General features: G+C 42.5%; 4 protein-coding genes, 4 long non-coding RNA genes, 1 other non-coding gene and 1 pseudogene across 32 annotated transcripts; 5 read left to right on the forward strand and 5 right to left on the reverse strand.

Moving 5' to 3' along the window:
* Positions 1-27092: 27092 nt before the first annotated feature.
* On the forward strand, positions 27093-28474 carry TBCC (tubulin folding cofactor C). Its single transcript, XM_005552977.4, has one exon. The coding sequence runs from the start codon at positions 27120-27122 to the stop codon at positions 28158-28160; it is 1041 nt and encodes a 346-aa protein (XP_005553034.3). The 5' UTR covers positions 27093-27119; the 3' UTR covers positions 28161-28474.
* Positions 28475-28725: 251 nt separating this feature from the next.
* LOC141410108 (uncharacterized) lies at positions 28726-29721 on the forward strand. Its single transcript, XR_012433802.1, has 2 exons — positions 28726-28863; positions 29623-29721. It is a non-coding gene; the product is annotated as an uncharacterized lncRNA (long non-coding RNA).
* Positions 29722-38930: 9209 nt separating this feature from the next.
* Positions 38931-41785, reverse strand: LOC123572936 (uncharacterized). Its single transcript, XR_006697551.3, has 2 exons — positions 41702-41785; positions 38931-39735 (listed from the first exon to the last, which is right to left on the reverse strand). It is a non-coding gene; the product is annotated as an uncharacterized lncRNA (long non-coding RNA).
* LOC102133936 (ADP/ATP translocase 2-like) lies at positions 40718-41982 on the forward strand (annotated as a pseudogene).
* A 7059-nt stretch (positions 41983-49041) lies between these two features.
* Positions 49042-50417, reverse strand: LOC102138620 (V-type proton ATPase 16 kDa proteolipid subunit c-like). The gene has a single exon (XM_015449400.4). The coding sequence runs from the start codon at positions 49973-49975 to the stop codon at positions 49517-49519; it is 459 nt and encodes a 152-aa protein (XP_015304886.3). The 5' UTR covers positions 49976-50417; the 3' UTR covers positions 49042-49516.
* Positions 50418-54576: 4159 nt separating this feature from the next.
* PRPH2 (peripherin 2) lies at positions 54577-77739 on the forward strand. The gene is made up of 3 exons (XM_005552982.5): positions 54577-55421; positions 72763-73009; positions 75794-77739. Exons 1-3 carry the CDS (start codon positions 54841-54843, stop codon positions 76004-76006), a joined length of 1041 nt encoding a protein of 346 aa, XP_005553039.1. The 5' UTR covers positions 54577-54840; the 3' UTR covers positions 76007-77739.
* On the forward strand, positions 60136-60726 carry LOC135970628 (uncharacterized). Its single transcript, XR_010586417.2, has 2 exons — positions 60136-60260; positions 60564-60726. It is a non-coding gene; the product is annotated as an uncharacterized lncRNA (long non-coding RNA).
* Positions 77740-80749: 3010 nt separating the features above from the next.
* Positions 80750-210912, reverse strand: UBR2 (ubiquitin protein ligase E3 component n-recognin 2). Of its 24 annotated transcripts, none has more exons than XM_045390901.3 (47): positions 210510-210912; positions 201077-201336; positions 182613-182691; positions 180501-180614; positions 170761-170891; positions 168648-168786; positions 167594-167656; positions 161669-161789; positions 158770-158877; positions 157853-157941; positions 156435-156533; positions 142018-142181; positions 141829-141928; positions 138872-139000; positions 137197-137380; positions 133837-133898; positions 132429-132539; positions 131640-131705; positions 129817-129939; positions 129617-129680; positions 128571-128695; positions 125806-125858; positions 123536-123638; positions 121493-121541; positions 120921-121075; positions 117835-117937; positions 115426-115535; positions 115236-115316; positions 114734-114912; positions 113433-113632; positions 111001-111094; positions 109881-110042; positions 107769-107869; positions 107036-107114; positions 102796-102944; positions 102322-102377; positions 99007-99103; positions 98696-98763; positions 96714-96849; positions 96033-96123; positions 94187-94317; positions 93025-93133; positions 89395-89451; positions 87925-88002; positions 85860-86030; positions 84574-84675; positions 80750-83214 (listed from the first exon to the last, which is right to left on the reverse strand). In XM_045390901.3, exons 1-47 carry the CDS (start codon positions 210585-210587, stop codon positions 83073-83075), a joined length of 5265 nt encoding a protein of 1754 aa, XP_045246836.1. In that variant the 5' UTR covers positions 210588-210912; the 3' UTR covers positions 80750-83072. The 24 variants fall into 24 exon arrangements, 18 of the variants coding, with proteins under 18 accessions (XP_045246836.1, XP_005553040.2, XP_073894146.1 ...); XM_005552983.4 differs by having other exon boundaries at positions 107769-107872; XM_074038045.1 differs by lacking the exon at positions 156435-156533 and adding an exon at positions 156604-156702.
* LOC123573129 (U6 spliceosomal RNA) lies at positions 109031-109137 on the reverse strand. Its single transcript, XR_006697878.1, has one exon. It is a non-coding gene; the product is annotated as a U6 spliceosomal RNA (small nuclear RNA).
* A 230-nt stretch (positions 210913-211142) lies between the features above and the next one.
* LOC141410109 (uncharacterized) lies at positions 211143-228079 on the reverse strand. The gene is made up of 2 exons (XR_012433805.1): positions 227228-228079; positions 211143-211811 (listed from the first exon to the last, which is right to left on the reverse strand). It is a non-coding gene; the product is annotated as an uncharacterized lncRNA (long non-coding RNA).
* Positions 228080-243793: the final 15714 nt, after the last annotated feature.

The raw sequence follows: 243793 nt of genomic DNA on the forward strand, positions 1-243793 counted from the left end.
TACAATAATAAAATAATAATACAAAAATTAGCCAGGCGTGGTGGCACACGCCTGTAATCCCAGCTACTCAGGAGGCTGAGGCGTGAGAATCACTTGAACCCGGGAGGCGAAGGTTGCAGTGAGCCAAGATCACACTTCTGCACTCCAGCCTGGGTGGATGTCAGAGCAATACCCTGTCTTAAAAAACAAAACAAAACAAAAAACTAAGAGAGGGAAGAACAGGAGATACTTTAAAGCTGGGTTTTAAAGGATGAGTAAGAGTTCTCCAAATCACATGGGAAAAGGCAGAAGAGAGCTCCTTGTAGAGGAACCTAAGAGAGTATATGTGGCGAAGTCCTTAAATATAAATGAGGGAGATGGGCAGATGATGAGGGGCTTTGCAGATCATGGAAGGAGTGTGGATGATCCATAGGCTGCTGCTTTCCACACTGTAGGTCACAATGCAGTAGGCTGTGCAATTCATGAGACTGTGACCGGCTTTTATAAAAAATGAAACAGCCTAGATCAGAAGATACCAGAATACATACAAGCAGTAAGGGTGTAAACTTGGGAAATCTGTTTCAGTTATAAATGTGTCTGTGTATGTATGCACTGGTTTGTAATATAAGTGTATTTCTTACTGTGGTGATCTTTAAATTTTTGAACAAAAAAAATTCTAGACAAAGAGGACACAATAAGAGAATGCTATGAAGAGATTTGAATTCCATGAGGATAAATGTGGTAGCAGTATGGAAGGTCGGTGGGCAGAGGTGAGGGCTCCGAGCACACATGGTATTGTGTTTGTGTGAGGCTTCTCCAGCCCAGACAGTGAGCTTGATGCTCTAGGGCAGGGACTTGGTGTCATGTAGCTCCCAGTCCCAGCACGTGGCACACAGTAGGCACTAAAGAAATGTTTCTTGACCAGATATGGTAACTAACTTCCAAGATGGCCTCCAGCAAGCCTCACCTCCTGATATTCTCACCCTGGTGCATCCTCCCTCCCACTGTGTACCAGGGTTGGTCTGGGTGACCAATAGGGCAGAAGCTTCCCATCCTGGGTGCTCTCTGGATCACTCACTGTGGGAGAAGCTAGCTGCCATGTCATGAGGACACTCAGACAGCCTATGGAGAGACCCACGTGGTGAGGAACTGAGGTCTCCAGCCAACAGCTAATAGCTTAGGCATCCTGCTGACCGCCAGACAGCCTCACCGGTAAGCTTGGAAACATCATCCCCAGCCTACCCTTCCCAGGACTGTAGGCCCAGGGGCCAGCTTCACTATAAACTCATGAGAGACCCTGAGACAAAAACACTCAACTAAGCTATTCTTGCATTCCTGACCCACAGAACTGTGATGTAATAAATGCTTGCTGTTTTAAGCTGCTACATTTTAGGGTGTCTTGTTATATAGCAATAGACAACCAATACACTGGGTTAACATGAAGTCTAGAAACATTTAAAATATATTAGAGTTACCCATTCTTTACTACCATTTTGCTTTTTCTCAAAGCATCTGTCACATCACATCTTTAGCTTGCTTAGAGAAAGACATCTGAGGCCGGGCGCGGTGGCTCAAGCCTGTAATCCCAGCACTTTGGGAGGCCAAGGCGGGCGGATCACAAGGTCAGGAGATCGAGACCACAGTGAAACCCCGTCTCTACTAAAAATACAAAAAATTAGCCGGGCGCGGTGGCGGGCGCCTGTAGTCCCAGCTACTCAGGAGGCTGAGGCAGGAGAATGGCGGGAACCCGGGAGGCGGAGCTTGCAGTGAGCCGAGATCGCGCCACTGCACTCCAGCCTGGGCAACAGCGTGAGACTCCGTCTCAAAAAAAAAAAAAAAGAGAAAGACATGTGACCCAACCTGGACCATTGGGATCCTCTCTTCTGGGTATTAGCACTTGGGACACAGAGACTGGGTCAGCTGTGAGGAGCAGACTACAAGGCTAGAAAGCCTAGGGGGCGAGGCCAGCATTTTGGGGAAGTGGTAATGGGGCCCATGTAGGTGCATGGACTCAGAAGGACCAGTGATTGGGGTAGAGGGGAAGAAAGCAGATTCTTACTGGGCATGGAGGGGAGAAAGGAGGAGAAAGTGCCTGATGATATCTGAGCCCCTGAGGCCTGGCTGGCTTTCTAGCTTTGGAGTTGGACTATTTCCTTTCCTTACAATTCATTCCTCAGTCTACCTGCTCATCTGAGCAAGCTCACTTTCTTGCAAACCAAAGATCCTGGAATATGCTGGCCAGCTTCTGTCCAGTGCTGGCCAGAGGAGCAGCTCCTCCTCTTGTGGCAGGCCAAGTGTCTCTCCAGAGAGAACAACAACCCACCAGAGACTAAGCTTTAGTATTACTGCTATGTAAAAACTGCTATCGATGGGGTAAAAGGTCCTCTCAGACCATCCAACTCCTTTTGTCTTAACTTCACTTTCAGCCAGTAATCTTTTGATTATTAATGGACTTCACTTTTAAAAGTAGTGTTCCGGCCAGCTGACCTAATCATTCCAGTGGTTGGTAAGTTCATGCCCATTATAAATTCACAGATTGGCTTTCGAGGACGAATCATTCTTGAGTAACCTCCATTTCATTTCCACTGCTCTCAGTCAAGCCCTGTCATTTATCCAATGAACCATTACAATAGCCTCCCAAAGGCACTTCCCCTATTCCAATCCATTCTCTTCACCTTCTTCTAAAACACAAATCTGATGCCTTACTCCCTGCTCTAAACCATCTGACAGGTCCCCAAGCACCCTCAGAATGACTGGCATCTCCAGTCCCATCTTCCACCACGCCTCCTCCATGCTGCTCCAGACCACTATCCACTGTTGCCATGTGGCGTTACTCCCAAGTTTCTCAATTGGTGTCCACCCAGCCCTGCCTGTATTCTTCCTGTTGCCTGGTGTTCCTTTCCCATGGACACCTCCCCTGCCTTCCCACTTTTCCTACCCTCGTCTTTCCTCCTTGATAACACATAGTATGGTCAGCTTGACTAATAATTACTTGTCCTCATGTCTGTCCTTGGATTGCAAGCCTCAAGGAGATGAGGACTACACTTTTTTCATTTTTATACTTCCCCTCACCCCAGGGCCAACTACAGTAGCTTGCATCAATATGTTAAGCTAACATTTCTTGAATCTTTTTTTTTTTTTTTTTTTGAGACAGAGTCTCGCTTAGTCGCCCAGGCTGGAGTGCAGTGGCGCGATCTCGGCTCACTGCAAGCTCCGCCTCCCGGGTTCACGCCATTCTCCTGCCTCAGCCTCCCGAGTAGCTGGGACTACAGGCGCCCGCCGCCTCACCCGGCTAATTTTTTGCATTTTTTTTTTAGTAGAGACGGGGTTTCACAGTGTTAGCCAGGATGGTCTCGATCTCCTGACCTTGTGATCCGCCCGCCTCGGCCTCCCAAAGTGCTGGGATTACAGGCGTGAGCCACCGCGCCCGGCCCATTTCTTGAATCTTTACCGTATCAAGCCACCTGGCTGGTGTTGCAGGTAGCAGATACTCAACAAACACCCACTGATTTGATTAAAGTCAGTCAGGGTGGCATGGACAAGTGTTTCCTGGACCTACTGATGTTCAGATGAGATGCCCCTCTGCAAAACACATCTGTTTGCAGAGCTGAGAGAGCAGAGTTAGACTCATGGTGGCATCCATGGTGAGGTGATAAATGAATCTCAGCCTAACCTTTTACAAAAAAAACTTTTACATGAGGCATAATTTCTCATTTAAAATTACATGACATTAATTAATAATTAAATGACATAAATAGAAAACGAAAACAAAAAGTATTGGGGCTGGGCGTGGTGGCTCACGCCTGTAATCCCAGCACTTTGGGAGGCCGAGGCGGGTGGATCACAAGGTCAGGAGATCGAGACCATCCTGGCTAACACTGTGAAACCCCGTCTCTACTAAAAATGCAAAAAAATTAGCCGGGCGAGGCGGCGGGCGCCTGTAGTCCCAGCTACTCGGGAGGCTGAGGCAGGAGAATGGCGTGAACCCGGGAGGTGGAGCTTGCAGTGAGCCGAGATCGCGCCACTGCACTCCAGCCTGGGCCACTAAGCGAGACTCTGTCTCAAAAAAAAAAAAAAGTATTGGAATTAATAAGCAAACAGACAAATCCACATACATACAATATAGTTTTTCCTCTTTTTAAACAATTAATTAAATAGACATTCCTGTCTCCTCTTTTATTTCCCTTTCTTTCTTTGAGACCGAGTCTTAACTCTGTTGCCAAGGCTAGAGTGCAGTGGCATAATCTTGGCTCACTACAACCTCTGCCTCCCAGGTTCAATCAATTCTTCTGTTTCAGACTCTCGAGTAGCTCGGATTACTGGTGCTCACCATCACACCCAGCTAATTTTTGTATTTTTAGTAGAGATGGGGTTTCACCATGTTGGCCAGGCTGATCTCGAACTGCTAACCTCAAGTAATCCACCTGCCTCAGCCTCCCAAAGTGCTGAGATTACAGGCGTTACCCGCCGTGCCAGGCCTCTTTCTCTGTCTTTCTACAATTCCAATTATGACTCACAAGCACATCACAGGATGCTACGTTTAGGTGAACAAATATTAGAGATTGGCATGGGAGTGGATTCCCCAGTTAGCCAGTTTGCATGTTTCACAGCTAAGGCATGTGGGTCAATCCGCAGGTGACTTTATTGTAGTTCTTTCAAAAGAGTCAGCATGTACGTATGAAGGTAGAAGCAGAATCTGATCCTGATTTGCCCACTGACGATCCTTGTCCTGCCTCCAAGTCTTCATCTTTCTCTCTTACCCCAAAGATTTGTGGAAAATCCCCAGCTCTGGGCAAACTTGAGACCGATGACACAATCCTAAAGAGCTTGACTACTCAGATAATTTCAGAGAACTTTACAAAGTCACTCCTAAAGCAATTGATGAAAAAGTACTGGAAGGCTGGGCATGGTGGCTCACATCTGTATTCCCAGCACTTTGGGAAGCCGAGGTGGGTGGATAGCTTGAGCCCAGAAGTTCAAGACCAGCCTGGGTGAAATCCTGTCTCTACCAGAAATACAAAAATTAGCCAGTCTCATAACTTGGTCTCAAAAGAAATAAATAGAAAACAAAAACAAAAAGCACTGGAATTAGTAAGCAAACAAACAAATCCCCACACATATAATATAGTTTCTTCTTTTTTTAAACAAACGATTTCTACACACTAAGTTTCTATCTTCCACAGGCTATATAATAAATCATTATATATTGCCTCAAATCAATGCTCACATCTACAGGTTCTTTAAAAAGGCAGCAAAGAATATTGCCTTGATCTCTGACAGCCTGTATAGCTACCAACAAGAGAGCACCAGGAATCGCCCACTTGTATGATACAGGAAGTCCTGTAGTGGCTCTGGCTTTCTGGGGAAATCACACCTTTATCAAGAGCCTATCTTCTTTGGCTTATGTTTGCATCACACGTTTCACTCAAGCTTCACCTTTCACTTCATCATCATTCTTCAGATGAAAAGAGTTAGGCCGGGCGCGGTGGCTCACGCCTGTAATCCCAGCACTTTGGGAGGCCGAGACGGGCGGATAACAAGGTCAGGAGATCGAGACCATCCTGGCTAACACGGTGAAACCCCGTCTCTACTAAAAGTACAAAAAACTAGCCGGGCGAGGTGGCGGGCGCCTGTAGTCCCAGCTACTCGGGAGGCTGAGGCAGGAGAAGGGCGCAAACCCAGGAGGCGGAGCTTGTAGCGAGCCGAGTTCGCGCCACTGCACTCCAGCCTGGGTGACAGAGCAAAAGACTCCGTCTCAAAAAAAAAAAAAAAAAAAAAAAAAAGAAAAGAGTTTTTATTACCTGAAGGGAATTACGCTGTGAAGACAAAGAACAGAAAAAAATAGCATGCCATGTTTAAACGCAGACATGGAGCAGGGGGCGTGGCTTGCTCACTAGCTCAGTGACTGTCTCCCTCCCTACAAGCCTCCTAGGATGTACTTGAATTTGTGCCTCATCATATTTCAAATTACTACATGTCATGGACCACTGGGATCTCTCCCAGAGAGAACTCGCAATTGTCAGAACTACAAATCCCTTGTAACATAGCCCTGTTACACATTCACATTCCTAAATGTTTCCTGCCTTTGTTCCCTCCTCCAAATCCGCATCTTTCACTGTTTAGCAATAATAATGCAACTTTGTAATAATTACTTTGTAAAAGCAAACTTTCATTATTATTACCAACTACAGAAGGGAAAAGTCTCCGCAGCACAAATAGGTGCTTACTTGACAAGACATTTTACAGGAGTTGGCTCAGCATGCATAGTTCCTTATTGCTACGGCGCTGTAATGACACAAAGACAGCTCTTTTTCCAATTCAGCAAACACTTTTGAGCCCCATAAAGTGCAAGGCATCATTTATTCACAAAACTGTTTTTCTAACCTTTTTAAAACACAACCTAGGCCAGGCACGGTGGCTCACGCCTGTAATCCCAGCACTTTGGGAGGCCATGGCAGGCAGATCACGAGGTCAGGAGATCAAGGCCATCCTGGCTAACACAGTAAAATCCCATCTCTACTAAAAATACAAAAAATTAGCCGGGCGTGGTGGCACACTCCTGTAGTCCCAGCTACTCGGGAGGCTGAGGCAGAAGAATGGTGTGAACCTAGGAGGTGGAGCTTGCAGTGAGCTGAGATCGCACCACTGCATTCCAGCCTGGGTGACAGAGCGAGACTCCATCTCAAAAAAAAAAAAAAAAAAACTATAAAAAGAAATACATCCTATCTCTCAAGTCATGTGTGTGTATATATAGAATATATTTACATAATATAAATCTATATATGCAACACAAAACTTTTTTTTTTTTTTTAAAGACAGAGTCTCACTCTGTTGCCCAGGTGCGATCATGGCTCACTGCAGCCTCGACTTCCCAGGCTCAGGTGATCCTCCAACCTCAGCCTCTGGAATAGCTGGGACTACAGGTATGTGCCACCACACCTGGCTAATTTTTTTTATTTTTGTGGAGACGAGGTTATGCCATGTTGCTTAGGCTGGTCTTGAACTCCTAGGCTCAAACAATCCTCCCACCCACCTCCGCCTCCTAAAGTGCTAGGATTACAAGTGTGGGTCACTGTACCTGGCAGACTTTTTTATTTTTATTTTTTTTTCAAAGTTCATCCACGTTGTAGCATATATCAGAACTTCATTCCTTTTTTTTTTTTTTTTTTTTTTTTTTTTTTTTTGAGACGGAGTCTCGCTCTGTCGCCCAGGCTGGAGTGCAGTGGCGCAATCTCGGCTCACTGCAAGCTCCGCCTCCCGGGTTCACGCCATTCTCCTGCCTCAGCCTCCCGAGTAGCTGGGACTACAGGCGCCCGCCCCTGCGCCCGGCTAATTTTTTCTATTTTTAGTAGAGACGGGGTTTCACCATGGTCTCGATCTCCTGACCTTGTGATCCGCCCACCTCGGCCTCCCAAAGTGCTGGGATTACAGGCGTGAGCCATCGCGCCCGGCCTTTTTTTTTTTTTGAGACAAAGTCTTGCTCTGTTGCCCAAGCTGGAGTGCAGTGGCGCAATCTTGGCTCACTGCAACCTCTGCCTCCCTGTTTCAAGTGATTCTCCTGCCTCAATCTCCCGAGTAGCTGGGATTACAGGCACCTGCCACCACACCTGGCTAATTTTTGTATTTTTAGTAGAGATGGGGTTTTCACCATGTTGGCCAGGCTGGTCTTGAACTCCTGACCTCAGGTGATCTGCCTGCCTCAGCCTCCCAAAGTGCTGGGATTACAGGTGTGAGCCACTGCCCAGCCTTGGCAGACATTTAATATGCTATTTTCTTTTGTCTTTTTTTTTCCAAATGCACTAAATAGATTTCATGATCTCACTGGCTTGTACCTGCATTTTGTAAACACTTGTTTTTCTGTTTTTTTGTTTTTGTTTTTGTTTTTTGAGACAGTCTCACTCTGTTGCTCAGCCTGGAGTGCAGTGGTGTGATCTTGGCTCATTGCAACCTCCACCTCCTGGGTTTGAGTGATTCTCTTGCCTTAGCCTCCCAAGTACCTGGGATTACAGGCATGTGCCACCATACCCAGCTAATTTTTGTATTTTTAGTAGAGATGCGGTTTCACCGTATCAGTCAGGCTGGTCTGGAACTCCTGACCTCAAGTGATCCGCTTGCCTTAGCCTCCCAAAGTGCTGGGATTACAGGTGTGAACCACCACACCCAGCTGAAAACACTGGTTTGTAGTATTTCAAAGAAAAGCGGCACATTGTAGCAAACAATAAAATCCTACCTAAAGAAGATAACCTTAAAAATTCTAGGCAGGGCCGGGCGCGGTGGCTCAAGCCTGTAATCCCAGCACTTTGGGAGGCCGAGACGGGCGGATCACGAGGTCAGGAGATCGAGACCATCCTGGCTAACCCGGTGAAACCCCGTCTCTACTAAAAAATACAAAAAAACTAGCCGGGCGAGGTGGCGGGCGCCTGTAGTCCCAGCTACTTGGGAGGCTGAGGCAGGAGAATGGCGTAAACCCGGGAGGCGGAGCTTGCAGTGAGCTGAGATCCGGCCACTGCACTCCAGCCTGGGCGACAGAGCGAGACTCCGTCTCAAAAAAAAAAAAAAAATTCTAGGCAGAAGAATACTTTTTTGCTTCTTATTTAACTTTCTTTTTTTTTTTTTTTTTTTTTTGAGACGGAGTCTCGCTCTGCCGCCCAGGCTGGAGTGCAGTGGCCGGATCTCAGCTCACTGCAAGCTCCGCCTCCCGGGTTTACGCCATTCTCCTGCCTCAGCCTCCCAAGTAGCTGGGACTACAGGCGCCCGCCACCTCGCCCGGCTAGTTTTTTTGTATTTTTTAGTAGAGACGGGGTTTCACCGGGTTAGCCAGGATGGTCTCGATCTCCTGACCTCGTGATCCGCCCGTCTCGGCCTCCCAAAGTGCTGGGATTACAGGCTTGAGCCACCGTGCCCGGCCGCTTCTTATTTAACTTTCAACTGCCAGGACATTTTAAAAGTATTTGAACTCAATGAATGAGCATTTATATAAAAACTTTTAAACTATCTCAAAATCTTTATCCTTTATCCTGAAGAAGAACCTGAGACAGAAAAACTAATCCTCTTCCCAATCTGTATTAAAGACTTACATCTGTGTCTTTTAAGAAATCTTAAACCTGTTCTTGCTTCAAATGATTACCCTCCTGGTAAGATTACCATGAAGATTAAATGAGATAATATAAGTGAAGTACCTCGTGGTTCCTGCTATGATTCAGGTTATTGGATTATCTTTTCTTGAAAATGCTTGATCTGTTTGACCTTTGGGATCATTCACCCAGAGAATCCATTCTACTGGGCAATAAAGGGCAGAGGCTCCCTCGAGGAGTTTAACTAGCTCTATCAATAAGAATAAGTATCATTACAATCTAAGGTTCTAGAGTGCCGGGCTATTTTATTTATTCATTCAATAGATTTTTTTTTTTTTTTTTTTTTTTTTTTTTTTGAGACAGAGTCTCACTCAGTTACCCAAGCTGGAGTGCAGGGGGTATGATCACGGCTCATAGCAGCCTCGACCTCCCAGGCTCAAGCAATCCTCTGCCTCAGCCACCTGGGTAGCTGGGACTACAAGCGTGCACCACCACACCCAGCTTAAGTTATTTTACTGTTAGTAGAGATGAGGTATCATTGTTGCCCAGGCTGGTCTTGAACTCCTAGGCTCAAGGAATCCTCCCGTCTTGGCCTCCCAAAGTGCTGGGATCATAGGTGTGTCTACCACGCCCATCTAGATAATTATTGAGTGCCTCACATGCCATGCATGATGCCATAAACTGCGATTATGGGGTGTAAAAAATGGGAGACACAACCACATCCCTCCAGGAACTTACAGTTAAATACTTAGCCTTTGTGAAGACACCTCATATGCCACTAATATTACATAACACACAAGTGTTTTACATGCCCTTATCTGTAAAGTGAGATAAGATTAGATTAGTGGTTCCCAAAACTGAAGATTTCACAGATAGCGAAGCTTTCATAAAAGAAATACTTTTAAAAAAAGTTTTTAAAACTCATTCAAAAATTACAATGTATCTTTATCTTTTCCTTTCATTGCAAGCCAGTTAAATTTTGACCTGGCATTAAAGACCCTCAGGGTTTGCCCAGCTCTGTCTTTCTAGGATTCTTTGGGGCTGTTTTTTTTTGTTTTGTTTTTCTTCCCAGCATTATTTACATGTAAATTCTGCCCAACTATTCCTCAGCATTGCAGAAAGGCCAGAGACCCATTCATAAGGGAATCAATAAAGGGCCCCTTTCCAAGAAAGTCATAGAGTACAAAGCAAATTTGGCTCCACCACTGACCTTGAGGACTGAGAACTGCAAAAGAACAAAAGTATAAAAGGTTGTGGTGACCGCAAGGCAGAAGGACCTGGCATTTTTGAGGAGCTACTGTAGGCATGGCCCAATACTTGGTACTTTTTCATACCGTAAGCACTTTATTTAACACTACAATAATCCTGAAATAAGTATGTATTTCTTTCTTCTTTTCTTTTCTTTTTTTTTTTTTTTGAGACAAGGTCACCCAGGATGGAGTGCAGTGGTGCCATCATGACTCGCTGAAGCCTCAACCTCCTGGGCTCAAGTAATCCATCTTAGCCTCCTGTGTAGCTAGGACTACAGGTCTGTGCCACCATGTCTCACTATTTGTTTGGTATTTTTTTATAGAGATGACAGGGTCTCACCATGTTGTCCAGGCTGGTCTTGAACTCTTGGGCTCAAGTGATCCCCCTGCCTCAGCCTCCCAAAGTTCTGGGACTACAAGTATGAGCCACTGTACCCAGCCAAGAAGTAAATATTTCTTTCTTTTTAAAAATTATATCATGCAACAGATGAAAGAAGTATGTATTTCTTTATCTGCACTTTGTAGTTGAAAGAAACTAAGCTCAGAGAGGTTAAATATCATGTCCAATGTCACACAGCTAGTATTGCACAACTAATTAGAATTTATTTATTTATTTATTGCACTCCAGCTCTGTTGCCTAGGCTGGAGTGCAGTGGTACGACCTCAGCTCACTGCAACCTCCGCCTCCCAAGTTCAAGTGATCCTCTCGCCTCCAACTCCCAAGTAGCTGGGCTTACAGGTGCGTGCCACCACGCCCAGATAATTTTTCTATTTTTAGTAGAGATGGGGTTTCACCATGTTGGCCAGGCTGGTCTCGAATCCCTGGCCTCAGGTGATCCGCCAGCCTCAGCCTCCCAAAGTACTGGGATTACAGGCCTGAGCCACCGCGCCCTATCAACTAATCAGAATTTAAACTCAGATCTGTTCACTTATTAGCACCACTGCATCTCACTGATAAGAAAAGACATGAGAGAACAGGTGCAGAAAAGTTTTAAGAGATTTAAGTGCCTTTTTTAAAAATTTGAGACAGAGTCTCGCTCTATCACCCAGGCTGAAATGCAGTGGCATGATCTCTGCTCACTGCAACCTCCACCTCCCAGGTTCAAGCAATTCTCGTGCCTCAGCCTTCCAAGTAGCTGGGATTACAGGCACCGGCCACCACACCCAGCTAATTTTTGTACTTTTGGTAGAGATTGGGTTTCACTATGTTGGCCAGGCTGGTCTCCAACTCCTGGCGTCAAGTGATCCACCTGCCTCTACCTCCCAAATCGCTGTGATTACAGATGGGAGCCCCGAGCCTGGTCTTACGTACCTTTTGACAAGAAAGTAATTTAAAATTAGTCAGACACAGTGGCTCATGCCTGTAATCCCAGCTTTTCGGGAGGCTGAGATGAGCAGGTCGCTTAAGCCCAGGAATTCGAGACCAGCCTGGGCAACATAGCAAGACCTTTGCCTCTAATAATAATAATAATAATAATAATGTTGAAACCACATTCAAAAGTCAATTTATATAGCTGACAATATATTACTCTATCTTTTTTTCTGAGATGGAGTCTGCTCTGTTGTCCAGGCTGGAGTGCAGTGGCGCTATCTCGGCTCACTGCAAGCTCTGCCTCCCGGGTTCACACCATTCTCCTGCCTCAGCCTCCTGAGTAGCTGGGACAACAGGTGCCTGCCACCACGTCCGGCTAATTTTTTCTATTTTTGGTAGAGACGGGGTTTCACCATGTTAGCCAGGATGGTCTCGATCTCCTGACCTCGTGATCCACCCGCCTCGGCCTCCCAAAGTGCTGGGATTACAGGCGTGAGCCACTGCACCCGGCCATTATTTTATCTTAGAGTCAACAGCTAAGGCACCTACCTCTTTAGGACTCTTTCCTGATCAGCTCAGCAAATATCCCCTGCCCCTGGACTCTTTCTGTCTCTTACCCTAGAAATGAGAACAGGTCCCCTGACCCACTTTTTTTTTTTTTTAAGTAGAGATGGGGTTTCGCCATGTTGGTCAGGCTGGTCTAGAACTCCTGACCTCAGGTGATCTGCCCACCTCGGCCTCCCAATTTTTTTTTTTTTTTTTTGAGATGGAGTTTTGCTCTTGTTGCCCAGGCTGGAGTGCAAATAGCGCAATCTCAGCTAACTGCAAACTCCACCTCCCAGGTTCAAGTGATTCTCCGGCCTCAGCCTCCCAAGTAGCTGGGATTACAGGCATGTACCACCACGCCCGGCTAATTTTGTATTTTATTTTATTTTATTTTTGAGATGGAGTCTCACTCTGTCAGCAGGCTGGAGTGCAGTGGCACAATCTCAGCTCACTGTAACTTCTACTTCCTGGGTTCAAGCGATTCTCCTCCCTCAGCCTCCTGGGTAGCTGGGACTATAGGCGTGTACCACCACGCCCAGCTAATTTTTGTATTTTTCGTAGAGACAGGGTTTCACCATGTTGGCCAGAATGGTCTTGATCTCCTGATGTCATGATCCGCCCACCTCGGCCTCCCAAACTGCTGGGATTACAGGCTTGAGCTACCGTGCCTAGCCTTGATTTTGTATTTTTAGGCTGGTCTCGAACTCCCAACCTCAGATGATCCACCCACCTCGGCCTCCCATGCTGGGATTACAGGCATGAGCCACTGTGCCCAGCCCCCCGACCCACTTCTAATCACAGTCCTAGGAGAAGGTTGAGCTCTTCATCCATAAATCATCTATTTTTTTTTTTTTTTTTTTCAGGACAGAGTTTCATTCCTGTTGTCCAGGCTGGAGTGTAATGGCACAATCTCGGCTCACCACAACCTCTGCCCCCTGGGTTCAAGCGATTCTCTTGCCTCAGCCTCCTGAGTAGCTGGGATTACAGGTGTGCAGCATCATGCCTGGCTAATTTTTGCATTTTTAGTACAGACAGGGTTTCACCATGTTAGCCAGGTTGGTCTCTAACTCCTGACCTCAGGTGATCCACCCGCCCCGGCCTCCCAAAGTGCTGGGATTACAGGGGTGAGCCACCACACCTGGCCATAAATCATCTCTTTAACAAGCACTTACTGTGTCCCTCCTGTGTCCCACGTGCTGTGTGAGGGACATGCATGGAATAAAACATCCCTGCTTGGAGAAGCTCAAGCTGCAGAAGATACACCTGTAAACAGATACTGACTTCACACACTGATAGTCATCTAACCAGAATCAACAGAGGGCAAAACCTAGATAGGTTTCTCAGAAGAGGAGGAATTTATAAAACAGATCTTGTAGGAGGCAAGTGCCTTGTTATGCAGAGAAGATGAGGCATAGGATCACAGAGGAACCAGGGAGCAAGCAGCATGTGTAAAGGGACCTACCAGCCCTCTCCAAACCTTCTTCTCCAGGTTCACTCTGTCAGGCACCAAGATCACCACAGACCCAGCTCCACAAACTGGAACCTTCTACAACTCTTGCTTCCAGTTAATCACTGGAGTCTGTCTAGTCTCCTTCCAAATCTCTCAGACACTCCCCCTTCTTTCCTCTATCCTTACTCCCATCACCGCAGCCCAATGCCATTTCTCTCTGGCTCCTGCAACGGCCTCCAAACTAACATCTGTTTATTTTTGTTCCATGTAAATCCACTTCACACAGAGCATCCAGACTGATCCTTTGTTAAAGGGGAAGAAAAGGAAAAACAATGTGATGCTCTCATCATCCTGCTTAAGCCCTTTGGCAGCTCCAGTGCCTTCAAGATTAAGCTGAAACTTCCTAACAGGATTTACAAAGCCCTTGGTGGGCTGGCCCCTGCTCACCTCTCTAACCTCATCTCTGATCTCCACTTCCAGCTTTGATGTGCTTCAGTTCCTGACACAGTGGCTTATAACCCTGGTTGCCCATAAGAACCACCCGGGGAGCTTTAAGAAATACTGATACCGGCCGGGCATGGTCAAGCCAGTAATCCCAGCACTTTGGGAGGCCGAGACGGCGGATCATGAGCTCAGGAGATCGAGACCATCCTGGCTAACACGGTGAAACCCCATCTCTACTAAAAATACAAAAAAATAAGCCGGGCGAGGTGGCGGGCGCCTGTAGTCCCAGCTGCTCAGGAGGCTGAGGCAGGAGAATTGCGCGAACCCGGGAGGCGGAGCTTGCAGTGAGTGGAGATCTGGCCACTGCACTCCAGCCTGGGCGACAGAGCGAGACTCCGTCTCAAAAAAAAAAAAAACAAAAACAAGAAATACTGATACCAAGGCCCCACTCCGAGAGATTCAGATTTACTCAAAGGGCATTAGGATGCTGTAAAGCCTCCATGAGATACCAATTTGCAGCCAGGGTTGAGAACATTACTTTAGCCTGACATGTCTCTGTCTCATGTCCAGGTTTGTTGCACATGACCTGTCTGTTCCTAGAAGCACTGGAGCTCTCCTAGTTTCTGGGCCATAAAGGCAGAGACTTTTTGGTCTCTCTTGTTCACTGCTGTAGTCCCAACACCTAGAAAAGTGCCTAGAACATAGCGAGTACTCCATAAATATCTGCAGAAAGAAAGAATGAACACGTGATTCTGCTTTCACCCTTCACCTGGATAGACGCCACTCAATTCTTTTTTTTTTTGGACCGCACTCAGTCATGAGGACCCAGCTTAGATTTCCCAAAAGATACTCCTGATTCTCCTTGTCTGAGATAGGTTACTCTGCATAATTTTAGCACTCAAGATTTCCATTCTAGTGTAAATCACACCACATTGTAATTATCTGTATCTCTTAGCTTCTGAGGTCTGAGGGAGTCCCGTCTGTGTGTTCACCAATATACCTGCACCATCTGGCAAAGTGCCTTAAAAAGTGCAGCACAAATACATGGAAGTGAACAGACACGGTGTGCTGGGTGACAGCCGACCTTGGTGTGGCTGGAGTAGGGCGCTGGTGGGACATGAGGCTGGTGAGGTACACCATGGACCAGATGGAAGAGGCCCAGCATTCACACTAAGGAGTCTGAACAGTATGAGACAATAGAGAGCCAGCAGAGGTTTTAAGTGATGCAATCGGCTTGCATTTTAGGGCAATAACTGGCTGCCGTATAGAGAACTGGAGAATTCAGGGAAGCCCAAGGGTAACAAGACCAGATGGGAAACTATAACAACAGCCCCGGGAGGAGAAGATGAGAAAGGAGTCAAACCTGAAGAGAGGGAGCCAGACCAGAGAGACAGAGATCAGAGAGCATTAACAGTATTTGTCAACTGGGTAGACCAGTGAGAGAGGAGGTGGTGCTGTGGTTGACTCTGATCCCCCATTTGGAAGACTATGGATGTGGTGTCATGAGCATGATCAGATGCGGTCTCATGATTACACAGGCAGTGTCAGAAGCTTGAACTCAGGAGCCAGACTGCCTCCATTCAAATCTTAGCTCTAGTTGCTTCTTGGCCTTTTGGCTAAGATCAAGTACAAATCTTAGCTCTACAACTTAGCTAGCTCTCAGGCCTGGAGAAGTCGGCCTCACTTCAGGTCTTCATCTGTTAAATGAGAATAATAATAGTATCTACATCACAGGGATGTTGTGAAGATTCAATGAGGTAGCACGTAAATAGCCATTTCCTGGCATATAGCAAATGGCACATAAGAGTTAACAGGCTGGGCGCGGTGGCTCATGCCTGTAATCCCAGCACTTTGGGAGGCTGAGGCGGGCAGATCACTTGAGGCCAGGAGTTCGAGACCTGTCTGGTCAACATGGCAAAACCCCATCTCCACTAAAAATACAAAACTTAGCCGGGCATGGTGGCCAGAACCTGTAATCCCAGCACTTTGGGAGGCCGAGGCGGGTGGATCACAAGGTCAGGAGATAGAGACCATCCTGGCTAACAGTGAAAACCCATCTCTACTAAAAATACAAAAAAAATTAGCCGGGCATTGTGGCGGGCGCCTATAGTCCCAGCTACTCAGGAGGCTGAGGCAGGAGAATGGGGTGAACCCGGGAGGTGGAGTTTGCAGTGAGCCGAGATCGTGCCACTGCACTCCAGCCTGGGTGACAGTGAGACTCCATCTGAAAAAAAAGAGTTAAAAAAACTATATAGAGCATGGTAGATTCTCTGCACAAAGATGGCTGCCAACAGTTCTTTCTATCCCTCTAAGTGACTCTTGCTCGATCCATTAAAAAGAACAGTCCGTTTTTCCTTCCCTTGAATCTGGGCTGGCTTTGTGATATACTCTGACTATATGAATGCAATGTAAGTGTCACTGTACCAATTCCAGCCAAAGCCATAGGAGGCCTGGTGGCAACTGTTTTTGCCCCCTTGGAAACCACCCACTGTGAAAAGAAGCTTGAGGCCGGGCACGGTGGCTCACGCCTGTAATCCCATCACTTTGGGAGGCCAAGGCGAGTGGATCACAAGGTCAGGAGATTGAGACCATCCTGGCTAACACGGTGAAATCCCGTCCCTACTAAAAATACAAAAAATTAACTGGGAATGGTGGTGGGCACCTGTAGTCCCAGCTACTCGGGAGACGGAGGCAGAAGAATGGCGTGAACCCGGGAGGCGGAGCTTGCAGTGAGCCGAGATCACGCCACTGCACTCCAGCCTGGGTGACAGAGCGAGACTCCGTCTCAAAAAAAACCCAAAAAAACAAAAAACTAAATAACAAGAGCTCAAAGAGAGAGGGAGAGAGGGAGAGAGTGGGAGGGAGGGGGAGAGAGAAAGAGTCCGCCGAGAGCGCAAGCACATGCACATGGGGAGAAAAAGCCAGGTGCCCCAGCCCACAACCAGCACCAAGGCCCCCAATGTGTGAGTGAAGCCATTTTGGAGGCTCCAGTCCCAGCTGAACCCACAGAATTGTGAGAAATTATTGCTGTGTTAAGCCAGTAAGCAGTTAAGTTTTGGGGTGATTTGTTACCCAACAATTGGTAAATGAGACTTAATGTATAGAAAAAAAAAGATCACTGGGGCAGTAAGAACTTCATTTTGGGCCATCCTAAACATGAGGTGTTTGGGATAGTGGACAGTTACATGGAAACATCTAGAAAGCAGTTGGAAGATCAGGTCTGGGCCCAAGAGAGAGGCAGAGGGAGAAGCTGGGGATTTGAGAGTCAATCAGCACATGAACAGGACTTGGCACCCTGGGAGAAGGTAAGCTTGCCAAAGGAGGTGAGAGGAACAAGAAAAGAAATAGAATTCTGGCCTCATTTACATTTAAGGGATGGACAGAGAGAAGTTTATCAGGAATGAAGAAAGAACCAGGGAGATAAACTCCTGCTGTGAGAAGAAGGGGTAATCAAATACTTAGGGCTACAAAGAGCAATGCATTTGAAAATTAGGAAGCAATGGGAATAGGGCAATTTCCGTTTCAAATACAATGGCGGGGCAGAAGTGGCTAAGGAGGGAATGAGATTGAGAAACTGGACACAGCAAATGTAGACTATTGTTTTAAAAGTCTATTGTTAGGGGAAGAAAGTTAGAGCATCACTTGGGTGGATGATAAGACAAAAGGTAAATTGTTTTAAGTTGAGGAAACTTGCTTGCTGAGAGGAGATGCCAAAGAAGAGAGAGATTAAAAATCTTGAAGAAAGAGGTGACTGGGCCGGGTGCGGTGTCTCAGGCTTGTAATCCTAACACTTTGGGAGGCCGAGACGGGTGGATTGCCTGAGCTCAGGAGTTTGAGATCAGCCTGGGCAACACAGTGAAACCCCATCTCTACTAAAATACAAAAAAAAAAAAATTAGCCAAGTGTCGCGGCGTGCGCCTGTAATCCCAGCTACTTGGGAGGCTGAGGCAGGAGAATCGCTTGAACCCAGGAGGCAGAGGTTGCAGTGAGCTGAGATCGCGCCATTGCACTCCAGCCTAGGTGACAGAGCAAGACTCCATCTCAAAAAAAAAAAAAAAAAAAGGAAGAAGTGAGTGGTGGCTCAAGGTCCCAGGCAATGGAAGGGAGAGGGCAGAGAACCCTGGTGGGAGCTTTCCCCTGAGTGAGAAGGAGAGAGACAAAGAGGTGTGTCTTCACAGATAAGTTAAAAGTGAGAGGGGAGGGCATGTGGAGGTACTATCTGGCCACCTCTTTTCTGTGAAGAGTACGTAAGGTCATCTGCTGACAGGCAGTGAGGGTCTTGGGGAGAATGGTGTTCATTCCTGAAGAGTTTTATAGGAAATGCATGAGGGGCTGCAGGAGTCAAGACCAGACGCTTCAGAGACACCACCTTCCAGGGATACCCCACCTGCTGAGGAGGCTCTTCACATCAGCTTTTCTCCTCTGACCTGCCCCAAATCCCACTGTCTTCTCTCGAGCTTGTCTCCTGCTCACATTGCCCCACCTGGGAAGCTCTCATTCATTCCCAACTTCATTCTCCAAGTATTTGCTCAACATCCACACCATACCCAGCCCCATTTCTCTGGGCAACATACTCTCCCTCTTCCCCCAGGGCTCTCAAACTTTCTGCACACTTTTCAGACCCCCTACCTCCACCCTTTTCTCCTCATACTCAGCATGAGACCTCACTGTCTGAGAACGCAGAAACCATCAGAGTCATCTACCAACTACCACACATTTTCCTGCAGCTGTACTCCCCTTTTCCCTTTCTATAAAGAAATGCTGTTGCGGCATTTTAAAATTGCAGTTTAACTTAGGGAGGTCTTGCTCAGCTGTGGTTTTGCTTTTGTTTAGAGACAGGGCCTCGTTCTGTTGCCCAGGCTGAAGTGCAGTGGCATGATCATGGCTCACTGCAGCCTCAACTCCTGGGCTCAAGTGAGTTTCTTACCTCAGCCTCCTGAGTACCTGCAACTATAGGTGCATGCCACCATGCCCAGACAATTTTTTAAAACATTTTCTGGCCGGGTGCGGTGGCTCAAGCCTGTAATCCCAGCACTTTGGGAGGCCGAGACGGGCGGATCACGAGGTCAGGAGATCGAGACCATCCTGGCTAACACGGTGAAACCCCGTCTCTACTAAAAAAATACAAAACACTAGCCAGGCGAGGTGGCGGGCGCCTGTAGTCCGAGCTACTCAGGAGGCTGAGGCAGGAGAATGGCGTAAACCCGGGAGGCGGAGCTTGCAGTGAGCTGAGATCCAGCCACTGCACTCCAGCCTGGGTGACAGAGCGAGACTCCGTCTAAAAAAAACAAAAAAAAAAAAACCCAAAAAAACCATTTTCTGTAGAGACAGGGTCTCACTATGTGCCCAGGCTGGTCTCAAACTCTTAGCCTCAAGCAATGCTCCTGCCCCACCCTTCCAAAGTGCTGGGATTATAGGCATGAGATGCCATGCCCAGCCTTGATCAGCACATTTTAAATGCAATAAATAGAATAGAAAATAGGGTCCACTGCACATAGTAAGAGTATTTATTGTTTCTTAAAACGTCTGTTTCAATTTTGACACATCTGTTACTAAGAGTTGATGTCAAAAAGTTTGTGTATGGCCGGGCGCGGTGGCTCATGCCTGTAATCCCAGCATTTTGGGAGGCCGAGACGGGTGGATCACAAGGTCAGGAGGCCCAGACTATCCTGGCTAACACGGTGAAACCCCATCTCTATTAAAAATAAAAAAAAAATTAGCCAGGCGTGGTGGCGGGCACCTGTAGTCCCAGTTACTCAGGAGGCTAAGGCAGGAGAATGGCGTGAACTCGGGAGGCAGAGATTGCAGTGAGCCCAGATTGTGCCACTGCACTCCAGCCTGGGTGACAGAGCAAGACTCTGTCTCAAAAAAAAAAAAAAAAAAAAAAAAACCCAAAAAATTCAAGCAGGGCCAGGTGTAGTGGCTCATGCCTGTCATCCCAGCACTTTGGGAAGCTGAGGCGGGCAGATCACCTAAGGTCAGGAGTTCAAGACCAGCCTGGCCAACATGGTGAAACTCCATCTCTACTAAAAATACAAAAATTAGCTGGGTGTGGTGGCGCACACCTGTAATCCCAGCTACTCAGGAGGCTGAGGAAGGAGCATCACTTGAACCCGGGAGGCAGGGGTTGCACTGAGCCAAGGTCACGGCACTGCACTCCAACCTTGGTGACAGAGTGAGACCCCGTCTCAAAAAAACCAAAAAAGTTCAAACAACAGTGCAAGAGAGAGGGTGTCCCTCCTCCTATCTATAGCTACTCCATGAATCTGTGTTTTAGATGCCATTTCCTCTAGCTTTTTCAGGATCCCTATGTGCTTTATGTCTTCTCTCTTGTTAATTCCTACTCATGCTTTCCTGGTCAGTTTAACCCCCTCCGAAGCTTTCCATGACCATCCCAACAAGGCCAACCCCCACAACTAGTGGGCTCCTTGTACCTCTTTCTTTTATAGCAACGACTGGCCAAGTGTAGTAGCTCATGCCTGTAATCCCAGCACTTTGGGAGGCTAAAGCAGGAGGATCCCTTGAAGCTAAGAGTTCAAGACCAGACTGGGCAACACAGCAAGACCCTGTCTCTACAAAAAAATTTAAAAATTAGGCCAGGCATGGTGGCTCATGCCTGTAATCCCAGTACCTTGGGAGGCTGAGGTGGGTGGATCCCCTGAGGTCAGGAGTTGGAGACCAGCCTGGCCAACATGGTGAAACCAGTCTCTACTAAAAATATAAAAAGTTAGCCAGGCATGGTAGCAAGCGCCTGTAGTCCCAGCTACTCGGGAGGCTGAGGTAGGAGAATCGCTTGAACTTGGGAGGCGGGGTTGTGGTGAGCCAAGATCCTGCCACTGCACTCCAACCTGGGCAACAAGGGCAAAACTCCGTCTCAAAAAAAAAAAAAAAAAAAAGGCCGGGCGCGGTGGCTCAAGCCTGTAATCCCAGCACTTTGGGAGGCCGAGGCGGGCGGATCACAAGGTCAGGAGATCGAGACCACAGTGAAACCCCGTCTCTACTAAAAATACAAAAAATTAGCCGGGCGCGGTGGCGGGCGCCTGTAGTCCCAGCTACTCAGGAGGCTGAGGCAGGAGAATGGCGGGAACCCGGGAGGCGGAGCTTGCAGTGAGCCGAGATCGCGCCACTGCACTCCAGCCTGGGCAACAGCATGAGACTCCGTCTCAAAAAAAAAAAAAAAAAAAAAAAAAAAAAAAAAAAAGAAAAGAAAAGAAAGAAAGAAAAGAAAAAAAAAAAGGGTCCTTTTATTTGCCTGGGTGTGGCTGGCATCTTCCACCAAAGCAGGGTCTCTGATAAACTCCAGAGAACACCAAAGGGCCTATTCCTTTATTGTTTAACCATACCTAAAGACTGTTTTACTTTGCTTAAATGCTTTCACTACTTACTTCTTGAGGCACATAACTACATTCATGAGATTCCCTTTGTAACATTAAAAGATCAAATAAATACAACAGACATTTAAAATTTCACAAATACTGTACAGGGATGCAACCAGCAAAATCCAGACTGTGGGAAACTCTACTGAACAAATGACCAAGCTGCTTCAACAAAACAATTTAGAGAAAAAGGAACCCACACAGTGAAAGTGATTTAAGGCTCTCTACCCAGGACACGGGTCCTCCCATGCCTGAGGCTAATGCTGCCAGGACCTTAGGGTGTGTTGGGGATGGGGGACTTGGCTGACCATGTCTTTCAAATAAAGCTGTCTAACTCAGAAAAAAAGTGATTTAAGGGACACAATAACTAAATGCAGTGTATGGAACTTGTTTGGATCCTTATTCAAACAAAATAACTTTAAAAAAAAGGAAATTGGGCCCATTGCAGTGGCTCAAGCCTGTAATCCCAGCACTCTGGGAGGCCGAGACTGGCAGATCACGAGGTCAGGAGCTTGAGACCATCCTGGCTAACATGGTGAAACCCTGTCTCTACTAAAAAAAAAAAAAAAAAAAAAAAAAAATACAAAAAACTAGCCAGGCGAGGTGGCGGGCGCCTGTAGTCCCAGCTACTCGGAGGCTGAGGCAGGAGAATGGCATGAACCTGGGAGGCAGAGCTTGCAGTGAGCTGAGATCCGGCCACTGCACTCCAGCCTGGGCGACCGAGCGAGACTCCATCTCAAAAAAAAAAAAAAGGAAATTGGGCAAGGGGAGGGAGAGCATTAGGACAAATACCTAAGGCATATGGGGCTTAAAACCTAGATGACAGCAAACCACCATGGCACATGTATACCTATGTAACAAACCTGCACATTCTGCACATGTATCCCAGAACTTAATTAAAAAAAAAAAAAAAAAAAGAGGCCAGGCGCGGTGGCTCACGCCTGTAATCCCAGCACTTTGGGAGGCCGATGCGGGTGGACCAAAAGGTCAGGAGTTCAAGACCAGCCTGGCCAACATGGTGAAACCCCAGCTGTACTAAAAATACAAAAAATTAGCCAGGCATGGTGGCAGGCACCTTAATCCCAGCTACTCGGGAGACTGAGGCACGAGAATCGCTTGAACCCAGGAGGCGGAGGTTGCAGTAAGCTGAGATCACGCCATTGCACTCCAGCCTGGGTAACAGAGCAAGACTTTGTCTTGAGAAGGAAAAAAAAAAAAGTAAATTATGGGATAATCAGAGAGATGTGAATATAGACTGGCAATCTGATATTAAGAAAATATTTTCTATGCTTTTTTGGAGTGTGGTAATGGCAATGTGGCTGTCTTAAAAGGGAAGTGGCCAGGCGTCGAGGCTCACCCCTGTAGTCCCAGCACTTCTAGGGACCAAGGTGGGCAGATCACTTGAGCCCAGGAGTTCAAGAGCAGCCTGGGCAACACGGCAAAACCCTGTCTTTACAAAAAAAATACAAAAATTAGCTGGGAGTGGTGGTGCACACCTGTAGTCCCGGCTACTCAGGAGGCTAAGGTGGGAGGATCACTTCAGCCTGGGAGGTCAAGACTACAGTGAGCCATAATTGCACCACTGCACTTCGGCCCAGGTGACAAAGTGAGACCCTGTTTCAATTTAAAAAATAAGAAAAGGGCCTAGGCACGGTGGCTCACGCCTGTAATCCCAGCACCTTGGAAGGCAGAGGCGGGCAGATCATGAGGTCAGGAGTTTGAGACCAGCCTGGCCAACATAGTGAAACCCCATCTCTACTAAAAGTATTAAAAAAAAAAAATTAGCCAGGCGTGGTGGTGGCTGCCTGAGGCGGGAGAATTGCTTGAACCTGGGAGGCAGAGGTTGCAGTGAGCTGAGATTGTGCCACTGCACTCTGGCCTGGGCGACAGAGCAAGACTCTGTCTCAAAAAAAAAAAAAAAAAAAGGGAACTCCCAATCTTTTAAAGGTATATAGTGAAATATTTATAGACAATAAAATATGAAATAATATAATATCTGGGATCTGCCAAAAAATAATCAGGGTGAGAGGTGGGGAAGTGACTAGGGTTTTACAGGAAACAAGATTGTCAGTTGGTAACTGTTTTTTAAAAAGTTATTATTTTTATTGATATATAATAATTGTACATATTTATGAGGTACATGTGATATTTTGATACATGCATACAATATGTAATGGTCAAATTAGAATAATTGGGATATCTATTACTTCAAACATTTATCACTTCTTTGTGTTGGGAACATTTCAAATTCTTTCTTCTAACTATTTTAAAATATACATCATTGTTAACTCAAATTAGGCTACTGTGCTATCTGACACGAGAACTTATTCCCTCTATCTAACTTGTACCTTTGTGCCCTTTAACCAATCTCACTTCATCTCCCGCCACTTCCCAGCCTCTGGTAACTATCATTCTACACTCCATCTCCATATGATCAACTTTTTCAGTTCCCATATACAAGTGAGAACATGTGATATTTTTCTTTCTGTTCCTGGCTTATTTACTTAACATCAGTTGGCAGTTGTTGAAGCTGGGTGATAGGTATATGGGTCCTTGGAACACTCTTCTAATACTCTCTCCATGTTATGTATGTTGGAAATTTTCAAAAAATTAAAGGGGGGATCTAAATCTAACAAATAGAACCATAAAGTATCTAAATTGTTGTTAAATAAACAGTAAAGTCCATAACACGTTAGAATTCTTTCATTTTTCAAGATGTCTACAAGAGAGTAGTACCTTGATTCACAAGCCCTTTGAGATATCATTGAAAGTAGGATGCAGAACTCAGAGCTGCTTGCCTTTTGCTACATTTCCCCTGTAATGCATTCCCCACTCTCCTTCCATCAAAACAGGCACTTACCTCTGACAAGCTGGGATCTATTTCAAAGATGCATGCTGAATCCACTGCCCTCAAATGGCAGAGAGAGGATGCAAATACAGCCAGGCAATACCAGCCATTTCGCAGCCTTCCTACTGTGTTTGAGCTTAGAAACAGTTTTATCTCCATTTCTTGACCACATGCCACACAGCCTGCAGCTGTGCAGGGGGCTGTAAAGAACTGTCAAGCCAGTGCTTCACAATGACCATATCACCTACTGACCCCTTTCCACTCCTCCTCACATCAGTCTTTGAAACTGCCCCTAACACACTGGGTCAACTGGGTGACCTGTCAAGCTCTGTTGTTAACTGTTTCCTTTTCTTAAAAGTTCGAACTAACCAACTTCAAGTATTTAGACACTTCCCAAGTCTACTGGATTGTAGCAAAACCTGTCCATTTGGTGGACAGAAATGAAGTTCTTGAAAGGGTTTAATAACATTCAATTCCACTTGGGATACAGCCAACACTTACAACACCCATAGATTCACTGTGCCTAATACAGAAATGTTATCTCACTCCAGCTGCAACCTCCAAGTCCAATAAACCTTCTTTAGCTACAAACGTTCTTAATTTGAGTGAGACAGGTTCAACCTGAAAAACTTAAAAGGTCAGATTGTTTTTTTCTAGAAAAATAAATCTTCTCTAAATCTTCTTTGCTTGAGTCAACATTTCATAAAATAAAGCAGCTATTGCAATTCTCCAGGACTTGGACAAGACAACTAGCTATATTTCATCCACCAGCTTTCAGACCCACAGTTTTATGAAATAAACCTGCTTTTCTGAAGAAAAAAAAAAAAAAAAAAAAAAAAAAAAAGAAGGCCAGGCACAATGGCTCACGCCTGTAATCCCAGCACTATGGGAGGCCGAGGCGGGCGCATCACCTGAGGTCGGGAGTTCGAGACCAGCCTGATCAACATGGAGAAACCCCGTCTCTACTAAAAATACAAAGCTAGCCGGGCCCGGTGGCGCATGCCTGTAATCCCAGCTACTCAGGAGGCTGAGGCAGTAGAATCGCTTGAACCCGGGAAGCGGATTGCGGTGAGCCGAGATCGCACCACTGCACTCCAGCCTCGGCAACAAGAGCATAACTCCGTCTCAAAAAAAAAAAAAAAAGAAAAAACAGAAGCCTCACCTAGTCTGCCCGTAAAACAAGACTAGTGAAAACGATGACTACGCACAAGGGTAAGCACCATTGTGTTTCGACACCCCCTTTTCCATCGGATGCACGCAGGCACGCGGACACACAAACCCTGCCCCCGCGCCCCGCCTGCGCGCGGAATCTGCCACACGGTATGAACTGTGCTTTCAGCGGAGAAATACTCTGCTCGGCCAAGAAATTTATGTGTGTTTTGTTTTAAGTGGGAAGGAAAGGAAGAGAGTGGGGCGTGAAAATGGGAGATGTTTTAATTCAGATTTAATTCAAAGGCTCTCGTTTCCTCCCATCTTTTTCTGCATCAAAATGCAGGTAGATCGGTGAAATTTCAAGTTTCTTGGGCCGTTAAATACCCCAATTTAAACGATGAAGGCTGGGAACTGGGGATATAAGGAGGAAACCCAGGGTTGGAAAGGCAGGCAGGGTTAAGGAGGTCCGGGAGCTCCGCAGGGCTGAGGAAACCTGCGAGGCTGCCGCGCCCGGGCAGCGGCTGCGTCTCGGGTTCTTGCCCTGCCCGCTGCCTCGGGTTTTTGCCAGTGACTGCGCCGTCTTGGCTGCCCACCCACACCTCGGGTTGGTCCCGACTTTAGGCTAGGCCATTCACTTCCGGTGACAAATCCCTCCCACCACCCCTAGAAATAATGTACCGCTTCGCCCACCGCTTTCCTAAGACCGACCGCCCCAGACAGCCACAGAGCCCGGGGCTAGGGTCTCACCCCAGCGCGGCCGGCGACGCCCAGCTGCGGAGGGAGTGGCCGGGACGGAGCTCGGGGAGGGCAGGGAAGAAAGAAGGGGGTGTGGATCTCACCTTCCCCCGCCCCCACCCCTTCGACTGCAGCAATTGGCCAAAAAAATAGTAATCCTTTTTAGACTCCCCCAGGGCCCCTCGAACCCAGTTGCAGTGAGGAACTCAGTCTCTCCCATCGCAGTGCCCCTCGCCTTCTCTCGCCCCTGTAACTGCCTCCGGGGGTTCAGGAGCCCCCAGGCCGCGCCGAACTGCAGTGGATGGGGGGAGGGGGGCGAGAAGGATGAGGGCTACGGGGCGGCAGAAATAGGTTGGGGGAAGGGGTGGTGGAAGGGAAAAGAAAAAACCGGAGGCATGCAAGCGGCTCCCTAGCCAGCTGTTCCAGCTGCTGCTTCCTCCGGCGCGGGCCGGGCGGTGCAATATTCCCCCCCCTCCATCTTTCTCACCACTACCTGTCCCCCCAACCCATCACACGCACTCATCCCTCCCATCCACACCCCTAGTAGCGGATCTCCGGCCTGTAAGGGGGTAGTAGGGAGGAGCTGGGGGGAGGGGGAGGCCTGCGAGTTTCTAACCTTGTTCTTATAAACAAACCCACATGTGCAGCTGCCGCTGCTGCAACTCACCCCACAATCCCGGATATAAGTCCTGCCCCTTTAAGAGGAAAAAAAGATTCCCCCGCCTGCCTCCCACCCCACCCATCCACAAGAACCTTTGTCTTCCCACCCCCATAGTCAGTAGGCCCCGCCCCGTCTCTCCACCCCCTCCGACGCAGAAGAACCAATAGGCGAAGAAAATAAGGCCGGGGGTCTGACATCATCGTGTTAGGCCAATCACCGGAGGCGTTGGTGGGAGGCCTCACAGAGACCACACCCGGAGGAAGGAAGACGAGAGAGGAAGCTTGAAGTCAACATGGAGTCAGTCAGTTGCTCTGCTGCTGCTGTCAGGACTGGGGACATGGAGTCCCAGCGGGACCTGAGCCTGGTGCCTGAGCGGCTTCAGAGACGCGAACAAGAGCGGCAGCTGGAAGTGGAAAGGCGGAAACAAAAGCGGCAGAACCAGGAGGCAGAGAAAGAGAACAGCCACTTTTTCGCCGCCACCTTTGCTCGGGAGCGAGCGGCCGTGGAAGAGCTTCTGGAGCGCGCGGAGTCGGTCGAGGGGCTGGAGGAGGCAGCCTCTCGGCTCCAGGGGCTACAGAAACTTCTCAACGACTCGGTTTTTTTCCTAGCCGCTTACGACCTGCGGCAGGGACAACAGGCGCTGGCGCGGCTGCAGGCGGCCCTGGACGAGCGGCGCCGGGAGCTGCAGCCCAAGAAGCGTTTCGCTTTCAAGACCCGGAGAAAGGATGCTGCTTCGTCTACCAAAGTAGACGCGGCTCCTGGCATCCCCCCGGCAGTTGAAAGCTTACGGGACTCCCCGCTGCCCAAGAAGGCGGAAGGAGACCTCGGCTCCAGCTGGGTGTGCGGCTTCTCCAACCTGGAGTCCCAAGTCTTGGAGAAGAGAGCCAGCGAGTTGCACCAGCGCGACGTCCTTTTGACCGAACTGAGCAACTGCACAGTCAAACTGTATGGAAATCCCAACACCCTGCGGCTAACCAGAACCCACAACTGCAAGCTGCTTTGCGGTCCGGTGTCCACCTCTGTTTTCCTGGAGGACTGCAGTGACTGCGTGCTGGCAGTGGCCTGCCAACAGCTCCGCATACACAGTACGAAAGACACTCGCATCTTTCTGCAGGTGACCAGCAGGGCCATCGTGGAGGACTGCGGTGGGATCCAGTTCGCCCCTTACACCTGGAGCTACCCGGAGATCGACAAGGACTTCGAGAGCTCTGGTTTAGATAGGAGCAAAAATAACTGGAACGATGTTGACGATTTTAACTGGTTGGCCCGGGATATGGCCTCCCCAAACTGGAGTATTCTTCCTGAAGAGGAGCGAAATATCCAGTGGGACTAAGCAGTTGTCACTCTGTTCTTCACTCCTACCAAATACTTTCCACGTTGGACTTTCCCCCTTATTGGGTCTCGAAGTTTACTTATTGTCACACTGTGTATGTTTTCAGCATTTTAAGGCTTGAGATTGTAATGGGCTCCTACTTGTGATTTCCATTAAATTCGTAACAGGCGTGAGCCACCATGCCAAGGCTTTATTTATTTATTTTTATCACAACAGTTGAGGCAATAAGGGGGAAGGAGGGTGATTATGTTGCTTTGTAATGGTTTGTGATATTTGAAACATCGCGGTGCATAATAAAGTAGGTCTTCGATGAATACATGGGTTTGTTTTGTGTGTGTGTGTGTGTGTGTGTGTGTTTTTAGAGATGGGCTCTCCTTATGTTGTCCAGGCTGGTCTCGAACTCCTGACCTCAAGCGATTCTGCTGCTTCGGCCTCCCAAAGCACTCGGATTATAGACGGGAACCAACAGTGCCCAGGTATAAATACATGTTTAATAAATTCCAGGGCTGAGCCCAGGGACTCACCCCTGCAATCCCAGCACTTTAGGAGGCTGAGGTGGGTGGATCATTTGAGGTCAAGAGTTGGAGACCAGGTGCCAGGTGAAACCCCATCTCTACTAAAAACACAAAAATTAGCTGGGCTTGATAGTTCACACCTGTAGTCCCAGCTACTCAGGATAATTGCTTGAACCTGGGAGGCAGAGGTTGCAGTGAGCCAAGATCACGCCACTGCACTCCAGCCTGGGTGACAGAGCCAGATTCTGTCTCAAAACAACAACAAAATAGGTAATTCCTTTGTCCCTAGCCATTCAGTTCCTTTGGAGAGTCATCACTCTTTTTTTTTTTTGAGACGAAGTTTCACTCTTGTTGCCTAGGCTGGAGTGCAATGGCGTGATCTCAGCTCACTGCAACCTCAGCCTCCCTGGTTCAAGTGATTCTCCTGCCTCAACCTCCCGAGTAGCTGGGACTACAGGTGCACGCCATCACCCCCAGCTAATTTGTGTGTTTTTTGTAGAGAGGGCTTTGCCATGTTGCCCAGGCTGGTCTCAAACTCCTGAGCTCAAGCAATCTGTCCCCCTTGGTCTTCCAAGTGCTGGGTGGCGGTGCGTGTTTGTAATCCCAGCTACTCGGGATGCTGAGGCATGAGAATTCTTTGAACTTGGCAAGAGGAGGTAGCAGTGAGCCATTATTGTGCCACTGCATTTCCAGAGCAAGACCCTGTATCAAAAAAAAAAAAGGAGGTGGTGTCAGGCGTGGTGGCTCATTCCTGTAATCCCAGCACTTTGGGAGGCCGAGGCAGGCAGCTCACCTGAGGTCAGGAGTTCGAGACCAGCCTGGCCAACAGGGGGAAACCTCGTCACTACTAAAAATACAAAAATTAGCTGGGCATGGTGGCACATGCTTGTAATCTCAGCTACTGGGGAGACTGAGGCAGGAGAATCTCTTGAGCCTGGGAGGCAGAGGTTACAAGGTTACAGTGTGCTGAGATCGTGCCACTGCACTTCAGCCTGGGCGACAAGAGCAAAACTCCATCTCAGAAAAAAAAAAAAAAAAAAAAGAAATTTTTGGGTCTTTGCCAGTTTGATGGTTAAAAAATGTTACTTTCCTCTACTAGTAATGGTAATCATCTCCTAACTCATCTCCACATCTCTAATTGCTAAACTATTCTGCATACAGCTACTAAATTAGTTTTCTTAAAGTATGTCGCTCCTGATCTAAAACCTTCTGAGATTCTTATTATCTGATAGGCTTCCTGGCCTGGAAGACAAGCCCCTCCACCATCTGTTTCAGCCTACTGTTCTTACATGATGTTTTACTGTTTCATCACACACACTTCATGCACCAGCTAGTCTGAACTAATAATACCCATTAATCAAACACACTGTATCAATCAGGGCTCTGGCAGGAAACAGATGGTATGCTCAAAATGGATACTTTGAGAAGAGCTTAATACAGGAGCTATTTATAAAGCTGTGGGCAGAGTATAGGAAAAGCAATTAGAGATGGTACACTATCTGTTACCATCCTTAAGGCTGAAGAAACAAAAATGTTACCAGAATGCAGAGAGAGAGTTACCCAGCTACCCAACAGGAGTTTCAGTCCTCAGTGGAGGGATTCTGCCAATCCGTGGTGACCTGGCAGGGAGAGAGCCATGGGAATTAAACAATGTCATTCTCTTTTACTGGTGCCTCCCATTGGAGCCCATCTGGAAATTTCAGGGCAAAGAAATCTGCTGCTGCAGTCCATATGAGTCAGCTCCCAGGATGTAGAAGAGGGTGGAGAAAAATGAAGAATAGATCTGGAGGAGGAAATAGAAGATACTAAGTGCAGGCCAGCTCTGTGGCTGACGCCTGTAATCCCAGCACTTCGGGATGGCCTTGGGATTTGCATTGGGAGGCCAAGGCGGGTGGATCACCTGAAGTCAGGAGTTCGAGACCAGCCTGGCCAATTTGGTGAAATCCTATTTCTACTAAAAATACAAAAATTAGCTGGGCATGGTGTCAGGCGCCTGTAATCCCAGCTACGTGGGAGGCTGAGGCAAGAGAATTGCTTGAATGCGGGAGGCAGAGGGTGTAGAGAGTCGAGATCGTACCACTGTACTCCAGCATGAGTGCCAGAGCAAAACTCCATCTCAAAAAAAAAAAATTTCAGTGCAAATAGTTTTTGCCATATTTCCTGGCCTTTTCTCAAGCAGTGCCCACACAGATTGGGTCCGCATGCACTTGCCAAAATTTCATACGAGACAAATGTCACTTCCTCTGAGAATCTGTGATTTTCCTTAGTCTCTTTGAAAATGAGGCATGGGCCAGGCTTGGTAGTTCATGCCTGTAATCTCAGCATTTTGGGAGGCCTTGGTGGGAAGATCACTTGAGCCTGGGAGTTCAAGACCAGCCTGGGTTCAAGATAGAGCAAGACTCTGTCTGTACAAAAAATACAAAAATTAGCTAGGCATGGTGGCACATGCCTGTGGTCCCAGCTACTCAGGAGGCTGAGGCAAGATGATTGCTTGAACCTAGAGGTCAAGGCTACAGTGAACTGTGATTGTGCCACTGCACTCCACCTTGGGCGACAGAGTGAGAACTTGTCTCAAAAAAAAATGAGGAGTCTGGGTGCGGTGGCTCACGCCTGTAATCTCAACACTTTGGGAGGCTAGGGTGGGCAGATCACTTGAGGTCAGGAGTTCGAGACCAGCCTGGCCAACATGGTGAAACCCAGTCTCTAAAAATAGAAAAATTAGCTGGGTGTGGTGGTGTGCACCTGTTATCCCAGCTACTCGGGAGGCTGAGGCCCGAGAATCACTTGAACCCAAGAGGCAGAGAATGCAGTAAGCCTAGATTGCGCCACTGCACTCTAGCCTAAGTGACAAAGCAAGATTCTATCTCAAAAAAAAAAAAAAAAAAAAAAGAAAAAGTTTAAAGAGAGACCAAGGAACAACCACTATGGGGACCAGGGGAAACGTCTGGCCAATCGAAAAGTACTAAAGACTTACATAAAAGTTAGGTGTAATATTTGAGGAGGGGAAATGAAGGAGGGGGGAATAACCGCCTTTTCCCTGGCTTTGGTTATTGAAATTCTCCGGGGAGGGCCATTCACGCACATCTCATCAGATATGGTAATTTCCAAGAAAGATGATTAGAAAGTTGGATGACTCAACGTCCTTGAGCAGAGGAATGCTTATGGACATTAACAAGAACATTCCATAGAAGTTGCAGTTTAATAAACCTTGGCAAATCCAGCTCATGCACAAATTTCCCCCAAGGAGCATTGACAGTTTAGCTTTTTTGTTGTTGTTGCTTATTACGACAGGGTCTCACTCTGTTGTCTAGGCTGCAGTGCAGTGGTGCAATCATGGCTCACTGCAGCCTTAACCTCCCAGGCTCAAGTAATTATCCTACCTTACCCTCCTGAGTAGCCACCACACTCGGCTAGTTTTTTTACTTTTTTTTGGAGAGTTGGGGTGTCACCATGTTGCCTAGGCTGGTCTTGAACTCTTAGGCTCAAGGATCCTCCCACCTTGGCCTCCCAAAGTGTTGAGGTTACAAGTAAGAATAAGCCAATTTTACTTTTTGACTGGGTACATGTTTAGTTTATGTTTGTTATTTATTTGTATTTTATTTTATTTTAATTTCTCTCTCTTTTTTTTTTTTTTTTTTTTTTGAGACGGAGTCTCTCTCTGTTGCCCAGGCTGGAGAGCGGTGGCGTGATCTTGGCTCACTGCAACCTCCCCCTCCTGGTTTCAAGCAATTCTCCTGCCTCAGCCTCTGGAGTAATGGGATTACAGGTGCGTGCTACCATGCCCAGCTAATTTTTATTTATTTATTTATTTATTTATTTAGAGACAGAGTCTCACTCTGTCACCCAGACTGGAGTGCAGTGGTGCGATCTTGGCTCACTGCAAGCTCCGCCTCCCGGCTTCATGCCATTCTCCTGCCTCAGCCTCCTGAGTAGCTGGGAGGGACTACAGGCACCCGCCAACACACCCGGCTAATTTTTTCTATTTTTAGTAGAGACAGGGTTTCACTGTGTTAGCCAGGATGGTCTTGATCTCCTGACTTCGTGATCTGCCCACCTTGGCCTCCCAAAGTGCGGGGATTACAGGCATAAGCCACCGTGCCCAGCCCACGCCCAGATACCTTTTGTATTTTCAGTAGAGACGGGGTTTCACCATTTTGTCCAGGCTGATCTCCAACTCCTGACCTCAGGTGATCCACCTACCTCTGCCTCCCAAAGTGCTGGGATTACAGGCATAAGCCACCATGCCTGGCTGATTTTAGTTTCTCTTAATCTTCAATTTTGGTATGGTTATGGCATGAAGTGTGTTTCCTGACATGGAAACCCAGACTATAACATTGCATCTCTGGAAACTATGGGCTAGACTTGACTTGGGTTCAACTGTGACTGATGTTAAAGAACCAACTGACTTCTTCAGTCCAGTAACAGCTGTAAGACTGGGATATTGGGGCCAGGCGTGGTGGCTCATGCCTGTAATCTCAGCACTTTGGGAGGCTGAGGTGGGAGGATCAACTGAGGTAAAGAGTTCGAGACCAGCCTGGCCAACATGGTGAAACCCAGTCTCTACTAAACATAGAAAAATTAGCTGGGTGTGGTGCATGCCTGTAATCCTGGCTACTCAGGAGGCTGTGGCAGCAGAATCATGTGAACATGGGAGGCAGATGTTGTAGTGAGCTGAGATCGCGCCACTGCACTCCAGCATGGGTGACAGAGCAAGACTCTGTCTCAAGGGAAAAAAAAAAGACAAAAAAAGACTAGGATACGTCCCCAGGGGCCTTAATAAAAAGTACTGGATGGGCAGTAGCTCACCCCTGTAATGCCAGCACTTTGGGAGACTGAGGTAGGAGGATCACTTGAGCCCAGGAGTTAGAGACCAGCCTGGGCAACATGAGACCCTGTCTCCAACACAAAATTTAAAAATTAGCCAGGCATGGTGGCGCATATCTGTGGTCCCAGCTACTCAGGGGGCTGAAGTAGGAGGATTTTTTTTTTTTTTTTTTTTTTTGAGGCGGAGTCTTACTCTGTCGCCCAGGCTGGAGTGCAGTGGCCGGATCTCAGCTCACTGCAGGCTCTGCCTCTCGGGTTTACACCATTCTCCTGCCTCAGCCTCCCGAGTAGCTGGGACTACAGGCGCCCGCCACCTTGTCCAGATAGTTTTTTGTGTATATATATATATATATATATATATTTTTTTTTTTTTTTTTTTTTTTTTGAGACAGAGTTTCACTCTTATTACCCAGGCTGGGGTGCAATGGCACCATCTCAGCTCACTGCAACCTCCGCCTCCCGGGTTCAAGCGATTCTCCTGCCTCAGCCTCCCAAGTATCTGGGATTACAGGCATGTGCCATCACCCCCAGCTAATTTTGTATAGATGGGGTTTCACTATGTTGGTCAGGCTGGTCTCAAACTCCTGACATCAGGTGGTCTACCCACCTCGGCCTCCCAAAGTGCTGGGATTACAGGCGTGAGCCACTGCACCCAGCCTCTAACTAATTTTTTGTATCCATTAACCATCCCCACTTGCCCCAGCCCCCAGCCCCCACTACCCTTCCCAGCCTATGGTAACCATCCTTCTACTGTCTATTTCCATGGGTTCAACTGTTTTAATTTTTAACTCCCACAAATAAATGAGAACATTTGAAGTTTGTCTTTCTGTGCCTGGCTTATTTCACTTAACATAAAGACCTCCAGTTCCATCCATTTGTTGCAAATGACAGGATCCTGTTCTTTTTATGGCTGAATAGTAAGTACTCCATTGTGTATATGTACCACATTTTCTTTATCCATTCATCTGTCAATGGACATTTATGTTGCTTCCAAATTCTGGCTATTTGGAACAGTGCTGCAACAAACATGAAAGTGCAGATATCTCTTTGATGTACTGATTTCCTTTCTTTTGGGTCTATACCTAGGAGTGGGATTGCTGGATCATATGGTAGTTCTAGTTTTAGTGTTTTGAGGAACCTCCTAACTGTTCTCCATAGTGGTTGTACTAATTTACATTCCCACCAACAGTGTACGAGGGTTCCCTTTTCTCCGCATCCTCACCAGCATTTGCTATTGCCAGTCTTTTGGATAAAAGCCATTTTGACTGGGTGAAGATGATATCTCATTGTAGTTTTGATTTGCCTTTCTGTGATGATCAGTGATGTTAAGCACCTTTTCATATGCTGTTTGCAATTTGTATGTCTTCTTTTGAGAAATGTCTATTTAGACTTTTTGCCCATTTGAAAACTAGATTATTATATTTTTTCCTATAGAGTTATTTGAGTTCCTTATATATTTTGGTTATTAATCCCTTGTCAGGCCGGGTGCGGTGGCTCACGCCTGTAATCCCAGCACTTTGGGAGGCCGAGGCGGGCGGATCACGAGGTCAGGAGATCGAGACCACGGTGAAACCCCGTCTCTACTAAAAATACAAAAAATTAGCTGGGCGCGGTTGTGGGTGCCTGTAGTCCCAGCTACTCGGGAGGCTGAGGCAGGAGAATGGCGTGAACCCGGGAGGCGGAGCTTGCAGTGAGCCGAGATCGCGCCACTGCACTCCAGCCTGGGCTGGGCGACAGAGCAAGACTCCGTCTCAAAAAAAAAAAAAAAAAAAAAAAAAAAAAAATTAATCCCTTGTCAGATGGGTAGTTTGCAAATATTTTCTCCCATTCTGTGGGTTGTCACTTCACTTTGTTGTTTTCTTTACTGTGCAGAAGTTCGTTAACTTGACATGATCCCATTTGTCCTTTTTATTTTTTAATTTTTATTTTGTTTTTTGGAGACAGAGTCTTGCTCTTTTGCCCAGGCTGGAGTGCAATGGTGGTATCTTGGCTCACTGCAGCCTCTGCCTCTTGGGCTCAAGTGATTCTTGTGCCTCAGCCTCCTGAGTAGCTGGGACTGAAGGCATGTGCCACCATGCCTGGCTAATTTTTTTTTTTTTTTGAGACAGAGTCTCACTTGGTGGTCCAGGCTGGAGTGCAGTGGTGCAATCTTGGCTCTCCGCAACCTCCACCTCCCTGGTTCAAGTGATTCTCCTGCCTCGGCCTCCCGAGTAGCTGGGATTACAGGCACTCACCACAGCGCCCGACCAATTTTTGTATTTTTAGTAGAGACAGGGTTTTGCCATGTTGGCCAGGCTGGTCTTGAACTCCTGACGTCAGCCGATTGGCTTGCCTCGGCCTCCCAAAGTGCTGGGATTACAGGCATGAGCGACTGCACCCAGTTACCATTTGTTCATTTTTGTTGTGGTTGCCTGTGCTTGTGGGGTTGCCTGTGCTCAAGATATCTTTGCTGAAGTGAGAGGATTGCTTGAGCCTAGGAGTTGAAGGCTGCAGTGAGCCCTGATCACGTCACTGCACTCCAGCTTGGGCAACAGAGTGAGACCCTGTCCTAAAAAATAGATAAATGAAAATGAAAATAAATTTTTATAAAGTGCTGCTTTTGTGATTTCTCGATCAGAAAGTTTCTTCTAATAGCACTTTTTTTTTTTTTTTTTAGATAGGATCTTGCTCTGTTGCCTAGGCCTGTGTGCAGTGGCAGGATCAGGGCTCACTGCAGCCTCAACTTCCCAGGCTCAAGTTATCCTCCCACCTCAGCCTCTGGAGTAGCTGGGACTACAGGTGTGAGCCACCTCACCCGGCTAAGTTTTCGTATTTTTTCTTGTAACAGGGTTTTGCCACTTTTCCCAGGTTGGTATAAAACTCCTGGGCTCAAGGGATCCGCCCACCTTGGCCTCCCAAAGTGTTGGGATTACAGGCGTGAGCCACTGCGCCGGCCGCACTTTCTATGTTTTAAGGAATAGTAGTGTAACAGAGGGTGCTGCTTGACCATCCACATGGCTTGAACTTTCCGCTGTGCCCAGCACCATAGTATTAAGTGTCTGACAGTTGTGATTCCTCTTGTGGAAAGCCTTGCTGCTGTCCTTTTGTAATAGGCCAGGATAGCTGGGGACTTATCCTGGGAACAGCTCTCAGATGAATGACTCTCCAGTGTTAGTGAATAAATAGCTCAGCTCCCTCACCCGAGACAGGATAATTCTGAGATGTGTTTCCCCCCAGGGCTTTCCTTCTCCACGGTGGAAGCTGGTGTAATAGCACAGTCTTGTGGGCTGCCTTTCCTTCCTGTACCGCTTTGCCACCTCTCCATGGGTGTTATCTGAATCTCTCCAATTAACTACTTTTTTTTTTTTTTTTTTTGAGACGGAGTCTCGCTCTGTTGCCCAGGCTGGAGTGCAGTGGCACGATCTCTGCTCACTGCAAGCTCTGCCTCCCGGGTTCACGCCATTCTCCTGCCTCAGCCTCCCGAGTAGCTGGGACTACAGACGTCTGCCACCACGCCCGGCTAATTTTTTGTATTTTCAGTAGTGACGGGGTTTCACCATGTTAGCCAGGATGGTCTCCATCTCCTGACCTCATGATCCGCCTGCCTCGGCTCCCCAAAGTGCTGGGATTACAGGTGTGAACCACCGTGCCCGGCCAATGAACTACTTTTACTCCCAGTTTAGGGTAGCGTTTTTAGTGTTTCTCGACCTTTTTTTTTTTTTTTTTTTTTTTGAGACGGAGTCTCGCTCTGTCGCCCAGGCTGGAGTGCAGTGGCCGGATCTCGGCTCACTGCAAGCTCCATCTCCCGGGTTCACGCCATTCTCCTGCCTCAGCCTCCCGTGTAGCTGGGACTACAGGCGCCTGCCACCTCGCCCGGCTAGTTTTTTGTATTTTTTAGTAGAGACGGGGTTTCACCGTGTTAGCCAGGATGGTCTTGCTCCTGACCTCGTGATCCGCCCATCTCGGCCTCCCAAAGTGCTGGGATTACAGGCTTGAGCCACCGCGCCCGGCCTTTTTTTTTTTTTTTTTTCCTTCATTATCAGCCCCATAAAGACCCTTTTTAGATATTTATTTATTTATTTATTTATTTATTTATTTATTTATTTATTTTTGAGACAGGGTCTCACTCTGTCACTCAGGCCGGAGTTCAGTGGCGTGATCACGGCTCACTGCAATCTCTGCTTCCCAGGTTCAAGGGATCTTCCTACCTCAGCCTCCCAAGTAGCTGGGACTACAGGCATGTGCTACCATATCCCCAGCTAAATTTTTTTGTATTTTTGATAGAGATGGAATTTCACCATATTGTCCAGGCTGGTCTTGAACTCCTGTCCTGAAGTGATCCCCCCGCTCTGGCCTCCCAAAGTGCTGGGATTACAGGTATGAGTCATGGTTCTTGGCCAGATCTTTTTGTTTTGAAAAGATAGGGGCCACACAGATTTCACATTGGGACTTCTTTTTCCTAGTTATGCCCCTGGGGAGAGGAATAGGAAATGAAGAAAGTTATGGAACATTGAAAGTAGATGGTAGCAGAGGCTCGGCATGGTGGCTCATGCCTGTAATCCCAGCACTTTGGGAGGCTGAGGTGGGCGATCATCTGAGGTCAGGAGTTTGAGACCAGCCTGGCCAACACAGTAAAACCCCATCTCTACTAAAAATACAAAAAATTAGTCAGGCATCGTGTGCACACCTGTAGTCCCAGATACTAGAGAGGTTGAGGCACAAGAATTGCTTGCACCTGGGAGGCAGAGGCTGCGGTGAGCCAAGATTGTATTACTTTACTCCAGCCTAGGCAACAGAGTGAGACTCTGTCTCAAAAAATAAAAATAAAATAAATAAAGGAGATAAGGGCCAGGCGTGGTGGCTCATGCCTGTAATTCCAGCACTTTGGGAGGCCGAGGTGGGTGGATCACCTGAGGTTAGGAGTTTGAGACCAGCCTGACCAACATGGAGAAACCCCGTCTCTACTAAAAGTACAAAAATTAGCCAGGTGCGGTGGCAGGTGCCTGTAGTCTGTGAGTCCCAGTTACTTGCGAGGCTGAAGCAGGAGAATCACTTGAACCTGGGAGGCAGAGGTTGCAGTGAGCCAAGATCACACTACTACACTCTAGCCTGGGTGACAAGAGCAAAACTCTGTCTCAAAAAAAAAAAAAAAAAAAAAAAAGAAGTTGACAGTAAAGAGTACTGGATTCCTTAAACAGCTATCTCACTGAAAACAACTGTGAATGCTAGATAAAATATATCAAAATACTTGTAAAAAGACATCATGGAGCTGCAAAGAGAGTAAAGAATATGTGGATGTGGGCAGAGAATTACCCAAGTGCCAAGGCAAGAGACTGAAGGCACAAACTGTTTCAGTATAATAAAAAAAAAATAGTTAAAATAAAAATAGTCATAAGACAAGTTAGACATAGAGAATGATCATGGACATTATCAATCATTAGTATAAACATTATTAATCATTAGCTTTTAATATTACTCTTTGTCGTATTACTAATATAACCAAAAAATAACCGGCGGGTATAGGGTCAGGTGCTGAAGGGACATTGTAAGAAGTAACCAAGAAGGCAAAAGGTGAGTCCTCTGTTAGGCCCACATAAGGTCCGCTTGAGGGCTCCTTGGTCAAGCGGTAACGCCAGTGCCTGGGAAGGCACCCTTTACTTAGCAGACCGTGAAAGGGAGTCTCCCTTTCCTTGGAGGAGTCAGGGAACACTCTGCTCCACCAGCTTCTTGTGGGAGGCTGGATATTATCCAGGCTTGCCCACAGTCATCCAGAGGCTTAAACCCCTCCCCGTGATGCTGTGCTTCAGTGGTCATGCTGCTTGTCCACTTTCATGTTCCTCCCGTACTCCTGGTTCCTCTTTAAAGTTCTTCAAAGATAGCGGTAGAAAAAATAGTGAAAGTCTTAAAGTCTTTGATCTTTCTGATAAGTGCCTAGAAGAAAACACTGATGTATGCTGCCTTCCCCCTCTGCTTCAGCAACCTATAAGGGAAGGGCCCCCAGTCCTATAATCACGTGACTTACTTGACCTCAATCACTTGGACGACTCACCCTCCTTAACCTGCCCCCTTGTCTTGTATACAATAAATAACAGCGCACCCAGTCATTCGAGGCCGCTACTGGTCTCCACGTCTTGGTGGTAGTGGTCCCCCGGGCCCAGCTGTTTTCTCTTCATCTCTTTGTCTTGTGTCTTTATTTCTTACAATCTGTCGTCTCCGCACACAGAGAAAACACCCGCTAAGCCCCATAGGGCTGGATCCTACATGTGGAGATCAAAAAAAAATTTTTTTTTTTTTTTGAGACGGAGTCTCACTCTGTTACCCAGGCTGGAGTGTAGTGGCATGATCTCAGCTCACTGCAACCTCTACCTCCCGGGTTCAAGCGATTCTCCTGTCTCAGCCTCTGGAGTAACTGGGACTACAGGCATGCGCCATCACGCTTGGCTAATTTTGTATTTTTAGTAGGCACAGGGTTTCACCATGTTGGTCAGGCTGGTCTCAAACTCCTGACCTCAGGTGATCCACTTGCCTCGACCCCCCCAAGTGCTGGGATTACAGGCGTGAGCCACCACACCTGGTGGAGATCATAATTAATCCAGAGATGTGAGCTAATTCTTTTTTTTTTTTTTTTTTTTTGAGGCAGAGTTTTGCTCTTGTTGCCTAGGCTAGAGTGCAGTGGCGTGATCTTGGTTCTCTGCAACCTCTGCCTCCCAGGTTCAAGTGATTCTCCTGCCTCAGCCTCCCGAATAGCTGGGATTACAGGCATGCGCCACTGGGCCCGACTAATTTTGTATTTTTAGTAGAGATGGGGTTTCTCCATGTTAGTCAGCCTGGTCTCGAACTCCTGACCTCAGGTGATCCACCCGCCTCAGCCTCCTACAGTGCCCATCTTCAGTGTAAGAGTATGCTGTGGTCTGAATGTCTGTGCTCCTTGCTGTGATGTTATGATATTTGTTGGTTTTCATCCACGTTCCTGGGTCATAATTCCCACAGCCCTTGTTCTGGTGTTTCGTTATAATGTTGGGTGTGTTGGGCCTCAGGGGCAAGTCTCTGACCTTCTCCTGCCCACCATCCACTCGAATGTTTCCCCACCTCTCTGACTGCGGGTCCTAAGACCTTCCCAAGAGAGGATCCTGCCCTGTACTGGGGGGAAGGAATACTGTTGTCATGAAGCTTCCAGAAAAACCCCAAAAAGGCCCAGCAGCCCTGGAGTCAAAGCTGGTTCCTGGCCCAGTCCCTTCCTGAAGCAGCCTGCCTCCCCTTTCCTTTCAACATGACAGATGCTGCTGTGTCCTTCGCCAAGGACTTCCTGGCGGGTGGAGTGGCCCCACCCATCTCCAAGACAGCGGTAGCGCCCATCGAGCAGGTCAAGCTGCTGCTGCAGGTGCAGCATGCCAGCAAGCAGATCACTGCAGATAAGCAATACAGGGGCATTATAGACTGCGTGATCCGTATTCCCAAGGAGCAGGGAGTCCTATCCTTCTGGCATGGTAACCTGTCCAATGTCATCAGATACTTCCCCACCCAGGTTTTCAATTTCACCTTGAAAGATAAATACAAGCAGATCTTCCTGAGTGGTGTGGACAAGAGGACCCAGTTATGGGGCTACTTTGCAGGGAATCTGGCATCAGGTGGTGCTGCTGGGGCCACATCCTTGTGTTTTGTGTACCCTCTTAATTTTGCCCGTACCCGTCTAGCAGCCGATGTGGTTTAGTAAAGCTGGAGCTGAGGCCGAGCAGTGACTCACACCTGTAATCCCAGCACTTTGAGAGGCTGAGGTGGGCGGATCACCTGAAGTCAGGAGTTTGAGACCAGCCTGGCCAACATGGAGAAACCCCATCTCTACCAAAAATACAAAATTAGCCGGGAGTGGTGATGCATGCCTGTAATCCCAGCTACTCAGGAGGCTGAAGCAAGAGAATCGCTTGAACCTGGGAGGTGGAGGTTACAGTGAGCTGAGATCGCACCACTGCATTCCAGCCTGGGCAACAGAGCAAGACTGTCTCCCGGAAAAAAAAAAAAAAAAAAAAAAAAAAAAAAAGCTGGAACTGAAAGGGAATCTGAAGTCTCGGTGACTGCCTGGTTAAGTTCTACAAATCTGATGGGATTAAGGGCCTTTACCAAGGCTTTAACGTGTCTGTGCAGGGGATTATCATCTACCGAGCTGCCTACTTCGGTATCTATGACACTGCAAAGGGAATATTTCCAGATCCCAAGAACACTCACATTGTCGTCAGCTGGATGATCGCACAGACTGTCACTGCCATTGCTGGGTTGACTTTCTATCCATTTGACGCCGTTCGCTGCCGCGTGATGATGCATCACGGCGCAAAGGAACTGACGTCATGTATACAGGCACGCTTGACTGCTGGAGGAAGATTGTTCGTGATGAAGGAGGCAAAGCATTTTTCAAGGGTGTATGGTCTAATGCTCTCAGAGGCATGGGTGGTGCTTTTGTGCTTGTCTTGTATGATGAAATCAAGAAGAATACATAAATTATTTCCTAGGATTTTTCCCCCTGTGAACAGGCATGTTGTGTTATATAACTTATGTTGGGCATTCTTGACAGACTCCTGGCTGCCAATTTATCAGTGGCAACTGTTTACTGGTTGAAAATGGGAAGAAATAATATTCATCTGACCAGTTTTCTCTCTCTCTTTTTTTTTTTTTTTGAGACAGAGTCTCATTCTGTCACCCAGGCTAGAGTACAGTGGCATAATCACGGCTCACTGCAACCTCTGCCTTCCAGGTTCAAGCGATTCTCCTGCCTCAGCCTTCTGAGTAGCTGGGATTACAGGCGCACGCCACCATACCTGGCTAATTTTTGTATTTTTAGTAGAGACAGGGTTTCACAATGTTGATCAGGCTGGTCTCGAACTCCTGACCTCGTGATCTGCCCACCTTGGCCTCCCAAAGTGCTGGGATTACAGGCATGAGCCACTGCGCCTGGCTTCAGTTTTCTCTTAAAGCCATTTCCATGATGATGATGATGGGACTCAATTATATTTTTTATTTCAGTCACTCTTGATGAATAACAAATTTGGAGAAACAAAAATGTCTTAAAAAAAAACACAAAAGCCTGGGTGCAGTGGCTCACGCCTGTAATCCCAGCACTTTGGGAGGCCGAGGTGGGCGGATCACGAGGTCAGGAGATCGAGACCATCCTGGCTAACATGGTGAAACCCCATCTTTACTAAAAATACAAAAAATTAGCGGGGCGAGGTGGCAGGCACCTGTAGTCCCAGCTACTCGGGAGGCTGAGGCAGGAGAATGGTGTGAACCTGGGGGGCGGAGCCTGCAGTAAGCCGAGATCGCGCCACTGCACTCCAGCCCGGGTGACAGAGCGAGACTCCATCTCAAAAAACAAACAAACCAAAAAACAAAACCAAAAATAAAAACAACAACAACAAAAAAACCCCACAAAAAACAGAAAACCCAAAAAGACAGGGTTCAGTGAGCTTCAGGGTAGCTGAACACGTGGAGGTTTCTGGAAAGTACCTCACCCAGGGAGCGCCTGGAAGCTCCACACCCCTTCTCCCATGCCTTTTTATATGTACCTTTTTATTGTGCCTTTTTATATGTACCCTTTGCAATAGCCTTTTATTTTTTTATTCATTTTTTTATGGGGGCGGAGGGGACAGGGTCTTGCTCCGTCACCCAGGCTGGAGTGCAATGGTGTAATCTCAGCTCAGTGTAACCTCTGTCTCCTGAGTTCAAGTGATTCTCCTGCCTCAGACTCCAGAGTAGCTGGGATTACAGGCACCCACCACTATGACCAGCTTTTCTTTTTCTTTTTTTTTGAGTTGGACTCTTGCTCTGTCACCCAGGCTGAAGTGCAGTGGCATGATCTCGGCTCACTGCAACCTCTGCGTCCCAGCTTCAAGGTATTCTCCTGCCTCAGCCTCCCGCGTAGCTGGGATTACAGGCATGCACCACCATGCCCAGCTAATTTTGTATTTTTAGTAGAGACAGAGTTTCTCTATGTTGGTCAGGCTGGTCTCGAATTCTCGACCTCAGGTGATCTGCCCGGTTCAGCCTCCCAAAGTGCTGGGATTACAGGCGTGAGCCACTGTGCCTGACTTAATTTTTTTATTTTTAATAGAGATGGGGTTTTGCCATGTTGGCCAGGCTGGTCTCAAACTCCTGACCTCAAGAGATCCGCGTCCCTCAGCCTCCCAAAGGGCTGGGATTACAGGTGTGAGCCACTGCGCCCAGATTTCTTCTGTGTTATTTTTTAATTTTTTTAAATAGAGAAGAGGTCTTAGGCCGGGCGCGGTGGCTCACGCCTGTAATCCCAGCACTTTGGGAGGCTGAGGCAGGCGGATCACAAGGTTAGGAGATTGAGACCATCCTGGCTAACACGGTGAAACCCCATCTCTACTAAAAAAACAAAAAATTAGCCAGGCATGGTGGCAGGCCCCTGTAGTCCCAGCTACTCAGGAGGCTGAGGCAGGAGAATGGCATGAACCCGGGAGGCGGAGCTTGCAGTAAGCCGAGATCGCACCACTGCACTCTAGCCTGGGTGACAGAGCGAGACTCCATCTCAAAAAAAAAACCCAAAAACTGTAATTCTCAATCGATGGTGATTTTACCCTGCTGGTGATATTTAGCAACGTCTGGGGACATTTTTGGTCGTCACAATTAGGGAATGGTGGTGGATACTACTGACAAGTAGTGACTAGAATGCACCAGACAGCCTCACATAGCAAAGAATTTTGTGGCCCAAATGAAGAGCCAGTTTATATACAGAGACATGATTATCAGACTGACAGCTGACTTTTTTCTTTCTTTCTTTATTGTTATTATTTTCTTTTATTTTTTGAGATGGATTTTTGCTCTTATTGCCCAGGCAACAAGAGGTTGCAGGTTGCTCACTGCAACCTCTGCCTCCCAGGTTCAAGCCATTCTCCTGCCTCAACCTCCCGAGAAGCTGGCATTACAGATGTGTACCACCATGCCAGCTAAGTTTTGTATTTTTAGTAGAGACAGGGTTTTACCATGTTGGCCAGGCTGGTCTTACACTCCTGACCTCAGGTGATCCACCTCCCTGGGCCTCCCAATGTGCTGGGATTACAGATGTGAGCCACTGCGTACTACCTGACTTCTTAATGATGACAATGAGAACTGGAAAACAATGGAATAGTGGTCTCAGCTAGGTGTGGTGGCTCACACTGTAATCCCAGCACCTTGGGAGGCTGAGGTGTTGGAGCACTTGAGGTCAGGAGTTCAAGACTAGCCTGGACAACACTGTGAAACCCTGTCTCTACTAAAAACACAAAAATTAGCTGAGTATGGTGGCATGCACCTGTAATACCAGCTACTCGGGAGGCTGAGGCAGGAGAATTGCTTGAGCCTGAAAGGCAGAGGTTGTAGTGAGCCTAGATTTCTTTCATTTTTTTTTTTTTTGAGACGGAGTCTCACTCTGTCGCCCAGGCTGGAGTGCAGCAGCATGATCTCGGCTCACTACAACCTCTGCCTCCCAGGTTCAAGTGATTCTCCTGCCTCAGCCTCCCGAGTAGCTGGGATTACAGGTGCCTGCCACCATGCCCAGCTGCCCAGCTAACTTTTGCGTGTTTTTTTTTTCGAGACGGAGCCTTGCTCTGTTGCCCAGGCTGGAGTGCAGTGGTGCAGTCTCGGCTCACTGCAAGCTCTGCCTCCCGGGTTCATGCCATTCTCCTGCCTCAGCCTCTGGAGTAGCTGGGACTACAGGCACCTGCCACCATGCCTGGCTAATTTTTTGTATTTTCAGTAGAGACGGGGTTTCACCGTGTTAGCCAGGATGGTCTTGATCTCTTGATCTTGTGATCCGCCCGCCTCGGGCTCCCAAAGTGCTGGGATTACAGGCGTGAGCCACCACGCCTGGCCAACTTTTGTATTTTAATAGAGACGGGGTTTCACTACTTTGGCCAGGTTGGTCTCGAACTTTTGACCTCCTGATCCACCTGCCTCGGCCTCCCAAAGTGCTGGGATTACAGGTGTGAGCCACCGCGCCTGGCCCATAAAACCGTAACAGTTTTTACACTAATACTGAAAACATTCTAAAGGACAAACTTCAGAAAAAGGGAAAATAACCCTCGGGAAGGAGACACACAGGAAAAAATAGTGAGCAGGGACATTGATAAACATGTAGCACGTTTAAACAAATGTTGACTTATAAAAAAAAATGACATTTATGGTTTGGCACGGAGGCTCACACCTAGAATCTGAGCACATTTGTGAGGTCGAGGCCAGCAGATCACCTGAGGCCAGGAGTTCAAGACCAGCCTAGCCAACATGGGAAAACCCAGCCTCTACTAAAAATATAAAAATTAGCCAGCGTGGTGGTCCATGACTGTAATTCCAGCTACTTGGGAGGCTGAGGCAGGAGAATTGCTTGAATTCTGGAGGTGGAGGTTGCAGTGAGCCAAGATCATGCCACTGCACTGTAGCCTGGGTAACAGAGTGAGACTGTCTCCAAAAAAAAAAAAAAAAAGAAACATTCAAACAACACAGTGACACATTTTAAAAAGAGCACTGGCCTTGGGCAATGGCTCATGCCTGTAATCCCAGTGCTTTGGGAGGCCGAAGCAGGCGGATAACCTGAGGTCAGGAGTTTGAGACCAGCCTGGCCAAGATAGTGAAACCCCATCTCCAATAAAAATACAAAAATTAGCTGGGCACCATGGCAGGCGCCTGTAATCCCAGCTACTCAGAAGGCTGGGCAGATAATCGCTTGAACCTGGGTGGCAGAGGTTGTAGTGAGCCGAGCATGCCACTGCACTGTAGCCTGGGTGACAGGGTGAGACTATCTCCAAAAAAAAAAAAAAAAAAAAGAGCTTTGCACCCAATTGGTATATGAGACACACTTTTTTTCCCAAACACTTGTGGAATATTGACCACAGGACAATTAGCCACAAACTAGGTCACAGAGCAAGTCTCAGATTTTTTTTTTTCTAGGTTTGGTATTGTACATGTTATGTTCTCTCACTACAGTGCAACTTTTTTATATTTATATTTTTTATTTCTTTATTTTTATTTTGTTTTTATAGAAACAGGGTCTCACTGTGTTGCTCAGGCTGGTCTCAAACTCCTTAGGGTTATACCCTAGAGAAAATTCTGCACAACGGCAGATATCCACAAATGTGGTGGTGGTGGTTGTTGTTGTTGTTTTGAGACGGGGTCTCACTCTGTCATTCAGGCTTGAGTGCAGTGGCTCAATCACTGCTCACAGCAGCCTCAATCTCCCAGGCTCAAGTGATCCTCATACCTCAGTCATGAGTAGCCGGGACCGCAGGTGCATACCACCACGCACAGCTAATTTTTGTATTTTTTGTACAGACATGGTTTCACTATGTTGCCCAGGCTGGTCTTCAACTCCTGGGCTCAAATGATCCTGCCTTGGCCTCCCAAATTGCTACGATTACAGTTGTGAGCCACTGTGTCCAGCCAGAAATGTTGAACGAGCTCTATGCTTTAAAGTAAAACTCTAGAAATCACCTATGTATCTCCTGGCAGAAGAATGTATACTATGTGGTATGTTCTATATATGACAATGAACTATAGCTACATGCAACATGTGTGTCTCTTAAAACATGTTGACTGAAAATAGAGCAGATCCCTGAAGACCATCTACACAGTATCATACAATTGTTGTAAATCTCAAAAACATCAAAAATTTGTTTGTAGGGAAGCACTTAATGATTTTTATGTGAAAAAGAAAAAGCTGGCTGGGTGCAGCGGCTCATGCCTGTAATCCCAACACTTTGGGAGGCTGAGGCGGGCAGGTCATCTGATGTCAGGTGTTCAAGACCAGCCTGGCCAACATGGTGAAACCCTGTCTCTGCTAAAAAATTAGCTGGGCATGGTGGCGGACACCTGTAGTCCCAGCTACTCGGGAGGTTGAGGCAGGAGAATCGCTTGAACCTGGGAGGTGGAGGTTGTGGTGAGCCAAGATTGCACCATTGCACTCCTGCCTGGGCAACAAGAGCCAAACTCTGTCTCAAAAAAAAAAAAAAAAAAAAAAAAGAAAAGAAAAGAAAGAAAACGAAAAAGCTAAGGTGTTCAGATTAATGGTGACCTCTTGAGTGGGAGGGAGAGTGCATTAGTTAGCTGTGGCTGCTATGACAGAATACCATAGACTGAGCAGCTTGAGCACCAGGCATTTATTTTCTCACAGTTCTGGAGGCTGAAGTCCAAGAGGAAGGTGCCAGCAGGGTTGGTTTCTGTCAAGGCCTCTCTCCCTGGCTTGCAGATGGGTCTTCTCATGGTGTCCTCACATGGCCTTTCCTCAGTACTGGCTTGGGGAAAGCTCTGGTCTCTTTCTTTCCTTTTATTTTTATTTTGAGACAGGGTCTCGCTCTGTCACTGAGGCTGGAGTGCAGTGGCAAAGTCTCAGCTAACTGCAACCTCCACCTCCTAGGCTCAAGCGATCCTTCCACCTCAGCTTCCCAAGTACAGGCATTTGCCACCATGCCTGTTTAATTTTTGTACTTTTTGTAGAGATGGGGTTTTGCCATGTTGCCCAGGATGGTCTCAAATGTCTGACCTCAAGTGATCTCCCTGATCTTGGCCTCCCAAAGTGCTGGGATTACAGGCGTAAGTCACTGCACGTGGCCCCTTTTCTCTCTTTTTTTTCTTTTCTTTTCTTTCTCTTTCTCTTTCCTTCCTTCCTCCCTCCCTCCCTCCCTCCACTCCTTCCTTCCTTCCTTCTCTTTCTTTCTTCCTCCCTCCCTTCCGTCATCCCCGCTGCTGCTGCCGCCGCCTCCTCCTCCTCCTCCTCCTCCTCCTTCTTCTTCTTCTTCCTCTTCTCTCTCTTTCTTTTTTTGTTTTGAGACAGAGTCTTGCTCTGTTACCCCAGGCTGGAGTGCAGTGGCACGATTTTGGCTCATTGCAACCTCCACCTCCCGGGTTCAAGTGATTCTCCTGTCTCAGCCTCCTCAGTAGCTGGGACTACGGGCGTGAGCCACCATGCCTGGCTAATTTTTTTGTATTTTTAGTAGAGACAGGGTTTCACCATATTGGCCAGGATGGTCTTGAACTCCCGACCTCAAGTGATCTGCCCGCCTCTGCCTCCCAAGGTGCTGGAATTACAGGTGTGAGTCATCATGCCCAGCCTCTCTTTCTTTCTCCCCTCCCTCCCTCCCTCCCTCCCTCCCTCCCTCCCTCCCTTCCTTCCTTCCTTCCTTCCTTCCTTCCTTCCTTCCTTCCTTCCTTCCTTCCTTCCTTCCTTCCTTCCTTCTTTCCTTCCTTCCTTCCCCTCTCTCTTTCTTTCCAGGTTGGGGTGCAGTGGCCAGATCAGGGCTCACTGCAACCTCCACCTCCCGGATTCAAGCAATTCTTGTGCTTCAGCCTCCCGAGTAGCTGGAGTAGCCTGCTACCACACAGGCTAAGTTTTGTAATTTTTGTAGAGACGAGGTTTCACCATGTTGGCCAGGCTGGTCTCAAACTCCTGACCTCATGCGATCTGCCCACCTCAGCCTCCCAAAGTGCTGGGATTACAGGAGTGCCGGGCCACCATGCCTGGCCAAGAAAAACGGTATAATGTCGTTATTATAACAGCATTAATGGTTATTTCTCCCCGCCCCCCGCCCCAAATTCGAGAACTTTATTGGACAGAGCTGTGCGCAGGGCCAAGGGCCTGGCAGCCAGGGTGGCTCCATCCTGGAAGTCTCAGCAACAGGAACCCACAAGGCCACACTCTAGCTAAGGTTATAGATAGCTGGGAGACCAGAGCCTCTCCGCAGACGCGGGAACAGGCCAGATCTTCATAAACAGATATCCAGTAAAGAGAAATGACAACTCTAAGTCACCTGCATACACAGAGCACTCTAGCGGGTGGGGCGCTGGGGGCCTGGAGGGGCGATGAGTGGGCCCAGATGTCCACGGCACGGGGCGGGCGGGGGCAAGGCCGGGGCAACAGACAACGGGCACTAGGACACTGCGAATGTACAAGATCAACTACTGGGGGCCGCGGCCCTGTGCGCGTGCGGCAGGCTCTTCGTTTTGGAATGAGGAGGGGTGGTCTTTACATCTTATTCTGTGGCTGGTGGGCTCGGAGAGGGGCTACTCTGTGGAGTGGATGAGGGCAACGATGAGACCATAGAGGCCGAGTACCTCGGCGAAGATGAGGGTCAGGATCATGCCCATGAATAATCGGGGCTGCTGGGCCGTGGCTCGTACACCGGCGTTCCGCACAATACCGACGGCAAAGCCGGCTGCCAGGCCGCTCGGGCCCACCCTCAGGCCGGCGCTTAGCTGGAGGGAGCTCCTGTGGAGGCTGATGTCGTCATTCAGGGAGCTGGCGATGAGGACTGCCACCACCAGGCCATAGATGGCAATGATGCCAGCCATGACCACTGGGACGATGGACTTCATGATCAGCTCCGGCCGCATGGCCGCGATGCCGGCGCGGCTCTTGACCGTGCCATAGGCAGCGCGCGGGGCGCTGCAGACCATGGCGGCCGAGGCGCCCATGACGGCGAAAAACGAAGCATACTCAGGGCGGTTATTGGACTCAGACATTGTCTGCGGGTGGGGAGGGGGCGAGCTCTGCGGACCGAGGCGGAGGCGGGGGCTAGGACTGGCCGGGCGCTAAGGCTAGCACGCGGGCGGCGGCGAAGGCGATCAGCATTAATGGTACTTCTAAAGAAGAAAAGTGAACCATCCTTAATTCCGCTAATCTCTTCTATTATCTCTATAATAGATGTCTCGCATCTAGACTCATATCCGTTGGTCCGGAAGCAGGAAGGAGCCCTCCCTTCTCTGACAGATAAATTACTGCTTCCTTTGCAGTCCACTTTTCTCTGCTTGTTCGTCGCCATAGCTTGCCTTGATTCGTACTTGAAAGGTTTGGCCAGGGACATTTCTGATGTGTCTGTTCTTTTTCTGTTACTTTTCTGGGTAATTTAACATGCTGGGGATGCGAGCACGTTAAATTTCCATCCATTGAAACCATTCTATTTCTGGCCACCAGGGGGCATCCACAGACTTGCTATTGGGCTCAGCGCCGCCCTCGTATTTACAACCTCAAGGTCATTTCAGGAGAAAGAGGTGCCTGACTAATCGGGTTATCCTTGTAGAGCTATTTTAAAATTTTGTTTCTGGTTTCTACATTAAATCTTTCTTTCTCTTCTTCCCTCTGATTTTCTCTTGTCTGCACGTGTGCTTCTAAGAGGCTGGCTATGATAGCAGTCACAGTCATCTACATCCTATTTACTGCAGGACAATCGTCTTCCGAATTTTTTTTTCCGTAGAAGGTATTAGTCCTGTGGTTGTCTGAACACCCCCTTTTGGAAAAAGCAAAACAAAACGAAACAACTTCAAATATGGCAGCAATTCTTTTCAATGTCCTTGATGATAAAGAGTTGAAATCCTTTGATAATCCAAAGCTATTAGAAGCCAACATTGGCTGTTAGAAGAGTGATCACTTTGGGTAATATTGTTTTTGACCCAAAATGCTGTGTGACAATAGTATAACAAGAATGTTTCCCCATATGGCTCAGGACCTGGCTTTGGAAGTCACTCCCAATTGGAGTCCAGACTTGGGCTGAGCAATGGAACAAGTGCTTTGTTTTCCAAGGTGACTGTTGGATGGGAAAACTCACGTCTCATTGCTTAGTTCTCACAGCTCCTCTGCCTGTGGAGAATACTCCTCTGATTTACATAGTGATTTGGAGACTTTGAAGAGGAGTGTGTGGGTGGTGAGTCTGGTGTAGGGGAATCAGTGCACATAAGGGAAGAAAAGAGATTCTGGATTAGAGATTTGACCCACTTGCCACCAAGAGCTCATAGGCCTCATATTCTAATCATGAAACCCTTTTTGGTATTAGGTGGACAGGAATTTGATGACAAGATTGGTTTGTTCTCTCTCTTTTTTTTTTTTTTTGAGATGGAGTCTTGCTCTGTCACCCAGGCTGGAGTACAGTGGTGTGATCTCAGCTCACTGCAACCTCTGCCTCCTGGGTTCAAGCAGCTCTCATGCCTCAGCCAGCCTCTGGGAGTATAGTTGGGATTACAGGTGCCTGCCACCGTGCCCAGCTATTTTTTTTTTTTTTTTTGTATTTTTAGTAGAAATGGGGTTTTACCATGTTGGCCAGGCTTGTCTTGAACTCCTGACCTCAAGTGGTCCACTTGCCTTGGCCTCTCAAAGTGCTGGGATTACAGGCATGAGCCACTGCACGTGGCCTTGGTTTGTTCTTAAAAGCCCTTATACTTATGCACAGGCTGTTCTGAGAAGTGAGATTATTGGGTCTTTGGGAATTTTAATGCATTTTAAATTTTAGGGTGGGTGAGGTGGCTCACACCTGTAATCCCAGCAGTTTGGGAGGTTGAGGCAGAAGGATTGCTTGAACCCAGGAGTTTGAGATCAACCTGGGCAACACAGCAAGACTCCATCTCTAAATTTTTTTTTTTTAAATTATAATAGGTATAGCTAACTTGCCCTTCCAAAGGGCTGTGAAACTTTACACTCTAAAGAAAACAAACAACATTATTAAAAAGTGAGCATGCTGGGCATTGTGGCAGGTACCTGTAATCCCAGCTACTCAGGAGGCTGAGGTGGGAGGATTGCTTGAGTATAGTAGTTTGAGACCAGCCTAGACAACATAGATAGACCCTGACTCAAAAAAAATAGAAGCAGGCAAAAGTGCTGAATAGACATTTCACCAAAGAAGATAGGTAGATGGTAAATAAGCACATGACACATGGCAAGATCAATGTCATTAGGGAACTGCAAATTCAAACAAGATACGGTGACACAACTATTACAGTGGCTAAAATCCAAAACACTGGCAATATCAAATACTGGCAAGGACATGGAGTAAAAATTGCTGGTAGGAATGCAAAATTGTACAGCCACTTTGCAAGACTGTTTGGCAGTTTCTTACAAAGTTAAACATAGTCTTACTATATAATCTAGCCATTGTGCTCCTAGATATTTACCCAGATGAGTGGAAAACTTTTCACCAAAAACCTGCACATGGATGTTTATAGCAGTTTTATTCATAATTGTCAAAAATTGGAAGCAACCAGGATATTATTTGATAGGTGAATGGATAAACTGTGGTACATCCATGTGATGAAACATTATTCAGTGATAAGAAGAAATGAGCTATTAAGCCATGAAAAGATACAGAGAATCATTAATCACATATATTGCTAAGGGAAATAAGTCAGTCTGAAAAGGCTACATATTGTATGATTCCAACTGTATGATATTCTAGATAAGGCAAAACTATGGAAACAGTGGTCGCCCAGGCTGAGGAGTGAGGGAAGGAGGAATGAATAGGTGGAACACAGCAGGTTATTAGAGCAGTGAAACTATTCTGTATGATACAGTAATGATGAATATATGACATTATGCATTTGGCAAAAGTGATAAAATTATATGCACAAAGACTGAACCTTAATGTAAACTATAGACTTCAGTTAATAATAGTGCATCAATATTGGTTCATTAATTGTAACAAATGTACCACATTAATGCAAGATATTAATTATAGGAGAAACTGGTTGGGGAGATGGGGAGTAATGGGAACTCCCTGTATTTTCTGTTCAATTGTTTTTGTAAACCTAAAACTACTCTAAAAAATAGTCCATTAATTAATAATAATAATAAATTTATGGATTCACCAAGAGTGTACATTTCTACTTCCACTCTCTGTGTTGATGTATGGTGACAGAATTTTGACATATGTTCAATTTGATGGATCAAGTTTGGTCTTTTTTTTTTGAGACGTCATTTCACTCTTGTCACCCATGCTGGAGTGCAATGGTACAATCTTGGCTCACTGCAACCTCCCTTCCCAGGTTCAAGTGATTCTCCTCCCTCAGCCTCACAAGTAACTGGGATTACCGATGCCTATCACCATGCCCAGCCATTTTTTGTATTTTTAGTAGAGACGGGGTTTCACCATGTTGGCCAGGCTGGTCTTGAACCCCTGACCTCAAGTGATCTACTCACCTTGGCCTCCCAAACTGCTGGGATTACAGGTGTGAGCCATCGTGCCCGGCCAATTTTGGTCTTTTACTATTGTTTGGATTTGCGTTTTTCTGCTTATTACTCAAGTTGAGATCTTTTCCAGATTATTGGACTTTTCAAGTTTCCTTATGAATTGTCTCTTCCTGGGTTTTGCCTATTTTTCCAGTTGATTGTTGATCTTTTGATTGTGAATTTTTGTTTATTGTGAATTTGTGGGACTTAAAACATTTTTGCATATTAATTCTTTTTTTTTAGACAGAGTCTCACTGTAGCCCAGGCTGGAGCACAATGGGGTGATGTCAGTTCACTGCAACCTGCACCTCCTGGGTTCAAGCGGTCCACCTGCCTTGGCCTCCCAAAGTACTGGGATTACAGGCATGAGCCACCATGCCTGGCCATTATATATTACTTTTTAATTTTACAAGTTGCAAATGTTTTCTCACAATCTGTCACTTTCTTTCTTTCCTTCCTTCTTCTCTTTCTTTTCTTTTCTTTTTTTTTTTTTAATTTGAGACAGGGCCTAACTCTGTCACCCAGGCTGGAGTGCAGTGGCATGATCACGGCTCACTACAGCCTTGACCTCCCCAGGCTCAGGTGATCTTGCCACCTCAGCCTCCAGAGTAGCCGGGAGAACTACAGGTGCGTGCCATCATGCCCAACTAATTTTTTTTTTTTTTTTTTTTTTTTTGTGGAGACAGGGTCTTCCTATGTAGCCCAGGCTGGTCTTGAACTCCTGGGCTCAAGCAATCCACCCAACTTGGCCTCCCAAAGTGCTGGGATTATAGGTGTGAGCCACTGTGCTTGGCCCTGTCATTTCTTTTTTCAAAGAGGATAACAATTTATTTGACCTACAGAAAGTTTTAAATGTTGAAGGAGATTGGCCTGGAAATGTGCTTTTGGGGAGCAACATGGTCTGAGCCAGACCTCCAGATACAGCCCATTCTTTTGGCCATTCTTGCCCTTTGCTCCTGATTCTCCAAGCTGTACCCAGAGCTCTCTGGTCCAGCATGTACCTGGAGGCTGCTTTTGACCATGTTTTGAGAGTGGCATGGCTTTATCTAATGGGATGAACCTGGCTAAAGAGATTAGCAAAACGTCTTGTGGATCCCACTTTTAATCTGCAGCATTCAGGCTGCCCCTTCTTGGCTGGGAAGGGCACTGAAGAAACAACGCCCAGGACCAGGACTAGCCCCTGCTCAAGCTGAGATTCTGAGACCCCTGCCACCACTACTGCATTTGCAGGGATCCCAGGCTAGGAGCGCTCGACATGGGCAGCCCCCAGGGCAGCTCCCTACAGCTTGGGCCATCTGCACTTTTCCCAAGGCCCTAAGTCATCCGCCTCTGGGCTCGTTAAGGTTCGGGGTGGGAGCTGTGCCGCGGGAAGCAACCCGGACTACACTCTGCAAGCATGGCGCTACTGAAAGTCAAGTTTGACCAGAAGAAGCGGGTCAAGTTGGCCCAAGGGCTCTGGCTCATGAACTGGTTCTCTGTGTTGGCTGGTATCATCATCTTCAGCCTAGGACTGTTCCTGAAGATTGAACTCCGAAAGAGGAGCGACGTGATGAATAATTCCGAGAGCCATTTTGTGCCCAACTCATTGATAGGGATGGGGGTGCTATCCTGTGTCTTCAACTCTCTGGCTGGGAAGATCTGCTACGATGCCCTGGACCCGGCCAAGTACGCCAGATGGAAGCCCTGGCTGAAGCCATACCTGGCTATCTGTGTCCTCTTCAACATCGTCCTCTTCCTCGTGGCTCTCTGCTGCTTTCTGCTGCGGGGCTCGCTGGAGAACACCCTGGGCCAAGGGCTCAAGAACGGTATGAAGTACTACCGGGACACAGACACCCCTGGCAGGTGTTTCATGAAGAAGACCATCGACATGCTGCAGATCGAGTTCAAATGCTGCGGCAACAACGGTTTTCGGGACTGGTTTGAGATTCAGTGGATCAGCAATCGCTACCTGGACTTTTCCTCCAAAGAAGTCAAAGAGTGAGTGGCTTCCAGTCCTGGGGTCAGAGCTATTAATATATCGGGGACACTGAGGCTCAGGCCTCTGACCAGTCCCTCTCCCCACACCCAGTGCCTTTTCCTCTCCATTGGGTGCACACCTTATTGCTGCGTATGTGAGGGTGTATCAGGTTGAACCATATGAAACTGCTAATATTCTACCTCTTTGACCCATAAAAAAATGGCAACTTCATATGGTTCAACCTAATGTTGGCTAAGGTGGGAAGAAGGTGTCAATTTATATAAGCTGTTTGGATAGGAGCTCCTTGGGAGGAAGAGCCAGGCAGGAATGTGTGTCCGCTTTATACAGAGGGATGGAGGTCATTCATCGATCACAAATACTGAGGTGCTATTTGGCTGTTTGTCTCATTCATTCAAAGTAGCTGGATTCAATCCCAGAAGTTCAAATTTCCTATTTAGGGCCGGGCACGGTGGCTCACACCTGTAATCCCAGCACTTTGGGAGGCTGAGATGGGCTGATCATGAGGTCAGGAGATTGAGACCATCCTGGCTAACACGGTGAAACCCTGTCTCTACTAAAAATACAAAAAAATTAGCTGTGCGTGGTGGCGGGCGCCTATAGTCCCAGCTACTCAGGAGGCTGAGGCAGGAGAATGGTGTGAACCCGGGAGGCGGAGCTTGCAGTGAGCCGAGATCGTGCCACTGCACTCCAGCCTGGGTGACAGAGCGAGAACCTGTTTCAAATAAATAAATAAATAAAAATAATTTAAAAAAGTAAAACAATTTCCTACTTAGTTCCCTTGTTTTCCAACCTTTCAACCCTGAGCATCCATTCCCAAGACGTTTGTCTGGATATGTTGGAAAGAGCAAGGGAAGGGAAAGTCACGAGATCTAGGCTGAAGTTTTGACTCTGTTGTTCAAGGTCTTGTGACCTTGGGCAGGTCACTAGTCACTCTGCGCTGTGGTTTGCCTATCTTTTAAATGAAGGCACTGGAATAGAATAGGTAATTTTGGAAGTCACCTCCTAGCCCTGGCTGGCACCTGGCATGCAGCAGGTACTCATCAAATGCCTGCTGGTGTTTACTTAGTAGGTCATGATAGTGCAACGTGATAAAACATTTCTAAAGTATTATTGGCATATGTAAAAGTAAAATGCTGCGATGGGCTGTGGGAGGTGCTGGTGAAAGAGGGACTCTCAACTTCTGTGTCGGAGGGAACAGCCTGTGTGCTGGCTCCAGTGGGCTGCTCTTCTCAACACGCCCACCAACCTGGTGCTTGAGTGACTTTTCAGGGAAAGGGCAGCCTGCCTTGAGGCAGCTGCTCTCACTCACCTCTTCTTTCTGTCCGACTCGACCCTACCTGGCTGAGGTTAGGGGTTCAGTTATTCCTAGGGGTGGTTTTTTTTTCTTCTGAGTAAGGCTGGTAAGTCCAAAGGGAACTTGAACTCAGGGCATTGGTACCAGCAGCAGGACATGTCTGAAGCCCAAAACAACATGAATGACGCCCAAATGGCTAGCTTAGCTGCCCTGCAGATGGAAGGGACGTCACAGTGAAGGTCACTTCTCGGGATTTTATTTTCTTGTGGATGGAGATTACTGCTGCAAATCCCCAGTCAGGAGAGGATTGTAAAGGGCTGTGCCCTTCCCAGGTGACAGGTCTGCAGGGGCAGCACAAGATGCCACGATTTATATAAATCTCCCGAGGAGAGTGTGAAGCCAGGGGCACAAGCAGAATTCCTGGGGAGTGGGAGAGGCCGGTGGTAGAACCAGCCTCTGTGAGCAGATGAGAAGGGGCTTTTCATCTTTTCCTCCATCATTTCCCTTGATTGTCTCCTGCATAGAGTCAGTTCTTGGATAGATGTATTCAAATCTCTCGGTAACTCCAAGTCCCCTTTTGTATCAGAGTGAAGGAATGATCTAGGTCACTCCACTCTCAATGGTCAATGGATTCAAAAATTTCAGGCAAATATTTAGCTGAATCAAAACTCCTTCAATGTCCCATACTAACTTGTTGGTGGGAAATTTTCCAAACTCTATTGACTTGGGAAAAATTCTTCTATTACACGCACAAAAAATGCAGCAGTAATATTAAGAGAAACCAAAATAGGAAAACAAATTCAAGCTAGCTTCTCACCCATAACTTGATTAATGCCTTTAATTTTTCTACATTTCAGTCTAGTATTGTTCACATTTACATAGTCATACAGTGTAATCATAGTATAAAGACAATTTAAGGCCGGGTGTGGTAGCTCACGCCTGTAATCCCAGCACTTTGGGAGGCGGAGGCAGGCGGATCACCTGAGGTCGGGAGTTCGAGACCAGCCTGACCAACATGGAGAAACCCCGTCTCTATTAAAAATACAAAATTAGCCAGGCATAGTGGCTCATGCCTGTAATCCCAGCTACTCAGGAGGCTGAGGCGGGAGAATTGCTTGAACCCAGGAGGCGAAGGTTGCGATGAGCTGAGATCTCGCCATTGTACTCTAGCCTGGGCAACAAGAGGGAAACTCCGTCTCAAAAACAAAACAAAACAAACAAACAAACAAACAAAAAACCACACACACACACAATTTAGTGTTCCATTTTGTAATCTGATAGTGTAACATTTGCATAATGTCCAAAATGATCATGTTTAATGGTTGCATAAGAAGTCCACTGAAGCCAGGTGCAGTGACTCACACCTGTAATCCCAACACTTTAGGAGGCCGAGGTGGGTAGATCACGAGGTCAGGAGTTCGAGACCAGCCTAACTAACATAGTGAAAACCCATCTCTACTAAAAATACAGAAAATTAGCTGGGCGAGGTGGCATATACCTGTAATCTCAGCTACTCAGGAGGCTGAGGCAGGAGAATCACTTGAATCAGGGAGGTGGAGGTTTCAGTGAGCCGAGATCACGCAACTGCACTCCAGCCCGAGAGACAGTGTGAGACTCAGTCTCAAAGAAGAAGAAGAAGAAGAAGAAGAAAAAAAGAAGTCCACTGAATGAATGTACATGCTTAGGCAGGCATTCAAATTTTTATTTACCTCTATTATAAGTAACACTGGAATGGGCATCTTTGAGCCTTTTACTTCTCTCTGTCTCTGTCTTTTATTTCCCTTAGGCTAAATTTCCAGGAAAAAATGGACGTTTGGCTTTAACTTTCCACAAAGTTGGTCTTAAGACACAATTAGGGCTGGGATCAGTGGCTCATGTCTGTAATCCCAGCTCTTTGGGAGGCCAAGGTGGGAGGATCACTTGAGCTCAGGAGTTCGAGACCAGCCTGGGCAATATGATGAAATCTTGACTCTAAAAAAACAAAACAAAACAAAACAAAAACATAAAAAAATTAGCCAGGAGTGGTGGCTTGCACCTGTGGTCCTAGCTACTCAGGAGGCTGAGGCAGGAGGCTCATTTGAGCCCAGGAGGCAGAGGTTGTAGTGAGCTGAGATCATGCCACTGCACTTCAGCCTAGGTGACAGAGTAAGACCCTATCTCAGAAAATAAAATAAAATAAAATAAAATAACTGAATAAATAAAGAATTAGCATACAGGTTTCTTAGAACTGAAATGCTGCCGGGCGCGGTGGCTCACGCTTGTAATCCCAGCACTTTGGGAGGCCGAGACGGGCGGATCACGAGGTCAGGAGATCGAGACCATCCTGGCTAACACGGTGAAACCCCGTCTCTACTAAAAAATACAAAAAACTAGCCGGGCAAGGTGGCGGGCGCCTATAGTCCCAGCTACTCGGGAGGCTGAGGCAGGAGAATGGCGTGAACCCGGGAGGCGGAGCTTGCAGTGAGCTGAGATCCGGCCACCGCACTCCAGCCTGGGTGACAGAGCGAGACTCCGTCTCAAAAAAAAAAAAAAAGAACTGAAATGCTTTTCTCCTTTTCAAAACCTCCGGTGACCTCATACCTCAGTGGGCTGCCTGTTCTTCCAAGGGTATAGCCTGATAGGGCCACCTTTGCCGAGAGAGGATCACATTATCATTTCCCACAGACTTTTCTTTTTATTTAATTAATTAATTAATAGTTATTTTGAGGCAGGGTCTCACTCTATTGCCCAGGCTGGAGTGCAGTGGCACAATCTTGGCTCACTGCAACTATCACCTCCTGAGTTCAAGCTATTCTCGTGCCTCAGCTTTCCAAGCAGCTGAGATTATAGGTGTGTGTGGCACCACACTGGGCTAATTTTTTTTTTTTTTTTTTTTTGAGACAGGGTCTCACTTTTTTGAGATGGTCTCACTATCCAGGCTCACTACAACTCCCACTTCTCAGGCTTAGGTGATTCTCCCATCTCAGTCTCCCAAGTACCTGGGACTACAGGTGCGAGCCACCACATCTAGCTAATTTTCTGTATTTTCAGTAGAGACAGGGTTTCGCTATGTTGCCCCCAGGTTGGTCTTGAACTCCTGAGCTCAGATCATCCACCTGCCTCGACCTCCCAAAGTGCTGGGATTACAGGCATGAGTTACCTTGTCCAGCCTCCAGCTAATTTTTCTATTTTTAGTAGAGATGGGGTTTCATCACGTTGGCCAAGCTGGTCTTAAACCTCTGGGCTCAAGTGATGCTCCTGCCTCAGCCTCCCAAAGTGCTGGGATTCCAAACATGAGCCACCGCACCCAGTCCCACAGACTTTCACATGAATCATCACTGAACAAGGCCCACAAGGGAAGTGAGGCTCCTGGGGTTATGTTCAGAAAGCTGCTCAGAGCTGGGTTTGCCTGAGGGGCAGTGCCTGAGAGCACAGCTCTTATCTAAAGTTGGTAGAAGGAATGAAAGAAGGACTGAATGAGAGACTGTGGAATGGCACCTACTCCCACCTCCAAGGAAAACTAAAACATTTTTCTGTTCACGTTTTCACGGCTTCATTTTGGAAGGTTTAGTAAGTTTTTTTTTTTTTTTTTTTGAGACGGAGTCTCGCTGTGTCTCCCAGGCTGGAGTGCAGTGGCGTGATCTCGGCTCACTGCAAGCTCCGCCTCCCGGGTTCACGCCATTCTCCCGCCTCAGCCTCCCAAGTAGCTGAGACTACAGGCGCCCGCCACCTCGCCCGGCTAGTTTTTTGTATTTTTAGTAGAGACGGGGTTTCACCATGTTAGCCAGGATAGTCTCGATCTCCTGACCTCGTGATCCACCTGCCTCGGCCTCCCAAAGTGCTGGGATTACAGGCTTGAGCCACCGAGGTTTAGTAAGTTTACATGACAAAGCTAGCTCTCCAAAACCCATCCATGAAAAATGTAAGTTACATATATATATATTTTTGAGATCACAAGCACTGAGAAACGGTAAGCATTTACCTTCTGGATTATCTCGGCACACCCCCGGGGCTGGGATTCTGATGGCAAAGACGTGAGGCCGGCAAAAGGGCAGGGAGAGGGAGGTTATCATCCAACAAGATCCTTCTCTTTTTTTATTTGTTGCCCAGGCTGGAGTGCAATGGTGCGATCTCAGCTCACTGCATCCTTGCCTCCCTGGTTCAATTGATTCTCCTGTCTCAGCCTCCCAAGTAGCTGGGATTACATGTGCCCGCCACCAGGTCCAGCTAATTTTTTTTGTATTTTTAGTAGAGACTGGGTTTCACCATGTTGGCCAGGCTGGTCTCGACCTCCTAACCTCAAGTGATACACCCTCTTTGGCCTCCCAAAGTGCTGGGATTACAGGCGTGAGCCACTGCTCCTGGCCACCAAGATCTTTTTAAAAGAAATTTCTGGCCAGGTGCAGGCTCATGCTTGTAATCCTAGCACTTTGGGAGGCTGAGACAGGAGCATCCCTTGAGGCCAGGAGTACAAGACCAGCCTGGGCAACATAATAAGACTTCACTTCTACAAAAAACAAACAAAAAAAGGCCTGGTGAGGTGGTTCGCGCTTGTAATCCTAGCACTTTGGGAGGCCGAGGCGGGTGGATCACTTGAGGTCAGAAGTTTGAGAACAGCCTGACCAACTTGGTGAAACTCTGTCTCTACTAAAAATACAAAATTAGCCGGGTGCGGTGGCTCACGCCTGTAATCCCAGCACTTTGGAAGGCTGAGGCGGGTGGATCATGAGCAGGAGATCAAGACCATCCTGGCTAACAAGGTGAAACCCCGTCTGTACTAAAAATGCAAAAAAAATTAGCCGGACGTGGTGGCGGGCCCCTGTAGTCCCAGCTACTCGGGAGGCTGAGGCAGGAGAATGGCATGAACCCAGGAGGCGGAGTTTGCTGTGAGCCGAGATCGCACCACAGCACTCCAGCCTGGGCAGAGCAAGAATCCGTCTCAAAAAAAAAAAAAGAAAAAAAAAAAAGAAAAAATTAACCAGGTTCAGTGGCACATGCCTGTAATCCCAGCTACTTGGGAGGCGGAGGCAGAATTGCTTGAATCTGGGAGGCGGAGACTGCAGTGAGCTGAGATGGTGCCATTCTACTCCAGCCTGGGCAACAAGGGCGAAACTCCATCTCAAAAAAAGAAAAAACACCAACCAAACAAAAACAAACAAAACAAAACAAAAAAGAGCTAGGGCACAGTGGCATGCACCTGTGGTCCCTGCTACTTGGAAGGCCGAGGTGGGAGAATCACTTGAGCCTGGGAGTTCGAGGTTGCAGTGAGCCAAGATTGCGCCACTGCACTCCAGCCTGGGTGACAGAGTGAGACCCTGCCTTAAGAAAAAGAAAAAAAATTATTTTCTTAAAAAAAAAAAATAGAGATGAGGTCTCACTCTGTTGCTCAGGCTGGTCTTGAACTCTTGGTTTCAAGCAAGCATCCCACCTCAGCCTCCAGAGTACCTGGGATTATAGGCACCCACCACCATGCCAGGCAGAATTCTCCTTTTTTTTGTTTCTCCTCTCCCCATCAAATTTGGATGAGCCAACAAAGAGTTTGGGGTGAGCCTCTTTCTCCTGCTTGACCTGAGGACTGTGGGGAAGCAATCCCAGGAGAAGTGAGCTGGTCTGAGCACGGATAGCCTGGAGAAAATGCACAGGGATCCTCCGCTGACACAGACGGGGCATGGGCCGTGTGTGGTGCCACGATTTCCAGGCATTTCTGCAGGCTCTGTCCCTGGAATAACTTTCCATTCTGTGCAGTGGGCACTTCACTAGACTGGGCTAGAGAAAGTTGAGGTCTTCACCTTCTGGCATCTTCAGTCCAGCTCCTGAGAGGAGGAGCTGGGTGCCTGCATTCTGGCCTCCCCCGTTGTGCCCCACCTTGGGGCCCCCAGGAACCTGAGGATAGAGTGCATAGCCTCAGTAAGCATGGAGGGGTGGGCAGGTTTGGGAGATTTCTCAGAGGAATCTTTAAGATCCAGGCTGGCTCCTGAAGGTTCCTGATCTAATGAATAAGATCAGGTAGAAACAATTCCATATTTTTATGGGAATTTACAAGAGTTTTGTTTGTTTGTTTGTTTTGTTTTTTGAAATGGAGTCTCACTCTATCACCCAGGCTGTGGTGCAGTGGCACGATCTCAGCTTGCTGCAACCTCCGCCTCCTGGGTTCAAGAGATTGTCCTGCCTCAGCCTCCTGAGTAGCTGGGATTACAGGCACATGCCACCACACCTGGCTAATTTTTGTATTTTTAGTAGAGACAAGGTTTCACCATGTTGGTCAGGCTGGTCTGGAACTCCTGACCTCAAGTGATCCGCCTGCCTCAGTCTCCCAAATTGCTGGAATTACAGGTGTGAGCCACGGCACCTGGCCTTACAAGAGTTTTGGCTGCTCTGTCTCAGGGGAGTAGCCCAGTGACTGCACCCCATCCCCAGCCTGCCTATGACCATGTTGCCAAGTCATTTGGGAGAGAGAAAAGACCCAAATTTATCCTGCACAAAACCCTTCCTGGGAAGTTTTTGTCTTAATTTTTTTAGTTTTTGTTTGTTTGTTTGTTTGTTTGTTTGAGACAATCTTGCCCTGTTGCTCAGGCTGGAGTGCAGTGGCACCGTCTTGGCTCACTGCAACCTCTGCCTCCCGGGTACAACCGATTTACCTGCCTCAACCTCCTGAGTAACTGGGATTACAGACGTGTGCTACCACGCCCGGTTAATTTTTGTATTTTTAGTAGAGACAGGGGTTTCACCATGTTGCCCAGGCTGGTCTTGAACTCCTGACCTCAAGTGATCTACCCGCCTCAGCCTCCCAAAGTGCTGGGATTACAGGAGTGAGACACTGTGCCCAGCTGGTATTATTATCTCCATTTTACATATGAGAAATCTGAGGCCCAGGAGGTTAAGGGACGTGCCTAAGATCACACAATAGGAAGTGGGGGAGGCAAAAAACAAAACAAAACAAAACAAAACAAAAACCAGTTTCGGCCACTTGTGGTGGCTCACACCTGTAATCCCAGCACTTTGGGAGGCTGAGGCGGATGGATCACTTGAGCCCAGGAGTTCGAGACCAGCCTGGGCAACGTGGTCAAACCCCATCCCTACAAAAAATACAAAAATTAATTAGGTGTGGTGGTGTGTGCCTATAGTCTCAGCTACTCGGGAGGCTGAGGTGGGAGGATCACCTGAGCCGAAGCAATTGAGGCTGCAGTGAGCTGTGATTGCACCACTGTACTCCTGCCTGGGCAACAGAGTGAGACCCTGTCTCAAACAAAAAGAAAAAACAGCTTTATTGAGATATAATTCACATACCAAACAATGTACCCATTAAAAGTATGCAATTCAATGGTTTTTAGTATATTCACAGAGTTGGACAACCAACATTACAATCAATTTTAGAACATTTTCATCACTTCTAAGGGAAACCTTGCATTGTTTAGCTTTACTCCCTAGCCTCCCCTCCCCCTAGCCCTAAGTAACCACTCGTTTACTTTCTATATCTATAGATTTCCCTGTTCTGGACATTTCATATGAATGAGTCATATAACATTTGTCCTTTTGTGTCTGCCTTCTTTCACTTAGCATAGTGTTTTCAAAGTTCATCCACGTTGTAGCATATATCAGAACTTCATTCCTTTTTATGGTGAAATAATATTCCATTATACAGCGTGCCAGATTTTAATTCTGCTCCTTTCACCCTACTCTGCTGTTTCCCAGTGATGTTAAAGTACCTCTTGTATACCTTCGGCATTAAATGAATGTTTGTTCACTGAGTGACAGAAGCCTCAAATTATCCAGGCTGCTTGGGGTAGGGGAAGTCTTGCTTTTCTCCCTCTTCTCCCTGTCTTTCTTTTTATTTTATTTTATTTTATTTTTATTTTTATTTTTTATTGAGATGGAGTCTTGCTCAGTCACCCAGGCTGGAGTGCAATGCGCGATCTCGGCTCACTGAAACCTTCGCCTCCCGGGTTCAAGTGCTTCTCCTGCCTCAGCCTCCCGAGTACCTGGGATTACAGGCACCCACCATCATGCCCAGCTAATTTTTGTAATTTTGTAGAGATGGGATTTCTTCACGTTGGCCAGGCTGGTCTCAAACTCCTGACCTCAGGTGATCTGCCTGCCTCGGCCTCCCAGAGCGCTGAGATTACAGGTGTGAGCCACCGCTCCCAGCCTTTCCCTGTCTTTTTGCTCTCCATTTCCTCTCCCAGAAGGACAGGGAAAGGAGTGGACAGAGATGATGCAGGGTTGGAAAACATGAATGGATTAGGTTCGGATTCCAGTGCTTCTGTGCCAACATCTTAAATAATCACGAGGTGGCCCCACAGAAACTAGGAACACCATCCTGGGCTCTGCAGGGCCTGTGGTAAATGGGGTTGTCACTGGGCTTCAACCTCCCACATCTCATCTCGCTCCCCTGGCCTGGTGGTCCTGGGTGGGCCAGGAAGAGGGGGACACACTTTCTGCTACACTTGGAGGAGGCTCTCAGAGGGAGGAGCCAAATCCAGAAATGCTATCTCCCTCATTGACTCTCTCTTTTCAGAGCAAGGTGTCAGTGAAAGAGATGTATAGTTCTCTCTCTCTCTCTTTTTTTTTTTTTTTTTTTTTTTTTTGAGATGGACTTTCACTCTATTGTCCAGGCTGGAGTGCAGTGGCACCATGTCGGCTCACTGCAACCTCTGTCTCCTGGGTTCAAGCAATTCTCCTGCCTTAGCCTCCCGAGTAGCTGAAATTACAGGCGCCCAGCACCACACCTGTCTAATTTTTATATTTTTAGTAAAGACAGGGTTTCACCATGTTGGCCAGGCTGGTCTCGAACTCCCGACCTCAGGTGATCCACCCGCCTTGGCCTCCCAAAGTGCTGGGATTACAGGTGTGAGCCACCGTGCCAGGCCTGTAGTTCTCAACTGATGCTCTTTTATCTTGTTTTATTGCATTTTCAACTTCTATTATAGAAAAAAACTCAAGCTTTTACAAAATTAAAGAGTTCAGTATAATTAATTCCCATGTAGCCATCACCTAGCCAGGTGTGGTGGCAACACACCTGTAACTCCAGCTACTTGGAAGCTGAGGTGGGAGGATCACTTGAGCCCAAGGTCTCTTAGAAAAAGGGAAAAACAGATTGGGCGCATTGGCTCATGCCTGTAATCCCAGCACTTTGGGAGGCCGAGGCGGGCAGATCATGAGCTCAGGAGATTGAGACCATCCTGGCTAACACGGTGAAACCCTGTCTCTACTAAAAATACAAAAAAAATTAGCTGGGCGTGGTGGCGGGCACCTGTCGTCCCAGCTACTTGGGAGGCTGAGGCAGGAGAATGGCGTGAACCCGGGAGGTGGAGCTTGCAGTGAGCCGAGATCGTGCCACTGTACTCCAGCCTGGGCGACACAGCAAGACTCCATCTCAAACAAACAAACAAACAACAAAAACAAAAAAAACCCCAAAAAACAAAAGGGAAAAACAGACTTGGCACAGTGGCTCACGCCTGTAATCCCAGCACTTTGTGAGGCTGATGGGGGTGGATCACCTGAGGTCAGGAGTTCAAGACCAGCCAGGCCAACATGGTGAAACCCTGTCTCTACTAAAAATACAAAAAAAAAAAAAAATTAGCTGGGCATGGGCGTCGTGGCGAGTGCCTGTAATCCCAGCTACTTCGGAGGCTGAGGCAGAAGAATCACTTGAACCTGGGAGGCAGAGGTTGCAGTGAGCCGAGATTGCACCATTGCACTCCAGCCTGGGCAACAACAGAGAAATTCTGTCTCAAACAAAAACAAAAACTAAAAACCCAAAGACAAGAAGCCATCACCTAGGAACAAATATCAACATTTTGCCTGTTTCATATATACTACCCTCCCCCAAACACGTTCTCCCCTTCTGAATATCCTAAAGCAAATCCTGGACATACTTTCCTTTTACCTATAAATACTTTAATAGGCATCTCCAACAGACAAAGAGGCTTTATTTGTTTTTTGCCCTTTTGTTTCTGCTGAACATAAGCACAAGACCAGTCACAGTCAACAGAATTAATGGCAATATCAACCAATACCCAGTCTATGTTCAGTTTTCCCTGATAGTCTCGGAATGCTTTTTACAGTTGGTCAATTTAGGATCCAAACCAAGTTTATGCTTTGCATTTGGTTGTTTGGTTTCCCGTCTGTTTTACTAAGAAACTGGCCCCTTTTTCATGCCATGTATGTAAGAGAAACTGGGATTCTCCTGCAGAATCCCCCATAGTTTGGAAATGGGCAATTGCAGTCAAGTGGTGTTGTTTAACTTGTTCTTCTGTTCCCTGTATTTCCTCATAAACCAGTAGTCTGGGTCTAGGTGTGGTTGGATCAGGCTCAGCTGTGGCAAGAACATTTCCTACATTGCCGCTCTGTGCATCTTACCGGAGCACATGAGGAAGAACATGAGGTCTTCAGTCAGTTTACAACACTTCTTTTAAAGGTCGCAGGATGAGCAGAGCTGTAGTATCTTGGGGTGAGAGGTAGAGCATGAGGGAGCTCAGACATTTTGGAACCAGGGACTACCAGCCAGGAAGGCCTAGCCAGGGGTCCCCAGTCTGAGGGAGAAACTGGCACCAAGCTTTCGCTGTTCACCATTCTTCCCAGGGAACCCACAGACTACATACAGGTACCTGCTTGCTCTTCTTAAACAATTCGTAGACATCTCAGGAAGAAGAATAGAACCTGGCTAGATGGGGTGTCTCCCCTCTCAGACGGGAACTCTTTGAAGGCAGAGCTGTGTTTCCCCTTCAAATTGGGGCTTCCTGAGGGCTGGGCTGTGTCTCCCCTCAGACCAGGGCTCCCTGAGGATGGGACTGTGTCTCCCTCAGACCAGGGCTCCCTGAGGATGGGGCTGTGTCTCCCCTCAGACTGGGGCTCCCTGAGGATGGGGCTGTGTCTCCCTCAGACTGGGGGTGCTCCCTGAGGATGGGGCTGTGTCTCCCCTCAGACTGGGGGTGCTCCCTGAGGATGGGGCTGTGTCTCCTCTCAGACCGGGGCTCCCTGGGGATGGGGCTGCGTTTCCCTCAAACTGGGGTTCCCTGAAGACAGGGCTGTGTCTCCCCTCAAACTGGGGCTCCCTGAGGACGGGGCTGCATTTCCCCCTCAGACAGGGGCTCCTTGAGGATGGGGTTGCGTCTCCCCTCAGACTGGGGCTCCCTGAGGACGGAGCTGTGTCTTCCTCAGACTGGGGCTCCCTGAGGACGGGGCTGTGTCTCCCACAGACTGGGGGTCTCTGAAGACAGGACTGTGTCTCCCACAGACTGGGGCTGTCTGAGGACGGGGCTGTGTCTTCTCCTCATGGCACCCCTCACTGTCTGTACTACCTTACGCCCAGTGACTTACTGTCTTAGTTCACTGGGAGCTGCTGTAACAGAATACTTGAGTCTGGAAAGCTGATAAAAAGCGAGATTTATTTCTTACTGTTCTGGAGACTGGGAAGTCCAAGGTGGTGGGGCCGCATCTGCTGAGGGGCCTGAATTCATCCTTTTCTCAGGAACCCACTCCTGTGATAATGGCATTAATCTGCTCATGAGGACAGAGCCCTCGTAATCCAATCACCTCTCAAAGGTCCCATCTCTCGCCACTGTCATGCTGGGCCTCACGTTTCCAACACAGGAACTTTGGGGGACACATTCAAACCACAGCACTACCCAAAAAAGCCATCTTCAAAGCATACTAAACACATAGTGTGTACCCAATGCTCTACGCATGTGGTCCCATTTAATGTCCACCATCCCGTCAAGTGTTTAAAATCTCATTTCTTAGATGAGAAAACTCAGTCTCAGAGAGATTAGGCCAGTTCTCAAGGTCTCACAGGTGTCCCTCAGCCAGCGTCCTGCTTGGGGTGACCCCCTGTCAGGTATACCCCTGCCCATTGCCCTATGACTGGCCTTACTGATTTGATTCACTTACTAAATTATGTTGGTTTTTCCAGAAAAACTCAGACATGATCATTTTCCCAGGCTCTATGTGCCTTACTTATGGGACAGTGGCCTAGAACATAGGCCTTATTTTATTCAAGACCCTTTCAAACCCTAGTGACTCCTCCCCTACTGCAGAGTGAAATTCATAGCCTGGGAAACACGCTGTGATATAAATAGCCGGCTCACCACTAAGGCGCTCTCCTCTGCCTGGCTTTGTCTTAAGAGGGTGAGAGGAGCCTTAATCTGTGGTTGGAATGAGGGCAAGCACTGAGTAAACAAGACGATGTTTGGAGTGGGGGAGGGATAGCTCCGGAAGTGAGAGACCCCAAGGGTTCCCAGGCTGGTGACCCAGGCAAGTCCCAGCGTTCACCAAGCTCGGCCTTTTCCCCCAGGCTGACCCGTGTTGCCCCTGGGAAGTTCCCAGTGTGAGGGAGACGCAGCCCTGTCTTCAGGAAGCCCCAGTCTGAGGGGACATGCAGCCCTATCTTCAGGGGTCCCCAGTCTGAAGGGAGACACAGCCCGTCCTCAGGGAGCCCTCAGGGGAGCCGGAGGCCCAAGCCAACGGCCTTTCCCACACTGCTCCAGCTTGTCTTCCCACCCCTGCCCCAATTCCGTCACCCACAGCCCGGTGCCCCCCAGCGAGGGGCTGCAGAGGGACAGCTGAGCAAGACACAGTTTCTGCCTTCCCCACGCACGTGGCTGGAGTGGGGCTTTGAGCGGTGGGCAGGCAGTGCCAGCCGGCAGGTGCTCCGTGTTGGGACCACTACGGAGGGTACCCCACACGATCCTGCCCTCAAGGAGCCGACAGCTTCTTCACCACAGCTGGTAGAACCTGCACTGCCAACTCCCCAGTGAGGGCTCTCCCGTGATATGATATCGCGTGGCGGGCTCTGTTCTTACAACCTGATGTCAGCTCCCAGGTACTCAGAGCACGGCCCCTGGCGGCTCTTGCTTGGCCAGCTGCCCGGTGAGGTGGTTTTGCTCACAGCGCATGGCTACTATGTATTAATACCAGCACTCTTCAAGCACTCTTACATGTATCACTTCATGCAATCCTCGCGTCAACTTTGTTTTAAATATAAGGAAGTAGAGGCAGGGAGAGGTTAAGGAACTTGTCCAGAGGGATGGAGCTGGCATGTGGGCAAGCCAGGAGTAAACCCAGGCTGTCCTGCTCTTATCACCAACCTGTGCTGTCCATGCCACCCAGGGCCATCTGGTCTCTGGGCAGTGTGTTCTGCCCATGAAGTAGAGGGCAGGGATTACAGGGCGCGTGGAAACATGTTTACCATGACCCAGGCCACCTCATGCAGCCCTCCTAGAAAGTCTTAATCATAATAGACGGAAATCAACACGCTTCATGGAAATGGAACGCCTGTGGTCCTTGAGCACACCAAAAGATGCTCAGCTTCACTCGTAATGAGAAAAATGGAAATGAAAACAACCCCGAGATACTGTTTTCTAAAGATCAGGTTGGCAAAGATCAAAAGTCTGATCTGTGTGGATGCGGCTGTGGAGGACGGGTTCTCCTAAGCTTGGCTGGTTGGGTTTGTGAACCGCCCCCTCCCCGCTCAGCCCCCCCGCAGGACAGACCAGTGGAGAAATATGGCAGGTATCTGGCAAGATCACCCTTTGATGCCAGGATCCATCTTCCAGGAATTTACCTGCTCCGTATAGTCACAATATGCAAAATGACTGATTTCCATGTTTGTATTAATGAGAGACTGGGAAAACTGAAACTTCCATCAGTATGGAACTGGCTAGGACCCATGTGCCATCCACACAATGGGAATACCATGCAGCTCTTAAAAAAAAAGAAAAAAAAATCCAAGACACTCTACTGACAGATATGAAAATATCTCAGCTGGGCGTGGTGGCTCACACCTGTAATCCCAGCACTTTGGGAGGCTGAGGCAGGCGGATCACTTGAGGTCAGGAGTTCCAGATCAGCCTGGCCAACATGACAAAACCCCGTCTCTACTGAAAATACAAAAGTTAGCTGGGTGTGGTGGTGCACCACTGCACTCCAGCCTGGGTGACAGAGTGAGACTTCATCTCCCACCCCTGCCAAAAAAAAAAAAAAAAAAGATCTCCAAGATATTGCTAAGGGAAAAACGAAAGGTTCAAGACAGTATGTATATAATGTTCTCATTTGCAGTAATAAAAAGAGAACAGGAAAAATGAAAACATGTTTGCTTGTCCATGCATGAAGCCTCTCTCTGGTGGAGCTGGCCACAGCGGTCAGGACCTGGAGGCTGAGAAATGAGGAGTGGGAGGAATTTTGTATTAAAGAAATTTTATTTAGAAGCGAAACATGGACATCTTTTAAGAGATTCGTGACCATTTCAATGAACATTGTTTAAAATAATCTCTATTGGAAACAATTATGCTCTCTATTATGTTCTAAAAGTCTATTATGTAACACATTGTTCACCTGCAACTTTTTTTTCTTTTCTTTTCTTTTTTTTTTTTTTTTGAGACAGAGTCTCACTCTATCGCCCAGGCTGGACTACAGTGGTGTGATCTTGGCTCACTGCAACCTCTGCATCTCGGGCTCAAGTGATTCTCGTGCCTCAGCCTCCCGAGTAGCTGGGACTACAGGCATGCACCAAAACGCCTGGCAAATTTTTTTGTATTTTTATTAATTGTAGAAATGAGGTTTCACCATGTTGCCCAGGCTGGTCTCGAACTCCTGACCTCGGGTCATCTAATCACCTGGGCCTCCCAAAGTGCTGAGATTATAGGTGTGAGCTACTGCACCTGGCCTACGCGCAACTTTTTGTTTTCTTTTTTTTTTTCTTTTTTGAGACGGGGTCTCACTCTGTCGCCCCAGCTGGAGTGCAGTGGTGCGATCTTGGCTCACTGCAACCTCTGCCTCCCGGGTTCAAGTGATTCTCCTGCCTCAGCCTCCTGAGTAGCTGGGACTACAGGCGCGTGCCACCACGCCCAACTAATTTTTGTATTTTTAGTAGAGACGGGGTTTCACCATATTGACCAGGATGGTCTCGATCTCTTGACCGAGAGACAGTCTCGGTCTCTTGATCTTGATCTCTTGGTCTCGTGATCTGCCCACCTCCGCCTCCCAAAGTGCTGGGATTACAGGCGTGAGCCACCACGCCTGCCCACAACTTTTTATTTAGATGACAAGCACACAGTCAAGTGCACAAATCTTTTTTTTTTTTTAAGAGACAGTCTTGTTCTGTTGCCCAGGCTGAGTGCAGTGCAGTGGTGTGATCATAGCTCACTGCTGCCTTGAACTCCTGGGCTCCAGCGATCCTCCTGCCTTGGCCTCACAAAGTGCTGGGATTACAGACTTAAGCCACCATGCCCAGCCAAATGCACGAATCCCAAGTGTGCAGCTCAATGAGTTTTGACACATGAAACACCTGGGTAATCACACCCAGGTCAGGTAGAACATACCTAGCCTGTCTGAGGGGAAGGGGAGACTTTTCACTGTAAAGATCCCTTTTGAATTCTGAACCTGTGTGAATGTATAGTAAGCTCTAAATAAATATACAAAAAAATTTAGAAGTGCAGAAGATATGCTGGGAGCCCCGCCCATCAGCCTGGAGAACCTGCTTGCAGTTGTGTCCCTTAGGTGAGTCAGGAGCTCCCCCCTGACTGGGGGTGGAGTCCTCTGAGGGCAAGAACTGTGCCTGCCTCGGGTCTCCATCCCCTGCCTTTGCACAGGCCCTAGGCCTGAGCAGGCCTTCTGGAAACACCTGGCTGGAAAGGGCCTTGGCCACCAGTGACCTGTAAGGGGGAGATGAGGTTGGTGAGGGAGCTGGGGCGTCACCAGTGGCAGCCAGATGCTTGTCCATCAACAGCTCCTGTCCTGCTGCTCCTCCTCCCCTCCAGGCATGGCCCCAAGAAAGGGCCTGGCAGCACAGAGTGGTTGGGTGAATTTCTGTATTCCCTATTGACTTGAGTCTTGGATTACCATCTGCCTCAACCCTCTAGACCATAAGGTCGAGGAAGGCAGGGGCATTTATTCATTGCTTTGTCTTCAGTGCCTAGAACAGTGGCTGGCATGTAGCAGGTGCACAGCAAATATATACCAAGCGTGTGAGTGAATGACTATTCCAAGCTTCCAGAGGCAGGGGATGGGAGGAAGTGGCCCCTGGTGAGAAGCCCAGGAAGCCCATCTCCAGTTGTCTCTTTCCCTTCCAGTCGAATCAAGAGCAACGTGGATGGGCGGTACCTGGTAGATGGCGTCCCCTTCAGCTGCTGCAATCCTAGCTCGCCACGGCCCTGCATCCAGTATCAGATCACCAACAACTCAGCACACTACAGTTACGACCACCAGACGGAGGAGCTCAACCTGTGGGTGCGTGGCTGCAGGGCTGCCCTGCTCAGCTACTACAGCAGCCTCATGAACTCCATGGGGGTCGTCACACTCCTCATTTGGCTCTTCGAGGTAGGCCCTGGGCCAGCTGGGGGTGGGGGTAGGGAGAGCCTCTGGCCCCTTCCGGTCTAATGGGGGCGGAGCCAGGCCTGGAGAGAGCATGCCTCCCTCCTTGGAAACAGCCTTCAGTGAGGCTGTGAGTCAGATCAGCCTGGGCTTGAACCCCACCCAGTGCCTCCACCTTTTGTATTTATTTATTCATTTATTTAGTTTTTGGTTTATTTCCCACCACTTAAATTTTTTTTTTTTTTTTTTTTTTTTTTTTTTGAGACTGAGTCTCTCTCTGTTGCCCAGGCTGGAGTGCAGTGGCATGATCTTGGCTCACTGCAACCTCCCCCTCTTGGGATCAAGTGATTCTCCTGCCTCAGCCTCCCCATAGCTGGGACTAAAGGCATGTGCCACCATGCCCGGCTAATTTTTTGTATTTTTAGTAGAGACGGGGTTTCACCGTGTTAACCAGGATAGTCTCGATCTCCTGACCTCATGATCCTCCCGCCTTGGCCTCCCAAAGTGTTGGGATTACAGGCGTTAGCACCGCACACAACTGACACATTTTTTTTTTTAATTTAAGGTGAGATTTATAAAAGGTAAACAATTTGGTGTCATCTAGTTGATTTACAATGTTGTGCAACCACCTCTACCTAGTTCCAAAAGATTTCCATCAGCCCCCAAGAAAATCTCACACTCATGAAGCAGTCACCACCTCCCAACCTGCCCCCAACCCCTGACAACTATTCTCTGGATTTATGTATTTTGGACATTTCATATAAATATACCCATATTACGTTTGGCTTCTTTTAGTTAGCATGCTTTGGAGGTTCATCCTGTGTCCCCACTTTTTGGTACTGAGGTCTTAGTCATTTAACCTCTCTGTTATATGGGGTGACAGCACTTAGCTTTGGGGACTATTGGGAGGCAACATGAACAGCATATGCAGGTGTTCAGGAAATGGGTACTGTTTGGATTTGGGCTTCTTGAGACGCTGGCCCCCATTTACCTGTTAGTCTAATAATGTGTGGGTTCATCTTATCCGCAACGCTCAGTTCCTCTGTAAACTATAGGGCTTGCAATGTAAGCAAATCCTCAGTGAGTGTGCTGAATTTACTCCTTGGTTAAAGAGATATTCATTTTTAATTTTTATTATTTTAAATTGTTTATTTATTTTTTTTAGAGACAAGAAGAAAAATTCACTGTGTCGCCCAGGCTGGAGTGCAGGGGCATGATCGTAGCTCACTGCAGCCTCAAACTCCTGGGCTCAGGGCTCTTCCCACCTCAGCCTTCTGAGTAGCTGGGACTATAGGCACACGCAGAGTAGCTGCAAGCGGGTGCCCTGAGTCACACTCCATAGAGTCTTTTGTAGAAATTGGGTCTTGCTCTGTTGCCCAGGCTGCTCTCTAACTCCTGGTTTCAAGCAATCCTCCTGCCTTGGTCCCCTAAAGTGCTGGGATTACAGGTGGGTGCCACTGCACCTGGCTGAGAGATCTTTCTTTCGAGACAAAGTCTTGCTTTGTCGCCCAGGCTGGAGTGCACTGGCATGATGTCAGCTCACTGCAAGCTCCACCTCGTTCAAGTGATTCTCCTGTCTCAGCCTCCCAAGTAGCTGTGATTACAGGCGTGCACCACCATGCCCAGCCAGTTTTTGTATTTTTAGTAGAGATGGGGTTTTGCCATGTTGGCCAAGCTGGTCTTGAACTCCTGACCTCAAGTAATCCACCAGCCTTGGCCTCAGCCTCCCAAAGTGGTGGGATTACAGGCGTGAGCCACCATGTGCGGTCAGAGATATTTCTTAAACATGTACCTGTATGCCAGGCACTGCTCTAGGAGTTGAATGAGAGACTGTTAGTAAATGAGGTGGCACGGTGACTCAGGGTACGTGCTTTTAGCTACCTTGAGAGCAGAAAATCCAAACTTCAAAATCCCAATGTACAAAGCCAGGAACATTTGGTGAGGAAGCTTTTTCCATTGAGGAGATTCCCAAAGATTCCTTTAAATGAGTCACCTTGCCTGTGCACCTAATGCCAGCTGGCAACATGGGGTAACCACCTATCTACAACAGTAACAACAAAAAAAAAAAAATACAAAAATTAGCCAGGTATGGTAGCAGGCCCCTGTAATCTCAGCTATTCAAGAGGCCGAGGCACGAGAATTCCTTGAACACGGGAGACAGAGTTTGCAATGAGCTGAGACCATGCCACTGCACTCCAGCCTGGGTGACAGGGCGAGACTCGTCTCAAAAAAAAAAAAAAAAAAAAAAGTACCACACAGCAGATGCAGAAAAGAGGTGACCTCTTAATTCCACCCAAAGAAGTTACTGAACCACACAATATGTGCCAAGCGACAGAGTGTAGAGGGGCACCGAGGTGAAGGAACCCAGGATTAATGCACCTGGGATGGGGGCGACCCGAGGGGGCGGGGAGGGAGGATGAGCTGCAGGGGAGCTCACCAAGGGCTGAAGATGAATTAACAGATGAACATGGAGTGGAACAAGGTTCTAGGCAGAGCATAGCAGATGGTAAAGACCTAGAGAGGAGAGAGTATGGGGCATGGGCGAACCCAAAGCAGCCCAGGGTGGCTGGAAAGGGAGGAAGAGAGGGGTCTGAGATGAGGCTGGAGGAATCAGGTGTGTTGAGCACTGAGGGCAGGGCAGCGTGGGGCAGGCTGTCACCAATCCACATTCCACAGTGCTCAGGTTAAGTCCTCTCTGGGACCCTCATTTTGAGGCTCCTGTGGTTTCCGAATGATCCAGCTCCCAGTGATTCTCCCAGATTGTCTCTAAATCTCTTCTCCCGCCATCAGGTGACCATTACAATTGGGTTGCGCTATCTGCAGACGTCACTGGACCGTGTGTCCAACCCCGAGGAACCTGAGAGCGAGAGCGAGGGCTGGCTGCTGGAGAAGAGCGTGCCAGAGACCTGGAAGGCCTTTCTGGAGAGCGTGAAGAAGCTGGGCAAGGGCAACCAGGTGGAAGCCGAGGGCGCAGACGCAGGCCAGGCCCCAGAGGCTGGCTGAGGGCCCTGGGGCCCCTCCCTTCCCGAACACTGAGAAATAGTGGACTCAAGAAACGCGGATCTCCCCCTCGTCCAACTCTGAAAGTCTGAATCTCGCAAGGAGGGCACCATCTCACAGAGACTCTCCCTGATGGTGGAATTTAAGTTTAGGGTCCCTAAAAGCATTTGACACACAGTTGTTGAATGACTGACCCAAAATGTGAATGAGTGAGCTCCCTTCAGGCCCGCTGCCCTAGGATATGCCCTCCTGGTGACTCAGGGGCTCTCTCAGATGGCTATTTAGTCCTACCCTACAGTCACTGGCCGTATCCAAGGGCTGCTCCCCTTTTAGAATTTACCTCTTATGAGCTCCATGTTGCTTCACTCTATATCCAAAGTGTCACTTGGTGCATAAGTACAGAAGTCTGAAAAATGGCCATGTTGTCTTTTTTTTTTTTTTTTCAATGCCAAGATTGACAGGTTGGCCATTTGCTTAATGCCAGAAGTTGGGGGAAAGTTACACTTTTCTAAGAATAATGGACTCTTAAGGCATTGAGGGCTCTAAACAGGATTCTTTAATCATGACGCAAGAGAATTTCAAGGCAGGAGATTATTTCCCCTACCAAAAACACAGTGAAAGGCCTGCTTTTGTGTCCCATTCACATGCCCTCGGTCACTGAGTCTGGAGTGAACCATGGGTTGAGGAAGTCAGGCTGCTGGCGTGTCCCAGCACCACATCACCCCTAGGGTGCCGGGTGATCTCGTGTGGCTCATCTGTGGAAGCACTGGGGTGGGCTGCTGCCCTGCTGTGGAAGAGGAGCAACAATCAGACATGAGTCCACCCTTTGGAGACCAGGCCTCAGTTCTTGGTGGGCCCAGGGATACCCACACAGGTGGCCATCACAGCCCTATGGACAACACTAATTGTCCACAGCAAAGGGCAAGGAATTCTCTGGGAGCTTCTTCTGTTTCTTCCCTCCCAGATACCCATCTTGAAAAACACTATTTCTGGAATGCTTCTGCATCTAAGGAGATTCTTTGAGATAGCCCATCTTCCTGAGCTAGCAAATACATGAGTTTTCACTTTCTTTAGGAAAGAGAAGCTTTCAGGGGAAGGAATGATTTTGCTGACTTCCCAGACCCTGGTGACCAGACCAAGGCGGGGCCCAGCATAATTCCGCCAGTTGGATGAATATTCAAGAGAGCTCATTCCTACCTGGCTGGAGACCACAGCCAGAAGGCAAAAACCAGAAAGGGAACAGTAGATAATTTACCTCTGCTTCTGACCGATGGTGTTTGGGAACAGGTTACTTGGGACTGAGTTTGGGTTCTTTGCTGTCCTAAGAACTTCAGTGTAGAGAAAATAAGACTTCTGGTGCTGCCTGGGGTATGTTCTGGGCTTAATTCCCCCAAGCAGACCAGATCCAGGATGTCTGGACACTCTGTCAGACGTTGGTCCCAAGTTTAATTAGATTTCTGAGTCTCATTGAGGCCAAGGAATGATCCCTACTGAAAAAATGCTGAGCCAGACATCTTTGGCAAAGGTCCCTGAGCTCTCGCCGTCTCTCAAGAGTGCTGAGAACCATGGTGAAAATGCTGCTCTAGGCCCACAAGTGTAACTATGCTGTTAACAGCTGTCAACAGATATTAAAATTCATACTGTATGAAAATCACTTTTGTTAAATGACTAAGCCCATTCAACATGTATCGCAGAATCCCCTACTACAGCTAGTATTTGCCAAAAAGGAAAAGAAACCCACCCTAAAAGGAAGCATTGGTAACAATCATTGTTAGAAACATGGCCTGTGTATCACATCACTCCATCTGGCCATCTCTTACCTGTAACAACAGCGACTATTATAGCAGTGACTATTATTATATCCAAATAATCTCAGCATTTGCTAGAGTTTGAACCAGAGCTGAATACATGGAATTTTAATGTAGTAATTTAGGCAAAACTCCAAGCCATTTTTTCTTCTCCTCTGGCCAAAACATTATTTCCTCAAACAGGGAAATATCCCTACGGGGCCAGGTTTATAGGGGCAAATGTGAACAACCTGAGCATCTGAAGGTTGTTGAGAGGCCCAAGAGTGCATTGACCCTACAATATATCTCATTCATTGGTTCGGAGCAGGCTTAGAGTTAACTGCATTTTAACAGGTCTTCTCAGGTAGCCGGTAGTTGCTAGAGAAACCTGGACCATCCCTTTTGGTCACCTACCAGTGCCCAGGAAGTCTCTACTATCAGGTTTTTGCTTGTGTGTAACTTCAGTCTTTCGTTGGGCTGGTGTAAATCCTGTTCTCCTGAGGGACCCAGGCAGCTTTTTTTTTTTTTTTTCCTTCCAAATATGGAGTTTTGCTCTTGTTGCCCAGGCTGGACTGCAATGGCATGATCTCAGCTCACTGCAACCTCTGCCTCCTGGGTTCAAGTGATTCTCCTGCCTCAGCCTTCCTACTAGCTGGGATTACAGCATTGGCCACCACACCCCGCTAATTTTTATATTTTTAGTAGAGATGGGGTTTCGCCATGTTGTCCAGGCTGGTCTCGAACTCCTGTCCTTAGGTGATCTGCCTGCCTTGGCCTCCCAAAGTGCTGGGATTACAGGAGTGAGCCACTGCACCTGGCCCAGCCAGCTTTTAAAGTTCTGCCAGCATAGCCCTGGGACAGGGGTGAGGGGTAAAGACAGAGCCTTAGGACTTTCATTTTTAAAATGCTCACTCCATAGTGAAGAAACAGGTGATGACTATCCTGAATATTTGGGAAGCTGTGTCCTGGAATTTTTGGCCTCAGTTCCAGAACCCACAACTTCTTTACAACATGCTTCAAGCCCAGGACTGAGCTGCCAGTAAATAAACCCCTAGTAACCTTAATATGGGTTAATAAGATTAGGTGCCCGCTCTGCACGCTCCCCTGCCCCTCCTCGTTCGGGCACCTGTTATGCTAAGCCAGCATGTTTGCAGCTTAGCCAGGGGCAATCGTGGACCAAGAAAGGGCTTTTCATCCACTACTGGCTAAAAAGATGGCTCTCAATGACAGCGCAGGCAGGCAGGCAGCAGCACTGTGTTAGGAAGAGAAAAGTGTCTGTCGAATACTATGAAAGTCCAGGGAAGAGAGAGGTGCCTTCCCAGGTCACAATGGATAGATTGGCTGGAAGGGGAAAAACATGTCAGACCTTAACTCCTGACAGCATTTTATCCTGTCCATCACAGAGGAGTGTAAACAGCAAAGTTAGAGATTAGAGAATGCTGAGCTCTCAGGATGGCGTCAAGAGGAGGATTAAGATGTAAGTGACAACTTCTAGCTATTTACCTGAGGGAAGTGAAAATTCAGGTTTGTACAAAAACCTATCCATGAATGTTTGCAGCAATCACCAAAACAATCATCCAAACTCACCCAAATGCCCTTCATCTGGCAACTGCCCAGAAGTCTACAACGGAATGCTACTCAGCAATCCAAAGGAACAACAGGGAGGACCCAGATGCATTCTTCTTTAGTGAGAAGCCAGACTCAAAATGCTACATACGATACAATTCCATTTATATAACATTCAGGAAGAGGCAAAACAAAGGGAGAGAAAAGCACTGGTAGCTGGAAGCCAGGATGAGGCAAGAAGCTGACTACAAAGGGGACTTTTGGGGATGACAGAATTGTTCTATTTCTTGATTGTGGTTGTTAAACTGTATGCATTTGTTAAAATGTATAAAACTGTACACTAAAAAGTTAATCTGTTTGTAAAATATACCTCAATAAATGTGACTTAAAAAACAAGAGCAGGAACAGGCCAGACACAGTGGTTCACACCTATAATCCTAGCATTTTGGGAGGCTGAGGCTTGAGAATCATTTGAACCCAAGAGTTCAAGACCAGCCTGGGCAACACAGCGTGACCATATCTACAAAACAAAAAACAAACAAACAAAAAAAACAAAAACAAAAAGCAAAAAACAAACAAAAAACACAGAAATTAGCCAGGCGTGGTGGCATGTGCCTATAGTACCAGCTACTGGGGAGGCTGAGGTGGGAGGATTGCTCAAGCCCAGAAGGTTGAGGCTGCAATGAACCAAGGCTGTGCCACTGCACTCCAGCCTGGGGGCCAGAGCAAGACCCTGTCTCTCAAAAAAAAACCAAACCAAACCACCACCACCAAAACCAAGAGTAGGAAGAGAGGGAGGAACGAGTCAGAAGGGGCTTCATGAGTTCCTGGAACTAAAGACAAAGAGTAGTGAAGGCAGTAGGCTGGGAGCAGCGTTAATGACCAGGAGGCAGGGCGAGTGCAATGGAAACCTTGCTGTTTTAGTTGGATGCTCTCAAGAGGATTTCAAAAAAACAGAATTCTCATGGACAATGACTCCCCTAGGAAGACAGTGTAGCTGCCTTCCTATCTCTCTCTCAAAAGCAGGAAGTGGGGAGTATGTAAGGACAAGGACCTTGAGATCACCAGGTGAGGATGAACAGAAGTTTAAACCCAGACACAGGTCTTGGAGTGCCCTGTTTCCCAGTGATTTGAGTTCCGAAATGGTCCAGAAAGGTCACACGCTGTCATGGCTAATGAATATGAAATTAATCAGCTGAAATGATGATCACACTTTATCTGGGAAGGTCAAGATAGTTTGGCTAATGGCCATAATTGACACTAATAATATAAGCTTCTTAAATTTAAAGCTAATACAGATATCCCACTATATTTGTAGCAAGGTGACACGGGGCACACTGCTGTGGCAGGTAAGTGTGTAAAACGAAACAGAAAGATATATGCTAACGAAAAGTAATGCCAACACCTAAAGCATTTATTTGGATATCTTTAAACTTTTTACATATGATACATTCCAAATTTTACAAGTTGTCCACAGATATTAAAGTTATAGCCAATTTATTAAACAGATATGATTTTCCCTGATACGGAAAGCATGTTATATAAACATTTCTACAATAAACATAAAACATGCAGAACAAATCATAAAACTAACATGATTTGTAAGGTAGGAAAGACAACTACCTCAACACCAGAAAATAAAAAGGTGTGTATGTTGCAATTTCATGTAAAGTCATCTTCTCCCAGGCTCAGTGATATTCTCAGAGAATGGAATCCAGAGACACCCTTTGCTATCTCCAGGCTCCTAGGAAGTCGGGCCGGAAAGCTGAGTATTGTTTTGATTTGGTGAAAATGTTTATAATTCGCTTGTAGAGAGAGAAACCTGGTCTTATTATTTTAAATTTTAGCTTGGTGAACATATGAAAAAAAGCCAAAAGAAGCTTACCTTAAAAGCTAAAGAAACTGGATGTGACAGAGGCCAAAATAAACATGAATTATGCCACCTTTAGCCCAACCAACCAGATCTTATGAAGGCCAGAAAAAGGGGGAGAGAGCTGGATTCAAATGTGAATTTTCTTCCTGTTGGTTCTCCTCTCAGCTGGGTGAGTCAGTCCCAAGCAAGAATGGTGACGGGTCATCCTCCTCTCAAGAGGGGGCGGTTCTTTCACACACTACCTTGGAGAGGAATGTGGCTTCTATATCCTCACTTATTTTAGCCTCAGGTCCGGATTTCTGACCTCCTTCCTGCTATATTGTGGAACAGTGCTTAGTTGACTGGTAGCTGAGTGGAACAAAACTTGTAATCCAAAGAAAACTGATTGAAAGGGTCACTTGCATTGGTTAAAAAAATCCAAGAGCCTCTTATTATTCACTTGTTCCTTAGCCCCACCTTAGACAGGCTCAGAATTTATTCCTCTACTAAGTCTTCAGTCACTCTCTGCATGTATTCAAGCTCTCAGCAATCATACATCAAACAATAGTAGTTGTGTGGTACATCATAATTATAAGCCATTTTGTAAGTGGCTCTTGTTCTAGGAAGGCACCTCAGTAAGAACAATCTTCAAAAAGAATAAAAAGCCTGGGTGCCAGACCATCCCAGGAATGCACTAAGTGAGCCAGCAAGGAAGCAGCAGCTTGTCTGTTCCAGGAAATGCTGGCTGGGTGGGAGTGGGTTCTCACCTTCTTTAGCGTTTGACTTTAGATGATATACTCTGCCAATTTAGCCTTAGAAATAACAAGAGAATATTACTGTCTGAAACATTAGGATATTCTAAAAGAATACAGATAAGAAAATTAGAATACTCTTTTAGAATACCTACTATTTTAAACTTAAGCTTGGTGAACATCTGAAAAAAAGCCAAAAGAAGCTTACCTTAAAAGCTAAAGAAACTGGATGTGACAGAGGCCAAAATAAACATCAATTATGTCAGCCACAGCCCAAACAACCAGATCTTATGAATGAAGGCTTCTCATCTGGATATTAGGATATTCTCAAAGAATATCCTAAATTTTTAATCCATACTCTTTTAGAATATCCTAATTTTTCTTCCTAATTCTAAAAGAATATCCTAATTTTTAAGATCACCCTAAGTTTTTGGAAAGCCCTTTAAGTGAGTTTTCTCAAAGCCAAAAGTCTTGCCATAAAAAAAAAGAAAAAAAAAAAAAAACCCTCCAACAGCCCTGAAAAACCAGCCAGCACACTAGCAAGCCACCTTCTCCCCACGGGCTTCTTCCGCATGCGTGTCCCCCAGCTCTCTCCTAGTCAACGGAGAGAAGGGAACACTGCCTTCACAATCAACCACTCTGCTCCTAGGAGTAGGTCCTGTCAGCGGAGGGGACACCAACCCAGTCCCAGTGTTGGGCCACTCAGTGAAACCAGGAAGTATGACCCAACAGACCACAGAGACTTTGTTTCCTGTCTCCGTTGAATCAGCTTCAGACCCACAGTTCACTATCATCAATAACGTGAAATATCACATAATGGCTGGGACTATGCAGTCAGACCCCCACAAAGGGGCTGGGATCCAATCTAGGAAAAGAAGCTCCTTGCTCGATCTTAAAACCCAAGACGTTATATTTGAGGGGCACAGCAAACAGTGCAAGAAAATCTGCTGATGGAAGATGATTTTCATCAGTCCTCAGAACCAGAAACTATAAAACTGGGAAGGAAAGTTTAAATAAAGAATTTATTTCCAAATTCAGCAGAACTTCTTTCTTTCTTAAAAAGCCAACTGGGCTAAAAAAATCCAAGTTTCTGTTTTTTGGTGGTGCAATAATTATAAATGTTGCCAGTCAATGCCAACCAGTGTCTGATTGGCTTCCTGTGCATGTCCAATTTCCTCTGTGACACTGTGTTGGTGCCAGAGCTTCTGAATCTTCTTGAATCGCTCTTTGCATAAATGTAAAGGATTTCCCCGTCTAGAAAGAGAAGACACATGTCACTCAGAATGTGTTCTGTTTATTCCATTATAACCCAACCCTTCCTGACTTAGGCTAGGTTACAAGTTATTGGTTTTAGACTCCCTGCAACATTTCTGTGTGGCAGCTGACTGTGGCTATTAACAAAAATACTAGCTCTGTTTGCCAAGAGCAGGTAAAAGGGAATAAATGCTGAAAGAGGAGGGAAAGATACACAAACCACACTTACTCAGAATGAGGTGAGGGAATAGAGGTTGCGGGGGATCAGGAGGGTCTGGGTTGAGAGGCTAAAACTACCAATTCATTGTCCATTTTGTTGGTAACACGTAAAAAGGAAAGGGGGCAGAGGAGAGGGTGAAAGAATTATACGAGTAAAAATGTTCCTCATAGATTTTACTAAGAGCGCGAAGATAAGAAAAGAAAAGAAAAGAGAAAAGAAAAGAAACGTTCCCCAGATGCAATCTTTCAGCCACACTCTCAGTGAAGCAATCAACTGAGAGTAACTTCCAGGTCCAATTTAAACACAAGTGCAAGCTTTGGTGGGTTCCTGCCTGGGACCAGTGCCCTGAGCCAGGTACCTCTGCTCCTGTTTCTGAGCACAGCCATCCTCTCACTCACTAACCAGACTCTCCTCCTCTAACAGCCCATGCTGAGAACAGTAGGGGACACCATCACTGGGTGGCACATGGGCAGAGCCTTGCAGTCCAGCGCCTGGGGCAGCTCATCTACTTACCTTGCTTGGGTTTCTAGGCCTTCAACATCTGCTACTCAAGGCTGGACAGGCATATCTATGGAGGTTAAAACTTCTATCTCCTTTAGACAAAAGAGATGGTCTAAAAGAAGTTCTTTAGTAGTGCTTGGGGGAAGGGAATTGTTAGCTTACAATACACTAAAGCTACCAGAGTAGAAGTAACTTAGCCTCAAATATTGTTATGTTGTTCTATGTTTTAAATCTTTGTCCCCAAGATTTTAGTATAATAAGCACATTTGTTAGCAATTAAGATTTTCTCAAACACTAGGCCTCCTCTATACAAGGCCACACAAGTCAGAGTGGGCCATCCCTGGAGTGCTCTGAGCTGGGATGCCATATGGCAGTTCAAACAGTTCTTTGGAGTGATAAATGGAATAAAGCTGTACTCTGTCCTATTCTCTTCCCTTACCTATCCTGATGTTCCTCATGGCATTCTGAAGGCTGGGAAAAGACCACCACACCAGGCTGCCAGGGCACCCTTGCTGGAAGACTCCACTGATAACACAGCCACCTCTTCCAGAACCACCTCAGCCCTCCACCCTCAGGACGTCAACACATCCTGAAGGGTGCTGCGGGCCCTGAGTCAGCTGACTAGGATGGGTTCTTACCTGAGTCCCTGGTCAGTCTCCCCATAGTCATCAAGGTAAGGAGGAGAATAAAAACAGCCTTTGGTTTTCCCGGCTAAAAATAGCACCTGACATTCCCGTACTCTGTAGAGAGATCATCCAAACGTTATACATTTATACATTAGTAACCAACGTTTGTATTCAGTTCCAAATAGAATGAAGTCTTACAGTACTGCTATTTAAACCACTATTATGAGGAAGTTATCCATTAAAAAATGTGCACAAACTAGGAAATAGGTTGAATCGAGACAAATTTGTGGCCCCTGATTCCTTTGAGAGATTTGCATTTTTCTGGCATTAACAGTTCAGTGCAATTAAACATATTTATTGAGGACCCAATATGTATACGAAATTGTCAAGGTCCTGGGGGGATGACTAAGCTGCGGATACAACCTAAGCTCCAGAGGAGCCCACACTCATGTCACACCTCTGCTTCAAACCCTGGAATGGCTTCCACCTCGCCCAGAGATGTCACCAGCACACAGCAGGCCCTGGATTCTCTCACCTGTGCACAGCACTCCAGTGACACGAGCCTCCTTGCCTTGAGCAGGCAGGCATATTTCTACCCCAGGAACTGTGCAGAATGTTCTGAGTAGAATGTTCTCCCGCTTCTTTAGGGCTTTACTCAGAAGTCATGTTCTTAGGAAGCCTTCCCTGATCTACTAAAATTAAATCTCAAATTTAGCTCCACAGCTGCCATTTCATATTCCCCTCCCTGCTTTATTTTTTCTCCTTAGCATGTGTCACTATCTAAATTCTTGTCAGTCTTGCTTGTCCTCTCTCTCATTAGAAAACGAGCTCCATCCATGAGGGCAGAGATCTTTGCACTGCGGACTATTGCATTCTCAATGCCTAGTACATAGTAGTCACTAATCACAAGCTGGCATGTAGAGTTGTGATAATATGTACGAATGGAGGTAAAATCCAAAAGCCATGAGGACATGAGGACACAACAGAAAGTAATTCTGACTGGATTTGTACACAAAATCAGAGGTTTCATGTTAGCGGGAGACGTGAAGAAAGTAGTACAGAACTGTCGCCTATGGTTGGGGGAAGAGGAGTGGGAATGGTGACAATAAAAGAACCAACACAGAGTTGGCACGGGCCAAATGTGAGATGTGAGGAGACGAGGAGCTCCATGTTTCTGGAATGAATCAAACACAGAACAGTGCTCTCAAAATTCCTGGCAATGCAATAGCTTCCTGTGACACCCTAACAGTCAGATACTGAGGCAGATCCAAAGCCAAAAAGCCCCTGCAGGTCCTTACCTCAGGAAGATGCCCACTCCAGAGCCACAGGAGTAGGTGTGAGCTGTGCAGGCTCCTACATCCTCCCCTTCCAGCTCAGTCTGGCAGCAGTAACTCTGGGAGCACAGCAGAGATCCACACACAAGGCACAGAGTTGGGGCTCTGCTCTTATCACCACCTGATTTGGGGCACCTCCAAGGGATAAAAAACCCACAAGTCATTGATCTAAAGAGTGGCTAAAAAGCTAGTGAAGAAAACACCAGCCCAGAAAAGAATTCTGCAATATCAAGTAAAGCCAAAGCAGCGTATATCCTACAGTCTATGCAAATTTATTCCTAGAATCAGGAATAGGAAACACCTTGCACATATATACAGAGACCATGTACTGGAAACACTCAAAAGAATCAATAACTGGAGAAAAAAATAAATAAAATCATCAATAGAAGAAAAAGATAAATGGTGCCACTGCCATATAATAAAATACTGTAGAGCAGTGAAAAATCAATAAAGTTATACATGTCAATGCAGATAAATCTTAGAAACAGTGCTGAATGAATGCAAAATCAGCTGGGTGCAGTGGCTCACGCCTGTAACCCCAGCACTTTGGGAGGCAAAGGTGGGTGGATCAACTGAGGTCACGAGTTTGAGACCAGCCTGACCAAGATGGTGAAACTCCGTCTCTACTAAAAATACAAAAATTAGCCAGGCATGGTGGCGCGCACCTGTAGTCCTAACTACTTGGGAGGCTGAGACAGGAGAATCACTTGAACCTGGGAGGTGAAGGTTACTGTGAGCCAAGATCACACCACTGTACTCCAGCCTGGGCAACAGAGTGACACTCTGTCTCAAAAAAAAAAAAAGAGTAAAAAATAAAAACATGCAAAATAACAATATATGCTGTTTAGGAACATAAACCTATTATGGTTAATGTATAGGAATAGAATGCTTAATATTCCATTTAGAATAGTAGGTATCTTCAGAGGGAGGAGGAAGAGGCAACAGAGAAGAGACAGCTGGGGAGCTTCAACTGTCTAGGTAATGTTTAAGCTCTTACATTATTATATTCTTCTTTTTGAGACAAGGTCTCGCTGTCACCCAGGCTAGAGTGCAGTGGCACGATCATGACTAACCGCAGCCTCCAACTCCTGGGCTCAAGTGATACTCCCACCTCAGCCTCCCCTATTATTCTTTATGCTGCTTGTATGTTAAATATTTGATACTATATTAAAAATTACTGCTGGGCATAGTGGCTCACGCCTGTAATTCCAGCACTTTGGGAGGCCGAGGTGATACTAAAAATACAAAAAAAATTAGCTGGGCCTTGTGGAACGTGCCTGTAATCCCAGTTACTCAGGAGGCTGAGGTACGAGAATCACTAGAATCTGGGAGGCGGAGGTTGCAGTGAGCCAAGGTGGCACCACTGCACTCCATCCTGGGTGACAGAGCGAGGCTTGGTCTCAAAAAAAAAAAAAAAAAAAAAAAAAAAAATTACTAAGGGCTGTTATTACTTTAGGTGCAATTATTAAACATTCATGAATCGAACTTGCTCCTCCTACTCCCATTCCATGTCTTATTCTGAAACACAGTGAAATGATGCTTTTATAAGTTACGTAGTATAGAGTACTACAGATGTTATTCTTTTTTTTGAGACAGAGTTTTGCTTTTGTCACCCAGGCTGGAGTGCAATTGCTCGATCTTGGCTCACTACAACCTCCGCCTCCCGGGTTCAAGTGATTCTCCCGCCTCAGCCTCCCGAGTAGCTGCGATTACAGGTGCCTGCCACCACGCCCAGATAATTCTGTATTTTTAGTAGAGACAGGGTTTCACCAAGTTGGCCAGGCTGGATCTTCTGACCTCAGGTGATCCACCCACCTCGGCCTCCCAAAGTGCTCAGATTACAGGTGTGAGCCACTGAGCCTGGTCAAGTTTCTTCTTTTTTCCCTTTTTTCTCTCCCTCCTCTCATAAAGTACTAAAATATGATTTCTCTACCCAAACAAAACAAAGAACAACAACAAAATCCTTCAAATTCTTTGTAGAGAGGTGTTTCCAGTGGCAGGGATGTTCAATGCTAACAGCAAAACTTACGAGAAATTGGATGCTTGATTAATGAGGCTGCTGTAATCCTCTGGAAGGTTTATTAATTTGTTAGATTCTCTTGGATATCTGGAAAAAAAGGGAAAAATTAAAAAAAAGCTCCATTAATTTAGGTCATATTATACTACGAGGCACTTCCATGTGCACATACCTGCCTAGCCCGGGTAACACGGTGTGGCCTTTCACTACTTTACCTATTGCCAAGACAAGAAATGGAGTTAAACGGAAGGGGGGATTATTTTAGACAGTAGTTCTTAATCGTATCAAAATCACTTGGGGGAATTTTGAGGCGATAGACATGCTAGGGCTTTAACTTTAGAGAAATTAGATTCAGTAGGTAGTGGCCTGAGTATTTTTTCAAGTTCCCAAGGTTATTCTGATGTATACTTCTGGTTGAGGATTACTGTTCCATTTATTAAGAGTTTTCTGACATCAGGGTGCAATCACATGAAATTGGATATTCAACCATTTTTGACTTATAAACGGACATTTCATGTGGTCCAACCTAATAAAATTGGAGTGTTATTTCCGGATGTGTAAAAGCAAACAAACAGGACAGATAATCTCTAGTCTTCTGACTTTTATGGACAGTGTATTTACCAGAACTAAGAGATATAGGTTGAGTATCCCTTATCTGAGATGCTTGGGACCAGAAGTGCTTTGGGTTTTGAATTTCTTTAGAGTTTGGAATATTTGTATTACTTCTGTTTGGATTCTGTAGTAAAGCATGCTCTACCAGATCATAACAAATGCATCTCAACTGTTAATCCAAGTTGACTATCTCTAATGTTAAAACCTGAAATCTGAAATGCTCCGTAATTTGAAACTTTGTGAGTGCCAACATGATGCTTAAAAGGAATGCTCATAGGGACATTCCAAAGTTCAGATTTCTGGATTAGAGATGTGCAACCTGTACAATAACAGTTGAGACACATCTTGTTAGGATCTGGTAGAGCACACTTTACTACAGAATCAGAATAGAATTAATGTAAAAAGAAATGAAGGAAAAATAATGATAAGAAATGACTGGCCATGATTTGACTGATAGTTATTGAAGGTGAATGACAAGTATGTGGAGCCTCATTATTTTGCTCTTCACACTTCTGAAGAGTTTTCCCATAATGAAATACAGAAAAAAATAGAGCTAAGAAAAACCTAGGAGATGTGTTATATTTTTTAAAGCAAATATATATATATAATATACATAACTTTGTTATTTGCTAAAATATAATAACTTTGTTATTTGCTTTCTCTGCCAAGAATGTAGTATATTTATGTTCATAATTCTGACTTTGATAGACTCTTCTCATTAGATTAAGAAGAAAATATGAAGGCAACATATCTCAACCTTTTGGAACCACTGAAGGCGTGAGAAGTCAGTTTCTGAAGGAATACAGCACTTATATCCTGATTCCACCCTTTCTCCCACCCCAATCAAGTTTTTGAGGATCTTTAACTTACCTTATAGCATCTCTTTCACCTTCTAGATATCTTTTAACTTCACTGTTATGGCACCAACTTTAATATAAACAGAGGGGGAAAAACCACAAAACACGTTTACTTTTAAAGGGTTAAAACCAGAATTTTTTCCCCTCCATAGCCAATAAGAGGAAAATAATATTTTTGACCTAACATACTTACTTCATCAAAAGAAATCTGAAGAAATACTATTTTGCCTATAACTTTTAAAATCAGGAAAATATTCTCTAAAAGCAAGAATGCTTAAATATATTAAGATTTGTGGCTATAAACATCATTATCTTACTAATTTGGATACTCTAGAAAAACTAGTCTATATTAATCTATATTAATGCCAAGCTAACATTATCTAGAGCTAGAACACTCATATTAAAAATAAAACTTTTTTTTTTTTGCCAGGCGCGGTGGCTCACATCTGTAATCCTACCACTTTGGGAGGCCGAGATGGGCGGATCACGAGGTCAGGATATCGAGACCATCCTGGCTAACACAGTGAAACCCCGTCTCTACTAAAAATACAAAAAATTAGCCGGGTGTGGTGGCGGGCGCCTGTAGTCCCAGCTACTCGGGCGCCTGTAGTCCCAGCTACTCGGAAGGCTGAGGCAGGAGAATGGCGTGAACCTGGGAGGCGGAGCTTGCAGTGAGCCGAGATTGCACCACTGCACTCCAGCCTGGGCAACAGAACGAGACTCCGTCTCAAAAAAATAAAAAAATAAATAAAAAAAAAAAACAAAAATAAAAAAAACTTTTTTTGGCCAGGTGCTCATGCCTGTAATCCCTGCACTTTGGGAGGCTGAGGCGGGAAGAGTACTTGAGCCCAGGAGTTCGAGACCAGCCTAGGCAATATGGCAAAAGCCCTTCTCTACTAAAAATACAAAAATTAGCTGGGTGTGGTGGCACGTGCCTATAGTCCCAGCTACTTGGGAAGCTGAGGCGGGAGGATTGCTTGAGCCCAGGAGGATAAGCTGTGACTGTGCCAGTGCACTCAAGCCTGGATGACAGAGTGAAACTTTTTTTTTTTTTTTGAGATGGAGTCTCGCTCTGTCACCCAGGCTGGAGTACAGTGGCCGGATCTCAGCTCACTGCAAGCTCCGCCTCCCGGGTTTACGCCATTCTCCTGCCTCAGCTTCCCAAGTAGCTGGGACTACAGGGGCCCGCCACCTCGCCTGGCTAGTTTTTTGTATTTTTCAGTAGAGACGGGGTTTCACCGTGTTAGCCAGGATGGTCTTGATCTCCTGACCTCGTGATCCGCCCGTCTCGGCCTCCCAAAGTGCTGGGATTACAGGCTTGAGCCACCGCACCCAGCCGACAGAGTGAAACTTTAAAAAATAAAATTGTTTTTTCTTTTTCAATGTGGTAAAATATATACAACATAAAAATGACCACGTTAACCACTTCAAAGTCTAATGTTCTGTAGCATTAAGTACATTCATATTGTTGTGCAACCAGCACCACCATCCATCTCCAGAACGTTTTCATCTTTCCCAACTGAAACTCTGTAATCATTAAATGCAAAATTCCTTCTCCCAGCCCCTGGCAACCACCATTCTACTTTCTGTTTCTATGAATTTGACTACTCTAGGTACCTCAGTGAAGTGGAATCATACAGTATTTATCCTTTTGTAACTGGCTTATTTCACTTAGCACACGTCCTCAAGGTTCATCCATGTTGTAGCATGTGTGAGAATTTCCTTTACTTTTCTTTATGAGACACAGTCTTGCTCTGTCGCTCAGGCTGGAGTGCAGTGGCGTAATCTTAGTCTCACTGGAACCTGCACCTCCCAGGTTCCAGGGATTCTCCTGCCTCAGCCTCCCGAGTAGCTGGGACTATGGGTGTGCGCCACCACACCTGGCCTACTTTTAAGACTGAATAATAGTCCAGTGTGTGTGTGCGCACACATTTTGTGCATCCATTCACCTGCTGGACTTCTGGGTTGCTTCCATCTTTTGGCTATCGTGAATAACGCTGCTATAAATGTGGGTGTATAATATTGATCTGAGTTCCTGCTTTCCGTTATTTTGTAATCTGTACCTAGAAGTGGAATTGCCGGATCACAAGGTAACTTTATGTTTATCTTTTTGAGGAACTGTCATGCTGTTTTCTGTAGTGGCGCTAGCATTTTCTATATCCCATGCACGAGGATACCAGTATACCAGTTTTTCCACATCCTTGTAAACATTTGTAATTTTCTTCTTTTAAAAAAAATAATGGCCTACCTAATGGGTGTGAAGTGGTATCTTAGTGTGATTTCCCCAGTGACTACTGATGTTGAGCATCTTTTCTTTTGCTTTTTTGGTTATTTGTCTTCTTTGGAGAAACGCCTATTCAAGTCCTTTGCCTATTTTTAAATTGGGTTTTGTTGTTGTTAAGTTGTAGGAATTCTGGATATATATAGTCTGGAATTTTTCTTTTGATACAGGGTCTTGATGTGTCATCCAGGCTGTAGTGCAGTGGCATGCAGCTCACTGCAGCCTCGACCTCCAGGGCTCAAATGATCCTCCCCCTTCAGCCTCCTGATAGGTGCATGTCACCATGCCTGATTGATTTTTAAATTTTTTGTAGAGATGGGGTTTTGCCATGTTCCCCAGGCTGGTCTTGAACTCCTGGGCTCAAGTGATCCTCCCACTTCTGCCTCCCAAAGTGCTGGGATTACACGGGTGAGCCACTGTGCCTGGCCTATTCTGGATGTTAATCCCTCATCAGATATGTGGTTTGCAAATATTTTCCCCCATTTTGTGGACAGAACAGCAATGTATTTAATTCAGTTACTAACTTGACATGATTGTCAAGCCAATTTCTCTAGACTTCACTTTTCTCAAATATAAAGTTCAGAGTATTGGACTAGATAGCCTTAAGAGTTCTTTTGGCTTTAAAAATCTATGAAAAGCTGAGTGTGATGGCATGTGCCTGTAGTCCCAGCTACTCAGGAGGCTGCGGTGGGAGGAATGTCTCAGCCCAGGAGTTCAAGAGCAGTCTGGAAAAAATGGCAAAACCCCATCTCTTAAAAACAAACACAAAAACAAAAAAACCTATGGAAGAGAGTCCTTAACAAGTAAGTTCATGTAAGGAAATCAACATTTCTACCACTATTCCCCTTCCATGCAAATTTGTTTATGCTATTCACTAGCTTGGCAAAAAGTTGACCGAAAAGCCAGATCCTTACCTAAAAGGCCTACTCATAGGCCAGGTGCGGTGGCTCACACCTGTAATCCCAGCATTTTGCAAGGCTGAGGTGGGTGAATCATTTGAGGTCAGGAGTTCGAGACTAGCCTGACTAGCACGGTGGTCAAAAAAACTAGCCGGGCGTGGTGGTGTATGCCTGTAATTCCAGCTACTTGGGAGGCTGAGGCAGGAGAATTCCCCTGAACCTGGGGAGTGGAGGTTGCAGTGAGCCAAGATCACGCCACTGCACTCCAGCCTGGGCGAAAAAGCAAGACTCTGTCTCAAATTTAAAAAAAAAAAAAAAAAAAAAAAGGCCTACTCATTAGTTTGAATTATTTGTGTTGAATTCTACCAGGGTCATTATTTAAGAATTTTGCTATATATGTGATACCTAAAGTTTGGTTCCATAGAACTATTTAATACAACGAAGAAAAATATATAATCATTACCTTTCAATCAGTGAATTCATTATCTCACTATTTTCTTGAAAAAGGCAAATGAGGTTGTTTGGTAGGGAAAGATAGTTACATAAATGTTCAAAATGGCTTGTTCCAGGAACTGCAAACGAAGAACAAGAAAAGAGTGCATATAACAACTAAGGGCATATTCCGCATGAGAGTTAAGCAATAGCAGGGCTTAAAAAAAGGATGAAAGAGTTCCAATTTGCCAGGTATGTAACTTGTAGGAAGTTAACAGAATGGCACGTGGAAGGAATCCATGGAAAATGACGCAATGCATTGAGAGCAGTCAGGCGACTCCTACATCAAACTGGTCCCAATGTCCTGGTGTCTCAGCTTTATCATTTGCAAAATGGTGTGCCTGCACAATCTACTGCACAGGGTTATTGTGAACATTAAATGATAAAAATAATGTATGGGTGCTCTGGAAATGGATCAACCAATACAGAAATACAAGCTGGTTTTACCATGAGACATGGATTTAAATACCAACTCTATCATCACTGCAAATAATCTGGAAGATTAAATTCTTTTATATGGTTCCTAAACAACTAGCTGAATGGAAAAATGCCAGTTGACAACTTTCAGAGAGTAGCACTGCATGCAGGTATTCTATGGCCAGTGCCAGGCACTGTGATGATACACAGATACAGTCAAGTCCACCTTCATACTACTTTTATGGAATGAATCAAAACAGAACATGGAAAACAACTATGAAAGAGCAAATGAATTCCCACATTAAAATCAGATTTATGTGCAATTATGGGTATTCTAAATTTTAACGCCATGCATGTTTCAAGTTAAAAAGTCACATGAAATTGTCAGTTTTCACCTTTTCAAATCTGAGGAACCTTGTTTATAAATAATACATAACTGAACATTTTAACATCTGAAAGCAAAACTACGATCTTTACGGGAGAAGTGCTTTGCAGGTGTAAAAACATTTACATAGGAGTTTAACAGTCACTGAGATCCAAATAAATGGAGACATATGCATAAACATACATGTTATGCTATAAATGTGTACATCACCATAGTCAATTAGCTATGCTTTGAACTTTTAGTCAATTTTCATTTTTGCAAGTGATCTTTATATGTGCCGGAGTAAAGGATTACAAACTCTCCCTACGTTTTGAAAGAAAGTGTAAATTACCTTGAATGTCGGGTGGGGAAGGAACTCCATTTAAGTAATGAAAAAATAAAGCAGAACACTTCAGGAAAGGCGTGACTCCAGCTCTGACGCTCCTCCACAGATGCCAGCCGGATGGCATTTCTTTCAAGGCACTAAAAAAGAAAAAAAAGATGATTGGGAAATCTACTAAGAAAAAGTCACTGTACTTATAGCACAGTGTGAAAACAAACTTGACTGTCATTTGGAACTGATGGCATGTATGCTTAAAAGGAGTGAGTTAACAGGCAAGTGGGTGTGTGTTATTATAGGACGCTAGGTGTAAGTGGTGACATAGTCTCCAATGCTGTTATTAAAATTTATAAAAATAATATAGTGACATAAAGAGAAAATGTGGAAAATGAAAAGTCCAGGCTGGACTCAAACTATTGGGCTCCAGCAATCCTCCCACCTCAGCCTCCCGAGCAGCTGGGACTACAGGCACATGCCACTGCACCCAGCTCCTAGGAGTCATATTTTAAATAGATTTATAATATTTTGGAACACATCCACCACTATATCCAACTATTCCCCCTGCAAACACTTAGATTGCTTTCAATTCTTTGCTAATGTAAATAATATCACATATACATCTTTTTCTTTTTGAGACAGGGTCTCACTCTGTTGTCCAGTCTGGAGTGCAGTGGTGTGATAGTTCACTGCAGCCTTCACCTCCCCGGCTGATATGACTACTTCAACCTCCTGAGAAGATGGGACCACAGGCACATGCCACCATGCCTGGCTAATTTTTGTACTTTTTTGGTAGAGACAGGGTTTTACCATGTTGGCCAGGCTGGTCTCGAACGCCTGGGTTCAAGTAATCTGCCAGCCTCATTCTCCCAAAGTGCTGGGGTTACACGGGTGAGCCACCGTGCCTGACTGGAGTTTCCATCTTTATATGCCTGTATGTTTTTTTCTGTATGTTGAATTATTTTGTTAATGTAGGTTCTCAGAAATGGGATAATTTATTCAAAAGCAGACATTTTTATAGGTTCTTGACTTTACAGATTCTTGACATATATACTGTTGAAGGCTAAGCAAACTACTGAATTGCTGTTTGTAGCAAATCATGACTCTTAACCATACATGAAATTCTAATAATTTCATTTTATTCCTGCCACTACTGAATATTACCTTAAAAATAAATTATGCCGGCCGGGCGCGGTGGCTCAAGCCTGTAATCCCAGCACTTTGGGAGGCCGAGACGGGTGGATCACGAAGTCAGGAGATCGAGACCATCCTGGCTAACACGGTGAAACCCCGTCTCTACTAAGAAATACAAAAAATTAGCCAGGCGAGGTGGCAGGCGCCTGTAGTCCCAGCTACTCGGGAGGCTGAGGCCGGAGAATGGCGTGAACCCAGGAGGCGGAGCTTGCAGTGAGCTGAGATCCGGCCACTGCACTCCAGCCTGGGCTACAGAGCGAGACTCCGTCTCACAAAAAAAAAAAAAAAAAAAAAAAAAAATTATGCCAATTTAACTTGCAGTTTTAAATTCCCATTCTGAATGAGACAACATAAGTTTTAGAATATCAACTTTCCAAAGTACATTTGATCTGTCCTCTAGCCTGTGCCAGATCCTCTGAGCAAATGAAGGGTTCCACAGCCAAATAAATGTGGGAAGCTCTTCATATTATCACCTTTCTGCCAGATTTCCAATTATGTTAGTATATGAATAGCTCAGAAAAGCCCTGCAGATCACTCCACATCTTCTTTTAAAAACATGTCAACAGACAACAATTTCCCCTAATTAACAAACGAATTCCTTTCTCATGCTATCATCATCTAGCAATATTTAGGGAAATGCGTTATCATGCAGAGATAACTAGCTCACCTTCCCGTATACTGGTGAAGTGTTTTATACAAAGCAAGAACTGCTGATTCTTCTTCACAAGTGGGATTTTCTTGATCCATGCCATTCTCTTCTGAAAGATAAGGAAATACTAGTACTCTGTATTTTTCAATTAAGTGTTACCAAAAGGACTGAAGACATTAAACATGCAAATATATTCATAAACTCACATATAACATGAAATATTCTTAGAAAACATGCAAAATTTTAATCCCTCAAGTGGGAGCACAGTATTGATCTCCATCAAACCAAACAGCCAGCTGGCACGTTTTAAGTAACATCAAATAAATATAGTCTTAAAAGTGTATGAAAAACAAGAATTTTGAATGCAAAACATAATTTAATGATGAATTCATGTGGGCAGTAGCAAACATGTAAGTTAAAACAAAATTGGCATTCTAAAACATAAGATTCTAAAAGATTTAATTACTATCCTACACAAATATTACTCAATGTATGAAATTAAAACTAGAAAGATTCATATTACTAGGAAATTTAAAGAGAAAGAAATGTTTCAAAACTTTTCATATGAGGATACACAGAAAAAAATAGCCTAATTCAGGTATTATTCTCATCCAAATACCTTTTCCTCTAATGCTTTTTTTTTAAACTCAGAAAACTCAAGTATTTCCTTCAAGAAGCTGACAAAAAGGCAAGAGTTACCTGTACATGAGGTAAGTAAGATCTGTATGATGTGTGCCATAGTAACCAGATGGAAAATGTGAAGGTCTCCAGTGCCAAGGCTGATCCCTGAAAAATCCTGACACTGCAACGCAGGGAACGCAAGCACCAAGCCCACCTAGGCACCAAACACAGGACATCAGACAGATCGCCTTTCCTTTCACAGCTAAGCACATTTCCATCTTCTTACTTTTACTTTTATTTTGATTTATTATTATTATTATTTTTTGAGACAGAGTCTCACTCTGTTGCCCAGACTGGAGTGCAGTGGCGCAACCTTGGTTCACTGCAATTTCCACCTCCTGGGTTCAAGCGATTCTCCTGCCTCAATCTCCTCAGTAGCTGGGATTACAGGTGTGCAACATCATGCCTGACTTTTTGTATTTTTAGTAGAGACGAGGTTTTGCCACGTTGGCCAGGCTGGTCTCAAACTCCTGACCTCAGGTGATCTGCCTGCCTAGGCCTCCCGAAGTGCTGGGACTACAGGCGTGAGCCACCGCACCCGGTCACATTTCCATTTTCTTACTGTGATCCCTCCTGAGTTCAGCTCCTCCCTTTAAGAAATCTTTGTTCCTAAAGAAAGGGTATGCATGTTAGAAAATCCAATACGACTGGCTACATGAAATGCCGTAAGAGTTACAGGACTCGATGGGCACTATGATTTCATTAATCCAGTGGGTCTCCTATACATAGCTTATTGTTAACAAAAACAATATCTGAACTCTTTCCAGGGAGTAGGCAGTTGAAAAAATATGGGTTTTGGATCCATAAATATCTAGATATGAATCCTACCTCCTCCTCTTATGAGCTTTTTTAAACAAATTAACATCTCTGATCAGGCCTCAGTTTCCCTATTGGTAAACTAGAGACAGTATGTTACATGTACGTGGTAGAGATGTGTGAATGTATGTAAATGCTGGCAAGTACACAAATGCTAGCTCTGTCGGCCTACTGCTGTCTGCATGGCATTCTAAGTGGTGGTGGTTTTAGTTGCAGCAATGAGAACAGTAATAGCCAGAATTTATTAGGAATATATTGCTCTAAGTGCTTTACATGGATTGAGTTCTGACACAGTCATATAAAGTAGGTACTAATCAACTTAAAGGTGCAGAATCTGAGGTCTAGAGAATAAGGGGACAGCACTTGGGGCTGCTGGATGTGGTAGTACACTCTGTATCCTGTGCAAGGGAACCTAGTTGAGGTAGGGCTGAAATTTGACTAACCACTATTTGGATAGCTGTGTGTCTTAGCACCAGGATGTACCAGCTCAGAGGACATACCTTTCCCTGAATTATAAGGGGCTCTCTGCTGCTAAGTAGTGTGACCACACTGCCAGAATTTTGAAAATGTACAAAAGCACCGTATCGGCCAGCAGCAGTGCTTCTGTTGCTGGTTTTTTTTTTGATGGGGTCTTGCTCTGTCATCCAGGATAGAGTGCAGTGGTGCAATCTTGGCTCACTGCAATGTCCACCTCCTGGGTTCAAGTGATTCTCCTGTCTCACCCTCCTGAGTAGCTGGGATTACAGGCGTGTGACACCGTGCCCAGCTAATTTTTTGTACTTTCTGTAGAGATAGGATTTCACCATGTCGGCAAGGTTGCTCTCAAACTCCTGACCTCAAGTGATCTGGGGTGAGCCTTGCAAAGTGCTGGGATTACAGGCATGAGCCACCACCACCTGACCAGTTGCTGGTGTTTTTATCTCTTTACAGATTAAAAGCACAGAGAGGTTAAAATACTGACCTCAGCCACAAAGCAAAATAAGAGTCAGAGGATGTCTCGACAACAAGGTCAAGTCTCTCAACTAGGTTCCTAAATATTTTCTTTTTGAGGTTTGTCATAAAAGAATTATACTCAGAAAGGGTAAGGAAATCATATAACTCCTTCCTGTCTGCCACTACACTGCTCACCAAACAAGGTAAAGTTACATAGTATGACATAGAAGTCCAAACTACAAAATACCCACCAATAAATGAAACATGTCAATATCTAATATGCATGGAAGTTCTTCATGGCTGTCATTAGGCACCAATGCTAGAGATTTAAAGAAAAATACATTAGGATATTTCATATGCCAAAATATGTTAAAATGTTTATAATCTGCTTTAAATTTATCTTCTTGTGAGATACATGAGAATTTATAAGCTACAGCTTATATATAAGACAACCAGTACTACTAAATATTTAATTCATTATTGAAAGAAGCTGTACCATTAAAAACAAAATTTCAGAGGATGAGAAATTACCATAACATGTTATAAATGTATTAATACTCACATGCAAAAAGTTTACAAAAATGTCCTTGCACCACTGAAAGTGATGCCACTGTCCAGTGTGCTGCGGCAAATCTCGTCAATGACCTAAGACAGTCATCCTAAAATAAAGAAACCAGTACAATTAACCAAAAAACCAACAGGCAAAGCAGTTATCTTTCAGGAATGCTAGTTCAGAGCACAGCTGGATGCACAATGAAACTGCTCTAGATGGTATGGAACTAAATCTACGACATCTCCATGACATGCCTCTAACACAGGATAAATGGAGTAGGAAATGTCTAAGTGTAATGCTGAATAAACGAAATCTATCCCTTTGCCACCATGTTGCTGGTTTTCTCTGGAAAAGAAAAGAATATAGAATATATGCATCAGACCGAAAGCAAGGGACACTCCCAAGATGCGGATGCAGGCCGGGAGCAGTGGCTCACGCCTGTAATCCCAACACTTTGGGAGGCCGAGATGGGCAGATCACCTGAGGTCAGGAGTTCGAGACCAGCCTGTCCAACATGGAGAAACCCTGTCTCTACTAAAAATAAATTAGTCAGGCATGGTGGCGGGCGCCTGTAGTCTCAGTTATTCAAGAGGTTGAGGTAGGAGAATCGCTTGAACCCTGGAGGGAGAGGTTGCAGTGAGCTGAGATCACACCACTGCACTCCAGCCTGGAAAACAGAGCAAGATTCCATCTCAAAAAACAAATAAACAAGCCAAGATGCGGATGCAGTATTTCTATGTTTATTCTAGAGAGATACTCTAAAACATGTATTTCTTATGTTTATCCTAAAGAGATACTCTAAAATGTGGATACTCTTTCTTAAAACGTAGAGTACCCTAAAGAGATACTCCAAATATTGGGGAAACTGTCCAAGAAGATGGTGGCACAAATGAGGGTGCCCGCAGCTATTAGAAACTGTTATGAGGACTAAATAAGCAGTAATAAGAAAACTCTTGATTTAAAGAATACCACAGCAACAAAGCTACATATGAGTACCAATTGAAATCAAGAATAAACATGCTAATGAAAAAAGATGGAATGTGATAAGTAGATGACTTTATTCTTCCTGCTTGTTTTTTCATTTTCCAAATTTTCTGTAATGTTTGGTTCAATAAATATTGAGGTCCTACTATATACATTAGGTCCTGGTTCTGAAGATCTTCAAATAAAACCCATTCTCCCTCTCCTGCTCTCAAAGAGCTTAAAGCCCTGGGGGTAGGAAAGGAAGAAAGTCGGGAAGGAGACAGGCATCACAGTTGAGAGATCTCTAACTCACAGTACAGGGCTCAGAGGGCTTTCTAAAGGAAGGGAAAGCTTGAACAGCATCTGAAAGAGTAGCAGTCTGCTTAGGGTACTCTAGGCAGAGGAAATGGAATGTGCAAAGGCATGGGGACTAGCACTGAGGAACTGGCAGTGATTCTACAAATCTGGACCACAGGGCTGGGAACTGGCAGGAGGTGATAATGGAGAAACAGGTTAAGTTTGTAAATGTATGAAGAATATGATCAGGATTGCTTTTGAGGAGCCCCTCTGATAATGTATTAGAGAAGGGTGAGATTCGGGGTAAAAACTGCTACAATAATCTAGGCAAGAAATGATGTGGGGCTGAACCAAACAAGTAGCAGAAGGCATGGTGAGAATTTGTCAGACTCTGCTGGCCAAGCGAATGGGAATGCCCAGGCTAAATAATGTATCTAGGCCAGGAACAGTGGGTCATGCCTGTAATCCCAGCATTTTGGGAGGCTGAGATGGGCAGATCACCTGAGATCAGGAGTTTGAGACCAGCCTGGCCAACATGGTAAAACTCCATCTCTACTAAAAATACAAAAATTAGCTGGGCGTGGTGGCGTGCACCTGTAATCCCAGCTACTCGGGAGGCTGAGACAGGAGAGTTGTTTGAACCTAGGAGGCAGAGGTTGCAGTGAGCCACGATCATGCCATTGCACTCCAGTCTGAGTGACAGGGCAAGACTCCATATCAAAAAAAACAAAAACAAAACCAAAAACAAAACACTTCAATTTTCTGGTTTCTCCTGGATGAATAGTGGTGAAATTAACTAAAAGAGGGACTATAGGAAGAAAAATTAATTTGGATTGTTGAATTTTAGATACCTGTAGGAGATCCAGGTGAAAAAATAAAGCAGGCAGAGAAAACCTAGGCCTAAGATAAAGATCTGGGTTGGAGATACACAGGTGGGGATCATTTGGATATAACTGAAATCAGAGGCATAGATGGGGCTGATCAGGGAAGAGTATTAGATGGCAGAACTCTGGAGGTTTAAAAATGACAACTGCAGGATGGAGGAGGGAGAGGAGGCTGAGAGGCAACAGCCACAGATGTAGAAAGAAAGCCAGGAGTTTCACAGAAATTAAGAGAAAAAATGAGTTTCAGAACGAAGAAGGAATGGAGAGAAATAAAAAGTTTCAGAACGAGCAATTAAGTAGAGGTTTCAAAGAAAAGGGCTAAAAAATGCCCACACAAAATGATAATTAGGAGATCATTTGGTGAACTTGGAAAAAGATATTTCATGGAAGTGATAAAGTGTTAGAAGTGGAGCCCAATTGCAGGAGTTGAAATATGAATGGTTAGCAAGAAAGTGGAGCTAGAATATACATTCTTCTTCTTCTTTTTTTTTTTTAAGATAGGATCTTGCTCTGTTGCATAGGCTAGAGTACAGGGGCACGATCATGGCTCACTGCAGCCTCGACCTCCCCAGCTCCAGCGATCTTCCCAACTCAGCCTCCTAAGTAGTTGGGACCACATGAACATGCTACGCCACTACTCCTCGCCAATTTTAAAATTTGTGTAGAGATCAGGTCTCACTATATTGCCCAGGCTGCAATATTCTTTTTTTTTGAGATGGAGCTTCACTTTTATTGCCCAGGCTGGAATGCAATGGCGCAATCTCAGCTCACTGCAACCGCCGCCTCCCAGGTTCAAGCGATTCTCCTGCCTCAGTCTCCTGAGTAGCTGGGACTACAGGCATGCACCACCACACCTGGCTAATTTTGTATTTTTAGAAGAGACGAGGTTTCTCCATGTTGGTCAGGCTGGTCTCAAACTCCCGACCTCAGGTGATCCTCCCACCTTGGCCTCCCAAAGTGCTGAGATTACAGGCACGAGCCACCGCACCTGGCCTCCTGAAGTTTATTTAAAAGATTAAACCACAACCGTTACTTCTTTAATATCCTTACAGAAAGTGGGTTTTTACTACGAAAGAAGTGAATGTAGTAAGTAACTACTGCAGATCCGTAAGATTAAAAGAAGCAGAACCACCTAATTTCCATGCCCCCCTTTTATGAACTGAATAAACTGAGAACTTACCAGTCTGCAAGGTAAAGGACCAAACAATGGTTTATCTTCATCACTCAAAATTCTTTCTACAGATTAAAGATGGTTAAAATGGTAAATGTTATGTTATGAATATTTTAATACAATTTTTTAAAAAAGGTTAAAAAACCCCCAATTCTACAGAAAGTACAATATTGTCAAGTTTCAGAATCTTCAAAGTCATTTCACAAAAATTACATTTGGTTACAAAGTAAAAATGAACAGCACATTCCTTCAACTGACAAGAAGCTATAATCACCACCAAGAGTTCTCTTGTTGCTGTGGTTAATTTATGAACTATCAATCTAGTATTTTGTCAGTACACTACATTTCTTGCTTCTAAGTCTTTTTATTATTTCTTCACGTTGTTACCCACTTTAAACATTTCATTTAAAAAACAAGATTCTACACCTAATTCATATCAACAAATGCTTGTGATGTACAGAGAAACAGCCGTCAGTCCCTCACCTATGCTTTGGATGGTGTATGCACAGCTACCCCAACACATTATGGGAACACGAGGATCCTCTTCATTGGGATGAACCTTTAGTCCCACCTTGTAGGTAGCAGTTCCAAATGTCGTTAGCATTTCTTTTATGCTCTCGGAATAAGGGTTCCTGAAGTAAACATGTATAAAATTAGCTCAGAGTCATATACCAAGAAATGTCATAGAAAATGTGCACATATCAAATGGTTCAGTTTCTTAACAGCTCTTTGCTACATTGAAATTGAACCACTTCACATATATCCAGAGATAATTGTATGCAAAGTGATCAGAGATAATGCAAACTGCCCCTGCTCAAGAGGAGTTACTCTTTGATTTAGCAGGGGTGAGGCACAGGGCTGAAAACAGGGTGCTGGGCAAAAGCCTACATACTACACAGTGAGATCCTTGACCCTGTTTCCCATCCTGAGAACAGCAGCAATGTATACCCACTGCCACAGAGATTAGTTTTTCCAGTGAACAATCCTCAGGGGAAAGTTGTTTTTACACACTGATATTTGGGGGTCACCAAGTAAAAGACTGGAGGTGTCCTGATCACCTAACTGTGAGGCTTACAAGTCAGCAAGCTCCACCTGTCCACCAGGTATCCTTATGCTTAGTTATCCAAGGACTAATAAACATTTAAGGAAAGCATCAAAGAGAGAAACCAAAACAAAGAAGCAGAGAAACAGAACTCAGGGAAAACAGAGACAACATCGAAAGCAAAAAACTTTTAAGAAAATTAGGGTATCAGTTCAATAGTGAGCTAACAGATCTACCTCAAAGAACAAAATCCAAATTATTTAAGAAATGACATAAAAAATTCTCAGAAATGAAGGACATGAATGTTCAGATTCAATAGGTTTATTGAATGCCTAGCAAAATGAATAAAAAGAGTCATATACCAAGAAATATCATAAAAAATTTCAGAACACTGAAGAGATAAAGAGAATATCTTACAGTTTTCAGAAGTAACAGAGTTACAAGCCCGGGTGTGGTGGCTCACGCATGCCTAGCATTTCGGGAGGCCAAAATGGGTGAATCACTTGAGGTCAGGAGTTTGAGACCAGCCTGGCCAACATGGTGAAACCCTGTCTTTACTAAAAATACAAAAAATGAGTGGGGCATGGTGGCACGTGCCTGTAGTCCCAGCTACTTGGGAGGCTGAGGCACGAGAATCCCTTGAACCTGGGTGGCAGAGGTTGCAGTGAGCTGAGATTGTGCCACTGCACTCCATCCTGGGTGACAAGAACGATACTCTGTCTCAAAAAAGAAAAAAAAAAAAAGAAGTAATAGAGTTATAAAGGAACCAGGCTTGGTGGCTCACACCTGTAATCCCAACTACTCAGGAGGCTGAGGTGGAAGGATCACCTGAGCCCAGGAGTTCAAGGCCAACCTGGACAACATAGAACTCGTCTCTAAAAAAGTTAAAAAAAAAAAAAAAAGTGGCTGGGTGCAGTGGCTGACACCTGTAATTGCAGCACTTTGGGAGGCTGAGGGTGGCGGATCATCTGAGGTCAGGAGTTTGAGACCAGTCTGGCCAGCATGGTGTGAAACCCCGTTTCTACTAAAAATACAAAAATTAGGCAGGTGGCCAGGTGCGGTGGCTCACTCCTGTAATCGCAGCACTTTGGGAGGCTGAGGTGGGCGGATCACGAGGTCAGCAGATCGAGACCACCCTGGCTAACATGGTGAAACCCTGTCTCCACTAAAAATACAAAAAATTAGCCAGGCGTGGCGGTGGGTGCCTGTAGTCCCAGCTACTACGGAGGCTGAGGCAGGAGAATGGTGTGAACCCAGGAGGCGGAGGTTGCAGTGAGCTGAGATCACGCCACTGCACTCTAACCAGGGCGACAGAGTAAGACTCTGTCTCAAAAAAAAAAAAAAAAAAAAAAATTAGCCAGGTGTGGCGGCTCACGTCTGTAATCCCAGCTACTCGGGAGGCTGAGACAGGAGACTCGCTTGAACCCAGAATACAGAGGTTACAGTGAACTGAGATTGTGCCACTGCACTCCAGCCTGGGTGACAGAGTGAGAAACTGTCTCAAAAAAAACAAAAACGAAAACAAAAGTTTACAAAGGAACAGGAATTAGAATGGGATTAATTTCTCAATGCATATAGAATTTAGTAAAATAATGCCTTCAAAATCTAGATGAAAAGTTACTTCTAACCTAGAATTCTATACCCAAACTATCAATTGAGCATATGAATAAAATAAACATTTTCAAACATGAAAATATACCATCCAGGTATCCTTTCTTAGGAATCTGCAAAAAGAGCAAGTACTTAAGAAAGAGGAAGATACGCAATCCAGAAAATAAGAGGAGCAGGACCCAAGAGAAGTGACAGCTGTGCCCCCTCCCGCCTGCAGGAGAACAGAGGCTGTGTGGGGGAAGGAGGACCCAGCAACAGAAGACCATCTGACAGATCTGAGCACTTAGAATTAAGTTTTTAGGAGGCTGGGTGTGGTGGCTCACGCCTGTAATCCCAGCACTTCCGGAGGCCGAGGCAGGTGGATCACCTGAGGTCAGTTAGACCTGACCTGGGCAACATGGAGAAACTCCATCTCTACTAAAAATACAAAAATCAGTCTGGCGTGGTAGCTCATGCCTGTAATCCCAGCTACTTGGGAGGTTGAGGCAGGACAATTGTTTGAACCCAGGAGGGGAGGCTGCAGGGAGCTGAGATCATGCCACTGCGCTCCAGCCTGGGTGACAGAGTGAGACTCTGTCTCAAAAAAAAAAAAAAAAAAAGAAAGAAAAAAAGAAAAGTTGTTAGACATTGGACAGATCTACTGCACCATTCAGGAAAAAAAAAAGAAAAAAGAAAAAAAGAAATACATACATAGAAAACAAATACATGAAAAAGACAAGGTAATTATTAACTATAAGACAAAACTGTACGAGAAAGGAAATATAATTCTAATATGCAACTTGTATCAGCAGAAACACAGTTATTATAATGTAAAAACTGACAACTAGATTTAACCAAAAATTGTGGAATAATTTACTAGTCAACAGTGAAGATACTGTCTAATTAGAAATATGGAAGTAAATACTAGAAGTGACAAATAAAATGACAGGACTGGTGGAGTGTGGCAGACAGAAGATTGAAGTTTTTTTCTTCCTTTTTCTTTTTTTTTGAGATGGAGTCTCAGTCTGTCACCCAGGCTGGAGTGCAGTGGCGCAATCTCGGCTCATTGCAACCTCTGACTCCCAAGTTCAAGCGACTCTCCTGCCTCAGCCTCCCAAGTAGCTGGGATTACAAGCGTGTACCACCACGCCTGGCTAATTTTTGTATTTTTAGTAGAGACAGGGTTTCACCATGTTGGCTAGACTGGTCTTGAATTCCTGACCTCAAGTGATCTGCCCGCCTTGGCCTCCCAAAGTGCTGGGATTATAGGTGTGATGTTTTTTCTATTCAAGTCTTCTAGGTCTGTATTTATTGAGTTACTTGGTACGTGCCAGGCATAGCTTTCAGGTAGCTCTATGTACATTATGTCACTTTATCCTAATAAGAACTATGAATTATCCTCACTTAACAGATGAGGGAACTGAGGTACAGCGAGGTCAAGCAATTTGCTCAAAGTTGCACAGCTAAAAAGTGGTGGTGCTGGGAACTGAATCAACCAGTCTAGCTCCAGAATCTATGCTATACCTTGTAACTAACTGGCTATGGGGTAAAGTAGGGTGGAAAATATTCTGGTTTTAATCGTGGGTTGCCAAAAGCTTGGTTAGGTCATTCATAGAAATTCTGAAGTCAGACAGAAGTGCGGGATCCTTCGGGGAAGCTTAGCAGTTTGTGTTTAGAATTACTGATTAGATGTCGTCAAGGAGAGCCAGGTAAAGAAAGGGGTATGGAGGGGGTCAGCAATGCTGACTAGGAGAGGGTGGTGACAATTAACCACGCCACATCATTCTTAGATTTTTTTAATGTACTGCAATAAATACAATCATGTAATGCTTAAAAGTTTTTTTGTTGTTTTGAGACAGGGTCTCACTCTGTCACCCAGACTGGAGTGCAGTGGCACAATGAAGGCTCACTGCAGCCTCTACCTCCTGGGCTCACACCTCCTGCCTCAGCCTCTGCTTAAACTTTAGAACTAAAGATCAGTATCCTATAACATTTTGCTCCCTTGCTTGCCAAATCATATTCCTCCTAACTGCTGATTTAATCATCATTTCAAATGGGTCAAATTTTAAAGGAGTAAAATAATATACTCACTTAGGATGAAAATCAGGCCTGAACCCTTCAGGGAGCTGTAACTCATCCATATTTTCTGAATTCTTTGTAGACCCATTATCTATGGAAACAGGCATTTTATACCATTATTCAATACATGACAATATTCCTAAAAGTATAGCCATATAGGTCAAAGAAATTAAAAACAACAGGAAAAAAATTCCCTAATAAAAACTGGCATAACAACCATATGAAGCATGAAAACACTATTGCTCTAGTTGACCAAGGCCCTTTCTTATCTATGCTTTTCCTTACAGTACAGCCACTAAAATGAAAACAAGAGTAGCTATTCTGTTTCTATGAAAACCAATGATATAAATTCTGTTCATACTACGTTCCCACAAGGTCATAAGTGCAGTACATGGTCTATGAAACTTGGGAAGCCTTTGGTAATGCCAACAGTAAGGTGAGTTAGCCCACCAAGAACTGAAGCTAGCTCTGCAACACTCAGTTACATCTCCCCCACCTCCAGAAGCTCTTCAATAAAATGGGGGAATAAGTGAGAAGTGTTTGTTATAAACTTCACATGAGCTTGTGTGTTTAAGGAATTAGGAGTAATGCAGTAAAGTCAAATTTAGTTTATTAAGACAATGAAAATTAGAATGAGTCAAAATTTTAAGTGGGAGGTTTCACTTTTAAACAATTTCTTCTGGAAATACATTTTCTGATGACCTCGGACTTTAGGGAAAAATGAAAACAGGTTACCGGAACTTACTAGGAGTACTTTCTTCTTTCCTAAGAAACTGTAATGCTTTTATTTGCTGAGATATTGTTCTAATCCACTGAGTCAGATTTGGTTGGTCTGAAAAATTTAACCTGCTAGAAAAGATTATAGAGAGTATTTAGTGTTTTATTATTGTTCCTTAAGATACAAAAGACTCCTTAAATGATCACAGGCATATTTTAGACACACTCCAAATATTAAAAACAAAAAAGATAAGGGAAAATTCGTTGCATTAAAAAAATTAGGATATTGGCCAATGGAAATGAATATATTATTTGTCAATATGATGGTAATAACACTGTGTATTAAAAATCTCACTCTTCAGTACTGGAATTTGCTAGAATTTCTTAAGTATCATAATCACCATCACTATTAATATCTACCAAGTGCTTATTATGTTACAAGCATTTAGTGAAGCATTTTACTGTAAATATCTTATGGTATTAGACTTAATCCTCAAAATATCCCTATATTTTGTTTCAGGTTGTAGTATTATTGCATAGGTTGTATCCCTATATTGTATTATTTGTATAGGTTGTATTACTACATTTTGTAATAGGTTTTATTATTATCCCCATTTTACAGATGAGGAAACTGAGGTTTAGAGCTATGTAACTTGACTAAGGCCGAATAAAGGACAAAGCTAGCATTCAAATTTGGCTCTGTAAGATTCCAAAGCCTGTGTATTTTTATGATTATATTCGAATATGACTAAACCATAATTGAATCTCATGGGCAAAACCCAAAAAGTGGACCAATAAAGTGACAGGTGAAATCCAACAAGAGTGATTTCTTCTTATACACAGTTAATCCTCAATCTAACAATAATTAATTTCTTTATCAGTTCAAATGCAGATAAGTACCATGATATTCTTCTATAATTAAAAAGCATGAGCTTACACCCAAATCTACTAATATTTTAAGAACATTTTGTGGTAGCATAGACTAAGACACCAAAGTTTGAACTCCTAAAACTGACAAGAAAAAACTGACTTTGCTTTGAACTGAATCCAAGTAACACAGAAATGGATCATTTATACTCACATAACTTAATATTTGTGCATGCAAGGTAGGCAGCATAATTCTACATTGAGAAATGAAGTTCAGATTTGAATAGCAGACATTATCAAATTCATGCTTGAAATGAGTATGTCCAATACTCATAACTAAAAGCATCCAAAAAATTATGAAGTTACAGAAATTTTCCATTTTCTTTATTTTTTTTGGTCTGCTAGACAAATTCTAAAAGAGCTAAAAATATGGAACACTTCACAAATTTGTGTGTCATCCTTGTGAAAGAGCCATGCTAATCTTCTCTTTATCGTTCCAATTTTAGCGTATGTGCTACTGAAGCAAGCACTTATTTTATTTTTGAGACTGGGTTCTGCTCTGTCACTCAGGCTGAAGTGCAACGGCATGATCAAAGCTCACTGCAGCCTTGACCCAAGCGAGCCTCCCACCTGAGTCTCCCAAGTAGCTGGGACTATAGGCATATGCCACTACATCCAGCTAACTTTTTATTTTTTGTACAGACAGGGTCTCATTATGTTGCCAAGGATGGTCTTGAACTCCTGGGCTCAAATGATCCTCCCACCTTGGCCTCCCAGAGTGCTAGGATTATAGATGTGAGCCACAATGCCCATCTGAGATTTTTCCATTTAAAATATAGCAATAGATTTTCACTTTTTTGCCTGGTTCTTGAAACTATGAATGGCTAGTACATTGCAAAAAGTTTTATACGATTTTCAGACTGTCCTATAAAGTCAGTTTGAGTTGTTCCATCTCCCCCTACCAGTTTACTGAGCATCTCTTGAAAAGTGCATGGAAGATATTAAAAGTAGGGTCCTTAGAAATAAACCAGATACTTGGTTTTCATAAATACACAGGAATTTTATAGCTTAGAAACTTAAATTTTCACCTGCTCCTCTCTAAAAACTAAAATGATATTCCACAGGTCTGCTAGAAGAAAATGACCAGAGTTTGGAAAGTATCTGGAAAACACTATGCAACTGCCTACGTTAAGTCTTCCTCCCTGATTTATTATTTCATTATCTTCAAAGCAAACTACGGCTTTGTTATGAGTTGTCATGAGCCAAAACTTACTTGTTAAAAATATTTCTTGGAGGAAGCAGCAGAGGAATAACAGTATTACTCAAGCATTCACAAAGGGGGCAAAGGAATTCTCCATTTTCTACATCATAGCTTGTATGTAAGCGTAATCTCTGTTGCCTTCGCTGTTCTTTAGCTTGAACGGAATCAAAATACCTTTACAATTAGAGAACATGAGGTATCAAAACAATGGTAATTTATATAAATGACAGCCACAAGCTTCAACATTTTAAATAATTTGTTTCCACAAATAGTTCAAAAATGAAAAATCTTAAAACTAAATTATTTTTAACATGATTTTTGAGTGATTTTAAAAATCCAAATGGATTAAAGGTTCTAAAACAGGAAAATAAAAAAAAAGACTGCCATGTAAAAAAGCATTTACAAAGCAGCAACAAAAATTTCTTGGTGCCACTGTTCTCTTGCCACTTCCCCAAGGCTGGTGGCTATTTGTTTGTTTTTTTGAGATGGAGTGTCGCTCTGTCACCCAGGTGGGAGTGCAGTTGCACGATCTTGGTGCACGGCAACCTCCACTTCCCACATTCAAGCAATTCTCCTGTCTCAGCCTCCCAAGTAGCTGGGACTACAACGTGGTGGCTAGTTGTTAGGGGTAGTTCATAATAACTGGGTGAGCATAGTTCTAGAATAATATTGATTTGTTGGTTTTGCAGAAGCATAGAAAACACCAAGGTAGAACAAATTCAGGACATCTCATCTTATCACAGGGAGCCAGTAAAATTTTGGGAAGTAACAAAGCAAATATTAACATCTATGGAATCAAGAGTTGTCCACCCTGGACCCAAAGAAAGACAACATTACCCTTCTAGGGTTTATCCTACTGTAAAAACCCTTTTCTTCATCCACAGACTGACACAGATCCACTTCCTTCTTTGGAAGATAAAGAAGAGACTTGGATATAAAGCTAAATTAAAAAATATATCTGACATACTTTACATCTATGACAAGGCAAATAACTTTTGTTATTAGGCAAAAATATAGATTTTTTTTCTTCAACATTTTTAGTTCTTTTCCTTTTTTCTAGAATAAAATTTCCTCTACGTTAAAAATTTTGAGCCCTTAAACTTCTCTTGAAAATATTAAGCATATACATTACCTTTGCCAACAATGGGCATGCATAATGTGCCCACAGCTACTAGTGTGTGTTCCACAAGACAGATCAGGATGCATGAATAATGGATCATATTTTTCTGCATTACAAAACAAAAACAAAAACAAAAAACAAAACAAAAAAGTGAAGCATTTAATTTTCCTATAACAAATGTGCAACTTTAAATTGTAAAATCTTTGATAAAGACTTGTAAATTTGAAATGAAATGCTAGTTTATTCCTTTTGAGATACCAATAATTTATGCAAGACTTTGGATTATTCAGAAAGTAGGACTCTAATTTTCACCATCCACAGCAAATTAATTAAACATTCTCAAATTGTAAACTGAAATTAGAACGATGAATTTAAATATATCCAATCTTTTGAACATTTCACACTTTCAGGGTACTGAGGTATTCCAATTCCTCCCATTGTACCCTGAACTCCAGGTAAAAGAGCTACTCTCTTCCCTGGGCTGCCTTACGTGCGTTCAGGACAGCTGGGTTACAATGATCGCTAATAAAAAATGTTTTGGCAGTAATGGGGCGCCCCCTAGAGGACAGACTGCTTAACGACATTCATACAGCAAATAATCACATCAGAGCCGAAGTGACAACAAAAAATCTAAGCATAGACCAGATCAGATGGGGAAAAAAAAAAGTAATTCAGAGTCTTCTGTCCTGGTGTCCTGGTGCTAATTTTTATATTCAAATGGGATGAAAAATCAAGAAAAACAAGATGGATGTCTGGCTTCTTTTGGAATTTTTTGAATTCTTTATATAAATTAGTATAATCTTAGAAATTTCCTAACACTCTAGAAAGAATTATTTTTAATTTGCTTTAATAGTTTTAATTTGCTTTAACACTAGAACAGTGCAAATGTCAAAGCATTAAGAAAATCCACTTATAGCCAGCTAATGCTTTTTCTTCAAGAAGTAACAAATTAAATAAAATTAACAACTCTGTCTTTGGCCTGGAATGAAATTTATAAAGCACCAAGTTTAAATGGCTATTTCTTTTTTTTTTTGGCAGAGTCTCGCTCTGTCGCCCAGGCTGGAGTGCAGTGGTGCCATCTTGGCTCACTGCAAGCTCCTCCTCCCGGGTTCACGCCATTCTCCTGCCTCAGCCTCCCGAGTAGCTGGGACTACAGGTGCCTGCCACCATGCCCGGCTAATTTTTTTTCATATTTTTTAGTAGAGATGGGGTTTCACTATGTTAGCCAGGATGGTCTTGACCTCCTGACCTCGTGATCTGCCCGCCTCAGCCTCCCAGAGTGCTGGGATTACAGGCGTGAGCCACTGCACCTGGCCTTTAAAAAAAAAAAAAAAAAAAAAGACAGGGTCTTGCTCCGTCGCCCAGGCTGGAGGGCAGTGGTGCAATCTCAGCTCACTGCAACCTCCACCTCCTAGGTTCAAGCAATTCTCGAGCCTCAGCCTCTTGAGTAGCTGGGACTACAGGTGCGCGCCACCACATTCAGCTAATATTTTTGTACTATTAGTAGAGACGGGGTTTCACCATGTTGGCCAGGCTGGTCTCGAACTCCTGACCTCAGATGATCCACCTGCCTTGGCCTCCCAAAGTGCTGGGATTACAGGCATGAGCCACCATGCCCAGCCCAAATTACCATTTTAAAAGATGAAGCAGACCAATCTTTAGTAAATAGGATACAAAGACTTTCTTTAAAGAGAGAAGGCAACTCTAAAAGTGGCTCTCAAACCTCCTTTCACACTGCAGTGTGAAAGGCATGGGCTAAAGAAGTGCTCTGGGAATTTCCAAGACACAGTTCCTACTCTCAAGAAGTTTACTGAGTATCACTCAAGCATATGCACACAGAGCACAACCTACAAGCAGAGAAATAAATGTGTCAGTGGACAAAATCATGTACAGACTGGATCTCCCTGCTTTATTTCCTCAGTTGCTGAAAGAGGGCCCTCAACTGTCCTGCACAGTAATCTGTATCTCAAGAATCTGCTTTCTGGGGAACCCGATCTGTGGTGGTATCACTATTCTAAGTCAGAATTTGGCTCAAGGATTGCCTCTTACATAGGTAACTCTCTATCACTGTTCTCAGGAGATTCCACTCAGGCTCTATCAATAAGACAAAGCAATTATTATTTCAGTGTGTCAACAAATGACCAAGGCTTTGCAAGTGTACTGAAGCATGGGAAAGACTGTGAAATGCCAAAGTATGTAATGTTACATCACAAAGAAAAGCTTTACTTTGAATCCCTGCTATTTATCAGCTATATGATTCAGATGTAACTTTCTGGAGTGGTTCCACATCTGCCAAGTGGGGAATTCCTGCCTAAGTTACCTGCCAAAGATACCATCCAAGTCTATGGAGTCATTCTTAGATTTAAAAAATCTCAATGTATCATCAACCACATTAACTGGTAGTTGTTATTAATCGGGAAGATGAGGATCTAGCTATGACTTACCTGGATCTTGAATAAATTTACTTCTGTTTTTTGATAATACAGTTGATCTCTGAACAAATGCTGCCAAGACCATTGCCCTGCTTTCCACTTTAACTTCTTGCTCCTCTTGACACAATATACATGTAACGAATTGTCTTTGTTCAGGAACCTGAGTTTGTGTGGGGCCCAGCGCTGTAAGTGTCATATCTGAAACCACAGGGCTGCAATACAAAGGTTATGAATATAATTAACGATCCTAAAAACTTTCTACATAATCATAAAATAGCAGACTACAGGTATGTATGTGTGCATATACATATATATCTATATATTTTTTAAATTTTATTTTTTTCTTTTTGAGACGGAGTCTTGCTCTGTCACCCAGGCTGGAGTGCAATGGTGCGATATCGGCTCACTGCAAGCTCCGCCTCCCGGGTTCACGCCATTCTCTTGCCTCAGCCTCCGGAGTAGCTGGGACTACAGGTGCCCGCCACCATGCCCAGCTAATTTTTTGTATTTTTTAGTAGAGACAGGGTTTCACTGTGTCAGCCAGGATGGTCTTGATCTCCTGACCTCGTGATCCGCCTGCCTCGGCCTCCCAGAGTGCTGGGATTACAGGCATGAGCCACTGTGCCCGGCCCACTTTTATTATTTATTTATTTTTTTGAGATGGAGTCTTGCTCTGTTGCTTAGGCAGGAGTGCAGTGGCATGATCTCAGCTCACTGCAACCTCCACCTCCCAGGTTCAAGCGATTCTCCTGCCTCAGCCTACTGACTAGCTGAGATTATAGGTGCACACCACCACGCCCGGCTAATTTTTTTTTTTTTGTATTTTTAGTAAAGACAGGGTTTCACCATGTTGGTCAGGCTGGTCTCAAACTCCTGACCTTGTGATCTGCCCGCCTCGGCCTCCCAAAGTGCTGGGATTACAGGTGTGAACCACCGTGTCTGGCCAGGCATGTATATATTTAACACATGGTTTTGATAACTTGGATTGTCAAGTCTTTGGTATGTATCAAAACCATCTCCTTTAATTCTCACAGCAATCTAATCTGCAACACAGATGTCACACACTCTAGATAACTGAGTGTAGTGTACTCATTCTTTCATGAATGTCCAAGATCTTCTGCAGAAAATACCCTACTATATTACCATATCTATATTCAGAGATTTCTAAGATTAAATCTTCTAAATGGAGGTCACAAAATTTACCTACGAATTCTAATAAATTACTTTAGGTTTAAAAATATACTTACAAGGAAAAAAAGCAACACTGCCCCTAGTTGGGAACAACTGGTCAACAAATTAATTTTTTTTAATACCTATTATCAAGAACAGCAGAGGTTGAGGCATCCAGTTCTAATGTCTGCTGAAAGAGTTCTTTGTTTTCATCAATAAAATGCCGCTGCATTTCAGACATCTGAGCCATGATCTTTTCTCTGCGCAGTCTGGCAATCTCTGCTTTTCTCTTCCTCTCAGCTTTGTCTTTGTCCCTTGAACTCTGAAATTATGCTCCATTCAATTAGACCATTAGATGCTAAAACACACATTTTTTTCCAAAGCAGAAATATCTTTATTGTAAATACCAATTAAAAACTATTCTACAATCTCACTTATTTAAACAAGAGAAAAGACTCTTAAGTTGACCTAACATGTTTTAAAGGAAAAAAGCAGACAAAAAATTGCTACAACAAATAGAGACAAATAGTGGCATATTTGTTGGAATTTCAATGTTGTAACTGGCAACTTACTGTAGATAAATTTAATTTGTTCATACTGAACTTGTTATAATTTTTTAGCATTATCACACTTTACTGTTTATACCTCTTCCATTATGGTTCCTTCTGTCTCTGTCACGGGACTGGTAGGTGAACTCTCCCTCATCTTTTTAACAGCGTTAAAAGTCTACAAAAAAAAAAAAGTATCAGTATCCTGTATGAAATATCATCACAATGTACACGTAACAAATATTTAATATTTCTCACAAAAAGCAGAAGAATGTAGGAAATTTTACCTTCAATATCCACCGAATCATGTCTTTGTGGACTTCTAGGTAGGGAGCATTTTGTAGTGTTTCCAGCATAGCTAGTATGCTAGGAGAGTTTTTTGGCGCTTCACCAGGTTCTATGTCAGAAAAATAAAAGGCACAATAACAACAGCTAACACTTCATAGTACTTATTCCTATGCACAGGAACATAAATGCAGTTGCTTATAACACCTATTGCCCATAATTTGATTATGACTCTACCAAAGAGATTTTCAATACTTCTTGAGAATGTGACATATGTGCCTTTTACAAACAAGCTGCCAACAACTAGAATTCTTTAAGCATTCAAAAGTGACTTTTAATAGCAAACGAATTTGCTAAAATGTATTTTAGCAAAATTATATATAAATTCAGCTAAAAATAACTGGTGTACTTGAGATTTTACAGGTCTAAAAATAAACTAGCATTAAGAGGTGCACATATGTACAAATACGTTTATTTGCTCTGACCATTGCCTTTAATAAAAACTAGATTCAGAATAAAATGAATTTCTTCCCCTAGGAATTCACTGTTTATTTGAATATAAGAGTTAAGTCCATATTTTCTATTAGTCTGCAGTCAGAAATGTTCAATTATCGATTTTCTTGATTTTGGTGCTGCCATTCTGGAAAAATGTGCCTTTTTCCTAAGAGGGAAGAGATTGACCTTTGTGATCTTTAATATTCTATCACATCTAAAATTCTGTGGCGTGCATTAGGGATGTGACTCTAGATAAGGGAGAGGTTTCTTTGCAAATAAATCGTGTGTCTTAATTATGTAAAATGTCTAAAGACAAATTAAGAGTAATGTTGAGGGAAAATGATGATCGTTTAATAAAAAGGAAAGAGAAAGTAAGAGAGAACCTAATATATATATATATATTTTTGAGACAGAGTCTTACTCTGTTGCCCAGGCTGGAGTGCAGTGGTGTGATCTCAGCCCACTGCGACCTCCACATCCTGGGTTCAAGCGATTCTCCTGCCTCAGTCTCCCGAGTAGCTGGGATTACAGGTGCCCACCACCATGCCCGGATAATTTTTGTATTTTTGGTAGAGACAGGTTTCGTCATGTTGGCCAGGTTGGTCTCGAACTCCTGACCTCAGGTGATTCACCCACCTCGGTCTCCCAAAGTGCTGGGATTACAAGCATGAGCCATCGTGCCTGGCCAAGAACCTAATATTTTATAGTGATGAGTGAATGAAATTAGGGAGTATTCTGTGTGGTTATCCTAAAATAAACACACCAGGAACAAAGAAAGCAAAAACCACAGTATTAATCCATAGAAACAATATGGTAGAGAAAAAGAATAGGTAAAAACTGGCATCCATGAATAAAGTGTTCAGTGGGGAAAGGTGGTTTCTCCTCTTTCTCTCATTTACTTGGATGAGAGCAAAAAGGAAAACTAGAGATCTAGAAGCAAACAAAATTACTCCTCCCTGTCCCCTGGTAGCGTAATTCTCACAGTTATCATTTAGGAAGAAATGGCACTGAACACATTTACAGAAATAATCCTTTTTAATCAAAGCATTTATAAACTCCTATCATAGCACCATAAATTCATTTAAAAACACCTCAGCAAATAGCTGACTACCGGTCTGTGGCAGGGAAAGTATAAGATGAGCTTGGGCATCTTTTGGGCCAGAAAGTGAGGTGGTACTTTCTGGCCCAAATGGGGCTGGGTGAAAAGGACACAGAAACTGACTAAATAAACTCCCACTGATCAAAGTGGGCATGATTTGAGCATCAAAAGGAATAATCATTATAAGTGACTATAAAACACTGAATAAGTAAAATGAATAATATTTTAAAAAACTCTAAACAAAAAACATTCAAAGTTGCCACAATTGCAGGTAACTATCAGGCCAATGGCTGGTTATGAAAATTAGTAAATGAAAAGCTTTTCTTTGAGACGTGAAATATTATGTCTACAACAAAAGGTTCAAGAAAGTACGTAAATATAAAAGCAAATATAGCAAACTACTAAATCTAGGTAGTAGGTATATGAATGTTTACTGGACAATTCTTTCCACTTGTCTATATGTTTGAAATCTTTAAAATAAAAAGCTAGAAAAACTCCCTGGCCTTCTTTCAAAAAGTCACATTTCTTTATATGAAATGACAATCTAATCCCCTATAATTTTTATTTGTTTTCAATACTATAGAATCTTATGTCAACCACAGCTGACTGTAACTTTGAACTTAGCCCTAGATATTTTTATAAAAATATAACAGGGTTTAATATAGTACCTTTACTACACAGATGAGTACATATAGCCTCAAACATTTAGATTAAATGTTACCCTTTTAGAATCCATATGACCAAATAAGAGAGGTTATTAAGTGATTTCTTAAAATCATTTATATCGAGTTAGTTTAGTAAAAAGATATATACATACTTGATATCTTCTGAGTGAAGGTAAATGTTACTACATGCTCTTCTGTGACATTCTCTAAATGTTGTTTTTCTTCTTGTAGTGCCATTCCAATTAAATGTAACACCTTGAATAAATGTTTTGTAACTTTTAGTAACAATTAAAAAAACCAAAAAAACCAAGCACATATTTTAATAAGAAATAGCAAAAAAGAATTATTGAAAAAGATAAATCAAACTATTAAGTACTAAATGCAATTAAAAACAATTTGAAGTACTAATTTTTTTTTTTTTTTTTTTTTTGAGATGGAGTTTTGCTCTGTCAACCCAGGCTCACTGCAACCTCTGCCTCCTGGGTTCAAGCGATTCTCCTCCCTCAGCCTCCCCAGTAGCTGGGATTACAAGCGTGTGCCACCATGCCCAGCTAATTTTTGTACTTTTAGTACAGATGGGGTTTCACCATGTTGGCCAGGCTGGTCTCGAACTCCTGACCTCAAGTGATCCACCCATCGTGGCCTCCCAAAGTGCTGGGATTAAAGGTGTGAGCCACCATGCCTGGCCTTGAAGTACTAATTTTTATTAAATGAAAAGACTGAGGTTCATTTTCTATTAAACAATAATTGGCAAGAAAAACAAAATTTTCTACTTCAATGAGGAAGAAATTTCAATCGCAAATTCTTAGGGTAAGCTAAAATTACCACCACCTGTGACCAGCAATTCACATAATATGTAAGTTTTATTCTATACCTATACTACAGACTTAAAAAAACCTTCCAAGAATCAGTGGTCAAGTAAGTACAAAGCTAAAAGTATCCCCTATGTAATTATTCAGTCTATGACACTATATAGTTTAATTTCTCTAAGGACTAAATCATCATCTGAGAAAGACAAACTTTTTATCTCTAATGCCTTATCATTTATAAACTTTAGAGTCCTTCAATGTATCTCACAAAATATTCTCCATCAGACTTCTAAGAGAGTGTATTAACCTATTTGTTTTTTTACTGCTATTACCCCATGCCCAAGTTTTTCTGTGTTTTTTGAGACAGAGTTTCCCTTGTTGCCCAGGATGGAGTGCAGTGGCACAATATCGGCTCACTGCAACCTCCGCCTCCCAGTTTCAAGGGATTCTCCTGAGCCCTCCTGAGTAGCTGGGATTACAGGCATGTGCCATGATGATTGGCTAATTTTTGTATTTTTAGTAGAGACGAGGTTTCACCATGTTGTACAGGCTGGTCTTGAACTCCCAACCCCAAGTGATCCACCTGCCTCGGCCTCCCAAAGTGTTAGGATTATAGGGGTGAGCCACTGCGCCGGGCCCACACCCCAGTTTTTAAAGGAGATATGTGTGTGATGTCTCTGTATCTTTCCCTCCACAAGGGAAGACTGTGGTTGTCAGAGACTTGGAAGAACTAGGTGACATAAAGCAAAAGTACACGTAAGGTAAATATTGTTCACACCTCTCTTCTCCATTATTTCCCACAAATCTTTTGTTCATGTAATGCTGACAGTACACGACAGCTAGTACAGCTGTACTAGTAATGAGCTAGTATACCACAGCTCCATGCTTTTACACTTTAAATAGGCTTATAAATAGGAGGGCATTATAAGAATACACACATCTTAGCCAGTGAGACAAAAAGAAAGAATGATAGCTACTAAGCCTTCTGAGGAAGGCTCCAAAATTTGAATTCGAATCCTGGTTTTACTGCTTTCAAGCTATTAATATAAACCCTCAGGGAATGTTTCTGAGCCCATGTCATCATCTTTAACACTGGAAAAAAAGTTTCCCTCTAGAGTTCTGAGGATTACAAATGCTGTATGCAGAGTGCTTAGCATGGCCGGGCATGGTGGCTCACGTCTGTAACCCTAGCACTTTGGGAGGCCGAGGTGAGTGGATCACCTGATGTTGGGAGTTCGAGACTAGCTTGGCCAACATGGTGAAACCCTGTCTCTACTAAAAATACAAAAAATTAGCTGGGTGTGGTGACAGGCACCTGTAATCCCAACTACTCAGGAGGCTGAGGCAGGAGAATTGATTGAACCCCGGAGGCAGAGGTTGCAGTGAGCCAAGATCACGCCATTGTACTCCAGCCTGGGTGACAAGAGCAAAACAGTCTGCAAAAAAAAAAAAAAAAAAAAAAAAAAGTGCTTAGCATGGAATAAGGCATAAAGTAGACATTCTATTTAATGAATAATTGTTATATCACTTAGTAGAGTTATATGGGAAGTAAATGGAACCTCACTGAAACTTGGCTTCCTCATCTAACGATGAGAAGAAAGTTATATCTATTCATGGGGTGTTGTGTGAATTCAATGAGATAATGTAAAAATGACTTACATTAAAACTATAAAGTAAAATACAAACAAGGGGCCGGGCATGGTGGCTCACGCATGTAATCCCAATACTTCGGGAGGTCGAGGGGGGAGGATTGCTTGAGTCTAGGAGTTCAAGACCAGCCTGGGGAACATGGCAAAACTTTGTCTCTACCAAAAATACAAAAATTAGCCAAGTGTTGTGATGCATGCCTGTAATCCCAGCTACTTGGGATACTGAGGTGGAGGGATCGCTTGAACCCAGGAGGCAGAGGTTGCAGTGAGCCAAGATCGCATCACTGCACTCCAGCTTCCTTGGTGACAGAGCCAGATCCTGTCTCAAAAACACAAAAACAAAAATAACACAAAAAAGGTTCCAGACTTGCCACGTAACTAGCTAAAGGACCATAAGTCTATGAGTGCCAGTTTCTTCAACTACAAAATAAGGATATGGATGATTCAAAAAAAAATTTTTGTTTTGGAAAATAATTAGATTAGAAACATATATAAAAGATAACACATTACATCAATATCAGAGCACTACATATATAAAGACCAGGACCAATCAAGGAGAGAATGACTGCCCAGTGGGACTGAGGTAATAACAACCATGTGGTATAAAAAATCTGTCTGGCACTTGTTTTCACTGTCAGACACAAAAGCAGTAACAATATATTCAAGTTAGGAAAACACAGTATGTTTCGGCCTCATTTTCCTCTGTATAGATACAGACAAGAATATTTTGCTTGTACTATAAAATACTAAAATATAAATAATAAATGTCTTCAAACCTACCCTTTGCAGCATGGACTCTGACCAGGCATATCCATTATGTTCCACAGCCCATTGCAGAATTGTTCCCATGATGCACAGCATGACATCTGACTGCAAAATGTTAACCAGGCTTGCAAACAGAGGGCAGAATGGAGGCAACACCGGAGGTGGGAGTGCTGAAAATACAGTTGTTATTACTATCGGTTTCTTTTACAGAACATGCTTTAGAAACTATCCCTTTGTTACTTTTGATAGTTTTAACTCAAAAATATTCATTAACGCACACCTTAAAGCTATTATTTTACGTTCTCAAGGTCAAATCTGTAAAATGAGCCACATAAGTAGCAGCAGTACAAAAGAAAGTCTGTCTTTTCCCCTAGGAAGGTTTTAAGATCTGAGATAAAATCAAACCAGAGGAGACTTAGTACAAACTATTTCTCTGTTAGCATATTTATTATTCCTTTGAATAGGAGGTTGTTCACTAGGAAAGCTTACATTTAAATATTCATTCCACCAAGGACAATCATCATAGTTAATAGAAAACAATGTTTAACATGTAAAAAAAGGGGCATTTTTGGAAAGATTAAAAATACCTGTATCTTCTCTATTTTGTCTTTTCATTTTCCGTTGAGCTTCTTCTGCCTAATAAAAGATAAAGTTATTTGGGCAGGGAATTAGTAATATAAAACATATCCAAAACTAGTGACATAAGTCCATCTTTGTTGTATTATTTTCTTTTTTTTCTTTGAGAGTCTCGCTGTGTCACCCAGGCTGCAGTGCAGTGGCACGATCTCGGCTCACTGAAATCTCCGACTCCCAGGTTCAAGAGATTCTCCTGCCTCAGCCTCCCAAGTAACTGGGACTACAGGTGCCCACCACCACACCTGGCTAATTTTTATATTTTTAGTAGAGACGGGGTTCCACTATGTTGGTCAGGCTGGTCTTGAACTCTTGACCTTGTGATCTGCCCACCTTGGCCTCCCAAAGTGCTGGGATTACAGGTGTGAGCCACCGCGCCTGGCCCCTTTTTTTTTTTTTTTTTGAGACTTAGTCTCACTCTGTTACCCAGGCTGAAGTACAGTGGCATGATCTCAGCTCACTGCAACCTCCACCTTCCGGTTCAAGCAATTCTCCCTGCCTCAGCCTCCATAGAAGTTGAGATTTTCAGGCACCCGCCACCAAGTCCGGCTAATTTTTGTATTTTTAGTAGAGACAGGGTTTTGCCATGTTGGCCAGGCTGGTCTTGAACTATTGACCTCAGGTGATCCACCCGTCTTGCCCTCCCAAAGTGCAGGGATTACAGGTGTGAGCCACTGTGTCTGGCCAAGGATGAAAATCTAAAATCAGAGAATAACACAACTGAGGCCGGGGTGCGGCAGCTCACACCTGTAATTCCAGCTACTCGGGAGGCTGGGGCAGGATAATTGCTAGAACCTGGGAGGCAGAGGCTGTAGTGAGCCGAGGTCTGCACTCCAGCCTGAGTAATAGAGTGAGACCCTATCTCAAAAAAAAAAAAAAAAATTCTATCCTTAGTGTTCTAGTCCTCCCCCAAACTGATACATTAAGGTTATTATTATTTTTTTTTAACTAAAAGAATCCCCAAATGAGTTATCTATTACTTCCAATTAGAAGAGAAACACGTACAACCCCAAACCAAAAAAACTTATTTAAGTTTGAACTCCATGACTTCATCAAAAACTAAATAAAAGCTTTATGTTTAAGTTTTGTTTAATGCTGTTATGCTGTTTATTGAAAAATCACGTTAAGAGAAGATTGCTAAAAGGCAGATTTTTTTTTTTTTTTTTTTTCTGAGATAGGGTCTCACTCCCATCGCCCAAGTTGGAATGCAGTGGTGCAATCATAGCTCACTGCAGCCTTGACCTCCTGGGATCAAGTGATCCTCCTATCTCAGCCTCCCGAGTAGCTGGGACGAGAGGTGCATGACACCATGCCTGGCTAATTTTTGTATTTTTAGTAGACGTGGGGTTTCACCATGTTGGCCAGGCTGATCTTGAACTCTTGAGCTCAAGCGATCTGCCTGCCTCAGTCTCCCAAAGTGCTAGGATTACATACCCCGCCAAAAAGGCAAAATTTAATTACCTAGGAATGATTAGAAAAGCTTCATGAATCTCTATGAAAAAGCATGTTAAATAATACCAATTCTGAAATGTGCATAAAATGGATTAACTGATTATAATACAGGTTGAAAATTTGTTTTAAAAAACTATACCCATATATGTATAGGTATGTATTATATAGATCTTATATACGTATGCACAAAATGCTAGGGGGAAGCTCCAAAATGTTAGGTGAGGGTATTTTAAGTAATTTCTACTTTCTTCTTTATATATTTTCCAAATTCCCTATAATAAAAATGTATCATTTTTCAAGCTGCAAAAGCAATAAAAAGTTGTTTAGGAAAAAATAATTCAAGCCAGACACAGTGGTGCATGCCTGTAATCTCATCTACTCAAGAGGCTGAGGTGGGAGGATTGCTTGAGCCCAGCAGTTTGAGGTTGCAATGCTCTATAATGGCATTGTGAACTAAAACCTAGCCTAGGCAACATGGTGAAACCCCATCTCTTAAGAAAAACAATGCAACCCTTCCCTGCTACATTTTAAATTTTCCCAATTACCTTGGACTGTTCTGCCCTTGAAAAGTGATAGAAATACAAGTTGAACTCTTTGGCACATTCTGGTTTCAGTTCATACATGCCTCGTCCTGTTAATCCAGGTTTCCTATGAAAGAAAGGACCTTAGAATATTATTACCAAAGCCATACACTAATTTATGAGATAGTCTTGGATATTAGAACAAGAAAGCAGAGCTCTCATATACTGCTGGTGGGTGTTAAGCTACAACTATTTTCAGTGGTTGATTTGGCAATCTAAATCCAAGTTCTTACATGCATCCGTTTTATTTAGCACATCCACTTGGAATTTATCCTAACTAGACAAGAGAACCTAATGGACACTGCAGTGGCAACAATTAAAAAGTCTAACAACGGGAAATAAGTAACAAATTACAACATCTCCAAACAACTGAACACCATTAACAGTGATGATAATTTCTCTATTTTCACATGTAAAGACCTCTGTGTTAAGTTTTATTAAGCGGAAAAAAGCAGGTACACTACTGGGGTTTAGAGAACTTTCCTAAGCAAGTTATAAAACCCAGAAGCCAGATATGAGACAGAGTTTTAAAAACGGAAATGACATGAAGTTAAAAAACAAGGGACAGACTGGAAGAAAGTACTGTGATGTGTTAAACAAGAATTGATATTTCTAATATATTATAAAAACACTTTTGGAACAAGAAGATAGGGACAAACAACCATAAAGAAAAATGCATTAAAGTATGAAAAAACAAATGGCCAATAAACACATGAAAAGATGCTCAACTTCCCTGTTATTACAGTAATGCAAATTAAAATAAGGTACTAAAAGACTGCTCATACTAAAGTGTTGACAAAGTTGCAGGGCACTCTTCATACACTGCTAGTCAGAGTATAAATTGATGACTTTTCTTGGGAAGGCAATTAGGAGGTATGTATCAAAATGTAATACAAGCTTTCATTTTGATCTAGCTAATCCTCAAATACTTTCACAGTCAAAGATACACTTGTTAATGCTGTATGTACAAGGATGTTCAATATTTGTTTATAAGAGAAAATCTGGAAGTTATGTATTACACTTACAGGGAAGAGGTTAGATACATTACAGTACATGACTACAGGGATGTGAAAAAGGTCCTGGCGCCCTACAGGGACGTAAAAAAGGGCCTGGAGCCATAGCTCAGGTCAGTAATCTCAGCACTTTGGGAGGTCAAGGCGGGCTCGATCATCTGAAGTCAGGAGTTTGAGACCAGCCTGGTCAACACAGCGAAACTCCATGTTTACTAAAAATACAAAAATTTGTGGTGGGGTGCCTGTAATCCCAGCTACTTGGGAGGCTGAGGCAGAAGAACTGCCTGGACCCAGGAGGCAGAGGTTGCAGTGGGCCAAGATCATGCCACTGCACTTGAGTCTCACTTTGTCGCCCAGGCTGAAGAGAAAAAGGATGAAGTATGCCTATATGTACTGACAAAGTGTATTACGTAAAAACTAAAAAAACCCAATAAAAACAACAAAACCCCTACAAAGACACAAATACATGGAAACATTCCATTAATTTTTAAAAAGGTTATAGAATAGTAAATATAAAGTGAAACCATTTTTTGTTATGTATTCCAAGTACACAAAAAAAATTTAGAAAGATATATATCCAAACATAATAGAAATCATCTGAGTGGTTGGATTACAGGTAATATTTTTTCTTTGTATTTTTCCATATTTTTTCTAAAAGCAAGTATTGTCTTTATAACCAACAAAAAATAAAGACACTATCTTCAAAAATTTATAGTAGGTTAAAAAAAATGAAAACATTGTCATTGGGATAGGAAGTAAAGAAAAAACAGGCTTAAGAAACTGCCTCAGTATCTTTAAGGGTATAAACCAGTTTATTGACTGGGGAAGACGGTGGACACTGGAGAAAGTGGCATTGAGAGGCTATCCCACAATTTAGGCGGCACATTCAAATAAAAACAAAGAAAGCAGTTTTAAGAAACTACAATGAATTTACTTAGATCACTGCTGAGGTTAATTTTTACTATTTGAAACCATCAGCTATGAATACCTATTCTGAATAGGATGAAAACCCTCACAATGTCACTTTATGTTGCTGAGTACCAGGTGAGATCAGAAAAGTGAAATGTCAGTGAGAGATCTAATTCAGAGCTATAATCTGAAAATGTCTATCTCTCTGAAAGCTGCAACTTCATTCTCAGTTACATCAAAGAAAACACTCTAAGAAAAATGAATGTACTGGAAAAGTAAAAAAGAATGTGAAATAACAGGAAGTAAACTCACTTGAAATGGGCAACTGCTTCGATTACACTCTCCATGCCAGTCTCCTTGTTCTCCTAAAGGTACAGGACACAAGTGTGTTTCATGTTAATAATAACTACTAGCACTCTGAGCATTGCGTTTTATCTCACTGACCCTCATAAGAACCTAAGGTAGATACACCTTATCTCCATTTTCACAGATGAGGATTCCATAGCAAACACAATGATTTATACAAAACTAGACACACTTACTTGGTAAGCTGATGTTCATTCAAATTGATATATTATTTTTAAATACATAAAATAGATAAAACTTTATGATTTTAAAAAAGTCACTACCATATGGAATCAAGGTAAGAGCTTTCTAAACTAACTAATTGAAAGCACAAATTATATAAAACATTTTTAAAAATTTATGTAAAATACTTCTGGTATTTCATAAAACAGTTGCACTAATTTCTTGTCTATTTTCAGTACAACAGCACTTCCCAAATCATATCTCATTCACGACAAGATAGTAATAGGAGTTCTGTGAATAAATAATTCTTTAAAATGTTTGGGAAATACAGTTACAATCACTTTATTTTTTATTTTTTTTGAGATGGAGTCTTGCATTGTTACCCAGGCTGGAGTGCAATGGTGTGATCTTGGCTCACTGCAACCTCTGCCTTCCAGGTTCAAGCAATTCTCCTGCCTCAGCCTACGAAGTAGCTGGGATTACAGGAGCCTGCCACCACACCTGGCTAATTTTTTTATTTTTATTTTTTTTAGTAGCAATGGGGTTTCACTATGTTGGCCAGGCTGGTCTCGAACTCCTGACTTTGTGATCTGCCCACCTTGGTCTCCCAAAGTGTTGGGATTACAGGTGTGAGCCACTGTGCCCAGTCGACAATCACCTTATATAAGGCTTAAACCACTTTAAAAATGCTTTTTTAAAATTTTATTGTTCCTTAAAGTTTAGGCTAAATTATAACTGCTTCCTAACTGAACAACTTGGGATTCACTTCCTGCATTAAAGCGGTACAAGTAATTTTTATCTTGACTAGCTATTTAGTGACATTAAGAAATTATTCATCATTCGGCCAGGTGTGGTGGCATGTGCCTGTAATCCTAGCTGCCTGGGAGACTGAGGCATGAGAATCGCTTAAGTCGGGAGGCAGGGGTTGTAGTAAGCCCAGATCGTGCCATTGCACTCCAGCCTGGGCGACAGAGCCAGACTCTGTCTCTCTCTCTCTCTATATATATTTATTTAGAGAGAGAGATACATCAATTATTGTTTTTAAAAGTGTGATAATATAAAGATAGGGTTTTTAAAAGAGTCCTCATTTTCTAGATCAGAGTTTTTCAACCTCAGCATGACTGACATTCAGATCAGGTATGTTGTGGGGGTTGCCCTGGGTATTGCAGGATGTTTAGCAGTATCCCTGGCATCTACCCACTAGATACCAGTAGCACCCCACACCCCATCCTGAGTAGTGACATTCAGAGATGTCCCCTGGGGGGCAAAATTGTCCTCAGTTGAGGAATCACTGTTTTAGATACATATAGTCCTATTTATAGATGAAATGGTAAATCCAGTATTCTCTAGGAAATAATACAGTGGGGCACAGAGGTTAGTGGTTGGGGTACAGATGAAAACAGACTGGCCTCTGTTGAAGCTGGTGATGGGGTTGTTAAACTATGTTTTTTAATATCTATAGATGTTTGAAATATTTATAATACAAAGTTTAAAAGTATTACTGTGCAACAAAGATAAGACAGGTTGAAATCTCAGAAAAATAAATGTCAAGGTTGAAAGTTTCGATTTATGTTTCAAATTAGGGCAAACATTTTGAAAAGCCTCAATGAAAATAAAGTCCCTTCTCAATTATAAGGGTTGAGTTTCTGAAAAGCCCCATGGCTGAAGTATAGGTTGCTGGGGAACTTATCACCCCTGGAAGGAAAAACAGTTACAATTTTACCTATGAATGTCCTTGTCACTATTATTTTACATTCACTAAAATGAAACAAGGGCTCATCATTAAGAAGACTCTCTGGAGGCCAAAAAGGAAAAAGCTTGGGAAAACATCATTTATTCTACTCAACATAGGTGAGTAGGTACTTCTGACTCCCTTCCTCAATACACTAGGTTATAAAGCATTATCCATACCCATAGCAACTTTGTACTAAAGACCCTATAATGACCTCTTTCTATGGGGTACAAACATTAGTTCTGAGGTTTGGGCTTACTTTTTGTTTAGTGCCCTTATCTTCTTCAAGGCTTTATTGGAAAAGAAAAGGTTCTAATACTATTCTGCTTTTTTTTTTTTTTTTTTTTTTTTGAGTCAGAGTCTCGCTGTCACCCAGGCTGGAGTGCAGTGGCGCCATCTTGGCTCACTGCAAGCTCTGCCTCCCAGGTTCATGCCATTCTCCTGCCTCAACCTCCTGAGTAGCTGGGACTACAGGCGTCCGCCACCACGCCCAGCTAATTTTTTTGTATTTTTAGTAGAGACGGGGTTTCACTGTGTTAGCCAGGATGGTCCCTATCTCCTGACCTCATGATCCACCCACCTTGGCCTCCCAAAGTGCTGGGATTACAGGCGTGAGCCACTGCGCCTGGCCTACTATTCTGTTTTCTACTCCTATGCTCTTTTTCTAATTATTTATAATAAGAGTGACTGGAATTATACACATCCCATGATAGTAGATTTTACAATTGTGAGAAAGGTATATAGAAGTAAATCTATAGCTTCTAGACTGAGAGGGAAAAGTTTCTACAGTTTTCTTTTTAGAAATGTAGGTACTTACATCTTCGGGTAAAGACTTTACCAATTCACTATGAGCCATAGGCTTGATACTCAACTGATGGATAATCTCTCGCTTGATTTCATCTGTAGCATTTACCTGTCCAACTCCAGGACTAAATCTCTCTCCTGTCAAAAAAGAAAAAGTATATATACATACATTTAACATAATCACAATACTTTTGTGATATATACTTACAATTCATGCAGTATGTTATATTTCTCTAAGTCTGTCTGAGCAATGGGAAAGTAAGGACTCTTCTGGCAATAAGCCAGGGAGAGAGCAGCTCCCGACCATGCTTCTGTGTCTCAGACCCAACACGTGAGGGCAGGCTTTAGGCAGTGGAGAGAGCTCTTGTTGCCGAAGAATGGGATCAGAAATGTGAGAAGGGATTAAATGTGGTCAAGGAAACTGCATTTACCCCGTTCTCCTTGTGGGAGCAAGGAGGGAGAGCCTTCCTTTCCCCTTCTATCTAGTAGCAAATAAAATATCAACTTTGGAGACCTTCTTCATTGGTATAATTTCCTGACAGTAGCCAGGATTCTCTGCTCTGTGGACTACGGTGGGTCTAAAACAGTAGTAAAGGACTGAAAATATAGGTAATAAGGAAAGAAATCCACATCTATTAGCCATAGGTCTCCTTTAGCTTGGAATTATTGTATCTGAAGTCAAGAAGATACTTTTGTACCACAAACCCATGGAGAGAAACATAGTTAAGATATAAATCAAGAGTAAATAAGATCTTAAATATCCTATTCCTTGCTTGCTAAATTCTCCTGTCCCCCAATTCCCCTGCCACCACCCTGCAACATACAGTCTTCCAGTTTATTCTGCTTCGGTAGTTGTATTTTCTCCTTCTTCCAAAGCACCAAAGTGCTGTAACTCTCAATATTACAGTAACCAGAGGGGAGAAAAAGAGAAATATTCCAATTCTCTTCCCCTAAGACTGAGTATCCTCTCAAAACAAGGGAAACACAGGCCAGAAACTCCAAACTATTTGCTACTATAAACGTCAATGTAATTTATTAAATGCCTCAATTTAAACTTACCAACAAGCATTATAATGAGGTATAGCATTTCTTCTATTAGAGTATTGTTCTGCTGAACAACATCCTATAACGAGTGAGGGAAGATAAAGTTCAGAGATAAGAATAGGCATATTGTATAATCTCAAAGGATTAACATATCCAAAAAGGAGGAAAGATGCTTCTTTAGCAATGTGTTGTGGTTTCATAAAACATGTTCTTACCTTATGGGTAATCTCAGAACTAAATCTTTTTCCATAGTCTGGAGTACTGAAAATCTGATAAAGTTCAAAGCGGCTGAGCATGATCATCAGGAAATGATTTGGATCCATCATGGAGACACCTGTCTTTTTTTTTTTTTTAACGTTTGAGATAAAGGAAAAGAGGAAGGTCAAAGGGGCCACTATTGAAACAATTAGAGATAGTTTGGCTTGCACAAGAGAAAGCAGTTTACCAATTCTAAAAGGTTTACCAATCCCAATAAAAGATGAAAACTCATTTAACCTCAATCCCTACTTGTGGTAGCAGACAAGTATGGAAAGGAATCTAAATTGGTAAAACAAAATACAAGCACACAAGCCCCAAACCTAAGTCCATCCAGCACAGTAATACAGACTATGAGTTCTCTTTCCTTCTAATGCTTTGAAATAATTGTATTCCTATGAATTCAGTGCCAAAATTTTATTTTGGCGTTCACTGATCACTGCTTGAACTCGGAAATGTGGCAGATTAATTAACCTTCTAGTATTTTAAAAATATCGATCATATTAAATTATCAAGATCTCCTAACCTATTTTTTTCTGGTAAGCATTATACTAACTGAAGTGACAGCTTTTAAATATTAGTTTCAATTGTCTTTTAATTCCATTTGTATAAATTATAAATCAACCTAGATTTTGTTCTGAACTAATACTTTTTTGAAATACACATTTTTTTTTACTTTATTTATGAAGTCTCACTCTGTCACCCAGGTTGGAGTTCAGCAGAGTGATCTCAGCTCATTGCAACCTCCACCTCCCAGGTTTAAGTGATTCTCCTGCCTCGGCCTCCTAAGTAGCTGGGACTACAGGCGCATGACACCGCGCCAGGCTAATTTTTGTAATTTTAGTAGAGACAGGGTTTCGCCATGTTGGCCAGGCTGGACTCAAACTCCTGACCTCAGGTGATCCACCCACCTCAGCCTCCCAAAAGGCTGGGATTACAGGTGTGAGCCTCCGCGCCCGGCCAGCTTTATTTTTCTATAGTGACTAAATCCATTCAGCAGTAACAGAGAACAACTACTATGTGACAAGCACTATGCAAGGCCAAAGGGACAAAAAAAGAAACAAGACATAACTGCCATGGTTTGGTGGGGTGGGGGTAGGATGCTGAAGAGTAAACAGTAATCACAATCCAGGTTGTGAGTGCTATGGCAGGGTTAAATACCATGCTAGGGTCCTCACGAAAGGGACATGTAGCCAAGTTTTAGTGTGTCAGGGAAGGCTTCCTGGAGCAAGTAATGCTAAAGTAAACACAAAGACAAGCAGGAAAATAAGTTAGCTAGGTAAATGGAAAAGGAAGGGGTGAGTAACTTAGGGAAGAAAAGAAATATGCAGAGTTTAAGATGTATGAGAATATGGCAAATTCAGGGAACTTCAATATACTTTAAGTATCGCAGTCCTTGAAAATTAGTTTAAGGGGTTTAAACTAAGAGGTTTAACATTAGTTAAAGAACCAGAGGACAAGGAAGAAAGGATGGCTTTCAGGTAAATGACTTTAGCAACTAGGTAGACTGTGGAACAATTCACCAAGGTAGGGAACTGAAGACAGGAAGAAGGTATGGAGGAAATATGAGGAGTTATTTTGAACACATTTAATCTGAAGTGTGTCTAGGAAATACAGATGGAAATGATCTAAACGCTGTTAGCCATGTGAGTTTGGAGGTTAGGAGACAGGGCTAGACCGGAGTTATAGATTTGGGAGTGATCACAAGTGACTCAATTCTATGGAAATAACAAGAAGCAAAGATTCCCCACAACCTTTAAGTTCAATGCTTTTAATTCATTACCTGAAGCATTACTATATCCTTGTCAAACATCTCACGTCTGCATTTCACATTATGGTAGTAATAAATCTAAAAAAATAAGTAATTATATTGAGTAAATAGTTTTTATTGGTTCAGGCTCGCTCTCTCTCCCAATCCTTTCCCAAAAGCACAAGTTTGTACAAGAATGTGTGCATGTGTGTGATGTGGTTTTTCTAACAACTATCTTAGTATAGATTAATTAGTTACATATTTTCACATTACAGTGGTCATGATATGGTTCACATTTTGCAGCTAACTTGCTGGGTCTCCGAATAAAGTAAAAGGTTGTGGTCTCAGGAAGGTTAGGAGCTACCAAAAACAGGAGGAAAAAAAAATCTGTTTACAGCTATACCACCCCAAATGCGCCAGATCTTGTCTGATCTTGGGGAAAAAAAAAAAAAAATTCATTCCAAGCCTATGTGAGGTCTATAAAAAGTAAAACCTCAACTTTACAGCTATATTAAAAGGACTTTATCTTTTAATTCAATTTAATTTAAATAGATAAAATCTGGATTTTTGTTTTTTAATATCCAACTTTGTTCTAAAAAATTATTTCAAGTAAAAATTATCACCACTGTTGTTCATTTCTACTTTTTATATTATTTCTTGACAAACTATGAATAAAAGTTTTAAGAAACTTTTGTTTTATCATTAAATCTTTTCAAACAATTTTAATATAGATCCTCAGCTTTCACTAAGTCCACTGAAAATTACAACCTTCATAGAAGCCAAGAATGGAATGAAAATTCTTCATAGAATTAGAACACTGACCTGGTTTACTAGAGAGAACCCATTTCTTCTCCACATTCCAGCATGTACTTGGGCACATAAAACGAGACATCTAAGAGGGTGTTCTATCAACATGGGTGGGCTAAGCTCACTCTATATATACAAAGAATAAACAGAAAACAAAAAAACCACACACAGAAAATCAGTTCTAGAAAGAAGTTTGGTCGATAGGGATCAACACTTTTATAAAACACAATATAAATTATTATTATTATCATTTTGAGACAGAGTCTTACTGTCACCCAGGGGGTGCGATCTCCGTCTCCCAGGTTTAAGAGATTCTCCTGCCTCAGGCTCCCGAGTAGCTGGGATTACAGGCATGAGCCAACATGCCTGGCCAATTTTTGTATTTTTAGTAGAGATGGGGACTTGCCATGTTGGCTAGGTTGGTCTTGAACTCCTGACCTCAGGTAATCCACCCACCTCAGCCTCCCAAAGTGCTGTGATCACAGGTGTGGACCACTGTGCCCAGCCTTATTTATTTTAATTAAGACATGTTTGTGTGATGGTTAGTTTTATGTATCAATTTAGCAAGGCTATGGTATCCCATTTATGGTCAACACCAATCTAATGTTGCTATGAAGGTATTTTTTACACATGATTAACATTTAAATCATAGACTGGCTGGGCATGGTGGCTCATGCCTGTAATCCCAGCACTTCGGGAGGCTGAGGCAGGTGGATCACCTGAGATCAGGAGTTTGAAACCAGCCCAGGCAACATGGTGAAACCCTGTCTCTACTAAAAATACAAAAATTAGCTGGGAGTGGTGGCAGGTGCCTGTATTCCCAGCTTCTCGGGAGGCTGAGGCAGAAGAATCCCTTGAACCAAGGAGGCAGAGGTTGCAGTGAGCCGAGATCACGCCACTGCATTCCAGCCTGGGTGACAGAGTGAGACTCTGTCTAAAACAAAAACAAAAACAAAAAAAAAACAAAAAAACAAACCATAGACTCTGAGTAAAGCAGATTACCCTCCAAACATGGGTGGGCTTCATCAATTCAGTTGAAGGCCTTGAGAAAAGACTGATATCCCCCACGGAAGAAGGAATTCTGCCTTTATAACAGCCACTGTACTCTAGAATGCAACATCAACTCTTCCCTGGGTCTCTCCAGTCTGCCAGTCTGCTAGGCTCCCTTGCAGATTTCAGACTTGCCAGATTTCAGCCCCCATAATTTCATGAGCCAGTTCCTTACAACAAATCTCTCTCTCTCTCTCTGTGTGTGTGTGTGTATGTATGTATGTATATGCGCGCGCGCACACACACACACACATAAATATCTTACTGGTTCTGTTCGTCTGGAGAACCCAAACTAAAAATGTGTTTCAAAGTGATTTCAAATACAAGGAACATAATAAATAGGTATTCACTTTTAAATGTTAGCACCACTTACTAGAGGTAGGAGCTCTGGAAATTTATATGCCACTTCACTTTTGCTTAATAATACATGTAAACCTGTATGAAAGAAACAAAAAACAGTATTTCTATCAGTAAAAATCATTTAGGAAAAATACCCTAAATATTCACTCAACTTTACATCTGACTTCTTTTCTCTTTACGAACCTATCAAATTACCAATTAAGATATAAAATGAACATATTCATAAGAGGCTTATTATTATTATTGCTTTTTTGAGATGGAGTCTTGCTCTGTCGCCCAGCTGGAGTGCAGTGGCACGATCTCGGCTCATTGCAAGCTCTGCCTCTCGGATTCACACCATTCTCCTGCCTCAGCCTCCTGAGGAGCTGGGACCACAGGCGCCCGCCACCACGCCCGGCTAATAGAGGCTTTTTAATGCTTCTCGTGAATCTGTTATCAAAGGCACACTTAGAACTAGTCTTAGTTGTATGTACTAATATACACTGATGACATTTTAAAAGCTATTAAAACAATTTATACATATGTTACGCCAGCTTTAAGAGTTGTATTTCACTGGGCCATGGAGTTTGTTCCCATTTAAAGTATAGCAGTGAGAGATCCTTCCGGCCACTGAATGGAGAAACTGGCACTGGAATCACGGTCCTCACTGATACTGACCTTTGAATTAAGTTCCCCAGAACTTCCGATTTAGGATCAAAGCCTCCTTAGTTTCTAACCTCAAGGGATCCTGGCTGACTGCAACCTCCGCCTCCCAGGTTCAAGTGATTCTCCTGCCTTGGCCTCCCAAGCAGAGCAGCTGGGAGGGACTGCAGGCACACTCCACCATGCCCAGTTAATTTTCTTAGTTTTAGTAGAGATGGGGTTTTGCCATGTTGGCCAGGCTGGTCTCAAACTCCTGATCTCAGGTGATCTGCTGGCCTCGGCCTCCCAAAGTGCTGGGATTACAGGGATGAGCCACCACGCCTGGCCTTCAGTTCATTCTGAATGTGTTCTGTTTATGCTATTGCTTAAACAGAGGACACCCGTTAAAGTCTTATCAATATATACTGGCCACTTACTCAAGCCTGGTTTAAGGCTTTCTTCATCTAGGAAAACTTGCACTACTAATGCCATTCTAATAGCTTATTCTCAACATTTACTGCTCAAACTCCATTAGCACTTGCTTCAAACTGTCCAAGAACTGTTTTGTGTAGGTTTACTTAGATTTCCAATTAGATTATAAGCAGTTAGGCTAAGGTTTATCAAATATAAGAAAATGAATACTCAAAAATATTCACACAACAGCTTTGAGGGAGGTAAAAACGTAGGCAGAAATTAGTACATTTTTAGAGTATCGACTTTTTTCACTGTAGGTAACTATCAGCATTAGCTTCCTCCCATAAAATTAGATTTTTTTTTTTTTTTTTTTTTGGAGACAGAGTCTCACTCAGATTTTTAAAGGCAGAAGAGATCAGTGGCTCAGTTGGAGACAGGACTCACTACTCACTTTCTTGCTTTTTTTTTTTTTTAATCGCATGCGCAGGGCATGCCGCACTGTGCCTGTGTGCTACTTCCCCATGCATGCCTCACTTTCTTGCCTTCTATCCAGTACTCTTCCACAACACCATGCCATTAATTGCTTGTGTTGAGGATCGACAGTTCAGTTGCTCAAAACACTTATAACAAAACTGGGCGTGAACAAGTTATAGAAATAAGACAGATTTCTTCTTACGATCATGATTTCATTCTAGGTAATGGTCTATTGTACCATTTTAATATTCATATGTCTAGGAATAACAACTTTATAAGCCTCACAGTAAGTAATTATCTTAAATTACCATGACTTCAATAATATACCCACGGCAAGGGTCTATCAGTGGGATAATATGATAAGTCTCAGAACAATGAAAAAAAATGCCTTCAGAATGAAAGAGGAATCATTACTACTGATCCCATGTACATTAAAAGGATAATGAAGGAATATGAACAACTCTAGGCCCACAAATCTGATAACTTAGATGAAATGGATCAATTCCTTGAAAGACACAAACTACCAAAACTCACACAAGGAGAAACAGATAACCTAAACAGGCCCATATTTATTAAAGAAATTGACTCAATAATTAGTAACCTTCCAAAAACTAAAGCATCAGATGAGATGACTTCACTGGTGAATTCTGTCAAACATTTAAGGAAGAAATGAAACAAATTCTCTATAATCTCCTCCAGAAAAAAACAAAACAAAACAAAAAACACACCCTCACATCACATTAAGCTACTGAGCCACAAACTTAACATAAACTACATATTTTACAATGAGTAAAAATACCTTCAAAATTTCTTTCTGTTCTCTGAGTTAAAATGGAACTAAAGAAAACAACAGTGTGTGAGCAAGATAAGAATACCTAGAATCAAGAAATATGAAAGCTGTACTGAAATGAGTCTGTAGAGATGGATAAGTACATATTTGAAGATTTTGGCCATGTAAGATGGCAGCTTCAGACATTCCAGCAATTAATTACAAGTGCCTTATAAATCAACTACTTGAAATTAAAAGAATTATCACCCCATTATGGCCTTGTTCTTGACCTGTTGCATAAAAGGCTATCAATAAATATATGAAACAGCTCAGAGGGAGAGAAACAAAGAAGAGAAAACGTGGGGTGGCTTCAAGTGATTAGCAGTTGCTTAAATGACAGATAAATTTGAATGTTAATAACACAGACTTTGAAGCTGGATTCAGTGAAATGATAAAACATGTGGTATCTGTAGTTAAGTCTAAAGAAGCACTACGGTATAACAGCTATAAACATGGCCTCTGGTGCCAAACTTCCTCATAATGCCAACTGATTCTTTCTTGTTGTGTGACTTACTAAGCAAGTCACTCTCTATGCCTCTGTCTTCCCATCTGTGAAGCAAGCTTAACAATAATACCTACTTCACAGGACAATGTGATGATTGGATAAGTTAACGATGTAGAATCATAGAATAACGTCTGGTACAAAGTATTCACAGATATTAACCACAAATAACAATTTATTTATTTATTTTTTTTGAGACGGAGTCTGGCTCTGTCGCCCGGGCTGGAGTGCAGTGGCCGGATCTCAGCTCACTGCAAGCTCCGCCCCCCGGGTTTATGCCATTCTCCTGCCTCAGCCTCCCGAGTAGCTGGGACTACAGGCGACCGCCGCCTCGCCCGGCTAGTTTTTTGTATTTTTTAGTAGAGACGGGGTTTCACCGTGTTCGCCAGGATGGTCTCGATCTCCTGACCTCGTGATCCGCCCGTCTCGGCCTCCCAAAGTGCTGGGATTACAGGCTTGAGCCACCGCGCCCGGCCCACAAATAACAATTTAAAAGATAATTTTAGGGTTTTATTTTAGGGGAAACGCTTTACCTGCAAGTAAGCGAGAAACTGGGAGATGAATGCTAACTTTTTCTTGGGAAACACAGTATCTGATAGTTTCCACTGAATGTCCACAAATGCTTAGTGTGATAGGTTGTTCACCATCAGTATAACCACCATGACACTGCATCAGTACGGTGAGACATTTCTTGTAAGCTTCAATTAACACTTTTTCCTAAAAAAGAGGGTTTTTCTGTAAGTTACTCAAAAGGTTGAGTTTCTACAACATTGAATAAGCACCTCAAATTCAATGAGTAAGTACCTCAAATAACAATACGGGCAAAACCAAACTCAATTCTCCCTCCCAAACTTGGTCCCTCTTCCAATGTCCGCCATCTCAGTGAATGATACATTTACCCATATAGTACAGAAATCTAGAAGTTATTCCAGTACCCTTCTTTCCCCTATTCCCCATTGTCCAATCTATTACCAAGCTGGTAACTTCATCTTCTAAGTTTCTCTCAAAACTTGCTACTTTTTTGTATCTCTAGTAACTCTAAGGCACTGCCAAGCATCTCTCCATTAAATTCCTGCTTTGACTCTTGCCCCCTCCGTCCATTCTCCATACAGAGCAATTTTAAAAAAACATGTAAATTGAATCATGTCACTGTATGGGGAATGTTATGATAAAGGAGGCAAGAGTTGAAGCAGGGAATTTAATAGAGAGATGGTAATCTCTAAAGGCTTCCCACTTCAATTCAAATAAAATGCAGGCTGAGTGTGGTGGCTCACGCCTGTAATTCCAAGACTTCGGGAGGCCGAGGCAAGCAGATCGCTCGAGCCCAGGAATTCAAGACCAGCCTGGGCAACATGGCGAAACCATGTCTCTACAAAAAATAGAAAAATTAGCCAGGTGTGGTGGTGAGAGCCTGTTGTCCCAGTTACTCGGGAAGCTGAGGTGGGAGGCTCATCTAAGCCCAGGGAGGTCGAGGCTGCAGTGAGCCAGGATTGCACCACTGCACTCTAGCCTGGGCAACAGAGTGAGCCGTGTCTCAAAAAAAAAAAAAAAAAAAAAAGAATTATATTCAAAACTTCTTTACATGGCCAAGGCCCTGAAAAATCACTCCTGTGCCCAAATCTCTGTTCTCTACTTCTACGCTCCAACCACAGACCTTTCAATAGCTCCTAGGACTACCCTCGTCCCTGTCATCACAGACTATAATGCAGCTGTCTTCTCAATCACGAATATCATTTACTCTTTGTTCCATTAACTTTTACACATTGTTCAGACCTTACAGAAACCTTCCCTAACCTCATAACGTATACAGGCTGTCATCTAGACTTTATCGCCAAGGAAGGCCAAAATAATTTTAAGACACAGGACAAATGTACCAATAATAAAATTTTATTTTTGAATAAATTTACAAACTACCATTTTTATATTCTCAAAGTCTAGAAGGGATTATGAAAAAAAAAACAAAAAACAAAGATAGTTACATTAGGAAGAGACAATTTGGATTATTTCCTTCTCTATTTTTCAAGTTTTTCCTAAGGTTGTAGAATTTTAAAATTTTACTGAGTTTATAGGTGAAGAAGGAAAATACGCTGTTTAATGAACTAAGTATCACCACTATTTTCTCCAGGTCTCCCCAAAATTTACTTAGGATTCTGCTTATTCCTCCCTCTTCCACTTTCCTCCTATCTCCCGCACCTAGAAGAAACTCACATCTGAAGCACACCAGTCCTGCATCATTGAAATGACATGTGTTAATTTCATTTGTAGTGTGAAGGCTGCTTCCCACTCTGGTTCCATTTCAATATGTTGTCCTACTTGACGTGTAATTGGATCCATTCCCTTAAAGGAAGTGAAAAAACTATATATGAATGAAAATTATAGTTGTTCTTTCATATGGAAACCTAAGAAGTAATGTAGAAGAAATATATATTGATTATAAAAACATAGAAGATATAAGTTTTAACAGGAAACTTCAAGTACTATGAAAAGTAATAGCTTTTAAAATTATGTGTTTATATAACATTCTCTAAAATATAAATTTAAAAATCCCAATAAATGCATTATTTCAGAGGTATCTTCCAAGATCTGTTTTAGGCAATAAAATACTTCAATATTTCACTGCAATAATCCTTCCTTTTTAGCTCTATTGTCTACAGAAAAAATTGTTAAAAGAAATGTGACAAGCTTTTAAAATGTTATTGAATTTATAACTGTATTTTTAATATATTAAAGTTTAAATATTATGTCCTAATATGCAATTAAAAGTTTTCATAGAGCCTGAAAGAAGGCAAAACAATAAATACCTTTTAATTAAAATTACTGTTCAGAAACTATCCTAACTATTCTAGTATGTCAGAACTTATTAAATAATAGAGAATACAGAATACTTCAAGTATCAAAAATGACCAAAGTAGCTACTGTTTTTATAGATACATGAAAAACATAGTAGTATTATAATAAATTAAACACCCATGAACTACCATCCAACCTAGGAACTAGAATGGTAAGTCAGGCCAGACATGGTGGCCCAGGCCTGTAATCCCAGCACTTTGGGAGGCCGAGGCGGGTGGATCACTTGAGGTCAGGAATTCAAGACCAGCCTGGCCAACATGGCGAAACCCTGTCTCTACTAACAATACAAAATTAGCCGGGTGTGGTGGCATGCACCTGTAATCCCAGCTACTCAGGAGGCTGAGGCAGAAGAATCACGAGGCAGATGTTGCAGTGAGCCAAGATCCCACCACTGCACTCCCGCCTGGGCGATAGAGCAAGACTACACCTCCAAAATAAATAAAAAAATAAATAAAAATAAATTCAAATAAATAAAAGTAAAAATGATAAGTCAACTTTGGTCATTCCTTTTCTTAAGAAAGCCAGGTGGCTACTAAAGAAATCATAATAGTACTTGCTCAGATTTTTAGAGACGTCACCTATCTTCTTACAGTTATAACTGGTTAAATATACCTGTTCGTTTCTACTTCTAGATTCTGTTTTGTATATAGGGATGTTTCCTAAAAAGAGAATTAAACAGGGGAAAAAGGTCTACACTGTATTATATAAATATCACATGAAGGAGAGAAAAAGAAACATGGAAACATTAAAAAGCAAAACCAAAAATGACTACAGTTTCTCAAATAACCTGACTATACTTCCAAGAAAGCATATTAAAAAAATAAACTTGTAACCTCTAAAGAAAGAACATTAGTGGAAACTAAAGAAATACAAAAGTAGCTGGCGCAGTGGCTCATGCCTGTAATCCCAGCACATTGGGAGGCTGAGGCAGGCGGACCATTTGAGGTCAGGAGTTTGAGATCAGCCTGGACAACAGGGTGAAACCTCGTCTCTACTAAAAATACAAAAAATAGCTGGGCATGGTGGCAGGTGCCTGTAATCCCAGCTACTCAGAAAGCTGAGGTCAGAGAATCACTTGAACCCAGGAGGCGGAGGTTGCAGTGAGTCAAGATTGTGCCATTGTACTCCAGCCTGGGCAACAGAGAAACTCTGTATCAAAAAACAAAACAAAACAAAAAAACTCCCAAAATTGGCCAGGTGCGGTGGCTCATGCCTGTAATCCTAGCACTTTGAGAGGTTGAGGTGGGTGGATCACTTGAGGTCAGGAGTTCGAGACCAGCCTGGACAACTTGATGAAACCCCGTCTCTATTAAAAATATAAAAAATTGGCCGGGCGCGGTGGCTCATGCCTGTAATCCCAGCATTTTGGGAGGCCAAGGCGGGTGGATCACGAGGTCAGGAGATCGAGACCATCCTGGCTAACACGGTGAAACTCTGTCTCTACTAAAAATTAAAAAAAAAAAATTAGCCGGGCATGGTGGCGGGCGTCTGTGGTCCCAGCTACTCGGGAGGCTGAGGCAGGAGAATGGCGTGAACCAGGGAGGCAGAGTTTGCAGTAAGCCGAGATTGAGCAACTGCACTTCAGCCTGGGTGACAGAGTGAGACTCCGTCAAAAAAAAAAAAAAAAAAAAAAGGAGTCTCAAAACAAACAAACAAACAAAAAAACGAATAAATTAGCTGGTGTGGTGGTGTATACCTGTAATCTCAGCTAATTCAAGAGGCTGAGGCAGGATATTCACTTCAACTCTGGAGGTGGAGATTGCAGTGAGCTGAGGTTGTGCCACTGCACTCCAGTCTGGGTGACAGAGTGAGACTCCATCTCATAAACAAAACAAAACAGAACAACCAACACAGAAAAAACCCAAGAGCAGTAGATGCCAGAATCTTTGCTGGGATCTCCTTTGCTCTATACCTTTCTAAGAATCCCCAATTAAAGAGGAGCTTCCTGGTCCAAAATGCAGCCATCCAAATCGATCTTTTGGAAATGTGCAAAAAATGAAAAGATGCGCAGACAGAAAGCTGTTCATTTCAATGAACAACAACAACAACAAAAACAATGAAGCCGGGCCTGGGCCTGGGCCTGTGCCTGCGCCTCTAGTCCCAAGCAACTCAGGAGGCCGAGGCAGGAGAACTGCCAGAGCCCAGGAGTTCAAAGGTATAGTACACTCTGGTTGTGTCTATGACTAGCCACTATACTCCACCCTGGGCAACACAGGGAGACCCCCATCTTGTAAAAAAATAAAAATAAAAATAAAACAAAAAGAGAAAAAGAAAAAAAAAAAAGGAAAAAGAAAAGTGTAATAGTTTTTACATACCTGCATACATTTGAGTAATTCCAAAAAGGCATCAAACCCTTCTAGGAACTTCTGCCTCAGCTCATCTGACCATTCAGTTGGTTTGCTAATTAACACATACCTGAACAAGATAAAAGTGACAGTGGCAATTAACATAAACATCGACTTTCTATAAATTGCAACTGGTTTAATAATTAAACGAAAACTTACTTGAGATCTAAAATAAGGCTCTGTACTCTCCTAAATTTGAAGGCTTGTAAAGCAGTGTATCGTTCAAACTGAAATCTGCCATGGGCATCTCGATGTCTCAAATGATCCATAAAAGTCTTAATGATAATGCTCATCAAGTTTTCTTCTGTGATAAGCATTCGAGCCTAAAAACAAAGTTTATCAGAGTGCATGGTAATCAAAAACTAGGTACTAAGAAAACTAAAAAAAGTCACCAACATTGTTTAGCTCCGTCAGTTTAAACCTTTTTTAACACAACTATATATCACAAATGCATTACTGTGTATTTCTAAATAACAATTACTTACTCCAATTGCCACGTGTATGAAGCAACAATTATACCAGATGCCAGAAAGATGTTAGAAGACAGTTCCAAGGCTCATTATTCAAAGATAATTCAGGGTGGGGGCTCTGAATCAGGCTGCAAATTGTCCTTAACTGAGACATTTAGACACCTATAATGGTATGGTATAATTATTCTAGGATCCAGAGGTTTATGCATAGATTCTCTAGAACTCAGTATGAAACAATATTTTCTCTTAATTTCCTTAGTTGAGATTTATTTTTTTTGTCTTTGTGTGTGTGTGTGTGTGTGTGTATATTTTATTTTGAATAAGAAAATATATGTAAATGATACTAAACGCAACAGGGAAAAGTAAGTCAGTAAGTCTCCTAGCTCTTGAGGTCTTTTTTCTAAAGGCAAACCTGTTAATAGTAGCTCCTTGCATATTCTTGAAGAGATGGTATGGGTATATGTATTTTATGTATATATAATTGCAGAGCTTGTGTTTTTATATATGTATAAAATTATAGAGTATATACTATATAACACACACATAAATAAAATGCATAAATTACATAAAGTGTATATTAAGTATACACAAGTATATATAATTATATCTATCTCTTTCCCACAAAGGATAGCATATTATACTGTTTTGTACATTTTTTACCTACAAATTACATACATTGTTCATACAAATGTCCGTCATTCTTTTTAACCAGGTCTACTTTTGTATCAGATTTAATTTAGCCAGGCTTTTACTGGTCAGACATTTGGGTTGTTTCTAGTTTTATGCTATTAAAAAAGATGTTGCACCAAATATCCACTGTGTATAGTTGTAGGAATATTTATAATTTCCTACAAGTGGAAGTAATCGGTTAAGGAGTATGCACATAATAAATTTTAATGATATCACCATTGTTCCCACAAAAAGGCTTAACAATTTCTATTTCTACCTACAATGTGGGCCATGCCCTTTCATAACCTCCATAACACAATATAACTTCAAACATTTTGCTCTTTGCCATTTTGATGGTGTTAATCTGCCCTAGTAGAGTCAGAAAGTCTAATGCTACTTTGAATACTTAATTTTTTACTCTGATACAAAAGATCATGGATCCTCCCCCTGACATTTTCCAGCCTCAATAGCTAATCTCCCCTAGGATTCTAGAGTGTTACTGATACTGGGTGACAACTTAAACAGGTCTCACATAAGTCAAGATCAGGTAATTAGCAACAGAAAAAGTTTCATCAAAAAGTAGAATAAGGCCAGGTGCGGTAGCTAACGTCTGTAACATCAGCACTTTGGGAGGCTGAGTCAGGCAGATTATTTGAGCCCAGGAGCTCGAGACCAGCCTGGGCAACACAGTGAAACTCTGTCTCCATAAAAAATAAAACAATTAGCTGGGTGTGGTGGCATGTACCTGTATTCCCAGCTACCCAGGAGGCTGAGGTGGGAAAATCACCGGCGCCTGGGAGGTCAAGGCTGCAGTGAGCCATGATCACGCCACTTCAGCCTGCATGACAGAGTGAGACCCTGTCTCAAAAACAAAAAACAAAAAAATCCCAAATAAGTAGGAACAAAAATGCAGAAGACAGAAGTCTAAGAATATACTAAAACTGTATTCTAATATAGATGTTAAATTCTAAAGTCAGCAGATAAGTAGAAAATCTATACAGTTAAATATACCTTTGAAAACTTCAGGACTTAAAGCAGGCAGTAAAAGGAAGTTTGGTGGAGAGACAACTTAATATTGTTAGAATGTAAACCCCCACCAATCAAGGCACTCGTTAGCATTTTTAGTTTCAGGTGAATGTTAACAGAGATGGTTCACATACTGCACTTTCGGATTGGATTTTAATTCTTTATGGGGTGTCGAAAAAAAAAAAAAGGCTGGGTGCAGTGCTTTATGCCTGTTATCCCAGCAAGCGAGGCCGAGGTGGGTGGATCACCTAAGGTCAGGAGTTCGAGACCAGCTTGGCCAACATGGTGAAACCCTGTCTCTACTAAAAAACACAAAGATTAGCTGGGCATGGTGGTGGGCTCCTGCAATCCCAGCTACTCGGGAGGTTGAGGCAGAACTGCTTGAACCCAGGAGGCAGAGATTGCAGTGAGCCAAGATCATGCCATTGTACTCCAGCCTGGGCGACAGAGCAAGACTCTCTCAGTTAAAATAATGATAATAATAAAATAATAATAGGGTGGTTCATTACGACGACGACGACGACGACGACTACTACTAGTACTACTACTACTACTACTAGGGTGGTTCATTACTAATGTCCCATTAAAACAAGGAAGTAGCTGGCCACAGTGGCTCATGTCTATAGTTCCAGCTACTTGTGAGGTTGAGGTTGAGGACTGCTTGAGCTCAGGATTTCGAGGCCAGCCTGGGCAACAAGCAAGGCCTTGACTCTTAAAAACAAACAAAAACCCAAAAAACCAAACCAAAACAAAAACCAGCAGAGTTATTCAGGCATTTCTACTTCTAAAAGATAACAAAAGAAGCACATTTTTCAAAGTTACAAAGAGAAAAGAAAAATAAAAGACCTTAGGTTCTCAGTTTTATCACCTTATGCTAAGAAATTTTTGCTAACCTTTCAAAGTAATTTTCAACATTAAATACCAAACATTATTTGGTATTTATTCTTGGTATATATTTCTTGTACTTAACACCCTAAAACATTATTATTATTATTTTTTGAGACACAGTTTTGCTTTGTCACCTAGGCTGGAGTGCAGTGGCATAATTTTGGCTCACTGCAACCTCCTCCTCCAGGGTTCAAGTGATCTCCCACCTCAGTCTCCTAAGTAGCTAGGATTACAGGTGTGTGCCACCACGCCTGGCTAATTTTTAATATATATTTAGTAGAGACAGGGTTTCACCAAGTTGTCTAGGCTGGTCTTGAAGTCTTGACCTCAAGTGATCTGCCTGCCTTGGCCTCCGAAAGTGCTGGAATTACAGGTGTGTGCTACCACACCTGGCCTTTCCTAATGTTTATGCCTACAATTCACTTTGCTTTAAAAAGCATTACCACTATCAGTCAGGCACAGTGGCTCATGCTTGTAATCTGAGCACTTTGGGAGGCTGAGGTGGGTGGATCACCTGAGGTCAGGAGTTCCAGACTAGCCTGACCAACGTCGCGAAATCCCCTCTCTACTAAAAATAAAAAAATTAGCCAGGTGTGGTGGTGGGCACCTATAATCCCAGCTACTCGGGAAGCTGAGGCTGGAGAACTGCTTGAATCCAGGAGGCGGAGGTTGCAGTGAGCCGAGATCGTGCCACTGCACTCCAGCCTGGGTGACAAGAGTGAAATTCTACCTCAAAACAAAAACAAAAACAAAAACAAAATTACGACTTACTTATAGCTTTTATTCATTTTATATGATTCATATTCAATTTTGTATTGCAAGGCTCATGACCCATTTAACAACATATTCAAAATGGGCTAAATTCTCCCATAAGACTCTGAAAAACACAACTGAATAATAATCATCATCTATGCCTATACTTTTAAACTAAACATGCCATAGCATACAGGGATAATGCGGATTGAACACATATTTAATAAATGAGAATAACTATGATACTCTTATCACTTGAATTATAAGCACTGTTTTCTTTTCTTTTTTTTTTTTTGAGTCGGAGTCTCACTCTTGTCACTCAGACTAGAGTGCAGTGGCATGATCTTGGCTCACTGCAACCTCCACCTCATGGGTTCAAGCAATTCTCCTGTCTCAGCCACCCACGTAGCTAGGATTACCAGCATCTGCCACCATGCCCAGCTCATTTTTTGTATTTTTAGAAGAGACGAGGTTTCACCATGTTGGCCAGGTTGGTCTCAAACTCCTGACCTCAAGCGATCCTCCCACTTTTGCCTCCCAAAGTCCTGGGATTACAGGCATGAGCCACTGTGCCCAGCCAGTACTAAGTCTTGACCAAACTAAAAATGAAGACTGTGTTAATTGTAAGGTAATTGTGATTCAAAAGATACCGCTGCTATAAAACATTCCACTAATATCTAGGGCAAATTATTTTTACCCAGGAGTGTGCATAATAATTATTAAGAGTTTTTTTTTTTTTTTTTTTTAAAGAACTATAAGAGTACTCTACTGCTTTCAGTCATGATGCAGTAGCTTGAGGCTGACCAACATTTCCACCAAGAACAACTAGAAAAGCTTAATAAAAGTAAAAAAAAAGTTTGAGATCACTAGAGAGCTGCTGAGACAAGGACTCCAGGAGAGAAAACCAGGGAGAAAGGGAACTGTATAAGGAGGCGAGCCAGCATTCTGCAGCTGCTTTTCCCTCAGCATTTGTCTATTCTGGAGTGGGGTAAGAGGGGATTAAAGATCCCAAGAAAAAACCAAAACTACCTTTGCAAAAACTGTAACAGTGAGAAAATTATGACAATTAAAGAGATCTGACCTAACTGACTTCATCTTGCCTTTAATCTCCAGAACTGCCCTTACTCATTCCTGGGTGCAGCTCAAACTAACTTTGGGAGGAATGTGGTTTACAGTTTAACTTTAAAACAAAGACTTTAAAACAAAGGCTGGGTGTGGTGACTCATGCCTGTAATGCTAGTACTTTGGGAGGATGGGGTGGGAGGATCATTTGAGCCCAGGAGTTCAAGACCAGCCCAGGCAACATAGCAAGACATTGTCTCTACTAAAAATAAAAGATAAAAAACTTAGCCAGGTGTGGTGGCGCACACTTGTAGTCCCAGATACTCAGGAGGCTGAGGCAGGAGGTTGGCTCACACTTGGGCGGTCGAGGCTGCAGTGGGCCACGATTGCACCACCGCACTCTAGTCTGGGCAACAGAGTGAGACCCTGACTCAAAAAACAAAACAAACAAACAAAAAAAAAAAACAAAGATGGTAATGGCCTCTCCCTGAAACAAACTCCCTCTTTGCTTGGGAACCAGACTGTGATTATAAAACCAACAAGTTAGCCACTAGATTAGAAAGTATGGCTCAGAAGTCATGCAGCCAGAGGCCACAAAATCACTAACCTCCCCCACTTGCTCCTACAGACAACATAACTATTGTAAAACCTAAGATTGGTGTTTGAGGTATTTTTCAGGCCCTGCATTCTGAAGGACCTGCTGGAGACACCCAGACTGGTAAACTGGCTTATCTGGTCTTACGGCCCCCACCTAGGAACTGACTCAGCACAAGTGGACAGTTTCAACTCCCTGTGATTCCACCCTGGACCCAATCAATCAGCATCCCGGATTTCCTAGCCCCGCTGCCCAACAAACCATCTTTAAAAAAAAACCTAGGCTCTAAATTGTTGGAGTGGCTGATTTGAGTAATAATAAAGCTTTAGTCTCCCACTTAGCCAGCTCTCTGTATACTAAACTTTCTCTCATCTTGATGAGGGATGCAATTCCCTCATCTTGATAAATCGGCTCTCTCTGGGCACCGAGCAAGATAACCCATTGTGTGGTTACAAAATCTGTACAGAACTGTTATTCTTAGGGAGAAAAACTTGCTAAGTCTATAGCCATCCCAGGGTATTAGAGAGGCCAGAATCCCAGTAAGAAAAAGAGCATGGGGAACTGAGTTCAACATTCTTCTAGTTTTTCCCTAAAGACATTTACAAAATTCTGAAGTTACATAAGGAAGCAAGATTAGTGTTCAAGTTCCTATAGAGTGAAAGAACTCGAATTCTAGGGAAGAACTCCAGGCTCTCAATTGAGAACCCTTAGGGAGTTATGTGTCAGGGGTGGGGATGAAGTACAGGTAAGACTGAGTCTTGTCAAAACAACCTGGAGACATTTAAATCCTTGACTGGACTAAAGTGATCCACCTCACTCTATCTGCTGAAGAGAACTCGAATATTGTGGGCAGCAAGCCACCCAGGTGCTGAGGCAAGAGACTGAGGGCATGAGCTGTTCCAGTATAATAAAATATATAAAATAAGAATAGTTATACTAGATATAGATCATAGATACGATTATATATGAATATTGTTAATCATTAGTTTGTAGCAATTACTCTTTATTCCAGTATTGTAATAATCCTCGCTCTACAACTATAACCTAGGGAAAACCAGGCCATACAGAGGTAGGAGCTGAAGGGACATAGTGAGAAATGACCAGAAGACAAGAGTGCGAGCCTTCTGTTATGCCCAGACAGGGCCACCAGAGGGTTCCTTGGTCTAGCGGTAACGCCAGCGTCTGGGAAGACGCCCGTTGCCAAGCAGACCATGGTCTAGCGGTAGTGTCAGTGTCAAGGAAAAACACCCGCTACTTAGCAGACCGGGAAAGGGAGTCTCCCTTTCCACGGGGGAGTTTAGAGAAGACTCTACTCCTCCACCTCTTGTGGAGTTATCGGGAGGCCTAACCGTCTCCCTGTGATGCTGTGCTTCAGTGGTCACACTCCTAGTCCGCCTTCGTGTTCCATGCTGTATACCTGCCTCTGCCTTTTAGATAACAGTAGCAAAATTAGTGAAAGTACTAGAAGTCTCTGATGTGCAGAAATAATGGTGTAAGCTGTCTCTCTCTCTCCCTCTCTCTCTGCCTCAGCTGCCAAACAGGGAAGGGCCCCTGTCCAGTGGACACGTGACCCACATGACCTTACGTATCACTGGAGATGACTCACACTCCTTACCCTGCCCCTTTTGCCTTGCATCCAATAAATAACAGCGCAGCCAGGCATTCGGGGTCACAACCGGTCTCTGCGTCTTGGTCTCTGGTCCCCCGGGCCCAGCTGTCTTTTCTTTTATCTCTTTGTCTTGTGTCTTTATTTCTACAATCTCTCGTCTCCACACACAGAGACGACCCACCAACCTGTGGGGCTGATCCCTACAGAATATGCCACCCATAGGATTATTTTGAGCAAAGGCAACTGATGATAGGAGACACAAGAAAAGCTGTAAAAACAGAGCATACATTTCCCTTCTGTAAAGTGTCCTCTCACTTTCCAGGAAGGCAAGGGGCATCCTTTATTACCTAAGTTCATCTGAACTTGCAAAACAAACCTTTCTAAACAACCCTCATTTGCCACATAACAAGATGGTGAGATGCAGTTAAAATTATGCTTACATGGAAACTTAAGCTTTAAATCATCCGAAAAGAAGAAAGGTTCAAAGTAAATGATCTAATAATCTATAAAGAAATTACATTGGTGGCCACGAAAGGAAAGAAACTACATAAGAATGGCAAAATAAATCTAAAGAAAATATGAAAAGGGAAAGAATATAATAAAACAAAGCAAATGTATAAAAGGGGAAAAATAAATCAATGCAACTAAAGGTTGCTTCTTTGAAAAAACTAATAAGCATATACATCTCTAGGCCGGGCATGGTGGCTTACGCCTGTAATCCAGCACTTTGGGAGGCTGAGGTAGGCAGATCACATGAGGCCAGGAGTTCGACACCAGCCTGGTCAAGATGGCAAAACTCCATCTCTACTAAAAATACAAAAATTAGCCCAAGGTGGTGGTGCATGCCTGTAGTCCCAGCTACTTGGGAGGCTGAGGCACCAGAACGGCTTGAACCTGGGAGGTAGAGATTGCAGTGAGCTGAAATCATGCCACTGCACTCCAGCTTGGGTGACAAAGTGAGACCCTGTCTCAAAAAAAACAGTATACATCTCTAGAAAGACTGGTAAGAAAAACAGAAAAATTTAAATTTAAAAAAGGATTACAAAAAATATTACAAGACCTATAGATCTGAAATGTATTAAATGGAAAATAAGATAAATATTAGGTGTCATTTAAATCAATATAAATGGAAATTTAAATGAAATTAGCAAATTCCCAAGAAAAAAACGTATGTTATTAGAAGACAAACAAGAAATAGAAAATCTGAATAGTCCTATTAAAATTTTTAACTGGCTATAAAATCATTTCCAGAAAGATATCTTGAGGCCTAAATGGTTACACTGGAGAATTCTTCTAAATATTTAAGTGGGTAAAGTGCCTTTGCAAAATTATGACAGTAAGAGAAATCTGATATAGTTGACTCCATCATGCTTCTGACCTTCAAGCTGTCCTTGGTCATTCTGGGGTGTAGGCCAAACTGACTTTGGGAGAAATTTAATTTGTAGTTTAACCTTAAAGCAAGGAAGATAATAGCCCTTTCCAAAAGGAAACTGCCTTTATAAAACTAATGAAAGTCCACAAGGTTAAGATGATGAAAGGGGCCTGAATTATGCTAAAATGTAAGTTAAATGATAACCAGCAATCACAAGATTTATAACTTCCACAATTACTCCTATAGATAACAACACTATTGTAGAATCTAAGAGTGACCTTTTGGAGATGCCTTTTCAGACTTTTGCATTACTTGTGATCCATGATTCAACCAGTCCTTTGACCCTCAGCCACAAGTGGACTCAGCACACACCCTAATGATGCCCTCCTCAACCAATCAGCATCACCTACTCCCTAGTTTTCTGCTCACCAAATTATACTTGAAAACCCCTAACCTCCAAGCCTTCAGGGGGAGATTTTGAGTAAAAACTCTGTCTCCCAAGTGGTGTGGCCAGCCTCGTGTCAATTAAACTCTCTCTGTATAGCAATGCTGTGGTCTCAGTGAATTGATTTTATCTGTACAGTGGGCAGGAAGAATCTGTTGGGCAATTACAAAAGCAATAAGGAATAAGCGGTTCACACCTGTAATCCCAACACTTTGGGAGGCCAAGGTGGAAGGATCACTTGAGGTCAGGAGTTCAAGACTAGCCTGGGCAACAAAGCAACACCCACCCCCAACTCAACAAACACTAAAAAAAAAATTAGCCAGGTGTGGTAGTGCATGCCTGTAGTCCCAGCTACTTGGGAGGCTGAGGCGGATCACTTGCACACCAGAGGTCGAGGCTGCAGTGAGCTGAGATTGCACCACTGCACTCCAGCCTGTGTGCTAGAGCGAGACTTGGTTTCAAAAAACAAAACAAAACAACAACAACAACAACAAAAGCAATACCTATCTTACATAAAATTTTCCAGAAAACAGAATATATTTGCCAATTTAATTAATGAGTCCTCTTTAATCTTACCACCAAAACCCCAAAAGGCTGTAACAAGGAAAGAAAATTATCACTTAATCTCTCTCACAAATAAGGGTGCACAAATAGAATCAAGCAATATAGAAAAAGGATAACAAACCACAACCAAGTTTGGTTTATTTCCTTAACATAAAAGTAATAAAACATTTGAAAAAAATTAGATAATCTTATTAACAGACAAAAGAGAAAAAAAACCACTTGATCATATCATCCAATGCCGCTCCTGAATTCATGAAAATTAAACACATATTCGTGATTTAACACAAACAAAAACCGGCCGGGTGCAGTGGCTCACGCCTGTAATCCCAGCACTTTGGGAGGCCAAGGTGAGTGGATCACGAGGTCTGGAGTCTGACCTGATCACGAGGTCACCAGCCTGACCAACATGGTGAAACCCCGTCTCTAATAAAAATATAAAAATTAGCTAGGCGTGGTGGTGCGCACCTGTAATCCCAGCTACTCAGGAGGCTGAGGCAGGAGAATCGCTTGAACCCGGAAGGCAGAGGTTGTAGAGAGCTGAGATCACACCACCGCACTCCAGCCTGTGCGACAGAGGGAGGCTCCATCTCAAAAAAAAACCAAAAACCAAAAACCAAACAAAAACCAAGCTGGGCTCAGGGGCACATGCCTGTAGTCCCAGGTACTTGGGAGACTGAGGCGGGAGGATTGCTTGAGACCAGGAATTTGAGGGCAGTCTGGGCAATATGACAAGGCTCCCTCTTTTAAACAACACTACCACCTTAGAGCAAACTAGGAATAGAGAAAATTTCTCTAATCTGATAAAAGAGTATCTACAAACAATCAAACAAAAACCAAGCAAACAAAACTCCAAAGCAAAACATCATACTTTATGGTAAAATAGTAAGTTTTCCCCGAGATCAGATATGAGACAAAGATTTCTGCTTTTATCTACCACTTGTATTTAACACTATAGTTGAGGTCCCAGCCAGTATAATAAAGAAAATGAAGTAAAATATATAAATATTGGAAATAAGAACTAAAATTGCCATTATTCATGGATGACAGGTGATATGATTATGTACACAGAAAAATCCAAAAGAATATACAAACTGGCTAGGCACAGTGGCTCATGCCTGTAATCCTAGCACTTTGGGAGGCTGAGGCGGGTGGATCACCTGAGGTCAGGAGTTCGAGACCAGCCTGACCAACATGTCAAAACCCCGTCTCTACTAAAAATACAAAATTAGCCAGGTGTGGTGGCGCATGCCCTGTAATCCCAGTTACTCAGGAGGCTGAGGCAGGAGAATCGCTTGAACCTGGGAGGTGGAGGTTGCAGTGAGCTGAGATCGTACCATTGCACTCTAGCCTGGGCAACAACGACAAAACTCCATTTCAAAACAACAACAACAACAAAAAAGAATGGCCAAGGCACTCTGAGGAATAAAGCTGGAAGATTTAACTATCAGATACTGAGACTCACAAAACTACTATAATTAAGGCAGTGTAGCAGGGGCACAAAGATAGACAAGACAGACACACACATATAAAGGTCTTGATTTATGACAAAGGTGCTCCTGAAATGCAACAGGTGAAAAAATATCTTCAATAAACACTTCTAGGTTAACTGAATAACTATGTAGGGGGAAAAAAATCAAGACCTTACTTCATACAATACACAAAAATGAATTATAGATGGATTGGGAATTTAAATGGGAAAGGCAAGCCTTTAGAAAACATGGGAGAATATCTTTGTGACCCTGGGATACACAAAGATTGTTTAAACATATACAAAAAGTATGGCCAGGTGTGGTGGATCACCTGAGGTCAGGAGTTTGAGACCAGTCTGGCCAACATAGTGAAACCCCATCTCTACTAAAAATACACACAAAAAAATTAGCCGGCTATGGTCACACATGACTGTAGTCCCAGCTACTCAGGAGGTCAAGGCAGGAGAATCGCTTGAACCCAGGAGGTGGAGGCTGCAGTGAGCAGAGATCGCACCACTGCACCACAGCCTGGGTGACAGAGCGAGACTCTGTCTCAAAAAAAAAAAAAAAAAAAAAAGACAAAATTAGTACATGTTATAATTATGAATTCTGGCTCATTAAGAGACACCTGGCTGGGCGCAGTGGCTCATGCCTGTAATCCTAGCACTCTGAGAGGCTGAGGCAGGTGGATCACTTGAGGCTAGGAGTTCGAGACTAGCCTGGCCAACATAGTGAAATCCCGTCTCTACAATAATTACAAAAACTTAGCTGGGTACGCATGTAGTCTCAGCTATTCGGGAGGCTGAGGTTGCACCGAGCTGAAATCATGCCACTGCACTCCAGCCTGGGGGACAGAGTGAGATTCTGTCTTAAAAAAATAATAATAAATAAATTAAATAAATAAATAAAAGGAGACACTTAATATTCAGGAAGTAAACAAGACAAGACACAGAGTGGAAACAGTATATGTAGTATATATACCCAACAAAGAGTATGGATGCAGAATCTATGAAAAACTCTGACAAATCAGTAAGAAAAAGGCAGACAACTCAATAGATAATCAAAGGACAACTTTAACAAAGATTCACAAAGGAGTATATCCAAATGCCAATAAACATATAAAAAGGAATTCAGCTTCATCATCATCAGAAGAATGCAAATTAAAATCATGAGAAATCACTATGTCCCACTAGAATAGATAAAATCTTAAAAGACTGGTAAAACCAAGTGTTGGTGAGGATGTGGAGCAACTATCACTTTCATATGTTATTAACAGAAGTATGAATTGGTTCAACCATTATGGAAAAGAGTTTGGTAGAACCTATTTAATCTGAATACATATATATCCAGATAGACCAGATAGATATAAGATGGACATATAAAAATCAGTAGTTTTCCTACATACTACCATAGCGTGTTTAAAAATATAAAAAGTTTACTATAGCATCAAAAATACAAAACATATAACCTTAATTTAAAAATGTTAAGACTAGCTGGGTGTGGTGGCATGCATCTGTGGTCTCAGCTACTTGGAAGGCTGAGGCAGGAGAACTGCCTGAGCCCAGGTGGTCAAGGCTGCAGTGAGCTGTGATCGTGCCACCTCACTCCAGCCTGAGTGGCAGATCAAGAACTTTTTTTTTTTTTTGAGATGGAATCTTGCTCTGTCGCCCAGGCTCGAGTGCAGTGGCCGGATCTCAGCTCACTGCAAGCTCTGCCTCCTGGGTTCATGCCATTCTCCTGCCTCAGCCTCCGGAGTAGCTGGGACTACAGGCGTCCGCCACCTTGCCCGGCTAGTTTTTTGTATTTTTTAGTAGAGACGGGGTTTCACCGTTTTAGCCAGGATGGTCTCGATCTCCTGACCTCGTGATCCACCCGTCTCGGCCTCCCAAAGTGCTGGGATTACAGGCTTGAGCCACCGCGCCCGGCCTTATTTCATCTTTTTGAAAAAGGCCTAAGAATAAGCGAAAACATTTTGGAAAATAATAAAGGAGATTTAAGCTATCAAATGAAATGGGATTTAAGATGTCAAAATGGAATATTAAGCTACAAATAATTATTACAACTGTGGTACTGGCATGGAAATGGACAAAAAGATCAATGGAGGAGGGAAGCACAGATACGAAAACACATAGGATCATCTCAGAGGCTTCTGGAACTCAACCCTAACTAAACTAAAAGCATCACTTTCCCTCTTTACAAATGCTAATCATTCAGCAAGTGGCACAACATCTACTCAGCGGCAAGCCAGACGCTTTCGAATCATCCTTATATTCCTCCTTCAAATCCAACATCCAATTCGTCAGCAAGTCTAACAACCCTCAACCCACTTAGCCAGTTCTGTAGATTTCACCACCTAAAAATATCCCTCATGATTCATACTCATTTTCAGCATCCCAGTTCAAGTTACCATCAGTTTTTGCCTGGGTCATTGCGTTAGCATCTAATTAGGTTTCCCACACTCACTTTTATCCCCGTCCAAATTTATTCTCCAAATTACAGACAGCATGATCTTTTAAAATCACAAATGTAATTATGTAAATACCACTTAAAACTCTTTAATGCCTTCTCACGTTCTTAAGACAAAATGCAAAATCCTTAATTTGGCCTATCATAATAGCTCATTAACGGGTAAACAGACTCCAGACAGCTTCCACTGTATTAGAATATATCCTTTAACATATAAGTAATATGGGAAAAAATTCAGTTATTTTTAATATGCCTTATTAATAAAGTAACTATAAAATGCTCTTAAACCTAAACAGTTTCACTCCAGGTTCAAGAATCTTCAAGCGTCCTCGTTTTCCTCTATTTGCCATAGAGGTAATGCTCCCCTACTCCTCCTAGTTTTCTCAATTGCTCGTCCCTTTGCATGGACCTTCCCTCATGCCCTTGCATAAAGGCACCTTTCTTAGAGAAGCCCTGAACTGTGGGAAAAGGTCAGGTCTCTTGTTATTATCTCTTGAACCAACCAAATTTTCATTGTGATTCTGATTAACTATATAACTCTTTCCCACTATGTAAGTTTGATGAGGGAAGGGTCACATTTGTTACTGTTTACTGTTACATTCTCAAAGTCTAGAACTGTGCCCAATAAATAGGTGTTTCTTAAATTTGCTGAACAAATTAAATATGAATTTTAATTATATATATAGAGCTAAAACATAATGATGCCTTCATGGGCAACTCGTGAAGCTCAGTAAAAGACCACCCAATCATCATGATTCAATTGCCTTAGCTACATCTCCCCTTTTGGGAGGGAGTTGAGAGGAGGACTTCTCAAATTGTGAGACGGTGTACGACATGCTGTCTAATTCTAATGTCAAGGATAATTTGTGAAATCAATTGGCTTAATGTGAACTAATCAGTTCAAAATATCAGGGAAGTACTATGAGAAATTACAGATTGTTTCCCTCTCCTTTACTCTGAAGAGAAAGTATAAATTAAGTCTAAATGACTTCCCCCGCCCCACCAGATTACTTTGATATTCAAGGTTATATTCTAGTATAAGAATAGTTGAAGGCGTTTGAAGTCTGATTACCCATTAATAAAATACTATTCTTTTCAGGAATATACAGACTTTAGTTCTCTATCATTTTAAGGCTTTACTTCTGTTAATGGAAAACAAGAAAGTTCTTCTAGTCTTTCAGTACTTACAAGTGAAGGAACCGTGAATATCTGAACCGAGAGGTCTGCGACTGAAAACTCTCTGTCGTGGTCATCTGTCACATAATCACTCTGCAAACGCTCATAGTTCTATTAAGAAGGCAAAAAAAGGCAAGGAGTGCCAGCTATCAGTTACAAAGAAAAGGCAAGCACTACTCACCAGAGTAGGTGCGGTGAAGAACTGGACAGACAGAGCAGTCACCGACACTGCTCGCTCGTGATCATCCTCCATAAAATCTCTCTGCAACTGCTGGTAATTCTAAACAACAAGGGGGAGATTCACCTCTAATCCACATTGACCAAATGTTTAAGGATTATAATGAAAAGTCAGTGCTGGAGGAAGTCAAGAAGATAATACTGCTATAAGAACAATAACTGGAATGATTTCTACCAATAGAATCCTGTATAGATATTGATTCACTATGGAATCTGTGGAATCCTGTACAAATACTGATTCTTTCTTCTGGAGCACAATGGCAGTTTACCAGCCCAAGTAGGCAGTAACAGCTACTAAGCTCCCAGGTGTCATTGCACGCCGGTAGAGTTAAACTACAGCAGCATTACACTGTTTCTGATGAAGTCAGACTTTCATTACTTCTGCATCATATCAGAATCATCTGATGACTCTTCCAAAGCATACACGCTTGGGCCCCCATTCTTGGCTGATCTGTTTCAGTAGATTTGAGAATGGAACATAACACATGTATTTTGAAAGAGCTCTCCAAGTGATTCTCATATACTTCCCAATTCAGGTGAATGCAAAAAAATAAGCAGCTAGGTTTTCGCACATGCTGCTAAAAGGGAGAACTTAATTCAACTATATCAATAACCTAGAGTTTTGAAGAGACCTTGTTTCTTAAAAAAAAAAAAAAGCAAAATACATGTTTTCTTTAGCACAAAATAGCTGCAATCTATAAAATCAAAGTTTTCTAAATATAATTTTCTAACAAAATATACAGGATATTTAATTTGGATCATGCCCACCCCCCAAAAAAAAAATCTGTAATTTTTTTAAAGACTAAGACTGCAATGTTAATTTTAAAATGCACAAATATATTTATTAAATCATATCCATATATATGTCATTTAAACTGAGATTAGTTTCCTTATATGAATAGAAAATATACCACAATTCACAATGGCATAGGTTTAAACTCTTCATTTATTATTTCATAAAAATTGCATAATAGATGGATACTCATGTTATCAGAGGAGGTGATGAACAAGAGGTCTCACTGCTATAATTTTATTCTATTGATAGAGAATGAAAAGATTTATTAAGTTTCTTAGAATTTAATATCAACATATTGACATATTACTATTAGATGTTACTTTTTTGAAGCCTACATATAATTATGGGCATAGTTATTCTATATATAACTTATTTTGAAAATTGAAAAGCCACTTACTTTTGCAAATCGAACAGCAAACAGTTTCTTGTATTTCAAATCCATAAGCAGACTGCTCATGAACAACTGATGATATACGCTCCTAGCACCTTGTAGAAAAAGATCATGGTATAAGATAAGGACACGCCAAACAATTAGATTTCTCAAGTTTTATGTGATCTACAGTGGGTTTTTTTTTTTTTTTTTTTTTTTTTAACTTCTGAGACAGTATCTTGCTGTGTTGCCCAGGCTGGTCTTAAACTCCTGGGCTCACGCGATCCTCCTGCCTCAGCCTCCCGAAGTGCCAGCATTACAAGTGTGAATCGCCATGCCCAGCCAACACAGTTTTTTTTTTTTTTTTAAAGAGATAGGGTCTTGCTTTGTTGCTCAGGCTGAACTCAAACTCCTAGCTCAAGTGATCCTCTTGCCTCAGCCTCTTGTGTAGCTGGGACTACAGGCACATATCACTGAGAATGGCTTGTATTTTAAGCCTCAAAAACAAAAGTAAGCCATATATGGTGGTATGCACGTGTACTCCCAGCTACGAGAGAGCCTGAGAAGGGAGAATTGCTTGAGCCCAAGAGTTTGAGGCTGCAGTGATCAATGATCATGCCACTGCACTCCAGCCTGGGCAACAGAGTGAGATCCTGTCCCTTCAAAAAAGGAGCAAATACCTGTTTTCCTTAGCACAAAATATTTGCAATCTGTTTATAAAACCAAATTTTCTAAACATAATTCTGTAACAAAATATAAAGTCCATTAAAGTTGGATTATGGACCCCTCCCCCACCAAATCTATATTTTTCAAAGACTAAGACTGCAATGCTAATTTTAAAAAGTAAAAATACATTTATTAAACATCTTCCCAAATGATAAAGTTTCACATCCCAATTAGTTATATAGGTTCCTCCACACCTTAAAAGTAGTTAAAAGATTCACCTTTCCATAATTTGGAATCACTAAGCATCAGTCTGTCCACTAGAGAAGAGTTTTCACCATCTGGCCCTTCCTGCAAACCAACCTGACATAAAATCCGGCGAAGGCCATCTTTAAATAGAAGGAAAAATAGTAATGAGATAGCAACTTCAAATATTAAAGTGACATTTTAGTAGACGTTCAAATGGATCTGTAGAGTTTTAAGTGTTTTATTAAAGGTCAAATTTATTCAGAAAAAGCAAACATGTTAACAGTTTTATTAATATTTTAACAAAAAGGAAATGAATTTCAAATCTCACATCACACACTACTCCTCCTGAATGTCAAAACATATGCTTGTCATAAAGGCAATAATCTCTTGTGCTTTAATGAATTTAATTAAAGAGAAAAACATCCAAAAACCACTTAATATTGTTCTTCAAGCACTAATTAAATCAGATTACAGTAAAAGTGTTATACATTCCATAACTGAAATATAAAACATGCTACCATTTAAAAGGAATGCATGACTTCTGCACTATAATATATACCAGTACATTTTATTAATGTTTCATAAAAAATGCTTCATTCATTAAACAAAAACTTATTGTGGACTTGCCATGTGAGAGACCCTGGAAAACACATTACTACAACCTTTTAAATGTAAACTTTAGAAATGTTCTTCAAATATTAATATAAGCATTAAAATAACCAAAACTTTAACTTGTTCCATACATACATATATACACACACACACATATATATACACATATATACACACATATGCCTGGGATTACAGGCATGCGCCACCACACCTGACTAAATTTTGTATTTTTAGTATAGACGGGGTTTCACACCATGTTGGACAGGCTGGTCTGAACTCTTGGGCTCAAGTGATCCACTTGCCTTGGCCTCTCAAAGTGCTGGGATTACAGACGTCAGCCACTGCGCCTGGTCCCATACTTTATAATTTAAATCACTGTTTTCATCTTTTTCAAGCATGCAAAATAATAAAAAATTTAAAAATGGAATAACTTTTAATTATAAAAGCTGTCAAACAGAAATCCTTTAAAAGGCTAAAGAGAAGACCTATGTAAGTATTAAATAGGAATATATAAATTATTGATAAATATCTCAAAGAAAATTTTCAGCAGGACATTACTTCCATTATACTCTTCATTAATACTGTAGCACAACACTTGGCATGCAGGTATCCAATGGAAAATACCAAAATAAAGAATATGGGGCTAAGAAAAATAATTGGAAAGATATTTGTTTATTTTCTTTTAAAAAAAATTTTAGATAGAGACGGGGTCTCCCTATATTACCCAGGCTGGTCTATGAACTCCTGGGCTCGAGGGATCCTCCCACCTCAGCCTCCCAGAGAGTTGTGACTAGAGGAGCGGGCCACCGTGCTGGCCTGGAAAGATAACTTATAAATTATCTTTTAAAGTAAACACGTTCTCTTAAACTTCCACACCTCCGTATTTTCAACTCTCAGTTCTGTGTAGTAATGTTCTTTTTAAAAAAGGATGAGTTTGAGTCCTTTGTAGGGACTTGGATGCAGCTGGAATCCATCATTCTTAGCAAACTATCACAAGAACAGAAAACCAAACACCGCATGTTCTCACTCATAGGTGGGAACTGAACAATGAGATCACTCGGACTCAGGAAGGGGAACATCACACACCGGGGCCTATCATGGAGAAGGGGGAGGGGGGAGGGATTGCATTGGGAGTTATACCTGATGTAAATGACGAGTTGATGGGTGCAGCACAGCAACATGGCACAAGTATACATATGTAACAAACCTGCACGTTATGCACATGTACCCTACAACTTAAAGTATAATAATAATAAATAAATTATAAAAAAAAAAAAGCCCTTCAAAACAAATGTATTCAAATTTTTCTTTACAGTAAACATCTGAATGTCACTTATCCACAGTCTTGCCTGAAGAACAGCATAACAGCTTATATTGATCTCTGTTTTATGCTTTACTGTTACACACCAGGCTTGTATTTTTGGCTGCGGATATGAGGATTCTTAATTCTTACCATTACATAAAGAAAAATGATTGAATTTCTAGACCCTGGAAGTTTTTTTTTTTTTTTTTTGAGACAGAGTTTCACTCTTTTTCCCAGGATGGAGTGAAGCGGCGTGATGTTGGCTCACTGCAACCTCTGCTTCCCGGGTTCAAGTGATTCTCCTGCCTCAGCCTCTTGAGTAGCTGGGATTACAGGTGCATGCCACCATGCCCAGCTAATTTTTGTATTTTTAGTAGAGTTTTGCCATGTTGGCCAGGCTGGTCTTGAACTCCTGACCTCAGGTTATCCACCCGCCCTGGCCTCCCAAAGTGCTAGGATTACAGGTATGAGCCATGGCACCCAGTGGAAATTTTTTTTTAAAACACAAATTGGTAACTTCCAATTTGCAAACTTTCAGAGTTGCAAGTTATTGGTAACCAAAAGTTGTAGGAATCAAAACAAAGAAATCAACATTAGTGTTTTATCATTTAAACAGCTAATCACTTAGGTTATTTACAGCAGCATTTTTCCAGCTTACTCAGTAGAAGAGTTCTGCAAAATGCTCCACTAAAAAAAGTTAAAAAAAAAAAAAAAAAGTTTGTGAAATGTACATTGCATTGTATTAGCATATTAATGTCCTTTACAATTGTTTAAACCAATGTTTCCTGCGTTTATTTGAATAGAGAATCCTTTGTGTGCATATAAAAAATATCCAGTATGACAAAATTTGTTAAACATAGGATTTTTTCTTGCATAAAGATATTTTGAAATGGTATTTTAAAATGTAAAATTAAAGCAGGAAATTATTCCAGTTGACATTTTTTCCAAAACAGTTTTGCAAGGGTATATGGAGCTCATTTTTAATAGACAATTGGCATGAACTTTTATGAACCTACCTGAATATCCAATAATACTTCCCAGCCAAGACAAAAGTTTCAAACCAAAATTCTGATGTGCGACGATAGACGAATGCATAACTTGAACTTTGAGTGGCTTTGTCTGTCTACTGGTATTTCTCTTAAAAAGAAATGGCAACATTTAAAAATTAACTTAAAAAGCTATTCTATTGGCAGAACAAAGTTATTATTTTTACTTAATATAACCACACCATCATCATCACAGAATTTCTCATGGATGTAAGAAAATCACCATTCTCCTTGCCTTATTTGATTCGGATCCTAATTTTCTAGAGGAAATCTTAGGATTCATACAAAAAAATATGAAGGTTCCGCTAGTTTATGAGTAATCTGAATCTTTTTTTTTTTTTTCCTTTTTTTGAGGCGGAGTCTCGCTCTGTCACCCAGGCTGGAGTGCAGTGGTGCAAGCTTGGCTCACCGCAATCTCTCCCTCTTGGGTCCAAGCGATTCTCCTGCCCTCAGCCTCCCAAGCAGCTGGGACTACAGATGCGCGCCATGACACCTGGGTAACTGTTGTATTTTTAGTAGAGACAGGTTTCACTATGTTGGCCAGGCTGGTCTTGATCCCTGACCTCAAGTGATCCACTTGCCTCAGTCTCCTAAAGTGCTGGGATTACAGGTGTGAGCCACTGCACCTGGCCAGTAATCTGAATCTTTAGTCCTATATTTGAAAATCTGCTGTACCAATAATAAATGATTTAAATGTTTTAGCTTGCTTTATGGCTTTAATTTCTTAACGTAATTATGTACTTATTTAAATAATTTATTGCATAGATGTGATGCTATCAACTTTTTTTTTTTTGAGACGGAGTCTCACTCTGTCACCAGGCTGGAGTGCAGTGGTGCGATCTCTGCTCACTGCAACCTCTGCCTCCCAGTTTCAAGCTATTCTTCTGCCTCAGCTTCCTGAGTAGCTGGGACTACAGGTGCGCACCATCATGCCTGGCTAGTTTTTGTATTTTTAGTAGACACAGGGTTTCATCATGTTGGCCAGGATGGTCTCGATCTCTTGACCTCATGATTTGCCTGCCTCAGCCTCCCAAAGTGCTGGGATTACAGGCATGAACCACTGTGCCCAGCCCATGTTATGAACTTTTTTTTTTTTTTTTAATCATAGCTGGGCACGGTAGCTCACATCTGTAATCCCAGCACTTTGGGAGGCTGAGACAGGCAGATCACCTGAGGTCAGGAGTTTGAGACCAGCCTGACCAACATGGTGAAATCCCGTCTCTACAAAAAATACAAAAATTAGCCGGGTGTGGTGGAACATGCCTGTAATCCCAGCTACTTGGGAGGCTGAGGCAGGAGAATCATTTGAACTTGGGAGGTAAAGCTTGCGGTGAGCCGAGATCGCACCATTGCACTCCAGCCTGGGCAACAAGAGTGAAACTCTGTCTCAAAAAAAAAAAAAAAAAAAAAAAAAGGTAAAATACATATAAAACTTTCATCTTAGCCATTTTTATGTGTACAGTTCGGTATTAAGTACATTCATACTGTTGTGAAACTAGTCCCCAGAACTCTTTATCTTGTAAAAGTGAAACTCTACATAATACCTAATAAAGAGCAAGTCCCTGCTACTTTCTTCCCCTAGCACCCAGCAACCACCATTCTGCCTCTTTCTGTGTCTGTGGATATGACAATGCTAGGTAGGTCATATAAGTAGAATCATATGGCATTTATCTTTTTGTTACCAGCTTATTTCACTTAGCATAATGTTCTCAAGATCCAATCATGTTGTAGCATGTATCAGAACTTCCTTCCTTTTTAAGACTAATATACCATTGTATGTATATACCACATTTTGTTTCTCCATTCCTTCATTAGCAGACACTTGGGTTGCTGCTACCTTTTGGCTATTGTGAATCATGGTGCTTGAACAGGGGTGTAAAATATCTCTTTGAAACCTGTTTTCAATTATTTTACAAATATACCCAGAAGCAAAATTGCTGGATCACATGGTAATTCTATTTTTAATGTTTTGAGGAATTGCTGGACTGTTTTCCACAGTGGCTATACCGTTTTACCTTCCTACAAGTAGTGCACAAAGGTTTTAATTTCTCCATATCCTTGCCAACACTTTTTTTCCCTTAGAGACGGAGTTTTGCCATGTTGCCCAGGATGGAGTGCAGAGGCTATTCACAGGTACCATCATCACATACTACAGCCTTGAACTCCTGGGCTCAAGCAATCCTCCTGCCTCAGCCTCCAGAGTAGCTGAGACTATAGGTGCATGCCTATCCTTGTTTATTTATTTTTTGACAGAAGCCATCCTAATAGGTGTGAGGTGGTATCTTAGCTGCCTGTATATCTGCTCTGGAGAAATGTCTATTCAAGTCTATCAGCATCTTTTTTTTTTTTTTTAAACAGGGTTTCACTCTGTTGCCCAGGCTGGAATGCAATGGCGTCATAACAGCTCACTGCAGCCTCGACCTCCCGGGCTCAAGCAATCCTCTTACCTTAGCTTCCCAAATAGTTGGGACTACAGGCATGCGCCACACGCCTGGCTAACTTTTGTTATTTTTATTTATTTTTTTTGTAGAAACGGGATTTTGTCATGTTGCTTAGGCTGGTCTCAAACTCTTGGGCTTAAGCAATCTGCCTGCCTTGGCCTCCCAAAATGCTGGGATTACAGGAGTGAGCCGACGTGCTTGGCCAGCACTTTTTAAAGAATGTGTTTACCCCTTTTTATTTTTGGATCATCCTTTTACTCTCTGTCCATCTGTTCTCTATAACATACATTAACACAGTAAGTTTTTGTATATGTTCTCCATTTACACATATTTAAATACACATATTAAATACATTTCTAAAGATTTGTTAGTTTGACTTATGAAAATCAAATACTACACATGCTTTTGTGCATCTTAGCTTTCATTGATTTTTTTTTGTTAACAACTGCATAATTTTCTGTGGTGTGGACTTATTAAAACATCCTTCAGAGAAGGGTATTCATCTTCTCTGTTTCCAGTCCTCTGTGACTACAAAAAAAGCAGTACTGTACTGAACACACTGTGTACACACTTACTGGTACTTGTATTTCTATGAGATAAATTTCTAGGTGAGGTAAAGCTTTAACATGTTACTAGATCATTTTCCTCAAATGCAGCAACTTATTGTTAAGCATGTATTCCTAGTCTCTGCATCTCTGCAAGATACTTTATCACCCTAACTTCATGTATATTGACCAGCTAGATTTTCTGTTATGATCTGTCTTTTCATATCCTTTGCCTATTTTCTATTTTATTGTTTGTTCCCTACTTGATAATCTGTAAGTACAGTTTCTGATATATTATTAAATTGAATATGCTGAAACATTAAGGAAGAATTTCTTAAATAAGACACAAAACATACAAATTATAAAGAAAAATATATCTTTTGCTACATTAAAATTTAAAGTTTTTGCTCAATGAAAGGCACTGCAACAAACTTAAATGAGTAAGAAAAGGACAATCCAACAGAAAAAATAAGAATATGAATAGGAAATTTGCCAAAAAGAAAACTTAAATGACCAATAGAATAAATACAAGATATTTAAAAATCAAGGAAAATGCAAATTTGACTGATGAAATTTCACACACATCAGATTGGCAACTTTTTTTTTTTTTTTTTGCTTAACACAAGACCTTGTTCTGTCACCCAAGCTAGAGTGCACTCGTGTAATCAAAGCTCACTATACCCTTGGACTCCTGGGCTCAGGCAATCCTTCTACCTCAGCCTCCTGAGTAGTTAGGACTACATGTGCGCACCATCATGCCTGGCTAATTTTTCAATTTTTTTTTTGTAGAGTCAGGGTCTTCCTCTGTTGCCCAGGCTGGTCTCAAACTCTTGGCCTCAAGTGATCCTCTTGTCTCTACTTTCCAAAGTGCTAGGATTACAGGATTACAGGTGTGAGCCACAGTGTCTGGCCCAGATTGGCAAAATTTAAAAATTTGACAGTATATAGTTTTAACAAAGATGTGGAGAAACGGGCGCTCTCATACACTGCTGGTGGGAAAGTATATTGGTACCACAGTTTTGGAGATGAACTAGGCAAAATCTAGTAAAGCTGAGAATGTCCATACCCTAAAAACTCAGAAATTCCATTTCTTGGTATATACTGTAGGGAAACTTTTGCATGTATGCAAAAAGGAGACAAAACAATGCCCCTAGCAGGAGTATTTGTCACAGCAAAAAACTGAAAACATCCTAATTGCCTATCAACAGGAGAATAAATTGTGGTATAATCATCATGAAATACTATACAATGTTTAAAAAAATGAATGAACTGCAGCAACGTGTATCAACACAGATAAACCTAAAAACAACACTGAAAAGGCAAGCTGCAGTGTAATACATTCAGTATGTATTTTGTTACATAATGTTTAAAGACCCCCAAATCAATCTATATAATGTTGATGGATATTTAATATATGAAATATAAAGGAATGCACAAGAATGAAAAAAGTAAATTAAGTAATTATTGCTAGGGAAGGAGAAAGGATAATGGGGGAAACCCCTTCTCTACCAAAAATACAAAAAAACCCCCAAAAAACAAATAGCCAGGAGTGATGGCACATGCCTGTAGTCCCAGCTCCTCAGGAGGTTGAGGCACAAGAATTGCTTGAACCCAGGAGGCAGAGGTTGCAGTGAGCGGAGATCATGCCACTAAACTCCAGCCTAGCTGACAGAGAAAGACTCTGTCTCAAACAACAACAACAACAACAACAACAGCAACAAAATGATAATAATACAGGGGCCTCCATACTACTTTATATATTTAAAATTTGAGGCCGGGTGTGGTGGCTTACACCTGTAATCCCAACACTTTGGGAGTCTGAGGCAGGTGGATCACTTGAGCCCAGGAGTTTGAGACCAGCCTGGACAACACGGTGAAACCCCATCTCTACTAGAGATACAAAAATTAGCTGGGTATGGCTATGCGCACCTGTAATCCCAGTTACTTAGAAGGCTGAGGCAGAATCACTTGAACCCAGAAGGCGGAGGAAGTTGCAGTGAGCCGATATTGTACCACTGCACTCCAGCCTGGGCAACAGAGACTCCTCGAGGGGGGGGAAAAAAAAGATACATACAATTATTTTTTTAAAAGAATATTTACATAAAATTCAGTTATATGGAGTAGTGAAAAATAAATTCTAATTTCTAAAAATAAATCCAAATGTGGAGAATAGTTTGCTTTTAGAAAGATGATACACTAATTGCTATGAGGATATGGAACATATTTTGCCATAAGGTACCAAGAAACAACTTTGCTTGCATTATAATCTTGATGCTTAAGGCCACTTTAATTTCTAAAAAGTAACAGAACATTCTACTAATTAAAAACAAAACAGGCCGGGCGCGGTGGCTCAAGCCTGTAATCCCAGCACTTTGGGAGGCCGAGACGGGCGGATCACGAGGTCAGGAGATCGAGACCATCCTGGCGAACACGGTGAAACCCCGTCTCTACTAAAAAATACAAAAAAACTAGCCGGGCGAGGCAGCGGGCGTCTGTAGTCCTAGCTACTCGGGAGGCTGAGGCAGGAGAATGGCGTAAACCCGGGGGGCGGAGCTTGCAGTGAGCTGAGATCTGGCCACTGCACTCTAGCCCGGGTGACAGAGCCAGACTCCGTCTCAAAACAAAACAAAACAAAACAAAACAAAACAAAAAGCAAAAAACATTCTAAGACTGCTTTGATGGAGAAATGGAATATATCTTATCTAAATACTCATTTCCTGTATCAATCCTACACAGCTTTAAACTAGATAAAACAATAATGCAATATTTAAGAAACATTATCTTTAAACATTTTTTGGTTAACATTGATCTTCATTCGAAAAAGCAGAAAGACATGTTCATAAATGCTGAAATTTGAAGCTAGTTTTAAACTAATAAAAATAATATAGGCATGTTTTAAAATTACTTACCACAATTACTGATTTTGCTTGCTCACAATACTGGAAGTCTCCATATCGAACAGACCTACGCCCCTGTAAATAAAGATATTTAAAATTAAGCTATAAAAATATTGTATTCAATATTAATAACTTTTAAACCAGTAAACAAACATGTTTAAGCATATAACAACTCTGATCAATTTTCTTCTTTTTTTTTTTTTTTTGAGACGGAGTCTCGCTCTGTCACCCAGGCTGCAGTGCACTGGCCGGATCTCGGCTCACTGCAAGCTCTGCCTCCCGGGTTTACGCCATTCTCCTGCCTCAGCCTCCCGAGTAGCTGGGACTACGGGTGCCTGCCACCTCGCCCGGCTAGTTTTTTTGTATTTTTTTTAAGTAGAGACGGGGTTTCACCGTGTTAGCCAGGATGGTCTCGATCTCCTGACCTCGTGATCCGCCCGCCTTGGTCTCCCAAAGTGCTGGGATTACAGGCTTGAGCCACCGTGCCTGGCCTTGATCAATTTTCAATATTTACAATCTTCATACTACTCATTGATAAATAAGTTAAAAGTTTCCTTCAAAGCTATGCTAACTTTTCCAAGCCATTAATATACTTCCTTGAACAAAACATTTATTCTTCTAGACATCTACAATTTCCATTTTCATAACTATATGTCCTCTTAAACTTTCTATCTGGCGATAGTTTATAGTTATACCCAACATACATTTGGGCCAATATTCAAATGAAAAATTTTTTTTTTTTTTGAGATGGAGTCTCGCTCTGTCGCCCAGGCTGGAGTGCAATGGTGCAATCTTGGCTCATTGCAACCTCCGCCTCCTAGGTTCAAGCGATTCTCCTGCCTCAGCCTCCTGAGTAGCTGGGATTACAGGCGCATGCCACCACACCTGGCTAATTTTTGTATTTTTAGTAAAGACGGGGTTTCACCATGTTAGTCAGGCTGTTCTCGAACTCCTGACCTTGTGATCTGCCCGTCTCAGCCTCCCAAAGTGCTGGGATTACAGGCATGACAAATGAAATTTTAAGAAAAAAAATTCAATTTATTATCAACATGGTAAATTTACTTACATCTCGATCTACTGTAGTTGCAAAACCAATAGCTTCTTTTTGTGTACAGTTAACAGCTTTCTGAAGAGTATAAATAACTTGTTCATAGGTGTGAACCTCATCATTAAACAGCATGCAATAGTAGGTGTCACTCTTCTCTCTGTGGGATAAAATATTAATGATATATCAACCATCTATTTGCCTATTATCTTGCTCCAGGCTGACTTATTAAGAGACTACTTTGTCCTATGTGATGTGCTAGGTACTGAACACATATCTGTAAAGAATTCACCTGTGGTCCCGTGCTCTATGATACTACAGTCTGGTGGACAAAATACATATTGCACATATGACTCTGTATAAACAGGTTTTTATCAAGAATAGAAAGTAGAGCAGGGTATAACAGGCCTGGGAGCTCAGAGAACTCTTGGAGAAGTAATCTGAGGACCAAAGTCAGAATTGGCTATCAGCAGCTCTCAACTGGGGGAAATTCCCCTCCATCTCTCATAGTTGACCATTTGGCAACATCTGGAGACAATTCTGGTTGCCAAGACTGGGGCCTGGGGTGCTGCTGGCATCTAGTGGGTAGACGCCAGGGATGTTGCTAAATATCTTGCAATTCACCAGACAGCCCCCATAACAAAAAATTAATCTGGCCCCTAATTCCAATAGTGCCAAGGTTGAGAAACCATGGGCCAGAGGAAGGTGAAAGCAAAGGTGCTAAGGTGGCAAAGGTAAACACTGGGAGATGCAGCACAAGGAAGAAGGGGGAGATTAGTATGACATTAGTCTGGTCTGGAGAAAGAAATCTTGAACAGCTTATAATGGTTTTTTTAGTTTGTTTTGAGATACGGTCTGTCGCCCAGGCTGGAGTGCAGTGGCACAACATGGCTCACTGCAGCCTCAACGACCCAGGTTCGATGGATCCTCCTGCCTCACGAATAGCTAGGACTACAAGCATATACCACTCTGCCCAGCTAATTTTTTAAGTTTTTGTAGAGACGGGGTCTTACTAGGCTGGTCTCCAACTCCTGGGCTCAAATGATCTACCTGCCTTGGCCTCCCAAAGTGCTAGGATCACAGGCATGAGCCATTGTGCCAAGCCAGCTTATATTTTGATTTTTGCCATTCTAAGGACAATCAAAAATTTGAGATAGGAGATATAATCAGAATCGTCTTAAAGTTCACTTCGGCTGCAGTGTAGAGAATGAATTGTAAGGGGTAAGAATGTACATGGCAGTCCACTTAGGAGGCCATGCTGTCCCCAAATGAAATTAATTTGGACTAGGATACTACAGTATACTACAGTATACTATACAACAACAATACTATAGTAAAAATCATGAGGTACTAAGTCATTTTCATCATTTCCAAAAAGGTATAGTCAACTCATTTTCTTAGAAAACACTTAACCTACAACTTATCTGAAACACAATTGAGAAAGCAAAAAAAAGGAGCACCAATGTCCCTCAGATCCTCATTCCAGCTTGTATTCATTCTAAACTATAACTAATTCCAACAAGCTTGGTCTTACTTCTAAGCAAGAAAGAAGGTTGTTTGAGACAAGCACACTAACAAGAAAAATAAAGCCCTAATCTTAATATATCTGTGGCAGAATCCAGTTCTCTGGTCACAAGTTTGTAACCTCAATAATTTAAGTAAAAATGGCAGATGTACACTAAAAAAGCACAGTGTGGAATAAATTTTATTAAAAGTCAGAATCAAAATGATTAAAATTGAATTTGAGCATTTATTCAAACCAGAAACCTCATTTATATCAAAGAGTTCATTCCCTAATGATATTAACATATAACAAAACAAAAAGTAAAGTTGTAAAGTTAATCTATCATTTTATCATACAATCAAAGAGAAAACTGGTTATGCCTGAAACCAGTCCTAGAGCTATGACAAAGCTTAAATCTGGCTACAAACCAACTAATCAACCAACCAGCCAACCAAACAGGGAGAAACCTCCACCAATTAAATGGATCACATGTTTTAAAACTACAAAATCAAAGTTATTGTTCTGCTAAAAACTCATTATTAAAAAATGACTATGTGTCATAATACTAGCTGTGTTAAAGTTAAAATTTAGCAGTTCTTCATACACAAAGAATACACAGGTTATACTTACACCATCTCTAAATCTGCTGGCAATTCACTTTCTTTTTCCCAGGTTAATATTTCTACTGCATACCGAAACATAATAGCAAAAATGTTGTAAGTTCTTGCTATCACATCTTCTGATAAATGAACAAGAGGATCCTGAAAGAAACAACAGGAAAAATAAAAAATTAAAAAAGGGCAACCATGTACATTAATTTTCATTCTGCTTCCAACCCTCAAAATAGTATAGTAAAAAGTTAGCTGGTCTTCCAGCTTCAGCTTCTCTTCAGTGAATTTGATCCTATACATTACCACCCTACCAAATACAGCTTCTTAAAAGTTTTAGTTCAGAATAATCCAGTTATTCAATCAATTCAATCAAAATATTCAATGGCACTCAAATGCCTAATGAACACATCTAAACATTTTAGAATGGTATTCCATGACCTCAAAAACCTAACATCAAACCAATTTTATAGCTTTGTATCTTACTAACCCCCAATTTCTAGAATACACAAAGGACTATTACCTAAGGACAAGCAATATTGAGTTTTATAGGTATAAAAGAGAGCTTCATTTTGACAGTTTTAAAGGTGAGAACTCATGACTTTCAGAAAACTGCCTGTTGATGTTTTAAGAAGCACTCACTTGTCTACTCTCAGCAGGGTGAGATGTGTATGCATGTTAACAGGGAACTTCATACATTAGATCGAACAGTGAAAGAATCACTGAATTTCTAGGATAATGTAAAAAAGTATTACTTTAAACATATGCTATGTTTAATCAAGGTAATTTTCAGTCAAGGCTGGAAAATGTTTTGCACTATCTTTCATCTTCATGCTTTATGTTAAATCTAAACTCTTTAGTTTAATGGCTAAGTAGCATTATTTTCATTTCTCACATTAAAATAGTATGTTCCAACATCATGGGATGGGAATCAGTAGATCCCTGAAAATAAATACACACATACACACACACACACACACACACTCTGCATAAAAATAAAACATAGTGGAAAATATGAAATATGTATTTAATATTCATATAAAATAAATAATTACATTTTATAAAGTATATAATACTTGTTTTATAAATATATAATTAAATATATATTTGTATATATTAATGTGAATGTATATATACATACACACAAACACATATCTGTGGAGACAGAACATTTTTGCATACCCACACCAAAGATGAGCCTAATGGAACTGATATAAAACAAATAGAGAAGGCGGAATAAAAGAATGGGAGGCTGGGCACAGTGGCTCACACCTGTAATCCCAGCACTTTGGGAGGCTGAGGCGGGTGGTTCACGAGGTCAGGAGATTGAAACCATCCTGGCTGACACAGTGAAACCCCGTCTCTACTAAAAATACAAAAAATTAGCCGGGCGTGGTGGAGGCCGCCTGTAGTCCCTGCTACTTGGGAGGCTGAGGTAGAAGAATGGCGTGAACCTGGGAGGCAGAGCTTGCAGTGAGCCCAGATCACACCACTGCACTCCAGCCTGAGTGACAGAGTGAGACTCTGTCTCAAAAAGAAAAGGGGGAAAAAAAAAAAAAAAAGAATGGGCCAGGCACGGTGGCTCATGCCTGTAATCCCAGCACTTTGGGAGGCCAAGGGTGGATCACCTGAGGTCAGGAGTTCAAGACCAGCCTGGCCAAAGTGGTGAAACCTCATCTCTACTAAAAAAACACAAGTTAGTTGAGTGTGGTGGCGGTGCCTGTAATCCCAGCTACTTGGGAGGCTGAGACAGGAGAACTGCTTGAACCCAGGAGGTGGAGGCTGCAGTGAGCCGAGATCATGCCACTGTACTCCAGCCTGGGCAACAGAGCAAAACTCCGCCAAAAAAAAAAAAAAGAATGGAGAAAAAAGGACAAAGATGCCTAAAACAGATAGGTCTAGAACTTGAAGAAGGTAAATTTCCTTTTCTCAGTAAGAAGCAGATTTTTCAAATTTTAATAGTACCTTTTACCTATAACTCCTCTCATACAGGCTGCTTTATATGTCCCATCGAGGTTTGTTTTTTTTTTTTTGAGACAGAGTTTCACTCTTGTTGCCCAGGCTGGAGTGCAATGGCACGATCTCGGCTCACCGCAACCTCTACCTGCCGGGTTTAAGCAATTTTCCTGCCTCAGCCTCCTGAGTAGCTAGGATTACAGGCATGTGCCACCATGCCCGATTAATTTTGTATTTTTGGTAGAGACGGGGTTTCTTCATGTTGGTCAGGCTGGTCTCAAACTCCTGACCTCAGGTGATCTGCCTGCCTCGCCCTCCCAAAGTGCTGCGATTACAGGTGTGAGCCACTGTGCCCAGCCAGGTTTTTTTTTGTTTTGTTTTCTCTGTTAGGTTTATTACTATTCGTTATGAAGTCTTTAGAAATCACTGACATGGTAAAATCACTTGTATACAAAAAGAATCAGAGCTGGTCCCTTCTGGGGTTTCAGACAAGAGTAAGTATTAATAATAATATGAACCTCATACGATACCAAAATAGAAAGTAGAATCAAAATTCAGCTTTCCTGGTGCTACTATCTCACCAAACAGTCATTCCATTTCTTACGGTTATATCCCATAAGACAAGAACATTTAAGGATTGAAGAGTTTGATAAATAGGGTTTTTAAAACTTTAATGGTCTTGGAACAGACACAACCACCAATGCTTGAGAATCCTAACCAATAGTTTCCAAACTCTATTTTACAAAAATCCCAGGGTCTGGTAGAGATGCTTCCTATTTGAATAAAAATGTCAGTTCCAAAATATAGTCTAGGCTGAACATGCTGGCTCATGCCTACAATCCCAGCACTTTGCGAGGCTGAGGTGGGAGGACTCCTGGAGCCCAAGAGTTTGAGACCAGCCTGGGCAATACAGTGACACCTCATCTCTACAAAAAAATTAAAAAATTAGCAGAGAGTAGTGGTGCATGATTGGGAAGCTGAAGTGGGACGACTGCTTGAGCCTGACTGGTAGAGGCTAAAGTGATCTTGACACTGCAACTTGACACTGCAACTTCTCCAACCCTGGGCAACAGAAAAAATACACTCTTAAAATGTGTTACATTCCATATTGGAACACCAACTGATAATTTTTTTTTTGCTACATTAACCCAGTTTGAGGCAGGCCTAGACAGATTCTTCTGATATCTCCGTATACACACATTTTAACTTCTAAGAAATGTATCACTCATCATAAAGAATTATTTCTGCAGTGAAGAGATGCTACACCTGTACAAGTCTACTAATGTTATGATGGTAAATTAAATGTCAGGAAAGACTGAGACATTCCTGCTCAAACTGCCCTTTTCATAGCATAAATCAGTTGGAACAATAAATGACATCCTATTGTATTATCTATTATTACTAATAATTTTAGCTCTCTGATTATATTTATGCTACAGAATGTTCATCTGTTGGTGAGTCTACTTTAACTTACTATTCTTTCAAACTGGAAGAATGTAAGGCATGTTGTTAAAAAGGTTGTTAGTGGTTATTTTAGATGGCAGTAGGAATTATGGAGAACTTTACCTTTTATGCAGTATATTCCTATAATATTTGAATTTGTAAAATGTAAGCATGTATTACAATAAAGATTTTAACTGTTATCAGATGCAAAGTAGGTATGAATGAGGATTTTCTCCATACTGTCCAACTAAAAATATAGAAATAAACTAGAGGCTGCAGTCATTAAAACCACCTCACTTATCTCATAAACTGACTTTCTAACAACACACATTTCAATTTACAAAAAATAAATCTATTATTAATACCACTTCAATGTTCTTTATTACTTTTTAAAATCAGATTTTCATTTAAAAAAACAATTCTGGCTGGGCATGGTGGCTCACACCTGTAATCCAAGCACTTCTGGAGGCTGAGGCAGAATTGCTTGACCCCAGGAGTTCGAGATCAGCCTAGCAGGGTATGGTGGTATGTGTCTGTGGTCGCAGCTACTAGGGAGGCTGATGTGGGAGAAATCGCTTGAGTTCATATGGTCAAGGCTGCAGTGAGCTGTGATTGCACCACTGTACTTCAGCCTGGGAAACAGAGCAAGACCTCATCTCAAAAAAACAAAACAAAAACATAACAAAACAACATAACAAAACAAAACAAAAAAACAAAACCAAATCCCAAACCACGCAATAATTCCGCCAAAAATGCTTTTTAAAACCAGTATAAGGTACTGTGTTAAGAATATCATTACTGGAGTCTATACTACATGGCTTTAAATCCCAGTCCCATAACTTGCTATGTGGGACACGTTGGTCAAGTTTTATCTTTCTAAACTCAAGTTTCTCTTTTTTTCTTTCCTTTTTTTTTTTTTTTTAAGAGACAGGGTCTCTCTCATCCAGGCTTATAGCTCATTGCAGCCTCAAACTCCTGGGCTCAAACTGACCCTCCACCTCAGCCTAAAAGTAATTATTTATAAAATATTGGTAACAGCATTATCTATCTTATGAGGCTGTTTTGGGAATTAAATGAGATAAACCAAGTAGTCACCATTAACATATAGTTATTAATTACTGATCTGAATTCAGATAGATGGAAGCAGCATTTGTGAGTGAAATTTCAGATTACAAAAATCTTCACTAAGGTTGTTGTTCAGTTAATATTTCTTATTTAACTAAATCTCATTCCAAATAGGATTTACAGCAATTTAAGAATACATCTACATCCCAGCTACTTAGGAGGCTGAGACAGGATGATTGCTTGAGTTCAGGAGTTGAAGACCAGCCTGGGCAACACAGTAATAAAAACCATGTCTCTAAAAATAAAATAATTTTTTTAAAGAACGCACCTAATAGAGTGGTATATAAAAAAAGATGTAAAAAGCAGATAAAGGAAAATAAAGATAGGAAAATAAAACCGTAGTCAAGGTAACATCTATATATAAGTAGAGATCATATAAATTTCCACACAACTTCTACAGGCAGGCTGTTTCCAACCATTTGGCTCTTTTTCCAGAAGTCTCAACAAAAGGAAACACAATCAGTTATGAGATTCACACCAGGAGAAACATAACATTTCTTAATACAGAGACCTAAGAGAAATTCCTTATGGACTCCTATAAAGACTAACAAAGGAGATACCACATATTATGTGTTGATTCTCAACTGGGAGAGGTACAACTCACCAACCTCCCCACTCACTCCCACACCCAAGGGGCCACTTGAAAACCTAGCTGGGCATTTTTTGTTGTCACTGTAGTGGAACATGCTAGTAACATTTAGGGAGTGGGAACTGAGTAGGCGAAACACAACGCTTTCAATAGCCTACACCAGGGTCAACAAACTTTTTCTGTGAAGGAGATAGTATTTTCGTCTTAGCAGGCTATAGAGTCTCTGCTGCAACTACTCAATTTTGTTTGTAATGGGAAAACAGCTACAAATACTACATTAAAATTTAAGCATGACTGTGCTTCAATAACATTTTATTTATGGACACTTAAATTTGGATTTCATCTAATTTTCTCATGTCACAAAATACAATTCTGTTGATTTTCTTCAACTATTTAAAAACAGATACAAGAACAGGTTGCGGACAAGATTTGACCTGTAGGAGTCAGAGCTTGCTAAACCCTGTCCTATCCAATGAAGAACTATCTCACCCCCAAATGCAAAGAGATGAGAAGACCTGTAGAACTCTTACACAGTACTTGTATATCAGCAGGTTTCCCCCAGCTTTTTCTGAAGATGTAGGCTAAATATACGACAAAAAAATTTTGTTCAATAGTTACTGGGAACAGGTATGCTAAACACAATGCTATCTTAATATCTTATAGTCTTACCCTTGAAGACTTCATTTCTCTTTTTTTGAGATGGAGTTTCGCTCTTGTTGTACAGGCTGGAGTGCAATGGCGCAATCTTGGCTCACCACAACTTCCGCCTCTCAGGTTCAAGCGATTCTCTTGCCTCAGCCTCCCGAATAGCTGGGATTACAGGCATGCACCACCACGCCCAGCTAATTTTGTATTTTTAGTAAAGACGGGGTTTCTCCATGCTGGTCAGGCTGGTCTCGAACTCCTGACCTCAGGTGATCTGCCTGCCTCGCCCTCCCAAAGTGCTGGGATTACGGGTGTGAGCCACCACGCCCGGCTGACTTCATTTCTGTTAACCCTATTTTTTTTTTTTTTTTTGAGACAGAGTCTCACTCTGTCGCCCAGGCTGGAGTGCAGTGGTGTAATCATGGCTCACTGCATCCTCAACCTCCCCTGGCTCTGGTGATCCTCCCACCTCACCCTCCTGAGTAGCTGGGATTACAGGCACACGCCACCATACTTGGCTAAATTTTGTAATTTTTGTATAGATGGGGATTTGCCATGTTGCCCAGGCTGGTCTTGAACTCCTGAGCTCAAGTGATCCCATCCACCTCGGCCTCTCATAGGGCTGGAATTACAGCATGAGCCACTGCACCTGGCCTTAAATAAACTCTTAAATATAAATTAAATGGTAGAGTTTGGAAGGCTTTATTCTGTGTCTAGTTCCAGGAGTACACATTCTCCAGGCAGGATTGTATGACTTTTGGGTAGGCAGGGGAGCTTGTTGGCATCTTCTTAAAATTCAGGAAATTAACTGGAGCTTAGTCTGTTGGACAATGTATGAGGATAAAGCCAACAGAGCAAATGTAGGCAGATTCAAAACTTTTTCTTGGAAAATTATTTTAAGTCTACTCTAACACAAGGATAAAAAAGGTAACAGAAGTCCTATTTTTTCCAAATAAATAAATTTTTTCCAAATAAATGATATTTATAGAACATAAAATTAACCATTTTAAAGTGAACAACTCAGTAGTACTTGGTACACTTATTATAATGTGCAACTACTACAATCTAGTTCCAAAACATTTCCATCACTCCAAAGTGAAACCCCTTACCTACTAAGCCATTTCTCTCCATTTTCCTCTTCCCCAGCCCCTGGCAGCTACCAATCTGTTTTTTCTCTCTACAGATTTATCTATTCTGAATATTTCATATAAAAGGAATCATACAATATGTGACCTTTTGAGTCTAGCGTCTTTCACTTAATATGTTTTAGAGGTTCATGCATGTTGTAGCATGTATCAGTACTTCATTCCTTTTCATGGACGAAAAATATTCCACTGTATGTATATTATCATAATTTGTTTATCCATTCATCCAGTGATGGACATTTGGGCTGTTTCTACCTTCTGACCATTGTGAACAACACTGCTACAACATGTGTGTGCATATACTTGCTCAACTTCGATTTTCAGTTCTTTTGGGTATATATCTAGGTGTGAAACTCAGAATCATATGGTAATGTTAAATATTTTGAGGAACAGCCAAACTGTTTTCCACAGCACTGAATCATTTTCTATTTCCACTAGCAATATACAAGGGTTCTAATTTCTCTATATCCTTGTCAACACTTGTTATTACTTTTAATAGTCATCCTACTGAGGGCGAAGCAGTATCGCACTGTGGTTTTGATTTTTCATTTCCCTAATGACTAATGATGTTTAGCATCTTTTCATGTGTTTGTTGATTATTCAAATATCTTCTCTGTAAAAATGTCTATTCAAGTCTTTTGCCCATTTTTAAATTGGGTTATCTTTTTACTGTTGAATTGTAAGATATAAACTCTGGATACTAGATCCTTATTGGATATATGGCTTGGATATACATATATACACTTTCTCCCACAGTCCTAAAGTTTTATACCAGTGGTTTTTAACCTTTTTCTAAAGCAAAATTCTTTTTTTCAAATATATCTTTATTTGTCCTGTATTTCTACATACAGAACTCCAATCAACTATATAAAAATGGAGCTTCTCCAATAGAAGTAGAAAAATCTGGAATCTTACTATAGCAAATAGTTTTGGAATCTTACTATAGCAAATTACAGAACACTTTCACAAAGCAAATGAAACACAAACAAAACATGTTTTCCATAGCACTGAATCATTTTGTAAACATTTTGATTTGTACATCAAAAACTTTGGTCATTCTGATAAAATATATTTGACCTGTAGGGTATGGGTACCAGGAAAAACTTTTTTTTTTTTTTTTTTTTAAAGACAGGGTCATGATCTTGGCTTACTGCAACCTCTGCCTCCCATGGCTCAAGCGGATCCCACTTCAGCACCCCCAACCCAAGTGGCCGGGACCACAGGCGCATGCCACCACACCTAACTAATTTTTGTATTTTTTGTAGGGATGGGGTTTTGCCATTTGCCCAGGCTGGTCTCAAACTCCGGGGTTAAAGTGATCCACCCGCTTTGGCTTCCCAAAGTGTTGGAATTATAGGTGTGAGCCACTCTGCCTGGCCGAGGAAGGACTATTAACGTCCACTTGCCCCAAATCTGTATCAGGCCTACTAACAAGGTAGAAGTACTTGGGTGTACCTATTCCCCTGCCATTTAGAAATAATAAAATCTGAAAGAAGGATCTCGAACTACACAACAAATTGTCATAAAATGTAGCAGAAGAGGGACTGCCACAGGTTGGTTAATGGATACAAGAACAAAGCTATACAGGAAGAATGGGTTCTAATGTTTTATAGCACTATAGCATGACTATAATTAACAATTTACTGTATATTTTCAAATAGCTAGAAGAGCGGATGGTGAAAGTTTCCAATACCACATAATGTTAAATGTTTGAGGTGATGGATATGCTAATTACCCTGATTTGATCATTACACATTGTATATATGTATCAAAATATCACACTGTGCCCCATAAATAACACACTGTAACCCATAAATACATACAATTATTGTCAATTAAAAATAATAAAACATAATCTACTGTAGCATACCATTGAAAGATTTTATCATTGTATAATTATAGTTAAGTGTGTTATTAGAAATATATGGAAAGGTGTTGAAGTTTAAAAAAAGCACAGGAATTTAAGCATTTATTTTGTGGGAGTCTACTATTCCATTAGAAATCCATTTAAGAAAAACAGGCCGGGCGCGGTGGCTCAAGCCTGTAATCCCAGCACTTTGGGAGGCCGAGACGGGCGGATCACGAGGTCAGGAGATCGAGACCATCCTGGCTAACCCGGTGAAACCCCGTCTCTACTAAAAAATACAAAAAACTAGCCAGGCGAGGTGGCGGCGCCTGTAGTCCCAGCTACTTGGGAGGCTGAGGCAGGAGAATGGCGGGAACCCGGGAGGCGGAGCTTGCAGTGAGCTGAGCTGAGATCCGGCCACTGCACTCCAGCCTGGGCGACAGAGTGAGACTCCGTCTCAAAAAAAAAAAAAAAGAAAAAGAAAAGAAAAATAATGCAGGATCAACAATTTGCAAAACATAGTGAGCAGTGGGAATTATTTGTACTGAGCCATCACCACCACACATGGTCCCATCATATAACCAATGATAATGGAAACCAGGAGATGATGATTGGGATTGGCTGTCATGTACGGTAACAGAAAAGAAAGCTATCTGGCTCCAAAAGTCTTCGTAATAATAAAGATATACAAAACTCAACTTAGTTAACTGGTCTACACATATGGGAAAAACAATCCTCTCAATCATAAATTAGTACTCAAATAAACTTCAAGTATGCTTAAAACAAAACCCCAACCAAATAAAAAATCAGAATTAAACGAAATTTCTAGAATTTCAACTGTGTACTATTAGCAACCATAGAGCATCCACAAAATGCAAAGAACTTTCAAAGTAAACTAGTCACTGTCAATAGTGGAAGTACTATTTGCTTATCCATTTCTCACATCATCTAATCACTATTTCTAAAAAGATTTCAAACTTGGGTTAAAAACAACTTTGTGAAAATGCTTTTACCTCTTCTTCCTCAATTTCAGAGGTGTTAAGTTCATGTTTTTGACAGTAAGGACCCTCTTTCCAAGCTTCAGTATCACCACAGTCACAGAAACCTCCACCTCCTGATGTTGTCATCTTGGAAAAAAATTGTAAAGTATCTTGTCAATAAATATTTACTGAGGGCTATCAGATAATAAATAAGAATATCAAGTGCTAAAGAAATACCATTGCTTAAGTGTTTAATTTCTTTGGAGGCATAAAATTAGATAAAATGCCAAACCTCTCAACGTTTTAAAGTTTATTTTAAATAAGCTTATAAACTAATCGAAGTGATTTCAAAATAAAATAAGCTACTTTGTAATGTTAGCTACAGATATTTAGAAGAGGATATGTTTGCCTATATGACTTCCTTAATTAGGAAAATCATGAGGATCACAAGGGTTTTCCTGCTGGGTTTTGGTTAAATTGGTATAATGCTGGTATCTACGCTACAGGTTGTGATGCTATAAACACAATAGACTCGGGGGTTATACAGATTCCTATAGCTGTTGTCTCCTAGAGTCTAAGAGTGCTGCATTTGCTTTGGAGAAATTAACCAACAAAGACTATAGAAATAGTTAATTTTTCTTCTCTAATACTCCCTAAATAGCCACTCTTTGAAAGGACAGGTAATAGGGGCTCAGGAAATACAAAAGTAGACTGCCTAATAATAAAAACTCTTTACCACCTGCAAGGTTCAGGAATTATTCACACTTCCTTAAGAAAGGGCAATGATTTGAGAAATCTGGCATCACAGAACCAGAATTAATAATTGGTGGACTAGAAATTCTGCTTTTCTTAAGATAGTATGAGGAAGGGCTTACTAACAGGTATTAGATACAGCAAATTTTAGAATAAGCCCTCTTATATTCTGCCCAAAGTAAGTATTTGTGTTATACATCACAATATAATTAATGTAACCCCATAAATGACAACTATTCCCAGGGAATGCAAAGATATATGCCAAGAAACGTGGGTAGGAGTCATTTGGAAAATGACACGTGCTCGTTCCAGTTACCAAACATAGGCAGAACAGCTTAAAGGAAACTGGGCCTCTTTTACTGATTTATGAGACTGATGAACAGACCAGAATGTAAATAGCCCAATTTTGTAGCTGGTTATTTATTTATTTTTATTTTTTATTTTTGGATGGAGTCTCGCTCTGTTGCCTAGGCTGGAGTGCAGTGGCACGATCTCAGCTCACTGCAATCTCCGCCTCCCAGGTTTAAGCGATTCTCCTGCCTCAGCCTCCCGAGTAGCTGGGATTACAGGCATGTGCCACCATGCCTGGCTAATTTTTGTATTTTTTGTAGAGATGGGGTTTCACCATGTTGGCCAGGATGGTGTTGATCTCCTGACCTCATGATCCGCCCGCCTTGGCCTCCCAAAGTGCTGAGATTATAGGCATAAGCCACCGTGCCCGGCCCTGTAGCTGTTTTAGTTCATTATTATGAACTCTTGGGTACAGTAAATAAAAACAAACAGAAGGAAAAGTTCTGACCCAGGACAGCTCCTGAATTAAGAATAATATTAAAATATGCCTTCTCTACCATTCTATTTTACGATTAGGGTGAAAAGTTCCATCTAACAGCAGTTCCCTACCCTTTGAATCTCCATGGTCTGTCTTCAATTTCCAATAGAGGAACCAGGACAGGATATGGAATAATCTGTATTTATCTGTGTCCCTGACTTAAAAGCAAACAAACATACCTGATTTTTGAAAAGTACTGACAACATTACAGCAGTGAAAAAATAATAAACTGGTGGGTCTTATGTGCTGGAGTTGGGTCTTCTCCTACATTGTAATAGATACCTCTTTAATAAACATTAAAAAATAGCAAAAACAAACTAGTTGAAAACCAATGCAGAAGAGCTGATATCTCTATTATCTTTTTTAAATCATATGCTCCAAGAAGTGTGGATTCATAATTTGTTTCTACACTGCCATCCTACGTCCAGTGGTATTTAAATAAACACACTGTTTAAACCCCTCCCCCCCATTTTAGTGTTAAATCTTTGCATTTTGAAAAGAAAGAAAAGATATTTATTATAAAATACAATACTGGGCATGGTTATTATGTGGACATTACTAACCCTATATCGATGATCTCTGTGAATACTTCCCAAAAAGCACTCCATGCACAAAACACAAGTTGGATCAACTGCACAGTCTCTGTAAAGTTAAAGAAAAAAAAAAATCAGAGTGTCAGAAAATAACTATATATTTCACAACAGAATTATTTCAAATTGGAATCCATCCTAAAAGAATGAAAATAGTGAAGTTTTTTGGTGTTTTAAAAAAGGAAGTATCATTTCCAAAGATCTGTCAGATCTTTTGATCAATGAAAGCAGTTTAAGGAACTGCTTCTCCATAACGGAGGTGTACATATTATTAGAACAGTAAATTTTAATGTAATGGTGTGTTTTCCCATAGATTTGTGGAAATCACATTACACATTAAAACACATAGATGTATATGGAATAGATTCAAAATATTTATGAATTCTTAAGATTCATATATTGGAATTTCAAATAACTTCTTCCAAACAGGTATTTGAGACCAACAGTCTTCAAAGTGATATGTATGCATTCCTAGAAAGGCAAAAATATCAACTGAAATATAAGAAGACAATATTTGAACTTACATTTCTACTTAAATTTTAACTAAAAAGGGAAATTAAACATTCTATGGGTTCACTGCACAGGATGATATAGGTCTCCTCACATGGCTCCTATTTCTGGTATTCGCACAACACATATGGCCCATGAGCTATCCTGACTGAAGAGTAAGGGTTTCAAAAGGTTGCTTGGGGTGCCCTGAGTTGTTTCATTTGCTTTCTTCATACTACCAGTTAGATACATTTATAGATCATATCTTAAGAGAATCTAGACAATTCCATGAAATGAAATGGGGATTGTAAAATAAGAAATCTACGTCGGTTCCTGCCCCTGGTTCCTAACACCAGGCTCCTAAAACTCTTGTAGATAAGGGTGTTAGCAGATGTGCTAAAATTTAGTCTTTAACCCTAGTTACAGACACAGAAATCCCCTGGGTGACACAAGAGTCTTTTGTTCTTTTTATTGAGCCAGGCTGGAGGGCAGTGGCACGCTCATGGCTCATTGCAGCCTCAACCTCTTGGGCTCAAGCAATCCTCCCACCTCAGCCTCCCTGGTAGCTGGGAGTACAAGTACATGCCACTATGCTGGGCTCATTTCTGTATCTTTTGTAGAGATGGGGTTTTACCATGTTCCCAGATTGGTCTCCAACTCCTGGGCTCAAGCAATCCTTCCTCAACCTCCCAAAGTGCTGAGATTACAAGTATCTGTAATCTCACTGTGCCTGGCCAAATCTTTTGTTCTAAAAGGCTGGGAGCTTCAAGACAGCTTTAGGATGGAAGCTGGTTGCCAAGGGAACCAAGCATATGATTAAAGGGTTGAAACTTTCAGCCCCACCCCCACTTCGGGGGACTGGTGAACTGATCGGCAGTGGCCGATGTAATCAATCACGGTTATGTAATGAAGTTTCCACAAAAATCCAAAAGGATTGGGTTGGAAGAGCTTCCAAATTTCTTTTTTGAGCGGAGTCTCACTGTCACCCAGGTTGGAGTGCAGTGATGTGATCTCAGCTCACTGCAGCCTCCGCCTCCCGTGTTCAAGTAATTCTCCTGCGTCAGTCTCCCGAGTAGCTGGGACTACAGATGTGTGCCACCATGCCCAACTAATTTTTGTGTTTTCAGTATAGATGAGGTTTTGCCATGTTGGCCAGGCTGGTCTCGAACTCCTGGCCTCAAGTGACCTGCCTGCCTCGGCCTCCCAAAGTGCTGGCATTACAGGTATGGGCCACCGTGCCTGGCCTAATTCTCTTTTCTATTCCAGTCATCTATGTCTATCCTTATGCCAGTACTATACAGATTAATTTGTAATTGTTCTGTCTGTACTTGAAAGAATACACATTCTCTTGGGGCAGAGTTCTCTAGATATTTGATAGCAAGTTTATTAATTTTATTGTTCAAATCTTAGATCACTCTGCTTTTTAATCTTCTTTATCACTTCCTGTGAGGAAGGTGTTAAAAGTCTTTAACTAGAATTGTTGATTTTTCCATTTCTCCCTGCAGTCCTACTAGTTATCACTTGATATATACCAAAGCTGTATACAGTCTACAGTTAGGTGCATAAACGTTCATTATGGATATTTTTTCTTTACCTACTGTTCTCTTTACCAGCATACAATGTCTATTTGTGTCTTTTATATGAAAACTGCTACTTTAATTTTCTTTTGTATCATATTATTTGCCTGGTATTTTTTTTCTTAACTGTTTCTCTTCCTACTTTCAATGACTTTCTATTTTAGTTTGCCTCTTATAGACAATATTTGCGGATGTTAAAATATCAATCTGAGAGTCACTGTCTTTTTGCTTTCATATAAAGAAAAGTAAAGCTAGAGCCTTGTCCTCATTTAGCCATCATTTAACAGAAAAGACAACTGTGTACAGTTATAGTATTGTTGACTACTGTATTAAAAGTATGTAGGGCCAAAGCCAGTGCATCTAGAGCACTCAAGGATCCGCGAGATCTTAGTGATTTGTCTAAAGTCATCATCTCCAAGCTTTTACAATCATATACCCTTTTATTAAAATGTTTTGAGTATGCAGTATCTATCTCTATGTAAATATATTCATATTACACATATATTATTTTATATAATATTAATACATGTACTAATTAGTTACTCAAGTATACTACTGTGTAACTGGAGTCTTAGGAATGGAACAAAGGCAGAAAAAATATTTGAAGAAATAATAACCTAAACTTACCAATTTGGTGGAAGACATCAGCTAAAAACAAACCTCAAGAGAATAAATACAAAAAAGATATTTAGGCCTATCATAGTCAAACTGCTAATATTAAAAAATAACAAGAAAATCTTCAAGGCAGCTAGAAAAAACCAACACATTTCACACAAGGTAACAAAGATATGCGAGTAACAGCTAACATCAACAAAACAACGGAGTTCAGAACACATTGGATCAAGATCTTTAAAATGTTGAAAAGGAAAAAAACCAGAAAACAGTCTATCCAGACTTAAATATTCAGGAAAAATATCCTTCAAAAATGAGTACAAACAATCTGAACAGGCCTATATCTAATAAAGAAATTGAGTCAATAACTACTAACCTTCACAACCAAAAGCACTAGGTTTGCATGGGTTCACTGGTGAATTCTATCAAATGGTTAAGGAAGAAATTACATTAATTCTATGCAATCTCTTCTAGAAGACAGAAGCAGAGGGAATACTTCCTAACTCATTCTATTAGGCCAGTATCGCTCTAATGTCAAAATCAGACACAGACAATTCAAGAAAAATACAGACCAATCTGCTTCATGAAAATAACAAAGTATTAGCAAATTGAATCCAACAACGTATAAAAAGAATTCTACACTATGACCAAGTAGAATTTATCCCATGTATGCTAGGCTGGCTCAACATCTGAAAATATATAAATCTATCACATTAACAGGCTAAAGAAGAAAAATTACACACAGAAAAGCATTTGATAGTCGGTACAGTGGCTCACACCTGTAATCCCAGCACTTCGGGAGGCTGAGGTGAGAGGATTGCTTGAAGCCAGGAGTTAGACCACTTGGGGCAACAAAGTAAGACTCCATCTCTGTAAAAATTTTTTATAAAAATTAGCTGGGTGTGGTGGTGCACCTGTAGTCCCAGCTATGAGGCTGGAGGATCCCAAGTCCAGGCGTTTAAGGCTGCAGTGAGCTATGATCTCACTACTGCACTCCAGCCTGGGCGACTCTAACTCTGTCTTTGGAACAAAAAAAAAGGATTTGACAAAATGCAATGCCCATTCATAATAAAAACTCTCGGCAGAAGAGGAATATTGAGGAATATTTCTCAACTTGATAAGAAATATCTACAAAAAACCTACAGCTAACATCACTTAATGGCGAGAAATTTATGCTTGTTTATGCTTGTGAGGTGACTTGCGCAGGACCCCTAGACAGCCTCAGTATAGGGCCAGTTACCACAAAGACCACGACCAAGAGGGCTGGAGCTTTCAGACTCACCCACCAAAATCTGGGAAGAGGGGAGGCGTGGGGCTGGAGATTAAGCTCTTTATTACAAAAACTCTTTTTTGTTGTTGTTGTTTTGTTTCTTGGGATAGGGTCTAGCTCTGTCACCCAGGCTGGAGTGCAGTGTGGCCTGATCACAGCTCACTGCAACCTTAAACTCCTGGGTTTGAGCAATCCTCCCACTTCAGCCTCCCGAGTAGCTGGAACTACAGGCTCAAGCCACTATACCTGGCTATTTTTCCTTTGTAGAGACAGCATCTTGGCATATTGCCCAGGCTAGTCTTAAACTTGTAGCTTCAAGTGATTCTCCTACCTCAGTTTTCCAAAGTGCTGGGATTAGAGGCATAAGCCACCATGCCTGGCCCCTATAAAAATTCAACAAGGTTTAATGAACTTCCAAGTTGCTAGAACTTCACCCTGGGACTGAGGTTCTAGGAGGGTGGTATGCCCAGAGAGGGCATGGAAGCTCCTCACCCTTTCTCCCACACCTTGCTCTATTAAGTCTCTTCCATCTGGCTGTTCTTCTGTATCCTTTATATCTGTAAGCTATCCTAGCAACTTAATCCAATCCAAGGAAGAGCTAATGGAGACCCCAATACATAGCCAGTCAATCAGCAGTATAGGTGACCACTAATTGCAACTGGTGTCGAAAGTAGGGGGCAGACTTGTGAAACTGAGCTCTTAGCCTTTGGAATCTGACAACACCAGGTAGACAGAGTCAGAGTTGAACTGAATTAAATCGTGAGATATCCAGCCAGAATTCAGAGTTGGAGAAATCCTTAGAGTAAAAAACCTCACATACCTGGTGTCAGAAGTGTTGCATGAGAATGTAGAGAAAGAGTATGTTTTTCCCAGAATAAAAAAAGGGAGAAAAAATAAGTGCAAAATAAAAACATTTTCAAATGAGATCGGGCACATTCAGGGTGGTATGGCCATAGACAACAAAAACATTTTCAGATAAACATAAACTGAGATAACTAATAATTAGTATCCACAGTAAAAGTCAACAACAATGGTCCATAGCCTCTGGTTCAACCTGCAACATAAGAATGATTTTTACATGTTTAAACAGCTATTTAAAAAAAGAAGGCAGCTGGGCTTGGTGGCTCATGCCTGTAATCCCAGAACTTTGAGAGGCTGAGGCGGGAGGATCGCTTGAGTCCAGGAGTTCGAGACCAGTCCTGGCAAAACGGTGAGACCCCATCTCTACAAAAAATTTAAAAAGTAGCCGGGCATGGCGGCATGCACCTGTATTCTCAGCTACTTGGGAGGCTGAGGTGAGAGGATTGCTTGAACCTGTGAGGTCAAGGCTGTAGTAAGCTGTGGTTATGCCTCTGTATTCCAGCCTAGGAAATGGACAGAGCAAGACCCCATCTCAAAAAAAGAAAGAAAAAAAAATTAAGAAGAATATGCAACAAAGACTGCAAATGTATTTTCTACTTGGATCTTTACAGAAAAAGCTTCCTAACCTCTAGTCCAGGAAAGAATGAAAATCTCTGGGAACAAGATATATATGTGTTAATATTAATGGTTATACGTATGTTTCCCTGTCTTTCCTTAATGTCTTTGAAAGACTAATGTGTCTTTTAAAAGACAGCAAAATTTGTAACATTGCATTGTAAAGTTTATAACATTTTGGCCATGCACAGTGACTCATGCCTGTAATCCCAGCACTTTGGGAGGCTGAGGCAGGTGGATTACCTGAGGTCAGGAGTTCAAGACCAGCCTGGCCAACATGGTGAAACCATGTCTCTACTAAAATTACAAAAATTAGCCAGGTGTGGTGGTGGACGCCTGTAATCCCAGCTATTCAGGAGGCTGAGGCAGGAGAATTGCTTGAGTCTGGGAGGCGAGGTTGCAGTGAGCCGAGATTGTGCCATTGTACTCCTGCCTGGGTGGCAAAGTGAGACTCTGTCTCCAAAAAAAAAAAAAAAGTTTATAGGTGCAATATACATGACAACAAGCACAAAGGATGAGAGGAATAAATGTAACTATAAATGCAAGGTTCATTTATTTTACACGAGGTTGTAAAAACAGACTTTGATAAGTTAAAGATGCATATTACAATCCCTAGAATTACCATTTTAAAACATGCGAGAGAACAGCTAAAAAGCCAAAAAAAGAATAAAAACGAAATGCTACAATTTTAATTAGCCCAAAAGGCAGCATACAATTAGGAACAGAGGAACAAAAAAAAGACAGAAAACAAATAGCAATGGTAGACCTAAATCAACAAATACATTAATAATTATAAGCATATCAATTACATCAAATAACTGCAAAATATACCTTCTTTTCAAATGCATATGGAATAAGACTGACCATGTTGCCAAACCATAAAACAAGTTTCAAGTTTTGTTTGTTGAGACAAGGTCTGACTGTGTTACCCAGGCTAGAGTACAATGAATGGTACAATCTCAGTTCACTGCGGCCTCTGCCTCCTGGGCTCAACTCAACCTCCCACATAGCTGAGACTACAGGTGTGCTCCACCATGCCCAGCTAATTTCTGTATTTTTTTGGTAGAGATGGGGTTTCGACATGTTGTCCAGGCTGGTCTTGAACTCCTGGGCTCAAGCTACCCACACAATTTAGCCCTCCAAAGTGCCAGGAGTACAAGTGTGAGCCACCTTGCTGGGCCCATAAAACAAGTTTCAATTAAATTCAAAACTGAAACCTTACAGAATGTGTAATTTTGTTAGAAATAAGCTACAGTATGTTATCTAAGAAAGTCTCAAATACATGGAAGTTAAGCAATGCACTTCTAAATAACCCATGGGTCAAAAAATATAAGAATATAATCCATACTAAATAGAAGGAAGAATAATAAGAGTAGAAATTAAAAAAAAATAGATAAAAGACAAAAATAACAAAGCTTAAAACTCATTGTTTGAAAATATTAATTAAATTAATTAAAAAGACAAAATACAAATTACTATTATCAGGAATGGAAGAGACATCATTATAGATACCACAGACATCAAAAGCAAAAGGAAATATGCAAAATTTTATGTCAATTTGACATTATATGAAATATAGTCCTTGAAAAATATATAGTACCAAACTGACAGAAGATGAAATAAAATTATTAAATGCCCTAATAAATATCAAATAAATTGAATTGTTACCAAATACTCCCTTGCAAAAAAACCCTAGGCCTTGATGATTTATTTTACTGGTACATTCTATTAAACATTTAAGAAAGTCATACCAATTTTACATAAATACTTCCAGAAATAAGGAAGAAGAAATATATCCCAATTTGTTTTACAAGGCCAGTATAACCCTGACAACCAAGACCAGACAAACATATTACAAGAGAATGCCAGATTGGTATATTCTATAGAACACAGAGACAAAAATCCTTCACACAACATTAATGAGTTGAATCCAGCAATACACAAAAGTTATAACTGATGATAATAGAGCTGGATTCATCCAGTAATAAAAAAAGGTGAAAAATCAAACAATGCAATCAACCAGACTAATGGAATAAAAAAGAAAAATTTAAGATCATCTCAATAGATGCAGTAAAGGTACCTAACAACATGCAATGGTCATTTATGATTTTTTTTAAAAAAAACCTAAGTAAACTAAGAATAGAAGGGAACTTCCTCAATGAGATAAAAGTTACATGAGAAAATTATACTTAACATCATACTTCATAGTGAAAGACTGAATTTCTCCCTAAGATTGGGAACAAGGAAAGAATATCCACTTTCACCAGAGCAATGAAGCACAAGAAAGGCAAAAAGATTAGAAAAGAAAAAGTAAAACTGTCTCCATTCATAGAAAACATATACAGAAAAATCCTAAGAAACGAAAAACAAAACAAAAACACCAGCACTAGTAAGTGAATTTAACAAGGTCACAGGGTAAAAGTTAATATCAGAAACCAGTTGTATTTCTTTATAACGGCAGAAAATAAATGGACGCTGAAATTCAGGAAAAATATCATAAATTACTTAGGAATAAATATAACAAAAGGCATGTACAACTTCTATATACAAAGTATAAGACTTTGCTAAAAGGGATTAAAGAAGACCTTAATAAATGGAGAGAGATAAAATGTTTATGGATTTGGCAAACTCAGTATTGTTAAAATGCCAATTTACTCCAAACTAATCTATAGATTCAGTGCAATCCTAATCTTAATCTTGGCAGTCTTTCTTAAAAACAGAAAGTGACAAACCAATTTTAAAATTTATAAAATGCAAAGGACATGAAATAGACAAAATAAACTTTAAAGGAACAAAAATGGAAGACTTACACTAATCGGTTCAAGACTTATTACAAAGCTGCAATAATCAAAGTAATGTCTTTGACATTAGATATATCAATGGATACAGAATTAGATTACTGTTCAGAAATAGACCCACACTTTATGGTTAAGTGATTTTTTATAAGATATCAAAGCAATTCGATCAGGCGCAGGTGGCTCATGCCTGTAATCTCAGCGCTTTGGGAGGCCAAGGCGGGCAGATCACCTGAGGTCGGGAGTTCGAGAACAGCCTGACTAACATGGAGAAGCCCCGTCTCCACTAAAAATACAAAATTAGCCAGGCGTGGTGGCGCATGCCCATAATCCAGCTACTTGGGAGGCTGAGGCAGAAGAACTGCTTGAACCTGGGAGGCGGAGGTTGCGGTAAGCAGAGATAGCGCCACTGCACTCCAGCCTGGGCAACAAGAGCGGAAACCCATATCAGAAAAAACAAAAACAAACAAACAAGCAAACAAAAAGGCAATTCAATGGGGAGAGGAAGAAATGATGCTGGAACAACTAAATATCCATATGTCGAGAAATGAAATTTAACCTCTATCTACCTCAAGCCATATAAAAAATTGAGACAGATCATAGGCCCAGACAAAGTTTAAAATCACAAAGTTTACATGAAAAAATTAGAGAGAGGCCGGGCACGGTAGCTCATGCCTGCAAATCCCAGCACTTTGGGAGGCGAAGGTGGGCAGATCATTTGAGGTCAGGAGTTCAAGACCAGCCTGACCAACATGGTGAAAACCTGTCTCTACTAAAAACACAAAAAAATTAGCTGGGCGTGGTGGCGTGTGCCTGTAGTCCCAGCAACTCAGGAGGCTGAGGCAGGAGAACGGCTTGAACCTGGTAGGTGGAGGTTGCAATGAGCTGAGATTGTGCCACTGTACTCCAGCCTAGGTGACAGAGCAAGACTCGCCTCAGGAAAAAAAAAAAAAAAAAAAAGAAAAAAAAAAAGGCACTGTGGCTCACGCCTATAATCCCAGCACTTTGGAAGGCTTAGGCGGGTGGATCACCTGAGGTTAGGAATTCGAGACCAGCCTGACCAACATGGGGAAACCCCACCTCTGTGAAAAATAGGAAATTAGCTAAGGCTTGGTGGCACATGCCTGTAATCCCAGCTACTTGGGAGGCTGAGGGAGGAGAATCGCTTGAACCCGGGAGGCAGAGGTTGGAGTGCGCCGAGATTGAACCATTGCACTCCAGCCTGAGCAACAGGAGCAAAACTCTATCTTAAAAAAAAAAAAATCACAGAGACTATTTTTGCCATTTGAGAGAAGGCAGAGATTTATTGGACACAGGAACAATAATCATGGAAAATAAAGTGGTAAACTCAACATCAAAATTAAAAACTTCTGTCATCAAAAGCCACCATATAGACAAGTCACAGACTAGGAGAAAATAGTCACAAAATGAGTCTGACGAAGGACTTGTATTCAGAATACATAAAGAACTCCAAAAGTGAATAAAGATAATGAAAAGATAAACAACCCAAAAATGGACAAAAGAGAAGCTGGATGAATGGGCAATAAGCACATGGAAAATTGTCCTTAAGGAAAATTCGGGTATCATTATAGATACCCAAAGAGCACTGAACTTTTTTTTTAATTTTAAAAAGAAAAAAAGAACTATAATGAGATATCATTAAATAGAATGGCAAATTAAACAGTCTATGTAGTATACGCTGGCAGATAATTAGAATAGTACGATGCTTTAAACTTAAATTTAAATGAGGTTATTATTTTAAGGACTTTGTATGTTTTCTGTAAGGAATAATACAATAATTGCAATTAAGAAATATTTCATACTGTATTAAACACATTCTTCCTGTTTTGTTTAAAAAAAAAAAAAAGTCTGACAACATCACCTATCGGTAAGGATATGAAACAACAGGAACTTTCGTACATTACTAGAGGAGAAGATAAAATCATTTTGGAAAAAAGGTTTAGCAGTTTTTACTAAGTTCAACATATACCTGCCCTTTTACCCAGAAATTCCACTCTTAGGAATTTATCCAAGAAAAATTAAAACATATGTCCATAAAAACACTTGAATAAAAATAGTAATATCCTGAAACCAATGTATTAAGTAAGAGTATTCACTGCATTATTACAGTCTAGAAGGCCTATCTTATGGTGTCTTAATATAAATAACATTTTTTACATTCCTAAAATGTATCATTAAAAGTTGCAGATTTTTAACAGTGCAAGATTTATGTTATTTGGTATATAAAACACATTAAAATGTGGTTAAGTACAGAATAACAATGCCTAATATTTTAATGTGTTGTATATTTAAAAAAGAGAAGGTCATAGAAGTTTTATTCATAATAGCCAAAACTTAGAAAAAACTTGAATGTTCATCCACAGAACAACAGATTGTGAGCAACTGTGGCACATTTATACAATGAAATACACTCAGCAATAAAATGGAACCAACTTCTAATAATCATTACATCATGGATAAATCTGACAGACATTATGCTAAGAAGAAGTCAGGCACAAAAGGACTACAATTTCATTTTTATAAGATCTAGAACCAGGCTGGGCGCGGTAGCTCATAGCTGTAATCACAACACTTTTGGAGGCTTAGGGGAGCGCCTCACTTGATCCCAGGAGTTCAAGATCAGCCTGGGTAGCAAAATGAGACCTTGTCTCTACAAAAATTTAGCCAGGTTGCCCAGGCGCAATGGCTCATGCCTGTAATCTCAACACTTTGGGAGGCTGAGGTGGTCAGATAATTTGACGCCTGGAGTTTGAGACCAGGTTGGCCAACGTGGCAAAACCCGGTCTCTACTAAAAATACCAAAATTAGCTGGGCATGGTGGTGCATGCCTGTAATCCCAGCTACTCAGAAGGTTGAAGTGGGAGAATTGCTTGACCCAGGAGGCGGAGGTTGCAGTGAGCTGAGATCATGCCACTGCACTCCAGCCTGGGCGACAAAGCAAGACTCCGTCTCAAAAAAAAAAAAATTTGCCAGCACAGTGACAGACACATGTGATCCCAATTACTTGGGAGGCTGAGGCAGGAGGATAGGTTGAATCTGGGAAGTTGAGGCTGCAGCGAGCCATGATTATGCCATTGCACTCCAGCCTGGGCAACAGAGCAAAACCCTGTCAAAAAAAAAAAAAAAAAAAAAAAAAAAAAAAAAATCTAGACCCACCCAAAGTAATCTAAGGTGAAAATATCAACATAGTGGTTACCTAGGGGGCTGGAGCCAATAACAGGGAAATTTCTAGTGAGACAGTAAAGTTCTCTATTTTGACAGTATATAAATTATATAAGGTTAACTGCTGTCAAAAATGTACAATTAAGGCCAGGTGCAGTGGCTCACGCCTGTAATCCCAGCACTTTGGGAGGCTAAGGCCGGCAGATCACGAGGTAAGGAGATCGAGACCATCCTGGTCAACATGGTGAAACTCTGTCTCTACTATAAATACAAAACAAATTAGCCGGGCGTGGTGGCATGCACCTGTAGTCCAAGCTACTCAGGAGGCTGAGGCAGGAGAATCGCTTGAACCCAGCAGGTGGAGGCAGCAGTGAGCCGAGATTGTGCCCCTGCACTCCAGCCTGGGCAACAGCATGAGACTCTGTCTCAAACAAAACAAAACAAAAAAAAGTACAATTAAGATTTGTCTTTTGACATATGTAAATTTTCCCTTAAGAAAAAACACTCAAAACTCACATAGGCACCAAGAGATAAAATTTTAGTAATATAAATTTGAGTTTCCTACCTGAATGGATTACCCCAAAGCCTTCATGGTTCTATTACTTCTTGCCATCTAGGCAAAGGCAGCTAGCTATGTGCCAAGCTGATGATATCCCCATGTACTTCTACATTTCATTCCGCACCAAACTGAATAATCACAAATCTCCCAAAATAAGAACATAAGGCTCATTTTAGACAACTACAGAAATCTAAATTATCTAGAATATATTTACTGCTCACCACCTGTCATTTTCCCAGGTCAGAGACAGCAGTGTAGACAAGGGAAATTCCATTATACTGAAGGCCCCATGATAACATGCAGAATTAAAATTCTACCTCTGGGTATTTACTGAAACATGTACAAAGAGATGTACACAAACATGTGCAGAGTATTCCTTGTAGCATTGTTTGCTACAGAAAAAAACACCTAGAAATCTCCATTTCTAATTTCACTATTAGGTCAATCAAATAAACTATGGCCTGTCCTAACTATGAAAACACAGCAGTTATAAAGAATGAGGTAGACTTATATATATTGACATGAACAGATCTCCAAAACAAACTGTTAAGTGAAAAAATGTAAGCCACAATTATAATATACATAGTGTAATTTCATTCACATGTGTATAATAGACATAGTATAATTTCAGCATGTACCACACATGCTGGCCAGGTACAGTGGTTCACACCTATAATCCCAGCACTTTGGGAGGTCAAGGTGGGAGAATCCCTTGAGTCCAGGAGTTTGAGACCAGCCTGGGCAATATAGGGAAACTCTGTCTCTACAAAAATACAAAAGTTAGCCAAGCATGGCGGCACATGTCTATAGTTCTAGCTACGTGGAAGGAACATTTGGGTCCAGGAGTTGGAGGCTGCAGTGAGTCACGATCACACCACTGTACTCCAGACTGGGCGACAGAGTGCAACTGTCTCAAAAAAAGAAATAACCAATGGTTTTAAAACTAACACAACACTGATTCCAATCTCTGGACTATTCACGTTATAAAGAAATAGCTTGATATAGTTTGGATATGTGTCCCCTCTAAATCTCATGTTGAATTGTAATCCCCAATGTTGGAGGTGGGGCCTGGTGGGGAGGTGACTGAATCATGGGAGGGATTTCTCATGAACAGTTTAGCACCGTCCTCTTGGTGCTGTTCTCCCAAGAGTGAGTTTTCGTGAGATCTGGTTGTTCAAAAGTGTGGCACCTCCTCCTCATCTCTTGTTCATGCTCTCACCATGTGATGTGCCTGCTTCCCTTTCCCCTTCAGCCATGACTGTAAGCTTCCTGAGGTCCTCACCCGAAGCTGAGCAAATGTTTATGCCATGTTTGTACAGCTCTGCAGAACTGTGAGCCAATTAAACCTCTTTTCTTTATAAATTATCCAGCCTCAGGTATTTCTTTATAGCAATGCAAGAACAGTCTAACACTTAGTTTTAAAATAGAATCCTGCAAGAGATCAAGACTTCAAGTTTGTGTGTGTGTGTGTGGTTTTTTCTTTTTTTTGAGATGGAGTTTTGCTCATTGCCCAGGCTGGAGTGCAATGGCACGATCTCGGCTCACTGCAACTTCCGCTTTCTGGGTTTAAGCAATTCCCCTGCCTCAGCCTCCTGAGTAGCTAGGATTATAGGCATGAGTTACCATGCCCAGCTAATTTTTGTATTTTTAGTACAGAAAAGACTTCAAGTTTTCTAAAAAGCAAGAAACTGAAAGAACAACCCCTCTTCATGGAAATACGTAGGTCTTCCATACGAGAGCTTTATTATTTCCAGACAGAAAAGGAACTGGAACTATCTGCACCCCTCTGCTTGAGATATACTCATGGCTCAGTAATTTATACGAAGGAGAGCATTCAATTAAAAGAACCTCACACATATCTATAGTTACCTATGTGCTTTCATACACATTACTTCATTTTATCCTAATGACTCAGGGAGGAAAAATAACCCTAAAGAATGTAAAAAAGTCACTGCTAAAGACACTTCTAATGCTCATCCACATCCCAGTTTCATCTATCCCTGTGACTTAGGAGAATTACACTTTCCCGACCTGTTCTGTAGCTGGACAGAGGCATTAGGACTAGTTTTGCCTAATGAGATTTGGGTAAGGTCATAATTTCTGAGACAAAGCATTTATTTACTGAGCATGATCCGCCAGTTCTATTCTGCTCTTGCTGTGGTGAACCTTGAAAGCATTACACTAAGCTTGTGGAAACATAAGATGGTGTGAAAAACTACCTGGAGCAGAACCCTCTACTTATCACCCCACTCATCTGAATTGGTCACACAGTCTGAGTAATAAATATACCTTGGTACTTAAAGTCTTTGTGATTGTAGTGTTATCATTTTTAGCATAATCTCAAGTGTCATGACCAACAGAATCAGAGCTAAAACATCCCAACAGAAAGAAATGATAAATGTTCAAGGTGATGGATATCCTAGTTACCTTGATTTGATCATTACACCTTATGTGCATGTATCAAAATATTACATATACCCCATAAATACATACAATTATTATATACCAATACAAACCAGCATTAAAGCAAAAAAAAAAAAAAAAGGCCTAAGCAAAATTATTTAATAGTTAATAAAGCATCATAAAATACTACCTAGAAACAAAAACACTCCTGATGGTAGCATAAGCCACCCCCGCCCCCAATGCTGACTTCTGGTTATCTATAACATTCATGCAATACGTTTTTAAATGTTAAAAAAGAACGTTCTCAATTTAACTACACTAAAAAAAACAGGGGACAAAATCTCACTTCTCTGTATCTTAAAAGAAGTATTAAGCTAAAAACCTAACTCATGAAAGTATGATTTCATATTCTACTCATGTTTTATTTTTCTTAATGGTTATAAAAAATGTCAAAATATACAATTATAAAAATCAACACTAAGATTTTTGCCCACTAAGATTTTTTACACTCTAAAACCATTTCTATTTAATAATGAATAATGAGATAAGTTTGACCACTCTTTTCCTAATAGAGTACATAAAAAGTAGCTTACTGCCTACGAACACCGAGATGGCTTTTTTCTGACACCATGGAGACTTCAGAAAAATAATTTGTGACCAATACAATTTTAGAAACTATGAACAAATAACTCCCATGGCAAAACTAATCTATGCCCTTCACAAATCCTTTTCCCAAGTACTATATATAAAAGATCCTTTAATAACATTTTTTTTCTCATTAAAGAAACCTTCCACATTATGGATATCAGTCACCTTTATCCTGAAGGGTCTAGTTTAGAAACCTTCCCAGAATTCCAATAACCATATTTCATCTTTCCAAATAACAGACTCCGTGTCATTTTACCAGGGCGCTGGGTTTCATGGAAACACCTACTTTTAAAATGAGATATTCATCCCCAGCACCCAGTATGGCCATTTACTCTGAGTTTACTGTGTGCCAAGTATTGTGTAACGTACTACACACAAAGGATCTCACTTACCTTCTCAACAACAATGTAATGAAGAACCTGGCTGGTCTCTGATCTGGTTCCTGGGAGGTAATCTCTAAATCCCTGGCATTACTCATGTGATTAGAGTGTCTCTGATATTTGTGGGACCCCCTACAAATAATAAAAACTATACATCCTAGAACAAGACTTACTTTGGATGTGCCCTATCAAAACAGGAGGGAGGCCAGGCGCAGTGGCTCATGCCTTTAATCCCAGCACTTTGAGAGGCTGCAGCAGGTGGATCACTTGAGGTCAGGAATTCGAGACCAGCCTGGCCAATGTGGTGAAACCCCATCCCTACTAAAAATAGACAGATTAGCCAGTGTGCGCCTGTAGTCCCACTTACTCAGGAGGCTAAGGCAGGAGAATTGCTTGAACCCGAGAGGCAGAGGTTTCAGTAACCCAAGATCATGCCACTACAACCCAGCCTGGGCTATGGGGTGAGACTCCATCTCAAAAAAAAAAAAAAAAAGAGGAGGGAAAGGCCACTGTGGCCCAGTACTGAACACAAAATCCAAATGGGTAAAGGGGGACAATTACATAGAGAATTGGGCAGCAGCAGAATGGCTGTATACAGGAGAATAATTAAATAAGCAAATACTTACAGGAAAATGAGAATCAGGTTTTCTCTTGTCAGAGAAGGAAATTAAAAATATGCAAAGGAAGAAAACTAGAAAGAACCTTAGATGAGAACTGGAGAGATCACCACAGATGTATGGTTTTCAGTATCTATTTCAATACATTTATACAGATAGGTATAAAATACAGCTCCACTGAGACAGCCCGAGAGTTATGACACCAACAGCGACAAGCACACATACCATCTTATTTGTCAACACCATTTTCCACTAAAAAGAACCAGGATCCTTAGCAAAATGGTTGATTTCAGGGTTGGGGCAGGGGAAAACTCAAGATGTGCCTGGGACATCTTGTTGTACCAGGAAGAAAAGGAAAAATAGAAGGGAAAAGGGAAGGGAAAGAAAGGAAAAGGAAAGGAAAAGAAAAAGAGCTCGAAGGATGATAGAGATATGAAAAAGAACAAAGATAGCTCGAAGGGGCTCCTACTGGCCAAATCTAGGACAATTTGAGCATAATAATGAGACCCCACAAATACTGATATAAATAAATAAATTGAAAGTTTGATAATTAAGAGGATACTTAATAGTCTCAAAGTACTTCCCAATAACATACTCATTGATCACATAGGCGAAAAGAGTAGCATTACAGTGGAGAAGTCTTGCAGACATTCCTTTAATCAAGTGATCAATATCACCAGTTATAGAACTAATCAAAATCATATATACCACCTGACAGGGTTAAAACACAGGCATCTGTGGTACTCTCGTCACAGATGCAACTTGAATCTAATTATGAAAACCAGACAAACCCAAACTGAGGGGACATTAACAAAATAACTGGTCTGTAATCTTCAAAAGTGTCAAGATAATGAAAGTCACAGATAAACTGAGGAAACGTTCCAGACTGAAGATTAAAAGATAAGATAGACAAATGAATAATTTGGAACTAGATCCTACGAATACAAAGAACATTATTGAACAATGGGGTCTCAATTTCCTATCTGTAAGTCATGAGGTTCAACTAGGTCTACTGCTCCAAACATCAACAGAATATTCAAAGTGGTTTCTGTAACAGCAAACAAAAAACTAGGTCTAACATAATTTTTCAATATATCCACTGTTCTCTACTGATATTCTAAATACGCTGATAAAGAAAAACTACCATAGATACCCTGAGGCCTTCACCAAAATTAGCTTATTAAATTTAAATTTTACAGGAAAAAGTTAAATGATGTCTCCATCAACAACACATCTACACAAAAGAATATTATCTAGCTATATAAGCTGATATGGAAAGACGTTAAGCTATTGTTAAATACAGAAGAGAAAACTGAGCTCAGTATATGTAACATATTCCCATCTGTATTTACGTGTGTATGTATGCAGGTTCAAAATTGCTATATATCTTGGCCTATATACACATAGAAAATTTCTGAAAGAGGCCGGGTGCAGTGGCTCACGCCTATGATCCAGCACTTTGGGAGGCCAAGGGAGGTGGATCATCTGAGGTCAGGAGTTTGAGACCAGCCTGGCCAACATGGTGAAACCCCGTCTCTACTAAAAATACAAAAATTAGTTGGGCGTGATGGTGGGCGCCTGTAATCCCAGCTAGTCAGGAGGCTGAGGCAGGAGGATCACTTGAACCTGGCAGGTGGAGGTCGCAGTGAGCCAAGATTGCACCATTGCATTCCAGCCTGGGCGACCGGGTGAGGCTCCATCTCAAAAAAAAAAAGGAAAATTTCTGAAAGGATATATGAGAAAATGTTAACAATTATGAATTCTGGAAAACAGGATAGTCAAAAAGAGGACAAGGCACTTTATTCTCTATCTTCTACCCTTGTATACTCAATTTTCACCAAGAAATTTAAAAAATAATAGTCTTCCTAATAGCAGTAAGTACGTATAGCACCCAGATCTTGGTTTCTAACTACCATTCCCAAATGAAAGAAAAATCCTTAAAGAAATGGCTGATTCTACATATAGGTCAGAGCAAGTACAAAGTGAGCTGGGAGCATCTTGTTGTGTCAGAAAGGAAAAAAGCACCCACAAACTAAAGAAGGCATGTGAAAAAGACAAAGAAGCTGGAGTGACGGGGCTCTCACTAGCCAAACCTAGGGCAATTTGAACATCAGAATTACTGTTAACTAAAAAATATCAAGAAAAGCAAGAAAGTGATTATTGCAAGAGTCACGATGTCAGTTAATTACGGGGGAAGGAAGAAAGCACACAGTAGGCTTCTAGAATGCTGGTGACAATATTTTTTGATCAAGAATAATTACAAGAATATTTGTTTTAATTATGTATTAAACAGCATGTATTTGTAATACGGATTTTTAAGCAGATATGGTATTTCATAATTTTTAAACAAAAATTTTAAGGTTTCAGGGGAAAAAAAAGAGGTCAAATAAAACAAGAGCCTCCTAGAAAGAAAATTAAAATATTTTACCTGCAAGAGTATGTAGGCTCTCCTACTTTAAAAACACGACCACAAAGATGAGAAGGTTTGTTTGCTTGCTCAAGCTTTGGAAATCCAAATGCAGGATCTTCACCACAAAGGTACCATTCCATTGGTCCCAACAAAACATGCTGTGCCAGCATGTCTTCCTTCTGTGGCAAAGGGTTGGGACCCCTGCAGTAGATTTTGGGTACATAGTGGGCTAAATGCTGGTACACTTCTCTAGTGAGGTCAGTTGCTTGGAGCCATTTCTTTAAAAGAAGAAAAAAGAAGAAGTGGTTTGAAACACCAACAAACTAATTTGAACAAATTCACCCTACTTTCTTTTAAGTACAAAAATAATGGCAAAAGCATGCTAAAATATTTTGTTTACAACACTCACCACCATACGTTAGAAATTTAGCCTATTAAAATGCCAAGTATTTTTAAATGCTACTTTTAAGTGTAAGCAAAATTAAAATGAAACTAGCCCCCCTCGTTCCCTGCAAAATGACTCTTGAAGCAACCTTCTCTAGGCAGTACCAGAAAATAATTACAAGAAATCATTATATAAGACATGAACCATTGAGCTCATCTGACATCCTTCCTAATGCTTTGCTCAAATGTCATTCTCATTGTGATATGAATTCTGCCAGTTTGTCCATAGGAAGAGTGTACAGTGAACATGAACAGCCAATATGTATTGTGAACATGAATAGCTAATACACTACATTTCTTAATGATTGATAAACGAGTTTATATACCAGTCTCTTATGAATAAGTCAATCCACAAGAGACTGTTGTACCAACTACGCCTTCTTTCTCTGATCAACCTCCCTCTATAAGGCCTTTTCCATTTGCTCTCCCCACTAAAAACAAATTTTAAAGCATGATCATACTTAGATCTCATAGGCACCAACTTAATAACTGAATGATCTCCCCCGCATCCTCCACCAAAATTTGTTATTTTCCCCATTTCCCTATTTTAGCTTTGCTTCCTTTTCAGATTTTTCGGTGTGGATACCCAGGTTTTGTATTTAAAAAACATACGAAAAGAAGCCAGGTGCAGTGGCTTATGCCAGTAATCCCAGCACTTTGGGAGGTCAAGCCAAACGCATCACCTGAGGTCTGGGGTTCAAGCCCAGTCTGGCCAACACGGTGAAATCCCATCTCTACTAAAAATACAAAAATTAGCCGGGCGTGGTGGCGCATGCCTGTAATCCCAGCTACTCGAAAGGCTGAGGCAGGAGAAATCGCTTAAACCCAGGAGGCAGAGGTTGTAGTGAACCAAGATCCAGCCTGGGCGACAGAGCAAGAGTCTGTCTCAAAGGGAAAAAAAAAGACTCACTTCTGCTAGAATGCAGTTAACTGAACCGTGAACAAAACCCACAGATGGAGGGGAGGAGGAAGGGGAAAGTGAGTTGTAAAACTACCTATTGGGTACTATGCGCACTACCTGAGTACAATATACTCATGTAACAAACTTGCACATGTGTTCCTTAAATCTAAAGTAAAAGCTGAAATTTTAAAAAACCTCCAGTGTTTACCTATGGATTATCACCTAAATTCCAGTTACATTTTTATTAAAAAAAAAAAAAAAAAGAGTATGTTCAAGTGATATCTAACATTATAAGAAGTCAATATAAGGTCTTCATTTTAGCTATTTTATTTACTTGTATATTCTTCAGACCACTCCTTCTAAAAATAACATACAGAGAGAGATTTTAAATATGCATGAGGTGACGTATATTAACTTTCTAGTCAATTTCATGTTTTCAGAGAACTTTTATTAAATATGTAAAAATTTTGTTCATAAGTTAAGGGACTAGATAGAAGCTTATAACCAAAAACAGTGAGAGTTTTCACACTTAAGGTGAAACTACACTATTTTCCAAACATTACTAACATTGTTGTGTTTACATTATGCAAGTAGGAAAGAGACCAAATTACTTTCAAAACCATAGCATTTCTTCCCTGGTGGTCAAGTGGTTAGGGGACAAAAAAAAAAAAAGCAGCAGCATTTCTTAGGAGACAATCCTATGGGTTTTAAGTATTCTCTCCCTTCAGAGTGATTCAATCAAAAGTTTATATATACATACACATCCTTAGTAATTATAAAGAGGACAAGTTTAAAAAAAAGAAGAAAAAGCAGAGTCCTCAACAAGCATACTAGAATCTTATTCTTTGAGTTAAAATACATCTTTTTTGGCCTCATTCAAAGCTAAATGTCTCATTTTTCACCTGTTGTCAGCAAACCAAAACAAGAATGAAGGGAGTCAAATTATCCTAAGCAACTTTTTTTGAGTCTGGCGCTATTGCCCAGACTGGAGTGCAGCGGTGCGATCTTAGCTCATTGCAACCTCTGCCTCCCGGGTTCAAGTGATTCTCCTGCCTAAACCTCCTGAGTAGCTGGGATTACAAGCGTGCACCACCACACCTGGCTAATTTTTATATTTTTAGTACAGACAAGGTTTCACCATGTTGGCCAGGCTTGTCTCAAACTCCTGACCTCAGGTGATTCGCCCGCCTCGGCCTCCCAAAGGTGCTGGGATTCAATTTACTCTTTATGAACAAAAAATTAAGCAATAAGACCAAAATAATTCACCTCCATGATCCTAGAAAGTTAAGTGCTTCAGACTATTTTAATTTACAACATATTGAAAGATTTTACTTAAAAACCAGTTTTTTTCTTATATTTTATGTTCCCACTCCTGTAAAACTTCAGTGTTGCAGAATTTTAATACAAGAATGAAAGATTTCTTTAGAAGGGATGCTTTCTAAAAAAATTATGTAGTCTAGTGACTGTAACAAGAGAGCAAATTTGTTCACAGATTTCTTCAACAAAAATTCAGACGCTAGTATCAGCATCTGGTTAAGAAAAAAAAAAAAATCGGCTGGGCCCAGTGGCTCATGCCTGTAATTCCAGCACTTTGGGAGGCCAAGGCGGGTGGCTCATTTGAGTTCAGAGGTTCGAGACCAGCTTGGGCAATATGGCAAAACCCCATCTCTACTAAAAATAAAAGAAAATTAGCTGGGCATGGTGGTGCACGCCGGTAGTCTCAGCTACTCAGGAGGCTGAGGTGGATCACCTGAGCCCCAGAGGTTGAGGCTTCAGTGAGGCATGATCATGCCACTGCACTTCAGCCTGGGTGACAGAGTGAGATCCTGTCTCAAAAAACAAACAACAACAACAAAAAACTACTCACTTTACATAAAAATAATATTAGTAAAACAAGCAAGTATTTCACTCTTTATTACATGTTATTATAAATAACAAGATTTAAAAGTCTGGTTCAAGAAAGGCATGCATATGCTCCCCATTTTTAAAATCTTTACTACTGCTGGGCACGGTGGCTCACGCCTGTAATCCCAGCACTTTGGGAGGTCAAGGTGGGCAGATCACTTGAGGCCAGGAGTTCGAGACCAGCATGGCCAACATGGTGAAACCCCATCTCTACTAAAAATACAAAAATTAACCAAGAGTGGTGGTGTGTGCCTGTAATCCCAGCTACTCGGGAGGTTGAGGCAGAAGAATCGCTTGAACTCAGGAGGCGGAGGTTGCAGTGAGCCTAGATTGCACCACTGCACTCCAGCCTGGATGACAGAGTGAGACTCCGTCTCAAAAATGAAAACTTTACTACCATTATATGAAAAATTCACAATTACCTAAAAGATTTGGGCTCTATTACAGGCACTTTAACCTGATTAAACATATACACTTAATATAAAAAGCAAGAAAAATTTATGACTGTCTTTCAGAAGTAGCTCACATATTTCCCCAAAGAATAAAATCTATAGCTTTTCATATTAGTTCTCACTAACACATGCTAACTGCAACTGTTTCTTCAACATGAAAAATTGAGATTTCCAGTTTGGTTTGCATTTTAATTTGTCTTTATTTCAGACACTTGTAGCTGTCACGCCCATGTGGCACAAGAGAGTAATAAGCATTCACTACCTTATTAGAAGTCCCTCTTAAGGGAAGTAAAGAAACTGTCAACTCATCCCTCTAAAGTAAACATGTTATGACAATGTTTCCAGGAGCTTTCCCTCTATTGAATGCTAAATTTAAGGCTTGGGATAGAAAGTAAGTACAATAAAATAAAAATGAAATGAAAAATGAAAGAATTCCTAGAGGTTAGCCTTTTATTACAGTCTCTATTACTCTATACCCAATTAAAATTGTATCCTTTAACCACTTATGGTTTTGCTTTCAAACAAGGATAAGCAACAAGTAAGTTAATCATGAAACAACTAGTGCTTATAATCATAAAAACACTAGTGCTCAATTGGGAGTTTTGGGGAATATATTGAGAAAAAATTTAAACAAATTATATTAAGAGTCCTACAAATGAAGGAGAGTATTTACAAATAAAAATAGAAATTTAATAGGTCAAAAGACTAATTGAAAATGGGCAAAGAAGACATAAAAATGGCCAATAAGCTCATAAAAAGATGTTCAACATGACTCATGAGGGAAATGCAAATCAAAACCACAATGAGAAGGCACAACACCCAAAAGAATGGCTGTAATCAAAGCACAGGCAAAAACAAGTGTTGACAAGGATGTGGAGAAACTGCAACTCTCATGCACTACTGGTGGGAATGTAAAACAATGCAACGGCTTTGGAAAAATCCGGCAGTTCCTCAAAATAGTTAACATATAACCCACCAATTTCACTTCTAGATATATATATATACACACACACACACACATATACACATATATATACACACACACACACACCCAAGAGAAACAAAACCATAGGTCCCCACAAAAATTCGTAAAAGAATGTTCACAGCAACATGATTCATAATACCCAAAAAGCAGAAACAACCCAAATATTCACCAACTGATGAACAAATAAAATATGGTTTACCTACACACAGGAATGTCATTTGGCAATAAAAAGAATGAATTACTGACACAGGTTGAGCATCCCTAATTTGAAAATGTGAAATCCAAAATGATCCAAAATCTGAAACTTCATGTACCCACATGATGCTCAAAGGTCACGCTCAAAGAAGTACTCATTGAAACACTTGGATTTCGGAGTAAGGATCCTCAACTGGTATAACTGCAAATATTTTAAAATCCAAAAAAATCCAAAATCCAAAACACTCCTGGTGGCAAGAGTAACGATACTCAACCTGAACATGGTACAACATGGATAAATCTTCAAAACATTATCTTAAGATAAAGAAGTCAGCCACAAATGACAGTATGTTGAATTCCATTTATACGAAATATCCAGAAAAGGCAAATCTACGGAGACAAAAATTAGTAGTTGATTAGGCCTCAGGAGTTTAGGTGCAAATGGGAAATGACTGCCAATAGGTACAGGATTTCTTTTTTGGGGTGATAAAAATGTCCTAAAATTGATCATAGTGATGATTGCACAACTCTGAATATACTAAAAAACTACTGAACTGTACATTATGTGAGTTACATCTCAATAAAACGGTTTAAAAAATGTACAGCCCGGAGGCTGAGGCAGGAAAATGGCGTAAACCCGGGAGGCGGAGCTTGCAGTGAGCTGAGATCCGGCCACTGCACTCCAGCCTGGGCGACAGAGCCAGACTCAGTCTCAAAAAAAGAAAAAAAAATGTACAGCAAAAAGATAACTAATACAGACCTAACATCTACAAAACTTAACAAATTCCTATTTATTAAAAAAAAAATTGTTTTTGGAGACAGGGTCTCTATCACCCAAGATGGAGTACAGAGGCAAGATCATAGCTCACTATAACTTCGAACACCTGGGCTCAAGCGAGCCTCCCTGCTTAGCCTTCTCAGTAGCTAAGCCACACCCAGCCTTTTTTTTTTTTTTTTTTTTTTTTTTTTTTAGTAGAGACAGGATCTAGCTATGTTGCCCAGGCTGGTCTCAAACTCTTAGACTTAAGCAGTCTTCCCACCTCAGCTTCCCAAATAGCTGGGATTACTGGCATGACCCAGTGCTCCCAACCTGTATTTCTTTTATACTCAGGGGAAAAAGACGGGGTCCCACTTTGTCACTCAGGCTGGAGTGCAGTGGCGTGATCTCGGCTCACTGCAACCTCAGCCTCCTGGGTTCAAGCAACTCTCCTGCCTCAGCTTCCCAAATAGCTGGGATTACAGGGGTGCACCACCATGCCTGGCTAATTTTTGTATTTTTAGTAGAGACAGGGTTTCACCATGTTGGCCAGCATAGTCTCTATCTTTTGACCTCGTTATCTGCCCGCCTCAGCCTCCCAAAGTGCTGGGATTACAGGCGTGAGCCACCACACCCGGCATGTTTACTTTTAAAGCCACAATCACCCATTGGAATACACTATAACCATATGTAGTATGGAAAGTAAACCGAGTCAAGAAATGTTGGGAAAGTCATACTTATGGAATCAATTCTAACAAGAGAAGAATGAGAAGAGAGGGCCACTGTAATATCCTAAACCTACAAATACTAAAGAGTCAGCTTAGATGCTTTTCTTTGTGAGCCATACTAGCTGGAATGGATGGGATCACAAAAAGTTCTTCCTCCTTATAACAGGAATAAGAAAAGCGATGTGTAAATGAAATGTGGAAAGGATGACACTAGTGCTCGTTAGGTGATTTTTAAATGGAAGTGATCCTAACAAATTACCAATGACAGGTCTGAAGCCTACAATCACTGTTTTCTCTACTTGTTTCTCTTCCCTAAAATGTACTTTCAACCTAAGAGAAAACTTTATTAATTTAAATGTGTGATAAAAAGCTGAAGCCTAAGCTGAAAAAAGTTTTAAATCTTAGGTGTTTTAACTTAATACAGACAGTAAAGTCCTCACAAAGTAAGGCAAGATTAAGGTCATATAATTGAAGGAATTATATTTTAATATTCATTTTCAAGGTAGGAGGATCTCTTGAGACTAGGAGGTCAAGGCTGCAGTGAGCTATGATCACGTCACTGTACTCTAGCCTGGGCAGCAGTGTAAGACCCCATCTCTTACCAAAAAAAAAAAAAAAAAAAAGAGTTTGCATCTTCTCTATTTGAGAGAATTGTGTTGGTCTTCAGACTAAACTTAAAAAAAAAAATCTTACTGTTCAGAAGGCATTTAAAAGTAAACAGGGTAGGCTGGGCACGGTGGCTCACACCTGTAATCCCAGCACTTTGCGAGGCCAAGGTGGAGAGACCACCTGAGGTCAGGAGCTCGAGACCATCCTGGCCAACATGGGGAAACCCTGTCTCTACTAAAAATACAAAAATTAGTCAGGCGTGGTGGTGCATGCCTGTAATCCCAGCTGTAATTTGGAAGGCTGAGGCAGGAGAATCACTTGAACCCCAGAGGCAGAGGTTGCAGTGAGCCAAGATCGTGCCATTGCACTCCAGCCTGGCAACAGAGCAAGACTCTGTCTCAAAAAAAAGAAAAAAAAAAGCAAACAGGGTAAAATGTAGCTCAGATTGTGATCTTCACAAACTCAAATGAAGTCCAAATTAATAATTTTTTGTTGCATTTCCCTTGATTTTTCCCTACTGCATCTGCCTGAGAATTTCACTGAACAAGAACTAGGAGCACTGGCCTCCAGCACTACTTTTATAACCAGTTTTCTCAGGAGCCTCTACAAATTGGAGAACCTCCTATCACCTGATAGTTTGCACTTTTAGAATGGGATAACGGAATTTGTATCCTCTATCACTGGGCCAAGACACAAAATTCAGTGACAGAAAAAAAACCACAACAGTACTTTGAGGTAAGCAACAGATATCAATTAGAAGAGGCATGGAGAGCAAATAGCTGTCATTACTATTTAACAGTTTACTTGTAACACTACTTTCATTTTCTTTTTTCAAATCTCTGATAAACGAAAGGCAGAAATTCCTTGAGTTGTGTGCAATATTAAGTAGAAAGTAAATGAAAACAGACCTAGGCTAAACAAGTAAGTAGGTTTAAAAAAACACACCCAAGGCAGGGCGCAGTGGCTCACGCCTGTAATCCCAGCACTTTGGGAGGCCCAAGCCGGTGGATCACCTGAGGTCGGGAGTCCGAGACCACCCTGATCAACATGGAGAAACCCCATCTCTACTAAAAATACAAAATTAGTGGGGCGTGGTGGTGCATGCCTATAATCCCAGCTACTCGAGAGGCTGAGGCAGGAGAATCGCTTGAACCGGGGAGACGGAGGTTGCGGTGAGCCGAGATCGGGCCATTGCACTCCACCCTGGGCATCAAAAGCGAAAGTCCGTCTCAAAAACAAAAACAAACAACAACAACAAAACACACCCAAACAAGCAAAGATTCAGCATTTAACAACGTATTTCTTTAAAGTTTTCACTTCTACTCCTGACATTTCTTTCTACCTGGACTTAATGTCCTCATCAATTCACGCAAAATAACTACTCACTGACCAACAGCTCCACAGTGCCCCCAATCCCAAATTTTGTTCGTAGCATTCAGATTGCTGACTTTTACTCACGGGTCACTTCCCTCCTACTAGCCTTTTTAACTGGAGGTCTTAGAGGTGGGGCCCAAGCTGTCTTGGTCCATTCATAATCATTCTGGGCAATCTCTTCTAATGGGTGTTCCCTGTCCTTATTGGTGAAAGATGCTGTTAAGTTTATTACTCTACAACTCTGCTATTTACACTAGAATATTCATATTACAGTTTTAATGCAATACTGCGTTTGAATGGCTTTACGTTTGGAGCATAACTGCTCCTACTACACTGTGACCAATTCTCACGTTTAGCTTATACAGTATTCGTTGAAAACTGCTCTATCAACGTTATGTAACATTTGTTCTCCATCCAATTACCCCTAACTCCTAGAAAAAATATTTTTAAAATTTCCCAGCCTCCACGACTACTTTCTCATACTCAGTAAACTTTCCACACATGCATCAACGTTGTCAACTAATCAAACCGGTGCAAAAAAAAAAAAAAAAAAAAAAAAATAGGGGGCACTGAAAGGGGTAACGAAGGGTAGTGTCGTTTGCCTTCTTGGTGTCTGTGGCAGTCCCAAAAACAAAGTAGGGGCTTGGTTAGGGTGGCATGTTTAGTCGGAGGAGCACACGGCTCCGCTTATCTCAGGAAAAACAATCAACTAGATAAAGTAGGGCGATTATACCAAAAACACAAGAAGCGTCTCCTCTCCTCTTCCAAGAGCTGATACATATAAAGGGCAAAGGCCCATGTGTTGGGAGACTTCATGGGCGGCTAGGAGAAAGGAGGTATGATGGAAGAGCCGTGCACTCTCCTGGGCAGAAAGGGAAAGTAAACGTAGTTAGTGCACAGCGCAGCTCTGGGAGCTGTTGAAAATGGAAAGAGAGGGGCAGGATCGGTGGCCTCCCCGGGCTGTTACCCCACAAGGCGAGGGCCGGCACAGCTGTTTCCCCAAGTCTGGGTCGGGCTGCTCCAGGGCGTCCAGGAGTCGGTTCCTCCCCGCGGGCGCGGCCTGCGAGGGGCGGACGTACCCGCCCGGGTCCCGGCACTCACCCCCGCAATCTCCTCGGCCGAACATTCCAGCAAACTCCGGTCGATGGCCTGCACCTCTGGCTCCAGCTCCGACGCCATCTTCTCTCCTCCTCCTCCCCTGCGCTACCGCCGCCCGGGGAGCTGCAGCCTCACCTCGGCCCCGGCGGCCTCGACTGCCACCCCTGCCCCAGGCAATCAGTCCCGGAGCCGTCCAAGTGGCTGCAGGTGGAGCAAGAGAGGGAGAGAAGGGTGACGTGAACCGGAAAGGAAGGACAGCGGCCTCCTGCGCTCCCTCCCAAGCTTAGCGCCCAAGAGTCAAGTCACTGGCTCGTCCCTGACCCAGGGAAGGACACAGAAAGCCCCAGGCCTGACACTCTGGCTAGCCACTACCGCGTCCGGCACCGGGAAAGGGGCGATAACACCCAGGAGGCGAAGCAGGGCGTTCTGGGTACTGTAGTCGTCCCAGCAAAGCCGGGAGAGAGGTGGCGCCCTGATACGGGGCCCCTCGAATGCATTGTGGGAGTTGTAGTCCATTCCCAAGGGGCGCGGCTTAAATGGCAGATAGGCGGGCGGGGCTTTTCTGCCCAAAGAGAATCAGGGGAAGAGAGTCGTGGAAAGTAGGGACCCCTGGAAAAAAGCCAAAGAGCAAGACACTGTGGGAACTGTAGTTTTATTCCCCGAATCTCGTTTGTTCATTTTTGTATCCCCAGCTTCAAGAACACTGCCTGGCACGTGGTAGACCCCCAAGGACTTGCCAGTCTGGCATAGGGTAGGCACTCAAATACTTGTCAAAGGAATGAATGAATTACATTCTATTCCTGTGGTTCTATGTCCTGTCATCTATCGAACCCTCATCTTTTATACAAGTAATGGAGGTAAACATTACCCAGCTTTTTGAAGATTTAAAACATGTTTAAAAATTTTTTTCAAACACTTTAGTAATGACCACTTACAAACTTTATCACAAATCTTGCTGCAAAGGAAAAAGAGTCTATTAGGCCAATTCAAAGATTTACTCTTGATAAAGACATTTAATTTCTACAGATAATCAGACCAAGCTTGGTGGCTCATGCCTGTAATCCCAGCACTTTGGGAAGTCGAGGGGGGCAGATTGCTTGAGCCCAGGAGTTTGAGACCAGTTTGGACAACATAGCGAGACTCTCTTGATAAAAATCAAAAAATTAGCCGGGTGTGGTGGCACGCCTGTAGTTCCCAGCTACTCAGAAAGTTGAGGCAGGAGGATTGCTTGAGCCCAGGCAGTTGAGGCCATCGTGAGCTGTGATCGGCCCACTGCACTCCAGCCTGTGTGACACAGCTGAGACCCTGTATCAAAAAAGAAAAAAAAAAAAAAAAAAGAGGTAAACATTGTTAGACTAGCTATCAAAGAAAACCGTGTTTAGTTAAAGGTAATTAGACTCTTGACTGACAGCTGGGTAACTGGGCTTCTACGAAGTCTTCAATCTCTAGAGTTTGTCAGAAAATCGTTTACACCTTTTGTCAAGTGTGTTAATTTATTCCCAGAAGTAGGTTGTAAATTACATATGGGGGGAAAAGTTCTGAGCCAGACCAGGTTTAGGACATGTTTATGTTTATGTTGTTTTGGGATTTTTTTAAACCAATACTATGATATTAACCAGTTTTTTAAAAAAGGAAATAAGAAATTGTCTGTATCCCTGTAACCTCACAATACAATTAAGCCTTGTTATCACTTTTTAAAAGTAATATATATGTATAACATCAGAAATTCAAACTGAAAAGGAATCTTTTAAAAAAGGGAAATTGAAAACTTCCTATTCCTCTTACCCCAAATCCCTCTCCCCAAAGAAAATCATTTTTAACACTTTCTCATGATTCTGTCCAGAAAAAAGTATGCACATATCTGTACAGATATTTATAATGAGATATCTTGAAATATTCTTCTGTGTATTTTTTTTTCTTTTTTTGCCCAACTTCCTTACACTGATCCACTCAGGACAGAGTCAACCTGGAAGAAAACTGGGATTGTCCCAGCCTAGAAGCAAAAACAACATCTCTTGAGGTGTCCTGACATAGAATTTAAGTCATTAACATAGACAGTAAAGGCAATTTCTGTTCTTAACATAATTTGCTTCCTAAAATTGTTTCAGGTCGAGCATGGTGGCTCACACCTGTAATCCCAAAACTTTGGGAGGCCAAGATTGGAGGATAACTTGAGGCCAGGAGTTTGAGACCAGCCTGGGCAACATAGCAAGACCCCATCTCTACAAAAAAATTTAAAAATCAGCTGAGCATGGTGGCCCATGTCTGTAGTCCTAGCTACTTTGGGAGGCTGAGGCAGGGAGGATCACTTGAGCCTGAGAGCTCAAGCCTGTAGTGAGCTATGATTGTATCACTGAACTCTATCCTGGGTGAAAGAATGAGAGCCTGACTCAAAAAAAAAAAAAAAAGATTGTTTCCTTTGTGTGTCATAATTATGAATTTGGAGATCATCTTCACTTAGCATTAGTAGCATTAGTGGTGGGACTCTCCATGTATTAATACTTTCAAAATACTTTTTCATTTGCTTCTGCAAGGCCAGACAACCTAGAAAACATCATATACTCAGGACCAGACACTCTAGGAGTATCCTATATCTAGGACCAATTTTACATCAGTTTCTAGGCTTAAGATTCCCTAATGGTATTAATTCAGTTGTGTGCCATTTCTCTGTCTATAATTTTTGTTTGTTTTTTCAAGACAGAGTCTCACTTTGTTGCCCAGGCTGGAGTACAATGGTGCGATCTTGACTCATGGCAACCTCTGCCTCCCAGATTCAAGTGATTCTCATACCTCAGCCTCCCAGGTAGCTGAGATTAGATGCGTTGGTGGTATAGTGGTGAGCATAGCTGCCTTCCAAATAGCTGGGATTATAGACATGCGCCATCACGCCTGGCTAATTTTTGTATTTATTTATTTATTTATTTATTTTTGAGACGGAGTCTCGCTCTGTCGCCCAGGCTGGAGTGCAGTGGCCGGATCTCAGCTCACTGCAGCTCCGCCTCCCAGGTTTATGCCATTCTCCTGCCTCAGCCTCCCGAGTAGCTGGGATTACAGGCGCCCGCCAACTCACCCGGCTAGTTTTTTGTATTTTTTAGTAGAGACGGGGTTTCACTGTGTTAGCCAGGATGGTCTCGATCTCCTGACCTTGTGATCCACCTGTCTCAGCCTCCCAAAGTGCTGGGATTATAGGCTTGAGTCACCGCGCCCGGCCGTATTTTTAATAGAGATGGGGTTTCACCATGTTGTTCAGGCTGGTCTTGAACTCCTGACCTCAGGTGTTCCACCCGCCTCAGCCTCCCAAAGTGCTGGGATTACAGGTGTGAACCATAGTGCCCGGCCTGTCTATAAATTTTTAAGGAGAGTTCTTTTTCCTACTCAGAGTCAAGGTAAAGAGCTTCTTTGTCATTTTGGTATGCCAGTTGGTGGGGTTTTTTTCTAGTCTACCCTTTCACTGATACTACATTGCTTTCAAAGGCCTGGCTTTATGTAGGGGATCTCAGTTTCAATTCCAATGTTTCTTTGACCCAGGGTCTTGTTTTCTGTTTCCATGGGGGCATTAAAAGCTAAGCCCCAACTTCCAGTTAAATGTGGCAGATTGAATACCTCATGACAGTAAAGGGAGAAACAAAGAAAAGAAGAGAGGATGACAGCACCAAAGTTTGGTGGAAAGCAAGTGGTTGAGAAGTAACTAAGAGAATGCTGTAAACCTCGGCTAGCAGTAGAGACACTAAGAGTCAAGCTAATTAATATGCAGAACCCTGAAAGACTTAAACATTTGAGGCACCATGTAACTCTGAAAGTGGGTGAAGATAATGCCAAAAGCAAGCTTATTGTTTGAAAGTCTGTATAGCAAGAAGTTATATCTCATTTCCTACTCTGGAAGAAGACTGGAGCTTCATCCTCTCGAGTGACTACACTTGAGGGCCTTTTGACTGGGAGACACCAGACACAGCTGAGGACAGGGATACTGCACTGCATTCAAGAGAGGTAAATCAAAGTCTACATAGTGAACAGTGATAACCTAGCCTGTTTCCCCATTTGGCTCTGAGAACCTTAGTGGCCAGGCTTATACCTCCCAGGCAAGAGTTTGGGAGGGTCTTCTCCAGAGTGGTAGACTATCCCACCACCAAAAAAAATTGTAGAGGTCATGCTTGTAATCCCAGCACTTTGGGAGGCCGAGGCAGGTGGATCGCCTGAGGTCAGGAGTTCAAGACCAGCCTGGCCAACATGATGAAACCCCGTCTCTACTAAAAATACAAAAAAAGCTGGGCATGGTGGTGGGTACCTGTAATCCCAGTTACTTGGGAGGCTGAAGCGCGAGAGTCGCTTGAATCCAGGAGATGGAGGTTGCAGTGAGCCGAGATTGCACCACTACACTCCAGCCTAGGCAACAAGAGTGAAACTTTGTCTCAAAAAAAAAAAAAAAATCTGTAGAGGATAAGACTCCAATAAAATAAAATGGTATAGTCAGTTCACCCCACCCATGCATGAAACTTCTAATCATATTTTTAGTAAGTCATTCTTAAATATGAATAGACAGGCAGTTGTGTACAGATATTTGAGCAAAGCCTGTGGAAGAGAGACTAAAACAAAAATGACAAAGGAAGAAGTCAGAAAGTTGGAAAGAACTTTTACAAATGTTATTGAAATCACTGGAGGAGATAAGCAAAGATTTTATATCCAAGAAAGAAGTATAGGAGTCTAGGGAAAAGGAGTTTTTTTGTTTGTTTGTTTTTAGACAAAGTTTTGCTCTGTCACCAAGGAATGTCACTCAAATTTTTTTTTTTTTTTTTTTTTTTGGGGAGACAGTCTCATTCTGTCTCATTCTGTCATACAAACTGGAGTGGGGTGGCATGATCTCAGCTTACTCCAACCTCCACTTCCCAGGTTCAACTGATTCTTCTGTCTCAGCCTCCTGAGTAGCTGGGATTACAGGGACCTGCCACCACACCCAACTAATTAACTAATTTTTTTTTTTCAATAGAGAGAGGGCTTCACCATATTGGCCAGGCTGGTCTGGAACTCCTGACCTCAAGTCATCCGCTCTCATTGGCCTCCCAAAGTGCTGGGATCACAGGTGTGAGCCACTGCTCTCGGCCATCATTCAGTATTATTTAAATCACCTGAAGCATTGGAAAGAGCCACTGAGCTCATCAATAAGGTTAAATACATTATGATGCAGGCCAGGAACCTGCATCATGTAATCTCAGCACTTTGGGAGGCCAAGGCGGGCAGATAGCCTGAGCTCAGGAGTTTGAGACCAGTCTGTTCGACATGGTGAAACCCTCCTCTACTAAAAATACAAAAATCAGCTGGGCGTGGTGGCAGGCACCTGAATCCCAGCTACTTGGGAGGCTGAGGCAGCAGAATTGCTTGAACCTGGGAGGTGGAGGTTGCAGTGAGTCAAGATCACGCCATTTACACTCCAGCCTGGAGGACAAGAGCGAAACTCCGTCTCAAAAAAAAAAAAAAAAAAAAAAAAAAAAGAAGCATTATTGCGTTAAAACATCAATGTGAGTTTCTACTTTATTTATTCATTTAACAAGTATTTATGGAGTACTCAATACATTTCAGACATTGTTCTAGGAACATGGATACATATGTGAAAAAAGAGGATCCCTGCCTTCATGGGACTCACATTTTAGCTATTCAGGAAATATGGCAGCACCATTCTCAACACAAATACCTAGAAATATTGGGTCAAAATACAATAAACGTAACCTTAAATGAACATTTTAAAGGATGAGGCATCCAGTGCCATTCTGATTCTGCAGTCTTTGTGTTTCCTCCTGGAAGTTTATAGGATTCTTTCTTTGTTCCTGTTGCTCTAAAATTTCCCAATGACTTGCCATAACGTTATTTCTACTTAAAACCATTGTGCTGGCTATGAAAGGGCTCTTTCCATCTAGAAGCTTATGTCCAGTTCTTGGAAAGTTTTTTGAAATTATTCCTTGATAACTTCTTCCCATTTATTTTATTTGTTCTCTCTGGGACTCCTCTTATTCAGAGTTTTCACAATTTAAATTTCTAAGAGAACTTTTTTGTTCTTAAGTGTTCCTTTTGGCCAGGTGCAGTGGCTCACGCCTGTAATCCCAACACTTCAGGAGCCCAAGACAGGACGGTCACTTGAGCCTTACAGTTCGAGACAAGCCTGGGCAATGAAGTGAGACTCTGTCTCTACAAAATATAAAAAAATTAGTCAGTTGTGGTGGTGCACATATGTGGTCCCAGCTGCATGGGAGGCTGAGGAAGGAGGATCACTTGAGTCCAGGAGGTCGAGACTACAGTGAGCCAAGATCATGCCACTGCACTCCAGCCTGAATGACAGAGTGAGACTCTGTCTCAAAAAGAAAAAAAAAATTGAATGAAATTCCTTGTTCATATAGCTTGGCAAAATCTTTTAAAGTATAGCCAAAGGATAAATTCTACAAGGAAATGTGCTAAGTCAAAAGGAATAATGTAAACGATAAAAGGGCAAAAGGTGCAGAGTGAGGCTCAGAGTCTACAGGACTATTAAAAAAGGCCTATTTGGGTACCACTTGTCACTCACAGGCATTCAGGGCCCCCTCTCTGCTTAAGGTTCTCTACTGTGGCCTCTCACTGGACCTAGTTATGACCTCAAACTTCAAATATTTACTCAACCTCCTATTTCTCCCCCTACAAAAGTAACCAATCTATATGCCATTTCCTCAGAGCCCAACCTAATGCCATATTTATTCATCCATCAATCAGCCAAGAAATTAATTGAACAAATATTTTTGCACTCCTGCTAAGTACCAATCACATTTTTGTTTTTGGGATATACATCAATAAACACAACAGGCAAAGCTACTCCTTTCACAGAGCTTGCACTTTAGTGGGAGAGACAAGCAATAAAAAAATAAGCTGGGCTGGGTGTGGTGGCTCATGCCTGTGATCCCAGCACTTTGGAAGGCCAAAGTAGGAGGACTGCTTGACCTCAGGAGTTCGAGACCAGCCTTGGCAACATAGCGAAACCTTGTCTCTACAAAAAATGCAAACATTGGCCAGGCGTGGTGGCACACACTTGTAGTCCCAGCTACTCGGGAGGCTGAGGTGGGGGGATTGCTTGAGCCCAGGAGGCAGAGGTTGCAGTGAGTCAGGATCATGCCACTGCACTACAACCTGGGCAACAAAGCAAGACCCTGTCTCAAAAATAAAAAAGTAAGCTAAAGAATATATTACATAATTTTTTTGATATTGACAAGAGTTAAAAGGCAATAAATATATAAAAGGTGAAGGTGAAAATGGAGGTAAGGGCATTAGATAGGTTGGTCAGGGAGGTGTGTACGAGAAGTGGGGAGTTGAGCTGAGTACTGAGTGAGAAGAACCCGTCATGTGAAAATCTGAAATGAGAGCATTCCAGGCAAAAAGAAACAGCAATTGCAAAGGCCCTGAGGGTGAAAAGAACTTGACTTGAACCAAGAAGAATAAGATAGCTGCAGTTTTTAGCCAATACGTTTCAGATAAACTAACAGATGCTATGCTCACTAGTAATAGGCATAGGTATATTATTCCTATTCCTTACTAAAATTGTTTCAGATATGTGCCATTATTTTCAGTTAAAACTTCATGAAAGAGGCTGGGCGTGGTGGCTCAGGCCTGTAATCCCAGCACTTTGTGAGGCCGAGGCAGGTTCATCACTTGAGGTCAGGAGTTCAAGACCAGCCTGATCAACATGGTGAAACCCTGTCTCTACTAAAAATACAGAAATTAGCCAGGCATGGTGGCGGGCACCTGTAATTCCACTACTCAGGAGGCTGAGGCGGCAGAATCACTTGAACTCAGGAGGCGGAGGTTGCAACGAGCCCAAGATCATGCCACTGCACTCCAGCCTAGGTGACACAGCAAGACTCTGTCTCAGAAACAAAAACAGAAACAAAAACAACAACAAAAAAAACTTAATGAAACTGAGACTCATAAAGGCAAGGTAACTTGGCCAAAGTCACTGTGGTAGATTGCAGTTTTATGGCCCTAATTAACGACATTCCTGTCTCCACTCCCTTTGCAATGTGACTCAGCCACTCTTTCTATCAAGAAGTGGGAACTGTTTTAACACCCCTTGAATCTGGGCTGGCCTTATGACTTGCTTTAGAGAACAGAATGTGATAGAAATGACAGTATACAGTTCTAAACCTAGATCCCTAAATATGGCCTTGGACGCTTCCACCCTTTCTAGGACTCCCCTGCTTTCTCCATGTGAACAAGTCCAGGTTAGCCCACTTGGGGATGAGAGATCATTTGGAAGAGAACAGGGGCACCTAGCTGACAGCCAGCCAACTCCCAGAAGCAGGGTCACTTAGTTGACCTGTGGGTAGCTTAAGGTGTTACCAGTGGAGGGTGTCCAGGTTCTTGGTGCTTTGAACAAAGAACTGGACAAAATGCACAAAGCAAGAATGAAGCAACAAAAACAGATTTATTGAGAAAAAACAAAAACAACGAAAAACAAAAAACCACACTCCACAGTGTGGGAGCAAGCAGCTGAAGGGCCTGGTTACAGAATTTTCTGGGATTTAAATACCCTTTGGAGGTTTTCCATTGGTTACTTGGCATACACGCTATGTAAATGCAACCAATCAGAGATTGAAGTGCAGTTGCCAAGTTACACCCTATGCAAATGTCTGATTGGTTGCAAAAAGTGACCAATCAGAGGCTGAAGTTACAAAGTTATACTTCAATGCAAACGAAGACTTGGCCCTTGACAAGCCTGATTGGTTGCAGGAGGAGACTAATCAGAGATACTTTCAGTTTTTCAGCTGCCAGGCAGAAAACGGGGCGTGGTAGCGGGGAGGAGAGGCTTGCAAAGGGAGTCATTTATTTTGTCGTTTATTTTGTTACTTGGGTGTGGAAACTTGGGGTTGACCCAGGCTGGAGTGCGGTGGTACGATCTCAGCTCACTGCAAACGAGGTTTTCCTTTAGATTTAGTTCTAGGAAGTCAGTGTGAATCGGCCTTAGGTTCTCTACCGCCAGACCCTATTCTGCCTCAGAGGCATGTGAGGGAAGGGAAACCAGGAGCACTGACCCAAATTGCTGACCTGCAGAATTGTAATCTAAATAAATGCTTGTTCTTTTAAGTCACTAATTTTTTTTTTTTTTTTTTTTTGAGACGGAGTCTCGCTCTGTCGCCCAGGCTGGAGTGCAGTGGCCGGATCTCAGCTCACTGCAAGCTCCGCCTCCCGGGTTCACGCCATTCTCCGGCCTCAGCCTCCCGAGTAGCTGGGACTACAGGCGCCCGCCACCTCGCCCGGCTAGTTTTTTGTATTTCTTAATAGAGACGGGGTTTCACCGTGTTAGCCAGGATGGTTTCGATCTCCTGACCTCGTGATCCGCCCGTCTCGGCCTCCCAAAGTGCTGGGATTACAGGCTTGAGCCACCGCGCCCGGCCTAAGTCACTAAATTTTGAGGTGATTTTGTATGTAACAGCAGCTAATCAATTCGGTTGCATTGTTAGATCAGCAGCAGAACTGGCATTTGAAATCTGGTCTCACCAACTCCAAGGCTCATGTTCTTCCCAAGCCAGGCTGTTCCCCCTATAGGCCTATTTCTAGGCCAATTAATTATTTCCTAATTAAAATAACCTAGCTCGTGTATATTAGGCCAAAACCCAGTCTCCCTTCTCCTGGACTGGTCCTAAACTAATTAGCTGGGCTTCGTTTCCTTTTCTTTTCCCTCCCCTCCCCTCCCCTCCCCTCCCTTCCTTCTCTTTCTCTCTCTCTCTCTCTTTTCCCATCTTGCTCTGTTGCCCAGGCTAGAGTGCTGTGGTGCAATCTTGGTTCACTGCAACTTCTGCCTCCTGGGTTCAAGCAATTCTTCTGCCTCCAGCCATCTGAGTAGCTAAGATTACAGACACTCGCCACTATACTTGGCTAATTTTTGTATTTTTCTTAGAGACAGGGTTTCATGATGTTGGCCAGGCTGGTCTGGAACTCCTGACCTCAAGCCATCCACTGCCTTGGCCTCCCGAAGTGTTGGGATTAGAGGTGTGAGCCACCAAGCCTGGCCAGGTTTTCTTAAAGGCCATGGGTAAAAGATTGAGAACTTTCTGTCCTGGAATTGTTTCAAAACACTGGACAGAGGTCTTTCTCTTAGGAGGGTCACATCAAGATAGTTGTATCCCCATGGTTAAACTCCATAGACATACACTCTGCTTTTCTTGGGGACAAGGTTACCCACCTCCGTCTTTTATAGGGACATTGGCTTTGGTGACAGCCAATTGCAACTTTTTTCTTCTCACTGGGGGGCATTGAAAGTGGTTTTCCTCTAGTCTCTAGTAGGAATAGTATAAAGCAGCTGGTATACAAAGAGCTCTCAGGCAATAAAAAAGTAAACAAATACTTTATATAAATAAGTATAAACTAAAAAGTTTCTGAAGAACATTTTTTGTTTTCTGTACCTGTTGTCGTTGATATAAATTATCTCCTGGGAATGAAATTTGAATTCTCTGTCAATTGTCTAAATCTCCCATTGTATCGAGACACATCCAGTTGTCTATAAATTTTATCTTGGGCCGGGCGTGTGGCTCAGGCCTGTAATCCCAGCACTCTGGGAGGCCAAGGCCGGAGGATTTCTTGAGCCCCGGAGTTCGAGACCAGCCTGGGCAATATAGTGAGGCCTTGTCTCTACAGAAACCTTAAAAAATTAGCCGAGCATTGTGGTGCACACCTGTGGTCCCAGCTACTCCGGAGGCTTAGGTGGGAGGATCTCTTGAGCTTGGAGGGCGGATGTTGCAAGAGCTGAGATTGCTCCACTGCACTCCAGTCTGAGTGACAAAGCGAGACCCTGTCTTTGTCACTCTTTTTAAAATAAGATTAAAAAAACAAAATTTTAAAAATCTTTCTTTCTTTTCTTTTCTTTTCTTTTCTTTTCTTTGACAGAGTCTTGCTTTGTCACCCAGGCTGTAGTGCAGTGGTGCAATCTCAGCTTACTGCAACCTCTGCCTCCTGGGTTCAAGCAATTCTTGTGCCCCAGCCTCCCCAGTAGCTGGGATTACAGGTGTGAGCCACTATGCCTGGCTTTTTTTTTTTTTTTCCCCCAATCTTGTAGAGATCTCTCCTGGAGTTTTCTGACCTACTCCAAAATGGATTGGTTATCCTGTTGACCTAGTTCCAGAGGTAGATTTCCCATAAAACCAGTAAAGGTTAAGCTTCGGGGCCCTCACTGGCCTCAGCAATGAATTCACATGGTCATAAGTTTCATAAAATTTGCAAAGTAAGATATTTTAACTGTGATTGGCTAAACTGCTGTCTCTTTCCTATCCAGCTTTTCCTCAGTCACATTTCTTCTCACATTGCTGTTTTGGGATCAGACCAATGGGAAATAAATTGGAGATCTATTAGCATGGGTTTAGTTAGATTATTTACGTAGTTCACAGTCCCAGCTACATAAAGTTGGGTTATTGTCAGCCATTCCAGTAGGAATTGCCTCCAGAAATATTCCCACCTCTTACTGTCGTAATTCACCCTGGGTGCAAGAGTGAATATGCACTATAAAGGTGCGCCTGTAGTCCCAGCTGCTTGGGAGGCTAAGGTGGGAGGATGGCTTGAGCCCAGCTGAGATTGTGCCACTGCACTTCAGCCTGGGCGATATAGCCAGACCCTGTCTCAACAACAACAACAACAACAAAAATTTTGCTATACTTATTTAATTAATTTATTTATTGAGACAGGGTCTGGCTGTGTTGCCCAGGTGGGAGTGCAATGGCACCATTTCGGCTCACTGCAACCTCCACCTCCTGGGCTCAAGCCATCCTCCTACCTCAGCCTCCCAAGTAGCAGGGACTACAAGTGCATGCCAGCACATCTGGCTAATTTTTGTATTTTTAGTAGAGATGGGGTCTCACCATGTTGACCAGGCTAGTCTCAAACTCCTGAGCTCAAGTGATCCACCTGCCTTGGCCTTACAGGTGTGAGCCACCATGCCCCGCCAGCAAAACGTTAAGTGTAGAATTTAGGTGACAGGTATATGGTGTTCACTGTAAAGTTTTTTCTTTTTTTCTTTTTTTGAGACGGAGTCTCGCTCTGTGGCCCAGGCTGGAGTGCAGTGGCCGGATCTCAGCTCACTGCAAGCTCCGCCTCCCGGGTTTATGCCATTCTCTTGCCTCAGCTTCCCGAGTAGCTGGGACTACAGGCACCTGCCACCTCGCCTGGCTAGCTTTTTGTATTTTTTAGTAGAGACAGGGTTTCACCGGATTAGCCAGGATGGTCTCGATCTCCTGAGCTCGTGATCCGCCCGTCTCGGCCTCCCAAAGTGCTGGGATTACAGGTTTGAGCCACCGCACCCAGCCTGTAAAGTTCTTTTAACTTTCCTATAGGTTTGAAGGTTTTCATGAAACACTGTTGGAGGAAAAGTATATAGCTGAAAAATAAAGGAAAAAAGTATTATAGACAGGGATCAAGCACTTAATTCATTTAAAAATTCTATCTTTCCACTGGCCGTGGTGGCTCACGCCTGTAATCCCAGAACTTTGGGAGGCCAAATGAGTTCAAGACCAGCCCTGCCAACATGGAGAAACCCCGTCTCTACTAAAAATACAAAAAATTAGCTGGGCGTGTAATCCAGCTACTCAGGAGGCTGAGCTAGGAGAATTGCTTGAACCCAGGAGGCAGAGGTTGCAGTGAGCCGAGATCACACCATTGCACTCTAACCTGGGCAACAAGAGCAAAACTCCATCTCAAAATAAATAAATAAATAAATAAATAAATAAATAAATAAATAAATAAATTCTATCTTTCTAGATTTTGTGATGTCTGTGGTATTTTTGTTAGCTTTTAAAATTTTGTAATTTGTTGTGATTTCTTTTCTCATTGTAAATAAATATACATTTTCATACCTAATTTTGTATTTGCAATTTTGCATTTTACTTTTAAGAAGAGGACCCTCAAATTGTATAAGCTTCAGGCCCCACAAGACCTGGATCCACTCCTGTCTGGTACACAGCTGACATTCTCAAAGCTCTTTTCACTTTTACTTCGGAATTTCCAGTCTCCATATCCTTAAGATGCCCTTCATTCCTCCTGTGTTGAAGCTTTCATTTACTGGATCCTCTGTCTCCTTAGCTTCTTCATTCTTGAATTCATTGTCATTTTGGTGGGTCATATATTCCAATAGCTTCCCAAGAAAGGTTGCATAAGAAGTTCATTTTTGAATTTATTGTAATCATGCAATGATTTTTATTCTATTCTCCCACTTGATTGATAGTTTGCCTGAGTATAGAATTCTAGGTTGAAAATAATTTTCCTCCAGAATTTCGAAGGCATTTCCCAATTGTCTTCTAGCTTCCAGTATTGCTACTGAGAAATCTAAAGACATTCTGATTTCTGATCTTTTATGTATGATCTATTTTTCTGTCTCTGGAAATGTAACGGATCTTTTTATCCATAGAATTCTGAAATTTCGTGATAATGTGACTTGACGTGAGTTAATTTCCATATTGGTTATGGGTACTAAGTGAGCCCTTTCAATCTGAAAACCTGTGTTTCTAAGATTAGGGAAATTATTTTATTTTATTTTATTTTATTTCTTTTTTTTTTTTTTTTTTTTTTTTTTTTTTTGAGACGGAGTCTCGCTCTGTCCCCGGGCTGGAGTGCAGTGGCTGGATCTCAGCTCACTGCAAGCTCCGCCTCCCGGGTTTACGCCATTCTCTTGCCTCAGCCTCCCGAGTAGCTGGGACTACAGGCGCCCGCCACGTCGCCCGGCTAGCTTTTTGTATTTTTTAGTAGAGACGGGGTTTCACCCTGTTAGCCAGGATGGTCTCGATCTCCTGACCTAGTGATCCGCCCGTCTCGGCCTCCCAAAGTGCTGGGATTACAGGCTTGAGCCACCGCGCCCGGCCTATTTCATTTTTTGAGACAGAGTCTCGCTTTGTCGCCCAGGCTAGAGTGCAGTGGCGTGATCTCGGCTCACTGCAAGCTCCGCCTCTCGGGTTCACACCATTCTCCGGCCTCAGCCTCCCCAGTAGCTGGGACTACAGGTGCCTGCCACCACACTCGGCTAATTTTTTGTATTTTTAGTGGAGACGGGGTTTCACTGTGTTAACCAGGATGGTCTCGATCTCCTACCTCATGATCCACCCGCCTCAGCCTCCCAAAGTGCTGGGATTACAGGTGTGAGCCACCATGCCCGACCAGGTTCGGGAAATTTTAAAGAATTTATTTAAAAAAGAATGTTCTCTGTTTTTCTCTTTTCTCTCTTCCTGGAACTCCCAGGCTAGTCTTCTCTTTTCCTTATCTTTTCTCTTCTATTTCTACCTCTTGGTCTCTTTTTTTTTCTGGGAGATATCCTGGACTCTATTGTCAATCCTTTTAATGAGTTTTTCACCTTTTGTTTCCATTCTTAATTTCCAAGGACTCAGTTTTTTTCTTGACTATTTTCTGAAACAACATATTTTTCTTTTTTCTTTCTTTTTTTTTTTTTTTGAGACGGAGTCTTGTTCTGTCGCCCAGGCTGGAGTGCAGTGGCCGGATCTCAGCTCACTGCAAGCTCTGCCTCCCGGATTTACGCCATTCTCCTGCCTCAGCCTCCCAAGTAGCTGGGACTACAGGTGCCCGCCACCTCGCCCGGCTAGTTTTTTGTATTTTTTTAGTAGAGACGGGGTTTCACCGTGTTTGCCAGGATGGTCTCGATCTCCTGACCTCGTGATCCGCCCGTCTCGGCCTCCCAAAGTGCTGGGATTACAGGCTTGAGCCACCGCGCCCGGCCAGAAACAACATATTTTTCTTATTTTGAGGTTTCAGTATCTTATCTGAGGATTTCAAATATAGGTGTGGAGATTTTTTTGTGTTGTTGTTGTTGTTGAAGTTTTCTTCCCTCCTGTGAAGTTTCTGTTTTATCCAGATTTCTTTTTTTCTGTTAGTTTTGGTCTCTGTCTTTCACATCAGAGACTACAATCTGTTGTTGTTGGTTCACTTTTAAGAATGAGAGACTAAGGCCGGGCGCGGTGGCTCAAGCCTGTAATCCCAGCACTTTGGGAGGCCGAGGCGGGCGGATCACAAGGTCAGGAGATCGAGACCACAGTGAAACCCCGTCTCTACTAAAAATACAAAAAAAAAATTAGCCGGGCGCGGTGGCGGGCGCCTGTAGTCCCAGCTACTCAGGAGGCTGAGGCAGGAGAATGGCGGGAACCCGGGAGGCGGAGCTTGCAGTGAGCCGAGATCGCGCCACTGCACTCCAGCCTGGGCAACAGCGTGAGACTCCGTCTCAAAAAAATAAAATAAAATAAAATAAAATAAAGAATGAGAGACTAACAACCTGATGAAATGCTCTGAAATCATGGGTAGAGCTTATCAATTATGAAATGTTCTGTGGGGTGATCTGTCTGGGATGTTTCATCAGGAAATCTATAGTGCCAATATCTTTTGGTCTTTCCTCTTAGTCTAGTCAGATTTCTCAGAGAAGATACTTGGTCTTTTGCCTGGATGGTAAAATTGTCCTATATTTTCTCACCGTTAGAAAAGTAATCCAATATGGCACCCACTGTCAGAATCTGCAGGAACAGAATTCCTAGGCTCCAAATTGAGTCAGTTAAACAAACTTACTGTAGACAAGTGATAAATGTGTTCATTTTTTAAAAACTACCGAAGGGCAGTCATGTACTTAAAAACTGATACCCAGTCAATTTTTTTTTTTTTTTTTTGGAGACAGAGTCTTGCACTGTCGCCCAGGCTGGAGTGCAGTGGTGCAATCGCGGCTCACTACAAGCTCCACCTCCCAGGTTCATGCCATTCTCCTGCCTCAGCCTCCCGAGTAGCCGGGCCTACAGGCTGCACTCCAGCCTGGGTGACAGAGCAAGACTCCGTCTCAAAACAAAACAAACAAACAAACCACAAAAAAAACCCTGCTCTGATCTGGAAAAAAATAAATTCAATCAAAGATCTCTTAATTGATGGTAGTAAATTTGTGTTTATCGTCATATTCAGTACTTCCCCGGCCTCCCTCCTTTTCCCCTTTATGATTTGATTCCCAGATAGTTTGTTCATAATTTACCATTTAGTTAAAAAGAGTTTTCATTTTTACTTTTCATCTTTCCGGTGAATTGTGAAATTATAAGTTTCTGTCCCAGTTTACTTAGTGAATTTTCATCAGATTGGTCACCATCATCATGTAGAACCAAAAAGGTAGAGGGAAATTTCATTTTAGACTCATATCTTTACTTGTTAGTTTAGACTCAAATGTTTACTTGTTAGTTGTCCCTTTTTCTCCCACTCTTTGTCCCAATCCTTCACTTGTATTTATCAAAGCAAAGTTCAAAATTCCTTATTTGTATTTATCATATCCCTTCATAGGTAGCATCACCAGATATACTTGGGGGTTTGTCAATTTATTGATGGGACTCTCAGCTGTCCCCGTTATTGTTACTCACTCTTTGGTCGGTCACCATAGAGTTGTATGTTGGAAGCAATTAGGAGAGTAAATGCCTTGTGATAGAACTGTAGGCTTCCTCATGCGTGTTCCTGAGTCAGTGAAAATCCTCCGCTACAACGTGAGGAGTCAATGCCTCCATCCTCCTTTACTTGGAGATGGGCAAGTTGGAAGGGCCATTTTATATTCAGATTATACACCCATTCTTGACAAATCAGATGCTAAGAAATCAGGAATGCTGTTTTTCTGTGCAGCTCCTTAATGGTAACTTTTACCGAATTCAGCACTAATTGTGACAACATAGTTTTGGCTCTGATGGACTGGGCAGCAGTGAAATATAACCTACCTTTAGGTCGGTGCCTCCAGGCACAGAAGAGGGTAGGGAAAGGCCAAGGCTTGCTCTTTACTCACAGGGCTGCTGTGAGTAGCACGTCTGGGTGGACTGCTAAATACCTTGGGTCCTCCTCGAGGCCAGGGCAGCAACCATTCCTCCACAATCTCTCTGTTCATGTGACCACTTGTCTGCCTCTCTCATCTTATCAGAACCTCTACAGCTTTGTTCCACGGGATTCTTCACTAGGGATCTGATGGCATCCACGTGAGGAACCAGGAGCTTAATTTTGTCAGCCAGTCAATGGAATCTACAGCCGGCAGCCAAGCCAGTGGCCTAAACATAAATCACTGCCTGGAAATTTGAATAAAGGAAAGTCCTCTTTGCCCTCTAGATCCCAGGTTCAAGTCATCGGTACTGCCTTTGGTTCTGGCCACTGGGAAGAAGCCCCTCATTCTCCTCTCCAAGTATCCCCCCCCAGGCAGGGTGTAAGGGGACCGCCACCGCTGGAGGTTTTAAAAGTGAGGGAGGCAAAGCCACCCACAAACCCGGCGGCAGCTCAGAGTCCACCGCGCTTCTCCGGCACTGATGCCGGGAGCCTGCAGGGGGCGCCCTTGCCCAGGTTGGCCTCCGCAGCACCGGAGGCGGGACCAACTTTCGTGGGGCTGAGCTTTCCGATCCCTGGAGTTCCTCTTCAGCAGTGGAGCTAGCTTTTGTTTGAACGTGACCGATTCCCGTTGTACAGCTTGGGACCCCGAAGTACTTGATGTCCCTTGTTGTCTTAGGTTCCACAAGCAGCTGGTAGCTGACATTCAAAGGGAGCATCCTCAGGACTAGAAGCCACAGGCTAAACCTTTCCCCTCCCTCAGGAATTCCCAGAAGTCTCCAGTCACCAGCAGTTAAGGAGACACACTTCATATTATGATTTGTGATATGGATCCAGAGGAAGGGCGGCGGGCACTGTGGTCTGCAAGACTTCAGAGGCAGTGGCTGGTTTGGACCGCATGCAAATTCTGATGCCCTTCTAATAATCTAATACCCAGATGTGGATCCAAGATGCCCATTAATATCTATGCCTACTTTTTAGTGATGGGGGCTTGAAAAACAAAAGCCTCTATCTAGTCCAGGATGAATTCCTCTAGCGGGTAGAGGCAGAGCCAAACTGCATCTAGGAGGGCACCTGAATTTTCTCGTGATTGATGGCACATCACTTTCAGTCAAAAAAAAATCAAGGGAAGACAGAGCTTCACCACAGTTGTTTCTGAATTAACCCTAATTAATTTGTCATCATTGTACTGAGGAACGTCAGTATCTGAATTAGGCCACCTATTAAAATCCTGCTTTATCAGATTATGGCACATTGCCGGAGAATGGATATTTCACTATGAGGGGAACTGCTGGCCTCGCCAAATGAAGGCCAGCTAAAAGTAGGGTTGTCAGATTTAGTAAATACGAATAGAGGGCACCCAGTGAAATTCTGATTTTAGAGACATAACAATTTTTTATTTAAGTGTGTTCCAAGTATTGCATGGGATGTACTTATACTAAAAATCAATTTGTTCTTTTTCTGAAATTCAAATTTAAGTGGGCATCCTGTATTTTATCTGGCAACCCTAACCGTAAAAAGAGAATTCAAACAATTTAAAAGACCTTAGAACTTCAGTACCGTTGTACAGAGATAATCACCATTCAGAGTTTTGGGTATGTCTTTCCCTTTTTTGTTTTGTTTTTGAGATGGAGTTTCACTCTAGTTGCCCAGGCTGAAGTGCAATGGCGCGTTCTTGGCTCACTGCAACCTCTGCCTCCTGGGTTCAAGCGATTCTCCTACCTCAGCCTCCCGAGTAACTGAGATTACAGTCATGCGCCACCACGCCCAGCTAATTTTATATTTTTAGTAGAGACACGGTTTCATCATGTTAGCCAGGCTGGTCTCAAACTCCTGACCTCAGGTGATCCACCCACCTCAGCCTTCCAAAGTTCTGGGATTGCAGGCATGAGCCACTGCACCCGGCTTGGGTATGTCTTTCCATAAACTATTCATGAATATACACAAGTATTTATGTATGTTCAAATCCTGGTTCCTCCAATTGCTAGCTGAGTGACCTTGGAAGAGTTACCTAACCTCTCTGGATCTTAGTTTCTTTACCTGTAAAAGGGGGATAATAGTAGTATCTGTCTCATAGAGTGTTAATGGGGGTTAAATGAGTCTGGCATTTAGAAGTCACTGAATGATTGTCTGTTATCAATAATTATTATCAATAATGATAACTAGACTGAGCGCGGTGGCTCAAGCCTGTAATCCCAGCACTTTGGGAAGACAAGGCAGACGGATCACTTGAGGTCAGGAGTTCAAGACTAGCTTGGCCAACATGGCGAAACCCCGTCTTGGAAATTGAGGCATGAGAACCTCTTGAACCCGAGATGCGGAGGTTGCAGTGAGCCAAGATCGCACCACTGCACTCCAGCCTGGGTAACAGAGTGAGACTCTGCCTCAAAACAACAACAAACATACACACGCACACACACACACACACACACACAACGTACACAAATAATATCACTAATATATATCATGGCTTAAAAAATTTGAAAATGGAGGCATACTCTATGAATTGTTCTATACCTTGCTTTTTTCAAGTTTTATCTTGTTTATTCTTTTTCACAGATACATATGATTACTTTTTTAAAAATTTAGTTCCTATTGATCATTTAGGTTATTTTTAACAATTTTTTTCATGTACTGCTGTGTAAGTACCGTGTGTGCTAACCAATTGCACCACTGGAGCTCCCATTTTCAACACATTTCTATCTGAATATTGCTGCAGTGAACACGCTTGTGGTGAAATGACTGTATGAAAGTGCCTCCTCTGTGTAGTCTGGACAATGAGCCAGCCAGGACTCAGAGCTCCCCCTCCCTCACTTTTTTCCAGTACCCAGGGCTGCAGTTTATCACTGTCAGCAGAGCCAGCACCTCCCTCACCCAGGTGCTGGCAACTGGCATCTCCAGACAACAAGGCAAACAGTGGCAAAGGGCTGAGGCTAGGATGTTTAGGTGCAAAATTTTAGAGGACACCAAAATCTCAGTAATCAAGATAAGTAATATTTTAATGCACTATTAAAAAAATTGATATTAACACAAAATTAATGATGGACAAATAGCAAGCTTTAAAAGATAGGATTAACAACTGTGCCATACAGAGTCATATTGGATTTTACATTCATTTGTATTTTTAAAAAAATATTTCATTGAATTGGGCATGGTGGCTCACACCTGTAATCCCAGCACTTTGGGAGGCTGAGGTGGGAGGATCGCTTGAGGCCAGAAGTTTGAGACAAGCCTGGGCAACAAAGCAAGACACAGTTTCTACAAAAAATTAAAAATTAACCAGGCATAATGGCATGCACCTGTAGTCCCAGCTACTTGAGAGGCTGAGGCAGAAGGATCCCTTCAGTCCAGGAGTTTGAGGTTACAGTGAGCTGATAGTGCCACTGCACTCCAACCTGGATGACAGAGCAAGACCTTGTCTCAAAAACAAACAACCCCCCACTCAAATCCTATTTCATTGAAATATAACATCTTGATTACTGAGGTTTTTAGTGCCACCTTACATTTTGCACTAGGGGAGACTGCCTCATTTGCCTTTTTATAAGTCCAGGCTCTGGCTGGTACCATATCTGGATGGCAGGCACAATGTCCAAGTTTGAACACCATTGATAAAGTGGTTCTAGCCGGGCATGGTGGCTCACGCCTATAATCCCAGCACTTTGGGAGGACAAGGCAGGCAGATTGCCTGAGGCCAGGAGTTCCAGACCAGTCTGGCCAACATGGTAAAATCCCATCCTACTAAAAATACAAAAATTAGCCCGTTGTGGTGGTGTGCACCTATAATCCCAGCTACTCGGGAGGCTGAGGCACGAGAATTGGTTGAACCTGGGAGGCGGAGGTTGCAGTGAGCCAAGATCATGCCATTGCACTCCAGCCTGGGCCACAGAGCAAGACTCTGTCTCAAAATAAATAAATAAATAAAATTAAATAAATAAGTAAATAAATAAAGTGGTTCTGGTGCTTGCCTTGAAAGAAGGGAGCCCTTCAAAGAATGGGGTTCCTCCCATGAAACACAGCCCCATATTGCATATACAGTAAGCTACTTGATTCCAGCATACCTGTCCAGTGGTTAATAGGCTGAAGGGAGTCATAGGCCTTCTCCTGTTGACCGTGATCTTTCTCCATTAAAGCCTATTCTTCAATCCACACCACATGTGTAATAGGGTTCAGGAATTTATTCCTGGGAGTCAATTCTGAAGGGATCTCTCTAACACGACAAACCTTGTATATATGCTTTCGTGAACATACAAATATATATCTGTCGCATAAGTTTCAATAAGTGAAATTCCTGGTCCAAATGATATGTGCATTACAAGTTTGGATAAATATAGCCAATTCCCTCTCCTAAGATAATATATCCGTTTACACTCCCACTAAAAGTATGTGAGTATGACTGTTTCTCCATATTCTTGACAATATTGAAAATTGTGGCACTTTTTAATCTTTGCTCATCTTACAGATGAAATAGTATTTCATTTTTGTTTAATTATTATTTCTTAATTATGAGCAAGGTTAAGCAACTTTTATCTTCCTGTACATTTATAAAGCAATAAATAGCATGCTCTTCTATGAGTAAATTCCCTAGTCTCATTTTTCAAAGTCAACTGTTGGTCTTTTTCTTACCGATTTGCTAATGCTCTTTAGATAAGTTTTTAAAAAATAACTCTCTGGCTATTATATGTGTGGTGGATATTATCCCTGATTTGTTTATCTTTTGACTTTTTAATGATTTTTTCCCCTGAAGAAATGCTTTACTTTTTTGTTGTTGTTGTTGAGACGGAGTCTCGCTCTGTTGCCCAGGCTGGAGTGCAGTGGCCGGATCTCAGCTCACTGCAAGCTCCGCCTCCCGGGTTTACTCCATTCTCCTGCCTCAGTCTCCCAAGTAGCTGGGACTACAGGCTCGCCCGGCTAGTTTTTTGTATTTTTTTTTAGTAGAGACGGGGTTTCACTGTGTTAGCCAGGATGGTCTCGATCTCCTGACCTCGTGATCCGCCCATCTTGGCCTCCCAAAGTGCTGGGATTACAGGCTTGAGCCACCGCGCCCGGCCTATGCTTTACATTTTTACATTGTCAAAGTTATCAATATTTTCCTTTATGATACTAAATGTTATATTTCATATAGAAAGATCTTTCTTACAACAAGTTTATATGCTGTTTACCTTCTAGTACCTTTATGGATTTATTTCCTCTATTTAAATTCATCTGGGATTTGTGTGTGTGTGTGAATAAAGAGTAAGAAAGACTTTTTTCCCTTTGAAATGACTAGCCAACATGATTTATTAAAAACATCTGTTTTTTCCCACTAATTTGAAGTGCAGCTCATATCACACTTTAAATCCTCATTTGTATATGGTACTTTTCCCGAATTCTTTAATCTGTTACAGTAGTCCATATTTCTGAACCAGCACCAAATTGTTACAAATAAGGTAGATTTTTAATGCATTTTAGTATTTAGTATTTGTTTTCCCTGGAGTTAATAATTGTCATTTTTTTTCCTCCATTTCCTCAGTTGTTTTTCTTAATGTCATTATCATTCATTCAACTTCAAACTCTTTGCTAGCTTATAAATCACTTTGCAAGACTGATTATCTTCTCAATGTTATCTCCCTGAAAAAAAATCTGGGCTTGCCGCTCTCCCTGATGGGTGCACATTTTGTATCCCTTTGTCTTCTGTCCTGGTGTCCTGGGATTCCCTTAACCTGTCTCCTGTGATAGAGCTCCAGTTTCCTGGACGTTCTGTCTTCCTTGTTTTGTTTTGTTTACTATCATGTTTGGGTAAAGCATACCCTTCAGTACCTTCATAAGGAAGGGTGCTTGGGAGGTAAATTTTCTCACATCTAAAAATGTTTTTATTTTGCTCTCATACTTGAAAAATGGCTGGACATGGTTTCTCTAGATTGAAAATCATTTTACTCTAGAATTTTGAAGGCATTGTTCTTTTGCTTTCCAGCTTCCTGTTGAGAAGTCAGAAGCCATTTTTGTCCCTGATCTTTTTATGGGTCCTTTGGCTTCCTCTCTAGAAATGTGGAAGATTTTTTTCTTTGTCCCCATTGTGAAATCTGCATGATGTACCTTAGTATAGGTCTATTTTAATTCTTTGTGCTGGATGCTTTTAATTTGGAAACTCATACTATACATTTCTGGGCAATTCCTTTGAACTATTTCTTTAACGGTTTCCTTTCTTTCATGTTCACTGCTTATTCTTTCTGGGACTCCCACTATTTGGGTCGTGTTCCACCTGAACTAGGCTTCTAATTTTCTTATCTTGTCATTCCTATTTTCTACCTCTTTGTGTTTGAAATCTACATACTTAGAGATTTCCTCAACATCATCTTTCAAACTTTCTGTGTATTAAAAATAATCTCTGCTATCATGTCATTAATTTCCAAGGGCCCTCTCTCATTCTTTTCCCTGTGAATAATTTTTTCTTTGTAGCATTCAATACTTAGTTATGGATATGATATTGCAATTGCTTTTAACTTTTCTAAGGACATAGTGATAGTTAATTTGATGTGTCAACTTGACTGGGCCCATAGGGTACCCAGATATTTGGTTAAACATTATTCTGGGTTATCTGCAGGCAGGGTGGTGAGGGGGTTTCTGGATGAGATTAACATTTGAATCAGTAGACTGAGTAAACAAATTGCCCTCACTGATGTGAGCAAGCCTGATTCAATCTGTGGTATTCAATTTGAATGGAACAAAAAGGCTGAGCAAGAGAGAATTTGCTTTCTCTACCTTATGGTCTTTGGGCTGGGACATTGGGCTTCTGTCTTTGGACATTGACTGGAACTTACATGATCAGCTCTATTGGTTCTCAGGTTTTCAGACTGCAGATTTGGGGAATCCTCAGCCTCTATAATTGTGTGAGCCAATTCCTTATAATAATCTCCCCTTTATATATCTACATCTATTATTTATTTATTTATTTATTGCTACTAGCAGGATCAACCAGGTAAATATCTATCTATGTATCTATGTATCTATCTATCCACCTATCTATTCATCCATCTACCTTATTGTTCCTGTTTCTCTGGAGAATCCTAATATTTGCATTAATGATAAGATGTTTTGTTTTAGTTTTCTTCTCCTTGTGTAATTGCATAATTCATTTTCTCCAAGTTTCTTTTTTCTATTTGCACATTTTAGTTTCTAGTGATTCATGTTAGTTTTCCTCAGATGCCGCAGGTGATCCTTGGTAGTTTGCTCCTATTTAAGCTGATTGGAAGCTTTGACAGTGCAAGGAAGGATTTATAGAGTGTTCCGGTTGGATGGTTTCATTGGAGGAACTCTTGAGGTCTATACCTTTATGTCTTTACTTGTCAGCTGATCGGATTCCCCAGATGTGTCCTTTCCCAACTCTGTCTGGAAGGGTGCAAGCCAGGCTGCCAATGTTCTAGGAGCAGAGGCGGAAGAAGGCAAGAGTTTCTGCCTCTAGTGCTTATACCTAATCCTGTTTGTTTTCTTTCCTTCCTTCCTTCCTTCCTTCCTTCCTTCCTTCCTTCCTTCCTTCCTTCCTTCCTTCCTTCCTTCCCTCCCTCCCTCCCTTCTTTCTCTCTCTCTCTCTCTCTCTCTCTGTCTCTCTCTCTCTTTCTTTCTTTCTTCCTCTTTCTTTCTTTCTCATGGAGTCTCTGTTGCCCAGGCTGGAGTGCAGTGGCACGATCTTGGCTCACTGCAACCTCTGCCTCCCAGGTTCAAGTGATTCTTCTGCCTCAGCCTCCTGAGTAGCTGGGATTACAGGCGTGCGCCACCATGCCCAGCTACTTTTTTTGTATTTTTAGTAGAGACGGGGTTTCACCATATTGGTCAGGCTGGTCTTGAACTCCTGACTTCGTGATTTGCCTGCCTCGGCCTCCCAAAGTGCTGGGATTACAGGTGTGAACCACCGCGCCAGGCATCCTGTTTTCTGTGTAGTGTCAAGTGTGCCTAGTGTCCTCCAGACCAGACATCTACCTCAACCTCACCCCCAGTTTACACTTTTTAGGCAATTTACCACCAATCCGTTGCTGTGGGGAGACAGGGAGTTGGGAGAGTATCTAAGGCTCTAATTGCTTTTATTCATTTATTTATTTATTTATTTATTAACACTAGAGAGAGTTTTGCTCTATCACCCAGGCTGGAGTGCAGTGTCACAATCATAACCCACTGTAACCTTGAACTCCTGGGCTCAAGCAATTCTTCCACCTCCTCCTCCCTAGTAGCTAGGACTACAGGTGTGTGCTATTTTTTTTTTTTTTTTTTATTGTAGAGACAAGGCAGGGGTCTCACTATATTGCCCAGGCTGGTCTTGAATTACTGGCCTCAAGTGATCCTTCCACCTCAGCCTCCCAGAGTGCTGCGATTACGGGTGTAAGCCACTGTATCAGGCCTCTAATTGCTTCTTAAATGGTATTTCCATCAGTTCGCTTTGTTTTATCTCTCTTTCATTTCCAAAGATAAGTGGTTCCATCCATTCCTGAGCCTTTTGGATGATTCTGTAGTGTAAACTGATTTGATTTCTATCTTTCTCCACTGCCACCATAGGATTCTATTTTCTTAGGTCTGAGTCATTTACTTATAGCACAGCTATTCATTTGTATATTTATTTTGCAACTAGATACTGAAGTGCATTTGCTTACTCTTAAGTTTTCAAAGTACACAATACCATAACATCTGCAAATAGTGAAAGTTTTCCTTCCCTTACTAACTTTTATAACTTAATATTCATTTTCCTTCTCAAATTGTATTGGCTTATACCTTCAGTACAACGTGAAATAGTAGTAGTGATATGGGCATCCTTGTCTTTTTCCTGGATTTACTGGGATTCTTTTAGTATTTCACCATTAAGCATGCTGCTGGTTTGGATCTGATTACATACATTTATTTATTGTGTTAAGGAAATATCCTTCTTTTTTTATTAAAAGATTTGTGTCAGAAATAGAATGTATAATTTTTCCAAATACCTTTTGGTCCCCTACAGATTTTTGTTTTTTTGTTTTTTTTGGAAAGTCTTGATCTGTTGCCCAGGCTGGAGTGCGGTGGCATGATCTTGGCTCACTGCAACCTCCACCTCCCAGGTTCAAGCAATTCTCCTGCCTCAGCCTGCCGAGTAGCTGGGATTACAGGTTCTTGCTATCATGCCCAGCTAATTTTTGTGTTTTTAGTGGAGGCGGGGTTTCACCATGTTGGCCAGTCTGGTCTCGAACTCCTGACCTCAGGTAGTCCACCCGCCTTGGCCTCCCAAAGTGCTGGGATTAAAGGCATGAGCCACCGCACCTGACCTTCCCTACAGATTTTTAAAACCCATATTCATGAGAGAAATTTGCCTGCATTTTTCTATTCAATGCTGTATTTTTTAGGTTTTAGTAACAGTGTCATATTGCTTTTGTTAAAAAAAAAATCTAAAAGCTTGCTTTCTCTCTTATACTTTTGAACAGTTTAACAGCATTGGAACTATCTGGTGAGTAATTTAAAAAATTATAGTATCCAGTACCAGAACAGACTGGCCCTGTACCCTCCTTCAAATCAAATTGTAGTTTATAGGGTGATTCCTACTTGTAAGTCAGCTCCGCAAGCTGTGGTCTCAGCAACTACAGAGGTAATATTAAATGTAGACGCAAAATTTACTTTCGCGAAGCTTCAGGGAGCCGGAAAAGGAGGAGAAGGGAAAGGAAAAGGAGGAGGAGGAAGTTAATTGTGTTGTTTGGACAAGAATTTAGTTCAACAGACTATGTTTTTCTTCAGCCAACCACAAGACAGGCCTGATAAAAAAGGACAAAGTAAAAGGAATTTCTGCTACTTCTTTTTCCGAAGCTCTCGGACTTGGCCTAACAATTCTGTAGTCTCCTCAGAAGCCCTGTAGAAGTTTTCCCAGAGGAAATATGTGAGGCTGTCTCTGGGCCACTGAAACAAGGTCTGGGGTTGCTGCTTGCTGACAAACAGCAAAGTGCTATGTTGGTTTAGTGATTTGCTGATCCCTTTTCTTTGATGAAGGTGGTGTTTGATTCATTGTATCAGCTTGATTTGGCTAACTCATGACCTGGCTTTTCACAGTTTATCTACTACCTGGGGAAACACTGAGGTGGAAGGTTCTAGAAAAAGTTCAGTGTATTATAAATGAGAGACTTCTGATTACGTCTGCAAGTGGAAGTTGCTGCTTCCCAAGGCTTGATTTCACTATCAGACAGTGGCCAAATGGGATGACTCTTACAATTCTCCAAGTGTACAATGAAATGGGGAGGTTTTGAAGATGTCTTCATATTTTAGATGGGCTTGGAGCTTAGACCACCTCCCCACTCCCTTTTAACTGTCATAATTGATGAGGGAGTCAGTATAACTCAAGTGACCAAGAGCATAGACTCTGGATTAGACAGATCTAGTGTGGATCCCATTTCTGCTCTAATTAGCTCTATCAGTTGGTCAAATTAATGAACCTCCCAAAGCCTCAACTTTTCTGAAAAATGAGGACAGTCATCAAACTTACCTCACTCAGAAGGCTGATGTGAACATGAAGTGAGATATTGGGTAAAAGGCTCCTGACAGGATATCAGGCCCATAAGTAAGGACCTATAAGCGATTCTTGTTGTTGTTGTTATTATTATTCTATATGCCTTCTGGGACTGATACTTCTGTCACTACATAAATGAATAAAGTTCCTGCTCATGGAGAGAGACTGGTAAGGGTCAGGCCTGTCTGGGAGTTCGATAGCAGCTGGGAACTTGCCTAAACCAATCCACCCCATGGTTAGCAGGAAGATGCTGATCCCTGACTTTCCTGTTCTCGCTTCCACATCTTTTATCTTAGGGGAAGTGGTAGGAACTTCTTGGATGTGCAAGCTCTGTCCTCTGAAAGTAGACCAGGGTCTTTATTCTGGTTGCGAATGGAGAGTGAACTCCAAGTCAGCAAATCTTGTTGAAACTTCTGATGGGTCATCAACAGATCAAAGGCCTCCTCGGGGGACTCACCTGCTCCCCGCACCATCAAATGTGCTCTGGGCATCACGCCACTTCTCAGCATCTTCTCCTGGACAACGCTGTGCTTTTCAGCTGCTCTGCCCTCTGGCACTAGCCTCTAGTTGGGTTCTCTCTCTGACTGGAATAGCCTGGACTGGTTGTGGATAAAGAAGTTTGCCCCCTCCTTCTCCCTCATTTTGCCCTCTTTGCAATGTCTTTCCACTCTCTTCCTACCCCAGGGACCCCCTAGTCTTTGCTTTCTTCAGTTACCCTGTGTTTTCCCATCCTCTTCCACACTTCTTCCCATTGTATTCAAATTTTAAATTCTTTATTCATAAAGTTTAATAAATGAATCAAATTACTTAAAGTGTGTGCTAAGCTCTTTTGCTTGTAATAAATGACTTTCTTTGGTTTATCTCAAATAATTCTCTTCCCCCAGTGGGAGGGTGGGTTACATAATTATTGTGAAGAACCCACATGGTAATTGGGGGAATCAGGGCACTGTCGGCCCCCAGAGTGGCTGCCCAGCTGGGCCTCATTGCAGCTACAGCACACCTGGGGAACCAAAAGGGGGGCCCAGGATGCAGAGCTCTGGGGACAGTAACTTATCCCCCTCTCAGCAGGAGATTGTCTACCTTTTGGCATGACGGTGACACAGCCTCCTTCTGCCTCTGATTCTCACACTTTTGTCACTATCAGCTCACTTCTAACCCTTCTTTTCTTTGCGTCTTGGCTTCTGTTCTCTCCAAGCTTCTACTTATCAAGAGTTCTGGTTCTTAATGGCTTCTATTACCTTATGGCACTGCCTGTTCTTTAGTGGATGGGAGTTTTTTACAGTGGAGCCCCTCACTGGCTGCTGCTGGCTGGGCCACTTATTGACTGACCCTGCATTGGTTTTCCACCCCTGATCCATTCACCAGTGGACACAGAAGACCCATGGCTCTGGGCTGAGTATGGTGACTCACCCCTATAATCCCAGCACTTTGGGAGGCCAAGAGGGTTGGATCACCTGAGGTCAGGAGTTCAAGACCAGCCTGGCCAACATGGTGAAACCCCATCTCTACTAAAAATACGAAAAATTAGTCCGACTTGGTGGCTCGTGCCTGTAGTCCCAGCTACTGAGGAGGCTGAGGCAGAAGAATCACATGAATCCGGGAGGTGGAGGTTGCAGTGAGCCGAGATTGTGCCACTGCATTCCAACCTGGGTGACAAGAGTGAAACTCTATCTCAAAAGACGACGACGATGAGGAAGAAGAGGAAGAAGAGGAAGAAGAGGAAGAAGAAGAAGAAGAAGAAGAAGAAGAAGAAGAAGAAGAAGAAGAAGAAGAAGAAGAAGAAGAAGACAACGACATGTGGCTCTGAACTTGCTCCTCAGCCCAGGGACTGTTGGTGTGCCCAGCACTCTGAGCTTGGCTTTATCCAGGAAACACCATGATCTTCCTACAAGAATTTGAATGATTCCCAATCTAGATGATTGGCAGAATCTCATGGGTAAATATTTAAAAATACAGATTTCTAGAAGCTACTTATCTGTAAAATGATTACAGTGATAACATCTACCTCACAGGATTGGGGTTGCTGATTTTTTTCTCTCTTTTTTCCCCCCAAAAATAATTCTGTTTGCTATGTTTGTAATGACAAACGTTTGAAAATCTAAGTTCCCCCAAAGGGGAACTTAATAGATCAGTGGTTGTCAAGGTCTGAGAAGAGGAAAGAAGGATAGTGTATCCGAATTACCTGGGGACGCCCATGCTTGACCTCTGCAACCAGAATGGAGGGGGGTGCTGAAATTCCCAGCCTCTATACCAGCTGCAAACCCCATCTCCACATCACTGCACTAAGCAACTTACAGTATGTCTTTAAAATAGAATCTCGTGTAGCCAATGCAATTGGTTTTGCAGAAGTCCATTTGTTTAACATGCAAAGAAGGTCATGATGGATCATTGAATTAAAAAAGCAGGTTGTAAAGCAGGACAATAATTGGATCTAATTTTTAGGGGAAAAAAAGTAGGTACACTTATGCATAGCTAAGGGCCTGGAATAGTAAAAGTATGGTTGGCAGACCTGCTACCCCAGCACTACCAGGGAGCTTGATAGAAATGTAGAATCTGGAGCCCCACTCCAGACAACTGACTGAGAATCTGCATTTTGACAAGAGCTCCACGTGATTGGTGTGCACATTAAAGTGTGAGGCTCGCTGCTCTGGAACACTGGTTCTTGTCTTGGGTTCTCATTAGAATTCACCTGGGGAGCATGGAAAAAATAATCCTCATGCCCAGGTGGTACCCAGATCAATTTAATCCTAGTCTCTATGGGTAGAGACTGGCACCATATAGCTTTAAACTCCAGATGATCTTGATGAGCAGCCAGGATGAAAACAGCTGCTGTGAGGATATATCCTAGGTGTGAGACTGATTGTCCTGCAGATGGTGAGAATCTGGTGGTTCTTCTTTCTGCTTTTCTATGTTTTATTATTTTTGTCTAAGAAGCACATATAGTTTTTGTAATGAGAAAGAAATTATTTTTAACTTAAAAACCCTTAATTAATGCAAGGCTTATCTAAGGTTTAGACAGAAGCCTCGAAATGAGGAAGACGTTTTAGAGGAGGATTTGCAATAGAAAGACAAAGGAAGGCCAGGCATGGTGGCTCACTCCTGTAATCCCAGCACTTTGGGAGGCCAAGGTGGGCTGATTTGTTGAGGCCAGGAGTTCGAGACCAGCCTGGGCAACATGGCGAAACCTCATCTCTACAAAAATTAGCCGAGTGTGGTGGCACATGCCTGTAGTCCCAGCTACTTGTGGGGCTGAGGTGGGAGGATCACTTGAGCCTGGGAGGCGGAGGCTGCAGTGAGCTGAGATCGCACCACTGCACTCTAGGTTGGGCGACAGAGCCAGACCTTACCTCAAAAAAAAAAAAAAAAAAAAAAAAAAAAGAAAGAAAAAAGGAAGGGGCAAAAGGCAACATAGGCTAAAACGGTTGAAAGACGCCATTTTAGAGGAAAATTAGGAATCACTCCTCACTCCACCTAACACCTGACCTGGTACATCCCTCACCTGGTATATCTCCTTCCCTTAAGACAAAAGGAACTGAACATTGCTGAGAGTGTACTAATCACCTAGCACTGTAATAGGTGTTTCTTTTTCTTTTCTTTTCTTTTTTCTTTTTTTTTTTTTTTTTTGAGAGAGTCTCTGTTGCCCAGGCTGGAGTGCAGTGGCTCAATCTTGGCTCGTTGCAACCTCTGCCTCCTGGGTTCAAGCAATTCTCCTGCCTCAGCCTCCTGAGTAGCTGGGACTGCAAGCGCCCACCGCCATGCCCAGTTAATTTTTGTATTTTTAGTAGAGACGAGGTTTCACCATGTTGGCTAGGCTGGTCTCAATCTCCTGACTTCAAGTAATCTGCCTGCCTTGGCCTCCCAAAGTGCTGGGACTACAGGCATGAGTCACTGCACCTGGCCTGTAATAGATGTTTCATGGATCCTTATGAACTGTGAGTGTAAAATATACATCAGATAGCAAAAAGATTTACTATAAAAAAGAAACATAAAATAGCTCATAACGTTTCATATTAAATACACATCAAAATGTATTGTTTTGGATATATTTGGGTTAAATTAAATATATTGTTAAAATGTATTTCACTCGTCTCTACCTTTTTAAATTTGACTCCTAGAAAATTTAAAATTACACCTGTAGCTCACGTTTGTGGTTCATACTTTATTTCTAGACGGTTGGTGGCAACTCGAATAGCAGACACATGGGGATTACTTAGGCTGGTTGTTCATTCTTTTTGGACCCATCCTAAGAGCAGACAAAAAGGTGAGAGAGGAAGTAACTTCTTCTGAGCCTGTCTGATTGAGGATTGGAGGAAAACAGGTTAAAATGAATTTGAGGACATCTCTGACCACTTTCTTTTCTTTAAGTTTTATTTTACTTTTTAACTATTTTTTTTGAGACCGGGTAATGAGACTGCCAAATTATTGTATGTTTTTGTAGAGACGGTGTTTTGCAATGTTGCCCAGGCTGGTCTCAAACTCCTGGCCTCAAGCGATCCACCCGGCCTCGATCCCCCAAAGTGCTGGGATTACAGGCATGAGCCACCGAGCCCGGCCGATGACCATTTTCTTTAGCCTAGTGGTTCTCAGCTTCAGCTGATCATTAGCATCTCCTGGGGAGCTTTTAAAAATCTGATGCTCAGGCACTCTACTGTCCAGTTAAATCAGAATCTCTGGAGAATCTCTGTTTTTCGGGATACTGAGCCTCAGTTTTGCCTGAGCCTCAGTATCCTGAAAAAGATCGAACCACTGCTTTAGCCAATTTGTAATCCTTCCCTGGGAACAAACTATAGGTATCTGGAAAAGAAAGCTAGCAACCTTTGGAAAGCAGTAGCGTATGAAGATTTTGAAGGATATTACTTGGGTCATTATAAATGTTCTTTCAAAAAAAAAAATTGAGGTTACTTTATTTCCCTTTTGTGAATTAACCCTGAAAGAACAAGGTTAGTGTTCTAACAGGGTTAGCTAACTAATCTTGCAAGTTCACCCTCTTGGCCACTAGGGGGACTGGATAAAACACTTGTGGAAGGACAGGCCTGTGTCCTTGGAGAGATTGCCTCCAGTGGAGGGAAGTTGGCACTGTCATCTTAGTGGACAAAAGACCAGCACATATTGCTGCTTTTTAACTTTTATATGAGTTAAATCCTATAAGCTTCCCCGAAGGACCTGACTTTGCCTCTAGGAGTGAAAATTGATATGATCCTTCTGGAGAAAGCAATGTAATTACAGAAAATATTTATTGAGCGCTCACTCTAGGTTGGACATTGGGCTAAACGCTTCATGAACATTATCTTATTTAATTCCTCACAAAAATCCTATGCAGCAGGTACAATTATCTGTATTTTCAGATGAAAAACAAGGACAACAGCCAGAAGTGGTAGCTCATGACTGTAATCCCAGCACTTTGGGAAGCCAAGGTGAGAGGATTACTTGAGGCCAGGATGTCAAGACCAGCCTGGCCAACATAGAGAGACCCCCATCTCTACAAAAATACAAAAATTTAGCTGGCATGGTTGTGCATGCCTGTAGTCCCAGCTACTCAGGAGGCTGAGGTAGGAGGATCACTTGAGCCTAGGAGGTCAAGGTTGAAGTGAGCCATGATCATGCCACTGCACTCCAGCCTTGATGATAGATGGAGACCCTGTCTCAAACAAAACAAAACAACAATAACAACAAAAAAAAACCAAACAAGGGCTGGAAGGATAAAAGAAGAGACCCATGGCTACAGAGCTGGAAAATAAAGCGTTTAAGCCTAGGCAATCGGTCCCCTAGGAACTCGCTCTTAACCTCTAAATAGACTTTGACCTAAGGCTTATAGTTCTTGGACTTTACTCAAGGAAATGATCAGACAACTGCATAATTCAGAACAAAACTGGACCTAGAAAAACCCTATTCTTGTAGGAGACTAGTCAAATAAATTATTATGCAGCCATAAAATGAAATAATATGCAACAGCTAAGAGTACTGATATAGAAGATTTTATTGAAATGGA

The sequence above is a fragment of the Macaca fascicularis genome, chromosome 4 (assembly GCF_037993035.2).
Source record: "Macaca fascicularis isolate 582-1 chromosome 4, T2T-MFA8v1.1".
NCBI classification, from domain to species: domain Eukaryota; kingdom Metazoa; phylum Chordata; class Mammalia; order Primates; family Cercopithecidae; genus Macaca; species Macaca fascicularis.

Excerpts from the sequence above, each read along its gene's own strand:
- TBCC (XM_005552977.4), top strand. The coding sequence starts at position 27,120 with ATGGAGTCAGTCAGTTGCTCTGCTGCTGCTGTCAGGACTGGGGACATG.
- UBR2 (XM_005552983.4), bottom strand. The coding sequence starts at position 210,587 with ATGGCGTCGGAGCTGGAGCCAGAGGTGCAGGCCATCGACCGGAGTTTG. Across the intron at positions 142,182-156,434 it reads TATTCACGGTTCCTTCACTT|GCTCGAATGCTTATCACAGA; the intron begins GTAAGTACTGAA and ends CTTTGTTTTTAG. Across the intron at positions 102,945-107,035 it reads AGGCCTGATTTTCATCCTAA|GAACCCTTATTCCGAGAGCA; the intron begins GTGAGTATATTA and ends TGTTTACTTCAG.
- LOC102138620 (XM_015449400.4), bottom strand. The coding sequence starts at position 49,975 with ATGTCTGAGTCCAATAACCGCCCTGAGTATGCTTCGTTTTTCGCCGTC.
- PRPH2 (XM_005552982.5), top strand. The coding sequence starts at position 54,841 with ATGGCGCTACTGAAAGTCAAGTTTGACCAGAAGAAGCGGGTCAAGTTG. Across the intron at positions 55,422-72,762 it reads TCCTCCAAAGAAGTCAAAGA|TCGAATCAAGAGCAACGTGG; the intron begins GTGAGTGGCTTC and ends TTTCCCTTCCAG. Across the intron at positions 73,010-75,793 it reads TCCTCATTTGGCTCTTCGAG|GTGACCATTACAATTGGGTT; the intron begins GTAGGCCCTGGG and ends TCCCGCCATCAG.